At 41.6% G+C, this 251836-nt stretch overlaps 3 protein-coding genes across 10 annotated transcripts; 2 read left to right on the forward strand and 1 right to left on the reverse strand.

Moving 5' to 3' along the window:
* Positions 1–66389: 66389 nt before the first annotated feature.
* Positions 66390–191849, forward strand: LOC121877622 (solute carrier family 49 member 4 homolog). 8 transcript variants are annotated; one of them, XM_042383432.1, is made up of 11 exons: positions 66390–66456; positions 100595–100667; positions 111522–111793; positions 112452–112705; positions 117156–117268; positions 135777–135905; positions 145853–145982; positions 160691–160799; positions 169166–169352; positions 169839–170021; positions 191007–191849. In XM_042383432.1, exons 2-11 carry the CDS (start codon positions 100655–100657, stop codon positions 191141–191143), a joined length of 1527 nt encoding a protein of 508 aa, XP_042239366.1. In that variant the 5' UTR covers positions 66390–66456; positions 100595–100654; the 3' UTR covers positions 191144–191849. The 8 variants fall into 8 exon arrangements, with proteins under 8 accessions (XP_042239366.1, XP_042239363.1, XP_042239362.1 ...); XM_042383429.1 differs by lacking the exon at positions 66390–66456 and adding an exon at positions 66457–66538; XM_042383428.1 differs by lacking the exon at positions 66390–66456 and adding an exon at positions 79796–79843.
* Positions 191850–205898: 14049 nt separating this feature from the next.
* Positions 205899–231317, reverse strand: LOC121877621 (thioredoxin-dependent peroxide reductase, mitochondrial-like). The gene is made up of 5 exons (XM_042383425.1): positions 231132–231317; positions 217822–218015; positions 217303–217438; positions 213378–213612; positions 205899–206190 (listed from the first exon to the last, which is right to left on the reverse strand). The coding sequence occupies exons 1-5, from the start codon at positions 231300–231302 to the stop codon at positions 206105–206107; spliced, it is 822 nt and encodes a 273-aa protein (XP_042239359.1). The 5' UTR covers positions 231303–231317; the 3' UTR covers positions 205899–206104.
* Positions 231318–233707: 2390 nt separating this feature from the next.
* On the forward strand, positions 233708–240329 carry LOC121877624 (protein BCCIP homolog). Its single transcript, XM_042383435.1, has 6 exons — positions 233708–233853; positions 236633–236785; positions 237010–237126; positions 237503–237690; positions 239854–240007; positions 240140–240329. Exons 1-6 carry the CDS (start codon positions 233749–233751, stop codon positions 240299–240301), a joined length of 879 nt encoding a protein of 292 aa, XP_042239369.1. The 5' UTR covers positions 233708–233748; the 3' UTR covers positions 240302–240329.
* The last annotated feature ends 11507 nt before the right edge of the window (positions 240330–251836 follow it).

The following is a 251836-nucleotide window of genomic DNA, read 5'->3' on the forward strand; positions in this document are numbered from 1 at the left end:
AGGTTGCTGATCTGACTTTCTGCCTCATTTAGACGCAATTGTAGGGTCTCAGTTGTTTCTCTTACCATTGACAACACAACATACATATATTGTTTCTCACTCTTGATCTGTTTTCATTTTTTTTATTTCTTTGTGGTTCTTTATTATTATTGTTATTATTATTATTATTATTATTATTATTATTATTATTATTATTATTATTATTATTATTATTATTATTATTATTATTATTATTATTATTATTATTATTTTTCTTTTTGATTTTTTTATTATAAATTTTACTAATCTGAATTTTTATTGTTATTATTATTACATTTTCGCCCCGCAGGCCCCGATGTGGGTCAGTGACCTGTGCCCAGGTGGGCTAATCCCCGTAAAAAAAAAAAAAATCTACCTGTCTCTCTCCTGGCACTACGAGTACACAGTGGGTGTTGGGAGGTCACTGGTATACAAGATGTGTGGAAAATGCCTTTCATTCTTTACCGCTGCTCTGTATGTATGTATGTATGTATGTATGTATGTCTATTGGTCTTTCTGTATGTACGTGTAAGAGCCCGCACTGATAGATATAAGAACAGCACCATCCCATCTATTGTTAAAATAATAAACAGCTCCTGATTCATGTACTGCACAGCCCCGTAAATTTATTGAATGTATATTATTATGTCTAAATCACATGTAAGTTTGTATGTTTTCAGCCACCGGCTGCAACTCTATTAATAAATCGTTTATTATTATTATTATTATTATTTGCACACGACCCACCCACCCCAAGTCTTTGTATGTAATAAGTCATTTTTGTCCAATGTATATTTTCAGCCTTCGGGCTGCAGAACTTTTTCAATAAACCGTTAATTATTATTATTATTATTATTTTACACACACACAGGTAAGGATCTAGCAGTATAAAACAGGTGGTGGGAGTTTGGGTGTCGGGAGCCTGGCCAGGGTGAAGCACTAAAGAGGTCTGGCAAATCTTGCTCCCTGCTTCACAACCGTTGATGGCGTACCCATTGGCAACACTGATTTTACGGTATATATGAGTCTGAACTAATTTACAGGTTTGTTTAAAATAATGTAAAATCGTTGTAATAATTATTAAAAGAAATTGAAAAAGTAAGTATGCAAGTTTTCCGTGTTATCTAAATAAGACATAAGACATTAAAACAAATGAAAAAATGAAAAATAAAATAATAATAATAAATAGCCGACTTCCATGTCTATAAAAACCACTTTTGACATAATCAACGACACGTAACGCTTCTACAGGGTATATCGATAACACGATAAGGTGACTGATTATCGTCACCACCCACACCAGCGCCACATGATCAAACCCTTATCATCACCCAGGCCCCCAGGGTCACAGACAATGAATCATGGCACCTGGTGATGAAAGGTAAAGGTGTTAGCTGACGGCATCTGCCCCTAGTTTGAGGTGTGAAAGGGCAGGTATTTTTAGCTGGTGTCGGGGGCTTTTAGGTTAGGTTAGTTTAGGTTAGGTTAGGTGTTGGGGATTTGAGGTTAGGATAGGACAGTTGTTGGGGATAAGGTTCCATATATGTGGGGATTTCCACATTTTTGCTAGCTGGGGAGGGAACGGGAAGCGAAGGGAGTGGAGAGAGGGAGTTTGTGTGTTTTTGTGAGGAACAGAAAAAATTCACCAGCTAGGGAGATGGAGCAAGTGAGAGAAAGAGAGAGAGAGAGAAACCTTTCACAAACTCCCTTAGGAAAAATATGAATCACACTAGGAGACATTTATCTAAAACGCCATTAACAGCCAGTCTTCCCTCTAGTATTTCCTCTCTCTCTCTCTCTCTTTTATTTTTTCCCTTTAATGCTTCCATCCCTTGCACAGAAAAACACCAATACCACCACTCTTTTTATCCTCTTCGCCACTGATCGGCTCGTTAGCCACTTGGGCGGTCGGTCACGTCTCCGTTACGCACTGTTGGCAAGTACTGGGCATGCACTGGCTCCTGAATGTATCTGAACCTGTTCCAGTGTTGGTCAAGTCTGGTTTTGAAGGAGCTCACACTCGATGCCGTCACAACACTCTCTGGCACATTGTTTCAAAAGCTCACAACTCTCACTCCGAAAAAGTTTGCCCTCACAGTTTTCTGGACTTGCGGCTTCTTCAATCTTGAGCTGTGACCCCTTGTGGGGCGAGCGTCCGCCAGCCCCAGGTATGTACACTCAACCGAGTAGTGCCCTTTGAGATGTTTATACACCTCAATTAGGTTCCCTTTGCCCGCCTGTAGTATAAGCTTGGCAATTACAGGTGCTCTAATCTCTCAGGGTAGCAGAGTGCCGTAGTGCAGGCACTAGTCTGGCGGCCCTCCTTTGAACATTTTCAATCAACTGACAGTCCCTAGCATATCTTGGGGACCAGACGGGGTGACAGTACTCCAGGCGGGGAAGCACTTGACTCTTGAAGATCATTACGAGGGACGGACCGTCTAGATATCTGAACGACCTTCTTATAAGACCTAATAATTCAGTTGCTTGATTCACCTTCTTTTCACAATGGCCCGAGAACTTCAGGTCCTTTTCGCATTCAGTCTCAATTAATGCAGATTCTTCGTCGCCTCCTTACCGTTGGTACGTCCCAAGTGCATCCTCGTGATATTGAATCTAAGGAGCCATTTCTTCGATCAATCATGAAGCTCACAAAGACCTTTCTGCAGCTTTTCACAGTCTGTTTGGTTCTTAATTTCCCTAAATAACTTGGCATCGTCCGCAAACATTTGTATGGAGGGGTGTATAGTTTCTGGCATGTCATTTATGAAGCAAACAAACAACAGCAGGCCCAATACACTGTCCAGTGGTATCCCGCTTGTCACGGGTACACATGACGATTTCGTACCATTAATCACCACACACTGCTTACGATCATGCAGAGAGTTTCCGATCCACGCTAGGACACTTCACCGAATTCTGTATCCTTCCAGTTTAATTTTTAACCTTTCATGGAGTACGCTGTATAAAGCCTTGGCAAGATCTAGGTATATACTGTCGATATTGCCACCCTTTTCCAGGGTTTGGGTCCAAACATCCAGTACCTTGAGTTAAGCAGGAGCGTCCCGGCAAAAACCGTGTTGGCAATCCTTTTCAAGGTTGTTTCGTAGCAGATGTTCCAGCATGGCATCTCTTATAATTCTCTCAAGTACTTTACACACTATGCTGGTCAAGCTCACTGGACTATAATTATTCGTAGAGTGTCTATCGCCCTTATTGAAAATAGGACTCACATAAGCCATTTTCCAATCAATGGGGACGTTTTTCTCATCCAGGCATTTACAAAACAAGATCTTCAGGGGCTCAGCAAGCTCGTTGCACAACTCCCTTAGCACTCTGGGATGCACCATGTCAGGGCCGGAACTCTTATGAACCTTTAGCTTTGAAAATTTATTTCTTATAAACTGAGAATATAAGGGCGGCTATTTTCTGCCACCACTAAGGACGGGGATTTCCTTCCTCCATTATATTTTTACTTCATACCTCTGTCTCTGTCTTATTTCCTTCAATTGTTTTTTCTGAATATTTCATTCATGGTTACTTCATAACCTCTGTTCCTTTGGTAGCATGGCGAGGGTTAGGGCACATGTGTACTGTAATTCTGGTATCAAGTCACTTGGACGGAAATAAAGGTAAATACTGGGAGAAAAGAAATACCCCTAATATACTCTAAGAAATGGTTTATTAATATGAAATCAAAGTAGGGAAAAAGATGTCATTAACATACAACTACAAGGCTCAACCCTTGGCCTAACTCAACTGCAATTCACTTAGATGCTCTTACTACTTCTTACAGCACTACTGGATGGTACATTACATTAACACACAGCTACAAGGGTCAATTCCTTGGCTTTTACTTATCTGTAATTCCAAGTGGGTACTTTTACTTCTCATACATTACTGGTGATACATTTCATTTCATTATATTACAAGACAAACTCACATCTGATACCTTCACTAGACGGTTGTTAGTGCATATGGAGGATGCACTCTCAACACAACACGTTATTACTGATACCAACAATTTACGTGGGGTACCTGTACAAGAACACAAAGTGGGTTAGCGCTGTGTCGAACCGCCTGTCCTCAAACACAAGAAGATTGTTCGCACCCTCCCTTGTGAACACCGAGGAAAAGAAACTGTTAACGCCTCCACTTTGTCCTGGTCAGAACCTGCGTAACTACCATCTTCAAACCTCAGGTCCGATACTCCTACTCGCGTTTTTAATTTCGACTTTGCATAACGGTAAAACTCCTTTGGGTTTGCCTTGACCTCGCTTAAACTCAGCCTCTGGAACTCCTTTTTAGCCCTTCTACACTCTGACTTTGCTTGGTTCCTGGATGTGGCATACATTCTCATGTCCTGCTCATCGTTTGTCCTAACCCACGTCTCGGATTTGTGGGTTTTCTTCTTAACTCTGTCGACCGCCGCATGGTTCATGTGTAGGGTTTCTTTGTATTCGTAGAGGCACTGGGTTTGGTCTTGGGAATATATTTATCGATCAAATGGTTTAGTTTACTCTCTATGATAATCAGCATAATGTCTGCATTCTTTTACCTTAGTAAGGCCAGTGGATACCCCTCATCTCCTCCCTCATCCCGTCGTAATTTCAAATGTAATATTTGATCGTTGGCCTTGTTTTGTCGTAAACCAAGTAACAGTTAAACGTGAAGGACAATGTAACGAGGCGACTAGTGCCAACGGGGACTAGGTGTTCCAGTTTGGCCACCATATCCTCCTTGTTTGTTATGATGAGGTCCAGTGGCTTGGGTGTTTGCTCCCCTCTGTAATGTGTCGGGTCTTTAACATGTTGTAACAGAAAATTATCTCTCAGAGTTTCTACAAAAAGAGTGGCAAGGTTATTTAAGTCATTTGGCGTGGTCTCGTTTCTTTAGCCTGTCGCCATAGTTAAAGTCCCCCATGACAAGGAGGTGGTTATGGTTGAGCACCGTTGCATTGTCTTTTAAGGCTCTTAAGTTCCTTTGGTTTAATAAGCTGCAGTTTGGGGATCAGTAGATACACCCGACAATAAGTAAATCCCTCCCTTTTAATTTAATTTTACACCACTTGAATTTTTCAAAAATATCCTCGCCCTGTACCCTCACCTTCACATGGCTGGCTCTAAGGTTTTGCCTAGCATAGATAAACACTCCCCTCTTGCAATTTGCTCGAGAAAGGTTCCTAAATGAGTCATATCCGTCAATACTGACCTCACATTTCTCCGGGTCGATTCTCATGTTCTTGTACAACAGGTTTACAACACCTACTATATCGGGTTGGTGTATCTTCAGTAGTGTTTCAACCTCCTCTCTCTATCAAGGAACGTGTCAGTATTAGTGTACATGACTTTCAAGCCGGAATTTGTTCTCGGTAACGTCTCTGCTCTTGGTAGTGGCTCCGGCCCCTCTCCATTCTCAGCAGCCGCAGCTTTTGCTAAATACATTGTATTTTGCGGAGTGTGGTCAGAGGTCATTGTTTACTAGGTGCTCGCCTCCTCCTGGGTGGGGGTGTCCCGCTGTCCCCTGGCTCTGTGCTGGCGCTCCTCTGCTTCAAGCCACGTAGGAGTTTTTTGTGCTGTTCCTTCTGCATTACTGTGCAATCTGGGTGTATGAATGTACTCCGAAATGCATCGCTCCTTGCTAATTTTTTTGCCTGCAGAATAACTCCCATTTATTAATCTCACTCGCTGATGTGATCCTGATGGGGCGAGGCTTGCCCTCCTGCTTTTGTCCCAGCCTCCTCACATCCTGAAGGGGGTGGGGGGGGGGGGCATATTTAGAGCACCTGTACAAATATTCTCAAACTGCAACTTATCGTGTGTTTTCCTACTCTCAACTTCCTCCGATTGGCTCTCAAGGACTCCAAACACTATTATGTTGTTCCTGCACTGGAAATGTTCCCATTGCTCCTCCTCTCCTCTAACAGTAGGTCTTCTAGTTCACATCACTTCATCACACTTCTTCAAGTGTCCCTAGCTGCTGTAGAACATGTTCGGATCCTGCATTACTTTCCGCCACCTTCTGTGGCCCTGCTAAAGCCTGAGCATAACTCTCCTTCACTACTCCTTCCATTCTATCAGCTACTTCGTCAGTCTTAGCAAGGATCTTTTTCCCAACTTGCTCTAGTTTGGCAACCAACAAGGATTCAGCTTTATCTATTTTCATCCCTAGGATTCTCATTCCCTCATGGTGTGGCAATCGTCTTATTTACTTTGATTTTGTAGTTAAGGCAATAGTAGCAACAGCCTTCATGCTTTACTGCATAATGTATCGTCCTAAACACTGTACAGCCCAGACTCACACAATGTACATCAGACGTTGCCCTGCAGTAATTGCATGTCAACAGGCTTCCTGGTGATGCTGGGGTTTTAGCTTCTGATTCCCTACGCCTCATGTCTTGTCACAAACTCTCTTCTTCCTTTTATGTACTTACACCTGTGGGGCACGTGGTGCTTGACAGCTGTCGCTGTTGGGGAAGGGGGTGTGCAGCCTCTGTAAGAATCTTCTCAGACTTCAGCCCAGTTTACAATGTGATATAATTCTAATTGTCGGCTTAATAATATTAATCTTTATTATTTCTATGATAATTGCTTCTGTGTCTTGGTGGCAGGGATTTAGCGTCAAGGTCCCTTTAAAGAACCACGTCGCTGCATTCGTACATAGGCCTCTTTGTGTGGTGCCAACCACCGGACTCTCACGTCCAGTGTTGTTTTATTCCAGTTCTCCTCGACAAGTTGTTGGTATCTCTATGTACTATTACTATGTACACTGTATCTCCCTATGAATGGTGGATCATAAGCACAATTTCAGTCTTTGAGAAAACACACACACAAAAGAAAAACTTTCTTTGTGGCACCAATAATATGACTTGGTTACTATCAGGCACTGGTGCCTGGTTGCTTGTCCGAATTTGTTTTTCACTTCAATTTATTTTCAGCCTCCACTGCGGTCACTGTTGTCACTATGGACTGTGTTAGCTAAAGGCATAATACTACACTCTCTGATCAGCCTTTGGATGGTCAAGCACAGCCATGCGTGCATCTCTTTTGAAATTTTCCGAATAAATCTTGTCATATGGCAATGATTTTGTGGTTGTATACCTCCCAGCCACAACAACCACTACTATCACCACAACCACTATTACCTCCACAACCACTATTACCACCACAACCACTATTACCACCACAACCACTATTACCACCACAACCACAAATACTGCCACCACAACCAGTACTACCACCACTATTACCACCACAACCACTACTATTACAACCACAACTACTACTACCACAACAACCATTTCTGCCACCACAACCAGTGCTACCACCACTACCACTACTACCATCACTTAACATCACAACCAGTACTACCTCTACTATTTTTTTATTTTTTTTTATTTATTTATTTATTTTTTCAATATGGCCTCCAGCCTCCCCCAATAGCCACACCTTCGCCACCATTTTATTACCTTAATATTAAATATCCTAATACATAAGTATCTATCCTAGCTGTGTTGAGTTAGTTGAGCCGTAGATTTATGCCGCATTCAGTGACTGTAGCCTCATAGTCAATATTTTCAACTGTTGTCAGCTTTGGGGCCGATGCTCTCGTTCCTCTGAGGCAGAGCAAAGCCGACCGAAGGAGAGAGAAGGACAGTCGACATCTCATTCAGGCTGTAACATAACTTCTGGGCTGCTGCTTCTGTTCGGATATCACCTCCACGAGTCTGGCGTAGAAGCATCTTGCAGTTGGTCCCATCCCTCGAGAGGTTGTGAACACGAGAGGAGTGAAGCTACCTTGATCAACGTTCTGAATTCTCTCCCCGTATGCCCTTATCTTGTCGTTCTCGTTCCTCCTGTGTGCAGCATCGAGAGCTAAGTTACGGTGACATGCGGCCATGGGGTCAGAAATCCTGATGTCGAAGAAGGCTCGCTGACCCCATGTCCAGAATCCTCGAGCACTGACGTCAACACGGGCTTCGTTGGATGTGTTTGAAGTCCTATGTTGGAAAATCTCACCGTCCAATGGAAGGAGGGTCGGTTCTACCCTTACATCACGGCAGATTTCCTTCAACATGTTTGCTGTGAGATCCCTTATTTCGTCATGTCTCATGCATATGAAGCCCTCTTTTTTGTACACTATGGCGTGATCAACGTCATAAGAAGAGCCACACACACATTTGGAGGGCGAACCTTCTACTGGCCTACTGTACCTTAGATCATTGGCATCTGTAAATTCTTGTTTATTGAGACTGAAACCATTTGCCCTTATCGGTAACGTATTTAATCAGTTCGAGGCGCCCACCTCCTGCTCTATAGCTACCTTTTTTTTTCAAATTCTCTGGTACTTGCAGCAACAGTTGCTACAACTTATCACTTTGGCCGTGTAGTCGTTCTGTCGTAATGGACCTTCGAATCTTGTTTACTTCACTGGTATCCACCTCCCCTTTTGCGTTGTGAGCTATTATGTGGTCCGTGAGGGCTGCTGTGAGCTTAACTGAGTTTTGATGTTCGGTAGCAGCAATCTCCTCTGGATCGGTCAGTCCCGTTCCTCCCAGTCTCGGTGGTAGTGCAAGAAGTGATCTTTCTGCTGGGGTTAAGTGAGGGTGTTTCACTAATTTGGGAATGAAATTAATGCTGATAGCTTCTTCCAGAGGGTGGAGGAGGGGTCCGATATCAGGGATAGTGCACATCAGGTAGTTCCAGCGATGCTTGACTCCATGGGTGAATGCCGTAAAAGCTGCATGTGGCTCTGTGTCAGCAATCTCAGACAGAGCTTGGATTTCCCGAACCCACTCATTTACCTTTCCCGTTACTTACTAGGTCTTGAATTCCGTCGTGCCGATTACTGCGCCTAGGTGTCTTTGGCCATCCTTTGTTATTTTGACCTCACTTCCACCGAACACTTCCATTTCCCGTTCATAATGTTCTGGCTTCACAATGAGGAAGGACTTGCTGGCGTTTGGGTGGTACCCTATTTGTGGGCCTCGTGATGTTACCAGGTCCCACCACTTTTTGATGTCCTCCACTTTTCCTGCTCCTGTAAGGTCATCAGCGTACGCCACTTGTTTGACCTCAGTTGTTTAAAATTTTATTGTGTGTTGGAGCACGGATAGACCTATTGCGTACATTGCCATTGCAACGGGGTCCCCCTGCGTTGTTCCCTCGGTTGACTGTATGATAGTATCACCACTAATACCACTACTACCACCACAACTACTACAACCACCACTATTGTCACCACAACCACTACTACCACCACTGCAACCACCACTACTACCCCCACAACCACTACAACCACCACTACTACTACCACAACCACTACAACCTTCACTATTGCCACCACAACCACTACTACCACTACCACCACCACAACCACCACTACCACCACTACTACTACCACAACCACTACAACCTTCATTATTGCCACCACAACCACTACAACCTTCATTATTGCCACCACAACCACTACTACCACCACCACAACCACCACTACCACCACTACTACTACCACAACCACTACAACCTTCACTATTGCCACCACAACCACTACTACCGTAACTATTACCACCCCAACCACTACTACCACTACCACCATTGCAACTTCCAGTACCACTACATTTTTTAGTACCACTACAACTACTACTACTGCCACTATTATCACAACCACCACTACTACCACCACAACCACTACAACCACCACTACTACTACCACAACCACTACAACCTTCACTATTGCCACCACAACCACTACTACCACTACCACCACCACAACCACCACTACCACCACTACTACTACCACAACCACTACAACCTTCATTATTGCCACCACAACCACTACAACCTTCATTATTGCCACCACAACCACTACTACCACCACCACAACCACCACTACCACCACTACTACTACCACAACCACTACAACCTTCACTATTGCCACCACAACCACTACTACCGTAACTATTACCACCCCAACCACTACTACCACTACCACCATTGCAACTTCCAGTACCACTACATTTTTTAGTACCACTACAACTACTACTACTGCCACTATTATCACAACCACTACTACCACCACCACAATCACTACTACCATCACCACAACCACCACTATTATCACTACAACCTCGACCACCACTATTCCCACCACAACCACTACTACCACCACCACAACCACTACTACCACTACCACCACTACTACCACCATGACCACTACTACCACTACCACCACTATTACCACCATGACCACTACTACCACTACCACCACTATTACTACCACAACCACTATTACCACCACAACCACGACTATCTCCACAACCAAACTACCACCACAACCACTACTACCACAACCATTACCACCACACCCACCACCACCACCACTACCACCACCGCCAGCCCTGATAACACCCACCAAAATAGCATCAGATTAACCGCAACAATGGGACACAACAAAGACCCCTCCTGCCTGTGACCTTGACCACAGTTACCTTGCCCTTGTGGTTATAAACTTGTTGTGGTGGCTATAACCTTGTGATTATAATCTTGTTGTTATCTCTGTAACCTTTTTGTGGCTATAACCTTGTTGTAACTATAACCTTCATGGTTGTCACTCTTAAATTAGCACTCTAACTATGGTGTTTATGGGCGTGCAAAGTTATAGTAAGTAATTTGAACCATCAGTTTTAATATGTTGAGTGTGTGTGTGTGTGTTGAGGTGAGGATGGAGGCGTGCTGTGTTTGTGTGTGTGGATCAATGCCCTCAATGCCTAACTACATAATGACCTCACAATTATGTAAAATAGGAATGTAGAGAATGTGCCGGGCGAGGGAATGACGTCATATATATATTTTTTTAAGTCTTGGCCTCTGAGCTCATCGTATTCAGTAAGTTATGTTTTTGGAGGGAATGTGTTTTGTTTTAGCTGGTCTGAAGTCATAGTTTTCATACTTGGGGTCAAGTAATAGTACTCAAGAAGTTGTGCTAGCGAGAATTTATTTGGCGGTGTTAAAGTTATCGTACTCATGGGGTTATGTTGCCGTAATTTCAACATACACATAAGGTTAAGTTATACTTTCAGGGTTAAGGTATCCAACTCAAGGTGTAATCTAACTTGGTGTTATCATATTTTGAGGGGTTAGGTTATCATACTCATAGGAGGTCATCGTACCTTTACCTACACATGAGAGCTAAAGTATCAAACTCCAGGTGTTATCAAATTTAAAGAGTTAAGTTACCGTTCTCAAGGAATGTCCCTACACTAGGGAAATACTGTACCTTAAGTACGATTCCTTGAGTGTTATATACCTAAACCTCCTGAGTAGGAACCCAACTCAGAAGGGTAAGTTATATCACACTCAAAAAATCGTATTTAAGGCGTAAAAGTTTCTTACCTAATAGTATGAATGATCGTACTAATGTTCTGTATACTCAGTTATACCTGTATATCAATGTAAATATCAAAACATAACGATCTACGAATCATTGATTGACGTTGACCTTTCACATTCAAAATTCAGAAAACTTCCTAAAGTTTGTTTACGTAGTAGCGTCCGTGAGTTAAGAATATAAAAAAGAACATTGGACTAAACAAAATGTACCGACAAGTGTTGAACTTTATGACGTCATAACCGCCGGTATGCTAATTGACCAATATGGGGACGCCTTGTCTTTCATTGGTCGGATTTGAAATCGATCGGAAAATCAGTCGAACGAACACGGATATAGAACTATAGTTATGTGGCCGTGTGTGCACCAGTGTGTGTGTGTATGTGTGTGTGTGTGTGTACCTCCTCGTAGGTAGTAGGTAGTTAGGCAGCTACCTAATAGCTGTGGTAATTGCCTATCACGATATAAAAGTACCGTTATGTAGTAGGTACCAAACAGGGAGGTACTACCGCCTGGGAAGATATTGGAAGCATAATTTGTTGTCTAATGGTAGACCCTGCTGCCATATGGCATCACGAAAATTGTGACCAAGTCCCAGGTTGCTGATCTGAATTCTGCCTCATTTACACACAATTGCAGGTCTCAATTGTTTCTCTTACTTGGACAACACAACATACATACTGTATATAATTTCTCACTCTTGATTTACCTTTTTTCGATATTGTATTTATTTATGGTTATTATTTTAATTATTTTTATCATTTTATTTTTATTTGTATTAATTTGCTATTAATTTTATTAATTGTTGTAATAATAATAATAATAATAATAATAATAATAATAATAATAATAATAATAATAATAGTAATAATAGATATTATAATTATTATTATCATAATTATTATTTATTATTCTATTATCGCCCCCCAGGCCCCGATGTGGGTCATTACCTGTGCCCGGGTGGGCTAATCCCAGTAAAAAAAAAAAAAAGACCAGCAGCGGACCTCGGAGTAGCAGTGGGCCCCAGAGGGACGGTGCATAGGCCCACTGGCATGTGGACACGTCCTGGCACCAACCAACCATTGTCCCACTGCCTTCCAGATTAACCTTAATAGGTATAAGGCTACGGGAATAAACCCTGAACGAAAAATCTGTGGTGGAGTCCCGCATCAGGCAGACATGCTTACAGAGCTCCAACAAGACACCCAGTGGCGGTATAGATGGAAGAGGTGACCACCGTGGGAATCCAACGACTACACCGGCGGACAAAGGCAATGCATGCTGGACAGGCTACTAAGGCAAAACCCCAAAAATTGGGCTATCGGCAGTCCATTGCAACTCTCCCTCTCCCAAGTTGTTGCAACACTTGCACCACTGGATCAGGAAAAGGAAGAGCCAAGATGTGTGGTTGCAACCTGGGCTCCTGCCTCAACACATAAATCAACCCACGCGCAGCCATCATCCGGTTCATCATACCTCTCATCATCATCAAAACCCCTATACACCTCAAAGTCCTATGGCGTTAGGGACAGGCAGAGATAACTGCCGGGAGTGTCTAGTTACAACTCTGCACATGGGCAGCAGATGGTCGGTTATACACTGGATCTAGGCAGCAGTGCAACCCGGTCCTGTCTGTGTGACTGAGCAGCCCTTACCAGGAGCCACTCTCCTCATCCCTCATTGCTACAAAAGGTGCCCTAAACATAGGTCGCCTAAAAAACCAACCTGACTAGACAACCGCACCCAGTAAGGTCATCCTTATGTGGTCGAAAACATAATCATAATCACAGATCCAAACAAAAACAAACTATACAAACTCTTATGGTCGCTGCATTGAATGTCAGCACCCTTCTGGATACTGGTATAAATGAATGCCCTGAAAGAAGAACTGCCCTTGTGGCAAAAGAGCTGGCTAGGTATGACATCGAAATAGCAGCCATTAGTGAGTCCCGGTTCCCAGACGAGGGTCGACTCACAGAACGGGGGTCTGTGAGCCTGCTGTGGAGAAAAACCGCATTTATGGAGTTGGATTTGTCATCCGCCAACACATCCTGCACAGGCTAATTGAAATGCCTATTGGGATCAACGAGCGCCTCATGACGCTCCGAATCCCACTGAATCACTCACGTCATGCCTTTTTCACCAGTGCATGCGCCCCCAACATTGGATGCAGAGGATGATATCAAGGAGACCTTTTACGCCGACCTTGACAGAGTGCTAACCTCTATCCCCAGAGAAGACAAGGTTGTGCTCCTTGGCGACTTTAATACCAAAGTTGGCAGAGATGCTAACATTTGGCAGGAAACCATAGGGAGAAATGGACGAGGCAAGTGTAATCCGAATGGCCTACTCCTCCTCAGCAAGTGTGCTGTACAAAACCTCACTATCACCAATACCTTGTTTAGGCAGGCCGACAAGCTCAATGGTTCGTGGCAAAACCCATGATCCAAACAATGGCATCTCATTGACTACATCATTGTCAGAGAATGAGATCGCCGTGTTGTCCTCATAACCCGAAGTTTAACACTAAGCGTCTGGAGGATCTAGTTGTAGCACATGCTATCAGAGTGCTGAATGGGATATTCTCGACACTATTATGACAAAAACCTGCAGAGAGACCCTCGGCCAGATCGAAAGAATGCACCAAGACTGGTTTGATGAAAATGACCCGACAATCAACGTACTCGTTGATGATAAACGTGCTGCTTTAACTGACTGGCAGAACAAGCCTCAGTCTCAGCCCAAAGCTGATGCCTTCCGCAAGAAGAAGAAAGCGGCAGCCCAGCACGAACTTCGCAATCTGAAGAACGACTGGTTTAAAAATAAAGCATGTGAAACCCCAAAATTTGCAGATCAGCACAAGATGAGTGAATTTTTCAGTTCCACTAAAACATTTTATGGGCCAATCACTTGTGGAATAGCCGCTTTCCGCCCATCCGATGGTAACTCCCTAATTAAAGACGATGAAGGCCTCCTTCAGCGCTGGAAAGAGCACTACCATTCACTGATCAACCAAAACACCGGTGTGGATGTCCTGACTACCCAGCAGGTCCCTCAGCATCCAGAGCTAACCCGCCTCAGCTATCCTCGATCCCTGGATGAGGTAGCTACTGCCATCAAACAGATGAAAAATAACAAAGCCTCAGGGCCTGATGGCTGCTGCTTCTGTTCCTGCCCCACGCAGACCCCAACATCCCCGTCCTGCCTCATACCCCGCCGCCAGGCCCCAGCACAGTGAAGCTACCTTCTGTTGGTACCATCAACGTTTTGGTGCTAACGCTAGACGCTGTGAGGCTGCCTGCAACTACACGAGGAAGCGACATCGACGGGGATTGGTATACGCCATAACCTCCGCCACTATCAAGCAGCACGTCACATGCCTTACTTCTGACCTTGACCACTTCACTCCTGCTGCCCGTCATGACCTACTGCAAACACTACGACAGGCAGTTTCTGCATTCAAAGCTACTGCCCCACGCCAGCCTTCCCGTCGCCCTGAAATCATCCCTCCTGCACTTCTCAACGCCTAGTATGTCTTCCTCAGGCGCGATGCTCACCGCAACCCACCTCAACGCCCCTACGACGGACCCTTCCCGGTTTTTGCATGGTCAGCGAAGTTCCTGACAATCATTCGCAATGGCAGACACGACACCATCAGCATCGATCGAGTGAAGCCGGCCACCTTACCCGATGGGCCCCCAGCCCAGCATTACCCCCAACAAGCCACGCTTGCACCAGTCTGCCCACAATTGCCACTTGCAGCACCAACTCGCCCACAACATTTCTGCGTACCCTCTTTTCATCCTCAGGTTCCTACTGCTCCTGATACGGACCCTGCTCCTGACGTGGACCCTGCTCCTGATGAGGATCCTGCATCCGGACCTATGGACCCAGACACCCCACCCGGCCCCACTGAGGACTTTGCACCTGCCGCGAGAGAAGCACCACATTCCTCGCCTGTACAACCTTCTTTTATCCACAACCCTCCTTCTCCCACAGATCTCGTGTCCCTAGACGGAGTCGTCACCCGTAGCGGCCGAGTGGTCCACACCCCCTCGCGTTATGTCCCGCATGTGGAATATAACCCTGCCGACAAGTTTCCTGCAGCACTTGGAGGGGAGGGGGAGTATTGTAGTGGATACTCTCCCCTACAACTGCCACTGCCGTTAGTCGCTGATCAGCCGATCCCACAACGAAGTTTCACTGACAAGCCTAGCCGTTTAGACTCGCGGCGGGGTTCGGCCAACCGGCGAGTTTCTCTGACAAGCCTAGTCATCTAGACTCGCGATACTTCCGGTTTTACTTCCGGTGGACGTGTATATAAGCTCACAGCCTCGCCATGAAATCCATTATACCTAGAGCCCTGCAACACGCAACACCTCCTCTAAAGAAGCTCCTGCACAGCAACTCCTCTACCACACAGCAACTTCCCACCACCAGACTGTTTTGTATATAATATATTTATATAAGAAAGCCGCCATTAAGAGTTTCCCTTCTCCAACCCATCCTGAGTGTGAAACATCATAACATTAATTAACACTACAATATATATATATATATATATATATATATATATATATATATATATATATATATATATATATATATATATATATATATATATATATATATATATATATATATATATATATATATTGCATATATATTGCATGAGTTTGTATATTCGACTGTGGGTACAATTATGTGTGTTTGCGTGTGTTTTCTACCCCTACATAGAAAATTGATAAATTCCAGCTTGATGTAAGACTCGGGTGCCGTGGTTGGCTGGTCGGGACATGTCAATCGACAATGTCCGAAGATCGAATTGACAACCTGTTCGATGTTCCAACTGTTCACAGCCTGGATGACGGGCTTTCTCGCCTTGTGTGTTTTCGTGAAGTTAAAACCCACGTGTCTTCGGGCAAGAGTTATGTTGATTAGTCCGATGTTTCGTTCGGTCTCACTAAATTGGAATGTTATGGCAATTTTAAGGATGACTAGATTGAGTTATTACGTCGCTGCATTTTAGGAAGACTGAATGACGTTGTTATGGCGCTGTAAAAGAAAGGTAAATCACTTTGTCGTTAAGGATGACATCCCTAGAAAAGGTGCAACATAGAGCGACTTATATGGTTACGGAACTACGTCATCTCGATTATCCAAGTAGACTGATGGCCTTAGGACTAATAACCTGTCAGACAAGGCACAATAGGGCAGGTTTTAATGAAAAATTCAAAATCCTGACATGGATGGAAAACTTGAACCCAGGCCACTTCTTTGTGATGTCACGCACTACTAACACGAGGGGACATAACTACAAGTTTGCCAAGTTATAATGCAGAACGAATATAAGGAAATAGTTCCCTTGGCAGAGCCACCTCTGGTGGGTGGTCATCTGGTAAATAAGGTAAATATTTATGGCGTTGTTAAAGTGGCTTATCTGAATTAATTACGTTAATATGACGGCGTGTTTAGATAGATTACGTTAATGACTTGTCCGAGTTAATCCCGGTGCTATGGAGCTTAATTTGGATAAAGATCTTTGTCATATTGTAACTGGCCATGGCTACATTTCGAGACGTGACATAACAGGATCCTGTTAGCAGGATCTGTCTTCAGTCTACGATTAAAGAAGTGTGTTTTCTCTCCCTGTATAGCTTGATTATGGTGCTGTAATCTGTCAGGAATTGGCTTCATTGCCGCCACAGCTAAAAATCTCACTCATATAAAACTAAGATACGTGATTTTGAGGTTTAACTGTGTATTTTGTTTACACCCGACACTGAGTACGTTTCGTCTTGTTTGCGTAGGAAAAGACAGCCTTATTACAATTTATGGCGGGAAAGGCTTCACTCATGTGGCGGGAGCGGCATCAGTGGCGGTGAGTATAGTGAGCAAGGTTATTACATTCATAAAATCTTTAGTGGATACTTCCTGTATTGTCAATCTCGGCTCTCTTTTGCTCGTACACCAATAGTGTGCCAGTGAAGGAAGATACTTGTACACACACACACACACATGTATACATGCACGATACATTCATGTACACCCACTGAAAAATTATTCGGCACCCTTACTGCGTGATACAATATTACACGGGTGCTGAATAATTTTTAGTGGGTGTACATTCGTCTGGTGTAACTTTAATAGGAATGTCATTTACAGGGTAGAATTATTCAAAGATCGGCAGACGTAACATTCGTACATTTATCACTTCAGAATATACAGAAGTGCTAGACTGTGTTAACTACTGGTGCTGGCGGTAGTTTTATGGTCCATCATTCCATTCTCTTCGGTGTTTCTGAGTAAGTGTTGTTCTGACTTGCATATAACAACGACTTATCGACTATGATCGGTATTACCTGTATTTACTGTCCTACCCACCCTCCTTTCTCTCTGTTGACACAAATTATAACGCTTGTACAGTATTTGAATGAAAGAAAAGAATAAATAGCTCTGTGTGACTCCTACAACAACATGAGCCCTGAGAGTATGCTTGACCAGGTGGGAGAGTTTACTGGAGGGGCAGGGGTGTGGGTTTGATGCGGCGGTTTGTTGTAGGTGGGGTTGAGTTGTGGTGGTGGGGGAGGAAGCAGCACTCCACTTCCTTCCTCCCTGGTAGGCGCCAGTGAGTCCAGGTAGAAGATTAGCATCAATATATTGCTCCTTCGCCAGGTGGCCAACACCACTGCTGCTACTACTACTACTACCCTCTACTACCACCACCATCACTAACCCTAACCACTACCACTACGTTGCCACCAACCACCAATATATGCTTATTTGCATTTGTGCAAACACACGCATTTAAAAACACAGCTCTACTCGCATTATATAAACAAACGTATTTACAAGTATACTGTATACTGTACAGTATACTTTAACAACACAACATACATAATGTATATCGTTTCTCATTCTTGATTTATTTTTATCGTTTTTGTATTTATTTATTGTTATTAGTATTATTTTTAGTATTTTGTTATTATTTCTTATGAATTATAATAATAATAATAATAATAATAGTTATTATTTTTATTAATATTATTATTATTATATTTTCGCCCCCCAGGCCCCGATGTGGGTCAGTGACCTGTACCCGGGAGGGCTAATCCCCATAAAAAAAAAATAAATAAAAAAAATGCTCTGTTAAATACCTGAAGATAAGAAGGGTAACCAAGAAATTAACCATAGCTGTGTTAGTAGTAGAGAGGATAATGGAAAACCGTGCAAATGGTGATACAAGCATGAAATTTTGCATGATCATACCCTAGGGGCTACTTGTCAAATCTGCCTGAGTGGCCATTTGGAAATCCAAGATGGCTTCCATTTTTCAAGATGGCTGCCAAATTGACCTTCGAAAGATGATTTTTTTTATAGAAATTGATGTAGTTGGTCAATCTAAATGATCTTAGTGTCGATATGTATGTTTTCAAGCATGCTCAGATGATTTTTTCTATTTCTGATACTCTCAGATATATATTTGTCTTATTTATGACTGGTTTCATGTACTGGTTTTATGTTTTTTCCAACTAGGTGAGGGTAGCATGCAGAGGCTCTCTGCATGTGAGGGAGTGATTGTCGGGCACTACCAGGGCGCACTGGTGACATCACTGCTGTGCAACCCAGCATGGGGTTCAGTGTCAGCTAAGTAAAAGCATGTCATACTGCAACAGCTTAGTGTCCCAAATGCTGCTTAACCAACCCCAAATCAGTTAAGCAGCCGCAACTGAATTGACAGGATGTGCCAGCGCAGGAGAGCCGAGCCAAGGATAACGGGGTTTTAGTTATCTGGATGGTGTACAGATCGCACGGGACTAATGACACTGGATGAACGATCGGACTAGGTGTAGGGCAAAAGGCATGAACCTAGTTGTACCCCATACAAGAAAGTGCTCATCAGGGTGGAGCTCACCATCTTCATGTTGATCCGCTCATTCAGGGAAGGCAATTTCAAACTCTACCTTGAAGCACTCTCAGAGCTGATCCCCTACTTCTTTGCGAACAACAATGTTAATTATGCCCGATGGCTTCCAATTCACCTTCGAGACATAATGTGCCTTGAGCAACAACATCCAGAGGTAGCGAGGGAGTTATACAAGGGGAACTTTGTTGTCCACAAGTCCGGAAGAGAGTTCTCTACCATTGCTATTGATCAAGCCCATGAACAAAACAATGCAGTGATTAAAGGCGATGGAGGAGCAGTGAGGTTGACTGAGGACCCAGCAGCACCTCGTAGGTGGTTGGTGGCTGGACCTGAAGTGAGTCGTCTTGTTGCTGGATATGAAGCTGCGTCAGATGCAAAAGATGGAACCACCACCAGCAGCCGACATCATGAGCAGACCCTGAGTGCACAGAAATCTTTCTTTGAGAAGGTGGAAGCACATTCCAAGGTGCTGCGGGAGATGGGCAACCCCTTCCAAGAAGAGTCATCTGACCTTCTGGTGTTAGACACAAAGAACATTGTAGATCCAGATATTCCTAAAATGGTTGGTACACACCATGACAGAGGAAAAGAGCAATTCCAGTCATTCTTAGAGGGACTAAAGAATGAAGGTAAATGTCTGTTTGACCATCCAATCAAGAAAAACAAATCCTCCTTCTTCAAACATGACCACATTGTTAGCAGTTCCAAAGAGAAGGTACTGAAAGATGACTGTCAGCTGTTCTCGCGACTCTTCATCTCCAGTCAGAACAGACAGTATGACTTGCAAGAATTCTTCAAGCATGAGAACCAGTCAGCTCCTGCCTCCCTCAGTGACAATGGCAAGCTTCATACATGTCAGAAGTCACAGCTGGCTGAAATTCTTCAAGCACAAGTGAATGCTACAGAGAGAGAACCACATGGAGATGCTATCATTATAGATGGCTCAGCACTGATCAATGCCCTGCCTCCACGCACCTCAAAGACTTTTGATGCCTATGCCAGAGAAGACATCCTGCCCAAAGTGGAATTCTATGGTGCCAAATACAATAGGGTGGATGTAGTGTTTGATGTGCACAAAAAGTCAAGTCTGAAGCCAGGTCGAAACGAGGACAGGGGATCAGGAGAAGAGTTACAGGAACCAGTAAGACTCCCAAAAACTGGAGACGCTTTCTGCGAGATGACAAAAACAAGACAGAACTATTCTTTTTCTTGCGGAGAAAATGTGTGAAGCACAGACGACAAGCACGGTGGTTGTGACAAAGGGAGAAGATGTCATTAGCAACACAGAGAAGTCCCTAGAAGCTGTGGCTCCATGCTGTCATGAGGAAGCAGACACACGAATATTTGTGCATGCTAGAGTTGCAGCAATGGAAGGTAGCAAGTCCCTCATCATCAAAGCCAATGACACTGACGTGGTGGTCATAGCAGTATCTGTACTGCCATCACTACAGGAGCTTGGTCTTGATAACATGTGGATTGCCTTTGTCCAAGGAGCCAGTCATCGATGGATTCCAGTTCATGATGTAGTTTCTGCGATAGGGCCTAAGAAAGCTAGTGGGATCCTATACTTTCATGCTTTCACTGGCTGTGACGTTGTGTCTGGCTTCCGTGGGAAAGGAAAGAAATCTGCATGGCAGACATGGAATGTCTGTGATGAAGTTTCAGAAACATTCACCAAACTCAGCCAATGTCCAACAACAGTTGCTGATGTTGACCTGCAGAAGCTGGAAGGATTTGTTGTCCTCATGTACGACAGATCTAGTGCAGCCACTGGTGTAGATGAGGTAAGACTAAATCTCTTTTCCCGCAAGCAGAGACCATATGACTCCATTCCACCACCCCAGGCAGCCCTCAAGGAACATGCAAAGCGGGCTGCCGACCAGGCTGGTATCATCTGGGGCCAGGCAACAATCTCCAATCCAAAAACCAGCAGTCCTGTCAACTGGGGATGGACGCAGAGGGGAGAGGCATGACAGATACGTTGGACGACTCTTCCCCCGATTGCGACATGCTGTTAGGAGCTGACCAAATGTTCCTGTAAGAAAGACTGCAACCAGAGATGCAAATGCTTTCGCTCTGGACTTTCCTGCACAGCTCTTTGCAGCTGCATATGTGAACAGCAGTAAATGCACAAAGATGTACTGTCAGGAGAAGTCACAGGAACCAGTGCTAATAGTGAGTACTTTTTTTTTAGTAAGTTCTTTTTTGTTATATTTTTTTACTAAAAGTGTTATTTTATGTGGATAAAAATGTTACAATGGACTTAAAACTATAAAAAAAATCATCTGAGCATGCTTGAAACATACATATCGACACCAAGATCACTCAGATTGACCAACTACATCAATTTCTATAAGAAAAATCTACTTTAAAGGTCAATATGGTGGCCATCTTGAAAAATGGCCGCCATCTTGGATTTTCAAATGGACAATCAGGCAGACTTGACTAGTAACCATTAGAGAATTACCATGCCAAATTTGGTGCTTGTATCACTATTTGCATGATTCTCTTGAAAAATTGCATTTAGTTGCCCCACTATAGTGAGAGGCTGGGTGTACACCGACGAGGAAAAGCGGTTTCGTTCTGTCAGTCAGGACAAAACAATGATTTGGCTGACTTACGGGAGACACATTCTTTCGTCGTCACCTGACTCAGTTACTCGAAGTTTCGTTGGATAATTTTCCCTTAAAGTGCGAGAACACATCTAATTGGTATACTTGAGGTGCGTCACAATGGTACATTGTAAAAGGTTCGTACATTAAATTATTCTACGAATTTAAGATGTGAAAACGCATTTAACTGCCTCCCTTAATAGTCCAGTAGATTGCGTTGACAATCATAAATGTGAACCAGGAAATTGTCGGCACCCGAAGGTTTTTTGGTGGATTTATAATCCTCTGGGGTCAAAGATATCAGACGCAGGTGATGGCACTTTGCCAGCATTGAGCAACTCCCGTAATTTGCATTAATCCAAGATGGCTGTCGGCTAAATTGGGGGCAAAATTAGAAAATGGTCATAACTATTAATAGGAAAAAGTTGTAATTTTTCATAAGAAACAGCCTACAGTGATCTGGCATGCATTTTGAGTGACAAATGCTAGCCGCGTGCTCTGCGAACGTTGAGTACGACCAGTGCGTCTTGTTGGGGGCTACCCAGCAGTAACTGGAGACTTGGATGTTAATTGATTTGCGGATCGTGTTCCGGGGTAATGGTTAGCCAGTGCAGTTGGCGAGTTGTCCGGTCTTCTAGGACTATTCCTTGACACTGGGTTATACAGCTCGTTAACTCAGGGCCATCCTCATTACACGAGGTGGCAACCATTATAATTATTTTCGTGAGGGTGACCGCTCATTCGATAATATCACCGCATATCTGGAGAAGGTAGAAGGTAATGACTATGGACGGTTTCTCTCATCAAACCGACATGCATCGCGCATCAGTTTGTGTGGGCAGAGGTGGAAGGAGATTGGCTTCTTCAGCAGCATTGTCTCAGGCACATGGTACTGTACTTCTTCGCTGCTCGACGCAGGCACTATGCATGTCACATCATCTGGGATCTGCTAGAGCTGTTATCCCTTCCGTCAGAGGCAAAGGCAAAGGGTGTATGTATGTCGCCACAATGAGGGTGTCTGGAACGGTATCTCTGCTGATCAGTTCGGAGAGCAGACATACATCCGGTATGGCAGGTTCAAGGGTGGTCTCGTCGGCATCACTCTCTCAGCAGAACAGGTTGCATGCTGGATATTATCCTATTCTTTGTGCCAACATGTGTCGCATACTTTCAACAGTATGTTTGATCCGGAATGCAAGAGAGAATCGACCTTGTCCATCAGGCACCAAGAAGAAGGCTCGACAATGATGACCGTAGGAGACTCGAGGAGGAGTTCAAGAAAGATTCTCATCCCTTGTCGGACATCACGCCTCAGCTATTCAATATCGGTAATGGCATAGTGACAGATGACTCAATCAATGTGACAGTCTTTGTTCCTAATGGCGAAGAAATTGCCCGAAAGTTTTCGAACTCCCTGCCTGTTGACTTCCACACTCCGATCAGTGAGAAGGTGAAGACTATGGAAACTTGAAGAGAGGCGTCAGGATCGGCACCAAAACCATCTACGACATGGAGGCATTGCTCAGCCGTTTGCTGATTGTTGTACAAGCTCCTGCCATCAACATATCGTCCGTTTTCTGCTACGAGCCTTGTGACACCCCACCGTCCATTGTGGACTAATATGGCTATCTCCGGAAAGGGAGCAAGACAACTCTTGTGAAAAAAATCACCATTGAGACAAAGTAGCCCAGCCAACCTGATGAGGGGCAGAAACATTGTCGACACAAACGCCATAGCAGCTACTCTTGGAAATAAGAGCCTTTAGTTGCTCGGGGCGAACGCCGTCACAGGCTGCAATACACCATCTCATATCCACGCAGGAAAGGGAAGGTTATGGCGCTTAAGAAACTGCAGGAAGGCGACTTGCCCAGGCTTTACACTGTTCTGGCTGAGGAGACTGCTACAGAGGCAGAGCTGCTGGAAGTTGGTCAGGAGTTCTTTGCTGCATCATACGGTCAGCCTAACTGCAACACAATGAATGCGGCCCGACACGCCTTCTACACTAAGAAGGGCAAACCACCTCAGCTGAACTAACACCTGCACCTCCCAACCTCATAAACGTCATCAGCTGTTAGTCCAGAGCTGAAGGGAAGGAGTGTGCTCAGGCCAACTGCAGCTGCTTCTTGGCAGGCCTGTCGTGCATCAGTTCCTGCCACTGCACAGGTTCAAATAATTTCCACAACATGCTCAAGAAGCATGAAAAGAATGAAGAGGAATGCAGCAGTAGAGTCTGTGATGTTGAAGATGAAAGTAATTTGGCTAAGGGGGAGAATGGTGAGGAAGACATTGACCTCGACCCTTATGATTACTGAGCTTTGGTTGAGGCTCTAGCTATTATTTTTCATTCTTTCTTGCTTTAAGAGATAAAGAGGTGCATCTTAGATATTACGACACAGCAACTTGAATTGAAAACATTGTAATGTATGTTTTTAATTAAGCAGTATTTTTCTCAACAATACATGTGCATGCTTCTTATCATTGTACAGCCACATAATTAATGACATGGTGGCATTGATCAAATGATAAAGAAGTAAATGGATATTTTTTGTCCGAGCTATTTTAATGTTTGGCTTGACAAATGAAGTTCTATTTTTTTCAATTAATAAATTTCTGTTACTTGGCAACAGTGAAAATAATTTCTGACACCTTCAATCACCCTTCTAGGTTCTCCTTGTCAATAGTTATGGCCATTTTCCTATATGACCCAATTTGGCCGACGGCCATCTTGAATTTATGCATATTACGATGTAAGGGGCCACTTTCCTTACTTCATACTATTTCATACTTATTCTTTTTAATCTTCAATATATTTATATACTTATATTCTTGCTTGTACTTTCTAAGTCACCAATTTGTAAGAGTCCTGTTTTCCTCTTTATACTATTTTGTTTTAGTTATATTCTAAACCATGGATTAGTCTGGGAAACCATGTTATTACTTACAACGGTAGCCTGCCACCACCCAGACTTTTACTAGAATATAACATAGCCTAGTGAACTGTTAGGTAGCGTGTTAGCGAGTTTCTAGGCACATGAGTTACTAGTTATTTTCTGAGAACCAATGGGTAGAAGAAATAGAGCGATGATACTTGTAGTTTACTTATCCAATATTTGTTAACAGATGGAGTGAACAAGATGTTAAGCAATGTCTCCTCATGGCGTTCCCTGGGTAATCTTGTCCTCGGATTCTAATCTCGCCATATTAAAGACATCCTTCAAGAACCATCTTGCCCATAGGCGGCTACCGAACCTAGGTAGTGGTGGCAAAACAAACAGTGCCTGAGATAATGATGGAGAAGCATCAGAGATGTGAAGAATAACTTAATCACAAACAATCTTTCGTCTAGCAACGACAGACGATATTTATTTTACTTTAATTCTTTCACTGGGTAAATGACAATTTCACTGTTACAATATGAACACTGATATTCACAAAATTCACTGAGTTAAACTGACTTAATATGGAGGGCAGAAAATTGTACACATACCTGAGACAATGATGTGACTACTCCTTGTGCACGAGTTTATATACGGCTAACTGGCAACTCAGGCCTGTGCTGAACACATGCCAGAAAGGCTAATCCCGCAATGACAGAAATTACATTCAACTCAGTTTCTGTACATTTAACTATGAAACTCAATGCCACGGGTCAGGTGAATTTCCTAAGTCTATTCATATAATCTAATCAGAGATTGAGCTTGCCAGGAAAAAGTGGAATTACACACGTTGTTAACATTAGTTGTACAAAGTCAGCGAAACTGTAGTGGATTCCTCCCCTACAAACGCTGTTTGTCGCTGAGTAGCCGACCCAGCGAATTCCCAAGTGTATACCTCGTGGTCTAGGTCAACCAGCGCCGCCTTACATGACGGAGGTCAACTATTAAGCCACGCCTACCTCCGCTATATAAGACCTGACCTCGTGGTGACCTACCTCTCTTTCTACCTACAGCCAGTCTTCAAGTAACGCCACCTCCACCGCTCCTGCCTGGCGGCCCTCGCTCCCGCAGGCGAGCATGGCGACCCACAAGCTGGTCCTCCTCTGAGCACCCTCACCAACCAGCTCTCTCTACTCAACGCTTGTAAACATGCTGCCTTCCCAGCACCAAGCTGCATTTTACATCCAATACAATATGTATACAGAGAGCACATTGTGATTTTCCTTTCTTCATCCCATCCTGAGTGTGAACAAAATAACCCGTACCCCACAAAACCACAAACAAGGAACTATTGAAAGGGATACGTAAGATGTTGGAGATTATACAGGTTGACAGAATAGTTCAGGAGATTAATGACTTTATTAAATAGATAACTGACTCTAACTAAACTACAAACATCAGATTCTCTGATGTTTGGGCAACAAAATAATCTAACTTCAGTAGCAATTGGAAATTCATGGCGATCCCCAGGGACAATATCATGGGATGCCATTCGTACTGGCAGACTTGACACTCACTTACTTAACCAGTGTTACTAACAATAAAGACAGTTAAAGCTTTCAACATCACTCACAAAGGATTTTGTATGCTTTAACCGTAATTAGACATATCTAAGTTGACTCAAAACAATGGTGTCCTCTCTCATATTCAAATTCACTTTATAGAGAGGTTGGTTTCAGGAAGTCAGAGAAAATGGATGGCACCCACGCTTGGGAGCGATGAGAAAACGGACGCCTCAAATGGGTAACTTAAGAAAGAAGACACAGCTACATGTTTTAGAACATAAGAACATAAGAAAATAAGGAGTTTGCAATAGGCCGGTTGGCCTGTGCATGGCAGCTCCTGTCGAGAGTTACTACCACTCTCTATCATTCATGAATCTATCCAGCCTCCTTTTGAAACCTTCCAGCGTTCCAGCACTTACTACAAAGTTACTAAGCTTGTTCCACTCGTCCACCACCCTATTTGTGAACCAGTTCCTTCCTATCTCCCTCCTAAACCTAAACTTATCCAACTTAAATCCGTTGCTCCGAGTTCTATCCTGCTCGGATATTATAAGAACTTTATCTATATCACCTTTATTGATTCCTTTCACCCACTTAAATACTTATATCATATCTCCCCGCACTCTTCGTCTTCTAGGGAATGGAAGTTTAGTTTCTTTAACCTATCCTGATATGGAAGGTTTGTAAGTCCCGGAATCATTTTCGTTATTCTTCGCTGCACCGACTCTAGCGAATTGATATCCATTCTATAATAAGGGCACCAGAATTGACCCGCATAATCGAGGTGCGGCCTCGATTATTGAGAGTAATATTAATCGTCTGATTTTACGTTAACTGACATGTATGACCGTGGGCATTGCATCGGGAGATAGTCAATGATGGTTAAGTGCCATCACCGAGGTCTGGTATCTATGACCCCAGAGGACTACAGTGAGGGGTTTCGTGATGTTGTCTCACACTCAGCATGGGTTGGAGAAAGGAAACTCACAATGCACTCTCTGTATATATATATATATATATATATATATATATATATATATATATATATATATATATATATATTGTATTGGATGAACAGTGCAGCTTGGTGCTCGGAAGCTGCTGCGTGGTTAGGAGCTTGCTCGGAGGAGGTGTTGCGTGGTGCTAGGCTCATGTAGAAGAAGGGAGGTCACAGCGAGGTTGAGAGCTTATATAGCGAAGGTAGGCGCGACTTGATGGCTGACCTGCGCTTTGTCAGACGTCGCTAGTTGCCGACCTTAGACCACGAGGCATTGGCTGGGTAACCCGAAAAGGGATCGGCTAGTCAGCGACAAACGGCAGTTGTAGTTGTAGGGGAAATTTCCACTACAATACTGCCCCTTCCCTCCGGGCGGTGCAGGAGACTTGTTGTCGGCAGGGTTGTATCCCACATGTGAGACATAACGGGTGGGGGTGTGGATTAGCCGGCCGCTACGGGAGACGACTCTGTCTGGAGACACGAGTTCTGTGGGAGAAGCAGAGGTAGAAGGAGGGTTGTGGGTTGTACAGGCGAGGAATGTGGTGCTTCTCTCATGGCAGGTACACAGTCCTCAGTGGTGCCGGGTGGGGTGTCTGGGTCTATAGGGCCGGCTGCAGGGTCCACGTCAGGGGCAGTAGGTACCTGAGGATGAAAAGAGGGTGCCCAGAAATTTTGTGGGCGAGATGGTGCTGCAAGGGGTAATGGTAGGCAGACTGGCAGAGGAGGTGCAAGATTAATGTGTTCAGGGCGGTGGGAAGGCTGGCGTGGGGCAGTAGCCTTGAATGCAGAAACTGCCTGTCGTAGTGTTTGTAGTAGGTCGTGATGGACAGCAGGAGTGAAGTGGTCAAGGTCAGAAGTAAGGCGTGTGATGTGCTGCTTGATAGTGGCGGAGGTTATGGCGCCTACCGGTCTCCATCGATGTCGCTTCGCCATGTGGTTGCAGGGAGCCTCACAGCGTCTAGCGTTAGCACCAAAACGTTGATGGTACCAACAGGGGGTAGATACACTGTGCTGGGGGCTGGGGGCGGCGTCTGAGGCAGGATGGGTGTGTTGGGGTTGGTAGGGCGTAGTGCATTGGGCAGGAAGAGGGGCAGCTGCATGCTTGGAGGAGCAGAGTTGCTCTAGGGTGTCTAACCTGCGGTGTAGGGACTGTAGCAGGTCCCTCACGTCTTGTGAGGTGTTAGTCGTCTGGGGAGCGCTGGTGGAGGAAAGTGAAAGTGTAGCCGCGGAGTTGTGCGCGGACGCATGGCGCACAGCAGTGTATTCGTGGAATACCCTGTCTGCCGTGGCTGCGTAGGTGGCCGAGGTAGTGGAATAGTCCAATACTGAGAGGACAAGACGAACTTCTGCGGGGAGCTTCTGAGTGTGAAGCTGGTGCAGGATATTGTCAGGAAGCCTGTCTGTGTGGCGGGAGTTCTGTCTACGCATCTCGTCCCAGAGACATGCAGGGGTGGAGTTGCCGAGAGAGAGACAGGATAAGTCTTGTAGGAGAGTGGTGTGGGGCTGCTGGTATCGCGTCTTCAGACCATCCCATAGGGCAGCGAATTTGTTGTCAGCTGGAGGGATGGTGATGGCCTCTGATACTTGCGTGGCGACTTCTGTGGGCAGGGAACAGACCAGGGCGACGTACTTTTATTTGTCTGTAGCTGTAGAGCCGCTGAGAGCTGCCTCAGTGTGGATAAGCCAGTCTTCAATGTTGTGATTGAAGACTGGGAGAATGATCAGTTTCTCCTCCATCCTGTGTGAGTGCGATTCTCCGCGGGTCACCATTCGTGGGGTTTCGAGATGTTGGTTCACACTCAGGATGGGTTGGAGAAAGGAAACTCACAATTCGCTCTCTGTATATATATATATATATATATATATATATATATATATATATATATATATATATATATATATATATATATATATATATATATATATATATATATATATATATATATATATATATATATATATATACATATATATTTATATATATACATATATATACAATGAACACCTCAACACGCCAGGATTCGAACCCACGGCCTACGAGGCCATGACTGACCGGGGAACGCTAACCGCTGGACCACCAGCGTTCCCCGGTCACAGTCATGGGCTCGTGGGCCGTGGGTTCGAATCCTGGCGGGTTGAGGTGTTGATTGTATGTAGAAGTCCGCTTGCTTTATTGGGCTAATGAAATATATATGGATCCTCGTGTTTCGAAGCCGGATTTGGTAAAACGTTACTCTGACCACCTACGTGATACGGGTAGTCCCCATTAGAGGTTCACGGCGCCTTAAGCTCGTTGGACAGGCTTTGTGTGAAATATAACAAAGTCTAGAATTGCTTTTAGTATACTGGTGGTCCAGTGGTTAGCGTTCCCCTGTCACAGTAATGGGCTCGTGGGCCGTGGGTTCGAATTCTGGCGTGTTGAGGTGTTGATTGTATGTAGAAGTCCGCGTGCTTTATTGGGCTAATGAAATATATATATATATATATATATATATATATATATATATATATATATATATATATATATATATATATATTGTATTGGATGAACAGTGCAGCTTGGTGCTCGAAAGCTGCTGCGTGGTTAGGAGCTTGCTTGTTCGGGAGCGTGGAGTAGAGAGAGCTAGTTGGTGAGGAGCTTGCTCGGAGGAGGTGTTGCGTGGTGCTGGGCTCAGGTAGAAGAAGGGAGGTCACAGCGAGGTTGAGAGCTTATATAGCGGAGGTAGGCGCGGTTTGAAGGCTGATCTGTGCTTTGTCAGACGTCGCTAGTAGCCGACCTTAGACCACGAGGCTTTGGCTGGGAAACCCGAAAAGGGATCGGCTAATCAGCGACAAACGGCAGTTGTAGTTATAGGGGAAATTTCCACTACAACAGTTCCATCAACAAACCTAAAGGTATAGTTCCAACCATTTCCGGGTTCACCCAGATTCTACTAGACTATTGGAAACCAAACTTACATTTAAAGACATAATCTTACATTAAAACAAAACACATATCGATCACCACTGAGAGCCTCGTAAGTTGTAATTAAATTATCACCAATTACGAGGCTGATGGGAAGCATCGAAAGTTTGTAGTCTTGATATAAGTTATTTTCTTTGAATGTTTACAAGTTGCAATTGGGCCGGTACTACCTACATTATAATACCGTTAGTGGTAGTTAGAGCAATCTTTTGTGATGAGACTAACTACGGCTCTTAATATAATGCAGACTCCACCCAGGTGAAACTTATAATTCCTCTTGTGTCAATTACTAATGGTACAATAGTTAAAACGGTGGGCGGACATTTCAGCACCGGTCTATTAAATACCGTGTTATACAATATTAAGTAAATTTAGATAGTGATGTCTTTATTTTGGAGGCGATGAAGTCATGGTTAGGTTAGGTTAAGTTTATACTGAACCGGTGACGAAATGTCCTCGATCCAGTTAGAACAATGTTGTATTGTGATGATAGTACAGTATCTAGCATAATACTGCGGTAGTAATGTAATAGTAGTTAGACGGGAGTGTAGTAGTCCTTACTTGTCTGGCAAATCAATAAACTAGGCTCCACTTTGCCCAGTTCACCTCTGTGTGGAGCCCTTGTGGCGACACGCGAGGGTGTTGTCCTGTAGTGTTATGAGATATTGGTTCACACTCAGGATGGGATGGAGAAAGGAAACTCACAATGTGCTCACTGTATACATATTGTATTGGATGTACAATGCAGCTTGTTGCTGGGTAGGTAGCATGGTAATATGCGTTGAGTAGAGAGAGCTAGGTGGTGAGGGTGCCCAGAGTGAGGGCACGTGGCTTGAGGGACGCCAAGGTCGCTGGCGGGAGCGGCAGCCGCAAGGCTGGCGCGGAGGTGTTGCTTGCTGGTGGCACTGTGTAGAAAGAGGCTGGTCACAGCGGTGTCAGGCTTGGGTAGATAGTTGACCCCCGCTCCGTGGGCGGCGCTGGAGGCGTAGGCTGGGGAATGGTACGAGAGGGAGTTAATAATTTTACTTTTTTTTACTTTTACTTTTATCCTCTTCGCCACTGATCGGCTTGTTAGCCGCTTGGGCGATCGGTCACGTCTCTTTTCCTTTATATTCTTCACCAAAAGGTCGGCTCGCTAGCCGCCCGGGCGATCGGTCACGTCTCTGTCACGCACTGTTGGCAAATACTGGGCATGCACCGGCTCCTGAATGTACCTGAACCCGCTCCAGTGTTGGTCAAGTCTTCTCTTGAAAGAGCTCACACTCGGTGCCGTCACAACACTCTCTGGTAGATTGTTCCAAGAGTTTACAACCCTCACTCCGAAAAAGTTTGCCCTCACGGTTTTCCGGACTTGCGGCTTCTTCAATCTTGAGCTGTGACCCCTTGTGGGGCGAGCGTCCGCCAGCTCCAAGTAAGGACACTCAACTGAGTAGTGCCCCCTGAGATGCTTATAAACCTCAACTAGGTCCCCCCTTGCCCGTCTGTAGTATAAGCTAGGCAAGTTCAGGCGCTCCAATCTCTCAGGGTAGCTGAGATGCCGAAGTGCAGGCACCAGTTTGGTGGCCCTCCTTTGAACATTTTCAACCAACTGACAGTCCCTAGCATATCTCGGGGACCAGATGGGGTGACAGTACTCCAGATGGGGAAGCACTTCACTCCTGAAGATCGTCACGAGGGACGGACCGTCTAGATATCTGAACGACCTTCTTATAAGACCCAATAATTTATTTGCCTGATTTACCTTCTTCTCACAATGGCCCGAGAACTTCAGCTCATTGTCAACATACACACCTAGGTCCTTCTCACACACAGTCTCAACTAGTACATTTTCTTCATCCCGTTGGGACATATGGTACGCCTCCTTACCGTTGGTACGCCCCAGGTGCATCCTCTTACACTTCGTGACATTGAATCTCAGCAGCCATTCCTTCGACCATTCCTGGAGCCCACAGAGGTCCTTCTGCAGCTCTTCACAGTCCGCTTGGTTCTTAATTTCCCGAAATAACTTGGCGTCATCGGCAAACATTTGTATGGAGGAGTGTACAACGTCAGGCATATCATTTATGAAACAAACAAACAACAGCGGGCCCAATACACTACCCTGCGGTACCCCACTTGTTACAGGTACAGATGACGATTTCGTGCCATTAATCACCACACATTGCTTGCGGTCATGTAGAAAGTCTTCTATCCACGCTAGGACATTTCCCCGAATTCCGTACCCTTCCAGTTTGATTTTCAGCCTTTCGTGGGGTACACTGTCGAAAGCCTTGGCAAAATCTAGGTAAATATTGTCGATATTACCACCCCGTTCTAGAATATGGGTCCAAATATCCAATACCTTGAGCAATTGTGTCAAGCAAGAGCGCCCCGGCATAAAACCGTGTTGGCAATCTTTTACAAGGTTGTTTCGTAGTAGATGTTCCATCGCTGCATCTCTGATAATACTCTCAAGTACTTTACATATTATGCTGGTCAGGCTCACCGGTCTATAGTTGTTCGTGGAGTGCCTATCGCCCTTCTTGAAGATAGGACTCACATAAGCCACTTTCCATTCACTGGGGACCATTTGTTCATCCAGGCATTTACAAAACAGAATCTTCAGGGGCTCTGCAAGCTCGTTGCACAGCTCCCTTAGCACTCTAGGATGCACCATGTCAGGTCCAGGACTCTTATGGACCTTTAGCCTGGACAGTTTATTTCTAATACCCTCTTCTGTGAACACAATGTGGGTCAGTGCTGTGTCGAACCGTCTGTCCTCAAACGCAGGAAGGTTAGTTGCATCCTCTCTTGTGAACACTGAGGAAAAGAAGCTGTTCAATGCCTCAGCTTTATCCTGGTCAGAATCTGCGTAACTACCATCTTGAAGCCTCAGGTCTGATACTCCTACTCGCGTTTTCAATTTCGACTTTGCATAGCGGTAAAACGCCTTTGGGTTTGACTTGACCTCGCGTGCAACCAGCCTTTGGAACTCCTTTTCAGCCCTCCTACACTCTATCTTTGCTTGGTTATAATGAGGATAAAGGTGGAGAAAATATTAGGAGAATTGGTTTTGAGGATTTATAATGTAGGATATAAATTCAATAGCACGGATTAAGAAAGGGAAGCCGTATCTGTGTTTTAATGAAGTCCGTTTTTATAAGGTGCATTAGTTAGCTCTATGATTGTCTGCCCGTAATGAGTAAGATCATGTGATTATTATTTATGCATGACGGAGAACTAAACATAATTCTATAAATGTTTAAGAAAGATAAAACAAGCCTATATTAAACTAACTGAAGAGAAGCATTGGAAAGATGAATCTCTCTTTATTATTAATCGTCAAGGATTCATGTGGCCTTGCTCTCCCTGAGGTTCTCTTAAATTATAACCTCAAGTTTGTCGCCATTTGGAAAAAATCTGCATGCCATCTCTTTAATAATTTGTAAGATAATTATTATATTATTTGCAAGCAGGCTCATTGTATTGCTACTTTGTGATAGGCTGCATGTCTTCTGAGGAGTCTACTGCCCTTTGAGCGTAATTAATTCAGAAAATTTGTATATGGGTAGTATACTTACTACTTGGAAGCTTAATAGTGGTAGACCCTGCTGCCATATGGCATTCCGAAAATTGTGACCAAGTCCCAGGTTGCTGATCTGACTTTGTGCCTCATTTACACACAATTGAAAACTCGTATAGGAATCCATCAGACCTCTATACAGTAAACAACAAGGCTCTAAGAGGTGATACCATCTTACAGTTAACCGAGGGAACAACACAAGGGGACCCTGTTGCAATGGCAATGTATGCAATAGGCCTATCAGTGCTCCAGCAAGAAATAGAATTTGAAACAACTGAGGTCAAACAAGTGGCGTACGCTGATGACCTTACAGGAGCAGGAAAAGTGGAGGACATCAAAAAATGGTGGGATCTGGTAACATCGCGAGGTCCACAAATTGGGTACCACCCAAACGCTGGCAAGTCCTTCCTCATTGTGAAGCCAGAACATTATGAACGGGCAATGGAGGTGTTTGGCGGAAGTGAGGTCAAAATAACAAAGGATGGCCAAAGACATCTAGGCACAGTAATTGGCACTACGGACTTCAAGACCGAGTACGTAGCGGGAAAGTTGAATGAGTGGGTTAGTGAAATCCAAGCTCTGTCTGAAATTGCTAACACAGAGCCACATGCGGCTTTTGTGGCATTCACCCATGGAGTCAAGCATTGCTGGAACTACCTGATGCGTACTATCCCTGATATCGGACCCCTCCTCCACCCTCTGGAAGAAGCTATCAGTGGTAATTTCATTCCCAAATTAGTCAAACATCCTCACTTAACCCCAGCAGAAAGATCACTCCTTGCACTACCGCAGAGACTGGGGGGTATGGGATTGACCAATCCAGAGGAGATTGCTGCCTCCGAACATCAAAACTCAGTTAAGCTCACAGCAGCCCTCACGGACCACACAATAGCTCAGAACGCAACAGGGGAGGTGGATACCAGTGAAGTAAACAAGATTCGAAGGTCCATTACGACAGAACGACAGCACAGCTAAAGTGATAAGTTGCAGCAACTGTTGTTGCAAGTACCAGGGAATTTGAAAAAAATAAGTAGCTATAGCGCAGGAGGTGGGCACCTCGAACTGGTTAACTACGTTACCGATAAGGGCAAATGGTTTCAGTCTCAATAAACAAGAATTTACAGATGCCAATGCTCTCAGGTATGGTAGGCCAGTGGAAGGTTTGCCCTCCCAAAGCGTGTGTGGCTCTTCCTATGACGCCAATCACTCCATGGTGTGTAAGAATGGGGGCTTCATATGCTGGAGGCATGATGAAGTAAGGGATCTCACAGCAAATATGTTGAAGGAAATCTGCCGTGATGTCAGGGTAGAACCGACCCTCCTTCCATTGGACGGTGAGATTTTCCAACATAGGACTTCAAACACATCCAACGAAGCCCTTGTTGACGTCATTGCTCGAGGATTCTGGACGCTGGGACAGCGAGCCTTCTTCGACATCAGGATTTTTGATCCCATGGCCGCATGTCACCGTAACTTAGCTCTCGATGCTGCACACAGGAGGAGCGAGAACGACAAGATAAGGGGATATGGGGAGAGAATTCAGAACGTTGATCAAGGCAACTTCACTCTTCTAGTGTTCACAACCTCTGGTGGGATGGGACCAAGTGCAAGATGCTTCTACGCCAGACTCGCGGAAGTGCTATCCGAAAAAAAGCAGCATCCCAAAAGTTATGTTACAGCCTGGATGAGATGTCGACTGTCCTTCTCTCTCCTTTGCTTTGCCTCAGCGGAACGAGAGTTTCGGCCCCAAAGCCGACAACAGTTGCAGATATTGACTATGAGGATACATTCAATGAATGCTGCATAGATCTACGGCTCAACTAACTCAACACAGCTAGGATAGTTACTTATTTAATAGGATATTTAATATTAAGGTAATAAAATGGTGGCGAAGGAATGGCTATTGGGGGAGGCTGGTGGCCTCTAAAAAAAAAAAAATAGTAATAGTAGTAGCAGTAGTATTACTACATTTTCGTCTACCAGGCCCCAGAACTTAGTTGTATAAACGCAGTAATATATTATACTGTACTATATTATTTAACAAGTTTTTATAACGAAACCTATTCCAGCCTAATATATATATATATATATATATATATATATATATATATATATATATATATATATATATATATATATATATATATATATATATATATATATATATATATCCTCATGGTTGATCTTACACTCTGGACATGGGGATGCTAAGGGATTTATTTGGTGCTACGCATGTGGTATATTTACTGTACCAATGTCATATTTTTCCTGCACAGATAATATTTGTTTCTAGTGCTGTAAGGGTGCTGCTTGGGATTAATGCAGGTGTCATACCATTTACCTGTTGCGTTTCTTTAACCCCGATCGAAGGAACACTAGTCCAGGTCACAGTAAATATTAAAAGTAAATATCTGAATTTTGTTTGTGCTGATTCGTAATCCTGAGGGGCCCTTCCACTGCGTTACCGTCCTTATACTGTATTACCCCTATAAGAATTCCAATCGGTTACACACACACACACACACACACACATATATATGTGTATATATATATATATATATATATATATATATATATATATATATATATATATATATATATATATATATATATATATATATATATATATATATATATATATATATATATATATATATATATATATATATATACACATATATATGTGTGTGTGTGTGTGTGTGTGTGTAACCGATTGGAATTCTTATAGGGGTAATACAGTATAAGGACGGTAACGCAGTGGAAGGGCCCCTCAGGATTACGAATCAGCACAAACAAAATTCAGATATTTACTTTTAATATTTACTGTGACCTGGACTAGTGTTCCTTCGATCGGGGTTAAAGAAACGCAACAGGTAAATGGTATGACACCTGCATTAATCCCAAGCAGCACCCTTACAGCACTAGAAACAAATATTATCTGTGCAGGAAAAATATGACATTGGTACAGTAAATATACCACATGCGTAGCACCAAATAAATCCCTTAGCATCCCCATGTCCAGAGTGTAAGATCAACCATGAGGATCGTCAAACCTTACACCAGGACTTGCTTAAGCAACCCACATACACCCATAGTTCATGAAAATGGAAGGTACTTAGTAGAGAATCAGCACAGCTACTCAGAAGCCAACAGTTACTTTACTGACTAGTACCATGGGTCTTTCTGTCTCCCATAACCCATCAAGGTTATACCACACTACATAAGGGTTCACTCAGTTGCATCCAGGAGCCGCTGACTCCCGTTAACGTTACTTGAGAGTGAGAGCGGGAGAGGTAATCCTGTCTCAGAGCGTCAGGTCACTGTACAACAAGGTGTACGCGACTCCAGCCAGAAAGGGATGTGTTCCCTCAGGTTATCTAGTTTGAGCCCCTACCTCCCACCCAGGAGGAGGCGAGTGCCGATGTAATGGCCCCTGTCTCATCAACAGAAAGTATTATATAAATGGGTTATTTACATCAGATTTATATTCAGATTCATCCCCTGTAACTTTCTCTATGTTTGTCTTTGATACCCCCAAAATGTTCTACACTACTGAGGCTATACACAAACACTTGTTATCTTGAAAATAGGTTCTTATTCTTGTACGGGAGATATACAGAGGAACTAATAGACAGTAGGCTTCCACACCATAAGGACTAGCGATCTCAACTCTCTGTATCACTCCGCGCTGGCATGTACAGATGCCAGCATTCACAAGCTGAATACATAATATGTAAATATGATAATTCACATTCATAACATGGTGCATAATAAATGGAAATATTACATAGGCTTAATACATGTTCTGTAATACTTTACTATACATAATTAATAGAGTAATATAAGAATACACAGCTTAAGGTACTACTTCGTGTCCATATTATACACTTTCCACTGGCTATGAGGTGACATGTTCAATGTACGTGATAAGATGTGCCCACGCGAAGCTGCATCATACTATGCTGAGTAAAGCCATAAGTAGCCGGCTCTCTGGCCACCTAAAGCGAGCAGTAGTTTGATATCCTTGACTAGAGGAAGACGTTATTTGAGAGCCGCAGTGGATGGCTCCGTCTTCCCTCGAGGGGGGACGAAGTCCCAATTCCGTTCTCCCTCGATGGGTCACTACTGAAAGTCACTCATACCAACTAATATCGAACGGACGTTGATTCACTTTTATATACATAAACGTCATCCCTTTCTCATCACACTCATAAATAGTGGAACTCACGGTTGGTCTACACTCAGGAATTATATAAACATAATACTTTTCGAATAAAACAAAAAACTTCAATTGGGTTTCATTACTAAAGCCCAATATAATATATGTGAACCAACCTGGTTAATTGGGAATTAACCAACCGGTTCACCATGTAAGCAATGTCATCTCTGACCACACCCTACAAACCACAAGGGATACAGTAAACGAGGCAACTGCAGAGTCAAGACCAGAGATATTATAGAGTACAATTTATAGTTTGGAATTCATGTATACTAATACTGACATGTTCCTCGACACGAGAGCCGAGTTTGTAACACTATTGAGGGTATATCAGCCAGTTGTAGTAGGTGTTGTGGAACTGTTGTACAAAAACAGGAGAATCGAACCGGAGGAATGTGAGTTCAATATTGATGGATATGACTCATTTACGAACCTTTCCCAAGAAACTTGCAAGAGGGGAGTGGTTATCTAAGCTAGGCAAGACCTTAGAGCAATGGTTCTCAACCTTTTTCACTCCATTCCTCCCTTGAGGAATTTTCAACATCCTCGTGGCCTCCATTTTTCTCCCAGACAGACAAACAGACAAGTGATAAAGACTAAAGAATGATAAAGAAGGACAGGTAAATAGGACAAGAGTTAGAATGGCAAACACACACACACATTCACATACATGACACGTCCATGCACTCACACATACAGCACACATACAGTCATACACAAACATGCACACAGGTAAACATTCACACTCAAGCTAGCAAGCTGAAGTGTACTTCCTGTAAGCAAGAACACGCCTCCTTTGGCAAGCACTGCCCAACTTGGAAGAATGAGAAGAATAGTGAGTCATACCAACTTAGCACTAAAAATGGTAGGATTATATAAGTAAAGAATGCGTATGAACAACAATGGCACCAATAAATAAGGAAATAATTAATAAAGGAAGTGTACAATTATTTCACCCACGTAAAGCAGCGACCACATGAATAATGAAACAAAATAAGTAACACCAATTACGGAGTATATTATGCTTGAGTCAAGCTCGAACGCAATATATGGTTCAGAGACAATACACTCCACTGTTTTCGTGATGGTATCCCAGGCCAGACTGAGATTGTAGTGGATATCTCCCCTACAACTGCCATTTGTCGCTGACTAGCCGACCCCTCTTCGAATTCCCCAGCCTACGCCTCATGGTCTAAGTTCGGCAACCAGCGCCGCCTAACAAAGCGGAGGTCAACTATCAAGCCACGCCTTCCCCCCGCTATATAATACCTCACCTCGCCGTGACCTGCCCCTTCTTCTACCTACAGCCACCAGCAAGCAATACCTCCTCTGAGCACGCTCCCCAACCAGCTCTCTCTACTCCATGCTTGTAACCACGCTGCCACCTCCCAGCACCAAGCTGCATTGTACATCTAATACAATATATATATATATATATATATATATATATATACAGAGAGCGCATTGTGAGTTTCCTTTCTCCAACCCATCCTGAGTGTGAACCAACATCTCGAAACCCCACAAATGGTGACCCCCGGAGAATCGCACTCACACAGGATGGAGGAGAAACTGATCTTTCTCCCAGTCTTCAATCACAACATTGAAGACTGGCTTATCCACACTGAGGCAGCTCTCAGCGGCTCTACAGCTACAGACAAATAAAAGTACGTCGCCCTGGTCTGTTCCCTGCCCACACAAGTCGCCACGCAAGTATCAGAGACCATCACCAACCCTCCAGCTGACAACAAATTCGCTGCCCTACGGGATGCTCTGAAGACGCGATACCAGCGGCCTCACACCACTCTCCTACAAGACTTATCCTGTCTCTCTCTCGGCAACTCCACCCCTGCATGTCTCTGGGACAAGATGCGTAGACAGAACTCCCGCCATACAGACAGGCTTCCTGACACTATCCTGCACCAGCTTCACACTCAGAAGCTCCCCGCAGAAATTCGTCTTGTCCTCGGCCACCTATGCAGCCACGGAAGACATGGTATTCCACGAATACACTGTTGTGCCCCATGCGTCCACGCACAACTCCGCCGCTACACTTTCACTTTCCTCCGGTCTCGTCAACCAGATCAGCGCTCCCCAGAAGATCAACACCTCACAAGACGCGCGGGACCTGCTTCAGTCCCTACACCGCAGGTTAGACACCCTAGAGCAGCTCTGCTCCTCCAAGCATGCAGCTGCTCCTCTTCCTGCCCCAAGCACCCCAACACACCCGTCCTGCCTCAGACGCCGCCCCCAGGCCCCAGCACAGTGTATCTACCCCCTGTAGGTACCATCAACGTTTTGGTGCTAACGCTAGAAGCTGTGAGGCTCCCTGCAACCACACGGCGAAGCAACATCGACGGAAACGGGTAGGCGCCATAACCGCCGCCAATATCAAGCAGCAAATCACATGCCTTACTTCTGACCTTGACCACTTCACTCCTGCTGCCCGTCACGACCTACTACAAACACTATGTCAGGCGGTTTCTGCATTCAAGGCAACTGCCCCACGCCAGCCTTCCCACCGCCCTGAACACATTAATCCCGCACCTCCTCCGTCAGTCTGCCCACCATTACCCCTTGCAGCACCACCCCTCCCACAACATTTCTGGGTACCCTCTTTTCTTCCTCAGGTACCTACTGCTCCTGACGACCCCACAGCCAGCCCTATGGACCCAGACACCCCACCCGGCGCCACTGAGGACTGTGTACCCGCCGCGAGAGAAGCACCATATTCCTCGCCTGTAAAACCTTCTCTTATCCACAAACCTACTCCTCCCTCTACTTCTCCCACAGACCTCATCATAACAAACAAGGAGGATATGGTGGCCAAGCTGAACACCTAGTCCCTGTTGGCACCAGTCGCCTCGTTATGTTGTCCTTCAGGTTTGAATGTTACTTGGTTTACGACAAAACAAGGCCAACGATCAAATATTACATTTGAAATTACGACGGGATGAGGGAGGAGATGAGGGGTATCCACTGGCCTTACTAAGGTAAAAGAATGCAGACATTATGCTGATTATCATAGAGAGTAAACTAAACCATTTGATCGATAAATATATTCCCAAGACCAAACCCAGTGCCTCTACGAATACAAAGAGACCCTACACATGAACCATGCGGCGGTCGACAGAGTTAAGAAGAAAACCCACAAATCCGAGACGTGGGTTAGGACAAATGATGAGCAGGACATGAGAATGTATGCCACATCCAGGAACCAAGCAAAGTCAGAGTGTAGAAGGGCTAAAAAGGAGTTCCAGAGGCAGATTGCTAGTGAGGTCAAGGCAAACCCAAAGGCTTTTTACCACTACTCAAAGTCGATATTAAAAACGCGAGTAGGCATCTCTGACCTGATGCTTGAAGATAGTTGTTATGCAGATTCTGACCAGGATAAGGCGGAAGCATTGACCATTTTTTTTTTAACGGTGTTCACTAGAGAGGATGTGAACAATCTTCCTGCGTTTGAGGAAAGACGATTCGACACAGAGCTGACCCACATTGTGTTTTCGGACGAGGTTATAAGAAATAAACCGTCAAAGCTAAAGATTCACAAGAGTCCTGGCTCAGATATGGTACACCTTAGAGTGTTAAGAAAACTGTGTAACGATCTTGCAGAGCTCCTTAAGATCCTGTTCTGCAAATGCCTGGAGGAGCAAAAGGACCTCGATGACATGAAAATGGCTTATGTGAGTCCTATTGTCAACAAGGGCGATCGTCACTCCACGAATAATTATAGATCAATGAGCCTGACCAGCATAGTGTGCAAAGTACTAGAGAGCATCGCAAGAGATGCCATGATGGAACATCTGCTACGAAACAACCTTGTAAAGGACTGCCAACACGGTTTTATGCCGGGAAGATCTTGCTTAACACAATTACTCAGGGTACGAGATGTTTGGACTCAAATTCTAGAACAAGGCTGGAATATCGACAATATACAAGCAGTGTGTGGTGATTAATGGCACGATATCGCCATGTGTACCCGTGACAAGCGGGATGCCACAGGACAGTGTATTCATGGGCCAGTTGTTGTTTTCGAATCGGTGGACGAGGGGCACAATTATGATGTGGTATATCTCGACTTTAGCAAAGCCTTCGACAGAATCCCCCACGAAAGACTAATTAGAAAGGTAGAAGCACATGGCATCAAAGGTAATATCCTTAAATGAATTAGGGCGTGGTTACAGGACAGGAAACAACGAATGAGCATCAACGGCACGAAATCCCATTGGAGCAACGTCACTAGTGGAGTTCCCCAAGGCTCAGTACTTGGACCATTATTATTTATTATATACATAAACGACATAGATATCGGCATAGACAGCAACATAAGTAAATTTGCTGATGACACTAAAATAGGACGTGTTATTAAATCTGATGAGGACTCCGCAAAACTACAGGAAGATCTAAACAAATTTTTCGAATGGTCTGAAAAATGGCAGATGAAATTCAACGTGGTCAAATGTAAAGTACTCAATATAGGAGATGTAAACAGGGAAACCAGATACCAGATGAACAACGATGCCATTAAGAAATCCGACTGCGAGAGAGATTTAGGAGTAATGATAAGTAGGAACCTTAAGGCAAGTAAACAATGTGTTTTTGCTCGTAACAAGGCTAATAAAGTACTTGGGTTCATACAAAGGAGTGTTAGTTACAAGACTAGCGAGGCCATCCTAAAACTGTATCTTGCCCTTGTGAGACCACACCTGGATTACACAGTTCAGTTCTGGTCACCGTATTACAGAATGGATATAGAATCCTTGGAAAGAATTCAGAGGAGAATGACAAGACTAATCCCGGGCATTAGGAACCTTGAGTATAGAGACAGGCTTAAGCATCTTAATTTGCACTCCCTCGAGAGATGTAGAGCGAGGGGCGACCTGATAGAGGTGTATAAATGGAAGTCAGGGCTAAACAAAGGGGACATTACAAAGGTACTCAAACTATCCAACCAGGAGCGAACTCGCAACAATGGTTTTAAATTAGACAAATTTAGATTTAGGCGCGAAATAGGTAAACACTGGTTTGGAAACAGAGTAGTGGATGAATGGAGTAAATTACCAAATGTCATCACTAACTCGAATACGCTGGATAGCTTCAAACATAGGTTGGATGCTTATATGAGCAATAGGGGTTGGGTGTAAACGGGACTGCCCAGTATGGGCCAATAGGCCCGCTGCAGTTTCCACCATTCTTATGTTCTTATGTTCTTATGTTTGTTTGTTTTATAATTGACATGGTAGAAGCTATACACTCCTCCATACAAATGTTTGTGAACGATGCCAAGTTATTAAGAGAAATAAAGAACCAAACAGACTGTGAAGAGCTGCAGAGAGATATCTGTGAGCTTCAAGAATGGTCGAAGAAATGGCTGCTAAGATTCAAAGTCACGAATTGTAAGAGGCTGCCCCTAGGACGTACCAACGGTAAGGGGGGTATATTATATGTCTCAACGGGATGAAGAAACTGTATTAATAGAGACTGAATGCGAAAAGGACCTGGGTGTGTACTGTCACGCCGTCTGGTTTCCAAGATATGCGAGAAACCGTCAGTTGACTAAAATGTCCAAAGAAGGACCATCAGACTGGTGCCTGCATTTGGCTTATACTACAGGCGGGCAAGGGGAACCTAATTGAGGTGTATAAACATCTCAAATGGCACTACTCAAGTGTCCATACCTGGAGCTAGCGGACGCTCGCCCCACAAGGGGTCACAGCTCAAGGTTGAAGAAGCCGCAAATCCAGAAAACTGTGAGGGCGAACTTTTTCGGAGTGAGAGTTGTGAACTCTTGGAAGATCCTGCCAGGGTGAGACAGCACCGAGTGTGAGCTGTTTCAAGACCAGACTTGACCAGCACTGGAGCAGGTTCAGATGCACCCAGGAGCCAGTGCATGCCCAGTACTTGCCAACAGTGCGTAACAGAGACGTGACCGACCGCCCAAGCGGCTAACAAGCCGATCAATAGCGAAAAGGATAAAAGTAAAAGTAAAAGACCTCTGTGGACCTTTTCATGGTGTGACGCTAGCGAAGATAGGCCATTCTAGAGAGAAGATTGGGCTGTCTTGTCTTATCTTGATAAGACACAGAGAGGAGGGCCTTTTCTTCTTTCACAGACTCCTTGATTTTTTAGTTTCTCCTTTCTGCAGTGTATTGGGAGGTCCTTCGTCTACCTCTGACTGTTCCGTTGGCAGCAATTTGTATATTAAACAGATCCTGGAAAAGCTTTGGTTAAGAGAAGTAATAATCTAATCCTAAATGATGTCCATGATAACGGATATCAACCTGCTGCACCATTCTCATCACCAAATTATATGTAAATATGTAAGGTCCTTCACACCCACATCTCGTGGGTCAGTTGCACCTTTATAAGTCTCAAAGATACAAGTGTAGCCAGAGACAGCATCATACGAACACCAAATTGAATATGACCAATTTGGCATAAATTGGCAGAGAAGGGGAATCTTCCCCTTATATCCAATCATGCTTTCGTCAACAGAAATACCTTTACCGGGATGTGAGTTTGTGTCTGAAAGCTCTAACAAAGTGGTTTACGATAGACTGCACTTTGTAGAGGTTGTTGAACTGTGGACCACATTTTGCTGGCATGGATTGTTATCTGTAAAATTAAAAAATTTCTGAAGCGACCAAATCTGATCCCTTGTGAAGTACAGTAATCAACAAAAAAATGGTGTTAAGATGCAATTATTCCATGTATCCCAATATGAATTTACATTGTTTTTTCTAACTAAACCCATATTCAAAACTAAGCCAATATGAACGAGAAATTCCTCTTTGGTTGTATGCCCTTCCTTTACCCAAGTATGAACGTAGATGTGCAGTTAAATAGTGTTGATTATTTATTAACTGATCACTATGTCTAATAGTTTCTGCGACAGTTGTATCCAATATGCTATCATTCAAATAAAGCTTTAAATATTTCATAGGCCGATCATCAGGATTTGGTGAGCGTGTGGGACTTGCTGTAGCGTTTAACAGGAGATCTGGGTCAATATCACCCCCGAGATTAGGGATCCAGACACCATCAATAACAGCACCGAGCAGCAGCTGCACCACCTTCTTCATCGTCACTACTTAACTTGATATCAGCAGTGGGCGTCGGTGGGTCATCAACGTAGCTATCTGAGTCATATCAGTCAGGGTCTACTTCCTCGTCTGTCGTATCCCCGACACCAATTGTGGAATCATTAAATTGGTCAAATGGAAGCAAGTGGGAATAGTGAGATATCTTTTTCTGAAATCTTATATATTTCTTGTAAACACATTTTCGTAAAGTAACCTGTGGAAACTTACGGACTAAATGCTTCCCCTCTAGTCTACTGCTAGTCATAATATTCATATCACGTATTCGAAACCTCTTGTCAACAGTTTAATATTTACTTTGAACTTCCAAAGAAAACTTAGTGAAATACCTATGTAAAATATTAACTAGAAATTCTTTTCATAAACAAATTGCAGCGTGCTCCAAGTGAATTTAGGTATCAGAGAAATAATAGTGAGTAATTCTCAGATATCAGATATGGGGAAGGTAGTTAAACATGCATCAACAATTATTTTCATATAGTGGCGCTAATAAAAGTATATAAATAAGTATCTCGGACCTGATGTCAATAGTAAATAGACGAATATTTCTGTTCACTAATTGTGATTCCTGCATTATGTTGGTAGTCCTGCCTTCCTAGTATCGGTGAGGCTGCCAGTTGTTATTTATGGCATTTGTTGTAATTATGGTGGAAATCCATGACCAACACTAGTACCCGAGACTCTCGGAAACACAGCTTGGACCGACAGACATGGAGAAATGTCACTTTCCGAATAACAGCACAGCTATAAATCAATGTTTGTCAGCTATATAGCATCATGTTTACCTCATTGTAATTGTAATGGATATTGTAGGGGTATCGAGATATTAATGTTGTCTAGCACTCAGGATGGAAGGAAACTCTAAGGTGGTTTTCTTGTATAATATATAAGTTATATGATAGACAGTCTGGTGCTGGAGATGCCGTGTGGTGAGGAGCTGCTCAGTAGAGACGTTCGGTGAGTAGCGTGTTGAAGGAGGTAGATGTGCAGGAGCTTCGTTAGAGAAGATGTTGCCTGTTGCTGGCCTCCTGGTTGAAATAAATGTTAACAGCGTGGAGCTTGCTGGAGGAGGTGTTGCTTGTTCAGGAAGATGGGCAGAATGAGAGTTGGTTGGTGAGGAAGCTCAGAGGACAGCTGGTGGGTCGCCATGCTCGCTGGCGGGAGCGAGGACCGCCAGGCAGGCGAGGAAAAGCGAAGGGAGCCAGGCAGAGGCGGAGGAGGAGGTGTTGCTTGTTCAAGAAGAATGGTCAGAATGAATCTCGATACGATACGAAGTCTTTAGTTAAGAGGTGAAAGAAGATTATTAGGAGTTGAAGGAAAAGTGGTGAAACTGAAATACAGTTGGAGTAGAAAGAATCTGGGCTCAACCAGATCGCTTGATCTTTGAATGAATCTCAATGGAGAGACAGAGCTTATATACCCAGCAGCAGCCGCCAGTCCTCTATGAATCATGTTGGGAAAACCCAGAAAGTTGCCGGTGACTAGTTTCGTTGCTAAGCAACGGTAACATCTGGTTGGTTGCTAGGGAAGGCGGCACATTGGAATGCGATACGCAGTTTGTAGGGGAGACGTCCACCACAGGTTTGTCAACACTGATGGGGCAGATGTTAATAGGAAGTAGTGAAGTAAATACCAGCAAAAGTTCATGAGAAAGGTTATGCAATTAGTAACTATGACGTACAGGATGTAAACAACGTGATAAGTAAGAAAATATAAACAGGTAATTTTTATGGGTTTTAAATTATAATGCTCTTTTAAAACTTACGCGGAAGGTAAATTTTAGAATAATGTTTCGTTAAATTGTACATTACCTGTATTTTTTTTAACTTTTTGTCTATTTTCTAGGCTCTGATGATGGAAAATTATTTTCCGAAACGTTAGTAATTAAAGAAACCCAACTTAATCAAGGTGTTTGTGTTTTTCTTGGTTCTCCTCTACGCTTTCCAACTAACAAATCCATTGCTGAAGTTTATATATATATATATATATATATATATATATATATATATATATATATATATATATATATATATATATATATATATATATATATATATGTCATGAAGTAGATTTAAAAAGGTCATGAAGAACAGGACATAACAGAACACGAGGTGAAAGAGAATGGGATGACCGTGAGCTTACTACTATCACAAGCACCAGGTGTTGGCGCTACCCCTTGCTTAACTACTTACATGATACCTTGTATATTATTCGGAGTGCAAAGATTTTTCACCAATGGATAATTCGCCAATGGAGATAGTACCTAATTTATTTCCATTATGTTAATCCCTTTTAGTACAATTAATTAACAAAGTAGATAAGATATCTTAACCTCTTGAGTACGATGATTTCACGCCTTGGGTACATGAATTAGCAGTGAAGGTATCTTACCCCTCGAGTTCCATGAATATTTAACCTATTGAGGACGATTATTTGGCTCCCTTGAGTACTGTATCATCAATTAGCACAGTGAAGAAAGTACTATCATCCCTTGAGTACGATGAATTAGCACAGTGAATGAGCTACCTTAACCCCTTGAGTAATATGATTTAACCCTTTTGATACGATAAGATATTCCCTGGAATACGATTACAGTGTAGGTAACTAGGGAGAGTCGGAGGGGGGTTGAGTCATCGTCCTTAAAGGGTTTAGATCCTTCAGCTGAAGTTTGTTACCAACTTCTAAAATCTTTCATTCATTGGTTCAATCATCATTTTGTCCATTTATTTATACATCTTCAAATATTCATTATATATTTAATTAATTCCCCATTCATTTGAGTTTTATCTATTAACATTTAAATGTTTTTTTTTACAAAAGTTCTGTTATTTATCTCATGTATTTTAATTTGCTTTATTTGATTTTAGTCTTTTAAGCCTTTATTTTAATTCGGCGACATATTACCTAAGCTGTTGCGTCGGCAACCACAATAATTACCACAATCAATCAATCAATCAATCCCATTCAATAGACCCTGCTGCCATATGGCATCACAAAAATAGTGACCGAGTTCCAGGTTGCTGATTTGACTTTCTGCCTCATTTACACACGATTGCAGGTCTCAATTGTTTCTCTTTGGCAACACAACATATACAGGTATATTTCTCACTCTTGATATTTTGTATTTATTTATGGCTCTTTATTATTATTATTATTATTGTTACATAATTTTTATTAATTTTATTATTATTATTATTATTATTATTATTATTATTATTATTATTATTATTATTATTATTATTATTATTAATATCATTATTATTATTATTATTATTATTATTATTATTATTATTATTATTATTATTATTATTATTATTATTATTATTATTATTATTATTATTATTTCATTATATTTTTTTCCCAGGCCTTGATGTGGGTCATTAAAAATGACCTGTGCCCTGGTGGGCAAATACCCGTAGAAAACAAAAAACGTTTATTGAGACCACGGGGCGGGGGGATGAGGTAGGGGTGGCCTTCTTCCTCTGTCGGCCTTCCTGTGCATGAGATCTGAAGACTTGGTTTCTTGGCTGGGTTTTCCCAAACTATGACGCATTTTGGCATGGCTTCCCTAACTAAGGCGGCTATGATGGCTGACTTTGGCTAAGATCCTCATTTTGACATGGTTTAGCTTAGGCCCTTCTCGCTATTGGCTAGTTTCCACAAATAGTGTTTATTTGTTTTATTCTTTATGTATCCCTAACTCTGGTTGTTCTTACCGAGGGTAAATTTCAAGAGTGATTAGTACATTAAACTTAGCCAGACGCCGCAAGATGGTTTCTAATATATATATATATATATATATATATATATATATATATATATATATATATATATATATATATATATATATATATATGTGTCTTGAAATAAAGACGAAAGCTAAGGTACTCCGTTGTTTCCATTTTCCCGTGTGATTTTATCAAGATTTATCCTATCCACGTTTTCATTGTGGATTTACATGAAATGTGTGTATATATATATATATATATATATATATATATATATATATATATATATATATATATATATATATATATATATATATATATATATATATATATATATATATATATATATATATATATATATATCAGGACCTTTCATTATAAAATATTAATCCTACCCACCGAAGGCATTAGGCGATGAACTAGATATGAGAGAACGCGTCTATTTACAACACAGTTTCAGCGTAATATCAATTTCATTAATGTCATTTTGGTTTCTACTGAAGCTTTCGTCAACCAGCTGCATGCGTTTTCACATTTATGGTTCAAGAGAATTTTCTGTGTGGCGAAAATTGTGCGTGTAACTTAGCTTAAAATATGAGATAGGTATGTCAACAACATTATAAGAGTGATGCAGCAGTTAGCAGAGGAAAGGTGGTGACTGCGAAGTGAGTGGTAGTGGAGGAGGCAGCAAATACGAGACAACTGGGTACGTATTGAGCGTGTGCTTGTGAATGACAGACAGACAGACACGCTGGCGACACAGCTGCAGCGTCGGGCTACCACTTCTTGCTACCATCTTGGTGAAGTTAAAGAGATGAGGTTCATGCAAGTGGAACTAGTTGATATAAATAAATAAATAAATACATATATATATATATATATATATATATATATATATATATATATATATATATATATATATATATATATATATATATATATATATTTATCATTCCTGAGTGTGGGGTCTATCTCTAAATACCTATTATTTTACGAATTGACAGTGTAAAAAAAGGTACTGTAAGGATGCTAAAAAAGCAAAAATAACATGGTTCAATTTTATTCTAGTAAACAAGATAATAAGTTTTCATTAATGTAATGCGCATTTAAACGAACTTTAAAGAAGGCTTAATCTTAACGAAACATGTACTTCAATGTTGAGATGAAATACTATTGTTTTGTCACATCCCACAAAGACTAACTAATTATGAAAATGTCTCTGATCAACTTCGAAATCAGAGTTGGGTAATCTCATCTAATGGGATCCTTCAGCCAGGATCTGGCAGGTAAGTTTATCCAGTCGTGGCTCAGTCGTGGAAAGTGCTACTCTCAAATCGTGCTCAGGTTGCAACCGATTCTTGCTTTTTGTTTTTATGAGAGCCAGAGCGGAAAACCCTGATTCGCACAAATAAGTACTAGTGAATGGCAATAGCACTTTCACAGCTTCCAAGGACTGGTTTCTCCTTAACAGCAGTCCAGAACACGCCAAGAGTTTCATCATGTTGTACTTCGATGAGCGTGTAGGGTTACGTGATATTATATTGTCTAGCACTCAGGATGGATGGATGGAAACTCTAAGGTGGTGGTTTTCTTATATAATATAAGTTATATGGAAGACAGTTTGGTGCTGGAGATGCCTTGTGGTGAGGAGCTGCTCAGTAGACATGTTCTGTGAGTAGCGTGCTGAAGGAGGTAGATGTGCAGGAGCTTAGTTAGAGAAGATGTTGCCTGTTGCTGGCCTCCAGGTTGAATGAGAGCTGGACAGCGAGGAGCTTGCTTGGAGGTGTTGCGTGTTCAGGAACGTAGAGTAGAATAAGAGAGCTGGTTGGTGAGGACGCTCAGAGAAGGACAGCTGGTGGGTCGCCATGCTCGCCGGCGGGAGCGAGGACCGCCAGGCAGGCGGAGGAGAAGCGAGGGCCGCCAGGCAGCGGCGGAGGAGGAGGTGTTGCGTGTTCAGGAACCGAGGCCAGAATGAATCTTAATGGAGAGACAGAGCTTATATACACAGCAGCCAGAAGTAAACCCGTGGGAACTCGCCGGTTTCTCGACTCCGTTGCTAGGGAAGACGTAGCAGGTGGCTGGTTGCTAGGATACTGTGGCATCTGGTGACGCCCCCCCCCCCCTGGGCCGCTCGTTTGGTTGCTAGGATACTGTCACATTGGAATGCGGATACGCAGTTGTAGGGGAGACGTCCACTACAAGCTCCTCTTGGAGACTTCGAATGGAAGACTCTTCTTCTGAGAAGCTTCGACTTGGACATCGTAGGGTCTGTATTTCTCGTGCAATTCTTCATCCGGAATATACCTGTCGAACTCATCACTCAACTTCTCAAGATGCTCAACAATGATATTTTGTACAACCAGAAGTGAGACGTTTTCTTATTCTTCGAGAAAAAGGTTCAAGAGTGGAAAGGACGCAGCTTTCCCCTGTTCAATCTTTCCCTTCCACAATCTCAGCTTGGCCTTGAATGCCTTGAGTTTTCTGACAAAGTGATACAAGTTTCATCCCTTCCTTGCATGGACATGTTCAGCAAATTCAACTCAGAGAATATATCTACCAGATATGCCAGCTGAAGCAACCACCTTGTTTCCGAAAGGTATTTTATGTACCTGAGAATCCAGCATATACTTGTTTTTAGTTAGAACATAAGAACATAAGAATGGAGGAAACTGCAGCGGGCCTATTGGCCCATACTGGGCAGTCCCGTTTACACCCAACCCCTATTGCTCATATAAGCATCCAACCTATGTTTGAAACTATCCAGAGTATTTGAGTTAATGATGATGTTTGGTAGCTTGTTCCATTCATCCACTACTCTGTTTCCAAACCAGTGTTTACCTATTTCGCGCCTAAATATAAATTTGTCTAATTTAAAACCATTGTTACAAGTTCTCTCCTGGTTGGATAGTTTGAGTACCTTTGTAATGTCCCCTTTGTATAGCCCTGACTTCCATTTATACACTTCTATCAACTCGCCCCTCGCTCTACGTCTCTCGAGGGAGTGCAAATTAAGATGCCTTAACTTGTCTCTATACTCAAGGTTCCTAATGCCCGGGATTAGTCTTGTCATTCTCCTCTGAATTCTTTCCAAGGATTCTATATCCATTCTGTAATACGGTGACCAGAACTGAACTGCGTAATCCAGGTGAGGTCTCACCAGCGCAAGATATAATCATAAGATGACCTCACTAGTCTTGTAACTAACACTCCTTTATATGAACCCAAGTACTTTATTAGCCTTGTTACAAGCAAAAACACATTGTTTACTTGGCTTAAGGATCCTGCTTATCAGTACTCCGAAATCTCTCTCGCATTCGGATTTCTCAATGGCATCGTTGTTCATCTGGTAACTGGTTTCCCCTGTTTACATCTCCTATACTGAGTACTTTACATTTGTCCACGTTGAATTTCATCTGCCATTTTTCAGACTATTCGAAAAATTTGTTTAGATCCTCCTGTAGTTTTGCGGAGTCCTCGTCAGATTTAATAACACGTCCTATTTTAGTGTCATCAGCAAATTTACTTATGTTGCTGTCAATGCCGATATCTATGTCGTTTATGTATATAATAAATAATAATGGTCTGAGTACTGAGCCTTGAGGAACTCCACTAGTGACGCTGCTCCAATGGGATTTAGTGCCGTTAATGCTCACTCGCTGTTTCCTGTCCTGTAACCACGCCCTAATCCATTTAAGGATATTGCCTTTGATGCCATGTGCTTCTACCTTTCTGATTAGTCTTTCGTGGGGGACTCTGTCGAAGGCTTTGTTAAAGTCGAGATATACCACATCATAATTGTGCCCCTCGTCCACCGTTTCGAAAACTGATGAAAAGAATGTTAATAGATTAGTTAGACATGAACGCCCGCTTGTGAAGCCATGCTGGGAATCATTGATCGATTGGTGCTTCTCCAGGTGATTTCGAATAGAGTTTGAAATGATTGCTTCCAGTAATTTGCCTACTATTGATGTTAGACTGATTGGACGGTAGTTAGAGGATAGTGATCTTTCCCCCTTCTTGAAAATCGGTATTACATTCGCTATCCTCCAGGATTCTGGTACTACACCTGTTTTTAAGGACATGTTAAACAACTTTGCTAAGGGCATACTAAGCTCTTCCTTACATTCCTTTAATACTCTGGCATATATCTCATCGGGACCAGGTGACTTATTTGGCTTTAGTTTGTCTATTTGCTTACTAACATCGTTACTAGTCACTACTATCTCGCTTAATGTGTTTTCTTCACTATCTCTGAATAGAGTCGGTGCCTCGGGTATCATGTTTAAATTTTCGGTGGTGAAAACTGTTGAAAAATATTTATTCAGATTATTGCTCATCGTTATCAGTTAGCTCGCCGGTATCTGACGGTATTGGTCCAATCTTTTCTCGTGTTTTAGTTTGATACATTTGGTAGAATCCTTTGGGGTTTGTCTTCGCCTCCCCTACTATCTTTACTTCATTGTTCTTCTTAGCTTTCCTTATCTCGGTCTTCACCTTACTCGCCAATACCTTACAATAATCCCGGAGGTAAATTTCGCCATGATTTATCCTTCTACCTATAGCCTTCCTTTGGCCAATAATGTTCTTTAAATAATTATTTATCCATTTAGGGTCATTGTTGTCTGATCTGAGTTTTTTGTATGGTATGTTCTGCCTTTGTGGATTAAGTAACTCATTATTTAAATTGTCGTAGAACTCGGCAATCTCAGATCTCGTTATCAGGTCGCTTCAACCGTCAGGTTCCCCCCCAAGCGCGACATCGCCTCCGTCAACTGACTCTTCAAACTATCAAAGTTTGCCCTTCTGAAATCTGGGACTTTTGTGGAATTTTCCTTACGTCTGCCTTGAAAATCTAACTAGAATCGAATTTCTTTGTGATCACTGTTTGCAAGCTCGTTCCCTACCTCGACATTGCTAATGAGGTTTTCTCTGCTCGACAGAACTAAGTCGAGTATATTATTACCCCGGGCGGCTTCGGTTATATGTTGACTTAGGAAACAGTCCTGGATCGTTTTGAGAAAATCCTCTGATTCTGAGTTACCCGTAAGGTCAGTCCAATCTATTTGGCCAAGGTTAAAGTCGCCTACTATACAGACTTTGTTGTGTATGGAAGCCCTGCGCATTTCATCCCAGATAAGTCGCTCATTAACTCTATCAAGATTGGGAGGTCTATATATTACTCCTGTGATTAATTTTTCCCTACCGTCGATTACTTCTATCCAAATTGTTTCTGTATTCTGCTCAGTTTTTATTTCCTTATTTATTTCACACTTCAGATTATCCCTGACATAGATTGCTACTCCGCCTCCTTTCGTGGTCTGCCTATCGGTATGGAACATTTTGTAACCTGCAATTTGGTATTCGACAGGTAACTCACGTGAGTCTAGGTTAATCCATGTTTCAGTGAATGCTATTATATCGATTTTTTCGGTACACACCAAGGCCCTAATATCATCCATTTTGTTTCTCATACTTCTACTGTTCGCGTAGTAGACATTTAAGTTAGTCGTGTTCTGAGTCCTCCCTTTACCGCGTTTAGGTTTAAACTCCCTGTCTAATTTAGTTTGTCATCAATCCTAACATTATTTCCCTGTAATCTTTCACTTTGTTTACCCGCTTCCACTGCAGTCTCCTCCACCCCCGTGCCCATATGTTCCCCTAGTAGTTTAAAGACTTTGATATCTTTTGAACTGCCCCCTCTAGAGACCCAGCCAGGGTTGCCACCCCATCCCGAGATAGGTATACCCCATCCCTAGCATAAAGGTCCCTTCTGCTGTAGAAGTTGTCCCAGTTGTCAATGAATGGGACTGATATTGACTTGCAATATCTGTCAAGATGGCCGTTGACACCAACTGCCCTTGACAACCATTTATTGCCAACTCTCCTTCTAGGCAGGACACCACATATGATAGGGATCCCTCCCTTAGTCCTAATACGATCTATAGCTGTCTTGAACTTATCCAGAAGCTCCTCACTCCTATACCGTCCAATATCATTGTCTCCTGCACTGGGGCAGATAATGGGGTTTTCCCATTACCAAACAAGATATTGTCCATCCTGTCAACTATATCCCCAACCCAGCTCCTGGCAAACACACCCTCATCCTATTTTTTTATTTTTCCCTCAAAAGGCTCTGTCCAAGTACCGTACCTGTGAGTCACCAACAATTAAAGTTTTTGTACCTTCCTTGTCAGCCCTGTTCCTGACTGTACTAACGTCCAATTCGTCTATCAAGTGGTCTGAACGAGTTGGTACACTTAACTGTTGTTGTCGTATCCTTGGTGTGTTTTTTCACCACCAGTTTGGTCGTCCCTCTCCTCACAACCTTCCATTCGCCTGAGTTTTCGTCAGACATGGGCCTTCCTTGTCTCGCCTCTTCCTTCATCCTCGCCATCTCCTCCTTTAATTTCAAGGTTTCTTCCTTGGCCCTCTCTAACTCGGCCCACAAGAGGGCACAACCCTATTCACAAGTAGCACTAGCTATATCTGATAATTATCCCCAGGAGCTAAGCGGCCGTGACCTTTCCTCTAGTGAGGTCAGAACACAACTGAGTAGTGACATATAAATATATGCTGGCAACATCTCAGATTCGGGAACTGAACCTCTATGATACACGTAGGGCCGTAGGATGGCGTAGGGCTTCGCGACGGTGTTGCCACTTCTAAGAACAAAAATTCCCATGCACCGAAGCTAATTTCTCCCACGAAATTCCACAGATTTAAATCGAAATCCATCAAATTTCATTCAACACCTCCCAGATAAGGCCTATTTCTCCTACTGAATTGTTGGGATTTTCCATGAAGCGGCAGAACTGCTTCACGACCCCAAGAAAAACGCTTGGCGGTCCTATTTGGGGTCTCGACCCCAGGGTTGGGAAACGGGGATCTAGGAGATGTAAACAGAGAAACCAGATATCAGATGAACAACGTTCTTATAGAGAAATCCGACTGTGAAAAAGACTTAGGAGTAAGGATAAGTGGAATCTTTAACTAAGACAACAATGTGTATTTGCTCGAAACAAGGCTAACATACAAAGGAATGTTAGTTACAAGACTAGCGAGGTTATCCTAAAGCTATATCTTGCACTTGTGAGACCTCACTTGGATTATGTTGCTCAGTTCTGGTCACCGTACTACAGAATGGATATAGAATCCCTAGAGAGAATTCAGAGGAGAATGGCACGACTAATCCAGGGCATTAAGAACCTTGAGTACAGAGACACGTTAAAGCATCTTAATTTGCAGTCCTTCAAGAGACGTAGAGTGAGGGGCGATATGATCGAGGTCTATAAATGGAAGTCAGGGTTAAACAAATGTCATATAACAAAGGTGCTCAAACTATTCAACCAGGAGAGAACTCGTAACAATGGTTTTAAATTAGACAAATTTAGAATTAGGTGCGAGATAGGTAAACATTAGTTTGGAAATAGAGTAGTGGAAGAGTGGAACAAGTTACCAAACATCATAATTAACTCGAACACGCTGGATAGCTTCAAACATAGGTTGGATGGATATATGAGCGATAGGGGCTGGGTGTAAACGGGACTGCCCAGTATGGACCAATAGGTCCACTGCAGTTTCCTCTATTCTTATGTTCGTTATGTTATGTTAACTACACTGTCTCGCAGTTGGTTATCACACACACACACATACACACTACTACTACTACTTTGCTGTCACTCGGAATCGAGTATGAAAATCATCCAGCTATGATACAATGATATGAGTTATTGAGGATGTCAACTTCGTTGGTGAGCTCTTGAGGTGACAAGAGAGGCCAATACAGAACCGGCAGGGTCGTCCACAGATGTTGCACGTGTGGAGGGCTACATCTAGTGCGGAGGGGGGGGGCAGCGTTATTCCGGCGTTAGCGCTTGTCTGCCTTGGTATACAGTTGGGCTAACTGGAAAGTATTGACACCTTTTCGTGTGGTGATCCAACCGTTACGGTGTGGAGTAATCGTCTCCCAGGTGAGGGGGTCGATTTGGCACCTTTTCAGGTTTGTATTAAAACTATCCTTACACCTTTTCAGTTGCCTGCCAGCGTTACGTTTACTATTCGTTAGCTGAGTGCAAAGTAGCTGCTTTGGCAGTCTACTGTCGTCCATGCGGGTAACACGGCCACTCCAACGTAGTTACTCATAGTTAATGGTAGCCTCCATGCTCCTACAGTTGATGTCAGCGAACTCGGAGGATGGACCGTAGACCACATTGGTGAAAGTTTTCAAGTGCCTTGAGGTACCTTCTTTATGTGGCCATTGTCTCGCTGCCATGTAGCAGGGTGGGGAGGACCACTGCTCGATATACATGCAACTTTGTAGATAATTTCAGCTCTCTACAGCTGAATACATAGGTACGGAGTCTGCCAAAGGCTTGAGATGCACACCTGATCCGATATTGAATCTTCATCGATGGATGGTGGTGTGGCTGAACCAGGGGCAGGCTGAAAGAGAATCTGAGTCTTACATATATTTACCTCAAAGCCGAAGTGTGCATATGCATATGTTCAGGATCTCCAGTAGGTTGGTTCAGTGTCAGCGACAAGGGTGAGGTCGTCTGCATATGGAAGTTCAGTAAAGGAAGCTGCCGACACCTTTGTTCCTGCCTAGAGTCATCTTATGTTGAAAAGTCCCTTCATCTGGTTCTGGATGTCCGCCCCGCTGGCTAAATTGGCACTGGCAAGAGTAAGGAAGGCAGCCAGGAAAATAGAAAAGGGAGTTGGTGCCAGTACACATACTTATTTTACCCACTATTTTACCCCCTTTTGGATAGGGAAGAACTCAGACTGGGTGCCATTGTGCAGGACACTGCCGTTCATACCATCGTGGAGTTGCCTCACAATGGCAATGAATTTTGGTGGGCAGCCAAAATGACTGAGGGCCCGCCAGAGGGCTCCCATGTTCACCGAGTCGAAGGCATTAGTAAGGTCAATGAAGGCCATGTACAAGTCACTATGCTGGTCTCTACACATTTCCTGTATCTACCGGGCAGCAAAAATCATGTCAGTGGTGCCACATGATGGTCTAAAGTCACAATGAGATTCTGGGAGGAAGTTTTCCGCGCCAGTAACAAGTTTGTTTAGGAGGACTCGGGCAATAATCTTGCCAGTTACGGACAGCAGCGAGGTCCTGCGGTAGTTGCCACAGTCTGACCTGTCTCCCTTCTTCTTATAATTATTGATGATGGAGGCGTCTTTAAGAGCTTGGGGGATTTCCTCCTTTTCCTATATATTCTCCAGGAGAATATATGGGCCCTGAGGCTTTGTTATTTTTCATCTATTTGATGGCAGTAGCGGCCTGGCTGCTCGAAGAGCTCCAGCCGGAACCACCAAACGGCCTACAGGTAAAGGCCCGTGTCGGACTACGGTCCGACAATCTCAACAACAGCAGAAGATCGGTGGAAAGATGCTATCACTACCAGAGACACGACCTTCCTCAAACCAAAACTGACGAAGAAACGCTATATACTCCAAGAGGACTCCCGGCGCTCACCTTAACTTCGGAACCGGGAACATCTCACAACGGGAAGCACTAAAGTACTTCCGAGCATCAAGCTCGCTCACCGAAACCACTAACATTGATGAAGGACCAAAAGGACGACCCGCCGAGGTCCGAGGGTTGGGTGAGAGAACTGTTAGAAAATATGAGGTTCTCCCAAAGGCCGACGCCGAAGTTCAGCAGAGGAACTTGTGGTGAATATTGGGAGTTCAAGGGACCCTTCCAGCGACACGTTGGGATGCCTCAGATACTTGATGCTTTGAAATTAGAGACATTTATCGTCGCCTACGCCAGCTCCGCTAAGGACGCTTTGCGAGGATGCCTGCAAATACAAGATCCCAAAGCATGGCACAAGGAAGCTTTGGACATATTAGAGAAACGTCACGGCAACAAGTACACTTACGTCTGTCAGCTAATAAGGTCCAACTGTGAGACTAAATGACGCGAAAGGACCCCAACAGTTCTCAGACGTATTGGGGAATTGCATGAGGAACTTGAAGGTTCTGGGAGAACTACATCAGATTGACAAGTATGAATCCATACATACGTTAGCTGAGAGATTCAAGGGAAAGCTAAGGGACGACTATGTGGATAAGGTGCATAAATACAAAAGGAAGCAAGGGACGATGAACGCTGCTCGTTATGCCGCGGAGATCACCTTCTTCAGATGTGCCGGACATTCTTCAGCCTGTCCACAGGGAAGCGAACTTCCCTCATAAGGAAAGAACGTCGCTGTTTTGCCTCCCTGGGTTGTAATCACCGGATAACGGAGTGCAGCCAGAAGATGGTATGTGGTATAGATGGCTGCTCTGGAGTACACTCGAGACTTCTGCACTTCACGGGAGTTCTGACGAGCAGCGACAAGGCGCAACAGGGCGAAGTTGAAAGAGGAGAACAACAGACCAGTTTCCAAAGGGTGAAGAGAGCAATCACTGAGGGCACTTACCAAATAGACATATCACCTGACCACAAGCGACCTAGAATGAGTCAACTTAAGGCCATTATGCCACCACCGGAATCGCCAACTAGTGGAGCTAAATCTTGGAAGACCGAAGCCGGTACAAGCACCATGGGGGAAAGGACTGGGAGTACACAAAGCGTGCTGGTGACCACGAATAGAGGAAATCCGCATAGATGGGTCAGGGAAACCATAACCAACAACGGAATTGATGATTGGCGTGAAGAACCAAATGATTGTGAGTTGTGATTGCAAGAGTCCAGCAGAGTCGCACTTCCAATAGTGAAAGTCAGGATGGAGGAGAAGAACCACGAGGCGAAGGAGCAGTGGTCACCGGAGCTCTCTTGGATTCAGGCAGCAACCAATCATACTGCACGCGTAGTCTAGCTAACCGGCTGCAGGCAGAGGGACGGCCAGTTTTTTCCCTCTCCACTGGCACGATCATGAAAGAAGTAGTGTAAACACCAAAGAGATCAGTGTAAAGGTGGTTAGCGTAGGAGTGAGAAACACCCGATCCATCACTATCCCCAAGGTCATTGTTGTTGAGAATCTACAGTCTTCTCTGAGAGTTTTTGGTCGAAGACACCCAAGACGTCACCATGTGGAACACCTCCGAGGTACTGCACTACGCCAAGCACTGAAAAGAGTGGATCTCCTGATAGGTCTGGATGTACCACAAGTATTAGTGCCGTTAAAAGTAAGGACCAGGAAGGACGGAGAGCTGTTTGCAACACGCACCCTTCTGGGCTGGACTATAAATGGACCACTCGGAGTGGTGAGCCGTGATTATGCCGTGATCAACCACTTTGTCAGAATGGCACCATTAATTTCGGGGACAAATCTAGAAAAAATAAGTCAGGAACTTCTGGGAATGCGACCCCGCCTACAGTAACGATGATCCCGTCCCTGTCGAAGACAAGAGAGTCCTAATGCAGTGGTCAACGTCAATTACTCAAGTGGACGGACACTACAAACTTCCCATCCCGTTTCGCCATGAAGAACCGGAACTTCCAGACAATAAGAAGCTTGCCGAACAGCGATTGGCGGGACTGAGAAAAGTGCCTCCTAAAGAACCCAGGGCTCTCTCAGAGGTATCAAGAAGAGATGTGACGTCTAGTCGACGAGGGACATGCTGAGCGAGTCCCACGTCAAGAACTCAGTGTTGCACCCTTGAAGACCTGGTATCTCCCACACCACCCCGTGTTGAATCCCAACAAGGCAGAAAAGGTGAGAATAGTTTTTGATTGTGCAGCCGAATATGAGTCGATGTCGTTGAACAGCCAGGTGATGCAAGGGCCAGACCTTAACAACAAGTTGATGGGAGTCCTCATCAGATTCAGACAAGGAAAGGTGGCACTCATGGCTGATATCGAGGCAATGTTCCACTAAATGCGAGTAGTACCCGAACATCGAGACGTCTTACGATTCTTATGGTGGACGGACGACCAGGTGCCAGGGGCCCCCTCCACTTACCGAATGACAGTGCATCTCTTTGAAGGTATGTGTAGCCCTTCATGTGCCGGGTATGCGCTACAACGAACATTCCAAGATTACAGGGAAAGTCTCCATGATGACATCAAGAAAGCGAATCGTAACTTCTACGTTGACGATCTGCTTCTGTCAGTAGATTCGCCGGGGAAGGCAACGATAATTACCCATTGACTGAGACAGCTGATGAAGAAGGGTGGATTCAGACTTACAAAGTGGGTCTGTAATCACAAGGAAGTCCTCAAGGCAATTCCACAGAGAGAAAAAGCCGTGGGAGTAAAGGAAGAAATTTGAAAGACGACAGACTACCCACTGAACGATCGCTGGAAATCTTGTGGGACCTGGAAAAGGACGAACTAGCGGTCCGGGTCCAGATCCCTAAGAAACCGGAGATGAAACGAGGCCTTTTGAGTATGGTCAGCTCCATATATGACCCACTGGGACTCATCGTTCCGAGCGTCACAAGAGCCAAAATTATATTCCAAGATGAGAGTAGACGAGGTGTTGGGTGGGATGAACAAATGGCTGAACAGAACAGGGTGGCTTGGCGAAGATGGCTAGATGAACTTCCTCACCTATCACGGGTACACGTTCCACAGTGCTACCCACCCGAGAATGCAAATCCAGTGGCTGCCGTGCAACTACACCACTTGTACGACGCTTGCCAACAAGCGTATGGAGCTGTATCGTATCTGAAGACCACGTGTGAAGATGGAACCCACCATATTTCCTACTTGAGTGGCAAGGGCAAACTAGCCCCTCTGAAACAGCAGACCATACCTCGACTCCAGCTCTGCACGGCAGTACTGGCTGCCAAGGCAGACAAACAACTACGACGAGAACTTTATTTACAAATAGACAAACCAGTGTTCTGGACAGACAGTACGGCCGTTCTTCAGTACATACAAAACACCGAAAGACGCTTCCATTCCTTCGTGGCCAATTGATACACGAAGACTCCAATGCAGAACAATGGTATCACGTGAAGTCGGCACTGAACCCAGCCGACGACGCTAGTCGTGGACTACATGGAGCAGAGCTCAACGAGGAGGGCAGGTGGATTCGGAGACCTGATTTCCTCTTGTTGGAAGAAGACAGTTGGCCAAAGAGTCCAATGAGGATTCCACACCTCAGACAGAGACCCAGAGGTGAAGAAGAAAACCACGGAGCTGACGACGAACGCTGACGAGGGGCAGGGTATCTTCGATAAGCTATGGGCCGGGTACTCCTCGTGGCATCGACTTCTGAATGGTGTAGTGTGGATTAGAAGGTTTATAGAATGGCGGCTGGGGAAGCGAAAGAACAAACATCACCGAAAACATCGACTCAAGGTCAACAAATTAGAAGATGCAAAATTAGTCTTCTTAAGATTTATGTAAAGGAAAGGATTACCTCGAGAACTCGGAATGTTATAACAGGGACAACCCGTAGAAGGTAGCGACATGAGTCGACTGGAACCTCATCTAGACACGCTTGGTTTGATCAGAGTAGGCGGCCTACTGAAACATGCCGCTCTCCACCCAGACCAGAAGAATCCCATACTGTTGCCGAGGGACAACAGGATCACGGGGCTCATTGTGAGAGAGGTACACTCGAATAGAGCTGCACACTCAGGACGAGAACACACTCTTGCCATAATATGTGGGACATACTGTACTGCGCACATCAAAGTCATTCCTAAAAAACCCATTTTAATTCATATTACGCTATATAACATTCAAATCCACCGCGCTTATAGATTCTCAGAGAACGGGAAACATTGATAAAGGGTAACTCACCTACTCAATGTTACTGAATCATGTGTTGTATTGTACCCAGGTACAGTTATATAATATTAATTGTATGTATTCATAGCATTAAGGAGAACTCAGGGTATCCATAAGATGATTGGGAAAGTCTAGTTGAGCCGGACTAGTCTACTGTAGGACTAAGTGTGGATCATGGTTTGATGGTCATACTATTTACGTCTGTGAACGTGTAGCGAACATAACTTCCACAGATATCATATGAAAATACATGAGAACAATGATCTGGAAAAAGGATAAAGGTATCAGAACTATGTGAAGTGTTGGAAGTGATCTAGAAACTATGCTTCAAAAAGAATATCTTGTATACCCACGCCATGAAAATACGATGCTAGGCTTTGTTTGGGTTGGCGCCTAGGCCGCCTCGGGTGTGCCGCGTTGATATTATAACCCAATGAATTTACCCAGGAACTAGCAAACCAGACCATTACCTTAGTGTGTAATTTAGGATTAAGATATGTATTTATAAAGCATGAGGTCACAATAGATAGGAAAATGGAGATGTGGGAACCATAGGAATCCAAAGTGAAAATTGAAGATTGGAAACTGTAGGCCTAAACAGAGAGGAGGGTGGGAGTCGGGACATCACCCTCAGTGATGCCTCGACTTCTCCCAACACAGGTCAGTGTCCTTCATCATGCTTTATTCAGCCCTAAAAAGGACTTATCTAGCAGTTTTTACATCTTAAAACCGTGCCTGATGTCATAAAGTGAAGTCATAGTGTACTAATGTGTGGTGACGAAAGCCCCTCCGGCAGTATTCTCAGTGATGCCTCGACTTCTCCCAACACAGGACGACGCGTTCTGAGCGCCTACCGGGCGTCAGCCATGACCACACTGTGAAGGCCACTCCACAGTGGTCATGCACTTCCACTGTGAACCTGTGGATCCCCAGCACACCACCCCAAATGAGTAGAACAAATGAGGAAACGCTTGAGAAACTCCGCGGTCGTCACTTGGAGCGACCTATAATACCAGGCGTAGAAATAGTACTGGTATGTCTCTTGGTGTAGCCCTCGTCTCTCTACCCACCGAGGACGGTGTGCGAACGAGGTGCCTGTTATGTATCCCTAGAAATTACAAGGAGTCCCATACTTGCAGGTATGGAGTGTAACAGGTGTGTTGAGCTGGTGCTACAGGGAGGTGAGATGGTGTTACTATGTATGATGACCTAAGGTGCTATATTCCATACAGGCGGAGCAGTCCGAAGTGTTATATGATATTGTAAGCAGGGTAACCAAACTCATCGTTGTTCTTCTGAGGAATGCCAGCTCAATTGTATTTTTTTGTTACTATAAAGAATAAATTAGTTAAGACATGTTATGGTTTCACCCTTCTTTCCCCATATCGATCTGGTCAATGAAAACCCTAACCCAATGCCTAGTCCACTCTGCACGTTACCTAACGAGTTAAATACTGTCCAGAGGGGGTCTGGTGGCAGCGACCCTTAGAAATTAAGATTAGAGTTAAGTATTTCCCCTTAGAATTAGTGACCCCAGTCTGGCAGTATAATACTGGATACCTAAGTGCCCTAAATTTCTCGACCGTACAATACGGACGTGTGTGACTTGTCGGAGAAGCAACTGGAGGCCTACCCACCAACGCCAAGCCAACCTGCCAGAAGATGGCAGCATGCCCAATTCATCGCAGACTAATTTTGGAAGAGGTGGGTAAAGAAATATCTCCCGACACTACGTCAGTGACAGAGATTCTTCAAAACTCGCCGTAATCTCCACGATGGGGACATCGTGATCATCTCTGGACAACCCTTCCCCAGGTGTCAGTGGATGCTAGAGAGAGTACTGGAGGCACTACCGAGCGCAGGTGGCTTGGTGCGAAGAGTTAAAGTGAAGACAAAGGACTCAGTGTTAATATGCCAGCGACAAGACTCTGCCTGTTGGAAGGGGTCGGAGAGTGAATCTAATGGTAGGCAATAATTTCATGCGAAGCCTGACAGGGAGAGTGTTATCGCCACGCACAATTGTTGCCGCCGGCCACATGTTAAGTGAAGAATTTGTTTACAACTCAGAATAGTTTACTTAGCGAGATGGAGCTGGTAGCAGCTGTGTGACTACCTGAAGGACAGTCTATTGCCTTCTACTGTAAAGGCAACATCTACATGCTCGTCAGCCAACTTTTTGCTGCAGGACATTATATTTATTCTCGTTGGTCTAACCCTAGACCCCAAAACGTGACTGTGATTGTGAACTGTTGAATCCTCTGAGAACTCTAAATAACTTTAATAAGTGCAATTATGTTCTGTATATTGATCGTATTATTTAAACTGTGTCCTGATGGATCGAATTATGCTCATCGCGTCAACGACAAGGGTCTTATTTTCCTGCACAAACCAAAATCGCTTCTATAAGCGATTACAGTTATAGTAAGAATGACATGGTTTACCCAGACTAATCCATGGTATAGAATATAACTTAAGTATGATTATAAATTGAGAGAAACAAAGAATATAAAAAAGAAATATGAGATATATACTTATAGACAGAAAGACTTAGAAAATAAAATTATTAATATATACACAAGAAAAGATTAATAGAAAATATAGATGTGAAGCAAGTATATTAGTATTAAAGAATAAAGAGAATAAATTTGAACTGAAAAACGAGCCCCTTACACCGTCACTTCGGCACCTCAGCTACCCAGAGAGATTAGAGCGCCTGAAATTGCCTAGCTTATACTACAGACGGGCAAGGGGAGACCTAATTGAGGTGTAGTATAAGCTTCTCAAAGGGCACTACTCAGTCGAGTGTCCTTACCTGGAGCTGGCGAACGCTCGCCTCACAAGGGGTCGCAGCTCAAGGTTGAAGAAACTGCAAGTCCAGAAAACTGTGAGGGCGAACTTAATCGGAGTGAGAGTTGTGAACTCGTGGAACAACCTGCCAGAAAGTGTTGTGACGGCACCGAGTATGAGCTGTTTCAAGACCAGGCTTGACCAGCTCTGGAGCAGGTTCACATACATACAGAAGCCAGTGAATGCCCAGTACTTGCCAACAGTGCGTAACAGTCTACAGAGACGTGACCGATCGCCCAAGTGGCTCGATCAGTGGTGAAGAGGATAAAAGTTAAAAAGAAATTGTGTACTTGTACAAAGTTCAATAAACTAGTATCACTTCTTATTTATATGCAGTTTATAATTATATGAGACAAAGTATACACATAAATCATAATACAGTTCTTGTGTAATTAAATATCTAGAATTGTCTTGCTAAATGCAAATCCTTACCATGAATATACAGTATAAGAGCTTCACTGTGGAGAATATATTACATATTAGTGAATTAATGATTCAAAACAAGATTGGGTTTATGGTACAATAATGTATTAGTGTCCAATAAGTCCGATTTGGATTGAATTAATTTAGGTTGTGTTAAGATAGGTTAGGGTAGGATAGATTTGGTTAGGTTGGTGTGAGGGAGAGTAGTATCAGTGTAAAGTGAACTTCATTGTGGGCAATGGCCAATGATCAACAGAGCTATGTCCATATTCATGTGGATTTTGGCTTAGCAAAAGTGGTTGATATATTTGGAAGTTAGAGCGACTAAAACGAAAGTCCTTGGTTATTACAGGAAAAACGTGACTGGGAGGTCAGGATTCAGGCAGGCTGTGGTTACAATGAGTCATGTTACGCACCATTGTCACCCATATCATATCTGTTGTTTGTCTCGTCAGTTGGGATTTGGTGTGGGAGGAACACGGTCCCGTTGACACACTGACACACTTAGCAGTACTGGCTTGGTGAGATTCATACTTGTTCCTCTGCGTGTATAAAACCCCTATTCTTGTTGTTTATATCTGTATCTGCGCTTCAAAAACTAAGGTATCGTAATATTTTCTAATTAACTCCTGCTTATGGCATAAACCTCAAAAGATACTTGAAGCCCATTTTATTCTCTTGGTTATTTCTTTGTGAGCCAGTGATGTTAAAAGTTTACTGGTATTTAGTATTTTCTTGTTAAAATCCATTTGTTGGGATTATTTATACAGATACCGAGTGTTATACTTGATTTTTAAAGACGTACTGAAGGGTACCTGATCATGACCAAATGTCACGTTCTGTGATGATTTTGAAGGTTTGTTTCATGAAAAAGAATGATTTTCACTATAAAGTACTGTATTAGAGATTTAAATTTGTGTGAAAATATTTGCAGTAGTTTTTATTGGTGAGAGACAGCGGGAGACGGGGTAACGGTTGCATGTATACTTATTTTGTGGAGTTGTAGGACTATCCTATTAGCCCTGTGAGCTTGAAGAATATTTGAAACACGGAAGTTTAAAAAATGGATTAACTTTTAATTAGTTTTGGAGTGATGAGTGGCGAAGAAATACATACCTGTGTAAGTGTTGGTTACTTCTCATGTGGGATACAGCGCTCGCCTCCTGTTCGATGGGTCGGTGGTTCGATCCCCGGGCACTCCCATTTCACCCAGCTGCAAACGGCTATTTAAATTTACTATTTGGGGAAGTGAATGCGGTTGAGTGCAGTACCTGTCATGCTCCCTCCTTGTGCATCGAAGACTTGTATACAGTGTGCTGTATCCACACCGTCCCTAATGGGTAACCATGCGTATGGGAATCACTTTCACTTTTCATCTCTCATCATTGTGTCCCGGGTTTGATCCACAACCCGGGTCGGATGTGTTATCTAGTTACTTTTACTTTTATCCTTTTCTCCACCGATCTGTTCGTTAGCCCTTTTCTCCACTGATCGGTTCGTTAGCTGCTTGGGCAGTCGGTCACGTCTCTGTTACGCACTGTGGGCAAGTACTGGGCAGGTCAGAATGCAGAAGGTCTGAAAAAGGGTTCCAGAGACAGATTGCAAACGAGGTCAAGTCAAACCCAAAGGATTTTTACCGCTACGTAAAGTCGAAATTGAAAACGCGAGTAGGCATAACGGACCCGAGGCTTCAAGATGGTAGTTACGCAGATTCTGACCAGGATAAGGCGGAGGCGTTGAACAAATTCTTTTCCTCGGTGTTCACAAGAGAGGATGCGAACAATCCTCCTGCGTTTGAGGACAGACGGTTTGACACAGCGCTGACCCACATCGTGTTGATATAAGAACATAAGAATGGAGGAAACTGCAGCGGGCCTATTTGCCCATACTAGGCAGCCCTGTTTAAACCCAACCCCTATTGCTCATATATTCCTCCAACAGATATTTGAAGCTACCGAGGGCGTTCGAGTTAATGATGAAATTCGGTATTCTATTTCACTCAACCACTACTGTATTTCCAAACCAGTGGTTACCTATCTTCGCACCTAAATCCAAATTTGTTAAATTTAAAACCATTGCTACGAGTTCACTCCTGGTTGGATAGTTTGAATACCTTTGTTATATCACCTTTGTTTAACCAGGCCCTGATAGGATACACTCAGAGTACAGTATTAAGAGAACTGTGTAATGAGCTTGCAGAGCCCCTTAAGATCCTGTTCTGCAAATGCCTGGATGAGCAAAAGGTCCCCAATGACTGGAAAATGGCTTATGTGAGTCCTATATTCAAGAAGAAAGATAGTCACTCCACGAATAATTATAGACCAGTGAGCCTGAGCAGAATAATGTGTCAAGTACTTGAGCGCATTATAGGTGATGTCATGGTGGAACATCTACTACGAAACAACCTTGTAAAAGACTGCCAACACGTTTTTATGCCGTGACGCTCCTGCTTAGCAAAATTACTCAAAACCCTGAATGTTTGGACTCAAATTTTAGAACAAGGCGAATATATCGGCAATATACAGTATACCTAGATTTTGCCAAGGATTTTGACAGCGTACCCCATGAAAGGCTGAGAATTAAACTGGAAGGGTACCTGATTCGGGGAAATGTCCTAACGTGGATCGGAGACTTTCTTCATGATCGCAAGCAGTGTGTGGTGATTAATGGCACGAGGCGACCTGTGGTGTAATAGTTAGCATGCTCACCTCGCATGTGAGCGGACTCGGGTTTGATCCCCGGGCTGGGTGAAACTGTGGGCAATTTTCTTTACATGGCGTAAAGAAACTTGCCCATGTTTCACCCTGCCCCTGTCTACCCAGCAGTAATAGAGAACCTGGATGTTAATCCATTTGCGTTCATGTTCCAGGGGTAATGGTTAGCCAGTGCTGTTGGCGAGTTGTCCGGTCTTCTCGGATTGTTCCTTGACACTGGGTCATGCAACTCGTTAATTTAGGGTGTGGTTGTTGTGTTGGCAACAGCTTCTACACCTTAAAGAAATTCACGCCTAGGTGGCTCTAGGGCCGGCCATCCTCGATATCGAGGGGCATCCATTCTTATATTGTAATGGCACGAATCGCCATGTGTACCTGTGACAAACGGGGTACTACAGCGCAGTGTATTGAGCCTGCTGTTGTTTGTTTGTTTCATAAATGACATGCCAGAAGCTATACACTCCTCCATACAAATGTTTGTAAACGATGCCAAGTTATTTAGAGAAATTAAGAACCAAACAGAATGTGAAGAGCTACAGAAAGATCACTATGAGCTTCAAGAATGGTCGAAGAAATGGCTGCTAAGATTCAATGTCATAAAGTGTAAGAGGATGCTCCTGGGTTGTATCAACAGTAAGGAGGCCTATCACATGTCACAACAGGATAAAGAACTGCTTTAATTGAGACCGAATGTGAAAGGGAACTGGGTGTGTATGTCGACAATGAACTTACGGTCTCGGGCCTTTGTCAGAAGAAGGTGAATCAAGCAACGAAACTGGTAGGTCTTATAAGGTCATTTAGATATCTGCATGGTCCGTCGCTCGTCACGGTCGGACATTCGACTGAGCAATGTCCTCGGCTTAGAAGTGCTTATAAACTTCAATTAATTCACCCCTTGCTCGCTTATAGTCTAAGCTAGGCAACTGCAGGCGTTCTAATCTCTCTCGGTAAATGAGGTGCCGTAGTGCAAGCACCAGTTTGGTGGCCCTCCTTTGGGCATTTTCAATCAACTGACAGACTCTAGCATAACTCGGAGACCAGACGAGGTGACAGTATTCAAGACGGGGAAGCACCTCACTCTTGAAGATCGTTACGAGGTACGGGCCGTCTAGATATCCGAACAGCCTTCTTATAAGACCTATTAGTTTAGTTGCTTGATTCATTTCTTCTCATAACGGCCCGAGAACCGATTCAGTTCATTATCAACATACACACTCAGGTCCTTTTCACATTCGGATCTCAATTGCTGCTGCTTCTTCGTCCCGTTGGGACATGCGATAGGCTTCCTTACTGTTGGTACGATCTAGGAGCATCCACTTACACTTCGTGACATTGAATCTTTGCAGCCATTTCTTCGACCATTCTTGAAGCTCATAGTGATCTTTCTGTAGTTGTTCACAGTCTCTTTGGTTCTTAATTTCCCTGAATAATTTGACATCGTCCGCAAACATGTAATTTATGAAACAAACAGACAACAACGGGCACAGTACATTGCCCTGTGGTTCCCCGCTTGTCACAGGTACACATGACGATTTCGTGCCATAAATCACCACACACTGCTTCCGGTCACGAAGAAAGTCTCCGATTCACGCTGTAGTACACTTCCCCAAATTCCATACCCTTCCAGTTTAATTCTCAGCCTTTCGTGGAGGTACGCTGACGAAAGCCTTGGCAAAATCCAGATATATATTGCCAATATTGCCACCCTGTTACAGAATTTGAGTCCAAACATCCAATTCCTTGAGTAATTGTGTCAAGCAGGGGTCTCCCAGCATAAAACCATGTTGGCAGTCTTTTACAAGTTGGTTTCGTAGAAGATGCTCCATCGTGGCATCTCTTATAATGCTCTCTAGTACTTCACACACATGGTCAGGCTCACTGGTTTATAATTAATCGTGGAGTGTTGATCGCTCCTATTGAAAATAGGACTCAAACCTTTTTCCAATCACTGGGGACCTTTTACTCATCCATGTATTACAGAACTTGTAAGCCAGGACCTACGGCCTAGAAAACAGTGCGTTAATGTTCGAAATAAGGCAAACAGAGTATTGGGTTTTATATCTAGAAGTAAGTAATAAGAGTACAGAGGTCTTATTGCAACTATATCTTGCGCTAGTCAGGCCGCACCTCGATTATGCGGTTCAGTTCTGGTGCCCTTATTATAGAATGGATATCAATTCACTAGAGTCGGTGCAGCGAAGAATGACGAAAATGATTCCGGGACTTAGAAACCTTCCATATCAGGATAGGTTAAAGAAACTTAACTTGCATTCCCTAGAAAGACGAAGAGTGCGGGGAGATATGATGGAAGTATTTAAGTGGGTGAAAGGAATCAATAAAGGGGCTATAGATAAAGTTCTTATAATATCAGAGCAGGATAGGACTCGGAGCAACGGATTTAAGTTGGATAAGTTTAGGTTTAGGGGGGAGGTAGGAAGAAACTGGTTCACAAATAGGGTGGTGGACGAGTGGAACAAGCTTAGCAACTTTGTAGTAAGTGCTGGAACTCTGGAAAGTTTCAAAAGGAGGCTAGATAGATTCATGGATGATAGAGAGTGGTAGTAACTCTCGACAGGAGCTGCCATGCACAGGCCAACCGGCCTATTGCAGACTCCTTATTTTCTTATGTTCTTATGTTCTTAACTGCATCTTAAGGGGATCAAAAACCTCGTTGCCCAACTCTCTTAGCACTCTTGGATGCACCATTTCGGGGCCAGGATTCTTATGAACCTTTAGCCTTAACACTATTTCTGATACCCTCTTCTGAGAACACAATGTGGGTCAGCGCTGTGTCAAACCGTGTTTCCTCAAAACAGGAAGATTGTTCGTATTCTCTCTTGCGAACACTGAGGAAAATAAATTGTTTAACGCCTCCGCCTCGTCCTGATCTAAGTCTGTATAATTACCATCTTCAAGCCTCAGATCAGATTCGCTCACACGTGATTTTAATTTCTATTTTCCGTAATGGATTTGCCTTGACCTCACTTGCAATCCACCTCTGGAAATCTTTCTGAGCCCTTCTGCACTCTGACTTTGCTTGGTTCCTGGACCTGACATATGTCCTCCTGCCATGCTCCTCGTTTGTCCTAATCCACTTCACGAATTTCTGAGATCTTTTCTTTATTTTCCCAACCTCCACATGGCTTCATGGGAAACGGTCTATTTGTATTCCTAGAGCCGATGGGTTTGGTCTTGGGTATATCAAAACAACAATAGGACAAAAAAACAGCATTTAATAATTTAAAAGACCTAATGAAAAGAGACATTAACTTAAATCTTATAAAAAGGCTGTTGAAAGGCTTCACAGTATATGGCAAGGATTGATGTATAGACACCAGAAGGAGGTTGGGGGCCTTTGAAATGTGGTGTTATAGGCGAATGTTAAAAATAAGCTACATTGACAGGAAAGCAAATGAAGAAGTACTAAAATTCGCAAAAATTTCGAGAGAAATACTTTAAATGTACAGAAAAATAAAAATGAGATACTTTGATCATATAATTAGGATGGACAGAATTGGGACCAGGAGGGTCATGGGAAGGCAGAGACTGGGATGGATGAATTAAATTAAAATTTGAATCCCCAGAGCGATACAAAACCTTAGACGATTCGTAAAAACAGCCCGAGAACGTCTAGAGTGGAGGATTGTGGTCGCCAACCCTCAGATATCAGGACGGTGCTCTGTTTGATTCATTGATTGTTTGATTGATTGATTTATTGATTGATTGAGTGATATATTTATAAATTAAATAAATCACTTTACTGGCTATGATATTCAATGTAATGTGTCTGCGTTCTTGTACAGTATTTCACGAGTCAGGCCAGTTAATACCCATCATACTGTCGTTATCGCCCTTGTAATATTTGAACCTTGGTCTGCCTTTGTCATGAACCAAGTAACAGTTAAATCTGAAGGACAACGTTACGTGGTTACTGGTGCCAACGGGAGATCAATGTTCCAACCTGGTCACCATATTCTCCTCATTACTTATGATGAGGTTCAACAGTTTGGGCGTTTATTCCCCTCTGTAATGAGTCGGATCTTTAACATGTTGGAATTGAAAATTGTCTCTCAGAGTTTCTACAAAAAGAAAACCAGGATTATTCAGGTAATTTAGCATGTTTCATTTCTCCAGTCGATGGCTCTATAATTAAAGTCCTCCGTGACAAGGAGGTGGGTAGGGTTGAGCACCGCTACATTGTCAATTAAGGCTCTTCAATTTCTTTGGTTTAATAAGCTACAATTAGGGGATCTGTTTTGTGCATCCGACAATGAGTAAGTCTCTCCCCTTTAGTTTATTTTTCACCACTTTAATTCTTCAAAAACATCCTCCCCTGCACCCTCACCTGGCTGGCTCTAAGATCTTGCCTGTCATAGATATCCGCTCCCCTCTTGCAAGTTGCTTGAGAAAGGTTCGTAAATGAATCATATACACCTACAGTATATTGAACTCATTCCTCCGGATCAATTCTACCTGTCCGTGTACAACAGTTCTACAACACCCCCTATATCGGGTTGGTGTACCTTCAGTAGTGTTTCAAACTCCCCTCTCTTATCAAAGAACGTGTCAGTATTAGTGTACATGACTTTGAAACCAGAATTTATCCTTGGTAACGTCTCTGATCTTGATAGTGACTTTGGCCTTTAATTTTATCCTCTTCACCACTGATCGGATCCTTAACCGCTTGGGCAGTCGATCATGTTTCTTAAGCACTGTTGGCAAGTACTGAGCATGCACCGGCTCCTGAATGTACCTGAACCCGCTCCAGTGTTGGTCAAGTCTTGTCTTGAAAGAGCTCACACTCGGTGCCGCCACAACACACTCTGGCAGATTATTCCAAGAGTTCACAACTCTCACTCCGAAAAAGTTTGCCCTCACAGTTTTCATGACTTGTGACTTCTTCAACCTTGAGCTGTGACCCCTTGTGGGGCGGGCGTCCGCCAGCTCCAGGTATGGACACTTGACTGGGTCGTACCAACGATAAGGAGGAGTATCGCATGTCCCAACGGGACGAAGAAACTGCATTAATAGAGACCGAATGTGAAAAGGACGTAAGTGTGTAGGTTGACAACGAGCTGAAGTTCTCGGGCTATTGTAAGAAGAAGGTGAATCAGGCATCTAAATTATTAGGTAACGATCTTCAAGAATGAAGTACTTCCCCGTCTGGAGTACTGCCAATCCGCCTGGTCCCCGACATATGCTAGGGACTGTCAGTTGATTGAAAATGTCCAAAGGAGGGCTACCAGGCTGGTGCCAGCACTTCGGCACCTCAGCTACCCTGAGAGATTAGAGCGCCTGCAATTGCCAAGCTTATACTAAAGGGGGGAACCTAATTAAGGTGTATTAATATCTCTTTAACTGACGAATGGTTCGACAGTTAGATGACGTCACGTCTTAATGTGGGTGAAACCCGCAAAGTGAACGCACTCAACGTTTATTGATTGATGTGGTCAAAACCTGTAAAAGTGAGACACTCGTTAATTACTGATTACATTCCATTACATGTATACATTATAAGTCAGTATTATCCAAATTGCCTTACACTATGCACGTATGTAGTTCACAACATTTCACCATACGGTAATTCAAATAATCACTGTGTTCTTTCATTCACGTGTGCGGGCTTATAGTTCCACTTAACTCCAAGTATCGTTCCAAGCAACTCCTGGTTATAGCTAGTGTGTGTACACTTGAAGGGGCTGGACGATACTGTCAGCCAGAAGCGTCCCAAGCCCTCTTCTATGATCATAAGAACGAAATGCTTGATGTGCGTCCCGAACATCTGGCGGCGCAGCCACCGGCCACCGGCCAGATGGTATGTGCGTCAGAGGTCGCGGCGTACGAGGGCGGCGATAAGACTCCCCTGTTGGGCACATGCCCAAAACTCAGAACATCAAAGGGAGCCCTCGAAGAGACAGCTCTTGGTAACAGGTCAGAGAAACTCGCAGCCAGCAGTGCGCACACGAACCTGACGGACGAGACCATCTTCACTAGCAATCGCTTTAACAACCCGACCAAGGGGCCACTTGCCGTGAGGAAAGGTTTCTCCGGTAATGAGAACAAGATCGTTGACTTTGAAGTTACGAACATGCTGATGATGTTTTTGCAACTTGCGGAGAATCGGTAGGCGTTCCTTGGTCCAGCTCTGCCAAAACCGGGCTGCCAGAAACTGTGCATGTTGCCACTTGCGTCGGTAGATGTCTTTCAGCGGGCATCCGCTGAAAGGAGGGACTGGAGCAGAGTCACGTCCAAGCATATGGTGGAGTCAAGGCCTTCAAATCCTTGGCATCAGTTGACACTGCAGTTATTGGGCGGCTGTTAACGATCACTTCTGCCTCACAGGATAATGTCTGTGGTCGCTCATCGTCAACCACTTGAGACCCAACAATAGCCCTAAGCACCATACGCACTGTTCGGATTTGTCTTTCCCATATACCCCCTATATGTGATGCCGCAGGGGGATTGAACATCCACTCCACCTCCTTCTTCAGAAGATGTTGCTGCATGTGATTGTCTGCCACCCAGCTGTGAGCGGCAGATTGACAAGTATGAATCAATACATATGTTAGCTGAGAGTTTCAAGGGAAAGATAAGGGACGACAAAGGTGCATAAATACAAAAGGAAACAAGTGAAGCCTCCTGGGATCGAGTGGATGTTGGAATTCACTTTGGATATGGTCGACAAGGCGGAGGAGGCCCCAAAGGGACAAGGACCGGAGGAACCAAGCAGAATATATGCAGACTCACCCTCACGCCAATCCTCATCGAGGAAAAAACTTGTGGGTCTGGTGACATCAGGAATAAAGACAACGAGAGAAATGGACGAAGAATGCTGCTCGTTATGCTGCAAAGATCACCTTCTTCAGATGTGCCGGACATTCCTCAGCATGTCCACAGGGAAGCGAACTTCCCTCGTAAGGGAAGAACGTCGCTGCTTCGCGTGCCTGGGTCGTAATCACCGGATAACGGAGTGCAGCCAGAAGATGGTATGTGATATAAATGGCTGCTCTGGAGTACACTCGTACACTCGAGGCTTCTGCACTTCCCGGAAGTTCTGACGAGCAGTGGCAAGGCTCAACTGGGCGAAGTTGAAAGAGGAGAACACCAGACCAGTTTCCAAAGGGTGAAGAGAGCGATCACTGGGGGCACTTACCAAATAGACATATCATCTGATCACAAGCGACCTACAATGAGTCAACTTAAGGCCATTATGCCACCACCGGAATCGGCAACTAGTGAAGCTAAGTCATAGAAGACCGAAGCCGGTACAGGCACCATGGGGGAAAGGATTGGGAGCACACAAAGCGTGCTGGTGACCACGAATAGAGGAAATCCGCATAGATGGGTCAAGGAAACCATAACCAACAATGGAATTGATGATCAGCGTGAAGAACCCAACGATTGCGAGTTGTGATTGCAAGAGTCCAGCAGAGTCGCACTTCCAATAGTGAAAGTCAGGATGGAGGAGAAGAACCAAGAGGCGAAGGAGCAGTGGTCACCGGAGCTCTCTTGGATTCAGGCAGCAACCGATCATACTGCACGCGTAGTCTAGCTAGCCGGTTGCAGCAGAGGGAAGGCCAGTTTTTTCCCTCTCCACTGGCACGATCATGAAAGAAGTAGTGTAAACACCGAAGAGATCAGTGTAAAGGTGTTAGCGTAGTAGTAAGAAAGACCCGATCCATCTCTATCCCCAAGGTCATTGTTGTTGAGAATCTACAGTCTTCTCTGAGAGTTTTTGGTCGAAGACACCAAGACGTCACCATGTGAGAACACCTCCGAGGTACTGCACTATGCCAAGCACCGAAAAGAGTGGATCTCCTGATAGCTCTGGATGTACCACAAGTATTAGTGCCTTCAGAAGTAAGGACCGGGAAGGACGGAGAGCCGTTTGCAACACGCACCCAGTACTTCTGAGCTGGACTATAAATGGACAGCTTGGTGTGGTGAGCCGTGATTATGCTGTGATCAACCACTTTGCGATTGGTAACATTAAATTCGGAGACAAATCTGGAAAAATAAATCAGGCGCTTCTGGGAATGCGACTCCGCCTACAGTAACGATGATCCCGTCCCTGTCGAAGACAAGAGAGTCCTGATGCAGTGGTCAACGTCAATTACTCAAGTGGACGGACACTACAAACTTCCCATCCCGTTTCACCGTGAAGAACCGGAACTTCCAGACAATAAGAAGCTTGCCGAACAGCGATTGGCGGGACTGAGAAAATGCCTCATAAAGAACCCAAGGCTCTCTCAGAGGTATCTAAAAGAGATGAGACGTCCAGTCGACGAGGGACATGCTGAGCGAATTCCACGGCGAGAACTCTGTGTTGCACCCGGGAAGACCTGGTATCTCCCACACCACCCCGTGTTGAATCTCAACAAACCAGAAAAGGTGAGAATAGTTTTTGATTGTGCAGCCGAATATGAGTCGATGTCATTGAACAGCCAGTTGATGCGAGGGCCAGACCTTAACAACAATTTGATGGGAGTCCTCATCAGATTCAGACAAGGAATGGCACTCATGGCTGATATCGAGGCAATGTTCCGCTAAGTGCGAGTAGTACCCGAACATCGAGACGTCTCATGATTCTTATGGTGGACGGACGACCAGATGCCAGGGGCCCCCTACCACTTACCGAATGACACTACATCTCTTTGGTCTTTGGAGGTGTGTACAGCCCTTCATGTGCCGGGTATGCACCACAACGAACATTCCAAGATTACAGGGAAAGTCTCCATGACAACATCAATAAAGCATATCGTAACTTCTACGTTGACGATCTGCTTCTGTCAGTAGATTCGCCGGGGAAGGCAACGATAATTACCCATTGACTGAGACAGCTGATGAAGAAGGGCGGATTCAGACTTACGAAGTGGGTCTGTAATCACAAGGAAGTCCTCAAGGCAATTTCACAGACAGAAAAAGCCGTGGAAGTAAAGGAAGTAATTTTGAAAGACGACAGGCTCCCCACTGAACGAGTGCTGGGAATCTTGTGGGACCTGGAAAAGGGCGAACTAGCGGTCCGGGTCCAGATCCCTAAGAAACCGGAGACGAAATGAGGCCTTTTGAGTATGGTCAGCTCCATATATGACCCACTGGGACTCATCGCTCCGAGCGTCACAAGAGCCAAAATTATATTCCAAGATGAGTGTAGACGAGGTGTTGGGTGGGATGAACGAATGGCTGAACAGAACAGGGTGGCTTGGCGAAGATGGCTAGATGAACTTCCTTACCTATCACAGGTACACGTTCCACGGTGCTACCCACCCGAGGATGCAAATCCAGTGGCTGCCGTGCATCTACACCACTTCTACAATGCCTCCCAACAAGCGTATGGAGCTGTATCGTATCTGAGGACCACGTGTGAAGATGGAACCCACCATATCTCCTTCGTGTGTGGCAAGGCCAAGCTAGCCCCTCTAAAACAGCAGACAATACCTCGACTCGAACTCTGCACGGCAGTACTGGCTGCCAAGGCAGACAAGCAACTATGACGAGAACTTGAATTACAAATAGACAGATCAGTGTTCTGTATAGACAGTACGGCCGTTCTTCAGTACATATGAAACACCATATGGCACATGTGAGGCAGAACGGGCGGTGCATGCCACATGTGAGCCATAACGGCGAGGGCGTGGATGAGCAGGCCGCTAGAGGAGACAACTGTCTAGATACACAATATCTGTGGGAGTAGAGAGGGAGAAAAAGGGTGTGTGGAGGCGATGAATGTTGTGCTTCCCTCACGGCAGGTACAGAGTCGTCAGATGCGCCTGCTGGGGTGTGTGGGCCTGGGTCAGGAGCAGGGGCTGCGTCAGCAGGAGCGGAGGAGAGTCCGTGACAGCAGCAGGGTGCATGACAGCAGCAGGGTGCATGACAACAGCAGGGTGCAGGACAGTAGCAGGGAGTACCTGAGGGAGAAAAGAGGGGTGTGTGGGTCCGCACTCAGGCGCATGGGCCGCGTCGGGAGCAGGGGCTGCATCAGGAGGAGCGGCAGGGGGTACTGCTGGGCCGGGAGCGGCGTCTGAGGCAGGACGGGTGTGTTGGGGTCGGTAGGACGTGGTGCTTGGGGCAGGAAGAGGAGCGGCTGTCTGCTTAGAGTAGCAGAGCTGCTCTAGGGTGTCTAACCTGCGGTGTAGAGACAGTAGCTGTAGAGCTGATGAGAGCTGCCTCTGTGTGGGTAAGCCAGTCTTCCATGTTGCTTGAAGACTGGGAGAGTGATCTGTTTCTCCTCCATCCTGTGTGAGTGCGAATCTCCGGGGGTCACCATTTGTGGGGTACGTTATGTTGGGGGTTCGCATTCAGGATGGATGGAGAAAGGAAACTCACAATGTGCTCTCTGTATACATATTGTATTGGATGTACAATGCAGCTTGGTGCTGGGAAGGCAGCATGGTTGCAAGCGTTGAGTAGAGAGAGCTGGTTGGTGAGGGTGCTCAGAGGAGGACCAGCTTGTGGGTCGCCATGCTCGCCGGCGGGAGCGAGGGCCGCCAGGCAGCGGCGGAGGAGGTGGTGCTGCTTGCTGGTTGGTGTACGTAGAAAAGAGAGAGGTCACCACGAGGTCAGGTCTTATATAGCGGAGGTAGGCGTGGCTTAATATTTGACCTCCGTCATGTAAGGCGGCGCTGGTTGACCTAGACCACGAGGCATACACTGGGGAATTCGCGGGGTCGGCTACTCAGCGACAAACAGCGTTTGTAGGGGAGGTATCCACTACAACGGTACCGAGAGTAAGCTGTTTCAAGACCAAACTTGACCAGCACTGGAGCAGCTTCAGATGCATCCAGGAGCCAGTGCATGCCCAGTACAGTATTTACCAACAGTGAGTAACAGAGGCGTGACTGATCGCCCAAGCGGCTCACGAGCCGATCAGTGGCGAAGAGGATTAAAAAAGAAAAAAAACGTGTTGGCAGTCCTTTACAAAGTTGTTTCGTAGCAGATGTTCCGTCATTGTATCTCTTATAATGCTCTCTAGTACTTTACACAATATGCTGGTGAGGCTCACTGGTCTATATAAAACTTTCAAAATTGACTTGATCAGACTTTTAGTTTATCAAATTTATTGACAAAGCTTGGAGTACTTTTTTCGAAATTAGTCTTTGTTATCTGTGCACGGTGTCGTGAGGTTCGTTATTCGGAATCAGTGTGGTTAATGGTTTCGCTACTCGACTTGGTTCAGAACTTCAGACTCGACTCAGTTACATAATTTATAGTTTTATCTTCATATAAGTCCATATTTGTTTAGCGTATGCATAAACAGGGCAGTTTTAATAATAGTGATAAACCTGTATATTGAATTTACTGAATAATTTATAATATACACAGCGGGTCACAGTTCAAGATGAAGAAGCCGCAGGTCCAGAAAACTGCGAGGGCAAACTTTTTCGGGGTGAGATTTATGAACTCTTGGAACAATCTGCCAGAATGTGTTGTGACGGCACCGAGTGTGACCCCTTTCGAGACCAGATTTGACCAACACTGGAGCAGGTTCAGGTACATTCAGGAGCCGGTGCACCGTGCATACCCAGTACTTGCCCAAGCTCCTAACGAGCCGATAAATGGTGAAGAGGATAAAAGAAGAAAATAAATAACGTTCAAAACGTTTTATTTGTTCACCACTTGTTGACCTGTGTATAGGGAAAGATCCTTATGTCAGTGCTGGAAGAGCTCTCTGTGTTGTGATAAGTGGTTCTTGTGTCAATGTTGGAAGAACGCCTTGTGGCTGTGAAAAGAACTCCTTGTGTTTACTGGAAGAGCTCCTTGTGTTTACTGGAAGAGCTCCTTGTGTTTACTGGAAGAGCTCCTTGTGTCGCTGGAGGCGCTCGATCCTTGTTTTACGTGACTGTCAGTGTTCAGGCCGAGGTCTGAGGATCACCCCCAAAGCTAAAATATGAAACAAAATTATCAAATACTGTACAGTACTTGGTTAACGTGTAGATTAATGCTGCCAACTATTCGGTAATTTTTCGTTATCCACCCATCACCCTTTCTCACATGAAAATTATATTTTTTCGCTAGTTTTCTTGTCGGTAAATTTGCATTTGCACACCACACTGTTAGAAAATAAAAAAATATGTTTTTCTAGTGTATTTGTGTGTGTTTAGACCGAATGTGACCTTCATTTCTGGCGGAAATTAGCCTTTTTTTTTATCATTTTTTTTTTCGTTGGACGTTTTCCGAAAAAAATAATGGCTAAGCGAATAAAAAATACACCAAAAAACACAGGAAAAACAAAAACCAAACCTAACCGACTCACCATATGGTGGAATCGCCTATTTCTTACCTTATTGGCCTGGTTGCTGACGTCGAGTTATGACAATGCCACATATGTTGTTCTTTGCGGTATTTACATTCACTCTTGCACTTAGGTCACTTTACCGAGGTTGGAAGAACACCATGCGATCGAAAAAAGGCTATAGTTTCTTCGTTTTTTCAAAAAAAAACTCGCAATCAGCTCCATATAATTGAAGTGACATCCATCGCAGACTTCCATGGTCGGAAATTAATTTGAATTTCGAAATATGAGAGACCCAAAATAAAACTCGAATTTGATTGGGCCAAAAATACCGTGAATTAAACCCAAAATCATTTTAATTGGTTGCAAAAAAAAGCGCTTTTGATTGGCCGCGTGACGTGTACGGGAACGCATGCGCGTGATGATTCATGAAGGAGACACGCAGTGTGGGAGGTGAGGTAGGCGATAATGGCAGAAGATTAATGGAAGAAAATAGAGAAAATTTTGGATATGCTATCTCCGTTATTATACATTTTCGCCGGTAATGTAATAGATGAAAATTATCTTATAATTAGACGTCTTATTCGAATATGATAATAGATTAGTGGTAGGAATGTGTGGTGTGTTAATGCAATAATACCTTCTTGCCATTTCAGATTATTCTGACATTTATCTTTGGGTCAAATCACTTTTTTTTTTAGTTAGGTTAGGTAAGGTTCGGTTTTCTTGCTGTTTTAGATGATAATAAATGTCAGAATCATATAAAACAGCAAGAAAACCTAATCTAACCTGGGTTAGGGTCATCTTGTTCCCAAGATAACTCTTACCCAAGACAACTCTTACCGAACTCAAGAGATAAGTCGTACCCAAGATTACATACACCCAATTCAAGAGATAATTCATACCTATTAGTATACAGTATATACCATGCATTTTAGTTTTATCTATGATTACAAAATATGATTATGTAAATCTTGTAGGAAAGTGCAGTGAAATAGGGAAATGAAATGCAGGCTTTAAAATGGTTACATCTCATTACATAAGTATGTTATTCCGTCACACAAACATTGCACTACAAGTACATATTTCACACTATGTGGTTTAGAATAACTTTATTGCAATTTACAGATAGGCTAATAGATTTGGCAATTTCAATTTATAAACTGGGCATTTAAGGTGGTCTTAAGTCAACAAAATATAGATATACATAAAAACATTAATTTTCCAGCTCCAGCTTTTTGTAAACAAATCAGTTAGTATACTGTACAGTATATAATTCGGGGGTCCTCTCTGGTACTTCCGGTATAATGAACTTGTTCAGCGTGACATCGTCAGGAATTTCTTCTTCTAACATGTCAACGTCAAGAATAAAATACAGTACAGTGACCCCTCGTTTAACGAACACCTCGGTTAACGTAATTTCGATTAACGAACTGCCTTCCATAAGGATCTTCAATTCGGTTAACGAAAAAAAATTCGGTTAACGAAGTTCTTACTAACCGACCTCAACATGTTTTCGCTTGTACTGACCGGGCAACCAGCTTTAGTATCAGTCCGCCAATACATAAATCGGTTCTAGGGCTTAAATTCCTTACTATTTTAGTAAATATCAAGAAGTTTATACTATTCAATAATTTTAAAAGTTTAATATTCAATTTTTTAGTCATTTTAACAATTATTGAACATAATTGAAGGTAAAGAAACTAGTTTAATGCGCGGCATCCAGCCTCTTAACACAGCAAACAGGAGTTAGTCTCTCTGTTTTCACTGGAGGTAACATCTTGCTTGAGACTCTCTTAAACTAAATGCTTTTTTTCTGTGTTTCCAAGCAAATTATTGGTCATTTTGAAATATATTTTACATATTGACAATATATAATGCAGTGCAGTGTTGATTTAAAGAAAATAATCTTGAATTACACCAGAGAGCTAAAATTTTATGGGTGAAATGGCACCATGGGGTGACTTCTCTTCCACCCCAATGCCTTCTCTTCTTCCTTCTCCTCCACCCCCATTCTAAATCCCATCATCATCATCATCATCATCCAGGAGCCTTCTACATACACACCTCAAAGTAAGTGAACTTTTCTACCATTTTTGTTAAATTTAGGAAATTTTCGGTGAGCTGGAACCAATTACCCAAAAACCCATTGAAACAATAGTTTCGGTTAACGAACGACCTTCTGGAACGGATTGAGTTCGTTAACGGAGGGGTCACTGTAGTAATAAGGATATAAATGAACGAAGATTGAGAATATTGGTCAACGCATATACAATTAGTTATGTTATTTTATGTTAATGATACTCTGGATAGATTTGTTTAAAATGTCACGACCACACTGAAACAAGACCAGTATGAGTAACGTAACAACTTAATTATGTGTCGCCCAATATTCCCGCTCTTCCTATTTGGAGAGAGAGAGAACAGATTTATTTACTCTTAATTTGGTAAAGCTAAGGTCAAATAAACACTTTTTTATAAACACATGCTCTTCATATATTAAAATCAACCTTGTCTACATTCCCATTGTGGATCTACATGATATATATATATATACAGTGGGGTATGCTATAACGAATCTAATTGGTTCTAGAACCTTGTTCGTTATAGCATTCGTTCGTTATAGGATTCGTTCATTCCAGGCCCCCAAATACAACCACTTAACACTGAAAAATATAATATAAAATTGTAAAAATTGTAAAAAAGTGCATACATATGCATCTAAACCCCTGAAATAAAGAATATCATTAATACTTGTAATAAAAATCAATAAATTAGGGAAAAAAAATTTAAATAATGTTCGTTGTAGGATTTTCATTCGTTATAGCATTCTCAATTTTATAGGTAAAACCGTTTGTTATAGGAATATTCGTAGTAGGATCCGTTCGTTATAGCATACCCCACTGTATATATATATATATATATATATATATATATATATATATATATATATATATATATATATATATATATATATATATATATATATATATATATATATATATATATATATATTATATATACCACTAATCTATTATCATATTCGAATAAGACGTCTAATTATAAGATAATTTTCATCTACAGTGGTCCCTCGGTTAACGAACTCAATCCGTTCCAGCAGGTTGTTCGTTAACCGAAAAGTTCGTTAACCGAAACCATTGTTTCAATGGGTTTTTGGGTAATTGGTTACAGCTCACCGAAAATTTCCTAAATTCAACAAAAATGGTAGAAAAGTTCACTTACTTTGAGGTGTGTATGTACAGTAGAAGGCTCCTGGATGATGATGATGATGTGCATTTGAAGTGGGAGGTGGAGGAGGAGAATGGAGAAGAGAAGGAAGTGGAGGTGGAGGAGAAGCATTTTACTGCTTCTTGGAAGGTGAGTCACCTTCCATGAAAATGTCAGGAACCTCTGGACTGACAGATTCTCCACCATGAACATCCTCTCTTCTTCTTGAAGTGGAAGGCTGAGGGATAGCATCTTGTTCCCTCTGCCTTTTACTGAAGAAAGTGTCAATTGTGGTCTGTGGGGCATCTGTCCTCCTCACCATTAACTTATGTTTAAAGAAGGAGACCACTGAGTCCTCAACATGACACAAAGTTAGTTCAGTTTTTCCACTTCTGGGTGCTTTGAAGCCAGTTCCCTGAACTTCTCCCAGTAGTAAATCACATCTTTCAACTGTTTAGCTGACATATGGTCATCACTTTCAATTTCCTCCTCACCACTGTCAGCCTCTACCTGAAACATCTCATCCAGTTGCTTCAAGTCATCAGGAGTAAGTTCCTCCTCATGAGACATCACAAGCTCTTCCACATCCTCCTCCTCCACTTCAAGGCTCAATGACTGACCAATGGACACAATCTCCTTGTCCAACTCTGTTTCTTCCTCAAATCCCTCAAAATCATGGACTACTGATGGCCACAGTGCTTTCCATGAAGAATTGAGGGATCTAGTGGAGACTTCTTGCCATGATGACACAATCAATTTTACAGCCTCCAGGATGTTGAATTGTGTCTTCCAGAACTGTTTCAGTGTTAGTTCAGGATCATTGGGAGTTGCCTGATGACACCTCCTAAACATTTTCTTCATGTACAACTTCTTGAAGTTGCTGATCACATTCTGGTCCATTGGCTGTATGAATGATGTAGTGTTTGGAGGCAAAAACAACACTTTCACAAAGTCAAATTGATACTCCAAATTGCTGGCAAGGTCAGGGTCATGACCAGGAGCATTATCCATGAGGAGAAGAACCTTTAAAGGGAGTTTATTGGTGATTAGGTAGCTCTTGACAGAAGGGCAAAACACATCAACAGCCCATTCATTAAAGAGCTGTCTTGTCACCCATGCCTTACGGTTGGACTTCCAATAAACTCCAAGTTTTGTTCTTACCACTTTCTGTTGCTTGAACACCCTGGGGTTTTCAGAGTGGTAGACAAACATAGGCTTCAGTCAGAAATCCCCTGAAGCATTGGCACCAAGCAATAGAGTGAGACGGTCTTTCATGGGTTTATGCCCAGGTAAAGAGGCTTCATCTTTGGTGATGAATGTTCTTTTGGGCATCTTTTTCCAGAACAGCCCAGTTTCGTCCACATTGAACACTTGCTGTGGAAGATAATTTTCTTCTTCCATCAGTTTTTTAAATGCAACTAAAAACTTTGCTGCCCCTTCTTTATCAGCACTAGCAGCTTCACCATGCCTAACAACACTGAAAATGTCACTTCTTTTCTTAAATTTTTCGAACCAGCCTTTGCTGGCCCGAAAATCTTCAAATTCTGTGCCTGAAGAACCAGGTTGATCTGCCTTTAAATGTTCGTAAGTCTCCCTGGCTCTTTCACAAATGAATTCAGTAGAAACTGAATCACCTTTCATCTGTTTTTCCCTAATCCAGATGATAAGTAACCTCTCAGTTTCTGCAATTAGGGATCTACTTTTAAACACTCTTGTAGATTTGTCTCTCACTTTCACTTCTTTAAATTTGTCTTTCTGTGCAAGAATTGTCGACACAGTTGATGTCGACATGCCATATTCTTTGCATAGCGCATTTGTTCTAATGCCTTGTTCGTGTTTTTTTATGATTTCCTGCTTGGTTTGGATTGAAATAGCTTTTCTTGATCTCTTAGGCCCCATGCTGGATTCAAACAATGTCAACACGTGCTTTTCAAAGTTAAACTCGTTGTAAATAAAGAATATTTTCTTTAAAATAACACTGCACTGCGCTATATGTTGTCAATATGTAAAATAAATTTCAAAATGACCAATAATTTGCTTGGAAACACAGAAAAAAAGCGTTTAGTTGAAGAGAGTCTCAAGCAAGATGTTACCTCCACTGAAAACAGAGAGACTAATGCCTGTTTGCTGTGTTAAGAGGCTGGATGCCACGCATTAAACTAGTCACTTTACCTTCAATTATGTTCAGTAATTGTTAAAATGATTAAAAAATTGAATATTAAACTTTTAAAATTATTGAATAGTATAAACTTCTTGATATATACTAAAATAGTAAGGAATTTAAGCCCTAGAGCCGATTTATGTATTGGCGGACTAATACTACAGCTGGTTAACCGAGGGGTTGCTCGTTAACCGAATTTAAGAATCTTATGGGAGGCAGGTCGTTAACCGAGGCGCTCGTTAACCGAGGGACCACTGTGTGTGTGTGTGTGTGTATATATATATATATATATATATATATATATATATATATATATATATATATATATATATATATATATATATATATATATATATATATACACCTAGACCCCGACTTACGACGGGGTTAGGGACCCAAATCCAGGTCGTAAGTCCGACATGGTTGTAAGTCCGACATAGATAAAAAAAAAATTTTTTTTAATAAAAAATCTACAATGAAATACAGTACAGTAAAAGTAATGAATAATGATGAATTGATACAGTACAGTGAAAGTAATAAATAATAAGGAATGGATACAGTGTGACTGAGCACTTAACCTTTAATGTAGTCAGCTGAATGCACATGGGGCCCCCATAATTTTCTAATTATACATGGAGACTACATTAACTGGAAACGTTTCGGTATAGAAAATGCGTGTCATTTTTTTTATCTATATCTGAGGCGGTCGTAGTCCCGACGGTCGTAAGTCCACGTAGTCGTAAGTCGGGGTCTAGGTGTGTATATATATATATATATATATATATATATATATATATATATATATATATATATATATATATATATATATATATATACATATACATATACATATATACAGTTGTACCCCACTTAACGCGGTCAATAGAACCCAGAGGGTCCCATGTTAAGTGAAATCCGCGTTAAGTGAACAACAGAACATATGGGATTAATTCCAACAGAAACCGGCCCGACCCCCAAACTCCACTTTTTGAAGACACATAACTATGTTGTAGTAAAAATAACATCTTAATTTTATGATGGTACATGCACACAATTAATACTTAAGAGAAATAGAGAAATACAGTCGCCAAGTTAATGTCCATTCAAATAATGGACTCAACTCCCTCTCACACTACACTGCCGGCTCTTCCCTCTCAGAGAAATTTTTTGGGGAAAACCACTAAATTTTAATAAATAATACCTCAAACTAAAGTTAGGATAATACAATTGACATTGCTGGATTCCTTGTAAGACCAGGAATATTTTGAATATAAATGTCATATATTTTGCACAAAAGATAACATATTTACTAGAGAAAACATTTTATCTAATATTTGTATGTCTAATGCAAAATATATGATGTTTATATTCAAAATGATCACCAAATTATAAGAATTCCAGCAATATAAATTATATTCTGGCCGGTTAATTTGTATGAATTTTATGAGCTAAAACAAATATCTTCAGTTAATAAAAAAATATATATTCTTCAGGACACTATCTGTCAATCAAAGTACCCCACCTTGCCTCCCCCCCTCTTCCAACCGCGCGGTCAGTCCCAACCCTCCCCCCCACCCCCCACCAATCGTCCCTTCAAGAGAAGAGTGGGTGAAAAAAATAAATTTTAACATTTTGTATTAAATAATACCTCAGATTAAAGTTAGGATAATATAATTGACATTGCTGGATTCCTTGTAAGACCAGGAATATTTTGAATATAAATGTCATATATTTAGCACAAAAGATAACATATTTACTCAGAAAACATTTTATCTAAAATTTGTATGTGTAATGCAAAATATATGATGTTTATATTCAAAATGATCATCAAATTATAAGAATTCCAGCAATGTAAATTATATTCTGACCGGGTAATTTGTATGAATTTTATGAGCTAAAACAAATATCTTCAGTTAATAAAAGAAAAAAAATATTCATGGGGTAACAGATGGTCGGTCGGTCCCTCCCTCCCCCCCACCCCCCACCAACCGTCCCAAGGAGATGTGTGGGAAAACCAGAATACTTAACTTTTTTGTAATAAATAATACCTCAAACTAAAGTTAGGATAATATAATTGACATTGCTGGATTCCTTGTAAGACCAGGAATATTTTGAATATAAATGTCATATATTTTGCACAAAAGATAACATAGTTACTCAGAGAAAAAATTTTATCTAAAATTTGTATATCTAATGCAAAATATATGATGTTTATATTCAAAATGATCACCAAATTATAAGAATTCCAGCTATGTAAATTATATTCTGGCCGGGTAATTTGTATGAATTTTATGAGCTAAAACAGGCAGTCAGGCAGGGTGGCGGGTGGGGCAAATCTAAAAATAGCGTCTCGAGCCGAACACTCACCGCGTATATGTGGAAAAAATCCGTGTTAAGTGAAAATTCAGCTCTGGCGAGGCACCGCGTATATGGTAAAACGCGCTAAGTGAAACCGCGTTAGGCGGGGTAATACTGTATATATATATATATATATATATATATATATATATATATATATATATATATATATATATATTAATTGTGCACAGTTTGAACATAGATTTTACATTGACATTTACAGGTTTTCCCCCCAAAATTTCTCAGAGGGAAGAGCCAGCGAGTGTAGTGTGAGAAGAGGGGGAGGGAGTTGAGTCCATTATTTGAATGGACATTAACTTGGCGACTGTATTTCTCTATTTCTCTTAAGTATTAATTGTGTGCATGTACCATCATAAAATTTAGATGTTATTTTTACTAGAACATAGGTATTGTGTCAGAAAAAGTGGAGTTTGGGGATGGGCCAGTTTCTATTGGAATTAATCCCATATGTTCTGTTGTTCACTTAACGCGGTTTTCACTTAACACGGTACCCTGTGGGTTTTATTGACCGCGTTAAGTGGGGTACAACTGTATATATCTTGATAAAATCACACGGGAAAATGGAAACAACGGAGCACCTTAGCTTTCGTCTTTATTCAAGACATCTTCAGAGGCAACTGGATTCCATGGACAGAGAGAGGCTTAAATATACAGGGTGACCTTAAAAACATGAGGTCAGGTCATAATGATGCCATCCACTAATCCCCACACCAACACACACGTAGAGGAGTCTAACGTTTTCACTTAACACGGCACTCCTGTGGGTTTTTATTGGACTGCTATGGGTACAACTGTATATATATCTTGGATAAATCACACGAAAATGGAAACAACGGAGCACTTAGCTTTCGCCTTTATTCAAGACATCTTCAGAGGCAACTGGATTCCATGGACAGAGAGAGTTTAAATATATGTGGGTGACCTTAAAAACATGAGGTCAGGTCATGATGCCACCCACTAATCCTCACACCAACACACACGAGAGGAGCTTAAGAGAAGGGGGGGTGACGTGACTAGTCAGGCCAGGTCAAAAATAAGGGACCCACAAATAATTCATTGGTACATCTAGATCAAAGGTTTCAACATTTTTAACCTTGGGCCACTGACAAATAAATTTTATGTAACATATTATCAGTTTTGAACTAAATCCATCACTAAGGTTTATTGATTTAATTTCAATCAAATAGCTTTTCCCAAGCAGAAGTCTTTCTGTGATGCGCGATGATTTAAATACTTAAGCTTTTCTCGCTACAATGGATGATTTATTTATTCTAACATGAACGAACAAGGCACTGCTTTCGATGCTGTTCTGATATTATACCTTTATGTTGTTTGATTCTGAGCTGCAGTGTTTTTCCTGTCTGTCCTACATAATTACACTACATTTGCTACAGGAATACAATAAACACTTCCATTAACATTCAAATTTGGGCTTATTCTTATTAAATATATTGGTAAATATGAGCTATACTTGAAACAACATTAATATTTAGGAAGCTTGAGGAATTAACTAACGGGACAAATTCATTACGATAGGGCAGTATCAAAAAATATTTCAAGTGTAGGAACTTGTCTGCTTGGAGAGGAATGAAAGGATTTTTAGCCCTTTTAAAACAACGATCAACAAACACAGAAGGGCAATTCCTGTGGCTGCATGGAACTAATGTGTTTCAATTCATCACACAAATTCAGAGTCACAAATACGCAGACATCTTTAAGAACATAGCAGAAAAACTGACATTTTGGTAGACTCAAGGCATTCGATAAAAGTGAATGGAAACTGTCTACCTGTGGAATTTCTATATACCTTAAATTTATAGTTTTGGCCATGATAAGTATTATCAAGGAATGGAAGGGATCCATTATTTCTTCAATTTTGAATGTGATACTTGGGACAATATCATTGCTTGTCTAAAAATTCCAATGGGTCACTGTTTCTGTACAAAGACAAAGAACATCTACATATTCATACTTCCATGGAGGAATAAAAGTCCACTATATTGGGGGAAGCACCTAGACTCAAAAAAACTCCATATAAATACAGGCTAGAGGAGCAGAAAGACACTACCTATGCTCATGCCAAATATTTGCTTGTAGAACTTCCCATTTGGTTTAAACACATTGTCAGTTACGATAGCTCTATCAATTTCTGGTGAAAGTATCATGTTCAATAGTTAAATCTAACAGTTGTAATTTATCTTTACAAATGAAAAGCAAGTCTTTCACAGGTACTCTAGTGAACAGTGAATTTACATCAAAACTTTTATTAATTTGCAAGGTTCATTGTGTTTCTGAGTTATCAATTAAATCACTGCTATTGCATATATGTGAATGATATTTGCCTGTAAGAGGATAGCATCTTTACCAGCCACTTCTGATAATTTAGCAACAGAACCTACAGAACTCATACGTATAGACGTAATGATTGTTAAGTTTAGTGTTTTGGATCAATCCGCATATATATGTAAAGTGGGATTGATATGAGAGAGCTGTTTGATGAGATCGGGGTTCTTTTTCAATAACATCTTAATTTTAAATTAGATAACTTATTAATATTTTCCAGGGGATCTTTCATAAGCTCACAATATGTGCGCTTTCATCACTAAGTAAATTTAATTATCTTATCATTGTAGTCACTTTTTATCCAAAAATAACAATAGCATTAGGACTTATCAGCCTTGATAATATGGATATTCTATTTTTTCAAGTTTATCAAGGCTGTTTCAAATCTTTTTGGAATGTTTCTAAACAAATTTCTTATGTAAAACACTGTGTATAGAGCCTTTAGCTATGGAAATATCTTCATTTGTAACATCTGACTTAATTTATTCTTTTCCAGGTTGATTAAACCTTTAGCAATAGTGTTTTGATTAACACAATCAGTTGAGTGATAGAAAACTTCCTACCAAAAACCAAGAACAAGTTTTCATTTGTCTGTAGATCATAAGATGATGTTTATGGAACAAATTTGGGATCACCTAATATGGTCCAGTAACTCGCCAAACAGAGCATTAAATTTGGCATTTAACCTTCTTTTTGGGCTTTGTCAGTTTCACTAAGAAGTTGATATACAAAATCATCAATGGTACATTTCTATCAACACAAACACTGTTTTGCATAAGCATTTTACACTGAGCACCGTGTTTGAAGGCTAATTTCATTAATTATTTGAACTCTGATAAGGGAATCTAGCAACACCTTATCCAACTCCAGAGAATGCTTTACTGTCCAGATTTCTTAGTCTAATGGAAGACAGGACTTGGGAACAATTTTATCATTCCTGCACCAAAAACTTCAACTTGTTTTTTGAGACTATGAGCCTCAGCAAACCTTCTTGGGGAAGTTACGTAGATGGGGCTAAGATGAGGATGTTGTTGACAGATTAAGGACACAGCGAAGAGAGACGGTAAGTTTCCATAGAGTAACTATTACGAAAGGTCGTGGATAAGATAAATTCTGATAAAATCACACGAAAATGGAAACAACGGAGCACCTAGCTGGGTTTTTATTCAAGACATTCAGAGGCAAACGGGATTAAGGCGTGGACAGAGAGAGGCTTAAATATACAGACAAAGCCAAGGTGTGAAGAGATGTAAAGTTCCATATTTAAATTACGAAAATGGATAAGATAAATCTTGATAAAATCACACGGAAAATGGAAACAACGACATTCCAGCTGCCTTTATTCAAGACATCTTCAGAGCAACTGGATTACATGGACAGAGAGGCTTAAAAACAGGACTAAAGCCATGCCCGCTGTTTCCATTTTCTTCTGCAGATTTATCAAGATTCTTATCCACATATATATATATATATATATATATATATATATATATATATATATATATATATATATATATATATATATATATATATATATATACACACACACACACACACAGTGACCCCTCGTTTAACGAACGCCTCGGTTAACGAAATTTCGGTTAACGAACTGCCTTCCATATGGATCTTCAATTCGGTTAATGAATTTCTTACGAACCGACCTCAACATGTTTTCGCTTGCACTGACCGGGCAACCAGCTTTAGTATCAGTCCGCCAATACATTAATCGGTTCTAGGGCTTAAATTCCTAACTATTTTAGTAAATATCAAGAAGTTTATACTATTCAATAATTTTAAAAATTTAATATTCAATTTTTTAGTCATTTTAACAATTATTGAACATAATTGAAGGTAAAGTGACTAGTTTAAAGCGCAGCATCCAGCCTCTTAACACAGCAAACAGGCGTTAGTCTCTCTGTTTTCACTGGAGGTAACATCATGCTTGAGACTCTCTTCAACTAAACGCTTTTTTCTGTGTTTCCAAGCAAATTATTGGTCATTTTGAAATATATTTTACATATTGACAATATATATACAGAAAAGTTGATTTGAAATAAGGAATTCCTTGAATTACACCAAGAGAGCTAAAATTTTATGGGTGAATGGCGCCATGGGGTGACTTCTCTTCCACCCCAATGCCTTCTCTTCGTCCTTCTCCTCCACCCCCATTCTAAATCCCATCATCATCATCATCCAGGAGCCTTCTACATACACACCTCAAAGTAAATGAACTTTTCTACCATTTTTGTTGAATTTAGGAAATTTTCGGTGAGCTGGAACCAATTACCCAAAAACCCATTGAAACAATGGTTTCGGTTAACGAGCGACCTTCTGGAACGGATTGAGTTCGTTAACGGAGGGGTCACTGTATATGGGTTTGAACTGTCTTGTAATTGGGTACGAGTTGACATGTTCTGATGGGTACGATTTGCTTGGGTACGAGTTGTCCAGCACCCACCTAACCTAACCTAACTTAACTAAAATAAAAAAGTGATTTGCTCTAAAGATAAATGTCAGTATCATCTAAAACAGCAAGAAAACTAGCAAAAAAAAATATTTTTCATGTGAAAAAAGTTGATGGGTGGGTAACGAAAAATTACTTACGATTTACTTTGTCTCATTTACACAAAATTGCAGGGTCTCAAATGTTTCTCTTACTTTGACAACACAACATATATACAGTATATTGTTTCTCACTATTGATCTTTTTTTATTTTTTTATTTCTTTATTATTATTATTATTATTATTATTATTATTATTATTATTATTATTATTATTACTATCAGTGTTGTTGTTATTATTAATATATTATTATTTAATTTTTAATTTTTTTTTATTATCAATTTTATTTTCTATGAATGTTACGACCCTTGGCCTCATAGGGTATAACAGTATCACAAATTCAAATTTCTCTTTGTACTATAGGTCCAGGAATAGATCCCACCAAATTCATCACCTCATTACTATGGGGTATATTGAAATTCATGAAGTAGATTTAATTAAAAATATTATATTAACAAACAAACACTAAAACAACAATAATATGATAAGATGTTTGGAAGTGGCTGAGTAAGACTGAAGGTCCAACATTATCACACAATATCAATATCAATCAACACAAATCACAATAGTCAAATGCCAACTCCCAAAACATAAGAGAGAGAGAGAGAGTATATTACTTAACTTAAAGACAGCTGTGCCTAGACTGACTACCAGCTGGTCACCGACGTCACCTTTTACCGCCAAATACTGACATAACATATCCTGATTGGCTAAGATAATAAAACTATATTTAAATTACCCTACTGACATTAATTCCACATATTTAACCTATGATACAAACCTAATGTAATAAAACAATAAAATAAAACATAATACAATGTACAGTTGTACCCCACTTAACGCGGTCAATTGAACCCAGAGGGTCCCGCGTTAAGTGAACAACAGAACATATGGGATTAATTCCAATAGAAACCGGCCTGACCCCCAAACTCCACTTTTTGAAGGCACATACCTATGTTGTAGTAAAAATAACATCTTAATTTTATGATGGTACATGCACACAATTAATACTTAAGAGAAATACAGTCGCCAAGTTAATGTCCATTCAAATAATGGACTCAACTCCCTCCCTCTCTCACACTACACTCCCTGGCTCTTCCCTCTCAGAGAAATTTTTGGGGGAAAACCACTAAATTTTAATAAATAATACCTCAAACTAAAGTTAGGATAATACAATTGACATTGCTGGATTCCTTGTAAGACCAGGAATATTTTGAATATAAATGTCATATATTTTGCACAAAAGATAACATAGTTACCTAGAGAAAAATTTTTATCTAAAATTTGTATGTTTAATGAAAAATATATGATGTTTATATTCAAAATGATCACCAAATTATAAGAATTCCAGCAATGTAAATTATATTCTGACCGGGTAATTTGTATGAATTTTATGAGCTAAAACAAATATCTTCAGTTAATAAAAAAAAAAATAATCTTTACAACACTATCTGTCAATCAAAGTACCCCACCTTGCCTCCCCCCCTCTTCCAACCGCGCGGTCAGTCCCAACCCTCCCCCCCACCCCCCACCAATCCTCCCTTCCAGGGTTTTTAACATTTAGTATTAAATAATACCTCAGATTAAAGTTAGGATAATATAATTGACATTGCTGGATTCCTTGTAAGACCAGGAATATTTTGAATATAAATGTCATATATTTTGCACAAAAGATAACATAGTTAATTTGAGAAAAATTTTTATCTAAAATTTGTATGTCTAATGCAAAAATATGATGTTTATATTCAAAATGATCATCAAATTATAAGAATTCCAGCAATGTAAATTATATTCAGACCGGGTAATTTGTATGAATTTTATGAGCTAAAACAAATATCTTCAGTTAATAAAAAAAAAAAATAATTCTTCACAGGGTAACAGATGGTCGGTCGGTCCCTCCCTCCCCCCCACCCCCCACCAACCGTCCCAAGGAGATGTGTGGGATAACCACTAAATTTTAATAAATAATACCTCAAACTAAAGTTAGGATAATATAATTGACATTGCTGGATTCCTTGTAAGACCAGGAATATTTTGAATATAAATGTCATATATTTTGCACAAAAGATAACATAGTTAATTTGAGAAAAATTTTTATCTAAAATTTGTATGTCTAATGCAAAAATATGATGTTTATATTCAAAATGATCACCAAATTATAAGAATTCCAGCAATGTAAATTATATTCTGGCCGGGTAATTTGTATGAATTTTATGAGCTAAAACAGGCAGTCAGGCAGGGTGGGGCAAATCTAAAAATAGCGTCTCGAGCCGGACACTCACCGCGTATATGTGGAAAAAATCCGTGTTAAGTGAAAGTTCAGCTCTGGCGAGGCACCGCGTATATGATAAAACGCGTTAAGTGAAACCGCGTTAGGCGGGGTAATACTGTAATAAACAAAGTTATTACAGTCAACCCTCACTTTACGCGGTCCCACATTCCCCGTTTCCACGTTTACGCGGTGCCCTGCCAGAACCCAGGATGCTCACATTCCGCGGTGGGTGTACCCCTTTACACGGTGAAGTATAATTTTTTTATTTAGCTCATAAAATTCATACAAATTATCCGGCCAGAATATAATTTACATTGCTGGAATTCTTACAATTTGATGATCATTTTGAATATAAACATCATATATTTTGCATTAGACATAAAATTTTTAGATATAATGTTCACTCTGAGTAAGTATGTTATCTTTTGTGCAAAATATATGACGTTTATATTCAAAATATTCCTGGTCTTACAAGGAATCCAGCAATGTCAATTATATTATCCTAACTTTAATCTGAGGTATTATTTAATACAAAATGTTAAAATTTATTTTTTTCACCCACTCTTCTCTTGAAGGGAGGAGTGGTGGGGGTGGGGGGGAGGGTTGGGACGGACTGACCGCTCGGTTGGAAGAGGGGGGGAGGCAAGGTGGGGTACTTTGATTGACAGATAGTGTCGTGAAGAATATTTTTTTTTTTTATTAACTGAAGATATTTGTTTTAGCTCATAAAATTCATACAAATTACCCGGCCAGAATATAATTTACATTGCTGGAATTCTTACAATTTGATGATCATTTTGAATATAAACATCATAGATTTTGCATTAGACATACAAATTTTAGATGTAATGTTTAATCTGAGTAAATATGTTATCTTTTGTGAAAAATATATGACATTTATATTCAAAATATTCCTGGTCTTACAAGGAATCCAGCAATGTCAATTATATTATCCTAACTTTAGATTGAGGTATTATTTATTACTATACCTGGTTTTCCCCCAAAATTTCTCAGAGGGAAGAGCCAGCAGTGTAGTGTGAGAAGAGGGGGAGGGAGTTGTGTCCATTATTTGAATGGACATTAACTTGGCGACTGTATTTCTCTATTTCTCTTAAGTATTAATTGTGCGCATGTACCATCATAAAATTAAGATGTTATTTTTACTACAACATAGTTATGTGTCGTCAAAAAGTGGAGTTTGGGGATCGGCCTGGACTCCATTTCAATTAATCCCATATGTTATGTTATTCACTTTACGCGTTTCTCGCTTTCCGCGGTACCCTCTGGGTTACATTAACCGTGTAAAGTGAGGGTTAACTGTACTTAAATAAGGGCTCAGCTGGTGTTGGCGAGTAGTGAGCGAAGCTGCCCGAGACACCCACATACCATCTGAAACAACGAATTTTATACAAGAACAGAAATTAACAGCGGACACTCATAACAATGAACTATTTATTATTATTAATATTATAATTATTATTATTATTATTATTATTATTATTATTATTATTATTATTATTATTATTATCATCATCATCATCATCATTATTATTACTACTACTGTACTACATTTTCGCCCCCCTCTTCCCAGGCCCTGATGTGGGTCAGTGACCTGTGCCCGGGTGGGCTAATCTTTGTAGGAAAAACCTACGATTCTAGCAAGAACATACTGCTTTAACACCATAATTTTTATTGTGAATTGCTGGTGTCCATGTTCTCTTTTGGGGAAGTGTTTCTTTTTTTATAATTTATACTATAATACCGCATGCACGGAGCGCCCTGGGTGGGGGAATGTGTAGTGCGTGGGTCGTCTGAATCACATTACCATGCTATATAATACATGACCCAACTCTGAAAAATAGCGTTTCCCAAATAGCGGAATACATTATGTTAGATTAAACAAGGATAAGTTAAATACTGACAACATTATATAGCCACTAGTCCCCCCACTAAGGGGTTAGGTCAGGTTATGTTATGTTAGGAAAACATTGGTTTTTTGTTTTCTCCGGAAAAAACTATCTCCAATAAAAGGCAGCAAAATTCATGCAGGGAAAAAAAAGGTTTTTGCTGGCAAAATCGCTTGCACCACTTTAGTAAATGTTTACCCAGTAATGGGTAAATTTGCATAAGTGGGCCCAACTCAATTTCTTAATTAAAAACACATTTTTTGCATAGATCAGACTATTCCAAGACATTTCTTCTATGGCATATCGGTTAATATTCGTCCATTGGCTGTCCACAGGTACCTGCCATGTTTACCTGAGGTTATACTCCTCACTTAGTCACTTGTCTCCTCCTTTCCTCCTCCTCCTTGTAGGATAGGTTAGGTTGATTCCTTTGGTATGAGAATAGTTTTTGGTGATTTACTCAAATCTGACCTCCATTTTTGTGCAAATTAGTGGTTTCTGTTAAAATGAAAATTTATTTTTTGCAAAAATTGCTAATTTGCACAAGAAATAAAGGACAATTTTGAATAACACACCAAAAAAATACACACAAAACCTATTCTCATACCAAAACCTGAGGACAGCCAATGGACGAATATTTACCGGCATTTCCGACGGAAATTTATATTTTTCGAGTATTTTAATCAATAAAATTACCAACAATATTACTTGTTTAAAGTGGGCAAGGCTTTGAAGTCGAAGAAAATGTGAGGTAAAATACGGTCGGTATTAGGAAGTTGCCACCACCTTTAAACCTCTTTCCGTTCTAAGGGAGGTGTATGCACCTACTGCAACACACGTATGCCTATAGCTCGACTCACGGATCTTGAATCTTCCCTTTTTGATGTCATCTTGGAAGAATTCCAGCAATGCAAGTTAAATTCTGCTAAGTCAAGTCAGTGTCATTTTGTAAGTGGAAATTTAACTCCCTCTATTGCATAATCCTGAGTCCCTGATTCCTTCCCCCTTCACTGATAAATATGCAACTGGCAATCTCCGCTCCTGGCTGTCAATACATCACACACCCTGCCAGAAGACGATAAGGATTTTAGAGGGTGAAGGTGGTATTAGGCTTAACGTTTTTCTTTTATAGAAGTGACAGACTGACTTGACTTAGCAGAATATACTAACTTGCATTGCTGGAATCTTTGAAAGATAGAGATTTTTTTTTTTTTTTTACTGGGAATAGCCCACCCGGACACAGGTCACCGACCCACATCGGGGCCTGGGGGGGGGGCGAAAATGTAATAATAATAATAATAATAATAATAATAATAATAATAATAATTCATCATAAATAAAATTTATAATCAATAAAAAATTAAAAATAAATAATAAAATGATAATGATAATAATAGTAATAATAATAATAATAATAATAATAATAATAATAATAATAATAATAATAAATAAAATGTGAGAAACAATATAAATGTTGTGATGTCAATAGTAAGAGAAACAATTGAGACCCTGCAATTGTGTGTAAATGAGGCAGAGAGTCAGATCAGCAACTTGGGACTTGGTCACAATTTTTGTGGAGCCATATGGCAGCAGGGTCTACCATTAGACAACACATTATGCTTCCAATATCTTCCCAGGCGGTAGTACCTCCCTGTTTGGTAGCTGCCTATTACCTGTTAATTTGAGTATAAACATTTCATAGTTTGCACAAGAGAATTTTTTTTTAGTCCTTTAGCTTAGTACATTTGAGTACAAAGTGAGTACAGTAATAAGTTGCTAAAAATTATGGCTTTTTCACAGGGAAAAGTCTGTATACTTAACCCCCGTGGTGAGGATATTATGGCATTAAACGTTACAGACTAATTCAAATAAATTCTTTGTTTAGTTCTGTACATATATGTGAACAAGTGATCGCGGACCCTTCGTGCCCAGTGGAAGTTTGAATGCTCTTGCTTGCCTAGCACGCAACCGCTGTCTAGCTGACAGCGTACAGCGAATGAGGGTGCGCCAAGTCCGTAGACTTGCATCGTTTTCCAGCGTAAATAAAATGGTTAATCGCCTTCCTAAAGAAACCATCGACATGGGACAAGGTTTGTTCCACTCTACGAATTTTATGCGATTTTTCCACCAAGTTTGATGAAAAACGATTGTGCCGTTTCGGCTGGCCAGAACAGACACACAGACACACTGCTATTCCTATAGTATATTAGATTCCCATCTAGTGAATGTGCATAAAGCGAGGGTCCAGTGTGCAGTAAACTTGTGCCATAGCACTAATACTTTGTCATAAAGAGGTCCAGTAAGCCTGGGCTAGATTTATGCTGATGTAAGTTGTATTGGTACCAGTAATAGTACATTTTATGCATTATTTTGCCTTTTTTTTTTTTACCTTGGTCCTCGATGGTTTGTAATTTTTGCAAATCCAGAACCAGTCTGGTCCCAAGCTTCCCAGATTAATAAGGTCCAACCTGTACATGTAATAGACTTTTTATAAACTGTATACTCTACATCTCACTTAATTGTTACTCGTCCTCTTAGCCCTCACCTGCACACGTCCCTATAAGCTTAATGGGAAATTAGTGGTCGCTTAACATGATTCCACTGTAATTACAGTATCTGGAATGCATCTACAGTACTGTGTTAAACAAGGAATGTTGTACAATAACCAGTATGGGTCTTTTAAGTCAAACTACTTTACTGTACTGTGTGTATGTTGGCAGTTGTATAATGTAATTGGAGGCTAAAGTTGGACACTGTTAAACTTATTACATTTGAGATGCTCTTAAACAGCTGTACAGTGTTTTTGAAACCAAGTACAGTTGTATTTGACATTCTTTTTAGTGATTTTTAATGTTTGCAGATTAGTGTTGAGACAACCAACTTCCCTTGTGAAAGGCCCTGATTCAACCAGACCTTCATAATGGACCCTGTAGGTGCGTATTAGTTCAGTTGTTTACTTGCAAAGGTATGATTGTTATGCTATTTCCAATAGAATAATATGGTTGGTACTTACAACGTGTACGGGTGGACTTAACTATTTAATAATCAAAGCACACAACACTGGTATGGCACACGGCAGCACTTCCACACCACACTGTAACACTCCCACGCCACACAGCAACACTCCCATGCCACACGGCAGCACTTCCACGCCACACGGCAGCACTCCCATGCCACACGGCAACACTCCCATGCCACACGGCAACACTCCCATGCCACACAGCAGCACTTCCACACCACACTGTAACACTTCCACGCCACACAGCAACACTCCCATGCCACACGGCAGCACTTCCACGCCACACGGCAGCACTTCCACGCCACACGGCAGCACTTCCACGCCACACGGCAACACTCCCATGCCACACGGCAACACTCCCATGCCACACGGCAGCACTTCCACGCCACACGGCAGCACTCCCATGACGTACAGCCACACTGGACTCCCCACACACACAGCTCTTGGCAGGACTCCCACAGCACACACACTGCTCTTGGCAGGACTCCCACAGCACACACAGCTCATGGCAGGACTCCCACAGCGCACACACTGCTCATGGCAGGACTCCCACAGCACACACACTGCTCACGGCAGAAAGTGTTGACCGGGCCATCTAGGAGTCCGACTGCCGGGGTGATGGTTCGCGGCTGCTAACTTACCTCCGTCACACCACCTCGTAGTTCCGTCTCATTGGCTAGTCCCGATATGACGCACTGCTTGAACCAGCCAACGAGTCCTTAGCCAGATGCCTTGTGGTAGCAAACATGTCATGTTGGGAGTGTAGTTTCAGTGAAGAATACTGCAGTACAGGTATCCCTTATTTAACGACGGGGATGCATTCCTAAAAACCTAACATTAAGCAAAATTGTAGCTAGATGAGGGATATTAAGGAATAATATTCTAAGCAAGGGATAGCATTTTGCCATTATTACATGTAATGAAACTATAAAAGTTGTGAAATAATCATTACAAAACTACTACGTAATGTGACTTAGAAATAAAGAAAAGATAATGTAGAACTATAAAATAAGAAATGAAGAGCATAGGTGTTTATGTGTCTCATGTAATCATATGGCATCACAAAAATTGTGACCAAGTCCCAGGTTGCTGATCTGACTGACTTTCTGCCTCATTTACACACAATTGCACAGTCTCAATTGTTTCTTTTACTATTGACAACACAACATATACTTATATCATGTCACACTCTTGATTTGTTTTATTTATTTATTTTTTTATGTTTTGTTTTGTTTTCCCCCCAAGCCCCGATGTGGGTCGGTGACAGTGCCAGATTTAGGTATAAGCTAGATAAGCTATATAGCTTAGGGCCTCACAGGTCAAAGGGACCTCTCCGAGTTGAAAATTGTAAAAATAAATACTAAGTAAATAATAGTAAACAAAAAAATAACAAATGAATAAATTATATATGACTGCGAACAACTTCATATTTTTCCCGCCTCTGCTAACGGTCGTGTAATATTTCAATGTAATTCTGATCTTTAAAAATGTTGTTTTTGCCTAATTTAGTATTACTGATACATAATTTGTCTTGGTATGCCTTATTGTGGGTAAAAATAAGTACTGTATATATTAAATGCGTCTTCCGAAAGCGTGAATTTGCTACCAGAGTTTCACAGTTAATTCATGTATAATACTTCTGATAAACTTCCTACATGCTTATGTTTGAAATAATGGATATATGTATCTTTATATAATTTAGCTAATTATCTTTCTCGTCAGAAACGATCATCCCAACGATTATGAATAAACTCATTTAGAAATACATCATTACTTCAGGACAAAATTGGACAGGTTTGCAACAGCCAATCAGCTGTAACTCTTGGGGAGAGGATGGGGCATCTTTTTTCAGCTGAGAAAAAATGCACTATAGTAGACCCCATTAACCACTCATGATGTTCTAGTAGACCCCATTAACCACTGATGATGGTCTGGGAGATGCCATTAACTTCAGATTCTTGGAGATGGGAGAAAAGGTCCCTAGACCCCAAAACTCAATGTTTTGAAATTAAACCCAATTAAGAACCATCTATGGGTCAAGACGATAATATATTTGGGAGGGGAGTGATATGCAGACAAATGCAGAGGCAGACACAGACAGACAGACAGACCGACCGACCTCCAAATATATAATAAAAAAAAATCTTTAACCCACCTTTTTATATTGGTAGTAACCTAAACGGTTATTATCACATTATCCAACCGGATAAGAGAGGTATCTGGATGGTACTTGATATTTGCTTTACAAAATACAGTTTCTCCCTGACTTACGACGGGGTTAGGGACCCAAATCCAGGTCGTAAGTCGAAAATGCAAAAAATAATACATATAAAATCTAAAATTAAATACAGTACAGTAAAAGTAATCAATAATGAAGAATGGATACAGTGTTACTGTGCACTACCTTTAATGGGCCCCCATAATTTTTTAATTATACATGGAGACTACATTAATTGGATGAAGCAGAGGAGGAGACAGAGCTGGGTGGGTCATCAATGTCGCTTTCTTCAGACAGGTTAATATACAGGGGAAACTGCTTGTTGAAGGTATTGGATCATTTTTAGGGAGTGAAGAGGCAGCACTGATGGGGTGTGAGGAGACAGCAATGGGGGACTTCTTAAAATATATGTCCAATTTAGACTGCACAGTTTGCCTTTTCATTTCATTGTAAATCTCCCTGTAGCAAGCAAGTGCATCTTGGATCATTCTGTCAAATTTTGTAAAACGCTCAACATTTTGATCCATTTCATCAAACATTTGCATCCCCTTATTAATAGTAGCAAATGCCTCTGCCATTTGTTTCAATGAAAATTTTTTGGGGTGCAGGTTCTTCTTCTACATTTTGACTCTCTTCTTCCTCTGCATTTTTCTGTGCTTCCAGTTCAATAAGATCCTCGTTACTTAGCTCTTCTGCGACACTTTCAACCAACTGCTCAACATCTTCATTATCAATTTCTAACTCCAGCTGTTTACCCAACTCCACTATCTTGTTACTTCATTAAATCCTTTGAAACTGCTCACATATATTTTCAGGACTTTCTTCCATATTCCATTCATGCACTGACCTGTAACCTCATCCCATGCTGCATTAATGTTCTTTATACATTTCAAAATGTTGTAGTCCTTCCAAAACTCTTGAGCGTTTTCTCACCTTCAGTAGCAGCAACAGCCTAAGCGAAGGTCGTACGTAAATAATTCGCTTTAAAAGCAGCAATAGCACCTTAATCCATGGGTTGGATGATAGAGGTAGTGTTAGGTGGAATGTAGACTACCTTAACATCAGGGTGCAGGTTGTCCAGGTGTGGTGGGTGTCCCGGAGCATTACCTAAAATTAGTAAAATCTTGAACGCAATCCGTTGTTGCAGACAGTACTCCTTGGCTCGTGGAATGAAACAACTCAGGAACCAATCCTCAAACAGTACTAGGGTCATCCATGCCCTCTTATTAGTGTGATAAAACACTAGCAGTGTGTGCTTGCTAACATGTTTAAAAGCTCTTGGGTTCTCTGAATGATATATCATGAAGGGCTTTATCTTGAAACCAGCTACATTCACCCCCAACAGAAGTGTGATTCGGTCCTTGAATGCCTTGAATCCCGTTATTATTTTCGCCTCTTTTGGATTGATTGATTGATTGATACGTTTATTGAGATACAAAAAACATTAATACATCTCAAAGGGATGAAGTGACATAAGTCATCCTCACCCCAGTCCAGAAATGTCCCTCTCAGGACTCACATAAATCCCTAATATTTCATATAATTAGTTATAATACATAGTTATATTCTAGATGCAAAATTTCTATATTTCTTTAATATTTCATATATTTTCCCATTTCCAAACATCCACTCTATTTGCATGGGGACATTATTTATATGGGCATTTCTATATACATTAAGCAATGGGCATTCCAGTATATAATGTGGCAGGGTATGGGATCTGGATGTTCTACAAACTGTACATTCTTTATCCTGTTCACTTCTCTCAGCTCCACGTTCCCAATAATATTTATATCCTAATCTTAACCTCATATACACTGAATCTTTCCACCTACTCCTACCTTTCCCATATGTAAATTTTGTGTTTATGAGAACATGATGGTAATGTTTCATTGTTTCACTTTTCTCGTATATTTCATTCCTTTTGAAATTATCTTCTATTGATTGTATTTTCCATAATTTGCTCCTTAATTGCTTCAAGGTTTTAGTACATATTATGTCGATCTCGGCCTTTTCCGTGGCTCTTTTTGCTATTATATCTACTGCTTCATTAAGACCAATCCCCACATGTGAAGGGACCCATACAAATTGAACATTATGGCCATTTTTCCTTATTGTATTTACTAATTTTCTACATGAACCAATAATGTGTCCAAAGACTGGACTCCCACTGTTCAAAGAATCCAAAGCTGCCCTACTATCAACAAAAAAATATGCATCTTTATACCTCTTTACAACATTTTCCAATCCTACTAATATTGCATATAACTCAGCTTGTGTTGATGAAATTAAACTGCTCAACCGAAGTCCAATTTTGATGTCATCATTTCCTTGTTCTGTGTACTGTCTTATAAGGATCCCGCACCCTGCCCTGCCACTTGACATAACTGAACCGTCACAATATACATGCAATGTGTTTATTTTAGGCAAATTACTAATCTTATTCCCATATAAAGCCCTTAACTGTTCTGGTTCATGTAATGATTTCTTCATTGTGAGAGGCACTACGTCTAACTCTACTTCTCGTTCTTCCCAGGGTGGATTCATACAACTTTTCTGAACAGCTGTACACCAGTCTGCCAGATTACATTTTTTAATAATATTTACTAATCCATTCATGTATCCTCTCTTGCCTTGCCTGCAGAAGGTCCTTTTATTTTTTAAACCATCATTTATATCTTGTACAAATTTACCCCCACTGTTCCCTCTCATTAATCGAACTGCTGCAACTGTATTAATTTCATTGACCCTCTGTGAAATGCTCTGTAACCTTAGTTCCATTTTCATTATCTCAATCATTGCATTCTTTTGACACCCTAAAATTATTCTCATTGCTTCATTTTGCATGATCTCAAGCTTCCGTAGCCTTCCTTCACCAGTACAAGAGAGGACAGGTGCTGCATAGTCTATAAGTGATCTTATGGTAGAAATATACATCATTCTCAGTATGGGTACCCCAGCACCTTTACCACAACATGCTAGAGCCTTCAAGGGCTGTAATCTTGCTCTACATTGAGTGAGGACATGATATATTTCTGCCTCTTTACTTTCACTAGTAAAGCCAATATACATTCCTAAATATTTATACTTTGACACTTTCTCAACAATTTTTCCATTTAGAAAAACGGATTCAGTTCCTCTTCCTTTACATTCACACTTGGTTTTTTCTTCATTGATAACTAAGCCCATCTTTTGAGAAAGAACACTAAAATTATTTAATGCAATCTGCAAATTTTTTACAGAGTTTCCTTGAAATAAGATGTCATCTGCATAAATGATGGTTACAACTCCTTTGGGATATTTGTGTGAGGCTATCTTGTTCATTAACACATTAAATAACATTGGACTCAATACCCCCCTTGGGGAGTGCCTAGTTCAAGTGCTCTTTCCTCAGACAAACATCCCTGATACCATACACAGATTCTCCTTCCATGCAAGTAGTCACCTATCCAGTGTAACAACTTTCCTGATACCCCTAGAGCAGCCAGTTCATTCATAACTACTTCACTGTGAGCTTTATCAAATGCTCCTTGTAAATCCACAAAAACTCTACATCTGTCTGCATCATTTGATAAACATTTTATAACACAGTCTGAAGCACATTTCCCTTCCAAAAAACCAAATAAATTACAAGATAGATTTTCCCCCACAATATATACAAGCCTATTTAATAATACTCTCTCCATCATCTTGGAAAAACAAGATGTTAAAGACACTGGCCTGTATCCACCAGTTGCCTTAGGGAAAGGAATAACTATCGCTTTCTTCCATTCTGTTGGTAATCTACCCTCTGTATAGCTCATGTTGAATAAATCTAATAATGGACTATTTTCCATACCAACTAAGCAGTTCAAAATTTCATATGTCACACCATCTTCGCCTGGTGCTGTAGATTTTCCTTTTTTAACAGCATTTAATAACTCATCTTGAGTAATATCTACACATGTTACATCACAAATATTTAGAGCTGATGAAATAAATCTTCTTCTTTCATTTTGCCACTCATCTAATGCTTCTATTGTCCTGTTAGGCAGGGAGGCAACACTAGCAGCTTTAGCCCATTTGTCAACCAGTTTATTAGCTTCTTCCTCTGGATGAGGATGGCTAATAAAATTACTCCTTTTTCCTCTAATTTTGTTAATATCCTGCCATATATCTTTGAGATTTTTACTCTCCCCAATGTGCTGTGCAAAATCTTGCCAATATTTCTCCCTTGCCTCCTTCCTAGTCTGCCCACATATTTTGGCTATATCCATGAAGATTTCCCTATCTTCTTCTCTTCTACCATTCTTTACCCAATCTTTATGTGCTGCCCTTAACATTTGTGTCCATCCCTTCAACATTTTGTCATTGGTATAGCAGTGTTTCCTAGCCCCATGTCTCTTATCATTTATTTTTTTCTGTGTTGACTAAGTTAAATATCTTTCTATCTCCCCAACTAAGTCATTATAAAAGCTATCCATACAGACTGGTGTATAATTTCTGTACCATTTCTCTATATTTTGGGTAAACACTTCTGTGTCATCCTTGTTTAGTTTCAATCTCTTCCTCCTATATCTCACCTGTCTCTTCCCTAATGGTAATTGAACATACACAACAAAATGGTCACTGACTAGCTCCCTTATTATCTCACATTCTCCCTGGACTCCCTGACTGCTTATCATGCAAGCATAGTCTAACCTTCCTCCTTTAATATGAGTCACTTCCTTATTTCCTAACAAGTAAGCATCTGGGTGATCTTGTAAAAATTGCCAAAATTTTATACCATTACTATTAATTCTCCCCATTGTTTCGAGTCTTGGATGTCGAGCATTAAAATCGCCTACAGCCAAAGTTGAGTCCAAAAACATGCAATCTGGTAAGAAGTTGAGGTCAAAACAGCCTCCAGAAATATACAAATTTGCTATGTTCAATTCTCCTTCCTTCAAATATAACTTTATACAGACACTTTCTATTCCTTGTACTCTACTTGGGCTTCCAACTAGTTCTGCTGGTATGGAATTCTTAATGTATGTTGAGACCCCTCTTATACCTTCACCCGAATAGAGATGAAATCCCTTATATCCAGACAGTTTAAGCAGGTCGCCTTTCCTGTCCCCAGTCTCTTGAAGGGTAATTATGTCAATATTATTTTTAAGGGTAAAGTAATGTACATCTGTCACTCTATTTTGTAGACCATTAACATTCCAGGACATTATCTTAAGGCTAGCTAGATCCAGGATTAATATTTACACATTTTATATCCTTTCCAATCAGATTCTTTAAGAAGGCCCAATCCTCCTGCACAGATTCCCATTTCCTCAAAAGTTTTTCTTTATCAGCATCTTTACACTTTACCAACACCTTTTTAAAACTTTCAGTTGTTGCTCCCTGCACTACACAATCCTTTATTTTCCTCTCCTTCCCTTTAATACTTATTTTAAGCACTGAATTTTTCAAAGGCTTGAGCTCTTCACTTTCCTCTTTCCCTTTTAATTCTACATTATTCACAGCTTTGTTTTCCCTTTCTTTATTTATCACTGTATCAAGTCTTTTCTCTATCACTTCTATTTTCTGACCTAACTTTTGCAAAAGCTGAAACATCTTAAGCACCTCTTCTCCCAGAATTTCTTGCACAGTTTTATCACTAGCCTGGAGGGCTGCACCACTACTCTCACTTGCTACTTGTTTATTACTCTGTTTGTTCCTGGCATCAAGAATGCTTCCGGCCGCAAGCGCAGTCCTTATCCTTCTTGAATCTTCATGCCAGGCATTCTCAGGAATCACTGTCTCCACTGTCTGTGTGTTCTCCTGCTGTCTTGTCACTGTCAAACCACAGCTACTTCTTCAGTGTTCTCTGAATAATTCCTTTGTTGGTCACTTCTCATACGTGGCCTCATCTCGCATGCAATTGAACTAGCATTGTGAGTTTTACCACAATTACAACAACAAGGCTTCACTTTCTCTCCTGCTTTGATCTTGTCCTTACAGTTGCTAGATTCGTGCCTCTTCCCACAGAATCTACAACGTGAGTCCAGTTGACAGCTCCAGGCCTTATGTCCCCATCTGCAACACTTGAGACACATTATTGGTCCCTCCACATATAGTGCCACCTTCCTATACCCTGCTCCTGTGATGAACACTTTCTCTGGAACCTTTCCTCTCATTAGAACAATAACCTGGCTTCTCTCTTCGCCCCTTATTAAATGCCTCTTGACCCAAACAAATCTTTCGTCATCCAATAAGTATTCTGGATCTAGTATTACAGGGTACCTGAAGATTATATCCTTTGTAAGTAGTATGTCTCTCTCCTCTGGCAAAACCATCAGTAATCCCTTGTACCCAACAGTTGTCAACATTTCCACAGCCTCCATGGTCCCCACTGTAAGATAAGGCTTGTGTATGCCTTCTTTCAAAAGAGGCTCAAAGCTGCGATGCTCCCGTCCTAGTTGTACTGCCCATTTTAATTTTTCAAGGAAGGTCATCGGGCATGACTGTGGAAAAATTAATCTCTTCCTGACACGACCAACTTCACCTTGTGTGTGTTCTTGTCTGCTTCCTTCAAATTCCATACTTCGCTCTGTTCTTGATCCATTCTCCACTATCTCCTTTCTGTTATTTCCATTATTATTACCACCCACACACGTTTTTTGTCCTAGATGTTTTTGTCTCTTCTCCTCTCTCACTTCTTTGCTTTCACTGTCCCCTTGCCAGCTTGTCTCCCTCATTCTTTTAGAAATTTCTTTCTTTTTCACTACCTCGTGTTGTAGCTGTATTTTCTCACTTTCGAACTTCCCTTGTGCTTCATCACTCGTATTAGACTCATCACTACTCAACTCAAGGTCTTCAAGAACTTCGTCCAATACTATCTTTTCTTTACTCTTCCATGTAGAGTTCTTAAGCGAAAATTCGCTTTCCATGGGGCAATGTTGACATCCCACAACACCCAGCCAGTAGTGATGGGACCCCGAGCAGTGATTTTCGTAAGGTAAACAGTAAGTTCCCAACACCAAAGTTGCTTGACGATACTTATCTTATCCTCAGGTCCTTATACACAAGTAGGTAAGTCTATACAGTATATCCTTCAGATAATGTAATAGGCTCGAAAACATCCCAAATTTGGGAGCTAGCGCTCACAGCTGTGTTTACCAGACCCAAAAATGAGGTCGCGGTGCAGAGGTAGGAGCTAATGTTTATTCTACTCTGGTCAATCTGCTCTCTTTGTGGATGTATGTCCGTTCTGGCATGCGCTTCCATAATAAGCCAGTTTCATCCACATTGAATATTTGTTCAGGCAAATAATTTCCCTCCGCGATGACACGATCTAGCTCCTCCATTAAAGCATCGGCAGTACCAACATCAGCACTTGCTGCCTCTCCACTCACCTTTACACTATGTAAACTGTAGCAGTTCTTAAACCTTTGGAACCACCCATGACTTGCTGTGAAGGTTTGGTCGCACTCATCTCCTGTCTGCTCCTTCAGGCTTTCGAAAACGCTTCTTGCCTTAGCCTGTATTGTTAGAAGGCTTAAGGGCACACGCTTTTGTATTTGGTCTTCCATCCACATCACAAGTAATTTTTCCATCTCATGAATAGGACCTTGTCTTTTTTTCGTTATTATTGTTCCCTTTATAGGTACTGATCCTTTCATTACCTCACGAATACGTTCCTTGTCCTTCAAAATTGTTGATATCGTCGAGTGAGAGAAGCCTAGGTCGCGTGAAATGGTTGCTACCGTTTTTTCATTTTCATATTGCATTATTCTCTTCATTTTCATCTCAAAAGTAATTGACTGTCTCCTTTTCTTCTGAGCACCGCCAGAACTCTCACTTCTACGCTTGCCAGTTATTCTAAAGTGAATTAGAAACGAAAATATTGTCAGTACACAGCGCAATCACTACCGACAACAACAACAGCCAAACACCAACTGAGCGCTCTACGGCGTGGATGCTGCAGCCACGAGGCGACCCAGCCCATGCGACACTCTCGTACGGGACGGAAACATTTCGGTCCTAGAAAATACGCGCGGTGGTCGTGTGTGCTGGTGGTCGTAAGTCGAGTAGGTCGTAAGTCGAGGAATAGCTGTATCTGGCTGGATGCCTTATCTGGTGCACCCCTACAAATAAGCTTTCTCATTGCTCACTATACCACTTTACATGATACCCTGCTTGCAAATTTGAAGTAAAATTTGCTCTCCTTCCCTAAATATTTCACTTGTAGCTACCTGGCCATAACTACCTGTACTGTACTGTAATCCCCTACCTGGCATAAATCCATACTGCATTTCATTTATGTCTACTCTCTCCCTTATCAATTTCTCAATCACTCTCTCTACAACATTCATACCTGACCCGTAACAGAATGTATTCCTTCTGTAACATGGTGGATTACTGCACACTGTAGATACTATGGGAGTAACATTTTCCAAAGCTGTAATTGTAAAATATAATACAGTATACCCAGTACTGTACAATATAAAGTAGCACTTTAAATGCTTGAGAATGAATGTTGGTTAAAGATTGACAGTATCACACTAATATATATATATATGGTAATTGCATTTTTTCCAGAAAAAAATCCCTTATTGGGAGCAGAAGATCTTCCTCAGTCTGCCATATCTCCAACCGTGTCCACCTCATACCAGAATCCATCTTTGCATCCTGTTCTACCAGACATTTCCAGTGATGTAGTGGATGGTGTTATTCAAGCAAGAGGACATTCACAGTATCAGTATATGGAGGATCCATTCTTGGGAGATAAGGATGAAGACGAAATAAAAATAAAGATATATCCAAGTCGTTTTTGGATTCTTTTGGTGTTCTCAGTTCTGGCTTGGTTTCAGGTTAGTAGCATCAATCACACATTTAGTGACAGGTTAGGTTAGGATTAAGTTTGGGTAAGTTAGGATTATGGTAGATGTGGTTAGGTTAGGTGAAAATAATAGTGCAGCCTTTTCATGGACTGTAAATCAGGATGCAAGAAAGGGCTACCACATGGTTATGGTGGCTCCTCTGCCAACTGGGGATACAAATGTAATGATAAAATTTAGGACTTGGAGATTGCTATTATTTACCTTAGTTTACTAGAAGGAAGATTAATAATGTGTTTATTTTTCAGTGATAGAAGCAAACATTGTAAACCTTTGAATTACCATATTAATGGACAACTCATCTGAAGAAATAGACAATTCATTATGAAGAGTAGATGGGAATTTAGCAGACAGTTACTAAAACAGGATAAGACTGATAGTGTATATATACTGTACACTGATATCCTATTCCATCACCAAACATTGGTTCTCATTTTATTTTTCTAGCTCATAATAACTTTGAACTCTTCAGTTAGGCTTAAAGTACCTGTATGGTTAAAAAGATAATAGAAAAATTAATATCCTCTATGTTATTCCTCAGAATTTGTGGGGTTGTTGCTCTTAGACTGTACATTACCATATATTAGACCATGATTGTATCACAGGATCTGACAGTTCCTCTGTATTTCAGTGTGTACAGTGGAACACTTGGGGTCCTCTCAGTGAGAGTGTTAATGCAGCATTCCCAGGCTGGGGATCAGAGACTGTGGCCATGATGGCCAACTGGGGTACAATAACATTTGTGTTGTTTGTCACTCCCATGTGTTGGCTAATGAACACAAAGGGGTTGCGCATAGGAGTGCTGTGCTGTGGGATTTTGGTGGCTGGTGGCACTGTTCTCAGGGTTATTTCAATTCTTACAAACTCCACAACATTCTTTACTAGGTGAGTACTAGAGAGCTGATTTAGTAAGGGTTAATGAAAAAAATTGTGAAGACAAATCGAACTTCCATCCTATACTGCATGCACTTTGCACTGTCAAGTAATATACAGTATATTGACTTATGAAAAACTACAATGTACATTACACTTTCAGGCCAGTCTCAATTATTCTTACATTAACCATACTGTATTAGGGTGTGTCATAGGAGGGAAGATCAGCTAAAACTAATGGCCCATCACTTTTTTGGTAGATTTTAGTGTATATAAACAGAAAATAATTTCAGTTTCAATATTTTGCAACCTTTTGCTAGGTAAATTTTAGCGTGAAATTTATCGAAAATCTAACGTACAGCTGCATTAGTGCATTACAATTAAATAGTGAACATTGCTTTTCCACTGACATTCTTTAACAACCCAACTAACAATATTTTTTCTGTTTCAATTCTGATGCATTTATAAGTTGATAATATTTAGGTAACGGCATGTCAGGGCGAGGAACCAAAAATCCGACATCTCAGTCACTATCTTGGGTCTGGGGAGAGAGCTCCTGAAGTGGGAGTTGCCTACGATGAGAGATGCTTTGAGAATACGGTGTTTTAATCAAGGCAAATCAGTGAAAAGAACCAAGAACTTACACAACAAAGACATTGCCAGTGATATGACCAAAGCTGTCTTGGCACAGTACCTCTAGCTACTTGCCTTTCAGTTCAAGCCTCCAGTCCATAACAAGTCAGAAGAAGATTAGTGAGACTGCTAGCCAGTTGGGAAAGGCAAGAGATATCTCTCTTGGGAGAGGAAAACTTGCAGTTAAAGGGACGGCTGCCAACGCTGGACCAGTTATTTGACATAATTACTTGCAAGTGCCCAAATTGTTCTCTGTCCTGAGTTTGAATCTGATGGTGACTGTAAAATCCGAGGGCCCATCTCCTGTATTTGCAAGCAGACTGAAGATTCCTGTGTGATAGAACTGGCATTTGTCAAGAAGCACAGAGAGAAGACTGGCAGTATATAAGGGGCTCTCATGATTTCTAGCCAAGATATTCCCGAGGGTCCCAGAGACAGGAGGCTGCAGAGAGACAGAGAGGAAAGAGTTGAAGAAAAGGGCTTGGGAAGGCCCAGGGTGGGAGGAGTAAAAGGCCGATGATTGGAGTCAAAGCTGATTCAGTTTGTGACTTCCCCATGGCTGATCCGAGTGCTGACCAGGAGGGAATGGTGACTTTGTCCCTAACCCAGAAAATAATGATCCCAAACCTTCCGGGCATAGATTCGGGAAATAGGAAAGATATCAAGAGCATAAAAGCTTCTTGGCCAGCATCAGGCACCACACTGGTCTCAGAGAAACTGCAGAATAGCAACAGCTGCCTGGATTGACGGTGGTTTGATAACACCTGATGATGTTCACCTGGTGATAGATCATAACAAAGTAAGGAGAGAGCTCAGGAGAAACTTGTCAGTAACCTAGAAGAGGAGTTTGATAAGGGGATAAGAAAGTAGGTCAATTGTTTGTTCTTTGATGGGAGAAGGGATGACACTAAAAGTGTTCATGAAAGTTGGAGATTCTGACAAGTTGTTCCCTGCCATGAGTGAAGGAGGAACACTACTCCTGCTGCAGTGAACCGGGAGGGAAGTATTTGTGGCATTCCTCCAGAGAAAGATGACATCAGGAAACCAGCTGAGATAGTGGCAGATAACATTGTGAACTGAAAACAAGAGAACGTAGACCAGACCCTGCAGGCCAATTTGGAGGGGACAGCACCAACACGAGACACAGGGGTGGCAAGGGGGGTCATACAGTGGATAGAAGGTGGGAGAAGCTGGTCTGGATTGTTTGTGACCTCCACTAGCGAGTTGCCACTCAGACATCTGATCCAAGGAGCTGGATGGCAAGACTCTTTCAAACAACAGTGATGCAGTACTCTTACGTAGGAATGCTGGACTCTGCCACTGAGTTAAAAAGTAAATCCGAGCTTTGAAAAATCACAGTTGGCCTCCACTTTCGTTGAGCTTACATACTGTCATTGAAACCTGAGTACTGACCAGTACTATGGTTACATGATTTGCAGGTGCCATCAAAACTGGGGTCATGCCTGATGGGCTTGCCCACACTGGGCCAGGCCCAGTCTCACATTCTAGGTGGCTCTACAACGGCTCAGGTTCTGCAGAGATTTGGGTGGCTCATCATAAACTGAGAAAGGAACCAGCCTTCACAACCTGAGACTTGTTAATCCAATTCATCGTAGTGTCTACTTGCCAAATTGGTTCAACACCAAGGTCAAGTCATCGTTCTCCGAAGGTCAAGGGCATGTTCTCTTCCAGCTTGAGCTCCTGAGGTCAGCCAGGAAGGTTGTTCAGATTGTGGAGCTGACTGTGAGGAGATCTTCTGGTATGCTCATCGAGGCAGTTCTGCAGACAATGCTCTGCAGTAGGATGAGGAGGGAGAGAAGAGTGGCAGTCAAAAGATCTTGGATATGAGACTTATGTAAGGAGGATCTGGAGCATGACAAATCCAGTTGGTGTGATTCCTTCAGGGGTCAGGAGAAGACTCCTGAAGTCAATCTAGTGCCCAAGACCCTCACTGATCTCATAGATCTGGATAACATCAGGCTGGCAGTGAGCCCCTCTTACCTGCAGCCTCACCAATGTTCAAGTCAGAGCTGGACAGCCCCATGCATGTCCCTGCCTGGCCCTCGCACAGAGTATAGGCGTTGTGTACAACAAGTGGCGAGGCCAGCAGTCGATGTACAGCCAGGAGAGGAGGAAGGCTACATCGAGCTCAGGTGGTCAGTAAGGGATGTGATGAGTAAAACAGAAGCAAGAAAGAAAGACATGTTCTCATGGTGTGCAGCAACTTACCGGTGCGTAGTAGTAAACGGTTTTTGTATTTGATGATTTTGTTTTCTAAAGGAATATTAAATTTAATAAATGTGTCAAGATCATTCGTTTCACTATTCTGGATCATTTTCATCCTAATAAATTAACCTGATACATGTACTTTACTTTAAATAAGCTATTTAGTGGTGTTGGTAAAAGGGTGGGAATACTGAATTTTCATAAGATTTCAAGTTAAAATTTACCTAGCAAAAAATGAAAACTTTTCAAATCTGAAGATATCACATGATTCTGCACATAGAACTACATCATTAATACCATGGGCTGATTTTTCAAACTCAAAAAAAAAAAATCGCCTCCGTATGACACACCCTAATACTGTATATTGCACAATACTGAGTCTTTGTTGTACCTTATCATGTTCCTTATACCCTTTGTCATTAACCTACGAGAATACAGGCCTTAACCCCTCCATTACAGGGTTGCCTTTTTTAATATTTGGTTTGGCTAATGCCAGACAATTTTGTTCACTGGAGAGGGGATCCTATACACAAGTGGTTAATTAACTTCCTTACACCAATTTGGCTTGTTCCCATCATTTGAGTATTCCTTGTTTTACGTTATCAGCAACTCACTTCACAGTGCTGTATTTTTTATCTTTTATCTTTCTTCCTGTTTCAGTGATCACCAGATTTATTATTAATATCTTGAAAAATCCAGCTAAATTGCTTGTGCTACATGTGCCATATTGTACAGTTTTTCCAGGTAACTGATTTTTCATTTTACCATGCTCATTGATTGTACTGTATGGTCATTTCAGTTTATGTAACCTGCTAGTACCCATCTGTACTTTTTTAAACTTATCTATGAAAACTGATTAGAAAACACTACTAATTTCTTTTATTACTGGGCAACTATTCAACACTGTGTGAGTATATAAAAGAGAAGTGATTCTGTGTATGACCAGAAATTCCCCTAAAAATAAAATTGCTCCAGGCTCAAATTCGTTTCATCATTATGCAGGGGCAGATCCAGAGGGGTTCTTTGGGGTCCAGACCCCCTCTTTTCATCAGAATATTCCAATACTTTTTCTTTAATGCAGTACTGTATTGCACTCAGGCATTTTTTTTTAGTAAAAAGTAATTGCTATTGACCTCAGAATATCTCCTCACATCAAGTGCACATGGCTTCAAAATATCCTCAAAATGCCCATGATATTGGTCAGATTTAAAAAAAAAAACCCTGGCTGAGTGGGTTCGCTGTGCTCGCCATGTTCCCCCCACCCACAACTTCTTGGGTCCCCCTTTTGATATTCCTGGATCTGCCTCTGGTATGGGAATACAGTATTATCTTAGCTTCTGGAACATCATCCTGCTTAAGAGAAAGATGTAACTCCTTGTAATGGCAGGTCAGTTTATCATTTTAGAAGATGCCTCAAGTCAGAATATTTTCTCTTGGAGTATTGTTATGTACAAAGTCTTAGTCTAGGGTTCAAGATGGAGAAAGCTGTATTCTCTCCTAGGGTGTGATTCCATACTTATGCTTCACCTGACCTTTTCATTGTACCATAATCACTACAAAGTACCCGCTATAGCCTCTTGATAACATTAATTTCCTTCTGTAGTATGTGTCATATATGCGCTATAATGGTTGGCATTGCGGGAACCCTGCTCATGGCAGCTCCGCCAATGATAGCAGCTGTATGGTTCCCACCCAACGAGAGAACCACAGCTACAGGTAACTATGCCTTAGATAATGGAAGGGTTTGGACTGATGTATTGCAGGGGTTAAAAGCATCTAAGTATTCCTTTTGTTATATATTATACAGGTATCCCTCGATATACAAATAGGATAGGTAAAAAATATGTGAATTTTTGTATCTTGAATAACAGAATAAATGAAAAAATAGAGTTCGGTTCCCCAGTGACAAAAATACCCTAATGTTATACTGTACACCAAAACACAAAATCACTTCATAAACAAGAAAACCAAAACTCAATAACTAAATATAAATAGTAAACAACTGCTGTAATATGCTACCTAACATATTAATAATATTAATAAAATACTATCTAGATGAAAATGTGAGCTAATATCATTAAGGAAAAGCTAAACCAAATTTAACACAGCTGCCATTTGTTTAGACGCTGGTTATGTCATGTGTGGCTGCCCTCTAACCTTGCCTTATCAACCCAGCCCAGTCACCTCTCCTTCTTTAACAACGCTCCCACATCCTGCTCTCACACTCAAAGAAATGTTTATTCCATTTATTTTTTGTCCTAATGATAGTTATTTCTTTTATATTTTTGCCACATTATGTGTGTAGGATTGTGTGTGTGCATTTAATTGAGTGAAGAAAGCTAAGTCGATCTACACAAAATTATGAGTTGAATAATAACCATAACATAAGTCTCCCCAGCTCATCCTGCTAACTTTCGCTGGCTCACGAAGAAATGCTTATTCCATTTATGTTTCTGAACTTATGATAATTTTTTTTTCACATATGTATATAGGATTGTGTGTGCATGTAGATGAATTTTAAAAAAAAAGTATTGTATATATGAAGAGGGTTATGTTTATATACTACAGTAATATCTCCGTTAGCCGGAATCTCTCAAACCTGGAAATCTCCAACAGCCGGAATTGAAATTTCCTCGGAAAATCATTCCCAAAGCCGGAATTTAAAAAAAAAAATCCGGCTTTGGTAACAAATTTTCCGAGGTTGAAAATCGAGAGAATTTTCTGATAATATCTTGAATAAAGATGAAAGTTAAAGTATTTTTTGGGCAGGGGCAGAGAGGGGTAGACCTGACCTGGCCTGACTAAATGTCAGGTGGAGGTAGGGTGGGGGATTAGTGGTCTCATATTACTGTACTAACCTTCTGATGGAATGTCATGTCACCCTTTCTTGGGTGGAGGATTAGTGGTTCTCATGACCTGAATATCTCTTGAATGAACACAAAACCTAAAGTATTTTTAGGGAGATTGTGATAAGTATAAGTATAAATGAGCAAAGTTGTATCCCTTCAACATTACATTACATAACATTTTAAAATATCGAGTGAGAAAGCAGAAAGGTTTGGGTGATGTGTTCTGACCTTACTCAGTTGTGTTCTGACCTCACTCAGTTGTGTTCTGACCTCACTAGGGGAAAGGTCACGGCAGGGTTAGCTCCCGAGGGATAATTATCAGATATGGCCAGTGCTATGTGTTGTCTGGGATGTGCGAGTTTGTTGGCCAAGCTGGAGATGGTCACGTTGGAGAACCTGAAATCAAAGGAAGAGATGGTGAGGATGAAATTCAAGGAAGAGATGGCGAGGTTGAAGGAAGAGGCGAGACAAGGAAAGCCCGTGTCTGACGATAACTCAGACGAGTGGAAGGTTGTGAGGAGAGGGAAGACCAAAATGGTGATGAGAAGACACACCAAGGATACGTAAACAACGACATCAACAGCTAAGTGTACCAACTCGTTCAGCCCCTTGATAGACGAATAGGACGTTAGTACAGTCAGGGACAGGGCTGACAAGGAAGGTATAAAAACTTTAATTGTTGGTGACTCACAGGTAAGGTACTTGGACAGGACCTTTTGTGGTAAAAACATAAATAGGATGAGGGTGTGTTTGCCAGGAGCTGGGGTGGGGGATATAGTTGACAGGATGGACAATATCTTGTCTGGTAATGGGAACAAACCCATTATCTGCCTCAGTGAAGGAGGCAATGATATTGGCCGGTGTAGGAGTGAGAAGCTTCTTGATAAGTTCAAGGCAGCTATAGATAGTATTAGAACTAGGGGAGGGATCCCTATCACATGCGGTGTCCTGCCTAGAAGGAGAGTTGGCAGTGAATGGTTGTCAAGGGCGGTTGGTGTCAACGACCGTCTTGACAGATATTGCAAGTCAATATCAGTCCCATTCATTGACAACTGGGACAACTTCTACGGCAGAAGGGGCCTTTATGCTAGGGATGGGGTGCACCTGTCTTGGGATGGGGTGGCAACCCTGGCTGGGTCTCTCAAGAGGGCAGTTCAAAGGATATCGAAGCCTTTAAACTGCTAGGGGAATATATGGGCACGGGGGTGGAGGAGACTGCAGTGGGAGCAGGTAAACAAAGTGAAAGATTACAGGGAAATAGTGTTAGGAATGACAACAAAACTAAGGCAGACAGGGAGTTTAAACCTAAACACGGTAAAGAGAGGACTCAGAACACGACTAACTTAAATGTCTACTACGCGAACAGTAGAAGTATGAGAAACAAAATGGATGATATTAGGGCCTTGGTATGTACCGAAAACATCGATATAATAACATTCACTGAAACATGGATCAACCTGGACTCACATGAGTTACCGGTCGAATACCAAATTGCGGGTTACAAATTGTTCCATATTGATAGGCAGACCAGGAAAGGAGGCAGAGTAGCAATCTATGTCAGGGATAATCTGAAGGGTGAAATAAATAAGGAAATAAAAACTGAGCAGAATACAGAAATAATTTGGATAGAATTAATCGACGGTGGGGAAAAATTAATCTTAGGAGTAATATATAGACCTCCCAATCTTGATAGAGTTAACGAGCGACTTATCTGGGATGAAATGCGCAGGGCTTCCATACACCACAAAGTCTGTATAGTAGGCAATTTTAACCTTGGCCAAATAGATTGGCCTGACCTTACGGGTAACTCAGTATCAGAGGATTTCCTCGAAACGATCCAGGACATGTCCTAAGTCAACATATAACCGAACCAACCCGGGGTAATAATATACTCGATTTAGTTCTGTCGAACAGAGAAAACCTCATTAGCAATGTCGAGATAGGGAATGAACTTGCAAACAGCGATCACAAAGAAATTAGATTCCAGTTAGATTTTCAGGTCAGATGCAAGGAAAATTCCATTAAAGTCCCAGATTTCAGAAAGGCAAACTTTCATAGTTTAAAGAGGCAGCTGAGAGAGGGGGTGTCGCGCTTGGGCGTGAACCTGACAGATGACACCGACCTGATAACGAGATCTGAGATTGTCGAGTTCCACAACAATTTAAATTATGAGTTACTTAATGCACAAAGGCAGAACATACCATACAAAAAACTCAGATCAGACAACAATGACGTTAAATGGATAAATAATTATTTAAAGAACATTATTGACCAAAGGAAGGCTATAGGTAGAAGGATAAACTGTGGGGAAATTTACCTCCGGGAGTATTATAAGGTATTGGCAGGTAGGGTTAAGACCGAGATAAGAAAAGCAAAGAGGAATAATGAACTGAAGATAGCAAGGGAGGTGAAGACAAACCCCAAAGGATTCTACCAAATGTATCAAACTAAAACACGAGATAAGATTGGACCAATACAGTCAGATACCGGCGGGCTAACTGATAACGACAGAGAAATGAGCAATAATCTGAATAAATATTTTTCAACAGTTTTCACCACCGAAAATTTAAACATGATACCCGAGGCTCTGACTCTATTCAGAGATAGTGAAGAAAACACATTAAGCGAGATAGTAGTGACTAGTAAAAATGTTAATAAGCAAATAGACAAACTGAAGCCTAATATGTCACCTGGTCCCGATGAGATATTTGGCAGAGTTATTAAAGGAATGTAAGGAAGAGCTTAGTATGCCCTTAGCAAAGTTGTTTATTATGTCCTTAAAAACAGGTGTAGTACCAGAATCCTGGAGGATAGCGAATGTAATACTGATTTTCAAGAAGGGGGATAGATCACTATCCTCTAACTACCGCCCAATCATTCTAACATCAATAGTAGGCAATTTACTAGAATCAATCATTTCATACTCTATTCGAAACCACCTGGAAAAGCAGAAGTTGATCAATGATTCCCAACATGGCTTCACAAGTGGGCATTCATGTCTAACTAGTCTATTAACATTCTTTTCATCAGTTTTCGAAACGGTGGACGAGGGGCACAATTATGATGTGGTATATCTCAACTTTAGCAAAGCCTTCGACAGAGTCCCCCGCGAAAGACTAATAAGAAAGGTAGAAGTGCATGGCATCAAAGGTAATATCCTTAAATGGATTAGGGCGTGGTTACTGGACAGGAAACAGCAAGTGAGCATAAACGGCACTAAATCGCATTGGAGCAATGTCACTAGTGGAGTTCCCCAAGGCTCAGTACTTGGACCATTATTATTTATTATATACATAGACGACATAGATATCGGCATAGACAGCAACTTAAGTAAATTTGCTGATGACACTAAAATAGGACGTGTAATTACTTCTGACGAGGACTCTGCAAAACTACAGGACAATCTAAACAAATTTTTCGAATGGTCGGAAAAATAGCAGATGAAATTCAGTGTGGACAAATGTAAAGTACTCAGTATAGGATATGTAAACAGAGACTTCGGAGTAATGATAAGTAGGAATCTTAAACCAAGTAAACAAAGTGTTTTTGCTCGTAACAAGGCTAATTTAAGTACTTGGGTTCATAGAAAGGAGTGTTAGTTACAAGACTAGCGAGGTCATCTTAAAATTATATCTAGCGCCTGTGAGACCTTACCTGGGTTACGCAGTTCAGTTCTGGTCACCTTATTACAGAATGGATTTAGAATCCTTGGAAAGAATCCAGACGAGAATGACAAGACTAATCCCGGGCATTAGGAACCTTGAGTACAGTGACAGGTTAAAGCATCTTAATTTGCACTCCCTCGAGAGACGTAGAGTGAGGGGCGACATGATAGAGGTGTATAAATGGAAGTCAGGGTTAAACAAAGGGGACATTACAAAGGTACTCAAACTATCCAACCAGGAGCGAACTCGCAACAATGGTTTTAAATTAGACATATTTAGGTTTCGGCCTGAAATAGGTAAACACTGGTTTGGAAACAGAGTAGTGGATGAATGGAACAAGTTACCAAATATCATCATTAACTCGAATCCGCTGGATAGCTTCAAACATAGGTTGGATGCTTATATGAGCAATAGGGGTTGGGTATAAACGGGACTGCCCAGTATGGGTCAATAGGCCCGCTGCAGTTTCCTCCATTCTTATGTTCTTATTAGAGAGATGGAGTGGAAAAGAGTGGTAACATGCACCTGTGTTGCCAAGCGATAAGCTCCTCAACAGCTGATCTTCTAATTCGCCTCCATGCAGTCACAGAACAAGACCCTCACTGGATGCTTGTTGTCTTAATTCCTGCGTGTGTGTGTGTGTGTGTGTGTGTGTGTGTGTGTGTGTGTGTGTGTGTGTGTGTGTGTGATTGCAGCCACACACAGGGTGGTGAAATGCATCTAGAGTGGCAGCATTATGTTAGTATTAAGGTGCAAGCACTGCTTGCTCCTCGCTTTCAGCTGCCGTCGCTGGTTAGCCCTCGGGGCGAACCGGGAAACAACTTGCATAAGTCCTCCCCTGCCAGTACACAGCCTCTTCACCATCAAGACTCCTGCTGTGCCTCCTCGTGGCAACACGCAGTAACTGGGTGCCTCGTGGGCCCAGGTTAGAACAGCAGAGGATCTCGGAGTAACAGTGGGCCCCAGAGGGACGGCGCATAGACCCACTGGCATGTGGACACGTCCTGGCGCCTACCAACCACCGCCTTACTGCCTTGCCAATTAACCTTGGTAGGAATAAGGCTACAGGAGTAAACCTCGAGCGAAAAATCTGCGGTGGAGCCCTGCATCAGGCAGACCCAGAGCTCCAACAAGACCCCAACGGCGGTGTAGGTGGAAGAGGTGACCAACATGAAAATCCAACTACTACACCGGCTGACAAAGGCAATGCCTGATAGACAGGATACTAATTCAAAACCCCACAAACTGGGCTATCGGCAGTCCATTGTGACTCTCCCTCTCCCCAGTCGTTGCAACACTTGCACTACTGGATCAGGAAAAGGGAGAGCCAAGATGTGTGGTTGCAGTCTATGCCCCTGCCTCACCACATAAATCAATTCACACGCAGCCATTATCCAGCTCATCAAACCTTTCATCATCATCAAAATCCCTATACCCCTAAAACTCCTATGTCGACGGACGAATGGTGAAGGGGACAGGCAGAGATGACTGCCGGGAATCTCTAGTCACAACTCTGCACATGGGCGACACAGATAAAATGGTCATTTATGCACTGGGATCTAGGCAGGTGTGCAATCCGGCCCTGTCTGTGCGACTGAGCAGCCCTCTCGAGGACCCACTCTGCTCACCCTGCATGGGAGGGGGCTAGAAAAGGTGCCCTAAACATAGCCTGTCTAAAAACCCAACCTGACTGGACAACCGCACCCAGTGTCATCTTTATGCGATTGAAAACACAACCAAAATAACAGATCCAAACAAAAACAAACCATACAACCTCTTATGGTCGCTGCATGGAGTGTCAAGATCCTTCTGGATACTGGCACAAATGCACGTCCTGAAAGAAGAATTGCACCTGTGGCAAAAGAGTGGCTAGGTATAACATCGACATAGCAACCATCAGTGAGTCCCGGCTCCCAGATGAGGGCCAACTCACAGAACGTGGGTCTGGCTACACCTTCTGGAAGGGTAAGCTTGTTGCGGAGAGAAACCGCATTTATGGAGTTTGCTTTGCCATCCGCCAACGCATTCTACACAGGCTAATTGGGATCAACGAGTGCCTCATGACGCTTTGAGTCCCACTGAATCACTCACTTCATGCCTTCTTTATCAGTGCATACGCCCCAACACTGGATGCAGAGGATTACATCAAGGAGGCCTTTTTTGCTAACCTTGACAGTGCTAACCTATATCCCTAGAGAAGACAAGGTTGTGCTCCTTGGCAATTTCAATGCCAGAGTTGGCAGAGATGCAAACATTTGGCAGGGATCCATAGGGAGAAATGGACAAGGCAAGTGTAATCCCAATGGCCTACTCCTCCTTAGCAAGTGTGCTGCACACGACCTCACTATCACCAATACTGTACCTTGTTTAGGCAGGCCGATAAGTTCAAGAGTTTGTGGCAACACCCACGATCCAAATACTGGCATCTCATTGACTACATCACTGTCAGAGAAAGAGATCGCCGAGATATCCTCATCACCCGTGCCATGCGTGGCTCAGACCATTGTGACACTGATCATTGACTTGTCAGATCCAAGCTCTCACTTCACGTCTCCCCAAAATGGCGAAGGCAGCAAGCCTCCAGAAGAGGTTTTAACACTAAGGTTCTGGAGGATCCAGTAGCACATTCTTTCAGAGAGCAGCTCGAACATGGCCTTATAAACAACCCAACAACAAACAACGTGAATCCCAGTGCCGAATGGGATACTCTTAATACTGTTATGAAAAAAACCTGCCGAGAGACCCTCATCCAGATCAAAAGAATACACCAGGACTGGATTGATGAAAATGACCTGGCAATTAAAGTACTCATCGATGATAAATTTGCTGCCTTTACTGACTGGCAAAACAACCCTCAGTCTCAGCCCAAAGCTGATACCTTCTGCAAGAAGAAAGCGAATGACCAGTGGGAACTTTGCAATCTAAAGAACTACTGGCTTAAAAATATAGCATGTGAAGCTCAAAAACTTGCAGAGCAGCACAAGATGCGCAAATTTTTCATTTCCACTAAAACATTTTACGGCCAGTCACTCATGGCACAGCCCTTCGCTCATCTGATGGTAGCCTCATAATTAAAGACGTTGAAGGTCTCATTCAGTGCTGGAAAGAGCACTATCATTCTCTGCTCAACCGAAACACCGATGTGGATGTCCTGACTACCCAGCAGGTCCATCAGCATTCAGAGTTGACCCACCTCAGCTATCCTCCATCCCTGGATGAGGTAGCTACTGTTATCAAACAGATGAAAAATAACAAAGCCTCAGGGCCTGATGGAATCCCAGCTGAGGTGTATAAAGCAGGAGGACCTCTGCTTGCAAGCCGTCTCACTCTTTCTGGAGAATATATGGGAAAAGGAGGAAATCTCCCAAGTTTTTAAAGACACCTCCATTGTCAATATTTATAAGAACAAGGGAGACCGTAGCTGGCAAGATTATTGCCCAGTCCTCCTAAACAGACATACTTCCTGAGGTGGAAAACTTCCTCCCAGAATCTCAATGTGGTTTTAGACAATCACGTGGCACCACTGACATGATCTTTGCTGCCCTCCAGATACAGGAAAAGTGCAGAGAACAGTGTCGTAACCTGTACATGGCTTTCATCAACTTAAGCAAGGCCTTCGACTTGTTCAACGGGGAAGCCCTCTGGTGGACCCTCAGCCGTTTTGACTGCCCACCAAAATTCATCGCCATTGTGAGGCAAATCCACAATGGCATAAATGGCAGTGTCCTGTACAATGGTACCCAGTCAGAGTTCTTCCCTATCCAAACAGGGGTTAAACAAGGGTGTGTACTGGCACCACCTCTCTTTTCAATCTTCTTGGTTGCCTTCCTTCCTCGTGCCAGTGCCAATTTAGCCAGCGGGTTGAACATCGAGTACCGGGTAAAGGGAGGACTTTTCAACATACGACAACTCCAGGCAAGAACAAAGGTGTCAACAGCTTCCATTACTGAACTTCAGTATGCAAACGACTTCACCCTTGTTGCTCACACTGAACACAACCTACAGGAGTTCCTGAACACCTCAGCAGATGCGTATACACACTTCGGCCTTGAGGTGAATGTACGTAAGACTCAGATTTTCTTTCAACCTGCCCCTAGTTCAGACACACCACCATCCATCCAGCTTACCGGTACTACCCTCTCTAATGTTGCCCACTTTCGGTATCTCGGCTCCCACCTGTCCACCACCGCAGACATCGATGAGATTCAGCATCGGATCAGATGTGCATCTCAAGCTTTTGGCAGACTCCGAAATCGTGTCTTTAGCTTTAAGGAGCTGAAATAATCTACAAAGCTGCATGTATATTGAGCAGTGGTCCTCCCCACCCTGCTATATGGCAGTGAGACATGGGTCGCATACAGGAGGCACCTGAAGGCACTTGAAAACTTTCACCAATGTAGTCTACATTTCATCCTCCGTTTTCGCTGGGAAGACGAGAGAGCAAATGGGAGTATTCTCGCTGACACCAACTGTAGGAGCATCGAAGATACCATTATCAATGAACAACTGCCCACATGGACGACAGTAGACTGCCAAAGCAGCTACTTTACAGTCACCTAATGAATAGTAAACGTAACGCTCGCGGGCAACTGAAAAGGTACGTATAAGGATAGTCTTAAGACAAACTTGAGAAAGTGCCAAATTGATCCCCTTACTTGGGAGTCGATTACCACACATGAAGGTGTCAGTACTTTCGAGTTAGCCCGACTGCAAACCGAGGCAGACAAGCTCCAACACCAGAAAGACGCTGCCACCGACTATCCTGCATGTACAACGAATGTAATCGACGCTGCGGGTTCTGTATCCGCATCTTTAGTCACCTGAAAACTCTCTGACCTAGGTGACATCCTTAATACCTCGTATCATTGTATCATAGAAAAGTAATAGTAGTCGTCTGTGTGTGGTTGTGTGTGTGGGGGGGTGTTTGTCTGTGTGGTTGTGTGTGTGGGGGGTGTGTGGGGGTGTTTGTCTGTGTGGTTGTGTGTGTGTGGGGGGGTTTGTCTGTGTGGTTGTGTGTGTGTGGGGGGTTGTTTGTCTGTGTGGTTGTGTGTGTGGGGGTTGTTTGTCTGTGTGTGGTGTGTCTGTGTGGGGGTGTGTGGGGGTGTTTGTCTGTGTGGTTGTGTGTGTGTGGGGGGTGTTTGTGTGGTTGTGTGTGTGTGGGGGTTATGTCTGTGTGTGTGTGGGGGGTGTTTGTCTGTGTGGTTGTGTGTGGGGGTGTTTGTCTGTGTGGTTGTGTATGTGGGGGTGTTATGTCTGTGTGTGTGGGGGTGTTTGTCTGTGTGGTTGTGTGTGTGTGGGGGGTGTTTGTGTGTGTGTGGGGGTGTTTGTCTGTGTGTGTGTGTGGGGGTGTTTGTGTGGTTGTGTGTGTGGGGAGGTGTTTGTCTGTGTGTGTGGGGGTGTTTGTGTGGTTGTGTGTGTGTGGGAGGGGTGTTTGTCTGTGTGGTTGTGTGTGTGGGGGGGATGTTTGTCTGTGTGGTTGTGTGTGTGGGGGTTTGTCTGTGTGTGTGTGTGTGGGGTGTTTGTCTTTGTGGTTGTGTTGTGGGGGTGTTTGTCGTGTGGTTGTGTGTGTGGGGGGGTGTTTGTCTGTGTGGTTGTGTGTGTGGGGGTGTTTGTGTGTGTGGGGTGTTGTGTGGGTTGTGTGGTTGTGTGTGTGGGAGGTGTTTGTCTGTGTGTGTGGGGGGTGTTTGTGTTGTGTGTGTGTGGGAGGGGTGTTTGTCTGTGTGGTTGTGTGTGTGGGGGTTTGTCTGTGTGGTGTGTGTGTGGGAGGGGGTGTTTGTCTGTGTGTGGTGTGTGTGGGGGTGTTTGTGTGTGTGTGTGGGGGTGTTTGTCTGTGTGTGTGTGGGGGGTGTTTGTGTGGTTGTGTGTGTGGGGAGGTGTTTGTCTGTGTGTGTGGGGGGTGTTTGTGTGGTTGTGTGTGTGTGGGAGGGGGTGTTTGTCTGTGTGGTTGTGTGTGTGGGGGTGTTTGTCTGTGTGGTTGTGTGTGTGGGGGGTGTTTGTGTGTGTGTGTGTGGGGGGTGTTTGTCTGTGTGTGTGTGGGGGGTGTTTGTGTGGTTGTGTGTGTGGGGGGTGTTTGTCTGTGTGTGTGGGGGGTGTTTGTGTGGTTGTGTGTGTGTGGGGGGGTGTTTGTCTGTGTGGTTGTGTGTGTGGGGGTTTGTCTGTGTGGTTGTGTGTGGGAGGGGTGTTTGTCTGTGTGGTTGTGTGTGTGGGGGGTGTTTGTGTGTGTGTGGGGGGGTGTTTGTCTGTGTGTGTGTGTGGGGGTGTTTGTGTGGTTGTGTGTGTGTGGGGGGTGTTTGTCTGTGTGTGGGGGTGTTTGTGTGGTTGTGTGTGTGTGGGGGGGTGTTTGTCTGTGTGGTTGTGTGTGTGGGGGGTGTTTGTCTGTGTGGTTGTGTGTGTGTGGGGGTGTTTTGTGTGTGTGTGGGGGGTGTTTGTCTGTGTGTGTGGGGGTGTGTGTGTGGGGGTGTTTGTCTGTGTGTGTGGGGGGTGTTTGTGTGGTTGTGTGTGTGTGGGAGGGGGTGTTTGTCTGTGTGGTTGTGTGTGTGGGGGGTTTGTCTGTGTGGTGTGTGTGGGGGGAGTGTTTGTCTGTGTGGTTGTGTGTGTGGGGGTTTGTCTGTGTGGTTGTGTGTGTGTGGGGGTGTTTGTCTTTGTGGTTGTGTGTGTGGGGGTGTTTGTCTGTGTGTGTGTGTGGGGGGTGTTTGTCTGTGTGGTTGTGTGTGTGTGGGGGTGTTTGTCTGTGTGGTTGTGGGTGTTTGTCTGTGTGTGTGTGTGGGGGTGTTTGTGTGCTGTGTGTGTGGGGGTGTTTGTCTGTGTGGTTGTGTGTGTGTGGGGGGTGTTTGTCTGTGTGGTGTGTGTGTGTGGGGGTGTTTGTCTGTGTGGTTGTGGTGTTTGTCTGTGTGTGTGTGGGGGTGTTTGTCTGTGTGGTTGTGTGTGGGGGGTGTTTGTCTGTGTGGTTGTGTGTGTGTGGGGGTATTTGTCTGTGTGTGTGTGTGGGGGTGTGTGGGGGTGTTTGTCTGTGTGGTGTGTGGGGGTGTTTGTCTGTGTGGTTGTGTATGTGGGGGTGTTTGTCTGTGTGTGTGTGTTGGTGTGTGGTGTGTGTGTGGGGTGTTTGTGTGTGTGGGGGTGTTTGTCTGTGTGTGTGTGGGGGGTGTGTGGTCGTGTGTGTGGGGGTGTGTGGTTGTGTGTGTGTGGGGGGTGTTTGTCTGTGTGGTTGTGTGTGTGGGGGTGTTTGTCTGTGTGGTTGTGTGTGGGGGTGTTTGTGTGTGTGTGTGTGTGGGGGTGTTTGTCTGTGTGGTTGTGTGTGTGGGGGTTTGTCTGTGTGGTTGTGTGTGTGTGGGGGTGTTTGTCTGTGTGTGTGTGTGGGGGGTGTTTGTCTGTGTGGTTGTGTGTGTGTGGGGGAGTGTTTGTCTGTGGTTGTGTGGTGGGGGTGTTTGTCTGTGTGGGTGGGTGTTTGTCTGTGTGTGTGTGGGGGTGTTTGTCTGTGTGGTTGTGTGTGTGGGGTGTTTGTCTGTGTGGTTGTGGGTGTTTGTGTGGTGTGTGTGGGGGTGTTTGTCTGTGTGGTTGTGTGTGTGGGGGTGTTTGTCTGTGTGGTTGTGTGTGGGGGGTATTTGTCTGTGTTGTGTGTTGTGTTGGGGTTTGTCTGTGTTGTGTGTGGGGTTGTCTGTGTGGTGTGTGTGTGGGGGTATTGTCTGTGTTGTGTGTGTGGGGGTGTTTGTCTGTGTGTGTGGGGGGTGTTTGTCTGTGTGTGTGGGGGTGTTTGTCTGTGTGTGTGTGTGGGGGGTGTTTGTCTGTGTGTGTGGGGTGTTTGTCTGTGTGTGTGTGTGGGGGGTGTTTGTCTGTGTGTGTGGGGGGTGTTTGTCTGTGTGTGTGGGGGTGTTTGTCTGTGTGTGTGGGGGGGTGTTTGTCTGTGTGTGTGGAGGGGTTGTTTGTCTGTGTGTGTGGGGGTGTTTGTCTGTGTGTGTGGGGTGTTTGTCTGTGTGTGTGTGGGGTGTTTGTCTGTGTGTGGGGGTGTTGTCTGTGTGTGTGGGGGGTGTCTGTGTGTGTGGAGGGTTGTTTGTCTGTGTGGTTGTGTGTGTGTGTACAAGTTAATCTCCCCTCCTGGGAGAAGGTCCAGTTCAGGAGGGGGGGGGTAAAGGTGACCATGACACCTCTCCCCAAAAGGTCTCTCCTGTGTCCACTGTTTATTTGTTTTCATCAATTACAGCAGATCTGTTACTGTAATAATCTGTGCTTATTAATACCTGTACCCTCTATATACAATACAATACAGTAGTACTATGTATATACCTCCAGGTAAAAATGTCATTCAAGACATCCTCAGGTCATAAGACCCTCATTCCTCTGTGTGTTTTGTGTGTGTGTGTGTGTGTGTGTGTGTGTGTGTGTGTGTGTGTGTGTGTGTGTGTGTGTGTGTGTGTGTGTGTGTGTGTGTGTGTGTGTGTGTGGTGTGTTTGGTGTGTGCGTGCGTGCTAAGTTAATTATAAAAATTCTTACCTTATTGGATGCGTTTAGTAGAGAATTATTAAGGATCATTTGGTATCAAATTCATCTCAACACACCAACACCACCTACACCCCAACACACACACCCAACACACACACCTCAACACACACCCAACACACACACCCCAACACACACACCCAACACACACCACACACACACCCAACACACACACCCCAACACACCCCAACACACACCCAACACCACACACACACACCCAACACACACACCCAACACACACACACACACACCCAACACACACACACACACACCCCAACACACCCCAACACACACACACACCCCAACACACACACACACACCCCACACACACCCCAACACACACCCCAACACACACACCCCACACACACACACACACACCCCAACACACACACCCCAACACACACACCCCAACACACACACACACACCCCAACACACACACACACACACACCCACACACACACCCCAACACACCCCAACACACACACACCCCAACACACACACACCCCAACACACACACCCCAACACACACCCCAACACACACACACACACCCCAACACACACACCCCAACACACACACACCCCAACACACACACACACACACCCCCAACACACACACCCCAACACACACACACACACACCCCAACACACACACCCCAACACACACACACACACACACCCCAACACACACACACACACACACCCCAACACACACACAACACACACACACACACACACCCCAACACACACACACCCAACACACACACACACACACACACACCCCAACACACACACACCCCAACACACACACACACCCCACACACACACACACCCCAACACACACCCCAACACACACACACACCCCACACACACCCCACACACACACCCCACACACACACCCCACACACACACCCCAACACACCCACACCCCAACACACACCCACACCCAACACACACACACCCACACCCCAACACACACCCACCCCCAACACACACACACACACACCCACACCCCACACACACACACACACCCCAACACACACCCCAACACACACACACACACCCCCAACACACACACACACCCCAACACACACACACACCCCAGCACACACCCCAACACACACACCCCAACACACACCCCAACACACACACACCCCAGCACACACCCCAACACACACACCACACACACACACCCCAACACACACACCCCAACACACACACACACCCCAACACACACACACCCCAACACCCACACCCAACACACCCACCCCAACACACCCACCCCCAACACCCCACCCAACACCCCACCCCCAACACACCCCACCCCCAACACCCACCAACACACCCACCCCAACACACCCCAACACACCCCCCCAACACACCCACCCCCCAACACACCCCACCCCAACACACACCCCCCAACACACCCCACCCCAACACACCCCACCCCCCAACACACCCCCCACACACCCACCCCCCCCAACACACCCACCCCCAACACACCCCACCCCCAACACACCCCACCCCCCAACACACCCCACCCCCCAACACCCACCCCCAACACACCCACCCCCCACACCCACCCCCCCAACACCCACCCCCAACACACCCACACCCCACCCCCCAACACCCCACCCCCACCACACCCCCCCCCCAACACACCCCACCCCCCAACACACCCACCCCCCAACACACCCACCCCCAACACACCCACCCCCCAACACACCCCACCCCCCCAACACACCCACCCCAACACACCCACCCCCAACACCACCCCCCCAACACACCCACCCCCAACACCCCCCAACACACCCACCCCACCCACCCCAACACACCCCCACCCCCAACACACCCACCCCCAACACACCCACCCCAACACACCCACCCCCCAACACACCCCACCCCCCAACACACCACCCCCACCACCCCCCAACACACCCACCCCCAACACACCCCAACACACCACCCCCAACACACCCCCAACACACACCCCAACACACCCCCAACACACACCCCCAACACACCCCCAACACACACCAACACACACACCCCCCAACACACACACCCCCCAACACACACACCCCAACACACACACACCCAACACACACCCCAACACACACACACACACCCCAACACACACACACACACCCCAACACACACACACACACACACCCACACACACCCCACACACACACCAACACACCCACACACCAACACACCCCACCCCCTACACCCCACCCCCCCAACACACCCCCCAACACACCCACCCCCAAATTTATAACTTCATTTGTAGTGTTATGGCTGTTCTCTTCCTCTTCATGGGTAGACGGACTAGGAGAAGACAATGCTGGAAATTTGGAAGCCATATTACTAGAGAAATATGGATAATGGTTGCAAAAAACACCAAATCACAAACGAATCCTCAGAGGTGATAGAATGGTAGTCCACATGGGCGATGGGCTAGTTCGAGACTGTGTGCATTGTGGCAGGAAGCGACGCACAAGCAGCACAACGCCCGACAGTAACCGACAAAACACGAGACTCGTTGATGACTGACTCACTCGCATTAGGGCGAATCTTTCTCGCATAAATTTAATTCCCAGTAGGAATAGGGTTCTCTTATATGAGTGAATTCACATATGCTGAAGTCGCACATATCGAGAACTTACTGTATTGCCAAACCAGTAAAAAAAACACAACACCAGCTACACTCTGCACACTCCTCCCACTCCCTCACTGAGCCAGCTAACTCTTGTGCAAAGAAGTGTATATTCCCTTATTGTGTTTGCCCTTAGGACAATTATTTCTTTTCCTTTTTTCACAACATGTGTAGGATGGTGTGTGCATGTAAGTGAGTAAAAATAAATGAAGAAAGTTACGTATATCTACCCAAAAATATGAGTTGATAAACAAGCATAACACCACGGCTTGGCTCAGTAGCCTGGTGGTTACAGTGACGAGTCTAACCTGGCTACAATGCCATGATTAATCACTATTAAGCACTATTATATCAGTAAACACTAATAATAACCGTAAATCCAGTGAAATATAGCAGGGGAGGGCAAAGTTACAGCTGAGCTAGCTAACCCTTAAGCACGCAGTCACTCACTCCCCTTACTTCTCCCATTGTCAGGTGTATGTTGCCTGGCATACATATGGGAGAAATACATATCTTGTAGTCTAATTTGAAAATGGTGATGGGCACGGTGATAAACAAATTACTGTATATAAACCATGCATTTACCTACGATAACATAATAAGGAATTTGTATTGTTACGAGAGTGAATGAAATAATATTCCCGCAAATAACAATTGACAACTCTGTTTATGTTTCACGCCTTGGGCACCTGTGTCCCGTGCACTGTCATCTTAGTTCCACGGGCCTAAGATGATCTTTGTTCTGTTTAGGAAATGCTTCTAAGGGAGGCTTCTTAGCCCCTGGAACCCCAAAATTTTTCCAAAAATTCCGAAATCCAGATTTACCATGTCCAAATCTTCAAGGGCTCACTGTACAGGGTATATATATATATATATATATATATATATATATATATATATATATATATATATATATATATATATATATATATATATATATATATATATATATATATATATATACCACCTATGTATTTGGATTTAATTCTTTGTCGCTACGCACGCTTTGGTGGGTGCCAAGTCCCATTGTCCTGAAATCTTATTAATATTGTCTCCATATCAGGGGTGGATCAGGGGAATCTGGGGGTCTGGACCCCACCCTTTTTCATCAAAAAATTTAATACTTTTTCTGGCATTTTTGTATAGTAAAACATAATTACTATAGACCTTAGAATATCTCCTAATATCAAGTGCTCGTGGCTTTAAAATGGCTTCAAAATCCCCATGATAATGGTTAAATTAAAAAAAATAATAATTTTACCCCCACTATACATCTGGGTGGGCTCACTGTGCTCAACATGTTACCCCACTCTCACCTTTTGGACCCCCCACCTTTGATATTCTTGGATTCCGCTACATATCACAATTCATAGTGTGTCTGAAAAATAAGAGTACCAATGTATTAGTGTCTGACCGCATGGTCTTGTGACTAGGCTTGCCAACTGGTTAAATTAATTAAATAATAAGTAATAAACCCAACTTGACTAAACAGATGCTCACTAGCAGCAGATGCAGGTATGGGGTGTTAAGTTTGAAAGATTAGTCACATAATGTTGGTAAAGACCTAAGTAACTCCATTCCATCCTCTGGGCATGCCAAGTAGCTATCAAGTTCCTTCAGTTGAGGAGTTTGTGGATGAATGTTTCCTCCATAGTGAGTGAGTCTGACTAAGACTCACCGTGAACGTCCTCTAATTGGGTGTGGCTGTGGTGACATCACTTTTCCATTCTAATTGATGAGTGGCTGAATTTTTCACACCACATAACATCTGGCAGGTGCTCGAGGGGGATGGTGTCACTTAGTTATTTAAGCAGAATTTTAAATACACTCAGTCGCACACGTATGTATAGACACAGGCTTTATGTCTAAGATGGAATTATATAAAGCATTTTAGAATCATAGCCTCTTTGAAATTCATTTTAGGTACAGGTATATACAAAACAACTGATGTCTAACAGGAAGACCAACTAAAGTGGAAAGAGAGAAAGAAGGAGATTCTATGGGGGAGGGGGATAAGAGGGTAGGTAAGGTTAGGTGGGTGGTCAAGGTGCTAATGGACACATGAAGCTCAAAGGGAAAGATCACTGTCATGGCCACTGCCACCTGATCTTGCCTCACCTCATGATACCTCTAGGTATGTGACCGCGTGGTGTCTCCCCTCACCCACACCCTATCCTTCTGGCTTCACCCACACCATACCCTCCACCTACACAACTCTTTTACTATGGTTAATAATTAATTCATTCATTCATTAAAATATAGTAGTTTGCCAGGACATTAGAACTCTTCGTTTGAGGCATGTAATGAGTAACAGTTTTTGTTTTTCAATAATTGTATTGGAGTAAAATTATTATAAAAACATACTTAAGTAAAAGTAATAAATAATTTCAGTACTTTTAAAAAGTAAATAATTACTTATAAAAGAAAGTATTCAATTAAAATTTAGTATAACTCTGTATGTGTGTGCACATACATTCACACACTTATCACATTCACAGAATTGACCAAAACTTGCTCCTGATTTTCTGCTTGTGTTGACTCTTAAATTTCCTTCTTTCAGCTGTGAGCCAAGTTCTGAACCAACTTGGGTCAGCAGGGAGCTATCTGGAGCCCCTACTTGTCCGCTCCCCTTCCAACAGCACCACATCTGAGGAGATCAGAAGTGATATCCATAGACTTATGTATATTTGTAAGTGTCAGGTTGTATAAGGCTGTGCAGATTACATGTGGAACATTTAATTGCCCAGATATTTCTTTTTACTTGCCCTGGCAAAATTTTTGAGGTTATTTGCTAACTCACAGATCACTTGTGTCTGTCTAAATGTTGTCAGTGGTGGTAACCCTTGTCTTGTGATGTCATAACTCCTGTCAACTCACCATGTACCTGCAGGGTGTGTGGGTGAGGCGAGTAGCACCTGTGGTCACTTACTACTACCCCCTTCAATTATCTGGTGTCAGTAACGGTAACACTTGTCATTTGAGGTCATAATTTGGTCCGGATATATACCATATTTTACGGCATATAAGACACACACCCCATTTTAACAGGGAGTGTTTAGGAAAAAACTTTTGTGTGTAGTTTCCTCCTGTAGCCATAGTTTTCTTGAAATAATATATACAATGCTAGTAAATATGAGGAATAAATAAATATAATACCAATAAATAATTTAAAACAAAAAATACTGTATTGCCAAACCAGTAAATGAAAATTAAATAAATGCGCCATTTGCATACACCCTGATACCGCCATGCAAGGCACACCCTCAGTGGATTCCTACCTGATACCACACTCTGCACCTCCTCCGCTCCCCCACTGAGCCAGCTAACTCTTGTGCAAAGAACATAATATTTCCTTTATGTGTTTGCCCTTAGGACAATTATTTCTTGTACTTTTTCTAATATGTATGTAGGAGGGTGTGTGAATTCATTAAATCCCATGGAATGTCGGGTGATGGAGTGAGTTTCTATGTAGTGATACACCATAATCTCCAGTGTGAAGGTATCTGAACTCTACAGTAAGAAATAAGAAACAGTGCAGCAAGGGTGCAGTGCGGGTTGTGTCATGTTGCGTCTGTAACAAACGGTGTTGGCACTTTGACCTTCTTTGTTGAGCAGTGGAAATTGGACTGATTACATAAGAGCGTCAAGATCGTCTTAGTGATGTCAATGTGTAAATCGATGTTGGATTTGTAATGTTATTCACGATTGTATATTAAAAACACTCTGTGACCATCCAAAGGCTGATCAGAGAGTGTAGTATTGTGCCTTTAGCTAACACAGTCCATAGTGACAACAGTGACCGCAGTGGAGGCTGAAAATAAATTGAAGTGAAAAACAAATTGGGACAAGCAACCAGGCACCAGTGCCTGATAGTAACCAAGTCATATTATTGGTGCCACAAAGAAAGTTTTTCTTTTGTGTGTGTGTTTTCTCAAGGACTGAAATTGTGCCAACGATCCACCATTCATAGGGAGATACAGTGTACATAGTGATAGTACATCAAGATAAATTTGTTGATGAGAACTGGAAAACATAAGTAAATAATAGTTAAACAAAATCAACCTGAAATGTCTCGAATGGCATTATTGCCGCCACAAAGAAACTTTTATTTTATTCTGTGATTGTGCATATAATCCACCATTCATAACGAGATATAGTGTTCATAGTGACAGCACATAGAGATACCAACAACTTGTCGAGAAAAAAAAAAGTCAAACTTTCTCTGACGGCAACACTGGACGAACGAGGGTGCCAGCGAGTTCAAGACTGGCAGGACAGCTAAGTGATTTTTTAAATACTATTAGTCTGCCACAAGGGCATGATCACTCACACATCTTAGTTCACTTAGATTACAATTAGAAGATGTGATTATAAAGGCAGTCATCCCAGCAAGGGGTAAATTTCTTCGTCAGAAGAAATTAAATGTGAGAGTCCGGTGGTTGGCACCACAAAGAGGCCTATGTACGAATGCAGCGACGTGGTTCTTTAAAGGGACCTTGACGCTAAATCCCTGCCACCAAAGCACAGAAGCAATTATCATAGAAATAATAAAGATTAATATTATTAAGCCGACAATTTGAATTATATCACATTGTAAACTGGGCTTAAGTCTGAGAAGACTCTTACAGAGGCTGCACACCCCCTTCCCCAACAGCGATAGCTGTCAAGCACCACGTGCCCCACAGGTGTAAGTACATAAAAGGAAGAAGAGAGTTTGTGACAAAACATGAGGCGTAGGGAATCAGAAGCTAAAACCCCAGCATCACCAGGAAGCCTGTTGACATGCAATTACTGCAGGGCAACGTCTGATGTACATTGTGTGGGTCTGGGCTGTACAGTGTTTAGGACGATACATTATGCAGTAAAGCATGAAGGCTGTTGCTACTATTGCCTTAACTACAAAATCAAAGTAAATAAGACGATTGCCAGACCATGAAGGAATGAGAATCCTAGGGATGAAAATAGATAAAGCTGAATCCTTGTTGGTTGCCAAACTAGAGCAAGTTGGGAAAAAGATCCTTGCTAAGACTGACGAAGTAGCTGATAGAATGGAAGGAGTAGTGAAGGAGAGTTTGCTCAGGCTTTAGCTAAGCAGGGCCACAGAAGGTGGCGGAAAGTAATGCCGGATCTGAACATGTTCTACAGCAGCTAGGGACACTTGAAGAAGTGTGATGAAGTGATGTGAACTAGAAGACCTACTGTTAGAGGAGAGGAGGAGCAATGGGAACATTTCCAGTGCAGGAACAACATAATAGTGTTTGGAGTCCTTGAGAGCCAATCGGAGGAAGCTGAAAGTAGAAAAACACATATGTGTACAGGGGATCTGAATATGTCACCACCCCCCTCAGGATGTAAGGAGGCTGTGACAAAAGCAGGAGGACAAGCCTTGCTCCCTCAAGATCACACTAGTGAGTGAGGATAAAAAATGGGAAGTTATTCGGGAGGCAAAAGACTTAGCAAGGAGCGGGGTATTTCGGAATATATTCATACACCCAGATCGCACACTAATGCAGAAGGAACAGCACAAAAATTCTTACGGGGCTTGAAGCAAAGGAGGGAGCAGTCGATGAAGAACAGGGACTGGCATACATAGATTATATCCAGGGGGAGTGTAGTGGAAGCAAGAGCGTCAGCACAGAGGCGGGGGAGAGCGGGACACTCTACCTCCCACCCAGGAGGAGACGAGCGCTATGTAAACAATGACATCTATGACCACACCCCGCAAAATACAACGTATTTAGCAAATGCTGTAGCTGCTGAGGATGGAGGGGGGCTGGAGTCACTACCAAGAGCAGAGACGTTACCGAGAACAAATTCCGGCTTGAAAGTCATGTACACTAATACTGACATATTCCTTAATAAGAGAGAGGAGTTTGAAACACTATTAACGATACATCAACCAGATATAGTAGGTGTTGTAGAACTGTTGTACAAGAACAGGAGAATCGACCCGGAGAAATGTGAGTTCAGTATTGCTGGATATGACTCATTTACGAACCTTTCTCAAGCAACTTGCAAGAGGGGAGTGGTTATCTATGTTAGGCAAAACCTTAGAGCCAGCCAGGTGAGGGTACAGGGAGAGGATGTTTTGAAGAATCCAGGTGGTGTAAAATTAAATTAGAGGGGAGACATTTATTGTTGGGTGCATCTACAGATCCCCAAACTGCAGCTTATTAAACCAAAGGAACTTAAGAGACTTAATAGACAATGCAACGGTGCTCAACCCTAGCCACCTCCTTATTATGGGGGACTTAACTATGGTAACATCGGCTGGAGAAATGAGACCTCTCAAAATTACTTAACTAACCTTGTTACTCTTTTTGTATAACTCTGAGAGATAATTTTCTGTTGCAACATGTTAAAGACCCGATGCATTACAGAGGGGAGCAAACACCCAAGCCACTGGACCTCATCATAACAAACGAGGAGGGTATGGTGGCCAAACTGGAACACCTAGCCCCCGTTGGCACCAGTCACCACATAACATTGTCCTTCAGATTTAACTGTTATTTGGTTCATGACAAAACCAGGTCCAGGTTCAAATATTACATTGGAAATTACGACAGGACGAGGGAGGAGATGAGGCGTATTCACTCGCTTGACTCACTAAGATAGAAGAACCCAGACACTGCGCTGGATATCATAGCCAGTAAAGTGAACCATTTGATCAATAAATATATACCCAAGACCAAACCCAGTGCCTCCTCCAGGAATACAAGGAGACCCTACACATGACAAAGTTAAGAAGAAAACCCGGAAATTCGAGGCGTGGGTTAGGTCAAGCGATGAGCAGGACAGGAGGATGTACGTAAGATCCAGGAACCAAGCTAAGTCAGAGTGTAGAAGGGCTAAAAGGGAATTCTAGAGGCAGAATGCAAGCAAGGTCAAGTCAAACCCAAAGGTGTTTTACCGCTACACAAAATCGAAATTAAAAACCCGAGTAAGAATATCAACTTGAAGATGGTAGTTATGCAGATTCTGACCAGGACAAAGTGGAGGTGTTGAACAGTTTTTTCCTCGGTGTTCACAAGGGAGGATGCAAACAATCTTCCTGCTTTTGAGGACAGACGGTTCGACACAGCGCTAACCCACATTGTATTCTCAGAAGAGGTTATAAGAAATAATTTTTCAAAGCTAAAGGTTCATAAGAGTCCTGGCTCTGACATGGTGCATCCCATAGTGCTAAGGGAGTTGCGCAACGAGCTCGCAGAGCCCCTGAAGATCCTGTTCTGTGAATGCCTGGTTGAGCAAAAGGTCCCCAGTGATTAGAAAATTGATTATGTGATTCCCATTTTCAAGAAGGGCGATCGACACCACGAATAATTATTGACCAGTGACCTGGACCAGCATAGTATGTAAAGTACTTGAGAGAATTATAAGAACTGAATTGATGGAACAGCTACTGCGAAACAACCTTGTAAAGGATTGCCAACACGTTTTTATGCTGGGACGCTCCTGCTTAACACAATTACTCAAGGTAATGGATATTTGGACCCAAATTCTGGAATTGGATGGTAATATCGACTACAGGTAGTCCCCGACTTACGACTGCTTGGACTTACGTCCATTCATACTTACGACCATCGGTACTTACGACCTGCTCTGACCTTACTACCGCGGCAGTCGTGACCAACAATATTTTCAAATGACGCGCGTATCTTCTATACCAAAACGTTTCGGTCCGGGCGAGAGCGTGGCACCCGCGTGGGTACAGCTTCCACTCATTGGAGCGCTTAGTTGGTGTTTGGCTATCGTATCCTATACTGATTGCGCTGTGAACTTTCGTTATTATCGTATTTAATTGACTTTATAATGACTGGAAAGCGTACAAGTGAGAGTGCTGGTGGTGCTCTAAAGAAAAGGAGACAGGCAATTACTTTTGAGATGAAAATGAAGATAATAATGCAGCATGAGAATGGGAAAACAGTAGCACCAATCTCACGTGACCTAGGTTTCTCGCACTCGACCATATCCACTATTCTGAAGGACAAGGAACATATTCGTGATCTAGTGAATGGAACAACACCTATAAAGGGAACTATAATTTCAAAGAAAACACAAGGTCCTATTCACGATATGGAAAAATTATTGGTGATATGGATAGGAGACCAGATACAGAATCGTGTACCCTTCAGCCTTCTAACCTTACAGGCTAAAGCAAGAAGCCTGTTCCAAAGCCTGAAGGAGCAGGCAGGAGATGAATGTGAGCAAACCTTTACAGCAAGTCATGGGTGGTTTGATAGATTTAAAAAACGCTACAGTTTTCGAGGATTTAATGAAACTGAAGTTATTTCGGATATTAATAACAAGATAGTGGAGTCAGGTAAACAGCTTCAGTTAGAAATTGATAATGAAGATGTTGAACAATTGGTTGAAAGTGTAGCAGAAGAGCTCAGTAACGAGGATCTTATTGAACTAGATGCACAGACAATTGCAGAGGAAGAAGAGAGACAAAATGTAGAAGAAGAGCCTGCACCCCCCAAAAAGTTTTCAGTGAAACAAATGACAGAGGCATTTGCTACAATTAATAAAGGAATGCAAATGTTTGATGGCATGGATCAAAATTATGAGCATTATGCCAAAGTTGACAGAATGATCCAAGATGCACTTGCTTGCTACAGAGAAATTTATAATGAAAAGAACATGCAAACTGTGCAGTCTAAATTGGACATCTATTTCAAGAAGTCCCCCAGTGCTGTCTCCTCACGCCCCACCAGTGCTGCCTCTTCACATGACAAAGCATTGTACTCCTTCCAAAACTTTCTGAGTGTTTTCTCACCTTCAGTAGCAGAAACAGCCTGAGCGAAGGTTGTACGTAAATAATACGCTTTAAAGGCAGCAATAGCACCTTGATGCATGGGTTGGATGACAGCGGTAGTGTTAGGTGGAATGTAGACTACCTTAACATCAGGGTGCATGTCGTCCAGGTGTGGTGGGTGTCCCGGAGCATTATCCAAAATCAGCAAAATCTTGAATGGAATCCGTTGTTGCAGACAATACTCCTTGGCTCGAGGAATGAAACAATTCATGAACCAATCCTCAAACAGTACTAGGGTCATCCAGGCTTTCTTGTTACTGCGATAAAACACTGGCAGTGTGTGCTTGCTGACATGTTTAAAAGCCCTGGGGTTATCTGAATGATAAATCATGAAGGGCTTTAGCTTGAAACCAGCAACATCCCCCCCCCCAACAGAAGTGTAATTCTGTCCTTGAATGCCTTGAATCCTAGCATTGTTTTCGCCTCTTTGTGGATGTATGTCCGCTCAGGCATGCGCTTCCATAATAATCCAGTCTCATCCACACTGAATATTTGCTCAGGCAAATAATTTCCTTCCACAATCGCATCATCTAACTCCTCCTTAAAAGCTTCGGCAGCACCAACATGAGCACTAGCTGCCTCTCCACTCACCTTAACATTATGTAAACTGTAGCGTTTTTTAAATCTATTAAACCACCCATGACTTGCTGTAAAGGTTTGCTCACATTCATCTCCTGCCTGCTCCTTCAGGCTTTGAAACAGGCTTCTTGCTTTAGCCTGTAAGGATAAAAGGCTTAAGGGTACACGCTTCTGTATTTGGTCTTCTATCCATATCACCAATAATTTTTCCACATCGTGAATAGGACCTTGTCCTTCAGAATAGTGGATATGGTCGAGTGCGAGAAGCCTAGGTCGCTTGAGATTGTTGCTACAGTTTTTCCATTCTCATATTGCATTATCTTCATTTTCATCTCACTTGTACGCTTTCCAGTCATTATAAAGTCAATTAAATACGATAATAATGTAAGTACACAGCGCGATCAGTATAGGATACGATAGCCAAACACCAACTAAGTGCTTTACTGAGTGTAACCACGTGGTGACCCAAGCCACGCTCTCACCCTGGACGGAAACATTTTGGTATAGAAAATGTGCACGTCATTTGGAAAAAAAAATTGGTCACGACTGTGGCAGTCGTATGTGCAGACGGTCATACGGTCAGAGCAGGTTGTAAGTGCGGATTGACATAAGTTGAGTCAGTCGTAAGTCGGGGACTACCTGTAATCACAAGCAGTGTGTGTGGTGATTAATTGGGCCCGCTGTTATTTTTTTTGCTTCATAAATGACATGACGGAAGCTTTCACACCTCCATTGAAATGTTTGCAGATGATGCCAAGTTATTTCTGGAAATTAAGAACCAATTGGATTGTGAGGAGCTGCAGAAAGATCTTTGTGAGTTTGAAGAATGGTCGAAGAAATGGCTGCTAAGATTCAATGTCACGAAGTGTAAGAGGATGCACCTGGGACATACCAATGGTAAAGAGGCGTATTATATGTCCCAACAGGATGAAGAAATTGTACTAATTGAGACCGATTGTGAAAAGGACCTGGGTGTATATGTTGACAATGAACTGAAGTTCTCATGCCATTGTGAGAAGAAGGTGATTCAAGCAAGTAAATTATTAGGGCCTACACTCATACGATCTTCAAGAGTGAGGTGCTTCCTCGCCTTGAGTACTGTCACCCCGCCTGGTCCCTGAGATATGCCAGGGACTGTCAGTTGATTGAAAATGTCCAAAGGAGGGCCAGCAGATTGGTGCTTGAACTTTGACACCTCAGCTACCCAGAGAGATTAGTGTGTCTGCAATTTCCTAGCTTATGCTACAGACTGGCAAGGGGGAACCTAATTGAGGTGTTTAAACATCTCAAAGGGCACTACTCAGTTGAGTGTCCATACCTGAAGCTGGTGGACGCTGACCCCACAAGGGGTCACAGCTTCAAGTTGAAGGAGCCTCAAGTACAGAAAAATGTGAGGGCAAACTTTTTCAGAGTGAGAGATGTGAACTCTTGGAACAACCTGCCAGAGAGTGTTGTGACGGCACCGAGTGTGAGCTCTCTCAAGACCAGACTTAACCGTCACTGGAGCAGGTTCAGATACATTCAGGAGGCAGTGCATGCCAAGAACAGAGAACGTGACCGACCGCGCAAGTGGCTAACAAGTCGATCAGTGGTGAAGAGGATACAAGAAAAAAAACACACACACACACACACCGATTTTCCGGGAACTGATGGTCTGGTGAATGTAGTTTTAGGCCTAAAGGTTTTATCTTATACAATGTCACAGACTAAACTTAGCAGAATATTACTTACATTGTTGGAATCCTTGCAAGATAGGGAATAATTTGAGTATATAAACATTACATAGTTTTCACAAGACATAAAAATTTTAGTTCGTGTAGGTATACGTAACTTTCTTCATTTAGTTTTACTCGTTTTCATGCACACGCTATCTTACAAGAATTCCAGCAATGTAAGTTATATTCTGCTAAGTCAATTCCGTGACAATTTATAAGTGCAAAACTTAAACTCCCTCTATTTGATAACTACGCACCTTATCTCCCTTCCATGACAGCTGTCGACACCTCACCCCTCCTCCCAGCAAGGGTGAAGGAAGTTTTAGGCTTAAAGTTTTTATCTTATAAAGTATCGCTGACTAGACTTAGCAGAATATATCTTGCATTGTTGGAATCCTTGTAAGATAGTGTTTAAGTTGAGTATGAACATCACATAGTTTGCACCAGAGACAAAAATTTTAGTTCTTTAGTGTATAGCAGAACGTCGATATAACACGAGATACGTTCCAAGAGAGGTTGCTTTAAACGGAATTCGCAATAACCTCATGGAAGTCAGATTGTCACATTTTATTATTAATCATAGAATAAGTTGGTAATATTCCTCTCACTGCAAGAAAATGATAAATTGGAATAAGTTACACAGTAAACCATTTCAAGACATTAATGTGCATTTGTAAAATAATGATTGTGGTAGACTTTATGATATCATGTCACTTCAAGAGTGGAGTATGCACATATTTTCAAACTATAATTTTTACGCCTGTACCTTCATTTTACCACAAGCCTGTCTCCAAATCACCATACTGCATGTGGTAAACATATTGGACAAGCCTGCCATAGCAGAACCCATCTGTTACAGCATTCAGTATTAGGAATGAATAGAAAGAAAATGTGTATGTGTATTTGCTCTTGGTTCTGGCCACTTTGCCTTAAGTAACCATAATGTGTTGTCTAATGGTAGACCCTGCTGCTATATGGCATCATGAAAATTGTGACCAAGTCCCAGGTTGCTGATCTGACTTTCTGCCTCATTTACACACAAATGCAGGTCTCAATTGTTTCAATTGTATCTCTTACTTGACAACACAATATACATACAGTATAGCTTTTCTCACTATTGATTTTTTTTGTCATTTTTGTATTTCTTTATTATTATTATTATTATTATTATTATTATTATTATTATTATTTTTGTTTTTATTATTATTATTATTATTATTATCATCATCATCATCATCATCATCATCATCATCATCATCATTATTATTATTATTATTATTATTATTATTATTATTATTATTATTATTATTATTATTATTATTATTATTATTATTATTACAGTGTTGTTATTATTATTGTTATCATTATTATATACGAACAGGATTAAAAAATAAAATGTGAGAGATTCTCCACACAGTCAATTGCATACCTAAGACTAAAATCCCTGATTTTTGGTCATATTTTTTGCATGATGATGAATAGTACTTCATTCTTTCCAATCTAAACAAACAAACATATCCCTAGATGCTGGTGTTGCAGTAGCGATCCTGGTGACCATCCTGGTGTACTTCCCTGCCTTGCCCCCCACACCACCCTCTATTACGTCCTCAATAGAAAGGCTTAACTTTAATTCAAGTCTCAAGAGTATGCTCAGGTATGATATTCAGTAAGGTTAATGTCAACAAAAGTCTGCAGAGTAATTATCTGTGCTATAGAATGATGGTAATATTGCCCCTATACAATTAAGTTATGCAGTACTGTATTACCTCTCTATGCTGAACTTCTATATGTATACCGAAGTTCACTATAGTAATATTTCCGTTAGCCGGAATCCCTCAAACTCAGAACTCTCCAATAGTCGGAATTTAAATTTTCCAAGTGGCACATTTTCTGAAAAATTATGAGAAAATTTTCCTGATACCAGTTTGAGAGACGAAAATCAGGCGCATTTCTGGAAATTCCAAGAACAATTTTCTGGTACCTGAAAAATTCCAGGGATGGGGGATATTTTTCTGGGTTCGAGAGATAATGTAATTGGCAATTTCTGGAACTTCTGAGAGCATTATTCCGTTACCTGGAAAATTCCGAGGATGAGGGATTTTTATCTGAGTTTGAAAGATTGTGTAATGCGCAATTTCTGGAGCTTCCGAGAAAATTTTCTCGGTACCCAGAAAATTACGTGGATGAGGGATTTTTTCTGGCTCTGGCAGAGTCGTCTCGTTACCCGGAAATCTCTCATTCCCAGGAGTGCTCTGCACCAATTGTTCCAGCTAACAGAGATATCACCAACTATATACCGAACCACTCCTCAGATTCCAGTAGTGTCTCTATTCCAAACCAATTTACTTTATTATGAACCCTCTACGAAACCCCTCCTCAAATATAATATTCTCCCCCGTTAGCCGGAATCTTCAAGCCAGGAATTCTCCATTAGCTGGATTTTTTTTAACCTGAGAAATTCCTGGAAAAGTCTCTCCATTCTGGGCATAGCAATGGGTTTCCAAGGATAGAATAATGTGATTTTCCGGAAAATTCTGAGAAAATCTCTCCATTCTGGGCATGGGAAATAATTTTCCGAGAGTTCCAAGACTTTGGATCACATTCTAACACATCCCTGTGTGCCGGTGCATGAGTGGGCTAGCTGCTTGGGTAACTTAGGCCACAGGCTCATGTGCTGTGATTGGCTAATACTGTTATGTGACTGCATGGGATGCCTGTGATTGGCTGATGCATCGCCCAGCACATCCCCTCATACCCTAGCAACATGATTTGCTCGCTGCTGTTTTTGCAAAAAATCTGTGTTGTGCGGTACTGTAAAGCCTAGAATAACGACTGTAATGTGTTCTCCAATATTGCGGTGTAAGGTAAATCATCGTATCGTGAATTAATTATTACCAATAAAATAACACAATAATAATGAGATGTGTTCCAAAGTCTGAGCTTTTCATATCTTTTGTGTGGTGTTTTACCCCCCTTCCCCTGAACAATAAAGTTAATGAAAATTGCAAACTATCTTTACATAATGTTTATGAATGTACCTTATACAATATAAATCAATAATACAATAATACTGTGGTCCCTCGGTTAACGAACAGTTTGATTAACAAAATTTTGGTTAATGAATTACCTCCCATAAGGATCTTCAATTCGGTTAATGAACAAAACTTCGATTAATGAAATCCTTACGAAAAACACGTTTTGTTGTGAGCATCAGCTGATGAGCTAGTCTGCCAATTCAATAATCTGTTCTATGTTTACATTTGTTTCCAGTGGAGTAAATATCAAGAAAGTTGTGCTCTTTAATATTTTTGCATTTTTTATTTTACAATTATTTGTCATTTTAAAATTTAGTTAACATATTCATAATATATGCAGTACAGGGAACTAGTTTTTTGTGCTCCCACCAGCTGCTTGACTCAGCCACCAGGCGTCAGTTGGGCTTTGTTTACAGTGGAGTGAACATCAATTTTGTTGGTGTCTTGAATATTTTTGCATTTTTACATCAAAATTATTGGTTATTCTGAAACTTAGTTAACATATTGATAATATATAGTGCTGTGCAGTGTTGATTTAAATAAAATAATCTTGAATTACACCTAGTGCACTTAAAATTTTATTGTTGAGTTTACTGCATCAAGCATGGCTCCCCTGAAAGGTGATTTCTCCTCCATCCCCACTTCCTTCTCTTCTCCCTTCTCCTCCACCCCCACTTCTAATTCCCATCATCATCATCAACCAGGAACCTTCTACATATACACCTCAAAGTGTATGTACTTTTCTGTGAGCTGGAACCAATTACCCAATATCCCATTGAAACAATGGATTCGGTTAACAAAATTTTGGGTTAACGAACGACTGTGGAACGAATTGTGTTCGTTAACCAAGGGACCACTGTAATAATAATACAGTAAAAGTCCAAAAATCCGGATGCCAGAAATCCGGACCACCCGAGAATCTGGACTTTTCAAAAACGATTTTTTTTTTTTAGCGGGCATTTGTGTGCATGTGCGCATGCGTGAGCGCCACAGCTGCACAGCGACAACAAGCGACCACGTGGTCGCCACTTTAAAATGGGCAATCAAACTGTGACAACATACCGTATATACTCGTCTATAACCCTCCCTCGTTATCAGTCGACCCTGATTTTTTGACCAAGAAATCGTTAATTTATGATATTCCTCGTTTATAGTTCCACCCACGTTTTTGAGGGTAATGGTACAACAAAACCACTAAAAACACTCTACGTCCTATAAACTGAGGCTCGCCGTGCATGAAACACAAGTGCTGAAGGCAAATTGTTTACCATTTATTATTACGACACTTTACACTGAAACGCAGGTAGTTTCAACAAAAATATTGTATATTTCCATTTAAGTATTTATTCAAGCCAATTAGGAGGGAATATTATTGAAATACAACAGTTTTTCAACTAAACCATTCGAAAAGCGATTACAGTAACATCTTTTGAACGAAAGAAAGCGAAAGTCATTGTTTTCGTCATGATTTTATCCCACTTTCCACTGTAATACGTACCGTATATACTCGTCTATAACCCCCCTTCGTGTATAGGTCGACCCCGATTTTATGACCAAGAAATCGTTAATTTATGATATTCCTCGTTTATAGGTCGACCCAAGTTTTTGAGGGTAAAGGAACAACAAAACCTTCAGAGAAACACTACGTCCTATAAACTTGTTTACCATTTATTATTACGACACTTTACACTGAAACGCGGGTAGTTTCAACAAAAATATTGTATATTTCCATTCAAGTATTTATTCAAGTCAATTAGGAGGGAATATTATTGTAATACAACAGTTTTTTAACTAAACCATTCGAAAAGCGATTACGGTAACATCTTTTGAACGAAAGAAAGCGAGTCATTGTTTTCGTCACGATTTTATCCCACTTTCCACTGTAATACGTACGTAATTTCAGGAAAAAATATTACATTTCCGTGAATGTAGTATATCAAGCACAGTATGAATAGAATATCATTGTAATATAACAGAATTTTAACCGAAAACTATTAAAAAAACGAATAACATCTCAAGAACATCGGAAGCTTAGGTGAAGTCTTTTGTTTTCGTCATGTATTTTATCCTATTTTACATTGAAATACATCACGTTTCAGCAAAACTACTATTTATTTCCGAGAATATATTCATTCAGGCACAGTTTAGGTAAAATATACGTGTGATGTAATAGTTTTTTAACTGAAAACGATTCGAAAAACACGTTCCCTCTAGCCCTGTTCAAGGAGAGGACTGGGAGAAGCTGTTTGGTGCTGCAGACGATGACAAGGAAAATGATTTTGATGGATTTTAATGAAAATATTCAGAAATATGGTATCGTAATATTTATTCAAGTCAATTAGGATATTATTGTAATACAATACAACAGTTTTTTAACTAAACCATTCGAAAAGTGATTACGGTAACATCTTTTGAACGAAACAAAGCGAAAGTCATTGTTTTCATCACAATTTTATCCCACTTTCCACTGTAATACGTATGTCATTTCAGCAAAAAATATTACATTTCCGTGAAGGTATTATATCAACCACAGTATGAATAGAATATCACTAATATAACAGTATTTTAACCGAAAACTATTAAAAATACGAGTAACATATCTTGAACATCGGAAGGTTAGGTAAAGTCTTTTGTTTTCTGCATGTAGTTTATCCTAATTTACATTGAAATACATCACGTTTCAGCAAAACTACTATTTATTTCTGAGAATATGGAAATGTAATATTTTTGCTGAAATGACGTACGTATTATAGTGGAAAGTGGGATAAAATCGTGACAAAAACAATGACTCGCTTTCTTTCGTTCACAAGATGTTACCGTAATCGCCTTTTGAATGGTTTTCAGTTAAAAACTGTTATATTACAATAATATTCTTTCCTAATTCACTTGTGATGTAAAAGTTTTTTAACTGAAAACGATTCGATAAACACGTGTACCGTCTAACTGATACGGCAGAGCCCTGGTCGTGGAGGCTTTGTGTTTGCATCGGCCCTTCTTAAGCAGCTTTTAATTTTAGCGTACGTTGAAATTGTGTTTACCGGTGTATTCTTATTTTCTTGCTTCTTATTTTCCAGAAATATGACAAGTTTTTATATAATACAATGTTACGGTACTTTTAATTTACAAGTATTCATTTTTAAAAATACAGAAGACACCAAACAAATACTAGTACGGATATTTGCGTGACTCTCCCGCCAAAAAAGACCAAACAGCTGGTACTCTCTCCCTCAGCCCTACCAAAAATAGCCCAACATCTTTCTTGTTTATTCTCTTCCAATTTCTCACTTTAACTGGTATTTTTTACTTCATATTGCCTACATCAGATAAACTACAGTAATTGAGGTTAGATATTGTTATAAATTTGATTACCGGGTCCTGGCAGGTACCGTTAGAACCACCTGACCCTACCAACAGTGTTGCAAGTCAGACAGCATTTTTTTTTTTTACATTTTTGGTGTCTCCATTTGTTAATTTTTTTTCTGTGGGGTTTGCACAATAGTATACTGTTTTACCTACAGTATTGTAAAACGATTTGGGAAAAGAAATACTCGGTAACTTAAAATTTTAAAAGGAAAATTTTGAAACTGGCAACTGTGTGTAGATGACCTGACTCACATCATATTGATGTTTCAAATTTAATTAACAAAAATTTATGTATCTATAAATAAACTTTTAAAAATGAATACTTTATGTTTTACATACTCCTGTGCATACCATACCATGCATTTGGCTACTTTGGGCTTGCTATGATGACGCAAGAGATCTGCCCTGGCAACTGTACCGACACTCACAGCGGGTGGTGCGTTGGTGCATCGTTTCCATTGTTTACTGGTAGTTACTGGTAAATTTTTTTCAACCTAACGAAACTATTACCCGTATAGAGGTCGACCCCCAACTTTTTGCCCAAAAATTTGGTCTTAAGAACTCGTGCTATACACGGGTATATACGGTATGTAATTTCAGGAAAAATATTACATTTCCGTGAATGTATTATATCAAGCACAGTATGAATAGAATATCATTGTAATATATCAGAATTTTAACTGAAAACTATTAAAAAAACGAGTAACATCTCAAGAACATCGGAAGCTTAGGTAAAGTCTTTTGTTTTCGTCATGTATTTTTTCCTATTTTACATTGAAATACGTCACGTTTCCACAAAACTACTATTTATCTCCGAGAATATATTTATTCAGGCGCAGTTTAGGTAAAATAGACGAGTGATGTAATAGTTTTTTAACTGAAAACGATTCGAAAAACACGTACCCTCTAGCCGTTCAAAGAGAGGACTGGGAGAAGCTGTTTGGTGCTGCAGACGATGACAAGGAAAATGATTTTGATGGATTTTAATGAAAATATTCAGAAATATGGTATCGTAGTATTTATTCAAGTCAATTAGGATAGAATATTATTGTAATACAACAGTTTTTGAACTGAAAACCATTCGAAAAGCGATTACGGTAACATCTTTTGAACGAAAGAAAGCGAAAGTCATTGTTTTCGTCACGATTTTATCCCACTTTCCACTGTAATACGTACGTTCAGCAAAAATTTTACATTTCCGTGAATGCATTATATCAAGCACAGTATGAATAGAATACCATTGTAATATAACAATATTTTGAGTCCTACTCTTTCCATTTACAGAGTACTGTACAAGCCCATAATAATGGCTCCTAAAGTAGATAAACTTCGTTGTGTGAAGAGAAAGAAGAACACATTGAAATTGAGTGACAAACTTGAAATAATTAAGAAACTAGAACGTGGTGTGAGCAATACTGTTCTAATGGAAACATACGACATTGGAAAGTCTACAATTTATGATGTATAAAAGGCAAAGAATAAAATTTAGAATTCACAGCTTTTTCATTAAAACTGCTCGTTTTGATAAATGAAGCATGCTATATTTGCAAATGAATAAACTATCAAAATGTACCTGTTCATTTCTTCTTTATTCTTCATTAAATTTGAATTTTAAAAGTACTGCCTGAGAATCCGGAAAATCCGAAAATCCGGACCGACCCAATCCCCAAGCAGTCCGGATTTTTGGACTTCTACTGTACTATGGTCACACGAGGAGATAGGGCGCCATTGTTGTTGTCAGTGTTTACACCCACAATGTCAGTTATCCATCTGAAACTGAAGACAATAAGACCCTGGTTCCTGAAGTAAAATTAATGTAAAAAATATATATGTTTTAATTAATATTATTTAATGTACAGTAGAAGTAACCACTGATGGTAAAGAAAAACAGTGAGAGACTGATAGTGGAACGCCAACATATGCGTGCACACTCAAGGAAACAGTGCCATTTATCTTATTAAGAATATGTACAAAAGATTCATTATTGTTTATTACTGAATATGTGTTTGATTGAATTAATGATTATATATGTGAAATGAACAATACAATTAATTAATAATACAGTGGTCCCTCGGTTAACGAACACAATTTGTTCCAGAAGGTCGTTCGTTAACCGAAAATTTAGTTAACCGAATCCATTGTTTCAATGGGATATTGGGTACTTGGTTCCAGCTCACCAAAACGTTTATACAAAGTAAAAAAAAAATGCAGTAAAGTACACTTACTTTGAGGTGTGTATGTAGAAGGTTCCTGGTTGATGATGATGATGGGAATTAGAAGTGGGGGTGGAGCAGAAAGGAGAAGAGAAGGAAGTGGGGGTGGAGGAGAAATCACCTTTCAGGGGACCCATGCTTGATGCAGTAGTTTCACCAATAAAATTTTAAGTTCACTAGGTGTAAATCAAGATTATTTTCTTTAAATCAACACTGCACTGTGCTATATATTATCAATATGTTAACTAAAGTTCAGAATGACCGATAATTTCAATGAAAAATGCAAAAAATATTCAAGACACCAACAAAATAGATGTTCAGTCCACTGTTTTCAAAGCCCAACTGACGCCTTGTGGCTGACTCAAGCATCTGATGGGCACACAAAAAACTAGTTCCCTGTACTGCATATATTATCGATATGTTAAATAAATGTTAAAATGGCTAATAATTTTAATATAAAACATGCAAAAATATTAAAGAGCACAACTTTATTGACATTTACTCCACTGGAAACGAATGTAAACATAGAACAGATTACTGAATTGGCAGACTAGCCCATCAGCTGATCAGCTGATGCTCACAACAAAACATGATGTTTAGTATAAACTTTCCCACCATTAAAGATATTACAATGATTTTTTGTGTGCAGTTAGTTATATGAATGTACTTTCATGTTGCGACACATCAGCATAAAACGATTTTTTGGGGGGAGGTGCCGGCAGAGACGTGTTTACAAGGTACTAAGTGCTGTGATTGGCCGCCGAGTGACCATGCAGTATGGAGCGCGGAGCGTCATTGGCTTGCTCCACACGAGAGACATAGCTGGGTGTGTTACTGAACTGAAGATTATTCTCTCCCCTCAACTTTAAACTCTGATGCACCCTTCCTAAGAATACGATTTTCGACCTTATTGCCATTTGCACTCCCAGACCCCGAGATGCTCTCCATGAAATAAAGGGTTGGGGGGGAATAAAATGCTATAATAAAACGTTTTTTGGCTGCCGTGGCGCTCGGCTGACTGTGTTACTGATAGCCTCATATGTTGTTAAATTAAAATAAAAGCTTAAAATACTAAATTAAAATAATGCAAGGTAAAAACACAGTAAATAACATAGAACTTTCATAAAAACCATTTAAACATTAATAAATAAAACTCAAGAGTTTGTGTAGAAGGCCGACTTCCTCTACAAAGGAGAGGACGTCTCCTCCCTCAGCACCAAAGAAAGACGGTAAGACCCGCCTCCCCCCGGCACTGGGAGAGGTGCACACAACAAAGATCTCTGAGACTGGGGCACTCCATCAGGAGGTGTAGAACAGTCAATGGGACTAGGCAGTCATCACAATGGGGAGGGGGCACCCTCTCCTTTAAAAAACCGTGAGTCAGCCATGTGTGGCCAATGCGGAGGTGGTCCAAAGCAGTCTCTCAGTGGCACAACAGTCCCTGACATCCCCAGGCACCCAATGCAGGGTGGATGTCGCAGAGCTTATTTGTTCTGACAGCATCCCACCTACTTCTCTAGCTCGAGTGGATGGCACCTCTTATTACTGGTTTCATATCGGAAGCAGCTGCTTTCGCCACAGCATCGGCAAGCTCATTCCTCTTCTCCCCTACATGGGCTAGAACCCAGCAAAAACTGACTTTCTAGTCCTGTTGTTGGATGAGAAACAGCCACTGTAAAATATCTATAACTAAGGCATGTGGCGATGAGACATTAGCTAAGGTCTGGAGAACACTACAAGAATCACTAAAAATTGTCAAATCGTAATGAGGTTGGGTAAAAATAATCATGAGGGCAAGTAAAATACCTGAAAGCTCTGCAGTAAAAATAGGTACCATAGTGGGGAGTCTACCGTCCCGACTGAAATCAGGAAAGACCACCCCTAAACCCACCCCTGCATCTGACTTGGAGCCGTCGGTGTATACAGAAATAGTCCCACTGTGAGAGGAGGCATGCTCAAAAAAACAGAATACACCACACAAGGAGGAAGTATATCCTTCCTTTAATTAAAATACAGCTACTCCTCGACTTATGACCTACTCGACTTAAGACCACCCAGACATACGACCGCCTCAGTCGTACCAAAATTGTATCAAATTACGTATTTTCGAGTCCCGACATTAGTGATTGTGCTGTGTACTGACAAAATTTTCGTTTGTAATTCACTTTAAAATGGCTGGCAAGCTTAAAAGTGAGAGTTTTGTGGTGCTGAGAAGAAAGAGAGACACCCATTTTAGATTTTCTATGTATTATTTAAGCATTTTCGACTTACGACCTGGATTTGGGTCCCTAGCCCCGTCGTAAGTCGAGGAGCAGCTGTACTGACAAACTTGAACTTCAGGGAGAATCCATGGAGCGACACTAGGGAACCGCATGGGGCATATAAGAACAGGAAGAAGACAAAGAATTCTCACAATTTCCCTTACCCTGAAGCTAAAGATCAGGGGAGGTCTGGATGCTGGGAAGTGTAACCATGCATAATTCTTCCCCTGCCAGTACACAGCCTCTTCACCTTCAAGACTCCTGCTGTGCCTCCTCGTGGCAACACAGTAAATGGGTGCCTCGTGGCCCCAGGCTAGACCAGCAGGGAATCTCAGAGCAGCTTTGGGTTCCAGAGGGACAGCACATCGGCCCACTGGCATGTGTACGCACCCTTGCGCCTACCAACCACTGCCCCCCCCTGCCTTGCTGATTAACCTGGGTAGGTATAAGGCGATGGGAGGAAACCTGCACGAAATATCTGGGGTGGAGACCCACATCAGGCAGACATGCTTACAGAGCTCCAACAAGACCCCAATGGTGGAATAGGCAGAAGAGGTGACCAACACGGGAACCCAACAACTACACTGGCAGATGAAGGCAATGCAAGATGGACTGGCTACTAAGGCAAAACCAAATAAACTATGCTCACAGCAGTCTATTACAACTCTCCCTCTCCCCAGTTGTTGCAGCTACCTGCTCTACTGGATCAGGAAAACAGGAGCCAAGATGTGTGGATGCAGTCTGCGCTTCTGCCTCACTACATAAATCAATCGAGCACAGCCATCATCCAGCCCATCATACCTCTCATCATCATCAAAACCCCAATACCCTCAAAAGTCCTATGGCGACAGACGAGTGGCGATGGGGACAGGCAGAGATGACTGTCAAGAGTCTCTAGTCACAACTCTACACATGGGTGGCATAGATAAGATGGTCTTTTGTTCACTGGGATCTAGGCAGCAGTGCATCCTGTTTGTGCGACTGAGCAGCTCTTCCCAGGAGCCAATCTGCTCATCCCACATGGGGAGGGACTATAAATGGTGCCCTAAACATAGCCTGTATAAAAAACTAACCTGACTGGGTAACTCCACCCAGTAAGGTCATCCTAATATGGTTGAAAACATAATCACAGATCAAAGCAAAAAAACAAACTATACAACCTCTTATGGTTGCTGCATGGAATGTCAGGACCCTTCTTGATACTGATACAATTGAGCGTCCTGAAAGAAGAACTGCCTTTGTGGCAAAAGAGCTGGCTAGGTATAACAGCCACACAGCAGCCATTAGTGAGTCCCGACTCCCAGACGAGGGTCGACTCACAGAACGGGGGTCTGGCTACACCTTCTTCTGCTGAGGAAAACTGCATTTATGGCATTGGCTTTGCCATTTGCCAATCCATCCTACATAGGCTAACTGAAATGCCTGTTGGGATCAACGAGCGCCTCATGATACTCCAAGTCCCACTGAATCACCCGTGTCATTCCTTCTTCATCAGTATATACTCCCCAACACTGGATACAGAGGATGACATCAAGAAGGCTTTTTATGCCAACATTGACAGAGTGCTTACGTCTATCCCCAGAGAAGATAAGGTGGTGCTCCTTTGTAACTTCAATGCCAGAGTTGGCAGAGATGTTGACATATGGCAGGGAACCATAGGGTTAAAAGGAGTGGGCAAGTGTAATCCCAATGGCCTACTCCTCAGCATTTGTGCCAAACACAACCTCGCTATTGCCAACACCTTGTTTAGGCAGGGTGACAAGTTCAAAGGTTCTTGGCAACACCCATGATCTGAACATAGTCATCTCATTGACTGCTTCATTGTCAAAGAAAGAGATTACCAAGATGTCTTGATCACCCGAGCCGTGCGTGGCTCAGACCACTTTGACACAGAACATCAGCTTGTCAGAGCCAAACTCTTCTTTCACGCTGCCTATAAACGGTGAAGGTTACAAGCCTCCAGAAAAGGTTTTTAACACCAAGCAACTGGAGTATCAAGCAGTAAAACATGCTTTCAGAGAGCGACTTAAATCTGGGCTATCCTCGATGCTGTCATGAAAAAAACCTGCAGCGAGACCCTCGGCCAGATTGAAAGTAAACACCAGGATTGGTTTGATGAAAATAACCAGGAAATCATCCTAATCGTCAATGGTAAACTTGCTGCTTTCACTGACTGGCAGAACAACCCTCAGTCTCAAACCAAAGCTGATACCTTCCGTGAGAAGAAAGTGGCAGCCTAGCACAAACTTCACAATCTAAAAAATGAATGGTGAAAAAATAAAGCGTGTGAAATACCAAAATTTGCAGATCAACACAAGGTGCATGAATTTTTCAATTCCACTAAAACAATATATGGCCCAATTACTCATGGCGTGGCTCCCCTCCGCTCATCCGATGGTAACTCCTTAATTAAAGACGAAGAAGGCATCTCAGCCCTGGAAAGAGCACCACCATTTGGTGCTCAACGGAAACATTGATGTGGATGTTCTAACTGCCCAGCAGGTTCCTCAGCACCCAGAGCTGACCCACCTCAGCTATCCTCCATCCCTGGATGAGGTGGCTACTGCCATCAAGCAGATGAAAAATAACAAAGTCACAGGGCCTGATGGAATCCCAGCTGAGGTGTATAAAGCAGGAGGACTTCTTCTTTCCAGCTGTCTTCACTCTCTCCTGGAGAATATATGGGAGAAGGAGGAGATCCCCAAAGCTCTTAAAGACGCCTCCATCGTCAGTATTTATGAGAACAGGGGAGACCAGTCAGACTGTGGCAACTAATGCGGGATCTTGCTGCTGTCTGTAGCTGTCAAGATTATCACCCGAGTCCTCCTAAATGAACTTTTTACTGAGGCAGAGAACTTCCTCTCAGAATATCAGTCTGGCTTTATTTAAGACCATCATGTGGCATCACTGACATGATCTTTGCTGCCTGCCAGATACAGGAAAGGTGCAGAGAACAACAACATTCTTCCCCATCCAAATGGGGATTAAACAAGAATGTGTACTGTCACCAATTCTCTTTCTCATTTTCTTGGTTGCCTTCTTTACTTGTACCAGTGCCAATTTAGCCGGCGGGGTGGACATCCAGTACGGGATGAAGGGTCTTTTCAACATAAGATGACTCAAGGCAGGAACAAATATGTCGCCCACTTCCATCACTGAACTTCAGTATCCAGGCAACCTCACCCTCATTTTTCACACTGAATACGACCTACAGGAGATCTTGAGCACGTACACAGATGTGTGTGCACACTTTGGCCTTGGAGTGAATGTATGTAAGACTCAGATTCTCTTTCAGCCTGCCCCTGGTTTAGTCACACCTCCACCACCCATCTAGGTTAACAGTACTACCCACTTTCGGTATCTCGGCTCCCACCCATCTACCACAGTGGACATCATTGAAGAGATTCAACATCGAATCAGATGTGCATCTCAAGCCTTTGTCAGACTCCATACTTGTATCTTCAGCTGTATGGAGCTGAAATTTCCTATGAAGTTGGCAGCGAGATATGGGTCACATGCAGAAGGCACCTCAAGGCACTTGAAAACTTTGACCAATGTAGTCTACTTTCCATTTTTAGAGTTTGCTGGGAAGACAAGAGAACAAATGCCAGTATTCTCACTGACACCAACTGTAGGAGTATTGAAGAACTATGTTGGACTGACCATGTTACCCACGTGGATGACAGGAGACTATCAAAGCAGCTACTTTACAGTCACCTAATGAATGGCAAACGTAATGCTGGCAGGCAATGGAAAAGGTATAAGGACAAACCTTAAAAAGTACCATATCGACCCCCCCTCACCTGGGAAACGATCATTCCACACCGTAACGCTTGGAGGAGCACCACATGAAATGTCAATACTTTCGAGTTAGCCCAACTGCATACCAAGGCAGACAACCACCAGCACCAGAAAAACACTGCCGCCGCCCCTCCCGCACTAGAAATAGCCCTCCACACATGGAAGATCTGTCGATGGCCTTGTCAGTCCCGTTTCAGCCTCTTGAGTCACCTCAGAGCTCGCCAACGAAGGTGACATATTTAATATCTCGTATCATTGTATCATAGCTGGATGATCATCATACTCGATTCCGAGTAACAGCAAAATAGTCAGCAGTAGTTGTGTGTGAGAGAGGGAGAGTTTTCACATTCGTTTTATACCGAAAAACTCATTCTACTGAACTGGCAGCTAATCACTTATTTTGATATAGAGAGGTAATATTGTATGTTTATATTTAAAGTATCTGTGTACTGTATATATTTTTTTAATTGCTGGATGAGAATTTCTCGTATATTTATTTGAATGTACAGTATTACCCCGCCTAACGCGGTTTCACTTAACGCGTTTTACCATATACGCGGTGCCTCGCTAGAGCTGAACTTTCACTTAACGCAGAATTTTTCATCATATACGCGGGAAGCGGCGCGGGCACGATGCGCACAAGGTCGCCCAGTCATCAAAACATTACCGAGTTCTTCACCCGCCACCCACCACAGCCGGCCCAAGTCAGTGATAGTGATAATTATAGTGAGGATATGGACTTATATGGCCTTTGAGGGGTTTGACAAAGAGGCCCTGCAAGCCTCTGTGGTGGATAGTGATACAATTGATACAAGTGATACAGGTGAGGGCCAATAATCTGCCCTCTGCCTCGGAACCAACCCCCCATCCCCGTGTGCCCAGCCATCTTTTCTACTAATGCAAGTGTTAAAAAACCTAATATTATTGATATTTCTCTTAATTATTAATTGTGTGTGCATACCATCATAAAGTTAAGATAAAATTTTTACTACAACATAGTTGTGTGTCGTCAAAAAGTGGAGTTTGGGGGTCGGGCCAGTCTCTATTGGAATTAATCCCATATGTTCTGTTGTTCACTTAACGCGGTTTTCACTTAACGCGGTACCCTGTGGGTTCAATTGACCGCGTTAAGCGGGGTACTACTGTATTAGTTAAGATTTTCCTGTTACAGGTACTGTAGTTTCTTATGCAAAAGTCATTGTCATTCACACATTTTGTGAGAGAAACACCCACATCTTTTTTATTCAGCATGATGATCCTTCAGTCTATTATTAGAACTATACAGTACAGTCCATCCTACTTTATGAGCAATTTCAACTTTTTTATGTTATCTCTTCTCATTTTTAGACAAATTATCCTTAAAATTTTTTAGTATAAGTTGTTAAGGCCTTCTTCTATTCAAGCCCATCTCTTATTTCATGAAACCACTGAAGGATTCACTGTAATACCAATGCCATAGAAATCAGACACCTTTCAAAATTGAAAACTTTTACTCTGTCCAAAAATTTGCTTTTGGATTTTTTCAAGTGGGTCTGATTTGTAAATTTTATGAACTATATTTTCCATGCTCAATGTTAACTTTATTTTCAGTATTTTTGTTCCATGATGTAACAAAGCTTACTTCCAGCAGCCAGACTTTATCACCAACTGCTTGCAGTATTTATTTACACAGGATCTTCTAAATTGCAGAAACTGGGACCTCTTGTTAGTGACTTTGTCATATTCCCTTTGTATAGGAATTCCTGCTGCCTGGGCAAGTGTACTCAACTTCTCCCTCCATGACCTGGGCATGCACCAGGTATGTTTCACTCTATGACATGGGCATGCACTAATTATGTGTTTATGGCCTGAACGTGCACTAGGTTTGTCTACTTTTATTACTCTGGGAAATACCAGATATGTCTTCCTTAATGACTGGTCATAGAACAGATATGTCTGTCTTTATGATCTTGGCATGCAATACAGGTAGTTATATCTCTCTATGACCTGGGCATGCATCAGACACATATCAGCTAAGAATCCTGTATAATTCATATTATTTTTTGTGTTCTCCTAGATACATTTTTGTGTACTTTACACTATACAATATATAGGTTGTCTTTGTTTATGCCAGAGGTCATGTTCCTAAAAAATGCAGATTTCCATAGTAAAACAGGTGCTATGTTCCCAGCTATAGCCACAGTCCTCCATTTTTTTTATTGTACACTCTTTTATTTAAAATTTTTATACAGTCAACCCTCGCTTTACGCGGTCCCACATTCCGCGTTTCCATGTTTCTGCGGTAACCTTGCCGAAACCGGAATGCTCACATTCCGCGGTGCGTGTACCCCTTTACGCGGAGAGCGGCTGGCGAGCCGCGCCATTTTTGGATCCAAACCTCCCGCCATCTCTCCCGCCCTCTCCCGCCATCCGCCATGTTGTGTAAGCGGCGCGAGCATGGTGCGCACAAGTCGCCCAGTCATCAAAACATTACCGAGTTCTTCACCCGCCACCCACCACAGCCGACCCAAGTCAGTGATAGTGATAATTATAGTGAGGATATGGACTTATATGGACTTTGAGGGGTTTGACAAAGAGGCCCTGCAAGCCTCTGTGGTGGATAGTGATACAATTGATACAAGTGATACAGGTGAGGGCCAATAATCTGCCCTCTGCCTCGGAACCAACCCCCCATCCCCGTGTGCCCAGCCATCTTTTCTACTAATGTAAGTGTTAAAAAACCTAATGTTATTTATATTTCTCTTAATTATTAATTGTGTGTGCATACCATCATAAAGTTAAGATAATATTTTTACTACAACATAGTTGTGTGTCGTCAAAAAGTGGAGTTTGGGGGTCGGCCCGGTCTCTTATTTCAATTAATCCCATATGTTATGTTGTTCACTTTACGCGTTTCTCACTTTCCGCGGTACCCTGTGGGTTGAATTAACCGCGTAAAGTGAGGGTTGACTGTACAGTAAAACCCCGCTTTACGCGGTTTCACTTTACGCATTTCCACGTTTACGCGGTACCCTGCTGAACACGGAATGCTCACTTTACGCAGTGCTTGTACCCTTTTACACGGAGAGCGGCTGGCGGTCCTCTCGCGCCGCGCCATTTTTGGATTCAAACCTCCCGCCATCCCGCCATGTTGTGTAAGCGGCGCGAGTAGGTTGCGCAGTGTATGTCTTTGTTGCGTTATCGGTGACGTCATATGACGTATCGGACTGTGATTGGGCCAAGCATCCTTACCTCCCTCCCCTGCTAGCTGTGATTGGTTTATTGTACAGCTAGACCCCAACTTACGACTACATGGACTTACGTCCATTGGTACTTACGACCTGCTTTGACCGTACGCCCGTCGGGACATATGACTGCGACCGTCGTGACCAAAAATATTTTCAAATGACGCGCGCATTTTCTGTACCGAATCGTTTCCGTCCCGGGCGAGAGGGTGGCGCGTCTCGGGTCGCCTCGTGGGTGCACTCACTCAGTGGAGCGCTTTGTTTGTACTTGGCTATCGCATCCTATGCTGATCGCACTGTGAACTTTCGTTATTATCGTATTTAATGACTTTATAATGACTGGAAAGCGTAAAAGTGAGAGTGCTGGTGGTGTTCCAAGGAAAAGGAGACAGGCAATTACTTTTGAGATGAAAATGAAGATAATAACACAGCATGAGAATGGAAAAACAGTAGCAACAATTTCACGTGACCTAGGTTTCTCACACTCGACTATATCCATTATTCTGAAGGACAAGGAACGTATTCGTGAAGTATTGAAAGTAACAACACCTATAAAGGGAACTATAATATCAAAGAAAAGACAAGGTCCTATTCACGATATGGAAAAATTATTGGTGATATAGATAGAAGACCAGATACAGAAGCATGTACCCTTAAGCGTCCTAAACATACAGGCTAAAGCAAGAAGCCTGTTCCAAAGCCTGAAGGAGCAGGCAGGAGATGAATGTGAGCAAACCTTTTCAGGAAGTCATGGGTGGTTTGATAGATTTAAAAAATGCTACAGTCTACACAATGTTAAGGTGATTGGAGAGGCAGCTAGTGCCGATGTTGGTGCTGCCGAAGCTTTTAAGGAGGAGTTAGATGATGTGATTGTGGAAGGGAATTATTTGCCTGAGCAAATATTCAATGTGGATGAGACAGGATTATTGTGGAAGCGCATGCCTGAGCGGACATACATCCACAAAAAGGCGAAAACAATACCCGGATTCAAGGCATTTAAGGACAGAATTACACTTCTGTTGGGGAGGAATGTTGCTGGTTTCAAGCTAAAGCCCTTCATGATCTATCATTCAGAGAACCCCAGGGCTTTTAAACATGTCAGCAAGCACACACTGCCAGTGTTTTATCGCAGTAACAAGAAAGCCTGGATGGTGGGAAGACGGCGGGGGGGGAGGGGGCGGGAAGTGAGGTGACAGAATGTCTGGCGTTTGTTTGTTTATTTACTTGAGATTAGATTTGACAGTTGGCGCTGAAGGCCTGCCTGCATCTTTATTTATCATTACTTAAGAGTGACTAAGCTCTTCTCATAATTTTCCACCCAAACGACCTGGGTGAATATAACTTACATTGGAGGGATTCTTGTAAGATAGTAATTTATTTGAATGTTTTTTTTTCAATTTAAATTTTAATTGTTTATTCCTTGATAGAGGAAGCGGGATCCTAGTGCTGTCACTTGGTACCCCTGTACCATAACACCAGAAGCAACTGGCCAGTGTCACAAGTATATACAGTACAGTCAGTCCCCTTGGTTATCGCGCCTAATTGGGACCCCGCCGATAACGAAAGTACAGAACCTATGGGATTTATTCTAATTGGTTCATTTACCCAAGACCCAACCCCAAGTTTCCCATTTTACGACCATTTAGACCCACTAAATATATATATAATGTTATGGTAAATATCATAAACACACATAGGCATGGCTAGGTTTATTACAAAGTGATGAAAAGGGTACGCTTAATACTGTAGTCCACAAAACATGTAGCTATGCTTTTTTTATTTGGTCCCCCGTCATACGAGTCCGTTTTCTCTCACATCAGGACGCCTGAGTCCTCCGTTTTCTCTCTTAATCTTAGAGTGCACCAGAAACTTTACTATTTTTAGTAATGCCACAGAATTTGAAATTGCAACCCCAATTGCAACTGGGGTTGCAATTGTTGAGGCAACTAGATATGTCTGATTACAGCAAATGTGTTATTGTCAATTTGTAGGTGAAAGATTTTATCCTCAATAGATGTAGGTTAACATTTCACCTGTAGGCAAATGCTTAAAAAAGCCTAAGTAAGGAAGCATATTCCTTTAACACATAATATCTGACCAGTATGGGGAGGATCATCATGTCCGTCAGGGGGTCGTGGAGTGGTGGTCCAGCAGGCATCACGTTTTTTTTGGGGGGGGGGGGGTTCATGGACGTATATGCGATCGGACGTTGTTCGGTCGGACGTTAACCGGCGCATGACTGTACCTCGCTTTACGCGGTCAATTGAACCCACGGAGGCCCGCGTAAAGCGAACAACAAAACATATGGGATTAATTGAAATAGAGACCGGGCCGACCCCCAAACTCCACTTTTTCAGACACAATACCTACGTTGTAGTAAAAATAACTTCTTAATTTTATGATGGTATGCACACACAATTAATAATTAAGAGAATTATCAATAATATTAGGTTTTTGAACACTTACATTAATAGAAAAGATGGCTGGGCACACGGGGATGGAGGGTTGACTCCGAGGCGGAGGGCAGATTATTGGCCCTCACCTGTATCACTTGTATCAATTGTATCACTATCCACCACAGAGGCTTGCAGGGCCTCTTTGTCAAACCCCTCAAAGTCCATATAAGTCCATATCCTCACTATATCACTATCACTGACTTGGGCCTGCTGTGGTGGGTGGCGGGTGAAGAACTCGGTAATGTTTTGATGACTGGGCAACCTTGTGCGCACTCTGCCCGCGTCGCTTCCCGTGTATATAAGTAGATGCACCGCGTAAAGTGAACATTCCGGTTCTGGCGGGGTACCACGTAAATGTAGAAACACGTAAAGCGGGGTATTACTGTATATTGGAAAATGTAGATAATTTTAGTAGCCGTGATATAAAAAAATCGTTATATAAAGTCTCTATATATCCCGACACTACTGTGCTATGTATTATTTTCCTTATTCGACTTAGCTCAATCGACTTACGATATGGTCGTCGGAATGGAACCCCTTCATAAGTGGAGGAGAGACTGTACAGTGGTCCCTCCATTAACGAGCGGTTCAATTTATGAGATTTCGGTTAACGAATTAGCCCTCTTAACCCCTAGGCCCTGGGTGATGTTCCAGAACATCCGACTAGCACACCCTGGGTGACGTTCCAGAACGTTCGCCTATTTTCCCACCATTTTTTTTTTTTTTTTTTTTTTTTTTGAAAAGTTGATTATTTTTCTTGATTTATTCCCAAGAGGGGGTTACTGCCAGCAGCACTAACCTGGGGCTTAAGGGTTAAGGATTTTCAGTTCTATTTACGAAAAACCTTGGTGTGGCATCAGTTTATTCCCACAACAAGGGGGTGTTACTGCCAGCAGCACCTAACCTGGGGCTTAAGGGTTAAGGATTTTCAGTTCTATTAACGACAACCTTACGAAAAACACGAATTGGTGTGTGCATCAGTTTATTCCCACAAGGGGGGGGGGGGTTACTGCCAGCAGCACCCTAACCTGGGGCTTAAGGGTTAAGGATTTTCAGTTCTATTAACGACAACCTTACGAAAAACACGAATTGGTGTGTGCATCAGTTTATTCCCACAAGGGGGGGGGGGGTTACTGCCAGCAGCACCCTAACCTGGGGCTTAAGGGTTAAGGATTTTCAGTTCTATTAACGACAACCTTACGAGAAACACGAATTGGTGTGCGCATCAGCTGATCGGCTAGTTCGCCAATACAGTAAATGGTTCTATGTTTACGTTTGTTTCCAGTGGAGTAAATATGAAGAAAGTTGTGCTCTTTAATATTTTTGCATTTTTTATAAGTCTGTCCTCGACTTATGACGGGGTTCCGTCCCGACGACCAGGTCGTAAGTCTAATTGGTCGCAAGTTGAAAAGGCGAAAGTAATACTGTACATAGAAATTCTAAAATCGGTGTCTCTTTTTCTTCTCGGCACCACGAGAACTCTCACTTTTACGCTTGCCAGCCATTTTAAAGGGGATTACAAACGAAAATTTTGTCAGTACACAGCACGATCACTAACGTCAGGACTTGAAAATACGTAAATTTGAAAAATATTTTATACGACCACGGCGGTAGTATGTCTGGGTTGTCATAAGTTGAGTAGGTTCGTAAGTTGAGGAGTACCTGTATTAAAATTATTGGTCATTCTGAATTTAGTTAACATATTGATAATATAGACAGTACAGGGAACAGTTTTTGTGCGCCCCTCAACTGATCGAATCGCCCGCCAACACTTCTCAATTTAACTTTGTTTACAGTGGAGTAAACATCAAGTTTGTTGGTCTCTTGAATATTTTTGCATTTTTACATTAAAATTATTGGTCATTCTGAAATATAGTTAACACATTGATAATATAAAGTGTAGAAATTATTAAGAAGTACGAAGAAAGCATTAAAACCAATGCACTCTAAAGAATATGGCATGTCATCATCGACTGCCTCTACAATCGGCTGTTTGCTATGAAAACAAAGCCGCTGGGAATACGACACACACACACACACACCTGAAAGTAAGTTAAAATACAGTATTCTATTGGTTTTTTTTATTTATTGTACAGTACAGTACTATATTTAGTTTATATTTAATATTTTGTTAATTCTATTACCGGTATACAGTATTTTGAATGTACTTTTTCTGTGAGTTGGAACCAATTCACCAATATCCCATTGAACTAATAGATTCAGTTAATGAAATTTTCATTTAACGACTGACTCTGTGGAACCAATTGTGTTCGTTAATCGAGTGACCACTGCATTTGACTGTATATGAAGGGTCCTAATATTAATATTCTCAGATTATTACAGTAACATATCTTTACTAATTAATAAATGATAAATAAACAATATTTTGCCCATAAGAATGACAGAGGCAGACAAACATTTTTGGGGGGTGAGCACGAGCGGTCAGTTTCTCTCCCCAAGGGTCTCCTCCACTATCAGTCTCTATGAACAGAACTAAACAAAGAATTTATTTGAAATACAGCTCCTCCCCTACTTACGACGGGTTAGGGACCCAAATCCAGGCCGTAAGTCGAAAATGCTTAAATAATACATAGAAAATCTAAAATGGGTGTCTCTTATTTCTTCACAGCACCACAAAACTCTCACTTTTAAGCTTGCCAGCCATTTTAAAGTGAATTACAAACAAAAATTTTCTCTGTGCACTGACGTTGGGACCCGAAAATACGTAATTTGACAAAATTTTTGGTACGACTGAGACAGGTCGTAAGTGCGGGTGGTCGTAAGTTGAGTAGGTCATAAGTCTGGGAGGAGCTGTACTCTGTAACAATTAATACCATAATATCCTGACCACGGGGGCTAGTTATACAGAATTCTCCCTGTGAAAAAGCCATAATTTTGAGCAACATATTACTGTACTCACTTTGTACTTTTCTTTTTTCTTTTTTTCTTTTTTTTTACACGGGGAATAGCCCACCCGGCCATAGGTCATCGACCCACAACGGGGCCTGGGTGGCGAAAAAATGAGAGGAAAAAGAAATTAAAAATAGAAAAGAAAAAGGACTAACATTTTTCTCTTGTGCAAACTATGAGATGTTTATACTCCAATTAATAACTATCTTACAAGAATTCCAGCAATATAAGTTCTAGTCTCCTAAGTCAAGTCTGTGACATTTTATAGGAGAAAAACTTTAAACCTAAAACCACTTCGGAATAAAAACTTCCTAGGACAAAATCCTAACCAAACCAAAACTAACCTAACCTTGCCCTCCCCTGGAGAAGTTTAAGCAGACAACCATGTCTTCTAGTGTTCACAGTACAGTATATCATCATTAAATGGAAAAAGCCATAAACAAATTTTTTGACTTTAGTACTGTTCCTAAATTTCCCTAATTTGTCGTTTTATTTTATCAAACCTGTTCAGCATTATGTACCAGATAATTAAGTCTCATTGTATGTTTCTATGAGTATTGTATTGTATATAAATATCTCCGTTAGCAGAAATCCCTCTTAGCTAGAACTCTCCGATAGCCGGAATTGAAATTTGCTCGGAACTTTTCTGGAAAACTCAGGGTTTGGGAATGATTTTCCGAGGGGCGTATTGTCAGGAATATTCCGAGAACATTTTCCCTGTACCCAGAAATATTCTGGGGTGGGGGATTTTTTCCGGGTTTCAGAAATGAAAACCCGGCGCAATTTCCAGATATTCAGAGAAAAATTTCCCATCACCCAGAAAAATTTGGGGATGGGGGATTTTCCTGGGTTTAACACCTACGCCTTGGTTGACATTCCGGAACATCCATCTAGGGCTCCCCGGTTGAAGTTCCGGAGCGCGCGCCTTTTCTTGGCATTGTTTAAATGCACAGCGCAGGTTATCAGGTTCCAGTGTGACTATTTGCCTGTCACACCACACGCTCAGCCACAAGGAGACTTCCTGAACGTAATTATCTACTTTTGTTTGTTTCATTTTCATTGTTTGTCCATTTTATCATGTTGTATCAAAGTAATATTGCTAAAAGTAGTGTAGTTGTATTGTAATGTAGTATTACTGGAAAATAATGCTATCATTATGTTATAAATGTATTTATTTGTGTATTTTTTATTCCGATAATCATTTATATGCATTACTTGCTCTAACAAACACAAAGACAGCCTGGCGACAGGGGCATAGAGGTTAAGAGAGTCGTCTCGTCACTCGGAAATCTCTCATTCCTGGAAATGCTCTGCACCAATTGTTCCACCTAACGGAGACATCACTGTATATATACAGTGACCAGTTTGTTTACTGATGACCAGCATTTTATAAATTGCATCTTATCAACAAGGAATATATATATTTTTTTAATATAATGGAATTATATATTGTACAGTGCGCAAATATCTACTGTGTCTGCATCCTGTTTTCTTCATTTAGGTTAGAGTTAACAAATCAAAGTACAGTATACAGTAGTGAATTATCTGTATTATACTATTATTTCTTTCCCCAGAACGATGCTATGTTGGTAGGACTCCTGAGTTTGACACTTTCGGGAGTGGCTGGTTTGTTATCTGGTCGGTTGACAGACATGGTTTATGGCCATGTGAAGATATCACTCATTGTGATATTGATAGCAGATATTTGCTGCTTATATTGGTTTTTCCTCTTGACTTGGGGATCTATAACTGTTACTAAATGTAAGTATTGTATGAACTATCTCAGTCCAGAGCTGTCAGAGGACTAATATTAATTTACAGTATTCAGTTTCTGTGTTGTTAATGTGTTAACTTGCTCTGTGGCAGAAGGGGGTGTTTTTATCACAAAGGTTGGTGGGAAAATGGCTGAGTCCACAGCACCTTTACATTCAGACAGATAAAGTGTTGAAATTTACATTTGCTTTTAGCCACTTTTACTCTTCAAGTTACTCCAAAACAATGCAGCTCATCTTGCAATTTTTTTTTTTTTTACTCTTAAAGTTTTATTCATATCTTTAGAGCTTCTGCCTTTCCATAAACATGAAATTATCCTAAGATTTCATTATCCACAGTTCTTATCTTTAACTACCTCAAATGTACCATTAGGCTACATTTAGATATCCGATCACTTGACATTAGTTTTTAAATCAGAAATATAATCGGTCATTGGATATACTGTATATATATTAATGATCATGTTGTTCGCAGTGCAGATTTGTGTGTCTGTTGTTGGAGGATTCACATTCAGCTTTGCTGCAGTTCCTTTGTTCTTTGAATTGGCTGTGGAGAATGCCTACCCCTGCTCAGAGGTCATTGTTGGTGGTCTCATTACTGCTTCCAATAATTTGGTGGGGTTGTTATTCCTCTTAATTTTCTTCATTCCAAACATAGGTATGTATTGAAAATGTAATTATTTTAAATATTTTGTGTTCTTATTGAAGAAAAAACAATTGTTGTATTCTTATTGAATGCTATAATTTCAATACTAAAATGTTTGAGAAAATTGCTACTTATAGATGTTGCAACATGTCCTTACATATATTCTCGTGTTAACCCATAGATGGTCAATTTAACCCAAGTGATTCCCAGATAGTCAAAGATTTTCCAAAAAATTTTGTTGGTTAAAACAACCACAAAGGACCCCAAAAGTCACATGGTAACAATGAAAAACACACCTATGAGCTTGTTGCATGGTTTAAAGGTCTCGGGTATAAGAATATTGCCATGCTGCAGTGTCATTCAGAGGTACAGTTGCGGAAATGTGTTCCTACATTTCCTGTGGTAATCTGTGTCTCTAAACAGCCAACCTATATGATTTATAGCAAACCTATCCTTCAATCACGTCCATTGTTACACGAACAATGCCCATTCATTCATAAATAGTGATACTACTACAGCAACGGTGCCATTTGGAGACATTGGTTACCACAGGGGTGTAGGAAACCACAGGGGTGTAGGAAAACATTTCTGCACTGTACCAGCATGTCTACTATCACTTCTATCTACTTCCTTATGTTATTTACTTATCAATATAACAATAAAATTAGTTCTGTACATAGTGTGTATATTATATACACTATGTACACTGAAAACACAAAGTTGCATGGCAGATAGCATCCTGAAAGTTTTTACTGGGAGATATGGCACCACTGCAGTGTAGAAGGCAGGAACATGATGCTCCTCCCTTCACCACACACACACACTACTACTTTTATATATATATATATATATATATATATATATATATATATATATATATATATATATATATATATATATATATATATATATATATATATATATATATATATATATATATATATATATATATAATGTGGCCTCCAGCCTCCCCCAATAGTCACAGCTTTGTCGCCATTTTATTACCTTGAAATTAAATATCCTAATACAAAAGTAGCTACCTTAGCTGTGTTGAGTTAGTTGAGTCACAGATCTATGCTACACTCATTGACTGTTGCCTCATAGTCAATATCTGTGACCGTTGTCGACTTTGGGACTGATGCTTTCGTTCCCCTGAGGCAAAACAATGCAGACCTAAGCAGAGAGAAGGACAGTCGACATCTCAACCAGGCTGTAACGCAACTTCTGGGCTGCTGCTTCTGTTCGGATAACACCCCAGCCAGTCTTGCATAGAAACATCTTGCACTCGGTCCCATCCCGCCAGAGGTTGAGAACTCCAGAGGAGTGAAGCTGCTTTGATCAACATTCAGAATTATCTTCTCATATGCTCTAATCTGTGTGCAGCATCGAGAGCAAGTTTTTTTTTTTTGGCTGGGATTAGCCTTCCCGGGCACAGGACACTGACCAACATCAGGGCCTGGGGGCGAAAATGTAATAATAATAACAATAATAATAATAATTATTTCATAGAAAATAAAATTTATAATAAAAAAATAAAATAAAATAAAATAATAATAACAATACAGTATAGTCTCGATTTACGCGGATATTTTATACGAGATTGGTCATTTACGCGGCACCTGTCCAGACGCGCCAATTATTAGTTACGCGGTACATTCCTGAATTTACGCGGGAAGCGGCGCGGGCAAGCTGCGCACTAGGTCGCTCTTGCGTCACCGCTGATGTCAGATGGCGTTTCGGACTGTGATTGGGCCACGCATCCTTACCACCCACGCATCCCCTTCTTTCCTGACGTGAAGAAATTCTGCGAGCAACATAATGTTCCATTCAACATTTTGTTGCTCCTTGATAACGCACCAGGACACTTGCCCCTATTGCTGGATCGTCACCCCAATGTAAAAGTGGTCTTCCTTCCCCCTAACACTACGTCATTAATCCAGCCCATGGATCAGGAGTTGATGTGAAACGTCAAGGCTGCTTTCTCCGCAAAGAAGTTTCGGTTCCTGAACGACTTCACCAACACCAAGGATGAATTGCAGAACCTTCTGAGTGGCACCGATAGCGAGAGCGAGGACGAGGATCCAGAACAAGATTTGGCGGAGCATGAAGTGCGGGTCAAGCAGTTCTGGAAACTGTTTAACGTCAAGAAAGCTGTTGATTTCTTGGTGGAGGCATGGAGGCAGCTGTCTGTGGCAACGATTCGTCACGCGTGGCGGCATGTGTTGGAGGGTATCCCAGGTGGGAGGCAGAGTCAAGCGGTGGCCGGTGAGGCTCAGCCTGTTGCTGTGGCATTGGACATTGCAAGAGAGGCTGCACAAAGCGTTAGAGCTGCAGGTTTCTCCGAGACCACCAACCATGACATCCTGGAGGTAATCAGGCAACCTGCGGTGACTGCGGAGGAGATATTAGAAGATGATGACGTCAGTGAACAGCCAGGTGTTACGGAAGAACAGGAACAGAAACTAACACATAGTGATGTGAAGGAGGTCATCGAGTTTGTTGAGAAAATCAAGCTCATCCTTGCCAAAGACCCAGTCAATCATCGCTATGAAGTGTCAAATAACCTTCTGTTGAAATCTATGGAGCCATAAGTCCAGATGTATCACGACCACATCAATGCTAGCCATCAACGAAACATTACTGAGTTCTTCACCCGCAATCCACCACAGCCACAGCCAGCCCAAGTCAGTGATATGATAGTGAGGATATGGACTTTGAGGGGTTTGACATGGAGGCCCTGCTAGCCTCTGTGGTGGATAGTGATACAGGTGATACAAGTGATACACCTGAGGGCCACTAATCTGCCATCTGCTTCAGAACCAGCCCTCCATCCCTGTGTACCCAGCCATCTCTTCTACTAACGTAAGTGTTAAAAAACCTAATATTATTGATATTTCTCTTGTATATTAATTGTGTGTGCATACCATCATAAAATTAAGATGTTATTTTTACTACAATGTACATATTGTGTCGGAAAAAGGGTAGTCTGGGGGTTGGCCCTGTCTCTATTTGTATTAATCCCATATGTTCTGTTATTTCGTTTACGCATTTCGCTCTATACGCGGACGTCGATGGGTTTAATTGACAGCGTAAAACGAGACTATACTGTAATAATAATAATAAAAAAGAACCATAAAGAAATACAAAAACTTAAAAAAGATCAAGAGTGAGAAACGATATATGTATGTTGTGTTGTCAATAGTAAGAGAAACAATTAAGACCCTGCAATTGTGTGTAAATCAGGCAGAAAGTCAGATCAGCAACCTGGGACTTGGTCACAATATTCGTGATGCCATATGGCAGCAGGGTCTGCCATGGTAATGGACCGTCGAATTTTGTTCAATTCATTGTTATCCACCTCACCTGTTGCATTCTGAGCTATTATGTAGTCTGTGAGGGCTGACGTGAGCTTGACTGAGTTCTGATGTTCAATGGCAGCAAGCTCCTCTGGATTGGTCAGTCCCATTCCTCCCAGTCTTGGTGGTAGTGCAAGGATTGACTTTTCTGTTGGGGTTAAGTGAAGGTGTTTCACTAATTTGGGAATAAAATTGACGCTGATGGCTTCTTCCAGAGGTTGGACGAGGGGTCTGACATCAGGGATAGTGTGCATCAGGTAATTCCAGCGATGCTTGACTCCATGGGTGAATACCACAAAAACTGCATGTGGCTCTTTTATATCAATATCAGACAGAGCTTGGATTTCCTTAACCCATTCAATTACCTTTCCCGTTACGTACTCGGTCTTGAAGTCCTTCGTGCCGATTACTGCATGTAGGTGTCTTTGGCCATCCTTTGTTATTTTAACCTCTCTTCCACCGAACACCTCCATTGCCCGTTCATAGTGTTCTGGCTTCACAATGAGGAAGGACTTGCTGGCATTTGGGTAGTACCCTATTTGTGGACCACGTGCTGTTATCAGGTTCCACCACTTTTTGATGTCCTCCACTTTTCCTGCTTCTGTAAGGTCATCAGCGTACGCCACTTGCTTGACTGTGGTTGTTTCAAATTTTATTGTGTGTTGGAGCACGGACAGGCCTAGTGCGTACATTGCCATGGCAACAAGGTCCCCCTACATCGTTCCCTCAGTTGACTGTATGATGGTATCTCCCCTTAGAGTCTTGAAGCTTGTTATACAGAAGTCTGTTGGGTTCCTATAGATTTTTCAACATACATTTTAAAGCTTGGACACTTGATCTTGATGTTGTGCCGTGTAGCTTTGCGGTTGATTATGTTGAATGCATTGGAAGCATCAACCAGGAGTACTGCCTCACAATTACGCTGCTCAAAAATCTTTCTCATGGCGTGAATGGCAGCTTCCCCTCCAGCCTGGTGGCCAGCACATACTTGCAGGTTCCCTGCAGCTGCCCTAACATCATCCTTTACCACCCCCATTATGCATTTTCCAATGATCCGCCTCAGCACTTCCCCCACTCCTATAGGCCTACATTCTGGATTTTTATCCAGGGGAATGAGACGGCAGGCCATCAGAGCATGAAGGTGATGGCAGTACGAGGTTGCTAGCTTTCTTGCAAGGGCAGCGATGGCATTGCAGAGATCACTTGCTATGGGGCAAAACTTGTTAGTGCTGAGGATGACTCTTCAACCGTCTGCATCCAGACCTGTGTCTTCAGTGCTTTTTTCACACCATCCCAACTGTTTTTTTCTCGAACGTGACAGCGTTTGGAGGGATATAGACACCCTGGAACCTGATGTTTTTCCTTCAGTTGTTGTAATGTCTCTCTATTTATTGGCAAAACACAACCGGAAGATTCCTCTGTGAGAGATCTTACCGCCAAAGACACTTTTCCCACACTCATCTTGTTACCAAACTTTCTGTCAACATCCTCGGTGTTTTGCTTTCCATCTTTTATAAATTTTAGTCGCTACTACTACTATTTTATTTATTTATTTTTTAATATATGGCCTCCAGCCTCCCCCAATAGCCACACCTTCGCCACCTTTTTATTACTTTAAAATTAAATATCCTAATACAAAAGTAGCTACCCTAACTGTGTTGAGTTAGTTGAGCCGCAGATCTATGCGGCGTTCGGTGACTGTAGCCTCATAGTCAATATCTACGACTGTTGTCGACTTTGGGGCCAATGCTCTCGTTCCCCTGAGGCAGAGCAATGCAGACCTAAGGAGAGAGAAGGACAGTCGACATCTCAACAAGGTTGTAACGTAACTTCTGGGCTGCTGCTTCGGTTCGGATAACACGCCAGCCAGTCTTGCATAGAAACATCTTGCACTTGGTCCCATCCCACCAGAGGTTGTGAACACCAGAGGAGTGAAGCTGCCCTGATCGACATTTAGAATTATCTCCCCATATGCTACTGCTACTACTTAGCTGTCACTCGGAATCGAGTATGATGATCATCCAGCTATGATTCAATAATATGAGTTATTAAGGATGTCACCTTCGTTGGTGAGCTCTGAGGTGACTAAAGAGGCCGATACAGGACTGGCAGTGCCGTCCACAGATGTTGCACGTGTGGAGGGCTACATATAGTGCAGGAGGGGTGGTGGCAGCGTCTTTCCGGCATTGGCGCTTGTCTGCCTCGGTATGCAGTCGGGCTAACTCAAAAGTATTGACACCTTCTTGTGAGGTGCTTCTCCAAATTTTATGATGTGGAGTAATCATCTCTCAGGTGAGGGGGTAAATTTTGCACTTTTTCAGGTTTGTCTTAACACTATCCCTATACCTTTTCAGTTGCCCGCCAGTGTTACGTTTACTATTTGTTAGGTGACTGTAAAGTAGCTGCTTTGGCAGTCTTTTGTTGTTCATGCAGGTAACATGGCCAGTCCAATTCATAGAAAATGGTATCCTCGATGCTCCTACAGTTAGTGTCGAAAAGAATACTTGCATTTGTTCTCTTGTCTTCCCAGCGAACTCAGAGGATTGAACATAAACTACGTTGGTGAAAGTTTTCAAGTGCCTTGAGGTGCCTCCTGTATGTGACCCATGTCTTACTGCCATATAGCAGGGTGGGAAGGAACACTGCTCAATATATGTGCAGCTTTGTAGATAATTTCAGCTCCCTAAAGCTAAAGACACAGGGACGGAGTCTGTCAAAGGCTCGAGATACACATCTGATACAATATTGAATCTCTTCATCGATGTCTGTGGGAGCTGAGATACTGAAAGTGGGTGACATTAGAGAGGGTAGTACCATTAAGCTGGATGGATGGTGGAGGTGTGGCTGAACCAGGGGCAGGCTGAAAGAGAGTCTTGAGTTTTACGTATATTCACCTCAAGGTCGAAGTGTGCATAAGCATCTGCGTAGGTGTTCAGGATCGCCTGTAGGTTGCATTCAGTGTGAGCTACAAGGGTGAGGTTGTCTGCATACTGAAGTTTAGTAATGGAAGCTGCAGACACCTTTGTTCATGCCTGGAGTCGTCTTATGTTGAAAAGACCCTTCATCCGGTACAGAATGTCCACCCTGCCGACTAAATTGGCACTGACACGAGTACGGGAAGCAGCCAAGAAAATGGAAGAGAGAGTTGGTGCCAGTATACATCCTTATTATACCCTTGTTTGAATGGGGAAGAATTCACATTGGGTGCCATTGTGTAGGACACTGCCGTTCATCCCATCGTGCAGTTGCCTCACTATGGCAATGAATTTTGGTGAACAGTCAAAACGGCTTCCCTGTTGACCGAGTCCAAGGCCTTTATTAGGTCAATGAAGGCCATGTACAAGTCATGGCGCTGTTTTCTGTACTTTTCCCGTATCTGGCGGGCAGAAAAGATATTGTCAGTGGTGCCACGTGATGGTCTAAAGCCACATCAAGATTCTGGGAGGAAGTTTTCTGCCTCAGGAAGAAGTCTGTTTAGGAGGACTCGGGCGATATTCTTGCCAACTGTTGACAGCAGCGAGATCTCACGGTAGTTGCCACAGTCTGACCGGTGTCCCTTGTCCTTATAAATATTGACATGGAGGTTTCTTTAAGAGCTTGGGGGATTTCCTCCTTTTCCCATATATTCTGCAGGAAAGAGTGGAGATGGCTGGTAAGCAGAGGTCCTCCTGCTTTATAGACCTCGGCTGGGATTCCATCAGGGCCTGAGGCTTTGTTATTTTCATCTGTTTCATGGCAGTAGCTACCTCATCTAGGGATGGAGGATAGCTGAGGTGGATCAGCTCTGGATGCTGAGGGACCTGCTGGGTAGTCAGGACATCCACATGTGCTCTTTCCAGCATTGAAGGATTTCTTCTTCATCTTTAATTATGGAGTGACTATTGGATGAGCGGAGGGGGGCTGCATCATGAATGATTGGCCCATAAAATGTTTTAGTGAAATTTAAAAATTCGTGCATCTTGTGTTGATTCACAAGTTTTTGTGTTTCACATGCTTCATTTTTTAACCAGTCGTTCTGTAGATTGCTAAGTTTGCGCTGGGCCGCCGCTTTCTTCTTGTGGAAGGTATCAGCTTTGGTTCGAGACTGAGGGTTGTTCTGCCAGTCAGTTAAAGCAGTACATTGATTTCTGGGTCATCTTCATCAAATCAGTCCTGGTGTATTCTTTTGATCTGGCCAAGGGCCTCTCTGCAGGTTTTTGTCATGGCAGTGTCGAGAACACCCCATTCAGCACTGGGTTGTTGTTGCCGGGTTGTTCATCAGCCCATATTCTAGCTGCTCTCTGAAGGCATGTGCTACCTCTGGGTCCTCCAAATGCTTAGTGTTAAAACCTTTTCTGCAGGCTTGTTGCCTTCGCTGTTTTGGGGCAACGTGAAGTGAAAGCTTGGCTCTTGACAAGCTGATGATCATTGTTGCAGTGGTCTGAGCCATGCATGGCTCTGGTGATGAGGACATCTCGGCAATCTCTTTCTATGACAATAATGTAGTCAATGAGATGCTAGTGTTTGGATCATGGGTGTTACCACGAACCCTTGAACTTGTCTGCCTGCCTAAACAAGGTATTGGTGATAGTGAGGTTGTGTACCAAACACTTGCTGAGGAGTAGGCCGTTGGAGTTACACTTGACGAGTCCATTTCTCCTTTTGAGTCTTTGCCAAATGTCAGCGTCTCTGCCAACTCTGGCATTGACTTTACCTAGGAGCACTACCTTATCTTCTCTGGGGATAGCGGTTAGCACTCTGTCAAGGTTGGCATAAAAGGCCTTCTTTATGTCATCCTATGCATCCAGTGTTGGGGCATATGCACTGATGAAAAAGGCATGACATGAGTGATTCCGTGGAACTCAGAGCGTCATGAGGCACTCATTGATCCCAACAGGCATTTCTGTTAGCATATATAAGATGCAGTGGCGGATGGCAAAGCCAACTCCATAAATGTGGTTTCTCTACTCAGCAGGCTTACCTTTTCAGAAGAATGTATGGCCAGACCCCCGTTCTGTGAGTCGTCCCTTGGCTGGGAGCCGGGACTCCCTAATGGTTGCTATGTCCATATAATATCTCACCAGCTCTTTTGCCACAAGTGCAGTTCTTCTTTCAGGATGCTCATTTGTTCCAGTATCCAGAAGGGTCCTGATATTCCATGCAGCAACCTTAAGAGGTTGTATAGTTTGTTTTTGTTTTGATCTGTGATTTTGATTGTGTTTTTGACCACATAAGGGTGACCTTATTGAGTGCAGTTGCCCAGTCAGGCTGGTTATTTAGGCAGGCTATGTTTAGGGCACCTTTTCTGGCCCCTTCCCTATGTGGGGTGAGTGGAGTGGGTTGTCAAGAGGGCTGCTCAGTCACATAGACAGAACTGGATTGTACTGCTGCCTAGATCTCAGTGCATAAACGACCATCTTATCTATGCTGTCCATATGCAGAGTTGTGACTAGAGACTTCCGGCAGTCATCTATGCCTGTCCCCGTCGCCACTCGTCCGTCGCCATTGGACTTTTGGGGGTATAGGGTGTTAGATGTTCTGGGTAATAAGTTCTATATACAGGAGAACACAAACACCTGTATAGTTTTGTAGGTTCGGTTTACTGGATAAGAGTATGTACACAGGGTGGATAGCACTGCTCCTAGCTAAGGTCCTGGTCAACTACCATAGACGGCGTATGGCAAGTGATACATTAGCAGCTTCCATCGTAGCCAGGCTATTGATAATTAGCGTGTGGGATATGGTAATAACATTGCCACACGCTGCTAGCTAGGCTGAATAAATATAAATGGAGCACATACATAATATACATACATGATACATAATCCAGCATACATAATATACATACACCTCCCTCCCCCCTATACGCTCATAGCAAAGTCTTGAGCGGACCTTTTCTTCTGGATCCGTTCTGAGCGTCGAGGGACTTCATCACTGGGAAGGGTATGGGACTCAACACTGGTGGCGGGGTCAGCAGAAGGCAGTGTTACGGGGCGGAGAAAACGGCGGTTCCTCCACCACACACGACCACTGGGTAACCGCACCTGGTAGTCCCGTGACCTGCCGAGACCCATGACTACGCCTACTTTGTCCCAACGTAGGGAGGTCGGGTCCTGAACACGGACTTGGGTACCGACACTCAACCTGGGGAGAGAACGGGCGTGGTCGTTGTAGCGGGCGACGACGTCCTGAACACGTTCGGCGGCTCGGCGATCACAATCCTCTGTCTTAGCCTGCCACTCCTTGGAGAAGGATTGAGGGTGAGCAGGGACACAAGAACGAAGGGGGCGCCCATACAAAACCTGGGCAGGGGAGCGTCCGGTGTAGTTGGGTGTGTTGCGGAGTTCAAGAAGACCCCGGTCGAAGGCCTCGCAGTCAATATTCCCAGAAGGGGCCACCTTAAGGATGAGGTGCTTCAAGGATTTGACAGCAGCCTCAGCGTGGCCGTTGGACTGCGGGTAATGGGGCGATGACAACGCATGCCGGACTCCCCATTGGTCAAGGAACGCAGCAAAGTCCCGGCTTGTGAACTGAGGCCCTCCGTCGGTTCGCAGGCGTACAGGAACGCCCACGTCACGGAAGTAGTGGCGGAACTTGCTGATGGTGGCGGCAGACGTCGTGTCATTACCGCACTTGATGACAACCGGCCAACCAGAGAGACGGTCGACGATAACCAGGAAGGACTTTCCTGACACACAGAAAAAGTCGGCCGACACAGACTCAAAGGGGCGGGTGGGGTTGTCGTCACTCATGAAGGGTACCTGCTGCTGGCTGGGTTGTAATACGTGGCGGGGCTTACACACCTGGACAGCATTGGAGATGTCGGGGTCGATGCCAGGCCGGAACACAGTCTGTCTTGCACGCCGTTTGGTGGCCTCGGCTCCACAGTGACTGTCGTGGAGGCGAGCCAAGGCGTGGGGACGTGAAGCAGCAGGGACAACTACCGAAGGAGAGGTGTCACTGGCCAGAGGTAGGGGTAGGGCGGCAGCAGCTTAGTTGCTGCTCCCTTCGTGCACCCTGTTGGCGTGTCTTACCTCGAGAATCGGTGTTGGGAAGTCCTGGGAGATGATGGCCAACTCTTGACAATGTCTGTAGGACAGCAAGGGAGTCGGGACACCATTATGCACGTCAATCCAGGCCTGACACGACCTGTTGCCAAAGGTGACATGTGCATAGAGTGAACCCAGGGCTGGGGCCATCTGTGAACCATCTGCCGTGACGCAGAGGTCCTCAGGAGGCGGTCCTAGATCGCTTGGAGAGAGCCCCAAGCATCGCAAATGCTGGGGACCGATGACTGTAGCATCAGCGCCGGTGTCGGGCAACATCTGAAGACGGGATGACACACCGCCGTAGGTCACGATGACGCTGATGTACTGGGGGGCTTTGGTCCTGGGATGCGAGTACACCCTCCTAAAATGGGTCGGGCTTTGTCCCGGGTCGTCGTGCCTCTGATTTGGCGACTGTGGGCGGCCCTCACTGGTAGAAGGGCGCTGAAGCTTCCGTTGACGCTGTTCCTTGGGTTTGTTGGAAGGGCAACACTTGTCATAGTGGCCCAGACGGCCGCACACATTGCACTGGACGCGTTTGGCTGGGCACCGTACTGTGAGTGACCAGTGGCCCTTACGGTCACAACTGTTGCAGGTAGACTGAACAGCTGGACATACCTGTGTTCCGTGCTGCTTACCACAGTTGTTGCAAAATGAACCGGGCGTGGACGTGGTGGGCGAAGGCGTAGGAGCAGACTTCTTGTCCTTCTTGTACCGGGAAACAGCGCGTACAGCTGTAGGGGGAGCTCGGATGGCAGAGGTGGCACACCTGGCAGCCTCATAGGAGCGACATATCGTCAACACATCCTGAAGAGAAGAGGAAGAGTCGGGGGAGGCAGGGCGTTGGACAAGTTCCTCGTCATAACACCCATCAGGATCACCTGCTTCAACTGGGTCTCCTCGCACTGCTGGTGGTGGCTAAACATATATCTACCTCTTCCGGGGCTCTCCCAAGACGTACATAAAAAAGCGTCAGACTCACCCTCATCTGTCTGCAGCTAAACAATTCCCTCCTGCGCCAGGCTTCATTCTGCTGTCCTTTGATGTGCCGTTGTAGAACGTCCAGTACCTCCTCTACGGACAGCGAAGAGGTTGGGGGTACCTGCAACGTATGTTCTAAGACACGCTGAACTTCCAAGGACAGGCACATACGCAGCTGGATGAGTTGTTTAGGCTGTGACAAACTCTGGAGATCCACCATTGTAGCATAATCAGCCCACCGCCGCCGCCATTCGCGAAAAGTCTGGAAATTTACATCAGGCTCCAAGATGGGCGGCGTTTGAGCTGCTGCTTTGGGTGGGGCTGGGGGGCGTGAAGGAAGCATGGATGAGGTATCTGAACCATTCAGTACCGAGGCAGTGTTAGAGCCAGGGGCTTGGTTAACAGTGAGGCGAGATATCAAGGCTTCAAACCGTGCACTGTCTTCCATTCTCCGTTGGTGGTCTCGTTCTGCCTCTGCTTGCCTTCTGTGCTCATCCGCCAAACGTCTGTGAGCTTCATCCTCGCGTCTCTCATCTCTCATAAACTTCATTAAGGCAATTATCTCTGGAGATAACGCTGAATGGTGAGGTGAAGGGCTGCGCGATGTTGTGGGAGCTGGGGTGTCATGGTCAGCATGGTCATCCATCTCTGGGGGACTATCATCCGCTTGACTCATCCAGGCGCTGGGTCCACGGCTACGTAAGGCATGAGACATAACTACTTTATCTGTGTACTGTGTCTTAAATCAGTGTTGACCGGTCAGCCCGTCGTATCAACAAGATTTCAGACAAAAAAATTTAATTAAATACACAGATAAGTAGGTTATATATATAAAATATATATAAGAAACAGCGCGGTCAGCAAGTGTTAGTACATGTATGTGTGTGTGTCCCAGGCAGGCAGAGCGTCTCGCCCCAGCTGTGAGGGGGGGTGGAGGCGGCGCTGTGAGGGAGGGGGGTGGAGATAGGAGTAGCTCAGTCGCTCTCTGTAAACGGTCAGAGGAGGGTGCGCTGAGCTCTACACCCCACAAATGCCCAGAACATGCCGTATACCTTGGAAATCCGTTCGAACAAGGTCACACATGAATGGCACGAAACACACAATGCACTAAACACTTCACAGAAAATCACTGTCACTGACACTGCTCAAAGTTGCGAAATTCTTCGAGGGATGACGCGGGGTTGACCCAAGGCGGGGATCCATCAGCCGGCTTTCCACAAACTTGCACTAATCACTCGTAATAATCCAGTAATCCTACGCACTGCGCCATGTTAGATGTTCTGGGTAATAAGTTCTATATACAGGAGAGAACACAAACACCTATATAGTTTTGTAGGTTCGGTTTACTGGATAAGAGTATGTACACAGAGGTGGATAGCACTGCTCCCTAGCTAAGGTCCTGGTCAACTACCATAGACGACGTATGGCAAGTGATACATTAGCAGCTTCCATACGTCGCCAGGCACATTAATTAAGCGTGTGGGATATGGTAATAACATTGCCACACGCTGCTAGCTAGGCTGAATAAATATAAATAGACACATACACATAATATACATACATGATACATAATCAGCATACATAATATACATACATAGGGGTTTTGATGATGATGATGAGAAGTATGATGAGCTGGATGATGGCTGTGCATGAGTTGATTTATGTGGTGAGGCAGGAGTGCAAGCTGCAACAACATATCTTGGATCTGTTTCCCTGATCCAGTGCTGCAAATGTTGCAACGACTGGGGAGAGGGAGAGTTGCAACGGACTGCCGATAACCCAGTTTGTTGGGTTTGTAGCCTGTCCATCATGCATTACCTTCATCCGCTGGTGTAGTAGTCGTTGTGTTCCCATGGTGGTCACCTCTTCTGCCTATACCGCCATTGGGGGTCTTGTGGGAGCTCTGTAATCATGTCTGCCTGATGTGGGGCTCCACCGCAGATTTTTCGTTCAGGGTTTACTCTTGTAGCCTTATACCTTCCAAGGTAACGAGGCAGTGGTTGGTAGGTACCAGGGCGTGTCCACATGCCAGTGGGCCTATGCGCCGTCCCTCTTGGGTCCAGTGCTGCTCCAAGATCCACTGCTGGTCTAGCTTGGGCCCACGAGGCACCCAGTTACTGTGTGTTGCCAGGAGGAGGCACAGCAGGAGTGTTGATGGTGAAGAGGCTGTGTACTGGCAGGGTAAGACTTGTGCAAGTTGTTTCCCTGTTCACCACGAGGGCTAGCCAGCGGCAGTAGCTGAAAGCGAGAAGAAGCAAGCATTGCTTGCATCTTAACACTAGCATAATGCTGCCACACTAGGCACATCTCTCTCTCTCTCTCTCTCTCTTTTTCCACACACTCATCTATTTTGAGCCACAAGTTGCCAAGTCATATAAAATAAGTTTTTCTACAGATGTGGAGCCCTTAGCAAATCCCACAGAACCCTAGCTTAATGTTATTTAAACTACATCAGTCACCAATTAGCATATGACCAGGGATGACATAATTTACGTCAATGACTATTAACGGGTTACGGTCAAAGGTACTCATTGTTTTTCTGGAGGGTCACTTAGCCTTATAATTTATCCCAGTGAGAGTGGTGATGGTTATGATATTTTTCAGCAAGTCATTATTGTATCTGAATGTTAAATTTACAAACCTGCTGCATAAAAGACCACCTCTTATTTATGTATGTAAATTCTTTAATTTAACAGTACAGTATAGTCTTGATTTACGCTGATTTCCTTTACTCGGTTGGTCATTTACGCGGCACCTGGCCAGACCGGCAACTATTAGTTATGCGGTGCTTTCCATCATTTTCGCGGGAAGCGGCGCGGGCAGGGTGCTCGCTAGGTCGCCCGATCAACAAAACATTACCGAGTTCTTCACCTGCCACCCACCACAGCCAGCCCAAGTCAGTGATAGTGAGGATATGGACTTTGAGGGGTTTGACAAAGAGGCCCTGCAATCCTCTGTGGTGGATAGTGATACAGGTGATACAAGTGATACAGGTGAGGGCCAATAATCTGCCCTCTGCCTCGGAACCAACCCCCCATCCCTGTGTGCCCAGCCATCTCTTTTACTAACGTAAGTGTTAACCGAAATGGACGTTGTCCGATCATCACATAAACTTTATATTTATACTTACGTGTATGTGGAATACTATATACGTATATATACACTTTTACTCTTAAATCACTACTGTAATGTGATACAGGTGATTAATTTTTATCTCTTGTGCAAAATATATGACGTTTATATTCAAATTATTCGCTGTCTTACAAGGATTCCAGCAATGCAAATTATATTCTCCTAACTTTAGTCTGTGATATTATATAAGATAAACACTGTAAGCCTAAAACCCTGGCTGGGCAGATGGGGGAGAGGGAGGAAGGGGGAGAGGGAGGTGAGGTGAGGTACGTTTGACAGTTGGCACCGGCCCAAGGTCTAATGCATGTTTATTTATCAGTCCTTAAGTGACTAAGCTTCTCTCTTATAAAAAGCCAGTGAAATGACCTGGTTGAATATAATTTACATTGCTGGGATTCTTGTAAGATAGTAATTAATTTGAATATAAACAAGCTATAATTTGCACTAGACATAACAATTTTAGTACCGTAATCAATTTAGTACATGTATACTCCAGCTTTGCACTAAGGTCATTTATTTCTTTTACATTTCTTTTAGTATGGTGTGTGCATGTAAATGGATAAAAGTAAATGAAGAAATTTATGTATATCTACCCAAAAATACAGTTGAAAAACTTTATATAATAAAATGTAATACAGTACTGTACACTAATGTACAGTGGGGTATGCTATAACGAACGGATCCTACTACGAATATTCCTATAACGAACGGTTTTACCTATAAAATTGAGAATGCTATAACGAACGCAACTCCTACAACGAACGCGGATGAATACCGGACTATTTCGCCTGGCGCATGAATATTGTTGTACCGCGACCCACAACAAGAGCGTCAGGCGCCATCTTTGTCTCATTGTGTAGCCAGTGCACCACTGTTATTGTTGAAATTTCGTCTTTTGATGTGGAAATTCGCGTTATTTGTATAACTATTTTGTTATACAAGTATACAATTGTAACAATGAGTCGTCCAAAGCGAGTGAGAAAGCTAATAACCCTTGAAACTAAGAAAGAAATTATAAAGAAACGTGAGAATGGAAGAAGCATTGCGAAACTTAGTGATGAATATGGGATGGCTAAATCGACTATATGTACGATTTTGAAGAATAAAGAGGAGTTAAAAACTGTGCAAGTGGCTAAGGGAATCTTTAGACTTAGCAAAGCAAGGTGTAATGTGATTGAAGAGATGGAAAATTTACTCTTAGTGTGGATAAAGGAGAAAGAAATGGCAGGTGGTAACATTAGTGAAGCTATAATTTGTGAGAAGGCTAAACAATTGTTTGAGGACCTTAAAGCCAAGACTCCCAGTGGAAGTGATAGTGCTGTGCCATTGTTTAGGGGTACCTGCATGCTGAATAACACTAAGGTAAAATAAAGTACCGTATTTTTTACATTTTCCACAGAATTTTTTCAGTGTTAAGTGGTTGTATTTGGGGGCCTGGAACGGATTAATCCTATAACGAACGAATGCTATAACGAACGAGGTTCTGGAACCAATTACGTTTGTTATAGCATACCCCACTGTACTACAATTTTTATCTCTTGAGCAAAATATATGACGTTTATATTCAAATTATTCACTGTCTTGCAAGGATTCCACCAAAGCAAATTATATTCTCCTAACTTTAGACTGTGATATTATATAAGATAAACACTTTAAACCCTAAAGAAACCACCAAACTTTTGTCTGGGAAGGCAGGGGTAGGGAGGGAGGGAGGGAGCGAGCGAGCGAGCCAGCCAGGGAAGAGGGGGGGAGCGGGAGGTGAGTGGACAGTATTTTGATTGACAGATAGTGTGTGGTGAAGTATAATTTGTTTATTTACTTGAGATTTTTGTTTTTAGCTCATAAAATTCTTAGAAATTACCCGGCCAGAATATAATTTACATTGCTGGAATTCATATAAGATAGTGATTAATTTGAATATAAACAAGCTACTATTTGCATTGAACATACAAATTTTAGATCTAATTTAAGAATTTTATTAGAGAGAGCAAAAATTTTATATTTTGTGCAAAATATATGACGTTTATATTCAAATTATTCGCTGTCTTGCAAGGATTCCAGCAATGCCAGTTATATTCTCCTAACTTTAGTCTGTGATATTATATGAAAAACTTGAAGACTAAAACCCTGGCTGGGCAGATGGGGGAGAGGGGGGGAGCGGGAGGTGAGGGGATATATTTTGACAGTTGGCGCTGAAGGTCTGTGTTTATTTATCAGTCCTTAAGAGTGACTAGGCTTTTCTCTTATAATTTGCCACCCAAACAACCTGGGAGAATATAATTTACATTGCTGGGATTCTTATAAGATAGTGATTAATTTGAATATAAACAAGCTATAATTGCAATAGACGTAACAATTTTAGTACCGTAATCATTTAGTACATGTACAGTACAGGTTTGCACTTAGGTCATTTATTTCTTTTACGTTTCTTTTAGTATGGTGTGTGGATGTAAATGAATGAAAATAAATGAAGTTGTCCCTTGTTAACTGAGGGACCACTGTATTGCAGTGTACTTGTACTGTACAGTAATACCCCGCTTTACGCGGTTATCGTTTACGTGTTTCTACATTTACGCGGTACCCTGCCAGAACTGGAATTCCCACTTTACGCGGTGCATCTACTCATATACGCGGGTAAAGAATAATTTTTTTATTTAGCTCATAAAATTCATACAAATTACCCGGTCAGAATATAATTTACATTGCTGGAATTCTTACATTATGATGATCATTTTGAATATAAACATCATGGATTTTGCATTAGACATACAAATTTTAGATCTGATGTAAGAATTTTGTTTACACAGAGCAAATATGTTATCTTTTGAGCAAAATATATGACGTGTACAGTTTTACCCCGCCTAACGCGGTTTCACTTAACGCGTTTTTGCATATACGCGGTGCCTTGCCAAAGCTGAACTTTCACTTAACGCGGATTTTTTCCACATATACGCGGTGAGTGTCCGAGACGCTATTTTTAGATTTGCCCCACCCGCCACCCTGCCTGACTGCCTGTTTTAGCTCATAAAATTCATACAAATTACCAGGCCAGAATATAATTTACATTGCTGGAATTCTTATAATTTGGTGATCATTTTGAATATAAACATCATATATTTTGCTTTAAACTTACAATTTTTAGATAAAAATTTTTCTCTAGGTAACTATGGTATCTTTTGTGCAAAATATATGACATTTATATTCAAAATATTCCTGGTCTTACAAGGAATCCAGCAATGTCAATTATATTATCCTAACTTTAGTTTGAGGTATTATTTATTAAAATTTAGTGGTTATCCCACACATCTCCTTGGGACGGTTGGTGGGGGGTGGGGGGGAGGGAGGGACCGACCGACCATCTGTTACCCTGTGAAGAATTATTATTTTTTTTTATTAACTGAAGATATTTGTTTTAGCTCATAAAATTCATACAAATTACCCGGTCAGAATATAATTTACATTGCTGGAATTCTTATAATTTGGTGATCATTTTGAATATAAACATCATATATTTTGCTTTAAACTTACAATTTTTAGATAAAAATTTTTCTCTAGGTAACTATGGTATCTTTTGTGCAAAATATATGACATTTATATTCAAAATATTCCTGGTCTTACAAGGAATCCAGCAATGTCAATTATATTATCCTAACTTTAATCTGAGGTATTATTTAATACTAAATGTTAAAAACTCTGGAAGGGAGGATTGGTGGGGGGTGGGGGGGAGGGTTGGGACTGACCGCGCGGTTGGAAGAGGGGGGGAGGCAAGGTGGGGTACTTTGATTGACAGATAGTGTCGTGAAGATTATTTTTTTTTTATTAACTGAAGATATTTGTTTTAGCTCATAAAATTCATACAAATTACCCGGTCAGAATATAATTTACATTGCTGGAATTCTTATAATTTGGTGATCATTTTGAACATAAACATCATATATTTTGCTTTAAACTTACAATTTTTAGATAAAAATTTTTCTCTAGGTAACTATGTTATCTTTTGTGCAAAATATATGACATTTATATTCAAAATATTCCTGGTCTTACAAGGAATCCAGCAATGTCAATTATATTTTCCTAACTTTAGTTTGAGGTTATCCCACACATCTCCTTGGGACGGTTGGTGGGGGGTGGGGGGGGGAGGGAGGGACCGACCGACCATCTGTTAGCCGGCTGTGTAGTGTGAGAGGGGGAGGGAGTTGAGTCCATTATTTGAATGGACATTAACTTGGCGACTGTATTTCTCTATTTCTCTTAAGTATTAATTGTGTGCATGTACCATCATAAAATTAAGATGTTATTTTTACTACAACATAGGTATGTGCCTTCAAAAAGTGGAGTTTGGGGGTCGGGCCGGTTTCTATTGGAATTAATCCCATATGTTCTGTTGTTCACTTAACGCGGATTTCACTTAACGCGGGACCCTCTGGGTTCAATTGACCGCGTTAAGTGGGGTACAACTGTATATTCAAAATATTCCTGGTCTAGCAAGGAATCCAGCAATGTCAATTATATTATCCTAACTGTAGTCTGAGGTATTATTTATTACTATACCTTAAAATCTAGTGTTTTCACCCAAACATTTCTCAGAGAGGGAGGAGCCAGGAGCGTGGGAAGAGGGGGGGGGTGGTTGAGTCCATTATTTGAATGGACATTAACCTGGCAACTGTATTTCTCTTTAATATTAATTGTGTGAGCATACCATCATAAAATTAAGATGTTATTTTTACTACAACATAGGTATTGTGTCGGAAAAAGTGGAGTTTGGGAGTCGGCCCAGTCTCTATTTCAATTAACCCCATATGTTCTGTTATTTTGTTTACGCGTTTCTCGTTTTACGTGGACCTCCACGGGTTTAATTGACCGCGTAAACTGACACTATACTGTACAGTAATGAAGACTGAGAGCAGCAAAGGTTAATATTTTGAAAAATAATGGGCAAACCTTACCATTTGAACAGCTATCATAAAAAATTTTGATTTTAGTCGGAATTTCAATATAAATATTCCTTGACATGCTGATTAAGGGTCTAGACTCAAAAAGTTGTAATTAATAACTTTGCAGCAATAATTACAGTACTCGCTACCTGGGATTTTTTTATGTGTGGATATTGGTGTTTTTGTTATTCTTGATGCACAGTATTGAAGCAGTATTGTATTTAAATATGTTAATTTCCAATTCTGAGAGAAAAGGGGTTTCTTATCCAAAAGATCACCTTGTCATAATCTCAAAAATTATGATTTTACTCAAATCTCTTTATAAGTATGTATTCATCAATATGCTAATATTTGCTAAGTTTGTGTACAGTATATTAAGGTAAAGCATATAAAAAGGCGATTTAAAACTTACAGGCATGGTGTACAGTACAATAATTGGAATTTAAATTTGTTTAATGCAGATTCTTAACCAGCATGTCAAGGAGTACACTACTGGTCCATTTCTATGAAATTTGAACAAAATCAAATTTTTTACCACTTCTACTCAAATACCAGATGTTTTTTGTTTTTTTTTGCCAAAAACACTATCTGGAATTTTAAAAGTAACTTGCTTAGATGGTAAGATTAGTGTATATTCATTATAAGACATAAAAATGTGATATGAAACTTAGGCAATGGTGAAGATTTAGATTTTGTTCAGATTTCATTCAAAGGTGCTCCTTGACATGCTCGCTAATTATCTGGGTTAAAGAAATATACTATATGTTTTTGTATTAATTGAAGACCATTGAAATAATGAAACACATTTAGAATACATTTAAATTTCAAATCATGTTAGTATTAGACTTTTACCACAAATGTACACTACTCTATCTTTACCATTTTAACACTATTTTTCACTTTAATTTTTCATATTAAGGTTCTCCATGGCATGCTGCTTAAAAAACTAGGTTACAAAATTGAAATTCGAGGAATTATTGTTAATTAATGACCATTGAATTAATTACACATGTTTAGATTAAAATACCTTAAAAGTTTACTGTATCATTGTTATGCCTGTAACTTGTTAAGTCACATTTTTAGGTGTTTTACCATGAACATAGCAACATAAAACTAGCATTTCCTTTTAAGGCAGCTCTTCCGGCCTCTCTCAAGGACACATTTTGTGTTTACCCACAAGTCTAACCTTACGACCCCCAGTTTGGGAGCCACTGCAGAAAATTTAATTCTAACAAGAATAAATGCAGTATTGTTGAAGGCTGACTGAGGTTCCTTTTATGAGAGTATAGTATTATTTTTGCCATCCCCTGATTTCATCATAAAAGTACCACAGGTGGCTGGTAAAAGGTGGACTGGTTGTTCTTGGAACTCTTATGACTTGTTTGAAATATCAGAGGACTTGAAACAAGTCTTGGTTTTCCTATTACTATATGTTCCTTTCTTTTGTATTGTAATGCTGTCTCCAGCCAAAGACATGTACTATAGATACACTTTTAGACTACAGCATGTATGATGGTGCTTTTGAATACTGTAGAAGAGAAATAATCTCTGATTCTTCATTTTCCTCAGGTTATCAGTGGGTGACTTATTTACTTCTTGGCACAACTGCAGCAGCATTTATTCCACTACTTCTTGTGGAAGAGGATTATTCCAGATCAAAGATAGACCGCCACAACCTCCTTCAGACATCATACCAGCCAATATGATTTTTTTCTTCAGTTTGAATATATATTTTGTTTTGAAATTTAAATATTTTCAAGTTAATAATACTGTAGTTTGCTTAAGTGTCCATGAAGTGTGTAAAATTTAGTTTTCTCAATATTTTTGTGATGACAATTATTTTTTATCTGTGGTGATCAAAAAAATATTGCTTTTACCGGTATATTGATCTCAACATGTCTCTTTTCCTTGTAACATCAGGGATAGTAACCAAAGAATTTTTAATGTTGGTCTTGCATTTACACCAGCAATTTATGATAAATTATGAGTTTAATTATTTTATATTTTGTTTAATATTTCATAAATTTGTTTTAATTATATCACTTAGTAACTATGTTACAAGAGTAGGTGTGCCTTGATCAGAGTTGTGGGTCTTACTGTGGCAAGGCTGCAATGAACTGGGAAAAAGAATCTTCAGTTTGTTTACCAGAATGTTACTTGTAAAATTGCTAGCATGAATATGATAGATAATAGGGTTACACTCCCCTCACTTGGTGCTCCCAAGTTATTGGGACCAGGCAACCAGTTTATTGTAGGTTGCAACATTTAATAGGTGTTTTTTAATACAGTAGAACGTCTATTTAAAGCGATTCAATTTAAGATTATTGATTTAAAGTGACACCCACAATTAAGGACAATGTTTTAATTTAAAGCAAATCTTTCCTATTTAGCGCGAGTCAATCTGGTGCATCATATTTTAAAATTCATGCATAATGTTTCTCTGGGCACGCTACACTGTCCTAAGGGCAATGCTGTACTGTACATGTACCCAAAATAATGTACTAAATTATTACTAAAATTTTTGTCTAGTGCAAACTATAGCATGATTTTATTAAAGTTAATCACTATCTTATAAGAATTCCAGCAATGTAAATTATATTCTCCCCGGTCACTTCTGTGACATTTTATAAACAAAAACTCAATCTAAAGGACATAAATAAACAAATACCTGTAAATACTTCACTAGACCTTCAGCCCCAACTGTCAAACATGTCACTGTCACCACCTCCCCCCCCCCAATCAGAAGAGAAGAAGAAAAGAGGGAGTGCAGAAGTTATTACAGATGTTTTTGGTTAAGGACCAGAAGGATTTACTAGAAGAAGAGTTAGTCAGGTCAGCAGTCTTTCTTTTTATAAAATTCTGCTTGGCACTCATACCACCCAATAAAACCCCTGCAATGCTATCAGCACATACCTAGGCATCCCAAGTGGAAAAGCAACATTCATCACAAGGAAAGTTGGAGAAGAATTCTCACAAGGATTGCCAGTTTGCCCTTCGATAGTTACATAGTTGACGTTTAGAGGGGGGTGGGGGAGGTGGTCGTGCCCAGATTGATTTAATAGAAATAAGATTGTGATCAGAAGACCCTAAGGGGGCAGAAATTGAGTATGAATAGTGTGAGGGGTTAGAGGTAAAACAAAGATCAAGAATGTTAGTAAGTTGATCATGTTCATTTGGAACACGTGTAGGGTGTTTAATTATTTTTTCCAGATCATTAAGTAAGGAAAAAGAATGCCTCAACTCCACTTGGGTCATCCCTTGCAGAGCCAAGCCACTCAAATTCATCTCTTTAACACAATTAGATAAGATGCTTTGAGTAAAAATTTATACACTTTTACACTAGGGTTATGAAGTGGTGGAGTAAGAGGGAGGGAGAGGGAGTAACTTTCTCCCCCAAGGGTCGCTTCCTTCCCTCCCCCCAATGTGCATCACCGACTCCTGCTTCTCTCACTCATTCTACTATAATTGTCATTCATGATACAATATTGTTTATTTGTTATTCATTCATGAGTAAAGATACATTACAGTAATAATCTGTGCTTATCAATACCTGTACCCTTCATATACAATACTGTGTATATCTCATAGGTAAAAAAAAAAAAGTCATCAGGAACACATTTCTCTAACCCAATTTGAGCAAATGTTGTGAATAAAAATTTATACACTTTTTTTGCCAGCTGTAAATATATGTGCACCTCAAAAATACCTTAGCTTTTGTCTTTATTCAAGACATCTTCAGGTCATGAGACCCACTAATCCCTCATCCTGACAAAAGGTGACCTGACATTGCATCAGAAGGTCAGTAATTTGAGATCACTAATCCCCACCCCACCTCCACTTGATATTGATCAGGTCAGGTCAGTAATATGAGATTCATTAATCCCCTACCACACCTACATTGCAACATTTCTTGATTTTTTTTTCATAAAACAATTGAGTACCCATCATTATTATTGTGTGTTTGTGACTGTTAAATGAGCAGTACAACTTTGAAAATGTCTAGCAAGCATTTGCTCACCATCTTTAAACCTATACCTCCAGTCTCCACTCCTCAGAGTCCCCAAAGTGTTTGTGTGTGTGTAGGACTCAGGTTGATATCTCCACTCCACCTTAAGAGTCCCCTTAGCCTCGAAGGGGACATGTGATGATGATGAGACTTGTTCTTAATAATGTGGTGATTTTTTTATTTTTCAGTGATACATGTGGGTGTTCAACTGTTATAATCATCCTGATTTATGATATTTCGACCTGTGATCAGGATTTCAAGAACTTAACCCCATCGTAAATAGAGGTTAACCAACATTAATTTCCAATTCCTTTCCTTTGTCACCATAAGCTAGATGATTCAGTTCATAAATAATTTTATGGTCTTCATGTTAAACACTATTCAGTATTATGAACTTACATTTCCTGAGCAAAAACAATAACTTTCAAGACACCCATACAACACATTCTTTATGTTACTTCTTTGTTTAGGTAGTTTCTTTAAAAAGTTGTAAGATATAGGAAGACAGATATCAATTGCATAAGTGTTGGACAAATTTCTGAACCCTGAACTTAGCTTAACCAACCACAACCCTAACATAAATTATTGTCCAGGTTCAGGAATTGGTTATGCCTAGTTTGAGCATCTAAGGATCTTGAGTGGTGAAGAGGATGTCTTGTTAAAACACTTATATACAGTTACAGTAATTCAACTTTATTAGAGTAATGGACATTTACAGTATAAGTGTTAGACTAGGAAAGAGTAGGATACAAAAGGATGATTCTACAGGGATGAATGTGCTGAAAATGTGGGATGAAAGAGCTTAAAAGAACAACAATTATCCTCCAAGGAAACAAACTATTACTGTTACAGGTATACCCTAACAATGTAGCGGGTGTAGCGGGCGGGTCGTGTTGCGTCTCTGTAACAAAGCGTGTTCGGCATTCGGGCCTTCGATGTAGAGCGGCAGAAATTGGACAGTGATTACATAAGTTCGTCAAGATCGTCTTAGTGAGGTGAAAGTGTAAATCGATGTAGGACTTTTCATGCTAGACACGATTGTATTTTTGAAAACTCAATTTCCACCGAGTTGGAGGTACAGCCAGGGTCACAGGCCTATAACCACACAATCACTGCCACATGACAAAGCTTTTATTTTATTTTATTTTTTAGGGTGTTGTGGTCACGGCTGTGATAAAGGCCAACCAGGGAGTGTAGTACTGTGCCTTCAGTTAAATCAGTTCATAGTTGTCATCAGTGAATGCAGAAGAGACTATAAATAACTTAAAGTGAATACATATTGGCAATCGAGCTGGTAAGGACAACTGCCAGCCTATTCGTGTCATAGGTGCCACAGAGACTTTAAATTTTATTTTGTTTGTGTGCTTTCTCAAGGACTGAATCTGTGTTTATAATACACCACTCACAGGGAGATACAGTGTACACAGTGATAGTTCATAGTGTCATCAGTGACCGCTGAAGTTGTAAATAACTTAAAGTGAGCGCTCACTAGCAAGCAAGCTGGAAAGGCACCGTGCCAGCTGAAACCAAGTCGTGTCATAGGTGCCACAGAGACTTTAAATTTTATTTTGATTGTGTGCTTTCTCAAGGACTGAAACTGTGCCTACAATACACCATTCACAGGGAGATACAGTGTACGCAGTCGCAGACGACAACTCTATAGGCAACAGAGAGTAGCTAAGTACTTTTTCTCTCTTTATTTTTTTGAAATAGGTGTAGATTTATACACAGTCTGCACCCCCCCCCCCACAACAACAACAACCATGAGTTTGATATGTGATTACTGCAGGGAGACGTCGGATATGGAGGATACAGGCCTAACTAATGCAACGTTTAGGAAGTTACTAACTGCCGTAAAGCATGATGGCTGTTGCTGGTATTGCTCTGGCTGCATAGTCAAGGTGAATGAAGCGATTGCAATCCATAAGGGAACGAGTTCTCTAGGGACGAAAATAGATGAAGCAGGAGCCCTGCTGGTTGACAAACTGGAGCAAGTTGGAAAAGAGATCCTTGCTAAGACTGAGGAAGTAGCTAATAGAATGGAGGTGGTTGCTAAGAGGAGTTATGTTGACGTATTAGGAGGGCCACGGGGGGGGCGGAGAGTAATGCAGAATCAGTACAGGTTCTACAGCAGATTGGGACTGAAAAAGTGTGTCGAAGCAATGAAAATTAACGGACCTACTGTTAGGGGAGAGGAGGAACACCAGGAACGGCTCCAGCGCAGGAACAATGTAATAGATTTTGGAGTCACAGAGAGCCAGGCAGAGGGAACTGTGAGTAAGGAAACACACGACAAGGTGCTGTTTCGAAATATTTGCACAGAGGTTCTGAAGATTCCAGCAACCCCTCAGGATGTGAGGAGGCTGGGACAAAAGCAGGGGGCTAAGCCTCGCCCCCTCAGGATCACACTAGGGAGTGAGGAGGAGAAATGGCAAGTTATTCGGCAGGCAAAAAACTTAGCAAGGAGCGAGGCATTTCGGGATGTATTTATTCACTCAGACCGCACGGTAATGCAGAGGGAACAGCACAAGAAGCTCCTGCAGGACTTGAAGCAGAAGAGGGAGGAGTCGAGGAGGAACGGGGACATGTGTACATGGGTTATACTCAGGGGGAGGGTAGTGGAAACAAGTGTGCCGACACAGGGCCAGGGGGCAGCAGTGCACCCTCCACCCACTCAACCCCCCACCCGGGAGGCGGCACCAGCTCAGCCTACCGGACAGGAGGGAACGAGCGCCGTGTAAACAATGACATTTCTAACCACACCTTGCAAAATACAGTGTACTTAGCAAATGCTGCAGCTTCTGAGAATGTGGGTGGAGCGAGTTTATTACTAAGAGCAGAGACGTTACCGAGAACAAATTCTGGCTTGAATGTCATGTACACTAATACTGACACGTTCCTTGATAAGAGAGAGAGTTTGAAACACTACTAAGAGTACACCAACCAAATATTGTAGGAGTTGTAGAACTGTTGTACAAGAACAGGAGAATCGACCCAGAGGAATGTGAGTTCAGTATTGCTGGATATGACTCATTTACGAACCTAACTCAAGAATCCTGCAGGAGGGGTGTGGTTATCTACGCTAAGCAAGACCTTAGAGCCAGCCAGGCGAGGGTACAGGGAGAGGATGTTTTTGAAGAGTCCAAGTGGTGTAAAATTAAATTAAAGGGATGGGACTTACTTATCGTCGGGTGTATCTACAGATCCCCAAACTGTGGCCCACTAAATCAAAGGAACTTAAGAACCTTAATAAACAATGCGGCGATGCTCAACCCCAGCCACCTCCTTATCATGGGGGACTTTAACTATGGCGACATCGACTGGAGAAACGAGTCCACCCCGAATGACTTGAATAATCCTGCTACTCTTTTTGTAGCAGATAATTTTCTGTTCCAACATGTGAGAGACCCGACACATTACAGAGGGGAGCAAACACCCAAGCCACTTGACCTCATCATAACAAACGAGGAGGGTATGGTGGCCAAACTGGAACACCTTGCCCCAGTTGGCACCAGTCACCATACAGTGTTGTCATTCAGATTTAACTGTTACCTAGTTCAAGATAAGGCCAGGCCAAGGTGCAAATATTACAAGGGAAATTACAATGGGATGAGGGAAGAGATGAGGGGTATCAACTGGCCTGACTTATTAAGGTACAAGAACGCAGACACTACGCTGAATATCATAACTAGTAAAATGACCCATTTGATCGATAAATATATACCCAAGACCAAACCCAGTGCTTCTAGGAATACGAGGGGACCCCTACACATGAACCATGCGGCGGTCGACAAAATTAAAAAGAAAACCCAGAAATTCAAGAAGTGGGTTGGGTCAAACGATGAGCAAGACAGGAGGATGTATGCAAGAGCCAGAAACCAAGCAAAGATAGAGTGTAGGAGGGCTGAAAAGGAGTTCCAGAGGCTGGTTGCACGCGAGGTCAAGTCAAACCCAAAGGCGTTTTACCGCTATGCAACGTCGAAATTGAAAACGCGAGTAGGAGTATCAGACCTGAGGCTTGAAGATGGTAGTTACGCAAATTCTGACCAGGATAAAGCTGAGGCATTAAACAGCTTCTTTTCCTCAGTGTTCACAAGAGAGGATGCAACTAACCTTCCTGCGTTTGAGGACAGACGGTTCGACACAGCACTGACCCACATTGTGTTCACAGAAGAAGGTATTAGAAATAAACTGTCCAGGCTAAAGGTCCATAAGAGTCCCTGACCTGACATGGTGCATCCTAGAGTGCTAAGAGAGCTGTGCAACGAGCTTGCAGAGCCCCTGAAGATTCTGTTTTGTAAATGCCTGGATGAACAAATGGTCCCCAGTGAATGGAAAGTGGCTTATGTGAGTCCTATCTTCAAGAAGGGCGATAGTCACTCCACGAACAACTATAGACCGGTGAGCCTGACCAGCATAATATGTAAAGTACTTGAGAGTATTATCAGAGATGCAGCGATGGAACATCTACTACGAAACAACCTTGTAAAAGATTGCCAACACGGTTTTATGCCGGGGCGCTCTTGCTTAACACAATTGCTCAAGGTATTGGATATTTGGACCCATATTCTAGAACAGGGTGGTAATATCGACAATATTTACCTAGATTTTGCCAAGGCTTTCGACAGTGTACCCCACGAAAGGCTGAAAATCAAACGAAGGGTACGGATCTGCTGGGCTGCAGTCCATGTTCTCTTTGTGTGATGCACGGATGCCAAGGAGCTCTAGGGGTCGTGCTGTGCCTTGATGGCGTCCTTAGCTGCCGATGAAACCGCTCTACCATGCCGTTGGATTGAGGGTGGTAAGCAGTAGTGAAGTGCCTGGAAGTGCCGAGGAACTGTAGGAGACTATGCCAGAGTTGTGACTCAAACTGGGCTCCTCGGTCAGTGATGACAGTCGTGGGAGGACCGAAATGGGAGACCCGACCAGACAGGAAGGTGCGGACGGCTGACTCTGCTGTAGCATTAGGCATGGGAATGGCTTCTGTCCAGCTGTTGAAACGATCAATGCAGGTAAAGATATAGGTGTTGCCGCAGGGTGCTGGAAGAGGTCCCACGATGTCGAGGTGCACTAACTGGAAGCGTCCTATGGGTACAGGAAAAGTTTCTAAGGGAGCCCGTGTGTGTCGATGTATCTTAGAGGACTGGTAGTCCAGGCACTGGGCAGCACGTACACGTGGGTGACTGAGTCCATGGATGTGGTCGGTGACATGCAGCGGTGAGACGCCTGAAGTGACGGAGGTTGTGGCGTTTACCAACCCCCCTTGACGTCGCTTGCTCGTCTAGTTGCAGGGAGCCTCACAGCATCTAGCATTGGCACCAAAACGTTGATGGTACCAACAGAAGGTAGGTACACTGTGCTGGGGGCTGGCGGCAGGGTCTGAGGCAGGGCAGGGGTGTTGGGGTCGGTAGGACACAGTGCGTGGGGCAGGAACAGGAAAAGCAGCAGGCTTGGAGAAGTAGAGCTGCTCGAGGGTGTCCATCCTGCGGTGTAGAGATTGTAGCAGGTCCTTCATGTCTTGTTTGTCTGGTGGAATGCTACTTCTCTGAGGAGCGTTAATCTGGTTGATGAGACCGAACCTAAGTGGAGGTGTGGCCACTGAGTTGTCCACGGCAGCATGACGCACAGCGGTGTATTCATGGAACACTCTGTCTGCCGTGGCTGCGTAGATCGCCGGGGTTGTAGAGTAGTCTAGTGCGGACAGGGCGAGGCGAACTTCTGCAGGGAGCTTCTGTGCATGAAGCTGGCGCAGGACAGTGTCAAGAAGCCTGTCTGTGTGGCAGGAGTTCAGTCTCTCCATCTCGTCCCAGAGACGAGCAGGCGTTGAGTTGCCGAGGGAGAGACCGGATCGGTCTTGCAGGAGACCGGTGTAAGGCCGCTGGTATCGCCTCTTGAGAGTGTCTCGTAGAGCTGTGAATTTGTTGTCATCTGGGGGCTTATTGATTGCTTCTGAGACTTGTGTGGCGACTTCTGTGGACAGGGAACAGACCAGGGCGTCATACTTCTGTTCGTCTGTAGCTGTAGAGCTATTGATAGCATTCACAGCTGCTAGGCACAGTCAGTATTGGTAGGCAGAAAACTGCCTAACTGTGGGTTGTTATTACATCCTTCCCATGTTTCTAATTTTTCCAAAAAGCAATTCAATATGATCTTGACTCATTTTGTATGTCAACAAAAAGCTTAAAACAGGATTAGGACATGCCACCAAATTTTTATATAAGCTCTGCAAACTCCGTATGCAAAATATGAAACCAAGAAAACCAGTTTTACGATTGGACTTCAGTAGTTCTTGACCATCAAGGAGTTTTAACGATCTGATATATGTTTCTGCTACATTTGTAGCTACTGGGGTGTAAATTCCTTGAGTTCATTATGTCAAACAGTGCATTAAAAATCATAATGAAATCAATAGTAGCTTCACAGCCATCAAATTCACTTACTTTTTCATTAAGACAAAACGTAAAGACCTTGCAACTGATTCACTAAGTAACTGTGCAGCTAATTAGGCTTTCATTTTTTTTTTATCCATAAAATGTGTGCAATTCTCAGTTTATTGCCAAAATGAAGTCCTTTATGTTCTTGGAGGTTGTGCAACTGTTCAATGTACTTCCATTTCACAAACTTACCATGACCAGTGTAAGTGGAATAGAAGAGAGGAACGGATTCATTCACGCTATATATTATCAATATGTTAACTAAATTTCAGAATGACTAATAATTTTAATGTAGAAATGCACAAATATTCAAGACACCAACAAAATCGATGCTCACTCCACGGTAAACAAAACCAAACTGACGCCTGGTGGGTGAGTCAAGCGGCTGATGGGCGCACAAAAAACTAGTTCCCTATACTGCATATATTATCAATATGATAAATAAATGTTAAAATGACAAATAATTTTAATATAAAAAATGCAAAAATATTAAAGAGCACAACTTTCATGATATTTACTCCACTGGAAACGAATGTAAACATAGAACAGATTACTGAATTGGCAGACTAGCCCATCAGCTGATGCTCACAACAAAATGTGTTGTTCGTAAGGATTTCGTTAATCTAAGTTTTCTTCGTGAACTGAATTGAAGATCCTTATGGGAGGTAATTCGTTAACCGAAATTTCGTTAATCGAACCGTTCGTTAACCGAGGGACCACTGTACTACAGGTTGTACCTCTCTAGTCCGGCAACCTCGGGACCTGACCAGTGCCGGACCATGGAAATTGCCGGACCATGGAAATTCACCCTTTTCCTGGATAGATAGTGACTTGTGCTTATGCTTGGAAGCACTTGCACCACTTTCTCTGCATCATGGTCTCTTTGAAGACATATTGAAGGGTTAAATGTCGTATAGTAGCTTCTCAAATTTCGCGAGTTTTTAATTCTTAACGTATTTTATTGGAACACACAAAAAAATAACTAAATAAAAATTTTGACGGCGGAAACTTGAATTTCGACGGGTTTGAACGGCCCGCCAACATGCAGACGACATGCATAATCGTGTAAACAGCGTCATTTCTCTTATGTACAAAAGATTCATTATTGTTTATTACTGAATGTCTTTTTTAATGAATTAATGTTTATGTGTGCAAAATGAGCAATACAATTCATTAATAATACGTAGAATATTAAAACACATGAGGAAATGACACAGCACTGTTTATGTTGATTACAAAACCAGTGACTGACTGGTTCTACATATAAAACTGAAGAAAATAAGACCTTGGCTGTAGCTGTAGTAAAATTAATATGGTTGTTTTAAGTAATGTTATTTAATGTTAATATATGGAACAATAAAAGTAGCTAACGATAATGGTAAAAAAAAAAAAGAGAGATCGCGTATGTAAGTGCGCATGCGCACACGTGAAAACATATCGTCATTACTTTACATAAGAATATGAAAGCAACACTTATTTACTGTTCATATATATTTAAATTAATGCTTCTGAATTTGTTTTTATTGAATTAATGTTTGTGTGTGCAAAATTAACAATACAATTTATTAATAATACGTGGAATATTAGAGGAGACGAGACGGCTGCCGGCATTGTTTATGTTAAAGCTTACAAAACCAGTGACTGATTGGTTCTACATATAAAACTGAAGAAAATAAGACCCTGATTTTAGCTGTAGTAAAATTAATGTAAAAAAATTAATATGGTTGTTTGAAGTACCTGTAATGTTATTTAATGTTAATAAATGGAACAATATAAGTAGCTAACCATTAATGGTAAAAAAAAAAGTGAGACTGCGCGTATGTAAGTGCGCACATGTGAAAACATATCGTCATTACTCTACATAAGAATATGAAAGCAACACTTATTTACTGCTCATATATATTGAAGGGTTAAATGTTGTACTCTGTATAGACAAGCAGAGAGAGAGAGAGAGAGAGCAGCCGAACTGCCGGATGTAAACAAACCTTAATTTCCCGCGGCTTTGCCCACCCGGGCATAGGTTTTTTTTAATAAAAAAAGCTGCCTATCTACCTATTGGACAAACTAAAGTCATTCCGGACCACGGGAGTTTCTGGACCACAGAATGCCGGACTAGAGGGGTACAACCTGTATATACTAAATAGAAAATAAATAGAAAACAGTAAAATTATAAAAGAAATTATCTCTCCTCTTACACATATGTATTAATAATTTAGTGAAAGAATAACAAACTTATTTCATCCCCCCACCCCTTACACCAGTGGTACACAGGTTGCCAAATCCATCAAACATTGCCTGTTAAAGTACACTCACGCACCATAGTTTCGATGCACCCTCTACCCCTACTGGCTCGAGGGAAGTAGTCAGGGCTGCAAACCGACCGGTCCCTCTTGTATTGTGATGGTAAATAAAGTGTTGTGAAGTCACTAAAAAAAAACTTGTGCATATATTCTTTAGAATATTACATCATGAAATGCTATTTGTACAATCCAGCGAAGCTTCGAGCTACTACATTGCACCACTGAATGAAGGGTGGGGGGAAGTGAGGGGAGGGGGATGTTTGGTATGAAGCCAAGGCTACAACTTCCATCAAGTCAGGGGTAGAGGTGCATCGAAACTATGGCGCTTGAGTGTACCTGTAAAAGAGAGAGTGAAGCAACATTTCGGTGAAGAGAAAGGGAAGAGATTATCAACTAAAGGAGGAAAGTTAATGAGACAAAATGCCTTTGATTCCATCCTATCTAACAGTTGGACAGAAGAAGAGCCACCCCAGATATGAGAGCAGTACTCCAAGTTAGGACGAATGAATCCCTTATAAACTTGAAGCGACTGCTCAAGAGACTAGTAGGCTACAGCATCTGTGCAGCATTCCCAGCTTTCAGGAGGTAGCTTTAGCAATGTTATGTATGTGCAGCTTCCATGACATTTTAGAGGAAATGGTGAGACCTAGCATATCTATTTTAGAATTTGACAAAATGATTGCATCCTGAAATATGTTTGGTGGGAGATCTTCTATTTTGGAAAGTGTAATTGTTAAATGCTGTTTTATTATTATTGAATTTAACCAAGTTTCTACCTCCCCATTCGGAGATTCCCGCATTGATAGATGAAATTATATCAGCTCTGGAAACAGATCTAGTTTGAGAATTGGGGGAAGGGAAAAATATGAAGAGGAGTGATGGGTAGAATCATCAGCGTAAGAATAGATAGAATTAGTCGTAGTGTGAAGTAAATCATTGATAAAAAGAAGGAAGAGAGTAGGAGAAAGAACAGAACCCTGTGGGACACCACTATTGGTAGAGAAAAAGCGAGAGATCGATCCCTCGACAACAACTGCCATGGATTGGTTCTCAAGGAAGCTAGAAATTGGAGAACAAAGTGGGGGAAAGAAATCATAGGAGAGAAGTTTAGAAAGCAAAGACTTGAGCCATACCCTGTCAAATGCCTTGGAGATGTCGAAGGCCATGACGAAAGTTTCCCCATAACCCCTAAGAGAGGATGTCCAAAGATGGATGCAGTAGGAGAGCAGATAACCAGTAGATCCGACAAAAGAGAATGGCGTTCAAGGTGACAGAGAAAATGAGAGTTTAAGATAGTTTAAAAAAATCTTAGAGAGGGATGAAGTTAGGGCAATGGAGCGATAGTTAGAGGGATTGGAATGGTCACCCTTCTTCATGATAGGATGAGCCAAGGCATGCTTCCAAGAAGAAGGAAAAGTTTGGGTTTTGAGGCAAAGGCGAAACAGGCGAACATGCAGGGGGGCCAGAACTTAAGCACACTCCCTCAGAACGCGAGGGGGTATTCCGTCCGGTCCGTGTGCCTTACTCACATCCAACCTGGATAACACACCGGCAGCCCTACGAGTGGAGATAATAGGAAAGTGCATAGGTTCAGTAGGAGGAGCAGGAGTAGGAGGGATAGAGTTGGAATTGTCTAAGATGGAATTAGATGAGAATAAGGTGCCAAAAAGATTGGCTTTATCAGGGGAAGAGTTGGCTATAGATTTATCAGGTTAAAAGAGAGGCAGAAAAGAGAGAGTGCAGAAGTTATTACAGATGTTTTTGGTTAAGGACCAGAAGGATGTACTAGAAGAAGAGTTAATCAGGTCAGCGGCCTTTCTTTTTATAAAATTCCGCTTGGCCCCATGAAGAATAACCTAACAACGATTCCTAGAAGTAATGAAAGAGGAGTGGGTAATAGGAGAAGGGGATACAGTGGTCCCTCGGTTAATGAGCACAATTCGTTCCAGAAGGTCTTTCGTTAACCAAATCCATTGTTTCAATGGGATATTGGGTAATGGTTCCAGCTCACCGAAAAGTACATACAAAGTAAAAAAAAAATGCAGTAAAGTACACTTACTTTGAGGTGTGTATGTAGAAGGCTCCTGGTTGATGATGATGATGGGAATTAGAAGTAGGGGTGGAGAAGGGAGAAGAGAAGGAAGTGGGGGTGGAGAAGGGAGAAGAGAAGGAAGTGGGGGTGGAGAAGGGAGAAGAGAAGGAAGTGGGGGTGGAGAAGGGAGAAGAGAAGGAAGTGGGGGTGGAGAAGGGAGAAGAGAAGGAAGTGGGGATGGAGGAGAAATCACCTTTCAGGAGACCCATGCTTGATGCCATCATTTCACCAATAAAATTTTAAGTTCACTAGGTGTAATTCAAGATTATTTTATTTAAATCAACACTGCACTGTACTACTATATATTATCAATATTTTAACTAAAGTTCAGAATGACCGATAATTTCAATGAAAAATGCAAAAATATTCAAGACACCAACAAAATAGGTGCTCTCTCCACTGTTTTCAAAGCTCATCCGACGCCTTGTGGCCGACTCACGCATCTGATGGGTGCACAAAAAACTAGTTCCTTGTACTGCATATATTATCAATATGATAAATAAATGTTAAAATAACTAATAATTTTAATATAAAAAATGCAAAAATATTAAAGAGCACAACTTTATTGATATTTACTCCACTGGAAACGAATGTAAAGATAGAACAGATTACTGAATTGGCAGACTAGCCCATCAGCTGATGCTCACAACAAAACGTGATGTTCGTAAGGATTTCGTTAATCGAATTTTTGTTCGTTAACCGAATTGAAGATTCTTATGGAAGGTAATTCGTTAACCGAACCGTTCGTTAACCGAGGGACCACTGTATATCACTTTCTTTGGTTATCTTATTTGCAAAGTTATTTCTGTCTTACATAACCTTTGATTTTTAGTTATGTTATCTTTTATTTTATTAGGTACTGTACTTCAAAAGATAAAGACATCGCTTAAAATGAATATGAAAATTTTTAAATTATAAGGTACAGTAAAATAACTTTTTTCTCCAACGTTCATTTATTTTAATGTTCATACATACAATAGCAGCCTATTCAAATTTATATCTAGTATTAATGTGCAGATATTATAGAGCTATGGTAAGGCAATAATTTACAATAATCTTAAGTCCCTGATAGAAACTTTATATTACCGGTACAATGAAGGACTAGTAAACATTGTACATTTGATATGTACAAGGATAAGACATTTAAGAATACAGGTTGACAATCCCTTATCCGAAATCCTTGGGGCCAGAAGCATTTCGGATTTTGGAATTTTTCGTTTTTCAATTTTTTTTTTTTTTTGTCTATAAGCCCACCCGAGCATAGATCACTGACCCACATCGAGGCCTGGGGGAAATAATAATAATAATAATAATAATAATAATAATAATAATAATAATAATAATAATAATAATAATAATAATAATAATTCATAGATCTAGGTCGCATTTCTCACTTTTGATCTTTTTTTTTCATTCTTGTATTTCTTTACTATTATTATTATTTTAGTACAGTATTATTATTATTATTATTATTATTATTTTATTTTGGTGTACAGTATTTTAATTAAAAATTTTATTTTCTCTGAATAATTATTATTATAATTATTATTACTATTACATTTTCGCCCACCAGGCCCCGATGTGAGTCAGTGATTTATGCCCGAGTGGGCTAATCCCTGGTTTAAAAAAAAAAAAAAAAAAAAATCGGTTTTTAGAGCTTTTCGGTTTTCGGATACAGGGTTGTCAACCTGTATTATGAATCATCCCTACACAAGTATTTGACTATGAACCAACAACAGCTTGGTTATACCAAAATAAAAAGGTTTTATTAACTTAGTAACATACAGCATCTTGATGAGGTTATTTAGTTGATATTTTTGGTATCTTGTGACTGTTTAATTGACCTTATCAAAGTATTCAAGTGATCCACTTGGGTCAGGCTTGATGGTTGGTGATTCAGGCTGCCAATTAGCTGGACAAACTGAAACACAAAATAACACTGAAGGATCTATGCACATCACATCATTCCAAGTAGTTTCCTAAAATACTGTAAATTTACCTTATTTACCTAATGGCCACCCACTATAGGTGGTTATGCCGAGGGAAAAAGGCCAATGGCCTCTGTAGGATCTCTTTCTCTCTCCACCCGCCCCTCCCCATACATTCCAACACCATTCACACACCCCCAACAAGAGAATGGAGACAGCAAACATGAGGAGTGAGGGTCTTAGTGTATGACACATCAGTGTGTGTGTGACTGAATGGTAGTGAGTTAAATATCAGGTGTTGAGGAGCACTTGGCAACACTCAATTCCACTCCATCTCTCTAATCACCCACAACTTTCTCACTCGATATTCTAAAATGTTATTTAACGTAATGTTGGAGGGATACAGCTTTGCTCATTTATTCTTATACTTATCACAATCTCTCTAAAAATACTTCAGGTTTCGTGTTTATTCAAGACATCTTCAGGTCATGACGCCCACTAATCCTCCACCCAAGAAAGGGTGACCTGACATTCCACCAGGTCAGTAATATGAAACCACTAATCCCCCACCCTACCTCCACCTGACACTGTCAGGTCAGATCAATTACAAGAGACCCACTAATCCCCCACATCTCCATGTGAGTGAAAAATACCAGTCTTTGCTATAACTCACAGCTTCATTCACGCCCATATCCATTAGATTTTTTATTTTTAAATATATTTATTTAACCAAACTATTCTGGATTATTATACTAAAGAAATGAAGTTTCTAACTTAATTAGAACTGTATTTACGGATTCCAGTAATTTAGACTTGAGGAAAATATCTCCAGCACCCAGAAACATTCTGGGGAAGTGGGCTAGTGTGCATCTGTGCAAGATGTCTAGTTTAGACACTCGGAAACTTTTTCCAGTTACCGAATAAGGTTCGGGGGATAAGGAATTTTTCCAGGAATGAGAAAGTCATCTCATTACCCGGAAATCTCTCATCCCTGGAAGTGCTCTGCACCAATTGTTCCGGCTAACGGGGATATCATTACATCTGTGGTGGAGCCTGGATCAGGCAGACATGCTTAAAGAGCTCCAACAAGACCCCAATGGCAGTATAGGCAGAAGAGGTGACCAACATGGGAACCCAATGACTACACCAGGGGACGAAGGCAATGCATGATGGACAGGCTACAAAGGCGAAACCCAACAAGCTGAGCTATCGGCAGTCCATTGCATCTCTCCCTCTCCCCAGTCGTTGCAACACTTGCACCACTGGATCAGGTAAAGGAAGAGCCAAGATATGTGGTTTCAACCTGCGCTCCTGCCTCACCATATAAATCAACTCACACACACACACCCATCATCCAGCTCACCATTTTTTATCAAAATAATCCTGAATACTTTATCTAAAAGTTTGGTTAAATAAAAATATTTAAAAAAAAAAAAAATATCTACACTATATGGTACGGGCATAACTAGAGCTGTGTTACAACAAAGAGTGTGGTATTTTCCAAGAGTAAATGATGCAGCTCCTAGGAGCTATAGTTATTTACACAAACACCACTGTACAAGTACAATACTGTTCATACTGTAAACATAATAACGTTTACTACTGTACTACTATACTGTAGTAATATCTCTGTTAGCCGGCATCCATCAAACCCTGAACTCTCCGATAGCCGGAATTGAAATTTTCTCGAAAAATCGTTCCCAAAGCCGTAATTTTCCGGCTTTACGAACGATTTTCCAAGGGGCACATTTTCTGGAAAATTCTGAGAAAATTTTCCCGATACCCAGAAATTCCGGGGATGGGGGAGTTTTTTCCGGGTTTGAGAGATGAAAATCAGGAGCATTTACTGGAAATTCAGAGAGAATTTTTCCGTTACCCCAAAAATTACAGGGATGAGGGATTTATTTCCGGGTTCGAGAGATGATGTAATGGGCAATTTCTGGAACTTCTGAGAAAAAATTTACGTTACCCGGAAAATCACGGGGATGAGGGGATATTTTTCCGGCTTTGAGAGAGTTGTCTCGTTACCCGGAAATCTTTCATTCTCGTAAGTGCTATGCACCAATTGTTCCAGCTAATGGGGATATCACTTGTATATATATTATACTCGCCAGCAGATCCTGTGATCTTTAGCCTAGAGTAGGCTGACACTTCACTCAGCTGACTGTGATACATAACTGTAATCACGTCTTAACACTTGTGATGGAGGTTGGGTGGGAGATTATTGGGTCACGTTACCAACCTGACCTGATGCAATGTCAGGTCACCCATTGTTGGGTGGGGATATGTGGGTCTTGTGACCTGAATATGTCTTGAATAACATCATTTTCCACCTATGAGGTATATACATACAGTGGGGTATGCTATAACGAATCTAATTGGTTCTAGAACCTTGTTCGTTATAGCATTCGTTCGTTATAGGATTAATCCGTTCCAGGCCCCCAAATACAACCACTTAACACTGAAAAATATAATATAAAATTGTAAAAATTGTAAAAAAGTGCATAAATATGCATCTAAACCCCTGAAATAAAGAATATCATTAATATTTGTAATAAAAAAACAATAAATTAGTAAAAAAAAAAATTTTTTAAATTATGTTTGTTGTAGGAGTTTCGTTCGTTATAGCATTCTCAATTTTATAGGTAAAACCGTTCGTTATAGGAATATTCGTAGTAGGATCCGTTCATTATAGCATACCCCACTGTAGTACTGTACTGTATAATATATGAAGGGTACATGTATTAATAAGCACAGATTATTACAGTAACATATCTTTACTAATTAATGAAAAACAAATAAACAATATTGTATCATGAGTGAGTCAGTACAGTGGTAACAATCAGTGAGGGGGGGGGGGGGGAGTGTGGTGCAGTCACATTTGCTCTCCTATGGACCCTTCCCCCTCTCCCTCCTTTACTCACAGCAGTCATTATAAACTTCTATTTGTGTTAAAGAGATGAACTTGATACCATAATGATACTGAATAAATTATCTACTAGACGTTTCCAATATGATTTATTTAAGGGGAGCGTTCGGCTGAAGCACGAAATTCGTTAATAATTGATCAATCAATATCGATTTCCTGTTAGCAATTAAGGAGACCAGATACATTGCTACTATATACCTGAATCGGTTCTGCCTAATCCCTAATATCGATTTTTCCCTTATATTTTTATCAGTTTTCAAAATCCTACTTCTCCATAACTTCTCGCTAAATCACGTTGAAATTCAGGTAGAGTATACGTAATTTACTCCCTTTGAACGTGACATATAGAAATTCCTGATTATCTCTTTAGTTTTGGGTGCATGAATTTTTTTCCTAACTTACCATTTTTTCCTCCAAATATTTATAAAGATAAATCAACAAATAATAAACCAAACCAAATATAAAGAAAATCTATAGGTTCATCCATACCTAATATGCTATTCTTCTACTCAGTTTTTGTTATATTAGAATTGGCCCATAAATGACAGAGCCTTAAGGATTTGAAGGTTAGAAAAACTCATTCTGAGATATGGACCGATAAAGGTGGCACGAGAGCAACTCACGATCGTACTTCACTCTGGCATGTTTGATGGGTCATTGACTTCGTGATGATGGCCTCCTGTGGTTAACTGTCAGATTTTTACTAAGTGATTGTTAGTATTTTACACCAAAATATTATTATAAATACTTTACAACAGCTTTTCTTAAGTAAACAGAAGGGCCTTCTAAATGAAGAGGGGGGGGGGGGAAGACCAATCATGCATAGCTAGATAAATATTACAAATTACTGTATATGCAATAAAAATATGTCGGCATATAGCCATACGCAACAGCTTTCCTCAGGAATTTTTCTGAATATTTTCGTAATTTTCCAATTTTTAGCAAGATGCTCCCCTTAAATGATAAGCCGAATAATAAGGTAAAATATGTATTTTCCTGTATATGAAGCGTACTGGTATTAATAAGCTCAAATTATCAGTCTCTATCCCCAAGTCTCTTTGACCAGAACTAAACAAAGAATTTATTCAAAATACTCTAACATTCAATACCTTAATATTCTGACCACTGGGGCTAGTTATACAGATTTTTCCCTATGAAAAAAAAAATAATTTTGAGCAACATATTATTGTATTGTACCGTACTCACTTTTCACTCATATATACTAAGCTCCCGGACTAAAATTTTTATCTCTTGCGCAAACTATAAGATGTTTATACTCATTTTAATTGCTATCTTGCAAGGATTCCAGCAATGCAAGTTATATTTTGCAAGGTCAAGTCTGTGACATTTTATAAGAGTAAAACTTTAAGCCTAAAACAACCTTCACCCCATTAATTGTTATCACCCACCACCATCTGCCTCCCCTGCTAGATGGGGGGATGGGTGTTGACAGCCTGGAAGGGAGATTAACGTGTACGTAGTTGTCAGGGTCTCAAGGATTATAAAAGACAGGGAGTAAGTTTTTTCCTTATAAAATATCGCTGACTTGACTTAGCAGAATATAACTTGCATTGCTGGAACTCTTGCAAGATCACAATTAATTTGAGTATAAACATCTCAGAGTTTGCACTAGACAAAATTTTTAGTAATTAACTTACTGTAGTACATTTGAGTACAGGTTGTGATAATTTATGCGGTTGCTTCACGACATCAATAGTGTATAATGTGTCTCCATATGCCCTGGCTTATTCACTTATCAGTTGTCCAAGTGCAAACGTTGCCAAATCGAGCCATCATGTATCAATTAATTTTAAAACAGAAATTATAAAGTAAAATGTTTTAAGACAATGGTTTAGTAGTGCTGTGTAGTGTCTTGGCATATCACCTCACCACCTGACTCCGTAACCACACCCTTTGCCTTGTTAGCTCGGCTCAGAATTATTAATTTATTATTGTATAATTTTACTTTTTTAGTATTGTATGTACATTTAAAGCAATATTTAAATTTACACAGTACCTTAATTATAAATAGACCCAGAGCAGAAAAATACAGTATTATCCAAGAGGTTGGTCTTACCACCCACACACCAACCATGTGAGGATGTGGCTAAACATGATGCAGTCTTTCATAATGCCAGGAACCCTTGTCCCCAGGATCTAAGCAGAAAGGTTTAGAGTGATCTTACAATTTTCTCAGAATTTCCAGTACAGTAATTGTGCATTATTTCATTATCGACATTTGCCCCTAGACCCAGAAATACAAATTTGGACAGCTTTCCCTTTTTTTTTTAATTGGCAGAAAATGCTCCTGTATTTCAACCTCAGAATTTGTTCCCAAACCCAGAATTCAGAGAATTTTCCGGAAAAATTCCGAGCAAATTTCAATTCCAGCTATTGGAGAGTTCCGGGTTTGAGGGATTCCGGCTAACGAGATATTACTGTACTTCTTAAGTGATGATAAACACACTACGAAAGTATTTATTAAGTGATGATAAATACACTACTGTACTGTACTACAGTAATTTACAAAGTGTTGATGACACATAGTGGTAAGCAGCTAAGCCTATCAGCTGTTTGCCCTTTGTAAACAAATGATTCATGGTGTTGAGTGTGGGATTCTTTTTTCAGGAAAGTTGATTCTTTTAGGATAATAGTTTATCAACCTGGCACCAAATAATCCTAAATTATATGAGAATTATGGTGAAATTGCATAAAGACGTGTTAAAGGGATCTTGGGGGAGGGAGCCACCCACCCGCCCTCTCCCCTATGCTCCCAGATCAACACTCATCTTCCACCTACAATATACTCCTCCACTTATTTGTTCTTATTTTTTCTTAATAGTACTATACAGTACAGGTTGACAATTCCTTATCCGAAATCCTTGGGACCAGAGGCATTTCGGAATTTTTCGGTTTTCAGAATGGTTAGTTAGTTTTTTTTTTTTTTTAATATGTATCAGCCCACCCGGGCACAAGTCACTAACCCACATTGGGGCCTGGGGGGAGAAAATATAGTAGTAATAATAATAATAATAATAATAATAATAATAATAATAATAATAATAATAATAATAATAATAATAATAATAATAATAATAATAATTATTCATAGGTCTAGGTCGTGTTTCTCACTTTTTATCTTTTTTCATTCTTGTATTTCTTTATTATTATTATTTTATTAATACAGTATTATTGTTATTATTATTATTAATTTTATTATTATTATTGTTATCATTATTATTTTATTTGGGTGTATGTTTTATTAAAATTTTTATATACAGTACTATGAATAATTATTGTTATTATAATTAGTATTACTATTACATTTTCGCCCCCCCAGGCCCTGATGTGGGTCAGTGATCTATGCCTGGGTGGGCTAATCCCTGTTTTAAAAAAAAAAAAAAAAAAAAAATTGCTCCCACAAAATAAAAAAACTTACAGTTTTTAGAGCTTTTCGGTTTTGGGAATTTCGGATAAAGGATTGTCAACCTGTATACAGTTTTCTCAAAAGGCAAATTCTGCAGTTACTTATATATAACACTCTACAGTAATTACAATCATCTTAGTGAAAACAGTTGTTGACAACCAGACTTATATGTCTGATTTTCAACCCAGAGAGTTCTGTTTTGTATTTTCTTATTGTTGATGTAATAGTCTTTTAATAACTTTGTTATACACTTAAAGAACTTAGTTGTTGAAGTGCAGTAATAACCTAACAACTGATTTTCTTTAAACACTTCAGATAAGCAGTGTTATTGCCACCACCCCCTATATTTGCCTTTTTAGGACCTTTGCATTTTTGGGACTGGGTTCTGCCCCAATTAGTCCGATTTATTGAGGTTCTACTGTATGTAGCTCAGACTCTCAGAAACTTTTCCCAATACAGTACAGTACTCGGAAAAACTCCAGAGTTTGAGAGGGTGGTCTCGTTACCCAGAAATCTCTCATACCTGAAAGAGCTCCACACCAATTGTTCTGGCTAATGGAGATATCACTGGGTACCATTAGTAAAAGACATCCAATTAAACAGTATTACTTTTAACTTGAATCAAGTTACCTTGCATTTTGAAAGGAAAACAATGTTTAATGACTAGTAAAAAACATAAGATGACTGCTCACCCTGCAGCATGGAAAGACAGGGCTTGCAAAATTAAAAAATACAAGATTTGCATAATAAAATACTGCAATGGATTTCAAGACTTAAAAAAAGTTTGTTAATTTGAAATAGAGAAGATTAAATATCAACCTCACCTTCTCCATGTTCAGCAACAAACTGGAATGCTTTGAGTAACCTTAGTGTTTCTTCAACTGAACGGCCAACAGGTAAATCATTAACACTCATGTGACGAAGCACACCTTCAGGGTCAATAAGAAACAGCCCACGAAGTGCAATACCTGCATCCTCAAGTAGAACTCCATAGTCACGAGAGATATTTTTGTTAAAATCGGAGAGAAGGGGATACTTGAGACCTCCTAATCCACCTTGCTGGAAAAATTAAAATACACTTTAAAAGAAAACACATGACTTTCCATATTTTTCAGACATGTAAAACACTTTTTTGTCTGAAAATTGGCTGAAAAAATTCAGCCTGCATCGTATCTGTGAAGCTGTGGTCTCCCATAAATTAATGAATCCCCTGGTTGCTGTCCGCAGCAGGCTAAATTCTATTTAATCCAACTCCAGAATTAAAAATATGTTATTGCATACTTAAAAACATTACTTTTAATCAATTAAAAAATAATTATTGTAAATATAAAAGCTCAATTTATAACTACTGTTCTAATGATGATAACCCGAGAAGATCAACATCCGTATGACTGACACCCAACTCTTCAGAGTTAGTTAAGCAGTAACCATTTCTGAACTCTTACAAGCATTACAATCTATTAATACCATACCTGTAACATTTATTTTTAAATTTAAAAATACCTGATACAAATGAAGATTTACAGAAAACTTTCTTTTCACATTTGCATCTGTTAACATTGCTGGCGGCATAGTAGCCAGGTTAGACTCGCCACTGTAACCACCAGGCTACTGAGCCAAGCCGTGGTGTTATGTTTGTTTATCAACTCATATTTTGGGTAGATATACATAACTTTCTCCATTTATTTTTACTCAGTTACATGCACACACCATCCTACACACATGTTGTGAAAAAAAGTAAAAGAAATAATTGTCCAAAAGCAAAACACAAAGGGAATATACATTCCTTTGCACAAGAGTTAGCTGGCTCAGTGGGGGAGCGGGAGGATGGCGCCGTGTGTGGGGGAGAGGGAGCGTTGCTAGGGAATGGGCGGAGGTAGCGTCCTTACTTGTCTCCATTGCTATAGTGAAGCAGGGAGTATATGCAAATGGTGACTGTATTAAACTTTCACATGGCTTTTATTTACTGGTTTGGCAATACATTATTTTTTTTTAACTTATTTCTTGGTATTATTTTTACTTATTCCTCACATTTACTGGTACAGGAGATCCTCATTATAAGTGTCTTCATTATAAGTGGTTTTGCATGTAAGTGGTCAAATAAATGTGGACCTACACGTAAAAAGTCCCCACAGTCAAGAGTAATCAAAGGCTGAAATCCGTCAATCTTTGGGAGCACAGCATTTGAGCAACTGAAATTCCTGCCCGCTTTCCTTTCTCTTAAAGGTCATTCTTCTCACACACGCCATGCATGCTAGTACCAGTCACCAGTGTCCACAGGCATTATTTTGAAGTACTCCAAGAACTATAATTATCAACTTTATTGTGTCTTTGGTGACATTGGTGGACTATTTTTGTAGCCATCCGTTCCAAACTGAAGCAAGGTGGTGGTGTGGCTAAAAGGAAGCGTAGTAGCTATGGGATGGAGGTAAAATTAGAAGTTATGTCGTAAGAAAAGTGGTGAGCATGTCTCGGTGAACCACTTTCACTGAAATGAGTGTACGAGTGTGGGGTTACGTAGCTTGCGTTTTATCAATACACCGACCCTAACAACTTTAAGGGGAGCATCTGGTTGAGATACAAGGGGCCTTAAATATTGGTCGAATGCTTTGATATTCCTGTCACTAATTACAGACAACACGTAGGTCAATTCTAGCCCCCAAACTCTCTCCTCTGCCTGCTTCATTTTTGGCCCTTTTCACCCCTTTCTAAATTTTCAAGGTGCTTCTCCTTCATCATTATTTGCACCACTCTTGAAATTTATATGGTTTAGAACTTTAGAGAATCCATGGTGTCCTTCAGTATGATAAGTTTATTTTGGCTGCCCACCAAAATTCATTACCATTGTGAGGCAAATTCAGGATGGCATGAATGGCAGTGTTCTGTACACTGGCACCCAGTCTGAGTAACGGGGGTAAAACAAGGATATGTACTGGCACCAACTCTCTTTCCCATTTTCATGGCTGCCTTCCTTACTCGTGCCAGTGCCAATTTAGCCAGCTGGGTGGACATCCAGTACTGGATGAAGGTGTCAATACCTTTGAGTTAGCCCGACTGCATACCGAGGCAGACATACCGGTATGCCAATGCTGGAAAGACACTGTTGCCGTCCCTCTCGCGCTAGATGTAGCCCTCCACGTGTGCAACATCTGTGGATGACCCTGCCGGTACCGTATTGGCATCTCGAGTCACCTTGGAGCTTACCAATGAAGGTGATATCCCTAATAACTCATTTTGCTTTATCATCGCTGGATGATCGTCATACTTGATTCCGAGTGACAGCAAAGTAGTAGTAGGTGGGTGATGGTGAGTGTTGGAGATGGTGGTGAGTGTTGGAGATGGTGGTGAGTGTTGGAGATGGTGGTGAGTGTTGGTGATGGTGGTGAGTGGTGGTGGATGGTGGTGAGTGTTGGCAATAGTAGTGAGTGTTGGTGGTGAGTGTTGGTGATGGTGGTGAGTGTTGGTGATGGCGGTGAGTGTTGATGGATGGTGGTGAGTGTTGGTGATGGCGGTAAGTGTTGATGGATGGTGGTGAGTGTTGGTGATGGTGGTGAGTGGTGGTGAGGTTGGTGATGTGTGAGTGTTGATGGATGGTGGTGAGTGTTGGTGGATGGTGGTGAGTGTTGGTGGTGGTGGTGAGTGTTGGTGGTGGTGGTGAGTGTTGGTGGTGGTGGTGAGTGTTGGTGGTGGTGGTGGTGAGTGTTGGTGGTGGTGGTGGTGAGTGTTGGTGGTGGTGGTGGTGAGTGTTGGTGGTGGTGGTGGGTGTTGGTGGTGGTGGTGGGTGTTGGTGGTGGTGGTGCGCGCGCCCACACGCACGCACGCACGCACGCACGCACGCACACACACACACACACACACACACGGGAATTAAGACAACAAGCATCCAGAAGGGTCTTGTCGTGTGACTGCATGGAGGCGAATAAAAAGATCAGCTGTTGAGGAGCTTATCGCTTGGCAACACTGGCGCATGTTACCACTTCATCTCTCTAATCACCCACACCTTTCTGCTTTCTCACTCCATATTTTAAAATGTTATGTAATGTAATGTTAAAGGGGTACAACTTTGCTTATTTATATTTATACTTACCACAATCTCCCTAAAAATACTTTAGGTTTCGTGTTTATTCAAGACATCTTCAGGTCATGAGACCCACTAATCCCCCACCCAAGAAAGGGTGACCTGACATTCCATCAGGTCAGTAATATGAGACCACTAATCCCACACCCTACCTCCACCAGGTCAGGTCAGGTCCCCCCCCCCCCCAAAAAAAAACAACAACTTTAACTCCAATGAAAATTAGTTCCAAAAGCCGGAAATTTTGGAAAATTCCAGCTTTGGGAATGATTTTCCGAGCAAATTTCAATTCCGGCTCTCAGAGATTTCCGGGTTAGAGGGATTCCGGCTAACGGAGATATTACTGTACTATAAAGACTTTAAGCTTTAACAGACGTTTGGCTATAATGGACCGGCCTTTCCCCTAATTAGTCCATTATATAGATGTTTACTGTACTTATATTATATCTTTGACAATATAAAAAGAAAAAACACTCCAAAAAAATCATCAACCTCCCATTTTTTTTACTGATAATGTACAGTACATTACAGTACTATCCTTTTCTAATAATGCAACCCTCAGCATATTCAAGGACAACCTGCAATGTACAGTATAAAGATACACTGCATAAGAAGTAAGAAGAAAGGCCAGAGGCAAAAGACACCCTAATGCATAACATCTATCAAAAACTTACCTTTCTAGGCATGTTATCCCAGGCCAAGTGAGAAAAATGAGAGTCAGTGGATACACCCAATACTTCACAGTTGAGAGCATTAAAATCTGCAACATTCTCGCTGAACGCAATTAATTCAGTTGGGCAGACAAATGTGCTGGAAAAATATTACCTTGTTAACCATGAAGTAAACACAATACCTGTACAAGAAAGTATGCCATCTCATTGATTCTAATTAATTGGTATTTATGACAATAATTAAAACCTGAGTAATTTCACTGACTACCTGATTACAATGTAACCCACATGAAAGCTTGAATTATGTTTTGTCTGAGTTTAAAAAAATATTAATACAAATTGTGCCAATTGAAAAATTGAACTTACTATGCCTATAAGACAAATTTTATACACCATCATTGTACAGTACTGTAAAATGTTCTAAAAATATTATATGAGAAGTCTGTCTAATATGTCACAAGAGATAAGATATCAGTACACTCCTACATTCTCATAAACACAACTCATGAACCAATGACTTACAAGTCCAAAGGATAGAAGAAGAGCACAAGATATTTGCCCTTGTAATCTTCAAGGGAGATCTCCTTAAACTGTCCTCCGGCAACAGCTTGACCCTTGAAGGTGGGGGCCGGCTGGGTGACAGCAACAGCTAAAGAACGCAGGGTGGTAGACAAATTGCGCTGTACATTTACTCTGGATAGAGTGCTGCGTGTAGCCTGTAAAATAAAAACAAGAGTGAAAGAGGGCAATTAATGAAAAAAATAAAATAAAAATCTGATGGTTTTGTTTGCCACCCTTGACAGAAGTGCCTTACTGTTTACCAGTGTTTGTACAGCAACACTGTTAAGGTATACAGTACCTCCATTGTCTACATGCATGCACAACTGTTCATGTACTCTCAGTAAAAAAAAATTATCTTCACAATTCTTGTGCAAAACAAAATTACACCACAGACGAAGGTTTTTGATAAAGGCCCATGAAGCATACTGTTATTCACCAATCACATTGCAATGAACAAATTTTTATTTCAAATTAAATAACTAAATTAGGCCTACCATAATAGGTAGAAATATCTCACAATCATGCCTACCAACCCTAGTGAGACAACACAATAGTTCAGTTCCAAATTCATCAGACCCCTCCTGAAGGATACTTTTCTTTGTCGAGTGTACATACCTACATTGTCTATATACTTGGTCAAATAATTAAAAACTTGTATGACAATTTTACTGAGTACGTAAGTATATCTATCAGTCTATGTAAAGAGCACTGGTCATAAGCTGTATCAGTGCTGGAGGGTCAGTAAGTGTTCTGGCACTCAGTTATGACTTCAGATAGTATTAATCAAGCTGGCTGATGCAACTAAAATTATATGTATAATTTAGCATTTTTATTCACTGATCCACAAAATTTACAAGATATTGTACAGTTGAGGAAAACAGTAAATCATTGCTATTCACAGGTTTGCGATTCGCAATTTTGATTATTCACGGTAAGCAGATGTTGACTAGCTTACAAGCCTCTCCCACAGCGCAGCCATCCCCACACACCTGCAGCATCCCCTCTCCTTTTGTTTGGTTTCAACCATTGTCTGCGACTCAGCATCTCTCGTTTGTACTGGAAACTTTAGTGTCTCTGTGAAACAGCCCCTAAAAGACTGCCTAGTGTCAGTGCTAGTGATAATAGTGGAGTGAAACGTACACTTCATCGGGCCCCAAACTTCCACATAAAAAGGTAAGCAGTACTGGTGACTTGGATTTTCCATACACAGTACTGTATAGGCATACAGTAGTGCACTAAGGTAGTATAAGTTGTTATTCGCGGTTTTGCCAATTCACGCCATTCCTTGGAACCTAATCCCCATGAATGGCAAGGGTTTACTGTACTTGGCTATTCACAACCCTGCTTATTCGCAAAGCATACCCCGCTTACTGTACATAATTGCAAAGTGGATTAGAAAAATATACATGAAAACAGTATGTTGCTATAAAATAAGAAAAATAAGAACATGGTTGTCCATGTGTGTGAAGTGAACGTATGTGTGGACTTGGCATGTCGCCAAGTTAGACTGTCCCTGTAGCTACATCCCCCTACCAGGTCAAGCCCTGTTATTGTTATTTTTCTACTTTTAATTTTGGGTAGATAAATGTAATTTTATTTAATAATTTTTACTCTTGTTACATGCACACACAATTGTTCATATAGAATGTACAAAAAGCCGTTTTTTTCTAGTGTTGTATAAAAAAAAGTTTTTGTGATACAGTCCAGAATGCAACGTCTAGCTTTATACCTAGGTATGTTAATGCCTAGCAATAACTCACCAGGCCAACATACAGGCAATTAAAACATCTAATAATTACTTAATAAGTAATATTAGGAGGACACGTCGCTACCTGGCATTTAATTGCAATTCTCAAAACCCCCTCCCGCACCCTCCATCACCCGCATTGCTACCGTCATCTCTTGCCCTAGAGCGAGCATTAAATAAATGTCAACTTTCGAGGATTGGAGATGGGTGGGATGTTGACGACGCATTCTGGACTATATCACAAAAACTGGTATTTAGAAGAAAAAAAAAGGCTTTTACTTCAATCCAGAATGCAACATCTAGCTTTAATCACCCGAGTAGGAGGTGGAGACGGAGGTGACATTGTGTATATGGCTCCGCTAGCTTAGGTCCAGATTATATACAGTATACAGTGTATATATATATATATATATATATATATATATATATATATATATATATATATATATATATATATATATATATATATATATATATATATATATATATATATATATATATTACACCTAGACCCCGACTTACGACTACGTGGACTTACGACCGTCGGGACTTACGACCGCCTCAGATATAGATAAAAAAAAAAAAAAAATTATTTTATTTTTTTAAATGACACACGCATTTTCTATACCGAAACGTTTCCAGTTAATGTAGTCTCCATGTATAATTAGAAAATTATGGGGGCCCCATGTGCATTCAGCTGACTACATTAAAGGTTAAGTGCTCAGTCACACTGTATCCATTCCTTATTATTTATTACTTTCACTGTACTGTATCCATTCATCATTATTCATTACTTTTACTGTACTGTATTTCATTGTAGATTTTTTATTAAAAAAAAAATTTTTTTTTTATGGGTCCCTAACACCGTCGTGTATCGTGTAGGTGTATATGTATATATATATATATATATGTATATGTATATATATATATATATATATATATATATATATATATATATATGTATATAAGTGGCTCAGTTATAACTCAACCGTTCCAGAAGGTCGTTCGTTATAACGAAACCATTGTTTCAATGGGTTTTTGGGTAATTGGTTCCAGCTCACCGAAAATTTCCTAAATTCAACAAAATGGTAGAAAAGTTCACTTACTTTGAGGTGTGTATGTAGAAGGCTCCTGGATGATGATGATGATGATGGGATTTAGAATGGGGTGGAGGAGAAGGAAGAAGAGAAGGCATTGGGGTGGAAGAGAAGTCACCCCATGGTGCCATTTCACCCATAAAATTTTAGCTCTCTGGTTTAATTCAAGATTATTTTCTTTAAATCAATGCTGCACTGCATTATATATTGTCAATATATAAAATATATTTCAAAATGACCAATAATTTGCTTGGAAACACAGAAAAAAAGCATTTAGTTGAAGAGAGTCTCAAGCAAGATGTTACCTCCAGTGAAAACAGAGAGAGACTGACGCCTGTTTGCTGTGTTAAGAGGCTGGATGCCGCGCATTAAACTAGTCACTTTACCTTCAATTTCGTTCAATAATTGTTAAAATGACTAAAAAATTGAATATTAAACTTTTAAAATTATTGAATAGTATAAACTTCTTGATATTTACAAAAATAGTAAGGAATTTAAGCCCTAGAACCGATTAATGTATTGGCGGACTGATACTAAAGCTGGTTGCCCGGTCAGTGCAAGCGAAAACATGTTGAGGTCGGTTCGTAAGAAGTTCGTTAAGCGATTTTTTTTCGTTAACCGAATTGAAGATCCTTATGGAAGGCAGTTCGTTAATCGAAATTACGTTAACCGAGGTGTTCGTAAAATCACTGTATATATATATATATATATATATATATATATATATATATATATATATATATATATATATATATATATATATATATATATATATATATATATATATATATATATATATATATATATATATATATATATATATATATATATATATATATATATATATATATATATATATATATACATATATATATTTCATTAGCCCAATAGCACGCGGACTTCTACATACAATCAACACCTCAACCCGCCAGGATTCGAACCCACGGAAGGTAAAATGTCAATTTACATATCCCAATTAGGATACTCACTTTACTCTGATGAGGAAGAAGAAGGTTCTGGTTGTGGAGAGTAACTAGGTGGGGGAAGGGACCCCAGCACCACCACATGTGAAGCATCTTCCAGAGATAGATGAAGATAGCTGTTTTGAAAGGTTTTTGAAGATTTCCAAAAGCCCACTTCTTTGATCTGACTGAGGCTCATATGCCGCAGAAAGGCCACAGACCCTGCATATTTCCTGGTGTCATGTGCCAAAATTTTCTTGCCAGGGTCTGCTTTACTCACTGAGATAAATATTTTGTCATTTGACTAGGAGACAATTTCTTACCATCCTGTGATGAGAATACATAGGGGCCTCGATTAGGGAATCTGGTTAACCATTCTTGAAGATTCCTAACTGGGCACAATATATGAGGAACCCTTGTCTCATCCATCAGCCGTTTTATCCTGATAGGTTGAGCCTGAAAATCCTCCCTTTAATTTTTTCTTAGGATCTCCGTAGAAAAGAGGGTGACATCTTCCTCAGAAGATACCAATAATGATGGATTATTGGAAATTGAAATCAACTCACTGATTCTCATACCTGTTGCTCTTGCTAGAAGGAAGGCTGCCTTCTGGAGCAATCTGTCCTTGTTCAAATTTATATTGTAATTAGGCCCCATTAAAAAGTTAGTAACTTTATCTAGAGACCAAGGTGAGATTCTCTTGGGCCGAGGGGGTCTCTGAATGAAAAAGGACTATCTGAGCATTTGATAAATTCTTGAGTTCAAAGTAATATTAAAACCCCATGCCAGAGGGTCAACCAATGCTGATTAATAAGATGCAATTGTAGATCCATGAAGGCCTTTAACTCTGAACAGAAAATCTAAAAATTCTAACACCAAAGTTTCCGACAATGTGATTGGAGTCGTTAACCTGATAAATTGTTGGAAAAGTTTCCAAGCGTTCTCATATTGCATAGAAGTTTGGGGTCTATGACCTGCTATTACTTGGTTAACTATATCGAAATTACCCAACAATCTATTTAAACATCTTTTGAGAAACTCCAAGCGTGAAGTGCCAAGGATATTTCGAACTGAGGGTGCAGTTACTGGTATAGACATCCTTGTTGCAATTGTAGTGGATGCGGGCATCAGTCCAACAGATCTAGTCACCAAGGTCGTAGGATCCTATATGGTGTAATTAAGAGGACCTGTCCTTGGAAGGATCTGAGTTTGTAAACCACTTTGGGCAACATTTTCACAGGTGGGAAGAGATAGATTAAATTCCAACGGTTCCAATCTATGAGTAGAGCAGTTCCTAAAAGATTCGATTGTTCCAGAGATGCTTAAGTTGGCATCTCGTGATTGTTTTGTGAGGCAAAGAGATATTTGTGGAGTCCCAAACCTCCTCACAACTCTTGAACTTCGATATCTTTAGGGACCATTCTGTTTCCGTCGATACTGGCCTGAGACGGGAGCATGCATCTGCCCAATTGTTCTATACTCCCGGTATGTGAGTTGCCTTGAGTAAAGTGTTTGTGTGACACAAACTTTGAATTTTTTTAGTTTTAGTAGAGGCCAAGATCTGGTTGAGCCTTGATGATTGAGACAAAACACTGCCATTCTGTTGTCCATGGCAAACAGAATCGTCATGTTTTTGAAATTTTGGTTTGCCAACAAAAAGAACAGGACTACTGCTAATTCTTTTACATTTATGTGTTTGTCCCAAAGGAAGTTGCTCCATTTCCCTTGATGGAATTCTCCTTGTGAGGAATAGTATGCTCATCCTATCTCGAATGTGTCCGTACAAACGACCAAGTCTGTTTGAGGGGGAACCCAGGGAGATGAACCGATTAGATTGTCCAAATTTGTCAACCATGACAGATGATTCTTTATCTGAATAGGGAGACAAGAAGCAATATTTCTGCTTTTGTGAAGCAATTTCGACCCCAGATGAAATAATTGTTTCTTCCTTAACGTGCCCAATAGTACAGCGGCATAGCCAAACAATTGTGCATTTTATGATGAAAGCATTAACTTTGGCACAGGTATGGAACCACTAGAAACTCAACCTCTGTGCGCGCCATATTGAATTTCAAGATGGCCACCGTTCAGGATACACATACGCTAAACTATGTATTTCTGTTTTTACGGTTGCATATTTCATTCCAATGCATCAATATACATAATCCGGGCTACGAAACTCATTTGTGATAGTTTTCGAAGTTTATTACAATGAAAAAAAAACAAGTAAAAGCATTACACTGGAAAATTAACATACAAATTTTCCAAACTCCCAAAACTTAAAAATTTTTCTGAACATTAGGCTATTGAGGCCGAATCTCTGGCCTTAACAGCCACCTTCACATGCACAAAGTCCAGTGCATTTAAGCGCAGCTTTTTTGCACCTACACTTGCCACCGCAGTGTTTTCTGCAACCGCAAGAGATGAGCTCATGGCATGACTTTGACACTTCAGAGAGTGTGGTCCAGAGTGGTTCCAGCTCATCACCCGACTTCATCCAACCCCAGTCACATGGTGATGGCAGACTGACAAACGCTATTGCGGCCTGTCCCCAGATATGTCCAGCCCGATAAGCAGCTCTCTTTATGTGCTGCTCCAGAGCTGCTCGTGTTGGTGGGAGATGCTCCAGTGATCTTGATTTTCTTGAAAACAGTTTCTTTCTCAGCACGTTCACGTCACAGCATGTGCTCGTACGGTCATAGAGCAGCAAGATGAATCTCTCCAGTGTCGACAGGCTTGCTCACTTGGGGTGGAAGCCAGACTGAGGAAGGAGGTTGTCACTTCCAGAAATGCATTCCATGTGGCCTAGGCTGCCTTCTTTTTATGACCTGCAAAGGCAGATGCCGTGTCGCAGCCCGTTATTGCGTGAAACACTGGAAGAGCTCTCGACTTCTCAGGTCCCAGGGCCTTTGCAATCTGATGTGCTGCTATGTAACGTCGATTCTTTCCTGTGCCAAAAGTAAGCCATATTTCATCTAGTACCTCACTCCGTTCATTCGCTAGAGCAACTGAAAGGATGACAACATCTCTATCGACAGTACGAATGAGTATTCGCCAATAACCACATTCCAAGGCATGGGCTGCATGAACCATCATCCTAGTGTCGGCCTCTTCGTGGTTGCATGGTGCCAAGTTGGTAGTGTCCTTCCGGGGTGAAACAGTGAGTACCTGTTTCTTGTATGTGACAACCAGCTGTTTACTTTCTTTGACAACCAACTGCATAACCTGTTCTGACAGGAAACTGAAGAGTTCCTCTTTGTTGTCACTATTGCAGAGAAAGTTTTGCCAGTTGCAAGGTAGAGGACCAGAGGCAGTGACACGTCTTCGAATGCCCTTGCCACGGTTACATCTTACTGTTGCTTTTAGGCTCCCAGATTTTAGGTAGCAATCCCATACCAGGTCAAGTCGAGATCGATATTCGAGCTGTGATTCAATATAGGGAATGAATACAGCTGTGCTGTATTCTTGAAATGTCCTACTGCCTCCTGGCTTCAACATTTCCACAACGGCAGATCCATCGAGTATAATTGAGGTGACATGTGGAGCGTCGGTGATCTTGTCAGCAAGCTGTTCAAGGGGTGTGAGTAAGTTGGCCTTCTTGCTGAAGCGGAGTTTCCCATTACTGGAGAGTGCTGGTGGATAGGCCTGGTTTTCATGCTTGAAGAATTCGTCCAAATCACCCTCTCGTTTGACAGGCTATATAGAGCCTGGAGGAGAGTCCACAGTCGTCTTTTGTGAAGGCTAGTTGCTGCTTACTCCTAGTTGGAGACTTGGATTTCATAGAACTGAATAGTGTTAGCTTGTTGATCTTAATAGTCTCACCAATAGGCTTAGACTTGTCTTCAAGGCGTTCTCTTACATAAGAATGGAATTGTTCTCGTCCAAGCTTGACAACATTTTGCACACTCATCACGGATTCTGGACACAAGATTTCCTTTGTATGAAGAACCATTAGGTCAGCACTTTCTTCTTCAAATGGGTTTCCCAGTTCTTCCATGACAAGTGTAAGTGCTTTCACATCCTGAAGAAACTTGTCCTGCGTCGTGTTGGTTTGCTCATGGTGGTGGAAGTTAGCCTCGGTTTGCTCAGCTTTCTGCGATGATTCAAATTCAGCAATGATCCGTGATACTTCTGGACCTGCAACCATCCACTGTCGAAGTGCACTAGGGTTTCCAGTCAAATCGACTGCACCACCATCACCTTTGATGCAGGCATTGTTCTGCTCATGGGCCTGGTCTAGACGGAGTCTTTATAGTGATGGGTGCCCACATAGCAGGCTAAAACGAATGTACTAGGTCACGTCCACTTGAGATGGGGACTTCAGTCATCGGCCTGTTGTCAAGAGGTGTTGCCACACTACAGTGAATTATGTTAACTCACTTAAATGTTATTGAGAACAAATTTTTGTATGTCGATCTGGGATGACATTTAAATGTGTCACTAGACATATAACATTGCTCATGAGAATATACTGTATACAGTATATAGTCTGTTGCCTTGGAGAATGACACTTAGAAAATTTCACTGTTACTTGGGTTACAGCGACATTAGTTCCTTGCACAGTTAGTTACACTGCTTCACTGGTTCAGTTAATGGTTCTATCTTTTCGCTGACATCTTTATATATAAGCTTTGGGTAGAATTCCCTTAACTTGGCTCATATATAAATAAGTTGAGGGGTTAAGTTACAAACCCAAAATGGTCTTTTCTCCATTTATTGGTAAAACTATATTGGTCACAGTCTATTAGTAGATGCACCATAATTAACACTGTAAGCTGTGAGTGTTAGTTAAGGACGGGGGCTCAGCTTGGCTGAGTTAGGTCACCCGTCTGATTCTGGTGAGCTTCAAGTGAGGACTGGTCCTTGTGAGGATTGGAGCTCTGAAGGAGAGGTTGGGCTAACCCTACATTCTCAAGGTCGGCTTACTGGGAGAGGAATTTCCCCTCACATGAACAGCACATGGCACCTCACAGCTTATGGAAAATTACAGTGGGGTGATTGGATTAAATAAACTGAATGTATTAACCCAAATTTATATAAATGTTATTGCCATGAGACAGGGGCTAATACACTCCCACGTTCACAAAAAATTTGAAATTACACCATGACACTCCAAGAATGTAAACTTGACTGGTAGCAGATATCAAAATAAGTACCAGGTACTTTCTGAATAATAAGGGTCATTCGTGATGGAAATGAAGGTCAAATTCGTTTGAAACAACACAAAATTATAATTTCGGTCATCCACCTACAGTATTTGGAAGTTGAAACTTTGGGCTAATATGAAGGACTTCACAGCCAACGCATTATTAGTTTTGATGTTTATATTTTTACTGTATTTTCATCAGCGAGTTCAGATATAATAATCATTTATATGGAAATTGCTTTGTTTGGTAGATAATTAGGTGATTAGTCGTGCACTTTGTGTTTCTCAGCTTGATATGGTGGTACATAGCCAATCATCTCCGATCAACGTCAGCCGCCCCTGTTATGTTTATGAGACACATGGATTGGGCGACTGCTCTCATGTTCACAAAAACTGTCAAATTACACCATTTAATAGCAAGTTCTTTCTGTTCAATATGCCAGTTAGGTTGGTGAGGTCTTCTAACAATGCTTCTGTCGAGTGTTTTTATCAACTAAGGTTAGGTTAGGTTTAATTTAGAAATAACCACTTTTTAACATTTTCCATCACTCTGACAGTGTCCACTATAAATTGCTGCATTATTAAATTTGTTTTCTATGAAAAATCAGTGGCTGTGAGGTCGTAAATAATTACCAAATTATGTTTTTCCGATGGCTTTTGATGTGTTTTGAATGATTTACCTTCATTTCTACCGTAAATCAATACTTTTTGAGCTACCCCCCTCCCTTATCCAAAAATAATGGGAGACCCCAGTGGGAACCAGGGGTTTTGGGTGTGGGAAAATCACAAAAAGTAGTAATTTGCAATAGAAATGATGGTTAGATTCATTCAAAACACATCAAAAACCATTGGAAAAACATAAGGTAAATATTCGTCCATTGGCTGTCCTCAGGTTTTGATACAAAAATAAGAGGGTTTTGTGTGTGTGTGTATTATGGTGAGTTTTACACAAATCTGACCTTCATTTCTGGTACAAATTAACAACTTTAGAAAAAATTTACATTTTAATTTGCAACAGAAACTGCTAATTTCCACCAAAATGGTGGTCAGGTAAAGTAAAACACACCGTAAAACACACAAAAAAAACCCTAACCTAACCTAACCATCTTTTGGAGCTTCCCTGCTACTGTGGTGGAGGATACAGCTGGGCGATCTGGTACACTTATGGTTACACACAAAAAAAATTGTCTTTTCTTAAAAAGTAAAAATTTTTCAGATGTAGGACACAGTCTTGACGGGTTTTATTTTACTTTAGGACATAACGCACACCAAAGTTATAAACTACTGAAACATTTAGATCTCCCTATTCTGAGTACAGTATTTTGAACCCCATATTTACCATTCGGAAATGGAAAATAGCAACACAATTGAATTTAATTGATTTTATGTACTTTTCTTTATCTGCGTGAAACCAAGTTAATTATGAGTGTGTTTACATCACGCATGCGCAAAGTTGACTGACGTCATCCAGTCATGACCAATGATGTATCGATCTCATCACACGATTTTTTTTTTCCGACCAATCACATTTGAATTTTTTCAAAAGGAGCAGCCTAGGTAGGGATTTGAATTTCAATCACCAGTCTGACAATGGCTGTGGTGAAGGTTGGTGTGATTCGTATTCCTATGATTATTTTAAGTTTATTGCCGATTTTTATGAGAAAGATGATCATGCTACCGGGGGGTCTGGGGGGCGGAGCCCCAGTTAGGATACATTTTGTTAGGATAGGTTAGGTTAGTTTAAGCTAGGCCTACCGGGGGTCCAGGGGTGGAGCCCCCCAGTTAGGATAGGTTAGGTTAGTTTAGTTTAAGCTACGCCTACCAGGGGTCCAGGGGTGGAGCCCCCAGCTCGGGGTTAGGTAAGATTACATTAGGTTATGTTACGTTAAGTTGTTAAGTTACCGTTTATGGCGGTGTATAAGTCGATATTTGAAGCCAAACTTTTAGTGTCCAAAGTTAGGGGGTCGACTTACACGATGGGTATAAAATGATGACCTCTAAAATTATGACCGTAAGTGAGAGTATTTTGTATGACAACCTTCATATTTACCTTTAATATAATTGGTCTATTTCTGTTATGGATGAAATAAAGTTTTTCTCAGTTATTTTTTTTAAACACCTTTTGTTATTGATGGCTGTGTGTGGACTGTGGTGGAATGAGCAGGAAGTCAACTAAATTCAGTGTTGTTGTGATTGTTGGGTCAGTCACTAATGACGTTGTGTGTGGCATCATGTATAGAGTGGCTTGTTTGACTGTTTACCTGTTTATGTATGTGTTTTGATGGTAGACTTGGTCCTTCACAACACTTGACAGCTGCTGGAGTTGGGGAGTCGACTTATATGGTAGGTATACCTCTATGACCAATTTTTTTTTGCTTGAAAAGGGGGGTCAACTTATATGCCAGGTTGAGTTATAAGTTAGGTTAGAGGACTCATTTTCGTGTTCTCCCCCACCCGAAAACCCCGATTTTTCAGGCTCTCGCCCATTATTGTTGGGGTGTCAGGGTGGGGCAAACGCGAGCAATTTCCGACAAAAATGAGGGTCAGATTCGCTTAAAAAACACCAAAATACAATGGAAAAACATATGGTCAACCACTAAGGACTCATGTCCGAAAGAAAAGATTTACCTCTTGATGTTGGTAGGACACCATGATCTTGTAATATTAGGAATACTTCACTACTGTTCTCATAAACTCTTTGAATAACAACTAGATAAGGGAGAGGGCACTTATCACACACCATCGCGAGCCTTCAAAATGGTTGATTCAAAATGATTGGCCAGCCAAGTCACATGACACAATACTTTAAGGTCATTGGTTGTCATGTCACAAGGAGGAAGAGAGAAGTGACTGGCAACATGGAGGGTACAGAAATTTACGCCTGGAAATTCGTGAGGGTAAATTTGCACTGTCACACCGCACTCTGTTAGAAAGTCAAAAATATATTTTTCTAGTGTATTTGTGTGTGTTTAGACTGAATATGACCTTCATTTCTGGCGGAAATTAGCCGGGTTTTTTTATCGAATTTTTTTTGTTGGACGTTTTCAAAAAAAAAAAAAACATGGCAAAATACACCAAAAAAAACACTAGAAAAACAAAAACAAAAACCAAACCTAACCTAAGTGACTCTTCACCATTTGATGGAATCACCTATTTCTTACCTTATTGGCCTGGTTCTTGTTCGTCGCTGGATTCTGAGATTCTTACAAGCGCCACATATGTTGGTCTGTGCGATATTTACATTCAGTCTTGCTCTTAGCACACTTTACTGAGGTTGGAAGAACACTATGCAATCGAAAAGATGCTATAGTTTCTTCGTTTTTTCCCAAAAACTCGCTATCAGTTCCATATAATTGAAGTGACACCCATCGCAGACTTCCATGGTCGGAACTGAACTTGAATTTCAAAATTTGAGAGAAACTCGAATTTGATTGGGCCAAATATTCCGCGAATTAAACCCAAAATCATTTTAATTGGTTAAAAAAACAAAAACGCTTTTGATTGGCCGTGTGACGTGTACGGGAACGCATGCGCGTGATGATTTATGAAGGAGACACGCAGTGTGGGAGATGAGGCAGGCGATAATGGCAGAAAATTAATGAAAGAAAATAGAGAAAATTTTGGATATGCTATCTCCGTTATTATACATTTCCGCCGGTAATGTAATAGATGAAAATTATCTTATAATTAGAAGTCTTATTAGAATATGATAATAGATTAGTGGTAGGAATGTGCTGTGTGTAAACGCAAAAATACCTTTGCGAGATACTCCGTGAATAGTGATTTGCACCAGAAATGATATGAAGTCGCATATTTGGTTCTTTAGTCTTTGTGTCTGTAATATTGAAAACTGGAAACCTGCGGACAGCCAATGGAAGAATACTGTATTAACCAAACATAATTTCAACCTAACCTAACCAGTAAAAATCAGTCACAGCACTACTTCTCAAATGCAACCTAACCTAACCTAACCTAACCTAAAATTCGCTGGATGACCGAAATGATAATACCCAAAATACACTAGGAAACCCTATTTTTGATTGTGATTTCATTGGTGTAACTAATACTTATCTTAACCAATGAACGAAATCGAACAATTGAACAACAACTGTTGTTCTCGGACATTCCCTCCACCAAAATAATGGCAAAATTATCAACTTGGATGAAGATATTAACATGCACCTTAACCTACAAATCTAAGTTCCTTCAGCTGTATTACAATACAAAACACAACATATAAGGTCATCTGTTTCGAGTAACAAAGTGCCTGGTAACTCAAATTACTATAATCTATAGATCAAACAATCAGTAATACATACAGCTAAAGCGAATTTTCTGAGGATGCCGGCCATGGTTGTGAGGTCTGCCGTCAGCTGATCACTTGAGCCAACAGAGGCGGCCAGCTGTAAAGTATAAACTGAGCTCCTCACCAGCCTCAAGCATCGTACCCAGCCATCAGAAAATCGTACTTTTATAAAATTGTCGCACATCTAATAATTACGCATGTCTACAAAATATACCTAATACATATTTTATGGGATTAGCCCACCAGGGCACAGGTCAATGGCTCACATCAGCGCCTGGGGGCGGAGATATATTAATACTAATACTACTACTACTGTAGGAAACTCACAATGCTCTCTCTGTATATATATTGTATTGGATGTACAATGCAGCTTGGTGCTAGGGAGTGGCAGCGTGGTTACAAGCGTGGACTAGAGAGAGTTGGTTCGTGAGGATGCTCAGAGGAGGTGGTGTGGGGTTATGAGATATTGGTTCACACTCAGGATGGGATGGAGAAAGGAAACTCACAATGTGCTCACTGTATACATATTGTATTGGATGTACAATGCAGCTTGTTGCTGGGTAGGTAGCATGGTAATAAGCATTGAGTAGAGAGAGCTGGGTGGTGAGGGTGCCCAGAGGAGGGACACGCGGCTTGAGGGACGCCAAAGTCGCTGGCGGGAGCGGGAGCCGCCAGGCTGGTGCGGAGGAGGGGGTGTTGCTTGCTGGTGGCACTGTGTAGAAAGAGGGTAGTCACAGCGGTGTCAGGCCTTATAAGGCTGGGGTAGGCGTGGGTAGATAGTTGATCTCCGCTCCGTGGGCGGCGCTGGAGGCGTAGGCTGGGGGATTTGAGAAGGTTCGGTGCTTGTAGGGGAGGAATCCACTACAATACTCCCCTTCCCCTCCGGCCGCGGCTGGAAGTTGGCAGAGTTGTGTGCCACATGTGAGGCAGAACGGGCGGTGCATGCCACATGTGGGACATAACGGCGAGGGCGTGGATGAGCCAGCCGCTAGTGGGGGGGGCAACTCTGTCTAGATACAGGAGATCTGTGGGAGAAAAGAGGGAGAAGGAGGGTTGTGGAGGCGATGAATGTTGTGCTTCCCTCGCCACAGGTACAGAGTCCTCAGATGCGCCTGCTGGGGTGTGTGGGCCTAGGTCAGGAGCAGGGGCTGCATCAGGAAGTGTGTCCATGACAGAAGCAGGGTGCATGACAGCAGCAGGGTCCACGATAGCAGCAGGGTGGGTGCAGGACCGTAGCAGAGGGTACCTGAGGGAGAAAAGAGGGGTGGTGTGGGTCTGCGTCAGGAGCAGGGGCCGTGTCAGAAGGAGCGGCAGGGGGTACTGCTGGGCCGGGGCGGCGTCTGAGGCAGGACGGGTGTGTTGCGGTCGGTAGGACGTGGTGCTTGGGGCAGGAAGAGGAGTGGCTGTCTGCTTAGAGTAGCAGAGCTGCTCTAGGGTGTCTAACCTGCGGTGTAGAGACAGTAGCTGTAGAGCCGATGAGAGCTGCTTCTGCGTGGGTAAGCCAGTCTTCCATGTTGCTTGAAGACTGGGAGAGTGATCAGTTTCTCCTTCATCCTGTGTGAGTGCAAATCTCCGGGGGTCACCATTTGTGGGGTTATGAGATATTGGTTCACACTCAGGAAGGGATGGAGAAAGGAAACTCACAATGTGCTCACTGTATACATATTGTATTGGATGTACAATGCAGCTTGTTGCTGGGTAGGTAGCATAGTAATAAGCGTTGAGTAGAGAGAGCTGGGTGGTGACTGGTGAGGGTGCCCAGAGTGAGGGCATGCGGCTTGAGGGACGCCTAGGTCGCCGGCGGGAGCGGGAGCCGCCAGGCTGGCGCGGAGGAGGAGGTGTTGCTTGCTGGTGGCAGTGAGTAGAAAGAGAGTGGTCACAGCGGTGTCAGGCCTTATAAGGCGGGGGTAGGCGTGGGTTGATAGTTGACCCCCGCTCCGTGGGCGGCGCTGGAGGCGTAGGCTGGGGAATTCGAGAAGGTTTAGCTACTCAGCGACAAACGGCGCTTGTAGGAGAGGAATCCACTACAATACTCCCCTTCCTCTCCGGGCGCAGCGGGAGGCTGGAGGTTGGCAGAGTTGCGTGGGTAGGTAGCATGGTAATAAGCGTTGAGTAGAGAGAGCTGGGTGGTGAGGGTGCCCAGAGGAGTGACACTTGGCTTGAGGGACGCCAAAGTCGCTAGCGGGAACGACGCGGAGGAGGTGTTGCTTGCTGGTGGCACTGTGTAGAAAGACCCTGGTCACAGCGGTGTCAGGCCTTATAAGGCGGGGGTAGGCGTGGGTAGATAGTTGACCCCCGCTTCGTGGGCTGCGCTGGAGGCGTAGGCTGGGGAATTCGAGAAGTTCCGGTGCTTGAAGGAAAGGAGGAATCCACTACAGTATCTACTACAATGTTATATCGAAACTGACCAGTTTAAAATCATAATTAATGTGTAAGTTATTGAGTTTATCAACCAAATCCATATTATTTTAATATTAGAGTGAGATATGTTGCCAACTAGGGGATTTAGTAAAGAAGTGGAGTAAACTGAAAGATCATAATGAACATTTGAAAAGCATAAATGTAATGTTACCGTACAGATGAGGTAATCATCGTACACCTGGTGAACCAGTGATCGTGTGTACACAAACATGTCTGGCCCATTGAAGAAGCCTCGTGCTGTCTATCCTGAGGAGAAATATGTCCCGGAAGATAGTGATGAAGAGATAGAACAGGATGAGATGTTAGGACAAAGTGTATGTAATCTTATAACTTGGTGGAAAATTGACTGGGTTTAGTGTTGTCATTGTGCAAGTAAATTGTTATAGGGTGATCACTTTTTTAGGTTTATTTACAGTTTCAGTCCCAACTACTTACTGTTCGACCATAAATTTTTATCCCATGGTATTTGGAGTGATTTATACGAATGTGACCCCCCCCCCTCTCCAACTCTGAAAAATAGCGTTTAGATTAAATAAGGATAAGTTAAATACTGATGACATTATATAACCACTCAGGGTGGAAGGGGTGAAGCCCCCCACTAAGGGGTTAGGTAATGTTAGGTTAGGTTAGGAAAAAAAATTCCTCCAGAAAAAACAAACTCTAATAAAAAAAAGGAGCAAAATTCATGCTGGAAAATTTTTTTTTGTTGGTGAAATCGCTTGCAGCACTTAAGTGAACATTTACCCCCACTTCCTCTTGGGCAGTCGGTCACGTCTCTGTTACACACTGTTGCCAAGTACTAGACATGCACTGGGTCCTGAATATATCGGAACCTGCTCGCACTCGGTGCCGTCACAACGCTCTCTGGAATATTGTTCCAAGAGTTCACAATTCTCACTCCGAAAAAGTTTGCCCTCACAGACTTGTGGCTTCTTTAACCTTGAACTGTGACCACTTGTGGGCTAATGTAGGAAGTTAGGTAAGGTTAGGTAGGTTTCTTTGGTTGGTTAGGTCAGATTCTATTAGGTTCTTGTATAATTTTGCCTTTTATATAATGATAAGTTTCCATGCACAACAGAAATATGGTTAGGTATGTTTACAGCTACACAACAATCAACTCACAGAGAAATAAATGCCAAATGCTGCCAGAGTCACTGTCAAATATAGTTCTCACGTTGTTTTCCAGAATGCACGATTAGCCAATCAGAGCACACTCATGGTAAAATAGCCTAAGTAGGAACTTACCGGTCACAGCAAAATAATCACGGCCTTTTAGGTTTTAGAATCAGACGGTGGTAACATGAATAAGAACTTAGAAAAAATATGACGATTTTCCAACAATTCATTGAGATTTTCTATGAGAGTATATAATCATGAGTGGAAGAAATGCTATGGCAGAAAAGTGTCTTAGAATTGTCTAAACTACTGATTCCAAAACTTAAAATCCAAAAAATCGTTGGATGACCGAAACGATAATAATACTGTACCACTGCAATAACACCATGGTTTATGGTTTGGCCCTCACAAAGTTCTGAGTCCATTCTAGCTAAACTCAAACAGTGTAAGGTTATGTGAGGAAAAATCAAGGTTAGGTTTAACACTCATGTTAGTAGAAGAGATTGGTCGGCGTACGGGAATGATGGTGGCTGGTTCCGAGGCAGAGGGCAGGCTACTGGCCCTCAGGTGAGTCACCATAACTGTCATCCACACTTGTCAGGGCCTCCCTGACAAATCCCTCAAAGTCACCATCACTGTCTCTGTCTCTTTCACTATCACTGGCTTGGGCTAGCTGTGGTGGGTTGCGGGGGAAGAACTCGGTAATGCTTTGTTGACGGCTAGTGTTGATGTTGTCGTGATACACCTTGATGTAGGGCTCCATAGTCTGCAACAGCTGGGTAGTGAAGACTTCCCTACTCTACCATATCTGCATTTATTCTTCCTATAGTACTTACAGATTTTTGGTCTTTTATTCCTTGTTGTTCCTGAAGTTGGTGTCCTGGTGGGGTCTGAAACTTTGTTTGTCCCTTGGTTGCTTTGAAGGGTGTCTTCCTGGCCCTGAGTGGTCCCTGTGTTGTCTGTGTTGTGTCTTATAGGTCCTAGCTTGGTGTTAGTTATGGTGAGGGGTGTTTTACCCTGTGTTTCCTATTGGGACGTATGTGATGGTGTTTGTAGGTTGGAAGGACCTGGTGTTAGTGAGAGGTCTATGTCTTCTGGAGTGTCACCCAGATCAGGGCTGATAGCTGTACTGCTACTCGTCTCTGTTTGGGGACGATGTGCCTCTACACTATTTACGACTGTTGATGCTACTTTGTTGCCGCTATCAGTCATAGTTCTTACTATAGCTTTCAGCCTGGCAGACTGTCTATCTATAGCTGCTTTTGCTTCCCTGAGCCACTCCACATAACATTTTGTGACACAACAATCTGCACATGTGAACTAAAGGTTTGACATTGAGAAGCACTGCACATGGAGGAGAGACAGCTTAGTGCAAGAGTAATGTAGCCATATCTTACAGTCATCACATCTCAAGGTGAATTCCATGCCTTTGGATGATTTGCAGGCCACACATTGCGTTTCCTCTTCATTGTTTATATCTTCGCTGGGTGGAGCCATGTCTGGATATTTTAATGTTTGGTAAAACCAGTCTCCAAAAGTAAGTTATATTGCATAGTGTATTTACCCTTTGTGTATGGGTTCCCTTCTGATCTGAATAAAATCATCTGGCGTCAGCCAAATAAAATATTAAAAGTGGCATCCCTGTAGTGAAGGGGTTAGTGGAGATAGTCCAATAATCCCTTGTACAAGGGTTCCCCTATGAGCTAAATAAAATTGTCTCACATTAGCCAAATAAAATATTAAAAGTGGCATCCCTTGTAGTGAAGGGAGTTAAGCATTGAAATAAAATTTCTGGTTCCAGCCAGAACTAACCGACCAGAACCAAGTTCCGGTGCACCATATTTAACGATTCAAGTGCAAACTTGGTACTTTCCAGGCACAGGTATGCATCTACATCAATAAGCTGGGGCGTAATATTGTATACTTACTGTATTATGCTTCACAGTACTGTACTTACAAGTCACTGATATTTTTCAGGTGCAAGTCGACTTTGAAGGTTTCCAGGCCAGTGATGGAGACTTTCACGGCATCAAGAGATTACTCCAACAAAATTTCCGTGGCCTTGAGGTTGATATATCTGGCATAGCAGACACAGTTATTTCTCAGAATTATGTGGGCTCTGTCATTAAAGTGAGTACAGTATCCTTTAGTTGTACTGCTTTCTGGATTATCATAATAGCAATGCTGTAGCATGAAATACTGTACCTGCATATTTAAATGGAACTCTCATTTATTTTGGAAATATGACCAATGGTAAGTTTTTATTTTTCTTACATTTTTTTCGTGGTATGGGATGGTAAATGTGTATATTGAATGTACCACTGCATGTTTTTATTTGTTCTTAATATTTATAGCAAGTGAGTGGAGATGATGAAGAGGAAGATGATGATGAAGAGATGCCCATGGACAGTGAGGAGGATGTTGAGCAGGTGTTTGGTGTGACAACCATAATCAACCTCACATCCAGAAAGGTCAGTAAGCCAATAAAGAATATCCAGAACTCTACCTGTACTTCCTTGAAGGTGTCAGTTACCACCTGGTTTCATCTGTCTCATATTACTGTATATAAGAACTCATTTCTATTTAACCCTTAGGCCTTGGGTGACGTTCCAGAACGTCCGCCTATTCCCGCCACTTTATTTATTTATTTAGTTATTTTTAATTATTTTTGAAAATTTGATTTTTTCTCGATTTATCCCCGCGAGGGGGATACTGCCAGCAGCACGCTAACCCAGGGCTTAAGGGTAAATTGTGTCTTTTGTCCTGAAATTTGTGAATAATACAAGGTACAGTACATCTCATTATGCACAGCAAGTGGTATTTTGATTTGAATAATTTAATTTACAGGATGAAAAATGCATAGCAGGGCTGAGAACAGCTTTAGTTGAGAAATGTTCAAGCCATGCGAGTGACTCCACTAACCAGCTGCTGCGTGACTTATTAGGCAATGAAAGCAAGCATGTGGGACTCCTTGTGTCTGAACGGTTAATAAACCTTCCTGCACAGTTTTCTCTCCCAGTATTTGAGAGTTTAAGGTAAGTTTTCCAATAAATAATCAATGTGAACCTTCAGAACTGCCCTTAAATATAATTTTGTTTTGTATGCATAGTGCTTATACAGATAAAAAAAAATGCTGAAAGTGCTGTATATTAATTTTGCAAAACAACTCATTTACAGTGAAAGTTGTTCTAAAGATTGTTTTGACATTCTCTGGCCACTCTGTATTACCTGGTATGTGGGAAAAGGGTTGAAATAGTTAATAAATAAGAAAATGGTTAAATTAATGTTACAAACAGATCATCGTTGCTTCACTGATTTTTCAATTTCTTTGCTCTTCAGAAAGGTATTTTTAATATGTACCGCATTTTTAGGTCACAAATCTAACGGTCTTTAATTCTATTTTTCTCACTTAAATAGTTCAAATTCTGTTATCCAGTAAATGGGTGGTGTTGATTTCTAAGTCTTGGTTTCTCAAGAGAATAATTTTTAGGTTGCCTATGCTGTACAGTATGCAGTATTGCAGAAAGCAATCGATATTACTCTTTTATCAAAACAGTATACTGTACTGTAATCAGAAATGTAGCTTTCCCTTCTGCTCACAAATTTAATATCCTAGATACAGTAGTAGCTGAGTATGTTTTATTCAGACATAATGGAGGCCTTTGTTCAACCTCATACAGTACAGTATACAGTGGTCCCTCGGTTAACGAACGGTTCGATTAACGAAATTTCGGTTAACGAATTATCTCCCATAAGGATCTTCAATTTGGTTAATGAACAAAACTTCGATTAATGAAATCCTTACAACAAACACCTTATGTTGTGAGCATCAGCTTATCAGCTGATGGGCTAGTCTGCCAATTCAGTAATCTGTTCTATGTTTACATTCTTTGCCAGTGGAGTAAATATCATGAAAGTTGTGCTCTTTAATATTTTTGCATTTTTTATATTAAAATTATTAGCAGGGAACTAGTTCTTTGTGCGCCCATCAGCCGCTTGATTCACCCACCAGGCGTCAGTTTGGCTATGTTTACAGTGGAGTGAACATCGATTTTGTTGGTGTCTTGAATATTTTTGCATTTTTACATTAAAATTATTGGTCATTCTGAAATTTAGTTTACATATTGATAATATATAGCACAGTGCAGTGTTGATTTAAATAAAATAATCTTGAATTACACCTAGTGAACTTAAAATTGTATTGTTGAGTTTACTGCATCAAGCATGGCTCCCCTGAAAGGTGATTTCTCCTCCATCCCCACTTCCTTCTCGTCTCCCTTCTCCTCCACCCCCACTTCTAATTTCCATCATCATCATCAACCAGGAACCTTCTACATATACACCTCAAAGTGTATGTACTTTTCTGTGAGCTGGAACCAATTACCCAATATCCCATTGAAACAATGGATTCGGTTAGCGAAATTTTCGGTTAACGAACGACTGTGGAACGAATTGTGTTCGTTAACAAAGGGACCAATGTATAAAGTTTCTTAAGTAGTTTGACCATGATACACTTCCTCTTACAGCTGGTGCTCTCTCCATTGGCATTGTCAGAGACATTTTGAGGGGTTTGGGAGTACAGACCTTGTATTATTAATATTAAATATGTGGGACTGCGTGGGTAAACTGTCCACTTTACTTTTCACATCAGCTGACCTTGTAGTATCTTCTTTTCCGAATAACTGCCCTTTAATAGTGTTTCTAAAGATTTCATTTAATCTGTCTCGCTGTCATTCGTATATCACATACTCCACTATCCAGTCCAAACTTTGATTAAAGAGAATTAAGCTTTTAATGGACTTATAATAAGGTGGAAAGAGAGACAAACTGTTCTGGAGGTTTTAATACAAATGTATCCAAGAAAAGATACTTTAAGTTCAACCATAGTAAGATCACAAAGATGGCCTTACTTTTTCTGTATTGGGATATATGAATGAGTATTGTTTCCTTGTGTGTCTGGCAGTGAAATAAGTTTAATAGCTAGATTAATTATTTCTTTTTACTTGGGAATAAGCTCATAGTCAGATATGTTTCAGAAAAAGTATGCATAAAGCTTCCATCTTTTATGTAGCTGTGGATCAGTAGTTAAAACATATATGGACCAGTTTTGTAAGGAGTTCATAATGAGTGAAAAAGAGAGAACTCAAATTATTTCAAATTTTCACCATTGTCATTTCTTTTCTTTATATTGCTATCAGAAAGGAGATAGACGAAGCCAAGGCAAAAGATATGCCTTATGACTTTACTTACCTGTTGATGATTTGTAAAGTTTACAAGACGGAGAAAAGGAAAAAGAAAAAGACTATTGAGGCTGAAATGTGGAGTAACCCTGAGGAAGAGGTCATTGCTGAGGTAAGAGTTTATATTTGTGAATTACAGAATGGTAATTTGTTGAACTTGAATGTTGATTTGTGAATTATGTCTTCCTCAGAAAGGGTAGCATGTCCTAGTCAGCTTACTGTGTATTTTATCTTGTTTTTTTAGGAAAGCATTGCCAGTTTTGAGTATTGTGTGAAGGGGGACACTGGTATGTCAGGAGACTGGGATGAAGATGATGCCCAGTACACACCGTATCGACGAGTACTTCTCCTTAATGCTTCACGCATGCCTGAAATTATTGCCAAGGTCAAGCAAGCCATATACTAATAATACAGTATTTAAATGAAAACTTGAACAGTATATCATTATCCTCTGCAGCATTTTTCCAATATGAAGAAGTTTGTAACAGTTTTTTTCATCTTTATCAAAAGGTCTTCTTCAAACTCAATAATCATTGAGTAACAACACGTCCTAATAATGACATGAATCTTGGAAAAATTATTTAAAAACTTGAAAAAATATCATGGTATCTTGTGGATCATTGTTATTGTTGTGGAGTGACATGGCTGGGATCACATGGTCCCGCATCAGAACAATACAGGTAAACCTCTATTTACAATATCCCAGTCTACGATATATCGCGTTAACGATGCCGATATATTGAGACCACTCCTCTATTTGCGATGTAAACGAATTCACATTGACGATATTCGTCATCTCACCAAGTCGGCATATGGAACGCATCACTATTCATTAGTCAGCTGAAGTGTCATTTACCTGAACACTGCCTCGTGGCCATCTGGTGAACTACATTCCAGCCATTGTGTCTTCTTAGTTACGTGTGTATAAGAAATGGAGTTCAATGCTTATTGGTCATCTTTTTTTTTCCTTTTTTTTTTGCACATTTTTTTTTTTTACCTTACAGTGAGAGGACATCACTAGAGTTCATATACTCTGTTTTGGTGACTGTGAAGTGTTTTTTTTTTTTTTTGTGACTGAAAAGTGCTTTGCCTCTGTTGTTGTGAACACGAGGTGAGCAGCTGCAACTGGTATAATTATTTTTTTTATTTTTTTTTCCCTTACAATTACAGGAAATTACAAAGTTTCACAGTGTACTGTACTATACGTACAGGGACAGTACATGCACAGTATAGTCTCGATTTACGCGGATTTCCTTGACGCGGTTGGTCATTTATGCGGCACCTGGCCAGACCAGCAATTATTAGTTATGCTGTACATTCCATCATTTACGGGGGAAGTGGCGCAGGCAGGGTGCGCACTAGGTCGCCCAGTCAACAAACATTACCGAGTTCTTCACCCGCCACCCACCACAGCCAGCCTAAGTCAGTGATAGTGAGGATATGGACCTTGAGGGGTTTGACAAAGAGGCCCTGCAAGCCTCTGTGGTGGATAGTGATACAAGTGATACAGGTGAGGGCCAATAATCTGCCCTCTTCCTCGGAACCAACCTCCCATCCCCGTGTGCCCAGCCATTTCTTCTACTAATGTAAGTGTTAAAAAACCTAATATTATTGATATTTCTCTTAAATATTAATTGTGTGTGCATACCATCATAAAATTAAGATGTTATTTTTACTACAATATATGTATTGTGTCGGAAATAGGGTAGTCTGGGGGTCGGCCCAGTCTTTATTTCAATTAATCCCATATGTTCTGTTATTTCGTTTACGCATTCCTTGTTTTACGCGGACCTCCACGGGCTTAATTGACCGCGTAAACCGAGACTATACTGTACTCAGTTTCAGTGACTGAAGTGTTTTCTCTACTTTAGTGACTGTGAAGTGCTGTCCCTCTGTTTTTGTGACTAAAGTGAGCAGTGTAATTTTGAAAATGTATGGGAAGGCCAAGGCATCCAGGAAAACAGTAACTCTTGAGGTGAAGCTTGACATTGTGAAGCAGCATGAGACTCCTAAGAGGCTGTGCGGGAGTCTGAGTGATGTCTCCACTTCACCTTCAAGAGTCCTCTTAGTCTCAAAGAGGACATGTAATGACGACCAAACTTTTTCTTATCTGGTGAGTGTTGTTTAATTGTGTTGTTGTGCTAGTAGTATTCTAGGATTTTTATTTTTCAGTGATACATTAGGGTGTTCGACTGGCCAAGAACCTATCCCATTGAACCCCATGTTATAATGAACCTGATTTACGATATTTCAACCTGCAATTGGGTTTTCAGGAACCTAACCCCATCGCATATAAAGGTCTACCTGTACAGAAAAATGAAGGATTGAGAAATACTAGATATACTAGATATAATCCTTGAGATAATTTGAAGCAAGGCAACACCGATGAGTTTTGGCTGTGACCACCATCACAACAGCTAATGCTATGAACTGTGTTACTACCTCTTAAATAGAATTCTCTTCAGTTACCAACTCCTATGAGAAATAAGATAAAATTATATATTGTATACCAATAATTGTGAGGAATAAATAAAAATAATACCACAAAAAAAAACTACAGTACAGAATTGCCATTTGGCTGCGGAACAAAAATTTTGTCAATCGCTTCAGTACACATGGTGTACTGATCAACGTCATACATGTTAGTTAAAGTAAAATCAACGATTCATATTGCACTCAATAGCCCCTAAAACATGTAGCTGTAACTTTGTTATTTTGAGGCGTCCATTTTCTTTTTGCTTCAGGATGCCTGAAGCCTCCGTTTTCTCTCAACCATGTACCTCATAGACTAATATTTCTTAATACCTTATATTGTGTTCAGAAATTTGAAATTGAGAGAGAACTCAATTGTATTGTGTCAAATTAGATATGTCTGATTACAGATGAAACTCTCAAGATCCCTTGTGAGCGATGTTGAAAGCTTCAACTGTATTTACTGTGAGTAAAATTGTCAAATCAGTTTGAATAGAGTCTGCCAATAGAAATGACGAAGTCTTAATATTGCCCGTAGGGACGCTCTGAGTGACAAACTGATACTGAAGTTAGATCATTTTGATTCCCAATCATCAGAGAATCTGATGTTTGTATTGAAATTATTGGCAGTTGGATATTTTAGAAAGTAATTAATCTCCTGAAAAGAATATGTCAGTCTTCTTATCTCCAAGATCTAACGGCAAAATACCAGTGGGCCCTGTCTGTATTTTTGATGACGTCGTAAGAAAGACGTTATTAACTTGTGCATTTGACATCCATTTCAATATTGCCTGGCAAGCTCAGCCTCTCATTAGATTGAAACAATAGATGTAAAAATATCATCTGTCCCATGACACTGATTTTCATAGCCAAATGTACAGCAACTGATTTAAATGAAGTGTATGTCAATGCACGAATTGCCTTTTTTGGCATGCCTGAGTTGCCAGTTAGCCAGTATATAAACACGTGGACGAGGAAGCGCGACACTTGTCACGCTCCCTCATCGTATCTCCTGGTATGTGAACTAGTGTCTTGCGCCCGCCATATTAAGTCAGTTTAACTCAGTTGAAGTTTGTGAATATCAGTGTTCATGTTTTAACATAGTGAAATTCTCATGTGACAAATAAGAATTAACGTAACATAAATATTGTCTGTGTCGTTGCCAGACGTACGATTGTTTGTAATTGAGTTTAATCTTTTAAAACACTCTTGTCACGCTCCTTCATCGTATCTCCAGGCCCTGTCCGTGTTGTCGTCACTACCGAGGATTGGTAGCCGCCTACAACCAAGATGTCCACTGAAGGATGTCTTTAATATGGCGAGATTAGAATCTGAGTATAAGTGCACCCAGGGAAAACAATGCTAAGACACACTGCACCGAGACTATCCCGGCGCTAATAGTGAACAAGCTTCAGCTGTTTGTGTAGTAAACACCAGAGCCAGAGGTGTCAGCCTGGTGTAACCAAGTCTTGCTTGGTGTACTAATCTCGGTTATATGTGCCAAGTAGTGTTGTACATGATTGGGGATAATTAGCAAAAATATAATTGTCCCAGGTTGAGTATGGAAACCATAAATATTGCTGCCAGTATTACATTTGTTATTATGAGTTGTGATTACACCATCAATGGGTACTATCCAATCGAGATGCTGGTACAGGTAGTCCCTGACTTACGACCGCCTCAGTCGTACCAAAATGTGGTCAAGTTATGTATTTTTGAGTCCCAAAGTCAGTACAGTAATACCCCGATTTACGCGGTCAATTGAACCTGCGGACTAGCGCGTAAAACGAGAAACGCATAAATGGAATAACAGAACATATGGGATTAATTGAAATAGAGACTGGGCCGACTCCCAAACTCCACTTTTTCCGGCACAATACCGACATAATACCTAGTTGTAGTAAAAATAACATCTTAATTTTATGATGGTATGCACACACAATTAATATTAAAGAGAAATACAGTCGCCAGGTTAATGTCCATTCAAATAATGGACTCCACCTCCCCCCCTCTTCCCATGCTCGCTGGCTCTTCCCTATCTGAGAAATGTTTGGGTGAAAACACTAGATTTTAAGGTATAGTAATAAATAATACCTCAGACTAAAGTTAGGATAATATAATTGACATTGCTGGATTCCTTGCAAGGCCAGGAATATTTTTAATATACACATCATATATTTTGCACAAAAGATAAAATTTTGGCTTTGTAATCAAAATTCTTAAATTAGATCTAAAATTTGTATGTCTAATGCAAATTCCATGATGTTTATATTTAAAATAATCAAGATCATATAAGAATTCCAGCAATGTAAATTATATTTTGGTTGGGTAATTTGTATGAATTTTATGAGCTAAAACAAATATCTAAAGTAAATAAACAAATTATTATTCACCCAGACACTATCTGTCAATCAAAATACACCACCTCCCCCCCCTCTTCCCACAATCGCTGGGTCCCTCCCTCCCTCCCTACCCCCCCCACCTTCCCTCCCTACCAGAGAAATGCTTGGGAGAAAACAGTATATTTACATTCTTAGTAATAAATAATACCTCAGACTAAAGTTAGGATAATATAATTGATATTTCTGGATTCCTTGCAGGCCAGGGAATATTTTGAATGTAATCTTCATATATTTTGCACAAAAGATAAAATATTTGCTTATTTTCATGATCTCCTTAAATTACATCTAACATTTGTACAGTCTCTCCCCGACTTATGACGGGATTAGGGACCCAAATCCAGGTCGTAAGTCCGACATAGATAAAGAAAAAAAAATTACAATGAAATACAGTACAGTAAAAGTAATAAATAATGAGGAATGGATATAGTGTGACTGAGCACATACCTTTAATGTAGTCAGCTGAATGCACACGGGGCCCCCATAATTTTCTATTTACAGGATACATGGAAACTATATTAATTTGATGAAGCAGAGGAGGAGACAGGGCTGGGTGGGTCATCAATGTCGCTTTCTTCAGACAGGTTTATGTACTGTGGAAACTTGCTGGTTGAAGGTATTGGATCATCTTGAGGGAGTGAAGAGGCAGGACTGGTGGGGCGTGAGGAGACAGCACTGGGGGACTTCTTGAAATAGATGTCCAATTTAGACTGCACAGTTTGCTTTTTCTTTCCATTATAAATCTCCTGGTAGCAAGCAAGTGACTCTTGGACCATTCTGTCAACTTTGGCATAATGCTCATAATTTTGATCCATGCCATCAAACATTTGCATTCCTTTATTAATTGTAGCAGATGCCTCTGTCATTTGTTTCACTGAAAACTTTTTGGGGGGTGCAGGTTCTTCTACATTTTGTCTCTCTTCTTCCTCTGCAATTTTCTGTGCATCTAGTTCAATAAGATCCTCGTTACTGAGCTCTTCTGCTACACTTTCAACCAACTGTCCAACATCTTCAGTATCAATTTCTAACTCCAGCTGTTTACCTAACTCCACTATCTTGTTTCTATTTTCCGAAATAACTTCATTTTCATTAAATCCTCTATTTCTGTTCACATATCTTTTCAGGATTTTCTTCCATATTACATTCATGCAATGATTTGTAACCTGATCCCATGCTGCACTAATGTTCTTTATACATGACAAAACGTTGTACTCCTTCCAAAACTCTCTGAGCGTTTTCTCACCTTCAGTAGCAGCAACAGCCTGAGCGAAGGTCGTGCTTTAAAGGCAGCAATAGCACCTTGATCCATGGGTTGGATGATAGAGGTAGTGTTAGGTGGAATGTAGACTACCTTAACATCAGGGTGCATGTCGTCCAGGTGTGGTGGGTGTCCCGGAGCATTATCCAAAATCAGCAAAATCTTGAATGGAATCCGTTGTTACAGACAGTACTCCTTGGCTCGTGGAATGAAACAAGTCATGAACCAATCCTCAAACAGTGCCATGGTCATCCAGGCTTTTTTATTACTGCGATAAAACACTGGCAGTGTGTTCTTGCAGATATTTTTAAAAGCCCTGGGGTTCTCTGAATGATAGATCATGAAGGGTTTTAGCTTGAAACCAGCAACATTCCCCCCCAACAGAAGTGTAATTCTGTCCTTGAATGCCTGGAATCCTAGCATTGTTTTCGCCTCTTTGTGGATGTATGTCCGCTCAGGCATGCGCTTCCACAATAATCCAGTCTCATCCACATTGAATATTTGCTCAGGCAAATAATTCCCTTCCACAATCACTTCATCTAACTCCTCCTTAAAAGCTTCGGCAGCACCAACATCGGCACTAGTTGCCTCTCCACTCACCTTAACATTGTGTAGACTGTAGCGTTTTTTAAATCTATCAAACCACCCATGACTTCCTGTAAAGGTTTGATCACATTCATCTCCTGCCTGCTCCTTCAGGCTTTGGAACAGGCTTCTTGCTTTAGCCTGTATGGTAAGAAGGCTTAAGGGTACACGCTTCTGTATCTGGCCTTCTATCCATATCACCAATAATTTTTCCATATCGTGGATAGGACCTTGTCTTTTCTTTGATATTATAGTTCCCGTTATTGGTGTTGTTCCTTTCACTACATCACGAATACGTTCCTTGTCCTTCAGAATAGTGGATATGGTCGAATGTGAGAAACCTAGGTCACGTGAGATTGTTGCTACAGTCTTTCCATTCTCATGCCGAGTTATTATCTTCATTTTCATCTCAAAAGTAATTGCCTGTCTCCTTTTCTTTGGAGCACCACCAGCACTCTCACTTTTACGCTTTCCAGTCATTATAAAGTCAATTATATACGATAACGAAAGTTCACAGCGTGATCAGTATAGGATACAATAGCCAAATGCTAACTAAGCGCTCCACTGAGTGAGTGTACCCACGCGGCGACCCAGCCGCACCATGCTCTCGCCTGGGACAGAAACTTTTCGGTATAGAAAATGAGCGTGTCATTTGAAAATATTTTTGGTCATGACTGCCGCGGTCGTATGTCCCAACGGTCATAAGGTCAGAGCAGGTCGTAAGTACCGATGGACGTAAGTCCATGCAGTCGTAAGTCGGGACTACCTGAATGTCTGATGCAAATGTTAAGATGTTTATATTTAAAATCATCACCATCTTGTAAGGATTCCAGCAATGTAAATTTTATATTTTATGAGCTAAAAACATATATATCTAAAGTAAATAAACAAATTATACTTCACCAGTGTAAATGAGTAAATTCACCGCATAAATCGGGCATCCCGGTTCTGGCAAGGTACCACGTAAATGACCAAATGCATAAATCGAGGTTCATCTGTACACAGACAAAATTTTCATCTGTAATTCACTTTAAAATGGCTGGCAAGCTTAAAAGTGAGTGTTTTTTGGTGCTGAGAAGAAAAAGAGACCCAAATTTTCGATTTTCTGTGTTATTTAAGCATTTCCGACTTATGACCATTTCGACTTACGACCTGGATGTCGGTCCCTAACCCCATCGTAAGTTGGGGAGTACCTGTACCTGTTTCCATGTTGTTCATTCAGTACTAACTTGGTGTTATAAGGAATGTATTAATATCTGTACTATTGACAAGTGTGTGAAATAGCCATCCTTGTTGTCAAGGATACAATACAATATAACAGTTGTTTAATGTTATAACAAATAGTGGAAGATCTATTTTGTTACTTATTAAGTAAGACCTGGTGGTGCAGTCTTGTCTGAGTGTGCTTAAATGGTAATCTTATTCATTTTGATGTTAATCGATATTGAATTAGTAAATTGTGAATCTCACCGCTTATTCCCTCGTAACAATTGTTTCTCAGAAAATAAATACTGTGACTCACGTGCCTAGTTCGTATCTACCACCCTACCTAACACCTTAATGATAGCAGATATATTCTAATAAAAGCATGGGTGGTGGTAGTGTACCTTATAGTATACTTAGTCCAAGAATTATATGGTTTTCCCAGGATAATCCATTGAATAGAATATAACTAAACCCTGATACATACATGAGGAAAGAATAAGAGGAAGATATAAGAAATATAATGACATTGAAAGAAAGTAAAGAAAGTGATATGGAAGTAATATATAATAACAGAAAAGAGAAATAGAAAATATAAGATAGATAAATAAGTCGGTTTTTTCTAAAAACCAGTTTTTGTGATATAGCTCGAATGCGACGCTCGGCAATGCTACCTAGGTATGTTAATTCCTAGCCAATTTGCCAGGCCAACATACAGGCAATTAAAACATCTAATAATTACTTAATAAGTAATATTAGGAGGACACGTCGCTACCTGGCATTTAATTGCTATTTTCAAAGTCCTTCCCTCATCCAGCCTCCATGCACACTGTGAAGCTCATCTCTTGCCTCAGAGAGAGCAGTAATTAAAAGTCAACTCTCGAGGGGTGGAGATGGGTGGGTTATGGACGTCGCATTCGAGCTATATCACAAAAACTGGTTTTTAGAAAAAAACGGCTTTTTGTTCAATGCTCTGAATGCGACGCTCAGCAAGAATACCCGAGTAGGAGGTAACTTTGCATACAAGGCTCCGCTGACTGAGGTCCTGATTATATTATACAGTGAACCCTCACTTTACGTGGTTAATTCAACCCACGGCGGCCCGCGTAAAGTGAACAACATAACATATGGGATTAATTGAAACAGAGACCGGGCCGACCCCCAAACTCCACTTTTTCAGATACAATACCTACGTTGTAGTAAAAATAACTTCTTAATTTTATGATGGTATGCACACACAATTAATAAATAAGAGAAATATCAATAATATTAGGTTTTTTAACACTTACATTAGTAGAAAAGATGGCTGGGCACACGGGGATGGGGGGTTGGTTCCGAGGCAGAGGGCAGATTATTGGCCCTCACCTGTATCACTTGTATCAATTGTATCACTATCCACCACAGAGGCTTGCAGGGCCTCTTTGTCAAACCCCTCAAAGTCCATATAAGTCCATATCCTCACTATCATTATCACTATCACTGACTTGGGCCGGCTGTGGTGGGTGGCGGGTGAAGAACTCGGTAATGTTTTGATGACTGGGCGACCTTGTGCGCACCCTGCTCGCGCCGCTCTCCTCGTAATGGGGTACACCCACTGCGGAATGTGAGCATTCCAGTTTTGGCAGGGTACCTCGTAAACGTGGAAACGCGGAATGTGGGACCGCGTAAAGCGAGGGTTGACTGTAAACTATTTTGTAAATTTCCAAAATTAGGAACATTTACCGGAAGGTAAAATGTTAATTTACTCAAAAAGGATACTCACTTTATTCTAATGAGGAAAAAGGTCCTGGTAGTGGAGATTGACTAGATGGGGGAGGGGAACCCAGCACCACCACATTTGAAGCATCTCTCAGAGATAGATGAAGATAGCTGTCTTTGAAAGTTTTTGAAGATCTCCAAAAGTCCATTTCCTTGATCTGACTGAGACTCATATGCCACAGAAAGGCCACAGACCCTGCATATTTCCTAGTGTCATGTGCCAAAAATTTCTTGCCAGGGTCTGCTTGATTCACTAATTGAGATAAGGATTTTGTCAATTGACTAGGAGATCATTTCTTACCATCCCTTGATGAGAAAACATAAGGACCTCTATTAGGGAATCTGGTAAACCATTCCTGAAGATTTTTAACTGGACACAATATGTGAGGAACCCTAGTTTCATTCATTAAACATTTTATCCTAATAGGTTGAGCTTGGAAATCTTCCCTTTCATTTTTTCTTAGGATCTCCGTAGGAAAAAGGATAACATCCTCGTCAGAAAATACCAATAATGATGGATTATTGGAAATTGAAATCAGTTCACTGATTCTCATACCCGTTGCTATTGCTAGAAGGAAAGCTGCCTTCTGGAGTAATTTATCCCTGTTCAGATTTATATTGTAATTAGGCCCCATAAGAAGATTAGTAACTTTTTCCAGAGACCAAGGCGGGATTCTCTTGGGTCGAGGAGGTCTCTGAATGAAAAAGGACGATCTTAGCATTTGATAAAGCCTTGGGTTCAAGGTAATATTAAATCCCCAAGCCAGAGGGTCAACCAACGTCTGATTTATAAGATGCAATTGTCGATCCTTGAAGGCCTTTAACTCTGAACAGGAATTCTAAAAATTCTAATACAACTGTTTCCGATAATGAATCCGGAGTTGTTAACTTGATAAATTGTTGAAAAAGATTCCAAGCTTTCTCATATTGAATAGAAGTTTGGGGTCTATGACCTGCTAATACTTGATTAGCTATACAGGTTGACAACCCTTTATCCGAAATTTTTTAGGAGCACTTTTTTAAACAGGATTAGCCCAAGTCTAAGATCACTGACCCACATCGAGGCCTGGTAGGGGAAGGAATGTATAAAGTTATAATTACATAGTAAATAAAAATTTAATAAAATACTGTACACCAAAAATAAATAATAATGATAACAATAATAATAATAATAATAATAATAATAATAATAATAAAATATAATAAAAGTAATAATAATAATAATAATAATACTGTATAAATAAAATAATAATAATACAGAAATACAGTGATCCTCGGTTAATCTAGCCTTTGTTAACCAGATTTCTGTTAACAATTTACCTTCCATAAGATTCTTAATCAGCCAATCCAGAGCACCCCATTAACCAGCCACTCAACATATTGCCTGCATTTGGCGTCCACCAGCTGTATTAGTCCCACAGTAATCGGTTTAGGCCAAATTCTCACTATTTTAGTAAATATCAAGAAGTTTATACTATTCAATAATTTTAAAAGTTTAATATTAACTTTTTGTCATTTTAACAATTATTGAACATAATTGAAGGTAAAGAAAACTAGTTTGGCGCCATCCAGCCTTAACAACACCAGACAGGATGTTAGCTCTCTCTGTTTTAGGGAGGTAAATATGTTGCTTGAGACTCTCTTCAACTAAACTTTTTTTCTGTGTTTCCAACAAATTATTGGTCATTTGAAATTTATTTTACATATTGACAATATATAATGCAGTGCAGTGTTGATTTAAAGAAAATAATCTTGAATTACACCAAGAGAATCAAAATTTTAAGGGTGAAATGGTGCCATGGGATGATTCTTCCACCCAATGCCTTCTTCCACCATTCTAATTCCCATCATCATCATCATCATCATCCAGAGCCTTCTACACACACCAAAGTAAGTGTACTTTTCACCTTTTTGTTGAATTTAGGCTATTGGTGAGCTGAACCACTACCCAAAACCCATTAAAATGAATGGTTTCGTTAACTAGAACCTGCTGAACGGATTGTGCTCGTAACCGAGGGACCACTTTCAAGAATGAAAAAGATAAAAAGGAGAAACACGACTCAGGCCATGAATTATTATTATTATTATTATTATTATTATTATTATTATTATTATAATAATAATAATATTTTGTCTCCAGGCCCAATGTGGGCCAGTGACTTGTGCCCGGTGGAGAAAAAAATTCTGAAACCTAAAATTCCCAAAATCCTAAATGCCTCTGGCCAAGGATTTCGATAGGGATTGTCAACCTGTATTGGAATTCACC

This window comes from Homarus americanus, unplaced genomic scaffold, assembly GCF_018991925.1.
Source record: "Homarus americanus isolate GMGI-L3 unplaced genomic scaffold, GMGI_Hamer_2.0 scaffold19918, whole genome shotgun sequence".
Lineage (NCBI taxonomy): Eukaryota > Metazoa > Arthropoda > Malacostraca > Decapoda > Nephropidae > Homarus > Homarus americanus.

Excerpts from the sequence above, each read along its gene's own strand:
- LOC121877624 (XM_042383435.1), top strand. The coding sequence starts at position 233,749 with ATGTCTGGCCCATTGAAGAAGCCTCGTGCTGTCTATCCTGAGGAGAAA. Across the intron at positions 233,854-236,632 it reads ATGAGATGTTAGGACAAAGT|GTGCAAGTCGACTTTGAAGG; the intron begins GTATGTAATCTT and ends GATATTTTTCAG. Across the intron at positions 237,127-237,502 it reads TCAACCTCACATCCAGAAAG|GATGAAAAATGCATAGCAGG; the intron begins GTCAGTAAGCCA and ends TTTAATTTACAG.
- LOC121877621 (XM_042383425.1), bottom strand. The coding sequence starts at position 231,302 with ATGTGCGACAATTTTATAAAAGTACGATTTTCTGATGGCTGGGTACGA. Across the intron at positions 217,439-217,821 it reads TTCTTCTATCCTTTGGACTT|CACATTTGTCTGCCCAACTG; the intron begins GTAAGTCATTGG and ends ATATTTTTCCAG. Across the intron at positions 206,191-213,377 it reads TGTTGCTGAACATGGAGAAG|TTTGTCCAGCTAATTGGCAG; the intron begins GTGAGGTTGATA and ends TTTGTGTTTCAG.
- LOC121877622 (XM_042383432.1), top strand. Across the intron at positions 145,983-160,690 it reads AGTCTCAAGAGTATGCTCAG|AAACTGGGACCTCTTGTTAG; the intron begins GTATGATATTCA and ends TCTAAATTGCAG. Across the intron at positions 169,353-169,838 it reads ATCTATAACTGTTACTAAAT|TGCAGATTTGTGTGTCTGTT; the intron begins GTAAGTATTGTA and ends TGTTGTTCGCAG.